This window comes from Rattus norvegicus, chromosome 5 (genome assembly GCF_036323735.1).
Source record: "Rattus norvegicus strain BN/NHsdMcwi chromosome 5, GRCr8, whole genome shotgun sequence".
Lineage (NCBI taxonomy): Eukaryota > Metazoa > Chordata > Mammalia > Rodentia > Muridae > Rattus > Rattus norvegicus.
The window spans coordinates 156,274,755-156,558,589 of record NC_086023.1 but is presented as its reverse complement, the minus strand read 5'-3'; the positions used below and the strand labels follow the sequence as shown (position 1 = coordinate 156,558,589).

The following is a 283,835-nucleotide window of genomic DNA, read 5'->3' as shown; positions in this document are numbered from 1 at the left end:
TGGAGACAGCAATGCCTCTGTCTCAGTGATGTTAGTTCTACTCAGCGAGAGAAAACAGGCAAAGCCCTTCGGACATTCGTACATGGCCTGACACATAGTCCCCAGCCAGCAGGTGGCCACTGTTAACACAGAATAATTAGGACAGGCTCTGGTGTTCTTTCACCAAGCAGCCTCAAGTCTGGAGGGCTGAAGTGACTTTCCCAAAGCCAACCAGACAGGAGCCAGCAAAGTCTGGATTCAGGTCTCTAGACTCTACACCCAGTGCTCCTTTTCAGTTACTCTCCCCTGTGGTCCTGTGTCTGGGAGACACTCGGAAGGATGACAAAAAGAGTTTGTGGATGGGGAAGGGATGGGGAGCCAGCCAGGGAGACAGAAGCAAAGGACCCTAGCTGCAGCAGAAGCAGGCTTTCTAAACACTTAGCAAATATGCCCTAAGGCTTGCTAGCCCAGCCCTGACTGCATGCTCGGGGCCGCCTGGCAGAGACAATACCTAGTGCCTGAATTATCTCACGTCCCTCTGGGATGAAGCTGAGAATAAAGCACACATGAATGAGTGCACACATGAGTGAATGCACACACGAGTGAATGCACACACGAGTGAATGCACACACGAGTGAATGCACACATGAGCGAATGCACACATGAATGAGTGAATGCACACACGAGCGAATGCACACATGAATGAGTGAATGCACACACGAGTGAATGCACACACGAGTGAATGCACACATGAATGAGTGAATGCACACATGAGTGAATGCACACATGAATGAGTGAATGCACACATGAACGAAAGCACACGAGTGAATACATACATGAGTGAATGCACACATGAGTGAATGCATACATGAATGAGTGAATGCACACATGAGTGAATGCATGCACAAGCTGAAGCAGGAATTGATTTCTTGGTTCAGAGGGCTTTTTCTTGGCTGAGGCAGCTAGTATGAGTCAGTCTGAATGGAGCTCCTCCAAATGTCCAATTTGAAAATCTTTTCAAAGCAAATACTTGGGGGGTGGGGGGAGGACTGTCCATTATGATCTGGGACTGTGAGTCTCTTAGTGAGTGCTTCAGTTTAGTGAGGGAATGCTCCAGCCGAGGCTCTTGTTGGCAGCAGGTGCCCTCACCCTTACCCTTGCCACCAGCTGGCATCATTCCCAAAGCAAATTGATGTCCTTGGCTGCTCCCGGAGACAGACTATTGTTTGAGAGGGGGCTGCTGAACTTGGGGCAATTCCGGCCCTGCTCATTTCCTGACCCCTTGACAGGTGTGCTTCCTGTCTGGGTTCTGAGAGGGTGGGTGGAATGGGGCGGGTGGACTGCTGGACAGCCTAGGGGAAGCATCTTGGTGTGGCAGGGTCATTAGGAGGCTTGCACAATGGCTCAATCAGTTGGCCCAGGTGTCCTGGACACTGGGTGTCCTTTGAGTCCCTCTCTTCCAAAGGCAAGAGTGTTTTCTTCAGTAGGAAAAACTCCCAGCATGCTGCATGCCTGTCTTCATGTATCTCATTCGTAAGTCAGTTACTAGCACGCCAAGATCTGAGCCAGAGGCTAGGAATTCAGGAGTGACAAGACGGATAGGGCCCATTCTGAAGGCAGGGGTTTGGTTCTGGAATATGGCTTCAGTGACTATGACTATATTCTAAACCACGGTTATCAGGTTTTGGTTTGATGGGAACAATGGTCTACACTTCAGGGTGTGATATGAAGAGGTATCAGTTCCAACCAGGTGTCTGCCAAGAGGGGAATGTGCAAGGCAGGGGATCACCATTTTAAAGCACCTGCTATGTGCCAGTGGCCAGGTCAGATGACAGGCACTTCACCAAAGGAAGGGAAACACACACACACACACACACACACACACACACACACACACACACACCACACAACACACAAAATACACACCACACACGCAACACACACACAACACAATGCAACACACACATGTACACATACAATACACACACATACAATACACACACATACATACATACACACACACACACACCACACAACACACAAAATACACACCACACACGCAACACATACACAACACAATGCAACACACACATGTACACATACAATACACACACATACAATACATACACATACATACATACACACACACACACACACACACACACACACACACACACACACACACGTTCAAGACCCCAACCCATGCCTCTGGGAGAGCTGTTTATTTCAACTGACTAAGATCTAGGAGGGTGAGGCGGTTACTGCCATCTCTCCACAGCCTGCTATGGAACTTGGCACACAGTAGGAACTCCAGGAATGGGCCAGTGAGCTGGGGTATCATTGTGTCTGATCTAGGGTGTGGCTGTGGTCGAAAGCACACCACCAGGATGGGCTGCAGAAAAGTCCTGCAATGAAATAGGAACTCCAGAGTTGGAGAAAGACACAAACGAGTCCCCTTTCTCTACCTTCCTGTTTCTGTGTGTTTGTGTGTGTGTGAGTGTGTGTGTCTGTGAGTGTGTGTGTGTGTTTGTGTGTTTGCGTGGGGAGGCCAGGGGTTAACCTCAGTGTCGCTCCTCAGGGACCATCTACCGCGTTTTTACTTGAACTTGATAACTGGCTAGACTGATTGGCTGGTGGACCTTATGAATGCCCTCCACCCGGCTTTGCCTACACAGCACTGGGGTTACAAAGCACCATGACCAAATGCTTCTTATGTGGGTACAGGGCATCAAACGCAGGTGCTCACACTTGGAGGGCTGGCTCGACACTCACCATCTCTCCAAGCCCCTACTTCGCCATCTCTAAATCCCACTTTGTGTGTAGAAAACAGGCAGAATGACCTGTCCCCTGGGTTGGGCGAGACTTGAGGAAAATATGTATTAAAGTCTAATCAGAAGAAAGAGCAGAGGTTGGACCATCCTGGGGGACTGTAGCAGCCATTCCTGTCACATACTCATTCCTAACCTTAGTGTCCTCCCCTCTCTCCAGTCACCACTGCCAGTCCATCCCCTCTGAATGCCTACATACTTGACATAGTCTAGAGCCAAGTGTATCAAGGCAGCCCTCACTTTGGCTGGGATCTGCCTGGTCCCACTCCCAGTCTCTCAGACCCAAGGCTGGGCACTGTCTCTCATGCCCTGGATACTACAGGAGAGCTGGTGGCTGGGCTTCTAAGCTCCTGGGACTACCTGATGAGGCTCTCCCCAAAGGGTCTCAGGACTTGCTTTGTTTGGGCTTCCTATAACGGTTTCCCACAGCTTCCAAACTGGAAGGACTGTTCTGTGAGGGAGATCTCGAGAAGGAAATTCTCATTTTGGAGACAGGGAAACTGAGGCTCAGGCCTGTGATGTCTGAATGAGAATGGCCCTCATAGGTTCATCTATTTGAATGCTTAGTTAGCAGAGAGTGGAACTGTTTGAGAAGGATTAGAGGCATTAGGAGGTGTGGTCTTGTTGGAGGAAGTGTGTCACTAGAGGGTGGGCTTTGAGGTTTCAAAAGTCCATGTCAGGCCCAGTGTCACTGCTGCCTGTGGACCAGGATGTGAAGCTCCCAGCTATGGTCCCAGTGTCATGCCTGCCTGCTTCCTACTATGGTGATTATGGACTAACCTGAAACTGTAAGTAAGCCACCAATGAAGTGTTTCCTTTTGTAAGAGTTGCCTTGGTCATGGCATCTCCTCACAACTATAGAACAGTAACTAAAGCAGGGCTCATATTGTCTTGACTGACCCCTTAGCTGAGAATTCATGGCAGAGGCCAGAATCCCACCGAGGTCTTCTGGCTGCTGGTTTCTAGGGTGGGTTCAGGAAACACAGCCTGTCTGGAGTATTGTTTTTGTGGAACTCTGAGGCCCTAGAGTAGATGTAAGACTAAGACAGTTCAGATGGGGCTGGCTCTGGGTGACTCTGGTGTTTACAGACACAGATCATTACTCGCTCTGAGGGGACTCCAGAAAACAATGGGTGGATTCCAATGCACTACAGTAAATCCTTCTCTCCACTGCTCAGATCATGGTAGCTTGCCGGGGATTAAGAGAGGGTCCCTCTGTGTGCAGATTAATGGTGCTAGATAATCAGGGCTGCCTGGAACCGGTCAGGCCACCGCGAGGGGAGAGTTTTCTCTGCCACATGTCCAAGCCACATCACAGGCCCTAATGTAACCAGTCAAATGATGCTAGACCGAAACCTTCCATATCCTGGGCCAAAACTGTCTCGCCCAACCCAGGGGACAGGTCATTCTGCCTGTTTTCTACACACAAAGTGGGATTTAGAGATGGCGAAGTAGCTTGGCCAGCGCCGAGAGTGCCATAGCCACATTGTCTGTAACCAGAAAAATAGCACCTACTGTCAGGCTGCTGGTGGGGACACATTTTGGCCATAAGGAACAAGATCAGACCAACGACACTCCTGATCATGGGGACTCTCCCAGGGCCCTCTGGTAATGCCAGTGTTCAAACGGTTCCTGACCTTTCCAGATCTAGCTGACAGCGGACATCCCATCTTTCCTTGCTCTTGATGGTTAGGGAGCAATTGTGTCACATGCTTGGGCTGACTAGGGTGAGCGGTAACTGACAGGTAGAGGCTTCCCATGACATTTTTACACTGGCTGGTGTGAAGGTTAGGCAAAACACCACATAGGTATCTCGCTTGCTCCTCAGAACACGGGGTAGGGCCCTCAATTCTGTAATTGGGGAAAGTGAGGCTCAGAGTGGTGCTCAGTGAGGTCCTGGGAACAGTAGCCGCCACTCCAGCTACCCTTTGCCTATCTGCTCTGCTGTGTGGGCAGGAGTTCTGTTCCAGAGCTTTCTGTCTTTCGTGTTTTGCAGGTCTATGTGCCATCAGGGGGTAAGAGGTGGGGAAGCAGTCTGTGTCCTAGCAAGAGTGACATACTCAGAGTGCTCTGCAGCTCACTCCCCAAACTGCTTCCTCCCCAACAGCGTCTGCTGATTGATTTGGGCAGAGCCAGCATTGTGTCCTACAGCTCTCGCCTGCCAGTGGCCCAGCCCCTACCTAGAACAGAGAATGACACAGGGCCGTACACACTTCACAGGTATCTATGGTGGGTTGAAGTTGGCCTCTCAGAAGATCTGCTTAGCTAGAATTCGTGAATATAGCCTTTCTTAGAAAAGGATCTACACAGGTTTAATTAAAGGGCTTGCAATTGTACTGGGTCAGAATGGGCCCTGAAGCCCATGGCCCTCCCTGTTCTTGGAAGAGGAGGAACGCAGGATGTGCTGTGGAAGACGAATGCAGAGTGGAGTGAAATACCTTACAAGGATCACCAGAGGATGCCAAGAACCACCAAGGATGGCCAAATGCAGCTACGAAGTTCATCAAGGGTTACCAATGTCTACCAAACACCTCTAAGGGATGCCAAGGGATGCTGAGGACGGCCAAGGACCACCTAAGGATACCAAGGGCCGCTGAGGACCTCCAAGGACTGCCAAAGATCATTAAGGGGGGGCCAAGGACCAACAGGGAATGTTGAGAATGACTTTAATGAACTGCTAACAAGGGCCAGGGTTACTAAGGACAGCCTGGATTGCCCAGGGATGTCAAACCACAGGACGAGATAAGGAGACTCCTTCTCTCTTGGTTTCCTGGTGAGTGGGGTACTGCAGACACCATGCATTCTGTCACTCAAGATCATGCATCAGAGTGCAGGGACACTGTCATCATGATGAGACAGCCATTCATATACCCTAGTGTATATACAGAACTAGCCTTTTCCATTTAAAACAATGCATTTGGACTGTTATTTTAAGGACTGAGAATGCACTTTGCAAAAACTTGTGACCACAAGGCTAGAACCAGTGCCCTGGGGACCAACTTGAGAAAGACTTTCGCGTGCGTCAATGCATGCACTTACCTTGCTCCTGAGCCATCTCTTGCAGACAGAAGTAGATGACTCTGGCTCCCAGGCTGAATCCAATCAAGGTGACAGGCCTCCGGCCCTGAGGGGGAACAGGACAAAGGTTTTTGGAGAGGTTACAGCAAATTTAAGCATGTCAGTCCTTGCCTGGACTACAAACTGGACAGCACATGCCTCTGTGCACATTTCGGTTCCCACACCCTGAAGTGTCAATCAGTGGTGTCGGGGCCCTTGTGTATGCAGGAGTTAGCAGCTCAGGCTTGGCTTCTCAAGAGTGGGTGGTCTCTGGCTGAGCTAATTTCCTTTCATCTCAAACCATCATTGGCCATGGCTCTTCTTCCCAGGACACAGAATAAGTCAATTACAAGGACTCCCTTGTCGGACTCATCTGCCTATGGCTAAGGATGGTGGTGATGTGGGGGTCTCTTCTGGGGATGCAGAGATTAGAAACAAGATGCCATGTGATGAGTAGGAAGGTGTGGGGTGGGGGGCTTGATTTTTCTGGAGAGAAAGGCTCTAAATGATAAGATAGTGATCAGGGATCCTGGAGAAAAGTCCAGGCATTTTGGGACGTGCTGAAGAAAAAGGAGACTGTCTGGAGAACAGGGTCCAGCTCCACACAGGAGGCAAAGGAGCAGGCAGCTAAAAGCTGGTGATGTTGGTAGCATAAATGCCAAAGGGAAACCTCTTTGTCCTGAGCCTTTCTCGGCACAGAGAGGAGCTGCTGGTTCATAGCTAAGGGTGTTTCCAGGGTGGGAGTCCTAGCCAGGTGGCCGAAGACTAGGGACAGCCACAACTTCCAGGGCTGCCTTTTATTTCTATGTTCTATTTCTGGAATGTGCAAGGAATGTTGGGGGATTCACTCAGACACAGAGAAACAGGTGTATGGCACAAAGTGCCACAGGATTGAAGGAGGCGGGGCTCCCAGAAGACAGTGTGGTTATTTGAATGAGAATGGCCCTCAGAGGCTCATATATTCAAATGCTTGGGTCCAGCTGGTGGACCTGTTTGGGAAGGATTAGGAGGTGTGGCCCTGTTGGAGGAGGTCACTGGGGGTGGACTTTGAGGTTTCAAAAGCCCACAGCATTCCCAGTTAGCACTGTCTGTCTCATGCTTGTGGATTGAGATGTGAGCCCTTAGCTACTGCTCCAGGGTTACGCCTGCCTGCCTAGCCCTCTGGAACTGCGGGCTTCAAATTAAACACTTTCTTTTATGTTTTCTTGGTCACGGTATGTTTCCCTGTCACAGCAATAGAAAAGTAATTAAGACAGAGTAATGACTTCTACTGGGGTGTATGTGTACATCCCAGGTCCTGGAATCTGTGAATGTTACCTGCTGTCCAGGACAGGGAATTTGCAGACACCTAGGGAAGAATCTCAGCTAGGCCTAGTGGGTCATGCCTGTGACCCCAGCACACAGGAAGCTGCGCCTAGATGACGGCTGGGAGTTCAGGGAAGGTATGTTTCTAGTGCAGCCTGGACTATAGAGTGAGACACTGTCTCAGCCAAAACAAAACAGATAAATAGGGATGCAGGAAAGGATTCAGCAGTCAGAGGGATGCAGGAGTCAGTCAGAGGGATGCAGGAGTCAGGGGGATGCAGGAAAGGATTCAGCAGTCAGAGGGACGCAGGAGTCAGTCAGAGGTACGCAGGAGTCAGGCAGGCAGTAAGGAGGAGGAGCAGAGAGGCCTGTGGGTGCTCCAGACAACACTGGCTTTGAAGTTGGAGAATGGTCTTTCAGCAGAGGAGGACATAGGCGTCTGGGAGGGAGAAAAGGCTGGGAAACAGATGCCTCTTTGTAGTCTCCACAAGGAAGGCAGCCTGAAGAGGCATGTCCGACTTTTACTCTCCAATTGTGAGGAGAGGATGTCACCTCACGCTTGTGTGTGAGGTGAGGATGTTACCAATCATCACCCTTCTTGGTCACCGATACCCAGACTGCAACATGGGAGACGATAAAGTTCACCTTGCTTAGCCAAAGCCACTTCGGTCTTTGCCTCCCATCCAGATCTGCCAAAGGGCTACTCTGGTTTTCCTTTTCATTTTGGGAGGGGAAGATACAGGGATTGGCTGGTGTTAGCAGTTTCCCAGGCAACATTCCCATGTTGGCAGAAACTGCTGGCTCTCTCAGTAGCGATGTTCCCCTTTGTCCGCAATAATTGAATTTCAGCTGGCTGCTTACCCTTTCAGAATAAAGACTGAATTTCCTGGCTTTTTGGGCAGTGAAATGTGGTCTTGTGACTAGTCTCTAGCCAAGGAGAGGGCAACTGAGAGGTTGCATGGCACCTGCTTTTGCTTCTCAGCTCCTCTTGCCTTGTGAAGCTCAACTACTGTCACCTTGGAGCAAGACATTATAGCCATACCAAGGGAAATTGTGGTGTGGCTGTGACTTCCTGTTCAAGGCAAGGGGCCTCTCTCCCTTGGCACACACCATCAGAGAAGACTTACTGCTGGGGTTTCCATCAGTAGACACAGTGTATACATTAGTATATAAGCTTGCCCATCTGCTTTTCCTCCCACCCCCACCTCGCCATTCCTGGGTACCTGTTGCCTCGAGAGAAGGATGTGTGCTAGGTGCTTGCCAACCTCAGCAGACCGGTGGAGACACACCCCCCAGGGGTTGTCGATGACATTGGCGACGCTGAGGAGGGAGGCCGGCAAGGTTAGAGCAGCCACGATACCTGAGGAGATGGGAGCCCACAGATGAAGTGGGGGAGCCTTGCTAGGACAGTGTGGCTGACAGATGCTCTAATAAATGTGGGCGGGGTCTGTAAAGCCAGGAATCCTAAAGGTTTCCTAGTGACAGACTCTAACGAGCTAACTGGGAGACTTGATGCAAACTACATCTCTTTCCCAAGCACATGAGATTCCAAAGACTGCCCTGTCCAGCCATTCATCTGGTGTCCTAGAGCCACCACCCTGCCCAACTCGAGTGACTTGTTTATTTAGGGCAAAGAGACAGTAGCTGGGGGACTTGGGCTAGCCTTGGGTATGAGACCACCTCTGCTGCATCTCTTCCACTGGTACGGGCCACTTTGGTGTCCTTGAGAGACACATGGGGCAGAGCCAAGCCATTCAGGTTACCTTAGGCTGGCCTGAGCCAGGGACCGTTAACTAACCCTCAGCACAGGCCCAGTTGAGATAAACCAACACCAGCCCAGCCTCTCCTGAGCTGTTAGAATAGAGGATTATCACACCATGAGTTTGGGGGCGACTTGTCACGCTGCAGTAGCCAATGGATACACCATATGAATAGCTGCTGCCTTGTCTCTCGGCACAAAAGTCACAAACTTTTCACAGACAAAGCTGAGACAGGAGAATTCCAAGTTTAAGGTCTACCTAGGCTACGGAGTGGGTTCAAGGTCAGCCTGGGTAAATTAATGGAACCCTGCCTTGAGATTAAAAAAAAAACCCCACAAATGTATTTAAATTTAAAAATTGTTTAAATAACAGTAAAAACATTCTAATTTAAGATCGAGATTGTCTCAACACAACCATGTGTCTTGTCTTTAAATGGACTATAAAACTTTGACTTTTTTTTCCTTTGCCATCCAGAATAAAAAGCATACAAAAAAGGCAGATGCAGTGCTGGAGACGACCCTAGGTTTGTCTGCACCCTCTGTCTCTAGCACAGAGCCAGGCTACCTTGGATTACAAACATGCAAGGATTTGGAACCATGGTGTCACATCACGGCTACTCAGTGAGGGGTGCTTACCAGAGAGCACGGTGTACTTGAGAGCCTCCTGGGCCACCATGTTAGCGAGGCCACTGAGAATGGTCTCCAGGGCATTGCCCAACTCCATCAGGTACTTGGCCTCCCAGGCCAGGCAGTACTGCTCCTGGCTGCGGGCTAGGGCCATCCATGGGGCATTGAATGTACCTGAAGAGAACACAGATAGGTGTAGGCAGCATCCTCTACTGGCTGTGGCAGAGGGTACCCCAGTCACAGAACAGGTGAATGGAGGATGGCAATAAATAAAGATTATTACATGAATGGATGGATGGATGGATGGATGGATGGATGATGGATGGATGGATGGATGAATGGATGGGTGGATGGATGGGTGGGTGGGTGGTTGGGTGGGTGGGTGGATGGATGGATGGATGGGTGGGTAGATGGATGGATGGATGGATGGATGAATGGCTGAGTGGGGGAATGGATGGATGGGTGGGTGGGTGGATGGGTGGATGGATGGATGGGTGGGTGGATGGATGGTTGGGTAGGTGGATGGATGGATGGATAGATGGATGAATGGATGGATGGATGGATGGATGGATGGATGGATCGATGGGTGAATTCTTATCTTGATAATGAGTGGTTGAGTACACAGGAGGACGGATAAAAGATGGCCTTCTCACCTCTCTTGGTCTACTCCCTCTGTGTGAAATGAGCCTCCCATTCCCACATCTTAGAGATACATGGAATAAACCAGCCTGGGGACCAACCAACAGAGGCAACCCAGTTCCCATCTGAGACCCTCTCCACCCAGATGCTCACGGTATCTGCCGGACCCGAGCCAGCCAGTGATGGCGATGGTGATATGTAGCTGCTTGCCTTCCGTCAGAGGCAGGAACATGAACTCCTCAATGGCCCCGACTCGCTTCTTCATCTTGTATCCTAAGGACGTAGACACAAGCAAGCACGTTTACGTATTCATACATCGAGTCTATGTGCTCTGCTCCTGGACAAATGCATTTCATCTGTGAACTCTGAGATGGGTACTACTGTTGTCCCTGATTAGAGAGTAGGAAGACACTGCCCAAGGCCACTAGAGCCACAGGACAGTGTCTGATCTGAAGCTCTGAATCATTGACCTTCTTGCATTTCCTGCTGGGCCTTAACCCTTACTGAGGCTGATACCAACTGTGATTCCTGGCAGCATTCCACGTGCCCGTGTGCAACTGGGGGCCACCGGCACAGGCGAGGCTGGAGAGCCAAGGCAAGGACACGAGGAAATGTCAAGCCTCTGAGGGACAGTATCTGCGTGCTTCCTGGGTGACAGCAACAGACTGGGCTGGACTCTTTCACCACAGCAAGTACTCACGGGAAAAACTAGTTTTCCAAACTTTGCCCTGACCCTGGCTGTGCTGATTGCAACTCCAGCAGTTTCTGAGGTTTGCTACAAGTCTGGTTTGCCTGGGACTCCGAAGGGGCAAAGCCACATTTCCTACCCCCAGCCTCTAGCCCCAAGAAGCCATCTGGGGTATGCTTTTGGGCTGAGTCAAGCTGGATAAAAATCTTTTCCAAGGCCTTGCTCCTTTTTAGCCTTACCTGTCAGGCCAGCTCCGGCTGCACCAAACAGTGAGGTCATAACAGCGATGCCAGCCACGGAGCCCAACGCAGCTGCCCCAGCGCTGCCTATAATTGTCGCAGCTCCGGCGGCAACAAGGGGGGCAGCTAGGCCCCCTGTCACACCTGCAGGGTAAGAACATGCAGTCAGGACATGGCTTAATGGGTTCTTTCCCCATGTGTTGCCTTTTACGGAGCTTCCAGCAATGCCTTTAAATTATTATTGTTATTGTTATTGTTATCATCATCATCATCATCATCATCATCATCATCATCATCATCATTATTATTATTATTATTATTTTAACTTTTAATGAGGGTGGCCTGAGACTCTCTAGGCAGCAAAGGATGACTTTGAACTCACGACCCTTCCGCCTCTGTCTCTTAAGTGCTGGGATTCCAGGCATGCAGCGCCATGCACGGGCAGCTTCTATCTGTGTTAGTGAGCATATTTAATACTGGCCTGGGTCCCATCACATGCTGGGGCTACCTCCCCACAGATACACAGACCAGGAGCTATCCCCTGCAATGGGGCCTCACCAATCACTGTCCCGCCTCCAACTGTGGCCAGGCCAATCAGGAGATAGCGCTTCCACTTCCTCCTTTTTTCTTTTCTCTTCCGGGACTCCTCTGCGGTCCTGGAGGGAAGAGGCAGGTCTATGGCTAGCTATGGGCCAGGATCCCTTAAATCCTCCCACTTCACCAACCCCTAAACCGGAGATCAGTGGTAGGCAGGTGCTGGGCCCATCAGTGTCTGGGGGAAATCTCAGTGAATAGAGCACACTACTTACCCTGCAGATCCATCCTAATGGGTGCAATTTAAATAATGAAAAGACAATAATAATAATAATAATAATAATAATAATAATAATAATAATAATAAAACAGCAGTGAAAGAGGCAAAGACTAGCTTTCACAGAACAGACGGACCCAGGATGAATACAGAATGTATCCTCATCTCGCCAAGAGATTCCACTTCCCCTAAGGGTTTGGAAATCTGTTTCCTCCAGAGCAATTATGTGTCCCATGGGCTAGAGAAACATCTGTATGGGAGAGGGGGGCCTTGTGGAAACAGTTGAGTTGGTCCAGATTAGAAACACAGATGCTGTAAATCCAGCCAAGAGTAATAAGAGGGTGATCTGCAGGGAGAATAGTTGGGGTTCTTATAATTTATATTTTTAGCTCTTTCGGAGGGGGGTCTCATGGCCCAGGTAGGCCTTTAATTCTCTATGTAGCTGAGGATAACCTCGAACTTAGGAGGCTCCTGCCTCTGTTTTCCAAGTGCTGGAATTACAGACATGCACCGGCAGGCCTAGTTTATGTGGTTCAGACAGGGAGCCCGGGGCTTTGAGACTGCTCCGTGAGCACACCGTGGACCGAGCAGCCATCACCAGCCCCTTTGAGCACGGCCGTCTCAACGGTCAGTCAAGATGCTCAGCTTTGCTGATGGATCTCCAGCCCTGGGCTGCTCGGAGGTGATCAGAGACAAGAAGGGAGGTGGAGGGTGGGTGGAGAGGCCATTCCAAGAGAACTCTGAACTGAAGCTGGAATTTGGACAACTGAACGCAGCCTAATCATAAATGACGAGAAACGGTTAATATTTAGTGAGCGCTTCCTCTACTCCAGCCTCCACACTGAATACTTTGTCAAGAAGCAGTTTATCTCACTCCCACAGTCCGGATGCTTTAAGAGATAACAGTGGGATAGCCGGGCAATGGTGGTACGCACCTTTAATCCCAGGACTCTGAGAGGCAGAGGTAGGTGGATCTCTGAGCTCGAGCCTGGTCTACAGAGTGAGTTCCAGGAGAGCCAGGGTGGTTACAGAGAGGAAACCTTATCCTCACGCCCCAAAAGAGATAATAGTGGTTATTCCTCTCTCTCTCTCTCTCTCTCTCCCTCTCTCTCTCTGTGTGTGTGTCTAGGTTTGAGAACATCACATGGGGGTCAGCTATCTCCTGCCACCATGTAGGTCCTAGTGATAGAGCTTGAGGCCCTCAGCCTTGGCACAAGCACCTTTATTTGCCATTTTAGTAGTCCAGTGACAACTTGCTTTGTGAAGATGAAGCTTACCTATTTAGCCAACAAGCACACTGCAAACGGACAAATGCACTGCCCCCTCCCCGAGTCCAGAGTCTGCACATCTGTGGGCTGAAACTCCCCACTCCATCCATGCCCAACCAACATGCCCATATCCCTCCTCATGAGGGGAACCAAGATATAGATTTGCCTCAGGCACCAAGGAGCGGGCTTCTCACCAACGCCGGCTCTCCTCTCCAGTGAGGCCCCTGTGTGGAAAGCAGCCCTTCTCGGCTGCCTCCCTGCACCGAACTGGAAACCAATGGTAAGGGTCTGTGCGGGCATTGAACCCGGTGCTGGCTTCCATGATAGACGGTACACATAACCGTTAGGAGGAAGGTGAGTGGTGACTAGGAGTGAGGGGGTCTGGTGTCAGGATCTAAACTGTGGGATTCCACAGTTGCCCCTCAGTGTTGACTCTTGGTGTCCCACAGGGCACCGGAATCCACAGCAGGTCGAGCCCCTTACATCTGCATACATTTGTATATTAGTGTCTCGTATGTGCTTGAGTGCTTCAGAGATATTTAGATTTCATATCTCTCAAACGACGTAGCAATGGCAGGTGTCACTGTATTTATTCCGATTGGGTAAAATGACAAGAGAAATACAGTACACTCAGTACAAAATTAAAAAAAAAATAATCGTTTTAGGCTAGGCTTCAAAGAACCTACCTAAATCCTCAGTACCGAGAATGTGGAGGCTGGAGAATCAGAGGATTAATCTTGTACTGCCTTGGCGTTCTCTCTCTCTCTCTCTCTCTCTCTCTCTCTCTCTCTATATATATATATATATATATATATATATATATATATATATGTATGTACACATATATATATATACATATATATATATATGTACACACACACACACTCTCTCTGTAGGCCGTCCTGAGTTATATTACACCTTGTTTTAAAAGTACATAAAAGGGGTTGGGGATTTAGCTCAGTGGTAGAGCACTTGCCTAGCAAGCGCAAGGCCCTGGGTTCGGTCCCCAGCTCCGAAAAAAAAAAAAAAGAAAAAAAAGTACATAAAAAAATTGAACAAGGGGTTGGGGATTTAGCTCAGTGGTAGAGCGCTTGCCTAGGAAGCGCAAGGCCCTGGGTTCGGTCCCCAGCTCCGAAAAAAAGAACCCCCCCCCAAAAAAAAATTGAACAAAAATCTTTCATGGTTGGTTGACTTTTGTGCACTCCTAGGCTGCCAGCTGCCGGTCAGCTTTCCTCAGTGAAACACGGTGTCGGGGTGGGGGCACGCCACTGGCATTTCTAGAATCGTTAAAAGCCAGTGCAGGAGGCTGACAGGTCTCCTTTGCTTTAACTGGAGACCGCCAGCATTCCAGACAGGCACCGACCCATCAGCTTAGAGCCCCAAACCAGAACAACATGAACAAAATCCACAACCGATCTTCAGAGGATGCAAAAGCAAGGAATACACCCTTGGTGCTGCAAGCCATGGGGATTTGGGGACTATCTGTTACAGCGGCAAAATCTCCCTACCTTAGGGACAGAGCCACTCACTGAGCCTGTGACTCTGTAGAGGTTACAATCTGAACCTTTTCATGTAAGCACCCTGGGGATTAGGGTGTGTGTGTGTGTGTGTGTGTGTGTGTGTGCGTGTGTGTGTGTAGGCCTGTATGAGATGACCAGGGCCAAAGGGGACTACCTAATTGTCACCATTCAATATGTTTGTTGATGTCATGTGTCTCACTGCTGTGACCACTTCTTTCTACACAGAGGCAATGATATACTCTGACCTTTAATGGCTTTGACTCTCATTAATCACCATTCCATCAGTTCAAGCAGGAGGCTGGCTTCTCAACAGAAGGCCCAAGTGAAGCATTCTCGTGGCTGTCCACACACAGTGGGGTGGCTGACCACACACAGTGGGGTGGGACCCAGCAGGGTGGCTCAGAGTCAGTGGCACACCTTCCCAGGACAGACAAGGACTGGGGAGCAGCTGGAAGCTGAGGGAAGAGGCCCAGGGGCCCAGCGCTGTCCCTCACCCATTCCTGGCTCTCCCCCCTCTGCAGTTTGCCCTGGGCCTGGGTGGTATTCCGGGCAGGTTTCTTCTTTTCGGTAGGAGTACACACATGTTCAGGAGCACGTGCACATTGAGTGTGAGTGTGCAGGCCAGAGGTTGACTTCAGGTATATCCCACAATTGCTATTCATCTTGTTTTGGGAGTGAGGATCTCTCTGCCAGCCTACGGCTCACTGATTCAGCTACCCTAGCTGCCTAGAGAATCTCAAGGACCTGTCTGTCTCCACCCAATCCCCTCTCCGAACACTGGGGCTGTAGGCTCATGCCACGGCATCTGGAGATTTCACACGGGAACTGGGGATCCGATGCAGATCTTCAAGTTTGCAAAGCAAACACTTCCTTCACCCACTGAGACATCTCCCCAGCCCCAGGACATGTTTTTGCAAAGGAACCAATTACTCCGGGAACTAAATGCTACTTTGTTTCACTTAGGAAAAACAGAGTGGACACAAAGGCTAAAAGAAAACACACCTGTAGAGTACAGGCCAGTCACCACCCAGTAAGAATCACGCGGAACCAGAAACATACAGAACCAGAGAGCAATGGGAACCAGAGAATGAATGGGAAGTGGTAGCAATCATCTGAGTTCAAGTCCAGGCTGGTCTACATGGCAAGTGCCAGGCCAGGCAGGGCTACATAGTGAGACCTTGTCTCAAGTAAACGGATAAACAAAGTGTTTGTAATTACTGTGAATGTCTTTTTGTAGAATCTATTAAGAGTTCCAAGTTAGTGGCAGTGGCATGACCTGGCATTGAAGCTAGCTTATCAGAGAGGTTCTGCAGCGACCCCCCCCCCCACACACACACACGAGGCACTCTGACCCCTGGCAGTTTGTTTTTGACTGGAAAAGGTGGGATTTTTCTTTCTTTTAAAAAAGCTTTGTGTGCGTGTGTGTGTGTGTGTGTGTGTGTGTGTGTGTGTGTGTGTGTGTGTGTGTGTGTGTCTGTGTCTGTGTCTGTGTCTGTGTCTGCATGTGGTCTATCACATGAATGCAGTGCCAGTGGAGGCCAGAAGAGGGCAACAGAGCTCATGGAACTGGAGTTAAGCTGGTTGGGTTCTGGGAACTGAAGAGCAGCCAGTGCTCTTACCACTGAGCCATCTCTCCAACCGCCTTTGTTGGTTTTTTTGTTTTTGTTTTTTTAAATGAAATAAGTGTTTTCTTTTTTCAAGTTTTATTAATTTTTACTGCATGTCTATATGCAAATATGTCCATTTATGTGTGTACATGTGTATGTCTGTTTCTGTATGTAGATATAAGTGGAGCCCAGAGGATAACATGTGTGAATCAGGTCTCCTGTTCACCCGGGTCCCAGGGATCAAACTCAGGGTGTGAGCCACGAGCACTCTGCCTGCTGGGCCATCTTGCCAGCCCTGAAGGAGGTGTTTTCCTTAAGAGTTACTTAGCAGATACCCTCTGACAGTCACGCTCATGGCCTATTGATTTCCGTATGTGCACCCATCTTAACAACCGCCTTCCTTGTAAGCGGTTATTTCCTTTCCTTATCTTTGCTGATAATCACAGTATTTCATCCTTGCAGTTGTTTCAGTAGTCTGGTTGAATTTCAACATCGAGAGCCCGAGAGGAGACGTCCACTCTGAGTCACAGCTGGGGTGCTTCCTTCCTTTTCCTTGGACGTTGAAATTCTGGGAACTCCAAGTCTAAATGATGGTTTTATTCCTGCTCTGGACTTTGCTATCTGATTAGACACACTGGCAGCCCATACCTTCAGTCGTGGGCCACACGTACTTTCTAGAATAGGAGGCGAGATGGCGGCCATGTCAGTCAAGGGCAGACCCCCATGCCGGCTTCAAAAATAGCTCAAGAAGAGGAGGATGTCAACATTGTTCATAGTGTGGAGCCACCAATCTAAGGGACTCAAAGGCATCTGCTGTCCCGTGGGAGCGCGTGTTCTCTCTAGTCCCCTCCCCTCCACCTGTTTCCAGTGGGACCCAAGGCCCCCTGCATGCGTGGCAAGTGCTCTAGCACCACACTCGCTGGCCCTTAGCTTAGCTCCCGCTTCAGTGAGACCCTGTTTCAAGGAAAGAAGGTGAGCTGTGATAGAGAAGGACCCCCAACGTCCGTGTCTGTCCTCGTGTGCATGTGTGAGAGTGACTTACAGGCAACTAGATGTGCACCCTACCCCCAGCCCACCCTGACAGCTTTTCCTAGTTAAAGCTGAAGGAGGGAATCTGGGGTTTCAAATTGGGCCTCAAGAGGCCGACACAGAAGCCAGGTAGTGGTGGCTCATGCCTTTAATCTCAGCAGCTGGGAGGCAGAGGCAGGTGGATTTCTGGGAGTTTGACTCCAGCCTGGTCTATATAGTAAGGACAGCCAGAACTACAGAGTGAGGCCCTGTCTTGAACAACCCCCCCCCCCCACGAAAAAAGGGGGGAGGGGATAACGCAGAAGCTTAGGCTGGACATGGTGATTGAATTAGAAAGCCAAGGAGCGGTTATGGACCTGGGCCAGCTGACTCCCCACAGAGATGGTATGGGAGTCAGGTGGGGCAGCCCCCTGGTGCAGGAAGCACTTGGTAGGAGTCAGACAATGGCCACGTTCCTCTAGGGAGTTATGAAATCCCGCCTTGTCTCAGCCGAGGGTCACTGAGGTCGGCTGCATAGCAGGCACTGTACCAAGCAGGCACTGTACCAAGCTTTTGATGTGAGGTAATTAATTTAATCCTCCTACAGCCGTCTGATGTAGAACTTCCACTAACCCCACGCCCAGTCTGAAGGAACCTAGGCACAGAGAGGTAAGGTCAGTTAACAGAAAGGAGGAGGCTGGGGTGGCATTCAGGTGAGGACCAAGCACACTGGGTGACATGCCACATTCTAAATCCCACCTACAAAGAAGCATCGCAAATGGGCCTCATAAAAGGCCTCAGCGTTAAAAGGGATTTCTATACAGACTGGTCCTCATGTCCAGAGAAGGCAAGGACTCTGCTTGAGGCCACAGCAGGATCAGTAGGGAGCCTGGTCTGCAGAGTTACCTTCCTTTAGTTTCAGATCCCTCTAGAAAATAGAGCTCTCCACAGTCCCTCAAACTCCACACTCAGATATCATGATAGTGTAACAGTAACCCCACTGCCAGCCAACAGACTAAGAGCTGCACGGGCCCCCTCACTGTCAGCTTCCTTTCGGCCCCCACAGGAAACCTAGGCAAAAGGTCTTTACTGTTATCCCCATTTCACAGGTAAGGAAACCGAGGCCCAGAGAACATCAATGACTTTCTCAAGATCGTAAAGCTGGGGAAGCTTGGAGCTGGGTTGTGTTGGAACTTCTGGTGTTCATCTTCTCTGACCCTATGAGACCGATGGAGTCAGAATAGACCCCTCTGGATCACGCACTCTTGTCTGATTTCAGGATCCTCAGGCACCAACTGGGAGGTCTGTTCATCTCAAGGCCTTCGAGGCTGACACATATTCAACATAGTTGAAGAGCTAGGTGGCAGTCCTCGTGATTAAGGCCACGGGTTCAGGTCTGCCTGTTTGCTGCTTGGCATAGTTCTGGGCATCAACATAAATATTTTCTCTCTGTGTGTGTGTGTGTGTGTGTGTGTGTGTGTGTGTGTGTGTGTGTGTGTGTGTGTGTTTGAAGACCAGGGACTGACAGCAGTTGTCTCAATAACTCTCCATTTGTTTTTTTGAGACAGGGTCTCACTAAACCTGGGGCTCACTCAGTGACCAGCCCCAGGAACAGTCCTATATCTACCCACCCATTGCTAAGGGTACAGGGGCTCACTGCTGTGCCCAACTTATACATGGGTGCTAGAGGCCCACATGCAGGTTCTTTCTCGCACTTGCATAGAAAACTCTCTATTGATTGAGCCATCTTCCCACCCACCCTTTAGGTTCTTTTTTTTTTTTTCCTTTTCTTTTTTTCGGAGCTGGGGACCGAACCCAGGGCCTTGCGCTCGCTAGGCAAGCGCTCTACCACTGAGCTAAATCCCCAACCCCTCCCCTTAGGTTCTTTCAACAAACTGCCAGAGTGTGTGGGGGTGTGTGCTTTCAATCCCAGCACTCAGGAGGCAGAGGCAGGTGGATCTCTGAGTTGGAGGCCAGCCTGTTCTACAGAGCAAGTTCCAGAACAGACCAGGGCTACATGAAGAGACCCTAACTTCAAGAGTTCTGCCCCTGAACTGTGTGCTTCAGAGTCCTGTCTTCCACTGGGTAGAACTGCTAGATCTTGGCTTCTCAGAGACAGCCACAGGGGATGAAGAAAAGCCCATGCTGGATAGTGTGCCCAGTGCCTGATACCTGGTGCTTGGTGGCCATGCTGGGCAAGTGTGCCTGATACCTGGTGCTTGGTGCTTGGTGCCTGGTGTCTGTGCTGGGCAAGTGTGCCTGACACCCAGAGCCTGGTGCCTGTTGCAGCAGGTCAGAATCAAGATGGGGCTGGAGTTGATTTATGATACTGGGATTAGATGACGCCCAGAGCTGGGCTCTGGCCAAGTCACAAGGATGATTTTCTTTTCCACATTCTTAATGTGTATATAAGTGACAGCAGTGTGAGTGTGTGTGCGTGCATGCGTGCGTATGGGTCAGAGGACAAGTTCTGTTTGGCATTTCTCAGACACCATCCGCTATTTCTTACTTTTAATTTTGAGGCAGAGTCTCTCAGTGGCCTGAAAACTCAGGCTGTCTAACCAGCAAGTCCCAGGGATCCACTGGGGTTACGGGATCAGCCATAGGTCCAGTGCTTCTACAGTGAGCGCTTTGCTGACTGAGCACATCTCCCCATATCTGTCACGTCCCTGACCACACATGGCATGGGGGCTTATATGGGAAGGGGAGGGTTCCCATTCATCAAGCCTTGCCACATGCCAGCCTGGGTTGAGTATTTTCTGTTGTGATCACGATCTTTTCTCTAATGGCCCTGGGTGGGGACTATCCTTATAGCCATTTGGTATCAGGGATGCTGTAGTTAGTTACAGCGTCATAAGAGCTGGAGGTGGAGCCAAGTTTTCAGGACCACGGGATGGTGGGGCACCACTGGCTGACGGTCACACATCCAGCGCCTTTAACGAGCTTCTCTTCTTGCAACCGTAGCCAAGCCCAGAGAGGGTGGCATGTGCTTTGCTGAGGTCACACGGTTGAGTCAGGGCTACTGGGACTCTGTCTAATGCTCCTTCTACCTCACCACATGGCTTCTACATGGGAAGGGGGCCTGAGATGGGCAAAGATCTCTCGAGTGGAATTCGGGCTTCTGCCAGGGGCTGGCGGGTTCTTACTCAGACTCCTCCTCTTTGGCGTCCTTCAGGCTCTCCAGGAACACCTCTTCGAGAATATCAAGCTCCTCCATGGGCACCTGGAGCAGGGAGGTCACATGACAAACGAGGACTCTGGCTCGGGCATCGTAGTGCCCTGCAAAGGAAACAGAACGTCCAGAGTCAGCTCAGGTTTTAAGTCGGTGATGCTAACAGGGGTGCAGACGGCAAACCCTAAACATGGAAGCAAACATAATAGCCCCAAGGAAGCCAGCCTCAGGGTGAATCTTGGCAGTCCCCACTGTCCTCAGGACTGTCCCCTGACCCAAGCACACCAGGTCACACATCCCTGTGTGCCGGTGATCCTCCGAGTAGACCACTCCCACTTTCTATCCTAGTGGCCCAGGGTCATGTGATCCTCTTTCTGTCTGTTTTTGTTTGTTTTCCAGACAGGGTTTCTCTGCTTAGCTCTGACTGTCCTGGAATTCACTCTATAGAACAGGCTGGCCTCAAATCGGGAGATCTGCCTGCCTCTGCCTGAGTCCTGGGATTAAAGGCATGGACCACCATGGTCCAGCTTCATCCTCTGATTCTTAGATAACAAATATCAGTGTCCCAGGACAGGGCTTCAGAATGCTAAGCTCTATTCATCTGTCTTTGTTGCTGCAATAAACTGCTGGGCATAATCTTTTTTTAAAAAATAATTAACTGGATGTGTGTTTGTGTGTGCGCTCACTTGTGTGTGTGCAGGCCACAAGTCAAGTTTCCCCCATCCATTTCCGGCTTGTCTTTTGAGACAGGGTCTCTCCTTGAACCTGAACCTGGCCAGTTTGGCTAGTCTGACCATCAGGTTCCAGCGATGCTCTCCTTCCTGCCTCCCCAGTGCTGGAATTAGAAGTACGCCACTGAGCACAGCTTTTATGAATGCTGAGCACTGACCTCAAGTCCTCAGTCTTTGGTTCTTTTTTTTTTTTTTTTTTTTTTTTTCCGGAGCTGGGGACCGAACCCAGGGCCTTGCGCTTCCTAGGTAAGCGCTCTACCACTGAGCTAAATCCCCAGCCCCCAAGTCCTCAGTCTTATATGGGAAGCAGTTTAGAGACCGCACCATCTCCTGCGCACCAGGTTCTCATGCACACACCTGCTCCTGTCTACATAGAAGGGGTTGAGATGTATCCCAGGCTGGCTTTGAATTCACTAAGTAGTCCAAGCCAGCTTTGACCTTTCAGTTCTTCTACTTCATTTAACTGTCAAACCCAACTCCTTCCCCAGGTTCTAGAGGCTGCCCACGGTCCTTGGCTCTTAGCCACATGACTCAAACCAACTTCCGTCCCCACCTCCGTCCCCCCATTCATATATACACACACACACACACACACACACACACACACACACACATATACATGAATTGATTTATATATTCATTCATATATATATTCATTCATATATATTCATATATATTCATTCAGTATATATATATATATATATATATATATATATATACACACACACACACACACATGAATGAATGGATATACTGTAGCTGTCCTCAGACACACCAGAAGAGGGCATCAGATCCCATTACAGATGGTTGTGAGCCACCATGTGGTTGCTGGGAATTGAACTCAGGACCTCTGGAAGAGCAGCCAGTGCTCTTAACCGCTAAGCCATTTCTCCAGCCCCAACCTCTGCTTCCTACTGGGTTTCCTTTCTCCCTCTTCCAGGACCCCGGGACTCAATCATGCATCCGGATGGTCTAGACCCACCTCCCCATCTCATGATGCTTCACCTGGACACCGCTCCAACGTCTCCTTGTCACATGGGCAGCAGAGTAGGCGTCCCACAGAGCGTCCCACAGAACTGAGGGACAATACCTCTGAGGGGTCCAGAGTCCATCACGCTTTGAACCTTTGTTTTCCCTCAAGATAAGGCTTGGTCAACACTTTATGGCTAGACCCTCTCCAGACCACACCCTGTGCTGGGGCCTGTGGTCCTACATATAGCCTCTCTTGGCGTTCCTCTGAGCAACTGGCTTGCCTGTGTCAGACTAGACGACAGACTGACTCATCCGAATGTCCTATCCCAGCACCTGCCTCCAGTGGGCTGCAGCGTAAGAGCTTAAAATCGGATTTTATTTTATTTTTTTTTTGGCAGAGAGAAAGTTACACGACTTGGCATTCATGTGCTCTACAGTCTCATGGGCCTGTGGAGACGACACAAGTTGTCAGAAATGCAGTTCTCCATTCCTGCTGCCCATCTGTGTTGTTCGAGGATCGTGGTAGGGATGAGGATTCCAGCTGGGGACATGTCTCAGTGGCAGAGCTGGCCTAACGTACACTGGGATCCATGCTTAGCAACACACACACACACACACACACACACACACACACACACACACACACACGCACACACCAGTTCCTGCCTTGACTGGTGGGGGTGGGGGAAAAGGGTCCTCAGAGCTGGCAGACACCTGTGTTATGATGGCAGCTGCCTACGTGCCCAGAGACAGACAAGCATGGGGGTCACTGGGTTAACACAGACAAAGGCACTCCTTTTTCTTTGAAGGGAATCTTGTGACTCCCAAGTGATAATCAGGCTGGGGAGAAGGGTTTGCCATGGTGATTAATGGGTGGCGATCGTAATTAGCTGGTAATAATACTCCCAGGTCAAGGCTGCAGTGATTCAGGCTGGGCTGCTACGTGCATGAATGATTAATATTCAGGGGTAGTATCAGGTGCAGGGCTCCTTCCTGTAGCCTTTGGGGAGGGTCATTTCCAAGACTGTAGGGGCTGGGCTACAGGACTGGGAGCAGAGCTGTTGGGGCAGAAGGGCCCTGAGTCCTGGGCTATCTCAGATATTTTGGAGCAGGTCTTCCTGCCAGCCTCTCTGGTGACCAATTCACTCATAAGAAGTGGCCCAGCTGTGCATCCATTTTGAGACTCAGGCCAAGCTGCTAGGCACTGGTCTAGGGCAGTGGTTTTCAACCTGTAGGTGGCAACCCCCCAGGATCAAAACAGTAGCAAAATTACAGTTATGAAGTAGCAACAAAAATAATTTTATGATTGGGGGTCACCACACCATGAGGAACCGTATTAAAGGGTTGCAGCATTAGGAAGACTGAGAACAACTGTTTTAGAGTCTTCTGACTCTCCCAGCCCAACATGCAGGCCATCGGTTAAGACCAGAGCTGCTTCTAAGAAGGGCACTGGTTCTTAGCTTGGTTTGAGCCCTTTGCTCCGCCTCCTCTGTTGCTACCACCTGGCATGGGTGTGGCCATTGTTCTCTGACCTCCAGTCACCCTGCTGGTCCCTCCTCTTTCATTATGGTTTCATGTACTCCGTTGGCCCCATGGTAGCCAGAGAGATCCATTAGACCCTTCTGTCAGATCATTTTCCAGTTCAGCTTGAAACTCCAACAGCTCCCGATGTATTTAGAATAAACCCAACACATCTGGCGAAGGCCTGCCATGGCGTCTCCATTCTCAGACCACTGCCTGCCTCTGCTACAGGCTAAATGCACGCACGCTGACCGCAGAGCCTCACACTTGCTGCTTGCCATCTGGAAAGCCTCTCTGCCAGTGCTGCTGGGCCGGCCCGTGCCCACCAGTGAAGCTTCAACTTAAAACACCAACTCCTCGGAAAAGTCATTGGCTCTTCACCTCGGTCACTCTGTTTCCCAAAGGGCAGAGCTGTCAGCCCGCTCCTGGCTGTCTCTTCATACCTGTGCTTAGTAGGTGCACCCACAGGCAGACCACATTCCTCCTGACCTACTAGGTTCTCTGCTGGGTCCACAGCCCCACACGGTGCAAAAGATCTTTGCCATTTCTCTGTGAGATAACTGTTTTCAGGAACTCAGTCTTTCCTTTCTAGGAGACATGGGGGGCGGGGGGAGGGGGACAGAGAGGATAACTTGCTAAGCTCCTCCCCCAAACCTTTATTATAAGCTGAGTCCTGACGATGCTTAGAACATTCTCTGAGGTTCACGCTTAGCTCAGTCCTTCTCAGAGGTCACCTCCTTGGGGAAACGCTTGTGGATGCCACACCACGGCCTCTGTTCTCTTGGGGAGTTTCAGAGCTGGGAATGGAGCGCAGTTGGTACAGCACCTGCCTAGCACGCAGGAAGCCCTGACGTCCATTCCCAGCACCGCAGAAAGGTGGTGCATGTCTGTACTCCCAGCACTTCAGAGTCAGGAGGATTATCCTACTACCTTGTCTCAAGCAAACAAATAAAAACCAGTATGTCGGTAATTTGGTTGCTTCCTTTTTTACTGTCTATCTCTCCTTCTAGAATACAAATTCCAAACCCACTGTGCATCCCGAACTGTCAGGCCCTGCTTGAAACAAAGAGAGGTTTATAATCTGCATGGGTGAAGGGGGTACTCTCTGGAGGAATATAGAGATAGTCCAGTGCTAGGAGAGACCCAAATTATGAAGGGTTAGTCTGGATGAATTCATTGCTCCCTTCTGGTAGAAAAAAATCCTATGATTTGTGGGCAAATAGATAGCTCAGTAGATATGGGTACTCGCTGACATCTGGCGATCTGAATTCCATCCCTAGAACACACATGGTGGAAGGAGGGCTCCCACAAGTCCCTCCCTGCCCCTCACATAGGCGTCACACTCCGTCCCCAGCAAATAAATGGAAAGAAAACCGGACCAACTAACCTGTGATCCATAACCACTAACCCAGGAGTTTCAGCTCTCCACTGCCAGCTTGGCTGCACTCTGAACTATGCTTCTGTTCTACTCTGCTTTCTCAAACCTCAGCTTCCTGAGGAGGCAGGCACAGCTACTCACACCATCATGTTGGAGAGAACAGCACTGGACTGGTCACTTGCCCAGGACTCTTAGCTCCTTGGTAGTGAAGCAGCCTGTGCTCTTGAACCCAACTGTGATGTGTGTGTCTATGGATACAGGTACACCAGGATGGAGCTTGGGGCCTTGGGCATGCTAGGCAAGTGCTCTACCCCAGCCCCAAGAACGCTTTAAATCTGGCACTCTTGGGCTGTCACAGAATCCTGAGTCTGCCAGCACTAGACACAGGAAGTGCACAAAGGCACTTAGCATTGCCCCATTTTGGTTAAAGGTGAAGTCTTACTGTAGCCCAGGCTGGTCTCTCATTCTCAGTCTCCCCGACTGCATCCTGAGTGCTGGATTCCACTCAGGCACTGCCAGGCTGTCCCTAAAATTACTCTTCATGACGGCACACACGTTCATCCTCCCACTTGTAAGATGGCTCTTCAAAGATTGAGACACAAGTGTGCATCCTGTCTACTAAGTCATGGTGGCAGCTGCCCTCTGAGCTGGGACTGGGAGGGAGGCTAGGAGCTCCCTGCTGTTCTGCAAGAGCTGTATCCTCTTTCTCACGGCCTTGGGGACAACGCTCACAGGTCACACTAATGTTCCTGCCGGCCTGCTCACTGCGCTGCCAGCTCTGTTCACCAGCGTCCCTGAGTCTGAATTTCCAAGAACATTTCTTATTTGTCCCTGCTCTTACTGTAATGAAAAAAATCAATGAAAGAGAAGCCACGCTATACTTCAGCCCCATCCTAGTCACTGCCTGTGACTAGGGCAGAGGGCACAGAGATCTGCTTCAGAGGCTGTCCCCAGCTCTGCCTCCTCAGAGGCAATGCTGGCCGCGTGACTGCACACGTGCCTATGCCACTCAGGCCTGGAGGTGGCACAGCAGGTAGGAGTGGGTTGTGGGCGAGGCTTCAGGATTAGAACCCCACCACCTGACTTCCAACTATGTGGCTGCAGACAGGTTATCATATCCGCTGTGCCGTACGGTCCTCTTGTAACATGGGGACAGTCACTGCATCTGTCTCCTAAGGGATTGTACATCTCCCACCAAGGAGTGTGTAGAAAGGAAGCCGGGAGCTGGGAGCCAGGCATCCAGCAGGCACCCAGTGAGTTCCGCCATAGGAACTGTGTCCAGAGCCCAGAGCCCAGAGCCAGGCCGGTGCTCACAGCAGTAGATTAGAGCTTATTTCCTGGATGCTGCAAAATTAACCGTGAATCCACAGAGCCCTGATTATGAGACAGAGGTGCAGTCCTTCCAGGAGGACAAAGTAGAGTCAGGTGTGAGGCACACACCGCTTTGGCTCATGTGCGTGTACGTGCTGGGTACCCTGGCTTTGTACTGATCCGTGGGGGATCTATAAGAGTCACACGGAGTGCATAGGGCAAAACTCAGGGTTCAGTTGCCCTGGCTCTGAGTCAGAGCTCACGCCGAAGTTCACGCTGCCTTACGTGGAACTTTGAGATATCACCCTGGCCTACCCGCTTCACCTCTGGGGCCTTGACTTCCTCCCTGGAAGTGGGGCTAACAGTACACATTTCAATACGAGGTTACACACTGCACAACGACTCACAATCTATATAGAGGGCCCAAAGAGCACCTTGAATGCCTTATAAGGACGACGGAGAGCAAATAAACAGGCCCCACCTGCGATAGCAACATTCTGATTTTGCACTGATACTTGTGTGGGGGCGGATGCAGGGGCACATGTGTGAGGTCAGAGGTCGGCCTTGGCTGTCAGTGCTCCTCTCACTGGACCTAATGCTTATTGATTCAGCTGGGCCGGCCAGCCAGTGAACACCAAGGCCCTGCCAGTCTCCATGTCCCCAGTGCCGGGATTATAGAGGATTACTGCTGTGCTTAGTTTTTCCACGGGAGTTGGGGATTTGAACTCAGAGTCTCGTGCTTGTACAGTGAGCACTGGGCTGACTGAGCTATCTCCCCAGCTCTGGAGACACTGTTGACTGTCACATGAGACGTGCTATTGACATATAATGTATGGATGGAGGTCAGAGAGGTTGCTTGACATCCCACAGCAGGCAGGATGCCCTTCCACAGAGGATCCTCTGCCCCAGACTTCCACAGAGCCAGCTGTGTGGGAGCTGCCAGCTCAGGGCCATTTACATGCACTGCATGGCTGGTCTTTTACAGCTCTGTGGGCAAATGGTTTGTGGGTTGCTATAGCATAAAGGAAATGATTGGCAGCCCACCCAGTTGCCGATATGGGATCGATTTGTAACTATCACCCCCAGACTGTCAATAAAGGTCTACCTTCCAGGAAGCTCTGAGAAATGTGGCCTTCCATGGTGACTTCCTGAGCTGACTGCATGGGTGCTCATCCTGCCCAACATAGGAAGCAATCCAATCTCCCTGCTGGGTAACCCCAGCCAGCCTCTGGAGGAGAAGGATGCTCGAAGGGACCGTCCAGTTCTGACGTAGGTTTGTTTTCTGAAGGAAGACCATCTGCCTATCATTCTGCTCCTTCCTCTGTGCCCTCTTTCTTCCCATTCACCATCCGAACATCTATCAATCAGTCATCTATCCATCCACCATCAATCCATCCATCCACCTATTCACCCATCTATCCACCTACCCATCCATCCACCAATCTACCCACCCACCCAACCACCCATCTATCCATTCATCCATCCATCCACCCATCCATCCCTCTATCCATCCATTTACCCATCTATTCATCCATCCATATACATCCATATACATACATATATACATACATAATATCCTGCCTACCCACCTGCTTTCATCTATCCATCATTCACTCAGGTACCCACCTATCCATCCATCCATCCATCCATCCATCTACCCACCCACCTTAGTAAGGGTGCTTGGTAAGTAGTATGTTTTCTTAACACAAACACAAAAGGCAGTGCTGATTGAGACACTATAGTCAAAGAAGATGCCCCTGAGAGAGAAGGAAGCCATTTTAAACCCATGCAATGGTCCTGTGAGGGCCTGCGCCAAGGTTTCTCATAGTGTGGTGGTATATGTTGGTGTCCACATGTGCTCATGATGGTTTGCTGGTGAGGTGAGCAGTAGTCACATGGCTTTCTGGTGAGAAAGGAACCTGAGGCAGTGAAGGAGCAAGGCCAAGTCAGATCCTTCCTCCCAGTGGAGAGGCACCAGAAGAAAATGGTGGCCCAAGTGGCCAGGGACCTGGTGTTGGCTCCTAGGCAACTTCTCACTGTGCTTGTCCAAGAAGGCTCCCTTCCCTTTCTTGGCTTTGGTCTCTGCTGTTGACATGAGATCATCCGAAGTGACCTTGATGAGTAAGTCTCAGGTCAGCAAACTGAGGCAAGTATCTGAAATGCTTCCCTGGGGTCAGGGGAGTCGGGTGGCTGTGTGAGCCCTTAGATCCATGCTTGGTACAGAGTGTGTACTCAACACACAATGTCTTTCTTGTCACTGAGATTGCACTATCAGCTCTGGGTTAAATATGCCCTTCAAAAGCAAGCTGGAAACTTAGTCCTAATGCCTGTGTTAAGTGATGCTAAGAGTAGATTAAGCTGGGAGGGATTAAAGCTGCCAGACTGGGTCCCAGCCCTGTCCTGCTTTCTCCCTTCCTTGCTCTTACATTTTCTGCCTCAGGACACTTCAACGTGAAGGCTCTTGTCAGACACAGGTCCCTTGATATAGGACCTGACCCTTCAGAACTTTTTCAGAGATTTTTGCTCTCAGTGAGTTACCTGGTCTCAGGCTTTCTGGCATAGCACAACACACCTTAAGAAAAGGATCCAGAGAACCCATTTCGCCAAGATGGCACCCAAAGCGAAGAAGGAAGCTCCTGCCCCTCCCAAAGCTGAAGCCAAAGCGAAGGCCTTGAAAGCTAAGGCAGTGCTGAAAGGCGTCCACAGCCACAAAAAGAAGATCAAACGTCACCTACTTTCTGGTGGCCCAAGATCCTGCAGCTCCGGAGGCAGGCAAAATATCCTGGGAAGACTGCACCCAGGAGAAACAAGCTCGACCACTGTGCTATCATCAAATTCCCACTGACCACTGAGTCAGCCATGAAGAAAACAGAGGACAACAACACGCTTGCTTTCATTGTGGATGTCAAGGCCAACAAGCACCAGGTCAAAAAGGCCATGAAGAAACTCTCTGACCTTGATGTGGCCAAAGTCAATACTCTGATAAGGAAAGCCTGACAGAGAGAAGAAAGTGTATGTTCCTTTGGCTCCTGACTGTGTTGCCAACAAGATTGTGATCATCGAAAGTGAGTCCAGATGGCTAAGTCTAAAGATACACTTTTTTTTCCATCATAAAAAAAAAAAGAAAGAAAGAAAGAAAGAAAGAAAGAAAGAAAGAAAGAAAGAAAGAAAGAAAAGGACCCAGAGCTGGGAAGTTAACTCAGTGGGTAAAATGCTTGCTGTGCAAGCATGACATCCTAAGTTCTGATCCCCCAAACGCAAGCAAAGCTGGACACTAAGGTGAAATGGGACGGGGAAAGAGGAGAGTCTCTGGAAGCTGGTGGGCCGGCTAGCCTAGTGAATGCCACAGGAATTAGCAAAGGGTCCCTGTCCCAAACAAGATGAAAAGGTGAAGACTGACACCTGAGGATGTCCTCTGACCCTCACATGAACACACAACATATGCATACCTTGTAGCATGCCCCTCCCCACAACTGAAAAAACAAATAAAGGACTAAAACTATCCTCTGGGCCCGGGCCTGGACTAGTCTCCCAGGATCAAAGAGTGTTATTGATGACATTGTGAGTCTTCTGGGGCCAAGACTCCAAATTTCCAGCAAAGCTCTGGGGGATGGGGAAGCTGGTAGTGGTGCTGATGCCAGTACTGGTGCTGGTCTGTGGACCACACTGGGAGGAGCAGGCTTAGAGATCTGTTCTAGCAACACAGAATACATTTTTCTTGTAAGCAGCAGCATATTCATGAAGGGTAACCTACGAGTTCTGTCATCCCATTGGGTAGTGACCACACCACACAAACGCTTCTTAGTGAGCACACACGAACAGGCAGGCTACACAGCCCATGTGTAACCTGAGGAAGCCCTGGCTCCCCACTATTCAAGGGTCACCAGAGAGAATGTCACTATTGGGTGCCAGACAACCCGAACCACTGAGCTGAGGTAGCACTTTTGGGACTTCCTCTCTCTCGTCATGCCTCTTTGCAATTCTGCAGGCTCTGTCACAGGTCACTTTCTCCCCAGCCCTCTCTGTTGCTTCCCTGTGGCTATGGACCTCATGCCTGCAAAATGCACCCTGACCAACTTCTTTTTTTTTTTTTCTTTTTTCTTTTTTCTTTTTTCCCGGAACTGGGGACCGAACCCAGGGCCTTGCGCTTGCTAGGCAAGCGCTCTACCACTGAGCTAAATCCCCAACCCCCCTGACCAACTTCTAAGCCTGGCCACCTGAGCCCTTGCTGGCTCCTCTCCCATGACATCCGCAGCCTCCTTGACGTTTCTCCTCTTGAACCAATGTGCTTCCTGCCTTCCCCTGAGAGTTTCCCAGGTGTGTGTTTATGGTTCTTCCTCCCTTGAGGCTGTTTCTCATATAGCCCAGAATGGCCTTGAACTCCAGATCCTCATGAGTCTGCCTCCAAAGTTCTATGAATAAAGGCATATGCCACCATGCCTGGCATTAATCATCTAGCCTGGGATTTCCTCATCAATTTTCCCCCTTTTTCACTGGAGGTTTAGGGCCTAAACACTCGGATGAAGGAATAGGCATTTATGAGTTGGCAGAGGGCAGTGGACAATAGCTATGGGGTAGCAGATGCCATCCGAGCAGTTAGGGCTGCTTGGCAGGTAGAATAGCCTGTCCCCCTGCTGCCCTGCCCACCTCCATTCAGATGTACCCGACTCTATGTCAGATAAAACAATTTTTTAGATATCAAATTAAAACTCTCAAGAGGAGATTATCCTGATGAGATGACCTTCCAAGAGATTCCCAGAGGGGAAGTGAGATTCACAGAAGGCAAAGTCCTTAGGAAGGCCAGAAAGGGATTAGGACCCAGAGCATGCAGAAACTTAAACACAAGGATCCCTTTAGAGCCTCCAGAGGGAGCACCATTCTGCTGTCTGCATTTCAGACTCTGGGATTCACAGAGGGCACAGAGAAGTCAGGTGGCTAACAGGAGCCCCAGGAAACTAACTTGGGCAGAATGGGGCCCTGCCACTCACTCAGACACTTTGGCAGATGACATAGTTAACTATCCCTGAGCTGTCTTCATAAAAGAAATCAGCAGATCTATCTCCTGAACTTATTCAACAGGATTTTGTTAGGTGCCTGGCCCTAAGCTTGACCTGCTGGAAGCTCCCGGGTAGTGGAAGTGTTTACCAAGGAGTCACATAAGAAGGTACAAAGCCACTTTTGTGGTCCCCACTGGAAGGCGCAGTGACTTCCCCATGTGTGAGTTCTTTGTCAATCTGACCAGGTTTGGAATCACTGTTAGGCTGTTTCTGACAAGCTGTGACTGAGGAGGGAAGACCAGATCTGAATGTGAGCAGTTGCAGCTCAAGGGCTGGGGACCAAGCCTGAATAAAGGAAGGGAGGGAGGAGAAAGTCGGCTACAGCTGAGTGAACATCCCTGCATCTCCCAGGCCCTATCTGTTTGGAACAGCTGTCACGGCCCATCCTCTACCCCAGACTTTTCCAGCCCAACCTGGGCTGCCCTTCCCCCAACTGCCCTTCCCTGTATAATCCAGCCATTTTGGTTACCTGGACTTTTTATCCGTCCCCTGACTATGCTCTCCCTCAAACCTACAATAAAGTTTCTGCTTCTCTGTACTTGGAGCAGTCAAGTCCTTCCTTTATATTTCTTTTTTCATTAAATAAGAAATCATTTTTTCTTACGCTTATCCATTTTTAAAAAACTTTTTTTTTAATGTGGGAACTTTTTTGCCTGCACATGTGTCTGTGTACTGTGTGTGCTACAGAGTATCGGGTTACCTGGGACTGCAGTTATAAATATGGCTACTTAGAATTGAACCCAGGACCTCTAGAAGAATAGCCAGTGCCCTTAACCTCTGAGCCATCTCTCCAGCCCCAAAAGTCTATTTTTATTTTTTTTAAATTACTTATTTATTATTTATATCAGTACATTGCAGCTGTCATCAAACACACCAGAAGAGGGCATCAGATCCCATTACAGATGGTTGTGAGCCACCATGTGGTTGCTGGGATTTGAACTCAGGACCTCTGGAAGAGCAGTCAGTTCTCTTAACCACTGAGCCATCTCTCCAGCCCCAAAAGTCTATTTTTAAATTAAAATAAACAGACAAACAAACAAAAAACCCAGGAGAAACCAGTCCCCCATTATCATCAACTACATAGCTGAGCTTCCCAAAGTTGGGGAAAACCCAGGGGTCAGACACTCAGTGGATGAGCCTCTGCCCTGGGATAGCATCTTCCCGTAGTGTCCTCCGCAGGATAGTGCTTTCTTTCAGGTACTTTGTCACAGCAATAAGAAAAGTGCTGGAAAGGAGGGCCACAGCTGTCCCCGACAGTGTGGTTTCAGGGTGGTTTGTAGGCCCATGGAAGGCTTTGCAGGACCACAGTGGAAGGGTGTGAGCAGCAGGTTAGAGGATTCTAGAATGCTGTACGCAGAGCTTACTGGGCCATTCTGGAGAGCCACCCATAAAAGGCTCCAACTTGTGAAAACATGAATTTATTTGAAAAAAAAAAAAAAAAGAACTGAGAGCCATGAGGCCTTCTCTGCTTGAGCTCAACTTCCTAGGAAGTGCTTTCCCAAGAACAGGCACTAAGGTGTGAGGGAGACTACAGCTACTTAGCGGGTGTGCTGGCTGGTTTTACGTCAACTTGACAGGAGTTAAAGTCATCGGAGAGGAGAGAACCTCAATTAAGAAAATGCCTGTATAATATCCATCCAGCTGTAGGGCATTTTAATTAGTGTTTTGGGGGGAGGGCCGTCCCAGGCTGGTGGTCCTGGGTTCTATAAGAAAGCAGGCTGAGCAAGCCATTGGGAGCAAGCCAGTAAGCAGCACCCCTCTGTGGCCTCTGCATCAGCTCCTGCCTCCAGGTTCCTGCCCTGCTTTTTTGAGTTCCTTTCCTGACTCCCTACAGTGATGAATGTGGAAGCATAAGCTGAATAAACCCTTTCCTCCCCAACTTGCTCTTCGGTCATGGGTTTCATCACAGCAGTAGTGACCCTGGCTGGGATGGCAGGTGTGCACAGTGCAGGGGTTATAGGGTCCTAGACGCTTGCACCGAAGTTCCAGAAAGCTGGGCACTCTGGGAAATGTGTGGCAGAGTTAGAGTCCCTACAAGGAGGCCTCAAAGAGACCCCTGGAAAGTGGGGTTGCTGGAGCTCGGAGCCCAGCACATGAGGAGGGACCACCAAGAGCTCGGATGTCAGATCGAGGTTTTCAGACCGTTTTCTCTGTCCTTTCTCTAACTGCATTCCTTCCTCTTGGAATGGGGTTGCTTACTCCGTGCCTTCAGATATTGGGGATATGTAACTTACATCATTGATTTACAGAGACTTATAGTTAAAAGACCACCTTGGGTATCAGAAAAGACTTTGGCCTTTTGGACAACGTTAGGACTACTAAGATGATCTAAATGCATGTTGTGTTATGGGGTGGCCACAGTCTCTGAGGTCGACATGGGTAGACTGTACCACTAAAAATTATGTGTCAGGGTATCACACTGACGAGGAGGGAGATGTGATGACTCATCCTCAGTGACTCAGGGCATAGCTGTGAGTGTGTTCCCAGACAGGTTACACGAGGAAGGAAGAGTCACCCTACGTGGGCAGCACATGGGCTGGGGGCATTCAAAAGAAAACACAAATGGAACCAGCATTCATCTGTCTGCCTCCTGACTGTGGATGCAGTGAGACTGGCTACCCCCACTCCCACATCTTTCCCACTGGGATGGGCTGTGCCCTCGAACTGTTAACAAAAATAAATCTGCCATCCTTACGTCACTTTTGTCCGGCATACCAACACACCCAGCAAGTGAGGGCTGAGTGGAAGGAGGAAGGGACAAAGCAAGCAGATGGACCAAGGACAGAAAGTTCTGGCGTCCAGCCTGGGGAGCATATGCAAAAACGGAAGGGGACACTTAGAGAGCCACAAGGAGCCATGGCTGGAGAAGCTACACTTGGGGCTGGGGCTCCAGTGAGGAGGTAGGAGAGAGGATGAGCAGCCCCCTCCACCCAGGGCCTTGAGGCCACATCCGAGGTGCTGGAATTCCTTGCTGAGTATGAGGCAGGGAGACAAGGGTGGCCACACAGGCCTCCAGAATGTCACTGAGACCTAAGTGGACAGCAGGGAACTAGCTGGAGTGCCATCAAGGAAGAGACCCCAGCTGTCACCTCGGAGGCCATGATGCTGCCCCAGGATGGTGGGTGGAGGGGAGTGGATAGATTTGAGGATTATGGGGCAGAAAGTTAAAGAAGCCCCATCAGTATCGCACGGTGCTCATCCAGGACGTTGGGCAAGACACAGGTGCAGCATGGTCCCTGGCTTCCCTCCATGTGGGCCACACTGTAAAGGCAGCAAATCCACTTACCATCCTTGAGTGAGAAGCTCAGGAGGTCCTGTGGGAAAAGGAGACAGAAATCAGTGAGCTGCTGACAGGCCCACACCTGGCTCATCAGACAGGCACGTATTGACTCCCACCAGGTAGCGACGGCAAAAGCCCCCACCCTAAGTACAGTGGGGAGCCAGGTGCCACCTGTGCATGTGGGTGAACTCGCAGGCCAAGGAGAGGAGGGAAAGGCCCTGTGGCCTGCCTGTGCATGTGGCTACCAGCAGCCCATGCCACAAGCTCTGACCACTTAAACTACACCCAGAGAGGGTGGGTGACATGCTCAAGGGCACACAGCAAAGCTGCTGCTTCAGAAAAAAGGTCACCATAGCTTGGTAAAATGCAGGTTCTGGGGTCAGACCGCCAAGGTTCAAATCTTGGCTTTGGCTACTTATTAGCTGGGTGACCTTGGGCAAGAAACTTAATCTCTCTGTGCCTCAGTTTTCTCGACTATATAGTAAAGATGATTATACAGGTTAAACATTCCTAACTTAAAAATCCAAATTCCAATGTGTATATATATACATATAAATATAATATATACATATATACATATATGTGTGTGAAACTATATATGTGTATAAATGTATATATGTATGTATAACTATATTTTTAAAAGATTTATTCATGTGCATGCCTATGAGCACATGTGAGTTTATGTGTACTATATGCATGCAGGAGCCTGAGAAGGCCAGAAGAGGGCGCTGCATTCCCCAGAACTGGAGTTCCAAGAGCAGCACATACTCTTAATGGCTGAGCTGTGCCTCCAGCACCCCACTCCCAGTTCTAAAAATATTTCAAGTGAAAAAAATTCCATACTGAGAACTGTGGCTTCACACACAAAAGTGTTAAAATCATATGAAATTATGTTCAGTCTATGGATGTAAGATACACAGGAAACAAACCTCCACTTTGTGTATAGAACTCCTGTGCCATCTAAAGATACTTATTATGATATGTAAGTATTCCAGTTGTGGGCTGCTGGGGACAGAGAATAAGTCACGTCCCTTCCTCATCAGTCCTGGGGGCTGAGATGGCTGTGTAGCCCAACATTCCATCACCATATACTCCGGTGATCATAGCTGACCCAGAATCATCATGGTAGAAACCTTCCCTACTCATTTAATGCACAGAGAGTGCTTAGAATGAAGTCTTGCCTTTACAGACGTTAACACATTTGATTCTCAAACAACCTCCTGCAGTACGTGACATAGACCCAGTACCCAGTGCCCAAAGTGCTTGCAACCAGAAGTCCCTTCAACCCTTCCAATTGGGAGGGGGAGGGTGGAATATTGTCTTAACGTTTATTTTTATTTTATGTATATGGGTGTTTTAGATGTATCTGGCTGCATCTGTCTGTGTACTACATGTGTGCAGTACCTGTGGAGCCCAGAAGAGGGCGCTGTAGATGGAACTGGAGTTGTAGATGGCTATGAACTGCCACCCAGGGGGCTGGCGTACCTGACTGATGGCTGATGGGTTGTCTTTCAGAATGGGGTCCTTCAATAAAGTCTGAGCAAAGATGTCATCTCCTTTGCCTCCCAGGCCGCTGGCAAAGGCCATCATGGTTGGGAGGACAGTTTCAGACAGATGCAACCATTTCACCAGGCCCGTCACAAATTCTGAGCAGAAGGAGCTGAAAAGAGATATGGTTAGATCCGGACCTTCTGGAGAACATGGGCTGGAAAGGCCAATGGCGGGGGAACAGGGTCACACATGTCAGCCTGTGACTAGGGTCCAGGAAATGGAGAGACGGTTCACACAGAATCCCAGGTGACACAGCTCCTACCTTCAGTCCCTATCAAGACTTTTTACCGAGAGACACAGAGGTGAAGGCAGCCGGCGGCTGCTGCCTATGTGACCTGACCTAGAGCCATGCTGGGTTACAGGAACAGAGAAGTGTGAGGACAGAGGGAGAGACCGAGTCCCAGCAGCCCCAGCTCCACCTGCAGAGTTGGATGTCAACCCTGGGGAGCCAAGAGAAGCGCCTGGATGTCTCCAAGGGCTCATTTCTGGGATGATGTCCACCGTGAAGGCGGGATCCTCACTTCAGCAGGTGTGCTGCTGTACCGCCTACTACAGGACAATGTGGCCACTGTGGAGAGGTGGGAGCCCCGTGCCCTCTGAGATAGACGTGCACTGTATCTTGGGGACCACGGCTGAGTCCACACTGGCTTTTGATGTGGGCTGCCCTTGTGTGCAGGGCTGAGCTTTTGGCGAGGGGTGGTGGAGCATGGGGAACAGAAGTCATTAGAAAGCAGAGAAATGGGAAAAGGTTAGCCTAATGGAAGAGTTCCAGCCGGCATACACCGCCCTGGCCCTCCAGCCCAGGGCTCTGCTCCCCACAGGAAAACTGGACTCCCTGGAGGTGAAGGAACCTAAGGAGCCCCCTACGCTTCAACAACACAGCCCATCCATCCCATTCCTTACAGTTGCTGAGGCGCACAGAGGCCTGTAAGGCTAGGGGCTATTGCAGGGTATGGTGGGAGCCAGGGTCTAGATCCTGTCTCTGCTGTCACCAGAAGCTAGTCTGAAGTAGAGATTATTAGGGCTCCCCCGGGAACCAGCACTTATAGACAGGAAGGAGGGGACAGAGCTAGGCACAGGGCAGAGGGCAGCTGAGCTGTCTGTCACCATCTTGAGGGACACCTGAGCTGATACTGCTATTGACCCTGGGGGAAGCTCTCAGATGAGGTGCCCCAGTGGCTTCAAGTGGTGACTATGCCAGCTATTTGGGGAGTCAGGTGACATCTTGGGAATAGGTGACATCTTGGGAATGTGGTCCTGTGTAGCTGGGGCAAACAGCTCAGGGCTGAGCTGACAGCCCCTCTTTCATTCTTTCATTCTTGTAAGGAGAACAGAGTGCCATAGCAACTTGGGAAAGTAGCCTGTCCTTGCTGTCTGTGCCTCTGAGTCCTTGTCTGTAAAATGGGTTTAAGAGACCAGCTTTAAAGGCTGAACACAGCATGCAGACAATGCTCTGGTAATGACAGTTGGTATCATAGCTATTGACAGGTGACTGAGGGAGACACAAGAGAAACGGATGATAGTTTGACCATGATGTCAAATACCCTGGGGAAGCCTCAGAGTCCCCACTTCACCTCTCTTATTTTCTAAGGCTATAAAATGAAGGTGGCATTGGGACCCACCCCAGGAGCTATATAAGAAGATAAATTAACAGGAGCAATGTGTGGCATCTGTAGACTGCAGTAAATGTTATCTCCTGCGATCGCTTGTGATAGATAATTCACTTCCCTCGGATCATCCTCGGGGACTGACCTAGGGTAGCAGATGGGTGTGGACAGGGATGGCTTCAGGAATGATTAGTGGGTGAACAGACAGCAATCAGTGTATGCAGAGGAATGGCTCAGGGCCAAGAGAGTAGTCTAGCCTGCCGGTTATTGGGGAAGGCTTAAAGAATAGCTTGTCATAGGAACACAGGGTTAAAGAGCACAGCCACCGCACACTGCCACTGGCTGTGTGGTCCTGGGATGGGTTACTCCACCTCTCTATGCCTCGGATTTTGAATATGTGAAATAGTTGTGATAGTGATGAGACCTAGTTCCCAGGGTTGTTGGAAAGATTAACAACGTTACTACCTGTCCCGGGCAAAGAATGGCCCATGGGAGGCACTACCTACTGACATATTTCCAAAATGGTTGCTCTCTATTTACTTCGGCTGCTGTGATAAAACACCCTGACAAAAACCAGCTTCCAGGGAAAAATGGTTTATTTGGCTTACAATTCTAGGTTACAGTCCACCACCTCAGGGAAGTCAAGACAGGCACTTATCTATACTCTTAATCAGAGATGGAACAAGTCCACAGATCCTTACTCGTTTCCTTGTTCCCGGCTATGCAATCCAGCTCTCTTTACCTTTCAGGACCTCCTGCCGAGGGAATGGCGCTGCCCATTGTGGGCTGTGTCTTCCTACATCAGCTCACTATGGAGACACTCCTCCAAAGACATGCCCATAAGTCAATGTGATCTAAATAGTTCCTCATTAAGACTCTTCCTAGGTGGTTCCCGGTTGTCAAGTTGATCAGCACAATGGTCTAGTGAAAGCCTGTGCATGCGTGCATGCGTGTGTGCGTGCAAGGCCTCAGCTTCCGTCTCCAGCACCATCAAAAATGATGTATGCCAACAGCAGCAAAGGCAGTGATGCTCAGACATCTAAGTTTGCCTGTGCGAGGTCTTTCCACACAGACTTGTGGAATTCTTACTAGAGCCCCAGGAGGTCAGGGAGGTCTTAGATCAACCCCTGCCCCCCAGATATGGCAACCTAGTTCCAGACATGGTAAGTTTTAGCTCTAGACTCACACATCCGTCTTGTGCCCCCAGGTGCCATAATTACCCACCAGGGAGCCAGCCCCTCTCCAGCAACTGCACCACCCAGAGTATTATGTGTTTGCCACTCACTAAGATCATCCTTACAAGTAGGACACCCTGGTTTCTGGGGTTCAAGCTCTCCAGGATCCCAAAGGGGAACAGGGGCAAGGCTTCCTTGGAATCTTGGCTTCCTCATGCTTCCTCCAAAGTTCCTCCCCTCATGGACCACAAACTATAGCCTTCAGGAATCTGGCCCCTAGCTTGTTTTTAATCAATAAAGTTTTATTGACACATAGCCATGCTCTTATAGCCACTGTGGGGCTACAATAGAGAGGTTAAATAAATAACTGACACAGACCACAGCCTGAGAACCAAAAATACATGAGCCTTGGCAGAAGGAGTTTTTGCTGAACTGTGTCTACCCAACCAGTTTTGACTTTTTTTTTTTTTTTTTTTTTTGAGATGTGGTCTCAGTATATAGCCCAGGTTGGTCTTGAACTTGTGATATTCCTATCTCAGCCGTCTGAGAGCTGATGTTAAAAATCATAAGTGCAGCAGGATAGAGGGCTGGGCCTGGAGTTGCTGCACCTGGCTCTGCATTGTTTCTTTGGTTTTATTTTGGTCTCTTTCTTTTGTTCATTCATTTCTTTCTTTCTGCGGTACTGGGACTGAGCCTCATGCATGCTAGGCAGGCACCCTACTGCTGCCCATCGTCCCTGCCCCCAGCTTTACATTTTGAATAAATCAAAACAATTGTGAGGAGCAGCATCCAGGATGCTCACAGAACAGATAAGAAATAAATAGTTGAGACACTAGCTTTGATGTCCCACGAGGACAAAAACAGCCACCAACTGTTTTCTAAAGATAACAGAAGCCAACAGCGGCCTATCTGGGAGTTAAAAAGAGTTTTTTTTTTTGTTGTTGTTGTTGTTTGTTTGTTTGTTTTTTTTAATGTATTCTGCCTTAAAATTCAGATGGGTAGTGACTTCAGATGGGTAGTGACTGGAACACAGGATGGGACTGAGGTGAGGAACCAGAGAGCCTAAGGAGAATACTGGGGGACATGGGAACAGAATTCACATCCCTGCACCCCTCTTAGCAGTGTCAGAACAGGTCTGCAGTCGGGTTTAATCAGGTCCTTCTCAGGATGTACTCAGTTTATTAGGTGGAAGTGGGGTACCCAGCTCATCTGTTTAGGGGGGCGCTGTTGGAAAGATGGTGGCTTCCCAGGCTGGGTACAAGTAAGGGACAGAGAAACTGTTGAACTCTCCTAGAGAGTTGAACTCTCCTAGAGATGCATAGGAGCTTGCCTGGTATGGTGGTTTGAATGAGACGTGCCTCAGGCATCTGATATTTGGTCCCCAGTTGGTGGCTTTTGGGGAAGGGTTAGGGGGTAGGGCCTTGTTGGAGGAGGCATGCCATTGGGGTTGTGAGGTTTCAGAGCCTTCTGACAGATCCAGTGTGCACTCTGCCTCATGAATGCAGCTTCTGAGAATGTGAGCTCTCAGCTGTTCTTGTCACCCTGTCTTTGCTTTACAATTGTGAATGCTAATCCTCTGAAACCGAAACTACAATTAAATGCTTTCTTTTATAAGCTCCCTTGGTCATGTTATCACAGCAATAAGAAAGTAACTGAGACGCCTGGGAACAGAATATCCAAGATGTTTCTCACTGCTAGATGAAGGCCATAGGTAGAGTTAGTAAGCACCCATTACCAGGTATTGAGCCCCTACTGTGTGCTGGGCACTGTGCTGTTTATCCTACAGATGCAGAGCTGGATTGCTGGCCTTCATCCAGCTTAAGTCAACCTCCCAAAGTCACAGGAGACTGGAAAGTATCAGAGTCAGGATGTGACAAGAGCAGAGCGCGAAGCCGTAGAAGGTTCCCTTGCTCCCTGAGCCAACCGTTGCTGTCATTTTCTTGGGGACTTCCCTGCAGGCCAGGGCTCCGTTGAACTTTGGGAAGGTCCTGGGATTCTAAGGTCATATCTGCCTTCAAGGAGCTCAGCATACGGGGGTGGCAGGCCTGGGAAGCACTCCACCGGGGACTGGGGTAAGTAGCCACGTGCCCTACACAGAGCAGTGGGGAAGGCATCCAATTGCCCCATGGGGTGAGGGCAGGTTGGGGAAGCCTACTCGGAGGCAACCTCAGCCTAGCAGGCAGTACATTCAAGAGTCACAGAATGTTTGAGGGAATGGCACTGTTGCTGCTTTCTTGGTAACATCTCTCGCCTCTGGGCTCTCTTTCCTTCTTCAGACTTCAGAGTCCCTTAGCTCCTGCTCTGTCTCATCCTCACGGTAAGAAGGTTTCCATTTCAGCTCCACCCTACTGACAAAGATGGACCCTGCTGTGCCCTCCCTCCATGCCACATTTTGAGTGCCCAAACCCTGCCCCACCCAGATCCTTTCAGACTGAAACCCAGGCTCCTAACCACCCCACTACACTGCTGCTAATGTGTGCCATAAGCCCACAACTGGTAGATAGCATCAGTGACAGACATTAAACACATATAGACACCTAACATTCCTTTGTCCCCACGATGCCCCCATCTCTGCTCGCCACTGTCATATCTGTTGGAGGAGGGGTGGGCTGTCTCCCGGGACTAAGCATCAGAGGGCTCCTGCTTCTCAGTTTCATCAACATGGCTGGCACTATGCCCAGCACACAGTAAGTGCTCAATAAACATGTTTTATGAAAGAATAAATCTCTTGTCCTACTGGAGGGGAGGAATGGAGTCTGTTGTTCATCGCATACACAATGCCTTCCATGAACTGAAATCATGCCTGGCACAAAAGATGCTTGGGGACAGCATACATGAGAGATAACTGAATGAGGGGCACCTCATCCTCCTATGAGGCTGAGATTCCCAGAGGCAAGGATGGCCCTGCCTGAAGCTTGGGTTTATCTGTGGCTGTTGGGAGTCACCTCCCTGAAGTGGCCTGGCCTTCCCTCTGAGAGACAAAAAGGCTCACCTTTGCTCAGGTTCTGGAAACAGCTGTGACAAAGAGATGCCACACAGGGCGGCATAGGCAAAACGGTTGGCCTCCGAGAGCTCTCGCCCCAGGGGCTGCTGGGACTCCCCTTCTGCAACTGGCTCTGGTGCCACAGGCAGCCTTGGGTGCGGCCGGTTCCATGTGGCCATTCCCAGCTCCTGTAAGAGAGAATCCCAGTGAGATGCTTCCAGAAGAAGATGGAGGTCCCTGGAAGACACAGAAGTCATCTCTTACAGACTAACTGTAGAGGCCTTGCCTGTGATCCTGGCCCCAGGAAGGCTGAGGCAGGAGGATTATAAGTTCCCAGTCAGCAAAGACTAACATGTTATTGTCACTAAAATGACTTCTGTTCATACCTTGTTTTGAGATGGATCTCATGTAGCCCAGGCCAAATTCAAAGTTGCTACATAGCTGAAGATGGCCTTGATCTCATGCATACACAGGAGTCCATGCATACACAGGACTTCCATGCATACACAGGACTGGGGAGGCAGAGGTAGGCAGATCCCTGTGGGTTTAAGGCCACCCTGATCTAAGCTAGCTGGGAGTATACAGTGAGACCCTGACAAATAAATAAATAAATAAATAAATAAATAAATAAATAAATAAATAAATAAATAAATAAATGCATGCTTAGGACACTCAGCAGAGAGACGTTTCGCTGGTGTCTGGTACAGAGTACAGGTCTAATAAACGGTTAAGGTCTAATACTGGGCTGGGAATACAGCTGAGCACCTGCATGCTCCTGACCCTGGATCCATCCCTACTGTACCGGGAATAGGAGATGCTCCTGACCCTGGATCCATCCCTACTGCACCGGGAATAGGAAATGCTCCTGACCCTGGATCCATCCCTACTGCACCGGGAATAGGAGATGCTCCTGACCCTGGGTCCATCCCTGGTACTGCACTGGGAATAGGAGATGCTCCTGAAACCACAGCTCTCATGAGGTAGAGGCAGGAGGGTCCCGAGTTTAAAGTCACTTCAGGCGATGCAGCTGGAAGCCATCTCCGCATACACAGACCTTGTCTTGAAGACTAAGCTGTCAGTCCCTGGGTGCCAGGACTGTTATTCTAACTGCAGGTGGCAAGAAGGGCTATGGTACACAGTTTGCACATCCACCATCAGCCTCAGAGGAGATCCAGTGAACCTGGCCACAGAGCCAGCAATGGCAGACAGACAGACTAGCTCTGAGCCACTGACTCTGTTTTAAATAATGGCCATGATTCTAACTTCTGAGTTTAACAGCCAATCCCATAGTCCTTACCCCCAAAGTTTGTTCATGTGTGTATAAATATACATATATATGTATATATCATATAGCTAATACACACATATATGTATTTTTTTACAAACTATCTCTCACAGCCAATAACGTTTGCCAAACATAGTTAAAGCAGCCAACATTTTTTAAAGGGTACACTTAGATATCAACTTTATTTAGGATAAATTGGACACTGATTAGTCTCTGGTCTCTGTAATATTTATATGTTTTAACAGTGAGTCACAGTTGGCAAAGCACTTTCTAATTTATCTAATTCTCACAAGTAGGGGTTGGGGATTTAGCTCAGTGGTAGAGCGCTTGCCTAGCAAGTGCAAGACCCTGGGTTTGGTCCTCAGCTCCGGGGAAAAAAAAAGACAAACTAATTCTCACAAGAACCACATAAGGTTGAGTAGGGAGTGAGGCGGTAGGATTCCTCCCTACAGCTGACACATGCTCACAGGGAGGCCAAGCTCCTTCCTCAGTGTCATAAAGTAAATGAGCAAATAGGTCTCACTTGGACCTTTGATTTCAAACCTCTTCTTCTCCCCTATACTCTGGCATTATCCACCTTCCCTTGTTTCAGATGGAGAAACTGAAGCCCAGAGAGATGAAGACCTCAACTGAAGTCACCCAGTAAGTCTGGCCTCCAGAGGTTGCTCCAGGACCCTAGGCTGGAGACTGCAAGTGGGTCAGCCTGGTCCTGAGGGCCAGCTGCCAGCACCGTGGTGGGGTAAGGGGTCTGCAGTACGATGAGAGGGCCACACTGTCAGCAGCTCCAGCAGTCACTGCTTTGCCATTTAAAGGTGGTAGTAATTACTCCTATTACCCAGGGGTAGCCCAAGATGGTACTGTACTGGTCTGGCACCTGGGCAGCCTATTAATTTCTCTCTTTGAAGAAAGGGCAGCCTGTGACCAGACAAGCATGTGCCTGCTTACTCCTAACCACCGGGGAGGAGCATGCTAGGCACAGTGAAAGCCAAGCTCAGGCCAGATGCACTGGCTCACTCTCCACAGTGCCCTGCTGTGCAAAGTGTTCTCTACATAGTGGGCTCATAGCCTTTGGGTCCTGACCAAACCTGTCACTCTCCTGTTTGAAAGCTTCCCAACACTGGCTGCCATTAGTGGTTCTCAACCTTCCTAATGCCGAGACCCTTTAACACAGTTCTTCATGTTGTAGTGATTCTCCCAACCATAAAATTACTTTGTTACTACTTCATAACTGTGATTTTGCTACTGTTATGAAGTATAATGTAAATTATCTGATATGTGACTCCCCCAAGGGGTCGGAACCCACAGGTTGAGAACCAATGGCTTCCATGCTCCACCCCGCCCCCCACTCCTGTCTGCTGCAGAACCCTATCTTGTGGTCTGGAACCTGTCTTGTCCCTCCCTCCCTCGACACACTGTATGTCTCTTTGCTCTCACATCTGCCTGTTGCCTGCTGCTCTTCTCTGAGCCTCTGCAGGGCCCCGCCCCCTGACATCCTGTCTGGCTTCAGCCTGAATATCCCTTCCTCTGGGAAGCCTTCACTGACCACCTGAAGGTGTCTTTGCTCCTCTCAGCCAGCGCCCTGCTCGACCTTAATTATGCTGCTCTATAATTAAAAGAGTTGTATTGGCCTGATGTTGTTTGTATTTCGATGTTAATTCTGCTTCCTCAAGAGGGGTTGCCCCAAGGAGCAGTCCATCACATACTCAGGTGATGTCATGTGAACCTTCTCCCTATTTTAACTGGTCAATAAATACCAGAGCCTGTGATTGGGCAGTGGAGGTTCAGCGTGGGGACAGGTAGAGAAAGGGAGAAGAGCCAGACAGGAAGGAGAGAGGAAAGGAAGAAGAGAAAAAGCCACCGTGGAATAGAAGAACGAGCAGGAGGGAGGAGAGCCACCATGGGCTAAGGGCCAAGAGAGCGTGGCCCTGAAGGCTGCCCAACTGGGTTAAGAGAAACCCAGACAACACAGTGAATAGTAGTGATAACATATTTAAAAATACAAGGCTGGGGGTTGGGGATTTAGCTCAGCCGTAGAGCGCTTGCCTAGCAAGCACAAGGCCCTGGGTTCGGTCCCCAGCTCCGGAAAAAAAAAAAGAAAAGAAAAGAAAAAAAATACAAGGCTGTGTGTGACTTTCATCTAGGAACATAAATGACGGGAAGGACTGGCAGGATGCCTGGCACAGTCGGTGAGCATTTGCTGTTCCTGCCTAGGACCCAGGCTCCGTTCACAGCACCTTTAACTCCGGCATGGTATATCTGGCGCCCCCTTGTGGCCTCTGTGGGCACCTGCACACACATGGTACATATAAATACATTCAGGTACATATATAAAAAATTTAAATCTTAAAAAAAAAATGAATGGGGAGGAATCCAGACTCTTCTCAGATCTAGTTGTAGACTCTACAGCCTTAACACTGCACCCAAGTCAGGAAGCACTCAGAAGAGATGGGTGGTGGAACAGCATAATCCGGGAAGGCACGGGTGAGCAGGAGGGGAAGGGATACAGGGGACCTGTGTGGATGGATGCGAAAGTATATGTCAGCGGAAGGGCTGGATAAACACTCTACTGGTAACAAGCAAGATGGAAGGTTACCAAAAACGAAGCAGGAGTAACAAAAGAGAAGGGCCAGGATGAGAGCTGAAGAACAAACAGGAGCTAGTCACACAGGGGTGGGCGGGCTGGAGGGGCGTGTCCTGGGCAGAGGGAACAGATAGGGGTGGGCGGGCTGGAGGGGCGTGTCCTGGGCAGAGGGAACAGATAGGGGTGGGCGGGCTGGAGGGGCGTGTCCTGGGCAGAGGGAACAGATAGGGGTGGGCAGGCTGGAGGGGCGTGTCCTGGGCAGAGGGAACAGATAGGGGTGGGCAGGCTGGAGGGGCGTGTCCTGGGCAGAGGGAACAGATGGGGTGGGCAGGCTGGAGGGGCGTGTCCTGGGCAGAAGGGTCAGGTAGGGGTGGGCGGGCTGGAGGGGCGTGTCCTGGGCAGAAGGGTCAGGTAGGGGTGGGCGGGCTGGAGGGGCGTGTCCTGGGCAGAAGGGTCAGGTAGGGGTGGGTGGGCTGGAGGGTGTGTCCTGGGCGGAGGGGACAGTATGTGGCAGATCCTAAGGTAGAAGAAAGACTAGGATTTTGAAAACTCAAGGAGATGTCCAGGGTAGCCAAAGTGCTGTTAATGGCTGGGCATGGAGTATATCTCAACTGAAGACTCTGGGTGGGTGTTGTCATGGTGACCGGGCCCAGTGGTCCAGGGAAGGCTTTTCTCCTGTTCAAAGGCAGTGGCTACCTGGGATGAGAGAAAATAGGACCTCCCAGTGTTAGTTCTGTAGCTTGCCTTATAGCGGACACAATTTTGAAATAACAGTCAAAAGAATTCCATTAGGAGGATGTAGAGACCCATAAAGGTCTTTTCTATGGTCTCAAGTCAACCGTAAGTATCCATCCCTGCTACAATGTAACCAGCTATGATTTAAGAAGCATGAACTGGCACTTGCCAGGTAGCAGATACCAGGGGAGGTACAGGTGACCATGCCATGACAGGGAGAACAATGGCTCCTCCCCTCATGGGGACTGTAGCGAGAGACAGACAACACGGAGGATCTGCAGCAAAGGAAACCCCAACAGTCCTTACCCAATTCTGGAGAACCAACAGGGGCGTAGGCGTCCCTCTTGTAAGTCCAAGGACAGGCTGTGCAGCTTCACTGGGTTCTTCAAGGAAATATGCAAATCACTCTACAGACCAAACCAGAAAAACCAGCCATGGGTCGGAGGGTGTGGAACCTGAAGCAGGGGAAGAAGGGGAGTTAGCCTGAGCTACACCCCTCCACTCACTCAGGAGCCTGTCCCAGCAGAGCGGCAGCCAGTCCTCACTTAGCGGTCACTTAGCCAGGCACAGCTCTGTCCATCTCACCCAAGTCCTTGTGCTTTGGGCTGGGACTACACCTGGGTCCTGGGCTAGCCTTGGCTCCTCAGGCAGGAGTTCTTTCTCTGTATTGCATGCAGCTTGCTGGATCCAGCAGAGCAGCTGCTCAGAAAATACCTCCTTGTAAACCAGTTAACGAGTGAGGTTTAGATGGGAAACTCCTCACACCCCAACTGGGCACCAGATGGAAAAAGGAGGTGGGGCTAAGTGTATGGCATCACTCAGGGAACCCCCAAACTTCAAACAATTTGAACTCTAGTCTCTGTCCATTTGTTAGCAACACTGGGTTATGTGCTAGGTAAGAGCTCTACACTCTTTACACAAACACAAATACACACACACACACACACACCACACACCATACCACACATACACACACACTACACACATACACACACAACCACACACACCATACCACATACACATCCACACCACACATCCACACATATACACACATACCACATATCACACACACACACCACACATACACACACATATACACCATACACACACACACACACACACACACACACACACGACAGAGTCGACTAAGTTGCTTGGTCTGTGCTCAAACTTGAGATGTTTGAGTTTGGCTGACTTGGAATTTGCTATATAGACCAGGCTGGACCCTAACTCGCAGAGACCCACCTGCCTCTGCTTCCCTCCTCTCCTTCCTGCTAAGATTACAGACGTGAGGTACGATGCCTGGCCATCAGTCTTTACACCTTTGTGGAAATGAGCTGTCCGTATGTCTGGGTGTCTTACTGCCCTGCTTTATCTGATGTTCTGCTTGTCTTTTGTGTCTTAATGTAGCTTTAGAAGTTTTGAAAGCAGGCAGCATTCTTCCTGAGCTTTGTCCTTGCAATTCTTTTCTATCTTCTCTTATTTAAAGCATTATTGTGTGCCACGGTACTCGCGTCTCCAGAATGCTTGGGTCTTCAACAACAGGGCTGTAGCCTCTCCTGGGCTCTCTTCCTGGTGCCTTCACTTCTCTCCATGACCCATTCAGCCCCGGGCCTTCAAGTGGTGCTGCACCTTCACCAATGGTCTCTCACAGTGTCAAACCTCAGCTGCCCTCCATGACCCCTTCAAGCCTTCAAAACCAGTACCACCTGGGAGACATTTACACATGACCAAGTTCAGCTGCAGCCCGAGGTGTGACCTTGATGTGACCTAGTGCTTCTGTGTGCTGAGTCTCAGGAAACACTTCTCAGAAGATTTCACCTCAGGGATGCTGGGCTCTTCTTAATCACTGCTAATGTCTCGCTCCAGCCGACCAGCACCAACCATCCCAGCCAAGAGAAGGTTTCACTTTAGTGGTTCTGGTATCTTGTTAATCACAGTCGATCCTTCAGCCCCAGCTGACCAGAACCACAGGTTTTTATTTCAAAATATGTAACAGCCCCGATCGAGTCTTAAAGGGACTCTCAAACTTCCCTCTGGAACTTCAGAAGCCAGACCTCTGTCATCTGCATGTCTCCCGATATACTTATGTCCCAAGATCCTGTAGAATAGCCCACAGAGGTGAGAATGCTTGACGGTTTTTCTAGCCCAAAGTTCTAAAGTTCTTTCACGATCCTCCCCAAAGCATGATCAGGTCTGTCACAGCAACATCCCACTCCTGGTACCAATCTCTGTCTCAGTCAGTGTCTCTATTGCTGCCGTGTAACACCACAACCAAAAACAACTTGGAGAAGAAAGGGTTAATTTCACTCACAGTTCCATATCATAATTCATCATGGAAAACCAGTAGGGTAGAGACTCAAGCCGTGCAGGAATCTGAAGGCAGGAGCTGATGCAGAGGCCATGGAGGGGTGCTGCTTACTGGCTTGCTCAGCTTTCTTTCTTTTTTTTTTTTTTTTTTTTTTTCTTTTCTTTTCGGAGCTGGGAACCGAACCCAGGGCCTTGTGCTTGCTAAGCAAGCGCTCTACCACTGAGCCAAATCCCCAACTCCTCAGCTTGCTTTCTTATAGAGAACCCAAGACCACCAGCACGGGATGGCCCCACCCACAATGGCTGGGCCCTCCCCCATCAATCACTAATTAAGAATATTTCCAACACACTTGTCTACAGCCCCATCTTATGGAGGCATTTTCTCAACTGAGGCTCCCTCCTCTCAGATGACTTCAGCTGACATAAAACTAGGCAGCACGCACACACACAGCCAGGAAGATTACTTTTGCCTCTTTAAAAGCTAACCAAACTTTAAGTACTCCATCGGTGCACAAGAGTCCCTAAAAGTGAGGGAATTTAAATTGACTCGAATCTCGTGGAAAAACCATGCAGAGAGAAAAAACTTGACAAGAAGGGCATTTTTGCAAGGTGAACTGTCAGGGACATGAGTGTATTTAATCTGTTTTCTGCTATAAAATCCCTTTGAAGTCTCCAGAAGGTGCTGTGTCTCTACTTAGGCAGGGGACTACTGGGTCACATGTCAGGATACTGGCTGTGTCACACTCCAAGGGGAGAAAGGGCTGGATTCGGGGTCATTTTAATATTTTCTTTTTATGTGAATTGTCAAGATGAGTAAGTACCAATTCCAAAATCAGAAAAAAATAGACATTTATAATATTACTGTGGTTTATAAAATGTCCCTCAAAGGTCCCAGGGAAGAGGGCTTGGTGTTCAGTCCGTCACAATGTGTGGGGGTGGGGTGATGGTTCCACCCCTCAAAGGTGGTGGGAAGTGGGAGGAAGTGTTGCCACTGGGGCCTATTGCGTCGGCCGCTTCCGATCTCTCTGCCTCCTGGATACTGGAAGGTGAACAAATTTCCCCTACCCCACATTTCCACCATGATACCCTGAGCTGCCACAGGCTCCAGGCAGAGGGCTACGTGATCCTGACTGAAACTTGAATCTTTGAGCAAAACAACTTCTTTCCCCCACTAAATTATCTGAGTAGCAGACATGTGGGTGGAGCTGGCTTGTGCTGGCCCAGATGTGCTGGCCTGTGAGCATCGACTCTCATCCCGACTCTGTGTTCAGTGCTGCTGTCAGCTTGGAACTGGTGGTGGGGACATTTACACCGCAGGAGTTGACAAATGCTACAAATTGCAATCCCCCCCCCCCCCACCGAGAGGTGGCTAACCAGCATATTACAGCATATCACCGTGTGTGTGTGTGTGTGTGTGTGTGTGTGTGTGTGTGTGTGTATGCCACAGTGCACGTGTGGAAGCCAGAGGACAATTAGTGGGTAATGGTTCTCTCCGTCTACTATATAGGGACCCCCAGAATCAAACTCAGGACCTCAGGCTTGGCAGTAGACACTTTTACCTGCTGATCCATCTCCCTGGGCCAGAAAAAGATAAATTAAAATAACAGTTCTGTACACATGGACAGACCCATGGCTCCAGCTGCATATGTAGCAGAGGATGGCCTTGTTGGGCACCAATGGGAGGAGAAGCCGTTGGTCCTGCCAAGGCTCGACCCCCCCCCCCCCAGTGTAGAGGAATGTCAGGGAGGCAGGAAGGGATGGGTGGTTGGGGAAGAACACCATCATACAAGAAAAGGGAGGTGGGGTGGGATAGGGGGTTTATGGACGGGAAACTGGGAAAGAGGATAACATTTGAAATGAAAATTTAAAAATATCCAATTAGTTTTTTTTTAAACTAAAACAAAAAAAAAATAACATTTCTGTCACTTTCTCCTTGGAAGGGAGTGTTTTGGGTTAGAACACTGGCTCCTTGTAGCCCAACCAACTAAATGAAGCCTCGGTCACCGAAATGAGCTGTAGTTTAACCAACAGGTCCCGTCAGTGGCAAAACAGATGAGGCAGTTAAACAGACAGAGGCAATCCTTAGCCATCTACAGTGTGGGGATGAAGGAGACTGTGGTTCCAGCTCTGGGTTAGACGATCATTAGGGCCCCCTCCCCTCCATCTACGGAGTATCTGAGGGGTAGGGGAGGTGGGGGCACCTGAGCTCTGGTCCTGGGAGTCCTCCATTCCTTGCTGTGGGTCAAAACCAACACCCAGCCCAAAGTTAAACCGGGCTCCTAAAGAGCACGTGAGGAGACACTGAGGCTAGGAAGCCCTGGATTTCTGTGGCAAGAAAAACGTGCTGTCGGTGCCAGCATCTCTGTGTCCTGCGTTTCCCAGCAGCACCAGGGGCAGGAGGTCATGATGGAGGGAGGAGCCACCATTTCCTAGAGCCTCCTCGAGATCGTGTCCTTTTCCAGGTACTGTAAAGACATCTAGGGACTCCAAACAAGGTCCATGTTTGATCTAGAAGAACACCATCTGCCAGGGTAACAATGTTTACAGCTGAGAGTCACCACACCCACAGTGAGGCTGTGTGTCCAGACTCGTGACAGACAGGGAAGGTTCTGGAAAGATTTCATTCTGATCCTCAGTGATCGTGACTTTTAGCCAACCAAGCACATTATCAATCACTAAGAAAAGTGACTGGTCAAGTGACTTTTGTCACTCGTGGGACTGAGAGCCAGGCATTCTACAAATAGCAGTTCTGGGCCTTGAGAGCTCCAGTGGGCACACAGTGGGCGTTTGCTGGCTGGCACCAAATACAAAACAATGTGATTTCTCCTAAGAAGAAAAACCCCAAAGCCAGCATGGAAAAGGACTTTAAGCATGGTCAATATCATGATTTAAATCATCTGAACATTGCATGACCCAGGCCTTAATAAGACCCCATACAAGAATAAACTTTTGTTTCTCCAGCTCTCTCCCTTGAAGCAGTCTGTGAAAACTTAATGTCCGGCATAAGAATGTGTGTGCCTGCCTGCCTGCCTGCCTGCCTGCCTGCCTGTCTGTCTGTCTGTCTCTGTGTGTGTGTGAATGTGTCTGTGTGCCTGTCTGTCTGTGTGAATGTGTCTGTGTCTGTGTGGTCTGTGTGTGCCTGTCTGATTATGTGACGTCTGTGTGGTCTGTGTGTGCATGTGTGTCTGTGTCTATGTAGTGTGTGTGTGTGTGTGTGTGTGTGTGTGTGTGTGTGGTGTGTGTGTGTGTGTGTAAGTGCATGTATGACTGTGTGTATGTGGTGTGTGTGTGTGTGTGTGTGTAAGTGCATGTATGACTGTGTGTATGTGGTGTGTGTGTGTGATGTGTGTGTATGTGCATGTATGTCTGTGTGTATGTGGTGTGTGTGTGTGTGTGTGTGTGTGTGTGTGTGTGTTTGTATGCACAGGAGGAGGTGTTTCTCTCTCTCCTTATTCTGATCATGAGTGAATTTTTAGATGATTCTCTCAGATAATCAACAGAGAGATGGTTACAGTGTCTAGGGAGGGCTGAAAAACTGGAGCTCAGGGCCAATAATAAATATTTATCTCAAAAGTCCATGCCAACACCGAACCACAGTGGATTCTTTAAACTAGAAACCTCTAAGAGTATAATTGAGGGGCTGGAGAGATGGTTCAGTGGTTAAGCGCACTGACTGCTCTTCCACAGAACCCAAGTTCAAATCCCAGCACCCACATGGCAGCTCATAACCGTAACACCGAGATCTGACCTCCTCACACAGACATATAAGCAGGCAAAATGCCAATGCAAACAAAATAAAAATAAGTAAATTTGAAAAAAAGTTTCAATTATTAAAAGTATAATTGAAAGCTGTGTGTCTGTGTGTCTGTCTGTCTGTCTGTCTCTCACATACAGACACAGAGGCAGACAAGTAATCATAAGATGCTTCTGGAAGCAAGGACTCCAGCTCCCCCTGCTTGCCCCCACCCAGTATAATATTCATTCTACGACCCTGCCTCAAAGTCTAACTGAAAGCTAGAGAGGAATGAGGTATGTTAGGAAATCTCCATAGCAACGCTTCCCTCACAGAAGAACCCACGAGAGATCCTGGGACAACATCCACTGAGCCTGGAAGGAAAGGCACCCCCCTCCCAGCAGCAGCCTGGAGGGTGGGCAGAAGGGAGGATGGGTGCAGGGCCAGCTCTGAGGTCTGTGTCTGCATTTGCTATTACTCTCTTCCCTCCTGCCAGGGCCCTGGTACAAGCTGCCCACATTTCCACGGGGGTCACAGAGAAGGCACTTCACCAGTCCCCCGTGTCGTTCTGCCATCAGACATCACAAAGACAGCACCATCCCAAGGCACTGTACCCCTCTGCTCCCTTCTCAGCCAGGCAAGGCCTTTACAAAGGTGACAGGGTCACAGGCAATCTGGTCCCATGGCCCTGCTAACATCCCCCTCCCCCACCTCCTTCCTCCTCCCTCACTCTGCTGTTGCTACACTGCCCTGCTGTTCCCAAGTCCCCCAGACACTGTGGGAGCATGGCCTGTGCCCTGTCCATCCCTACGATGAAATGCTCTTTTCCCAAGATGACCGTGGCACTTGGGGCTGGGTGGGGTGTGATAGCAGCTAACCCCCTCTTCGAGTCACTCTGCCCCCGGCACTAACTTACACAGTTCCCTTGGTCCTTGGAGAAGGACTCTTTATACAGAGCAAACCATGCTAACGACATCTGCTGAGGTTCCCTGAGACAGACTGTCACAACCCACAGCCCACAACCCCACCCCCATTCTGCTTCACAGCAGCCTTGTGAGGAAGGCACCATCCCTGTTGTCCCCACTTGACCTGAGGAAGCCAATGCTTACTAAAAGTGGAGGTCACATCACCGGCATGCGGCAGTCCTACTATGCACCCTAGCCAGTGTGCCTTCAGATTCCAAGCTCAAGAAAGACTCTTTGTCTAGCACGCACACAGGCTCTTTTTTTTTTTAAGATTTATTTATTCATTTATTATATATAAGTACACTGTAGCTGTCTTCAGATACACCAGAAGAGGGCACCAGACCTGATTATAGATGGTTGTGAGCCACCATGTGGTTGCTGGGAATTGAACTCAGGACCTCTGGAAGAGCAGTGGGGAGCTCTTAACCGATGAGCCATCTCTCCAGCCCACGCACACAGGCTCTTAGCACTGAAGAAATACATTAAGATACAAAACTAATGGCTCAGTGGTTAAGAGCACTGACTGCTCTTCCAGAGGTCCTGAGTTCAATTCCCAGCAACCACATGGTGGCTCACAACCATCTATAATGAGATCTGGTGACCTCTTCTGGCCTGCAGGCATACATGCAGGCAGAACACTGTATACATTTAAAAAAAAAAAAAAAAAGGTACAAAACTAAATAAAACACAACCCCAAGTACTTTTTCTTCTGATGTTTTACTAAGTGGACCCAGCTGCCATGAGCAGTCCTCGGTTTCCACAGTTAATGCAGGGCCGCTGCCTCTGAAGCCAGAGTCTGAGTGCCTGCCTCCTTGACCAGGAGCATCAGGGAGAGAGTTGCTGAAGTCCAGGGCACTAGTGCTCCATCCCAGGGCCCCATGTCCTCATGAGAGCTCTAGGTTCACACCAGCCCCATCACGCCAGAGTCCTAGTTAGTTTCACTCTTCTGTCTTGATTTGTCTGCTCCAGATGATGTATGACAAGAAAGTGACATTCTGCCGATGTTGTTTGAGGTACCCTGTGATAGCATCTGGCAGAGATGGAGCTGAATAAATGGATGGATGGATGGATTGATGGATGGATGGATGGATGGATGGATGGATGGATGGATAAGTAGATGGATGGATGGATAGATGGGTGGATGGACAGATGGGTAAGTAGATAGATGGATGGATAGATGGGTGGATGGACAGATGGGTGGATGGATGGGTGGATGGACAGATGGGAGGATGGATGGATGGATGGATGGATGGATGGATGGATGAATGGGTAGGTAGATGGATGGATAGATGGACGGACAGATGGATGGATGGATGGGTAGGTGGATAGATGGGTGGATGGGTAGGTGGATAGATGGGTGGATGGGTGGGTGGATGGATGGACATATGGATGGGTGGATGGGTGGATGCCTCTCTCTACAGGAGAAATGACTTTGGTACATCTTTGCAAAGGGCAATGAGTTTTATATACCACTGAGGCCCCAAGTTTTCTCAAGAGGTTCTTTCTGCAGGTACCTTTCGTTCCTGAACATCTAGCAAGCAGCCTCTAGAAGCCTAGAAGATTCTAGAAGTCAAGGGCAGGCACATGTGGGCTGGCAATTGAGTTCATTTCCATTTGGGCTTCACCTCTGACACAGGTCCCATGACTGGTGTGGCCTGGACATTTGGAATGCAGAGCTGGGCTGGGCTAAAAATCTGATGCGTGAGATATTTATCAAAGTAGGGAGGAGGTGAGGCGGAGAACTATTGGCCAAGCACTCTGAGCGCTCTGCGGCACGCAGGAGGCTATCGCAGGCATGGGTGAATGACCTTCGAGTCCGCAACCCAAAAGTTTGCTCATTACCCAAACAAGGAGCCAGGCCGTGTTTTGGGCAGAGGGCAGCACTGTGGCATAGGTCCAGCAGTCAGTGCAGGGAGGTCAAATGGAAAAGACTGAATTGTGCCTGCCGACCGTAACACATTCTGCGGCTGTCCACTCCTCTGCACCCCAAGTCTATGCGGAATAGCAGTATTTCAGGGCCCAGGATTGCTGCTGGGAGAGTGCTTGCTTAGCAGGCAAGAAGCTCTGTGTTGTTTTTTCCCCTCCCCCATTTTCCATCTGTCTTATCCCAGCACTCAGGAGGTGGAGGCAGGAGGATCAGAAGATCCAGGTGGTCATCCTTGGCTACATAGTGAGTTCAAGGCCAGGCTGGGCTACATGAGACTTCATCTCAAAAGAACAAAAACCACTGAAGGCATATAAGAGGACTATTGTTGGGGCTGGGGATTTAGCTCAGTGGTAGAGCGCTTACCTAGGAAGCGCAAGGCCCTGGGTTCGGTCCCCAGCTTCGGAAAAAAAAAAAAAGAACCAAAAAAAAAAAAAAAAAAAAAAAGAGGACTATTGTCTGCCTAATGTAGGGACCACTTTTAGGTCCCACATCCCACAAGCCCAGGCTTTCTCTGGTCTAGCCCTCCCAGTCCCAGGGCATCCAAGTTTAAACTGAGCAGCAGCAAACCAACCCTGCTAAAGCCTGGGCCCACAAAGGCTCCAAGGGTGACAGACATCACCCTGATTTACTCCTTCAGTCCAGTGTCAAACTTGCAGACAAATATTTTGTAAATGAAGCCAAGGGGTTCCCGAGAGGTCACAGCTTGTTGGAGACCATTCAGGAAGTGGAGGAATACACCCTGACCGTCTGAGCCTGAGGGAGTCTGGAGGACACAAGCTGGAAAGGCTGACTGTGAGGCGGGTGTTATGTTTCCAGCCCTGGAGGGAGTCTCAGCCTCCTCACCTGGACATCAGCCATCCCAGCTCTGCGGCTAAGGTTTCTCTACTGAGGAGGACAGGTTATCAAGTCACTAGACCTCTGAAGAAATGCATCTCTGCTTGTTTGAGGCCTAGCCCCGTGGTTTTAAGTACAAAAGAAAGCCTGAATTTTGTCTTCAGCATCCCAAGCAAATGCTGTTTGTTTTTTTTCTTTCTTTAAATTTTTATTTCTCTAATTTTATGAACATTGGTGATTTGACTGTGTGTGTGTGTGTGTGTGTGTGTCTGAGAGAGAGAGAGAGAGAGAGAGAGAGAGAGAGAGAGAGAGAGAGAGAGAGAGAGTGTGGTCCCCTGGAACAGGTGTCACAGCCAGTTGTGAGCTGTCATGTGGCTGCTGGGAAATGAACCCAGGACCTCTGGAAAAGCAGCCAGTGCTCTTAACCACTGAGCCATCTCTCCAGCCCTGTTTTTGTTTTTCAAGACAGAGTTTCTCCAAGTAGCCCCATTTGTCCTGGAACTCACTCTAGACCAGGCTGGCCTCAAATTCACAAAGATCTGCGGGCCTCTGCCTCCCAAGTGCTGGGATTAAAGGTGTGAGCCACCACTATCCAGCAGGGGGTAAAAAAAAATAAAAAATATATATATACACATATATACATATATATGTATATATATACACATTCTACACACACACACACACACACACACACACACACACTAATTTTTTAAAGACAGTTTCTCTACATAGCCCTGGTTGTCCTAGAACTCACTATATAGACCAGGTCAGTCTCAAACTCACAGTTTGAGATTAAATCCCAAGCTCCAGGATTAAGGGTCTATGCCACCACGCCTGACTTTTAATTTACTTTTGATTTGGGAAAGACCCTTTGAACTGTGTTTTGGAATTCATGAAGCATCCTGACGGTATCTTCGGCACCAGGAGGAATTATGATCCTTTTGTGTTATAAGGAAATGGAGTCCTGGGAGCCACCCAAGGTGACACAGAGAGGAAGTGACAGTACCAGGCTTCCCCGGACTCCTAAGTTCATTGAGGGCATCTTTTAAGTCCAGGGGACTCTACTCACTGACCTATCTATACTCAGATACCTGGGGAGTGGGAAACTCAGACTGAAAAAAGCATCTTCAGTAAGGCCAAACTAGGAGGATGGGGCTCTGGGTTCCTTCCTGACTTCTCGACAATACTGTGTAGTTGGGGATTTTGGTGGCCTTGTCTCTCTGCTCAGCTGATTCACCCTGAGGTGTCTTCACTGCTGTGTCTTCAGAGCCTAAGAAGTGTACGCTGACACATAGTAGGTGCTCAATAAATACATAGTGAATGCTGGCCTGGGAAGCCTTGTGGGTGTGTGTTCTCTCCTACTCCAAGACAGCAGTGGCCTCAGGATCAAACCTGCAGATTTAGCCAGCCCCTGCTTCTACTCTGGGTCACCCCTGGGAAGGACAAGGACATCATGGAGGCCAACTTTGAATTTAACACTGGGTCAAACTCTGAAGTCAGCTGACCTTTCTTTGCTCTAATTGCCTAGACCTGGCTAAAATCACCCCATCATTCCCAGCCTCAGTTTTCCCGGATGTAAAATCTGTAGAACCCGGAAAGGTCCCCTACCCCGTAAACACCCGCAGCGGGGCGAGAAGCCACGCCCCTGTCACAGCAGGAAGGGGCCGGGCCTTTCCCGGACTCTGGGGCTCCCCAGGCCTCGGGAACTTGAGTCTGGAGACGCGGAGGGTGGGAAGTGGTACCTGGAGCTCCCAGTACTCAGGGGGCGTCCAGTGACCCTGAGTGACCTTGGGCAAGGTCCTTTCTTCCCTTCCAACCCAGCGCCTTTTTTTCAGAGGAGTGTTTGGTGCCCCGGGCTGTGCTGGCAGGCAGGGGCCGCTCGCATGCTCCCTGGCATCAGTTTCCCCTCCAGCCACCCAGCTCGAGTCCCGAGAGCACTTCCGGGTCCGAAAACGCAGTGGCGGCGGTGTGGGGACAATCGGGGCTCCCCCGCGGGCTTACCTGGAGGCGACAGCGACGGATGGGACGGTGACTAGGATCCCAGAGGCCCCGCTGCTCCCGCCTCCGCTCTCCCCGCCCGTCCTCGCTCTTGCCCAGCCGCCCCACACCGGCCTGGGCCGGTCCCGCCTGCGCAGCCCCAGAGCCCTGGTCTTCCGGGCTGGGCCGGGCGCACCGCCACCTAAGCCATCAAAACCATCGCCCGGGTGCTGGCCTCCCAACCCCAAGACTTGGGAGCGCGGGGCACGGGAGGACTCTGCAGAAAGTGCTCGCCAGGGGCTCGGCTGGCTGGAGGGGAGTACACGCAGACACTTGAAGGGGAAGCTTCCAAATTTTGCCGCCACACGGAAAGAGCCTGTCCCAGAAGCAGCCTCTCCCCCCCCCCTTCCCGTACACATTGCCGGGTGAAGTTTGCAACATCCACGCCTTCTTATTTCTTCTTTCACTTTCTCTAATGCTCGCCAGTGTTTGCACCCGCGGCTCTAACGTCCCACAGGCCTCCGTTTTGGGTGTTCCATTCCTGTGAGACTAGCCACCCACTCAGTTCTAGCCATTGAACAAATATTTGCTGAGCACCTACTATGTGTCAGGTTCTGTCCCAAGGCTATGGATTCGATCCATGATATTTTAATCGTGGTACTTAACACTCTAAAGTTGATCGTTTTCTTGTTTGCCAATTTACAATCAGAGTGTCACACACTAGAAGTTAAAAGCCTCAGGAATGGAGGTCTCCCATGCCTCTGGGACCGTACAACCGCACTTGGGAGGAGTTCTTGTTGCCCTGGCAACCTGTGAATTTTCCTCACACCTAGTCTACTGGTGAGCTGGTGAGGAAGTAGGCGGCCGCCCTGGTCAGGGCTGGAGTATGAATCACCATGACCTCTAATGCCGTTGCTCTTTCTCCTGGAGAAGACAGTTTGGAGTTGTAAGTGGAAAAAGTACCGTGAGCAGACCGGTCAGATGTGCGGCATTCCAGCCGGGAGCCTGTGACTCAGGATCCTTCTGGAACATTATGGGGCCTCCATCACCTGATCTCCCTATCGTAGCCAATCAGGACCTAGACCAGCTAGAGGGTTATTGTAGGTCAAAAGGGTCAATTGTGGAAGGTTGAGGGATGGGATTCTAGCTGAGATTCTGGGCGTCACTAAGGTGGGGCAATGGCCATACCAAGATGGCACCTCCCCACCAAAAAAAAAAAACAAAAAAACAAAAAACACACGGATTTTTAGAAGATCCTGTTGTTGGCTATGGGGAATGCAGGACTGGAGTGGCCAGCAGCCCCCAATTAAGAAGGGGTTCTGGGCTGAAGTAGCCAGCCTCAGCCTGGGCAACTTACAACCTCAGCCTTCCAGGTGTGAGACAGCTGCCGTTTCTATTTTAGCATAAGCTGATTTAGTAAGTTCTTGATATAAAGGTAACTCGGAAAGTTAAAAAAAAGGGGGGGATCACTCGCCAATGGAGAAAAGAGTAGCAATAGATACATGAAATCAATAGGGAAAATCGTTTTAGAATAGAAGTCACAGAACAGAGGGTTGGGGATTTAGCTCAGTGATAGAGCGCTTGCCTAGCAAGTGCAAGGCCCTGGGTTCAGTCCCCAGCTCCGGAAAAAAGAAAAGGAAAAAAAAAAAGAAGTCACAGTACAGAGTAGTCCCTTTAGGTGGGGTTTGGGGACAGGACAGTAAAGAGGCAGGGAGAGCCCTGATCAGTGGAGCCTCTGCTTTAGTCGATAGCCGCATATCAATATCGATTTTTTAAAATCTTAACCAATGTATCAGTGTTAAGATTGGAAAGTAGGGCAAAGGGCACATGGATTTTTGCTGAGTACTCTGCACTGTTTCTGCCACTCTCCAGTCGGTCGCTCTAAAGGCCTTGTCACACACGTTCTCTAAACAAGTGACGGATTGAGTCCTTAGTGTAGTTACCCGTGGCCTCTGAGCTAAGCTGTCTTGCCTTTGTTTCAAAAGATGATCAGGGCCTGATGGTGAAGCGCTCAAACCACAGCTTCTTGATGCAGCGTGATGCCAAGGCTGAGGCGGGGGTGGGGAGGTGGGAGTGGAGGGGGGCGGCTGGGGGAGCTGGGGGGGGGGCGCGGATCACAGGCCTAAGGCCTTTCTGGGCTTTACAGTGAGCCAAAGGTTATCCTAGGTAATTTAGTGAGACCAAATCTTAAAAATAAAAATGCAAGGAAGTGGGGTTGGGGATTTAGCTCAGTGGTAGAGCGCTTGCCTAGCAAGCATGAGGCCCTGGGTTCAGTCCTCAGCTCCGGAAAAAAATAAAAGAAAAAAAATGCAAGGAAGGTTACAGCCCAGTGGCACAGCCCTGGCAGGACTGGTTCCATCCCTAGATATCCGTAAAGGAGTGTTCATCACTGCTGGGTCTGCTTTTAGAGTTGGAGGGCAGCAAACAGCCTCTCCACTGGAAGAACTGAAGATGGTGTTCTCCCTGAGCTAAGACCTTCTAACAGGCGTTCATGTACAAGCTAAAAAAAAATGCATTTTGTATCACCAGGATATGAATCTCAGACATTAAAAGTGTCTTCGCAGATTACTGGACCAATGTCAAGGGTTCTCTTGTCTTTGTTGGAGGTTGGTCCCAGGGTCTCGAATGAGCGTTATACTACTGAAGTATAGCCCTGTCCCTTTTTTTTAGGTCAGAAGAAGAGATCAGGTGTCCTGCTCTGTCATTCTCCACCTTTTTCTTTAAGGCAGGGTCTCTCCATGAACCTAGATCCACCCTCCCATCTCCAAGGGGACGAACCAAGGCTCAGACACATTCTGTAACTTCCTTCTGTGTGGGCTGGAGCCTGGTGCTGAGCACGAGGCACCTTGGCTGGTCCCCTCCACTCACATCCCCAGTAACACTGCCTGACTTCTCACTCCAGGGCAGCAGTGACCTGGCCTGTACTCTCGCCCTCAAGCTTTGAGGATTCAGAAGATGGTTGAGACCAGGTCAGCTTCAAAGGGCCGGAAGACAGTAGTGTTAGAATATCTTTGCCAAGGATCCCAAAGATGCCTTGTCTGGGACCCAGCCTAAGCCAGGAATGACAACAGGGGCCTGTGGGTCTAGGTCCCAAGCAAAGGCATAGGATAGTTGTCATTTCATCAGATGAGGACATTCTTCAAGCCTGGGACTCCAGTGCTCTCACTGACAGGGTTCTAGCAGGGAAAACCAGAGGGGGATTAGTCAGCAGGCCCAGCTTGTTTTCGGTCATTCTTCCTTCTGAAACCTGGTCACCTCTGAACCTCTTGGTTCCTGTAGTTGGTCTCACATTTGCTATGACATTTTCCCCAAGCTCATAGACAGTGATCCGTTTTTAGGTTCATTCTATTTACAAAGGAGGCATCCCACTGAGAAAAAACTCTGGGCTAGTTCCTAAAATCTTGTCATAGACTGCGCAACTGTAAGCAGGTAAATTCACCTTTCTGATCTCACTGTCTCCCTCTGCACGAGAGGGAGCACAGTGGTTCAGCGCCAAGAGGTTGTTAGAAAGCCAGAACTTGTCCGAGCCAGAACTTGTCCGTTAGGGAAACGCCCGCCTGCCTTATGAGTCCTGGACAAACACGCTCCCACCAAATGGTAACAAAGTATTTCCTTGACCAACTGAAGACTTGGGGGTGGATTTTGACTTCAGGAAGTAGAATGGGCCTGGAGGAGTAGGTGGGGAGACAGCGTTTTTTTGCTGTCTGACTGGCAGTCATCTGAAACTTCACACACTCAAGGCCAATGAGCGCGATGCTATCTGTTCACCCTCTGGGAAAGGGTGTTCTTCAGGACCCTGCTGACTGCCTGTAAGAACCTGAGTCCATGCACACACCCAACACTCTCGCCATGCTCGCCCCTGACACTCTCGCTGAACAGGGCGCTGAGCCCGGAATTGTCGGGCTTATGCGAAGAGTAAGAAGGCACTGCAATTTTTCAGGGCAGTATACTGCATGCGTGCTTTTGCTCCATATTTATTTTGTGGCGTTGGGGATGAATGAACCTAGGGCTTCACACATTCCAGGCACATTTTACCACTGAACTTCACCACCCTCAGCCTGACACACAGTCAGACAGAAGGAGCCCTTGACATGATCTCCTTCCTGGCACTCAGAAGCATATGATCCCTCCATGGGCTTGTGGCTTGAGTCATGCCCTGAGCAGTTGGGACATCCGGGGAACTTTCAGACTAACTGAGTCAGACTTAACTCAGTCCAGGGGAAGGGAAGCAGAGAGCCAAAGACCTTACTCAACAGTGTGTGACCACTGACTAGGGCCAAGCACCCAAGGACCCAGTGGCAGAGTCCTCTCATCTCTCCTGACAAAGGACCTGTCACCATGAACTGTGCCCTCCTGTTATTCTCCTGCTGCAGGAATTGGAGTGAGTGGGAAAGGACTGTGCATGAGACCTGGGAAGATCCTCCAGTGTTTTAAGTCTGATCACAGGGACTTCCTAAGGCCTGCTTCCAGCTCCCATGTAGGGCTCCTGGTTCTCCCACTTCCTTGGCTGAGCCCTGATCGTGGAACCCACCAGAGCTCATTTTTGAGGGCAGATACCTACCCCCTGCATGAAAGAGAAGCTCAAATGGTCTTGAAGAGATGACCCAAGGACCTTTCTAGTGACTATCCCTCTGAGGCTGAGGTGGGGGTGGCATCACCATGGACCGTTGCGTTTATGAGATATTTTATCTTTATGACGAAGGAGCAAATAGGACCGTGGATGTGATAAGAAGAGAGGTGCCACCTGGAAAGCTTTCGTTCTGTCATGTGGGTCCCGGAGTCTGATGGAAAGATGGGCGTGTGTGTGTGTGTGTGTGTGTGTGTGTGTGTGTGTGTCCATTATAACCCTGAGATTCTCTGAGTCAAGCCCTCATGGTACACAGTTGGTGATCTCAGCGTGGACCCACCGTCTCCATGCCTCCCCATCTCTGTCTACTGAACCTCAGATACCTGCCTCCTCACCTTTACAATTACGACTCCGTATGTACTCCCACCAGTGGGAAACCGTAAGGAGACTTTTGGCATGGAAGGTTTGGGACAGGTGTAGCAAGAAACTCTGGAGAGAGTCCGGCAGTGTTCCCACAGGCTCTGGAGGGATGTGCAACGGTTAGAGATGGTCACAAACTTCCCAGCACACAAAACATCAAATCCCAGATTAAAAACTAAATAAATAAATGAAGCCACCTACATGGATTACAAAAGAGGTCTGGTTCTATTTGCTTTGTAGTAAGGTCAATGTCCCAAAATGTCCACAGCTATATACAAAACCCAGGAGCTCTGGAAAAGGGATAGGGACCCCACCACCCTTGAGTCACTCGCTCAGGGGTAGGTCTCCTCCCCTTCCCCCTTTTTCCTTCCTATGCTACACAAAGACAGACAGGTGTGACCCCCATTGGTGCAGCACGGAGTCCTTGATCCAACACAGCCAGTCTGTCTTTGACAGGCAAGTTCAGTCTGAGCCAGCCCCTTACCCGTGCAGACTGTGAGGTCTGGGGGAGGAGGGAACCATGGCAGCGCTGGGCCTGTGAGGATATAGATGTCTCAGGCAATAGAAGTGATCTGGGTTTGCTTTTGCTCTCTGCAGAACAGAGTCCTAGGGCAAGGCCAGTTGCTGCTCTGGCTCTGGGGGTGACAGCAGAATAGGGTGGACATCAGGAGCGCTAGGGCAATGACAAAGGCCAGCACCCACCGGATGACGCCGGGGTAGATGAAAGGCAGGATAAGTACAATGAGAAGAGCCAACAAGAGCAAGTGTACAGCCAGACGCCGGGCAGCTACACGGTTGACACTCACTACGTCTTGTTCGTCTTCTCCTGTCCGGTTGGCTGGATGAGCTGCTGCTGAAGCAGCAGGGCCCACTAGTCTCTGGGGACACAGGCGCACCTCTGGGCATGGCAGGGCCAGACGCCCCACCATCGCCTCCTGGTCTCGCAGGCTGCAGATGAGGCCTCCCGGGACGGCAGTGACCTTTCGGCACAGTGGACAGGGGATGGACCAGGTGTCTTCCTGCACATACAGCAGAAGCTTCAAGCATACGGCACAGAAGGTGTGCTGACAGCTAAGCAGCTTGGGGGAGCGGGCACAGTTGTAGGGCTCTCGGCACACCAAGCATTCCAGGTCACCCTCCACGGAGATACTGAGACGCCCAGTGGGCCCCAAGGCAATGATGGTGTTTGTGGTGGTGGCACCCGCTGGGATAGGCTGTGGGGCCTCAGTACAGGACACTCTGGGTACGGAGCTGGGGGGATGAGGCTGTTCCGCGCAGGGGCATCCGCACGCGATGTCCGCTGGAGCTGCCGGGACTTGCATGGGTTCCGGCCCCGTGGGGACGCTTCCGGCCTCCTTTCTGCTCTCCGCGGGTACCTGCTGACAGCGGATGTCTGGCATCTTGCTCTCCTGTTGCTCAGCTTGCTTCTCTGCTTGGCCCTTCAGTTGTTATTATTTCTTTACTCAAAACCTAGGGTTAATTAGTAACTTGGAGGCCTGGAGACTTTGAATTACCTGATAGAAGAAGGGCCAAAGTGGGTGGAGTCTCATGAATCAGGACTTTCCTGTTGGGGCCATGCCTGGTGAGTGTCTACATGACAACCAACGGAGACACTGTGATGACGGATGTCCCGGATGTCCCTACTAAGCTCTGGAGTCGACCAGTGACCCTCACCCCCCTCCCACCCCTGTCCCCTGTCCAATCAAGTCCCTTGATATGGGGAGATGGGCGGGCTCTCCACAACCTTTTAAAAATTACATTTATTCTCCGTGTGTGTCAGTGTATACATGATACACATGTGGAGGTCGAAGGACTTGGGAGAGTCAGTTTTCTCTTTTCACCGTCGAGGTCCTGGGGGATAGAACTTGGGGCGTCAGGATGGCCTGCATACTCACCAGCCTTTAAAAATGCAAAATATCAGGCTTCAGGACACCAAGAGGTCTGAGCAGAAGCAGCTTTTATTTGGGTCTTTTCAGAGCAAACTCTTTGGCCTGGGTCCTTACCTGTGGTCTCCTGGAACAGCAGCTCTATAAGGAAGGTCTGGGCACAGGGGCAGGGTGTTGGCTTGTTGGCTGCCTGCCAAGGGGCCTACCGCAGGGGCAAGATCTTACTGTGTCCAAGGTCTGGTCCTCAGCCTCGTGGGACTCAGCCATGTCAATCTGGGCAGATTCTATCGGCCTCTGGGCAGCTGGCTTGAGTTGGTAGGACTCACGTGAGACTGCAGATAGGAAGGAGTGTGGCGGTTACGAAATCCTGTCCCCCTTACCAGGCCTGGAAGTCGAGAGCTGGGATGCATGTCTTTTCCCTCAAAAACAAACAAACAAACAAACAAAACAAAACAAAACAACAATACAAACAGCCCACAAAGAATACAGAGATTGCTTGTCAGCGGTTACAGGTGTTGGATTAATCCCCTTCCTCTACCCCAGGAGGTGTGCCAGCCACCGGCTCAGCCTCTGTGTGTGGAGCCCCTAGCAGGCAGAGGCTGCCGGTTCTTGCTTTGTTCCCCAGTCAGGGTCCTCTCACTCTGAATCCCAGCTCCAGTTTCCACTCTTTCTGCCTCAGCCTGGGGCACCAGAGATTTCTTTCTACCCCAGTTTCTACCAGGTTCATAGAAAGGCTCCTTGCTCGAGCCCCAGGTGTCTGCGCCAGGTATATTTTTGACTTTCTGACAGCAGCCTGTCTTTACTTTGGGTCATCACTGCGCCCCACAGCCCTCTTGACTCTGGAGGAGACGAGATGGGAGTGGGGGTGGGGGCTAGAGGGATAGGGGATGGGGACAAGATGTGGGGGGGGGGGCACATCATGGGATTGAGGGTGGAAACTGGCTGATGCTGTGAGATTTAAGGAGAACCAGTTAGCATACCCCATCTGGCTGGCTGCAATGATTGGTTCTGGCCTAGCATATGGCCTAAGAAGAGCCAATGAGATTGGATTCTGGGACTCCTGTTGGAACTTGTGAGTGTGTTGGAGGTGGCACTCCACTGGGTTTCCAAGGTTAAGGATGAAACCCTGCAAGAGGGGACAAGGCCACAGTGTACAATGAATTTGCCAGAAATAGGGTCAAGTTGTAAGACATTCTTTTAGCACCTGGGTCCAGCCAAAACCCGAAGCTAGGAATTTATCTGTAGATTTTTTTTCAATTATATTAATTTATGAGACGGACTTTTCTTTTTCTCAGTGCTGCCTCGTGTGCCGGGACTGTACCTAGCCTCCCTGTTCATAGTAAGTCAAGCCAAATTGGATTTCTGTTTCCTGCAATTGAGAAACATCTGGGTACTAGCCTAGAAGCTAGGAAAAATCAGCCTTGACTCTCTGAGTGGGTGAGAATTCATTCGCTAGCACGTACGTAGCCCAGGGAGACACAGTGTGTCACTCTAAGACACTGGCTTCTCCTGCCTTAGCCCTATGTAATATTCCTCTCTGTTCACTGGGTCTAGGGAAGATTGAGGAGGGGGGAGGAGAAACTTGTTCCTCCACCTCCATCTATTATATAATAGATCATCAGAGGGTCACTAAAGGAGGGGCTGGGTTATAGCTTAGTGGATAGAGTGTTTGCCCAGCATTCAAAAAACCCTGGGTTCGATCCCCAGCATAGCACAAACAAGGAAGGTTGGTGGCCTAGTGACCTGCACCCGCAATCCCAGCACTTGGGAGGTAGAGACTGGAGAGTCAGAACTTCAAAATCATCCTTGGCTACACAGTGAGTTCATGGCCACATGGGATACGTAAGACCCTGTCTTGGAATGTGAAGGGAGGCAGAGAAACAGCCTAGTGGGTGAAAGGATTTGTCATGCAAGCCCAATGACCCGAGTTCGAGCCTCAGAACCCAAGTAAAATGCTGACTCATTGGTGCACGCTCATCTGTGATCCCTGCATCCCATCCTGAGATGGTGGCAACAGGAGAACCACCCAGAAGCCTGAAGGCCAGCTAGGCTTCAGTTCAAAGCCTCAGCAGCAGAAGCAGCCAGAAGGACCCTCCCTCAGCAATGTGGAAGGAGAGAACCAACTCCCAAACGGTTGTCCTTAGACCCTCAGGTGAGCACTCATGGGGGCGGTGCTTGAAGGGAGAAACAGTGGGGAGGCAGATATGTGATGGGGGAAAGATATTTGGGGTTCCAGTCTGAAGAACAACCCTTTGATGTCATTGTAAATGTGGGTTAGAGGCAGAGAGCTTCCCCAGGGTGGGGTCTCTCAATGCAAAAGATGAAACCAATTGGTTGTAGTAACCAAAAAAATCACAGAGAATACAATAGAGAACATGAGTGGGGAGCGAGAGGTGCCTCAGGCCTGCAATCCCAGCACTCCAAACACCAAGGCAGGAGGATTAAGGGTATTAACATAAATGGCTTAACAATGAAGGGTGGCCTGCGTTACAGTCCAATAAAAAAAAAAAAAAAAAAAACTAAAAAAGTGACTATTCCTTTTACTACTGCCCCTGAGACATGACTTCTATTGGGGGGGGGGGGGTTGGGAATTTAGCTCAGTGGTAGAGTGCTTGCCTAGGAAGCGCAAGGCCCTGGGTTCGGTCCCCAGCTCCGAAAAAAAAAAAAAAAAAGAACCAAAAAAAGAACCAAAAAAAAAAAAAGAGAGAGAGAGACAGAGAGACAGAGAGACAGAGAGAGAACAGGCAAAGTTGTTCGCAAGTCAAGACTGTATGATTAAAACAGGGTGAAGAAACACCCTTCCTTCCTTCCCTCCCTCCCTCCCTCCCTCCTTCCTTCCTTCCTTCCTTCCTTCCTTCCTTCTTGATACAGGTCCTCCCCATGTAACCCAGGTTAGCCTTGAATGCAATCCTCCTGCCTCACCCTACCAGTGCTGTGGTTACAAGTGTGGGATTCACACTTTTGTTTCACGGAAGCTGATTGACCTAAGAATCGTCCGCACCAACTTCCTGGTTGGAGATCTGGCTCCTGTCGGTTTACTACGTGAGGTCTGGCAAGACTTTCAACCTCACCAAAGATTCATTTGATAGAAAGGGGACAATAACACTTCCGATAATTATGGAAGTCCCCCATCCTCTTTGGAACTGGTCCAGAGGAGGCGCGCGAACCCGTGCGCTCTGGTGATTGATCTGGGTGTAACTCAAGTCTCTCCTAGGGACTTAAGAAGACCGGAGGTGATTAGCTAGGGTAGTGACTCTGGCAGCGTTTGGGCACAGCCTGGTCATCTATCCCAGGGGAAGTGCCCACGGTTCCCCAAGACTGGCCACGCCTCACACATTTGCATTTGGCCTTCTATGCTGTGCTGTTTGCTGCACAGTGTTGGAGTCTTTCCAGCGCTCCAAGTCAAACTTTTGCTTGTTTGTTTGTTTTATTTTTGTACAAATACAAACTAATTTTCAGCAAAGCTTGAGGTTTTTTTTGCTTGGAGCCGCAGACTCTTCCATCCCAAGGCGTCCCACAGCCTGAGGGTGGTAGAGACAGGAGGGTAGAATGTTCTGCCTCAAAGCGAGGGGAAACTAAGAGCCGCAGTTAAAGGGGACCTTCCTGGAAGTCACTCTACTAAGGTCGCCTGGCCTGGTACTTCCACCTGAGCTTCAGGTCCTGTGGGAAAGCATTTAAGATAGCAACCGCCCTATTAGGCCTTCCAGAGAGCCCTGTCCTAGCCAGCTACACATGCACGCATGCGCACATGCACTTTTCTATTCTTTGGGCCACCTGCGGTCTTCTCTCACATGCTTTGTCCTGAAATTCTCTGCTCTCTGCTTTTAGAACTCAGCGACAGTAGAAACTATACAAACAGACCTGATTCTGTTAGTCCTGACTTTTACCACTGCCGATAAAGTCCGGATTAAACAGAATTAAAGGGAGTAGCATTCACCCCGTACCCTGATACCTCGTGTTCAGATCAAATCCAGGGACTTGCTCCATCATTGAGCTACCTCCCCAGTCTCCGAAACCTCATCCTTTAGAGACTTATTTCTTTCACGCTTTAATGAATGAGTGCTTTTGCCGGCATCCACGTCTGTGCCTGCAGAGTTCGGAAGACATGGGATCCCCTGGAAGTGGAGTTACAGCCGGTTGTGAGCTGCCATGTGGGTGCTGGGAATGAAGCCTGGTCCTCTCCAAGAGCAGCCAGTGCTCTTAACTACTAAGCCATCTCCCCAATTTCACAAGAACCCCACCCCCACTTTAAAAAATGATTTATTTATTTATTTATTTATTTATTTATTTATTTATTTATTTATTTATGTGAGTACACTGTTGCTGTCATCAGACACACTAGAAGAGGGCATCAGATCCCATTACAGACGGTTTTGAGCCACGATGTGGTTGCTGGGAATTGAACTCATGACCTCTGGAAGAGAAGCTGGTGCTCTTAACCTCAGAGACATCTCTTCTCCCCTCCTCTTCCTCTTTCTCCTTTTTCTCCTCCTCTTCTTTTGGGCCTTTGTTTTCTCTTCCCTCCCCCTCCCTTCCTTTTCCTCTTAACCACTTTTCCTTCTTCCTCTCCTCTCCTTTCCTCTCTCCTCCCTACTCCTTTTCTATCTCCCTCCCCTCCCCTCCCCTCCCCTCCCTTCCCCTCCCCTCCCCTCCCCTCCTACCACCCGTCTCCCTTTTTCTCTTTATAGACTGAGTGGCCTAGGCTGGCCTCACCTGGATCCCCCTGCCCTGCTGTGCTGAGATCTCGGGTATCCCCCATAAGGCCAAGCTTACAAACTGTGTTCACAGTGTCCGACTCTGGGTCTGAGACAGTTTGGGAAATGCCACTGGATCAAGCTTGGCCATTAGAAGGCTGCTGAGACATTCTGAACTCTCCATTTGCCTGCTTCCCAGTTTTGCTTTGGCCACCAGGAAGCTCAGTCGTGGCAGCAGGAAAATACCACCTTTGTGATTCTCAGCCCCAGTCTCTCACCGTGTACCTCTTACTCTAGTTTCTAATCTGCCCTGTCTTGGTGAGCGGTGTTTGACTTTTGTTTTTATATTTCAGTGGTATGTACTTCTTGTGAGCAATTCCAGTGCTTTCTGATTATGGAAAGATGAAAGGCAGGGAGGAAGGGAGGGAGGGAAGAAAGAAGGAAGGAAGAGAGGGAGGGAGGGAGGAAGGAAGGAAGGAAGGAAGGGGAAAAGTTGGTAAATACAGGCCAGAAGACAGAGGCATCGACAGGGAGAGTGGGCGCCACTTGGCATCCTAAAGCTAAGGCCCTGGGAGGGGGAGGGGCATCCACCTCCTTCCGCTCACACACTGTCCTGGACATGGAAGGTGGGAGACTGTGTGTACCTATCTCAGTGAGAACATGTCTCCGCCTGTTCCTACACACATTCCAGGGAGCAGAGATGGGGATGTGGTTCACTGGACCATGTGAAATTAACCCTCCCAAGCATAGTTTGTGATCCATTAACTCATTCTCCAGGGTGTTCAGCTTGAACTCAGGAGGTGGCCTGACCACCCCCTCTTTTCTCTCCAAATGTTAGGTCTCGACTTCAAAAAAAAAATAGAAAGAACATTTGTCTAGAGGATAATGAGGGTTAGAAGCACATGGGCTTTCAGTGGAAGGTCTAAGAGATGCTTTTTGGAGTAGGTCAAATACACCCTACATTCAAACTCTCTCTCTCTCTCTCTCTCTCTCTCTCTCTCTCTCTCTCTCTCTCTCTCCTTTCTTTTGTTTGTTTGAGACAGGGTCTTTCTGTGGAACAGCTCTGGCTGTCCTTGAACTTACAGAGATCTGCCTGCATGTGCCTCCCGAGAGCTGGCATTAAAGGCATATACCACCAGTACCCAGCTTGCAATCTTCTTAATGGAGATGAAGATGGGTGTTTCTGGTTCTGAGTCCATTGGTTCTAAGGGTTGAGAAATTCAACTCGAGCTGTGGTAGCTCACAGAGACTGGGGACACTTTTTGGTTTGTGTGACAGAATTCCAGAGGGAGTGTTTGACCACATGACTCTCGAGCGCTAACATTGGACAATGGTCTTTAGTATAGTCATCTGCAACACACCTAAGAAGCAAATATCGTTTCTACTTTGCACGTGAGAAGCCTGGGTGCCAGAGAGATTAAGTCAGATTACAGAGCTCACAACGGAATGGCATCTGGGACACGGTCCAGAGCGCCTTACCACTGAGCCAACACTCCGAGGGCTGAACTGTTGCCTCCTGGTGGATGTTCTTCCAGGTGGCTGTGTGTGGTCCTCCCTCCAGTCCTCGGTTTCCTTATCTGTAAGGAGTTCTTTTGCACATGTATGTTCGTGGTTTTGTGACTACACGTGTCTGCACATGCGTATGCATATGGAGGGCAAAGGAGAACCTCAAGGGCCATTCTTCAATCAATGCCATGCAGGAATTGTCCTGACTGGTTTCGGTCAATCTGACACCAAAGTCACTTGGGAAGAGGGAACCTCGACTGAGGAATTGCCTCTGCCAGACTGGCCCCTGGGCATGACTGTGGACATTTTTGCAATTGTTAATTGGTATGGAAGGGCCCAGTCCATTGTGGGCGGTGGCATTCCTAGGCAATTGGGCATAGTTATATAAGAAAAGTAGCAGTGTAAGCCAAAGGGAGCAAGCCAGTAAACGGCATTCTGTCACAGCCTCTGTCTATATCTGTCTGTCTGTTTATCTATCTATCCATCCATCCATCTACCTACCTACCTATCCATCTCTCCCTCCAAGGCTCACAAGACCTTGCAGAAGAGGGCTCAGAAAGACTGTAACAGCTGGAGGGGGTAGGGTGCGATGTAGAACACTGTGTCCTAGGAATGACACAGCCACTGTGCTCTTTTTTCTTTTCTTTTCTTTTTTTTTTTTTTTTTTTTTTTTTTTGGAGCTGGGGACCAAACCCAGGGCCTTGCACTTGCTGGGCAAGCACTCTACCATTGAGCTAAATCCTCAACCCCGCCACTGTGCTCTTGAACTATCAGTAGCTCTGGTTATCCGCACAGGATTGTGCCAGTCACAGAGGGAAGAGGAACTCATGAGGCCCCACCCCTCCCTGAGGATCTGTAGGCAGTTCATGGTTGCTGGGGAAGGGAGAGACATTGTTTTCAGTAGTGTGTAGCCACTGTTAGGGTGCCCCTGCTCCTGTAAGCAATCCTAATGAAACTCATTCGTTCATTCGTTCTCTTTCACACACACACACACACACACACACACACACACACACACACACACACAGGAGCTTGTGGGAAGCTAGGGAAGCCTTGGATGGTGTGAGGAGAAGACGGAGTCCTCATGTGAGAGGGAGAGTTCATGAGATGAGGCAGCAATCCCGAGAGCTGGGGATGGGCCAGCACTGTTATTATATAACAACCCTCCCAAGAGAACAAACCAAGGTCCCCTGAGAAGTCATCAGCTCCTTCCAAGGACATCATCTTCCGTCATCTGGTCACCTTTCACTTAAGGGTTCCGCCCTTTTCCACATTGCCACCGGGGGCGGGGGGGGGGGCAACCTTCCAGAACTGGAGATGCTGGAGGCCACAGTCAAACCATACCCAAACGCAGCAACCCCGCCATTCCACACCAGAAGGGCACCCTGCAGAACTGAAAGTGGGGCCTTGGCTCTTTGTCCACCAGTATTGCCAGGGTCTCCACCAGTAACAGCTAAGAGGAGGAATTCACCCAGGTGCCCATCAGTGGAAGACAGATGGGCAGACAGCGGTAGATCCACCCAGTGAGGTATTACTCAGCTCTAAGATGATGGTAATTTAGACACGGGCTCCACTGATGTGCTTGGAGGACAGCATGCTCAGGGAAATAAGCAGCTCATAAAAGAGAGTCTATAATCCCATTTATGTGAGGCACCTGGGGCAATCAAAACATAAAGGCAGAAAGTCAAGTGTTGGTTGCCAGGGGCTGGGGGAAGGGGGCCTGGAGAATGATTGCAAAATGTTTAGAGTTCCAGTTCTACAAGACGAAGAACATTATAGAGGCGGACGGTGATGGCAGCCGTGTTCTGGAAGCATCTGATGCCATTAAGAGTCATGTTCGAGAGAGGTAAGGCGGTAAATTGTGCGTGGTGGGGGAAAATACCATAAAGTTGAGCGAAGCTTGAGGAACGCCGGGGTGTCTGTCATGGGGATTCTACCCCTAGCGCTCGATGACAGCTGCTTTACCATGTCCCTGTCATCCTCACCATCCTCGAAGCCATCTGATCTTTCACAGTCCAAAAGACTTTAGATGTCAGCCCATGTAGTTTCCCTTAGATGCCATCCCTTAAATAAAATGAATAATACATCTTCTACTTTCTACAAAATCTACAGGATTTTTTTTTTAAATTTCAAGTCATGGGTGTTTTGACTGTATATATGTTTGCCTATCACGTACGTGCTTGGGGCTCAAGAATACCAGAAGAGGATCTGAGATGGTTCTGAGCCACCATGTGGATGCTAGGACCGGAACCTGGGTCAGCTGCAAGAGCAGCTAGTGCTCTAACCACTGAGCGATCTCTCCAGCTCCAGGCTGGCCTTGAGCTCAGATCCTCCTGTCTTTTTTTTTTTTTTTTTTTTTTGGAGCTGGGGACCGAACCTAGGGCCTTGCGCTTGCTAGACAAGCGCTCTACCACTGAGCTAAATCCCCAACCCCAGATCCTCCTGTCTTAGCCTCCTCAGTGCCAGCCGGGCTTGCCCCGTGACTAGGTGGTATCCTTCTCTTTCAGCAGACACAGGCTTTATTCATCACTGAGCTCCCTGCCTCCAGCCTCAGTGCTTACGCAGGCCTTTCGTTTATTTATGCGAGAAAGCCAAGCCAAGCCATGTTCTCTGCCTTGCTGTTACTCCCCTTTCTCCGCTGGACTCCCCCATGCTACTTTATCTCACCTTCTGAGTCTCCCCTGCTGATCTTCTGGAGGTTTCCCCAGAGCTCAGCCCCGCCCCCTCTTCCATTCCCTGCCGGTGTACACTTGCTTGGGAATCTAATCCATCCTTTGTTTAAGCATCAGCTATCGTCTCAGGGTTACTGTTGCTGTGATAAACACCACACCCAGAGCAAACGGGGAGGAAAGGGTTTACTTGGCTTCCACTTCCACATCACCGTTCATCATTGAAGGAAGTCAGGACAGGAACTCAAGCAGGGCAGACACTTGGAGGCAGGAGCTGATGCAGAGGCTGATGCAGAGGCCATGGAGGGGTGCTGTGTATTGGCTTGCTCCTCCTCATGTTGCTCAGCCGGATTTCTTATAGAACTCAGGGCCACCAGCCAAAGGATGGCTCCACTCACAATGGACTGGACCCTCCCTCAGCAGTCACTAACTAAGAAAAGCCCTAGAGGATTACCTACAGATGGACCGTCTGGATGGAGTTTCTCAAGTGAGACTCCCTCGACTAGCTTGTGTCAAGCTGACATAAAACCAGCCAGCTCAGCTATACTAGGCTGATGGCTGAAGCTTATCCCTGAACTCAAGATTTGCATATTCAACACCCCGCATCTCTCTTTTCCAGACTGGCATGCCCACAACTTCCTCATGTCCCTAACTGAACTTCTGTCTCTCCCCTTCCTTCCATCCCAGAAAATCGAAGCTATTTGCATCATCCCCCTTGCCTTAAAACAAAAAGACTTTTACATTCTCAGAGAATTTGACACTCCCAGTAAAATTAAGAGTAGTACCTGGCTGAGGGGAGATGGATTGGTGCTCAAAACACTTGCTGTGCAAACATGGGGGGTGGAGTTGAGGTCACCAGGTGTCTTAGTTAGGGTCTTATTGCTGTGAACAGACACCATGACCAATGCAAGTCTTATAAAGGACAACATTTAATTGGGGCTGGCTTACAGGTTCAGAGGTTCGGTCCATTATCATCAAGGCGGGAACATGGCAGCATCGCAGAATCCAGGCAGGCATGGTGCAGGAGGAGCTGAGTTCTACATCTTCACCCGAAGGAAACCGGGAACAGACCCAGGTAACTAGGAGGAGGGTCTCCAAGCCCACTCCCACAGTGACACAGCCACTCCAACAAAGCCACACCCACCCCAACAAGGCCACACCCACTCCAACAAGGCCACCCCTTCTAATAGTGCCACTCTCTGGGCCAAGCTTATGCAAACCATCACACCAGGTGAGTAGGATAGTCAGCTCAGCACCATCCTCTAAGCAGAGGATCCTGAACATACATGTATGAATATAAATAGCAAATGGGAGCTGAGCAGCAGAAGAATCCATGGCTCTCTACTTCCTGATTTCGATGCAATCTGAGCCAAGCTCCCACCACCCTGATTTCCCCGCCTTTACACACTATGCCCTGGAGCTATGACCCAGGATAAGTCTTTTCTCCCTTAAGTTGCATTTGTCAAAGGTTTCTTGTTTTCTTTTTCTTTTTCTTTTTTTTAATAGCACGAGGAAAAATAAACTAAGTTCTGAACTCACCTATGTGACCTCATTTAACTTAATTATACTCATAAAGACTCTATCTCTACACAGGATCACACCAGGGACTGGACTTTAACATGTAGGTTCGAGGGGATGCAATTCAGTCCACAGGGGATATTCTAATTTGCACTTTCTGTCTGCGATAAAGTAATCGGTCTAAAAGCAACTCGTGGGAGGACAAAATATCTTGCAACTAACACTTCAAGGAAACATTCCATTGTAGAGGGAAGTCAGACCAGGAACCTAAGGTGGGAACTTGCTACCAGAAACTGTTGGGGGAAGGCTGCTTACTGGCTCACTCGCTGGCCCACCCGCCTAAGGATGGTGCTGCCCACAGTGGGCTATCCCTCCTACATCAATTACCAATCAGGACAGTCTCTCACAGGCCAATCTGATCCACGCAATTCTTCAGTTGAGATGTCCTCTTCCTGGTGACTCTGAGTTGTTTTGACTCGAAGATCCAAACTAACAGGAACAGGAAGTGTTTGACTATCTCCCAAAGACTCAGATGGTGACTGGAGAATGGTATGAGAATTTACCATGTCCGGAATTTAGGCTTATGACCATGATGAACTGTTAGTTCGTCTTATACAGGATAGCTGGCCAAATCTGCATTCTAACCTGTGCAAAGAAGAAACAAGCAGAAACTCCAGCCTACCTTCAAGGACACGTCTCAGAATATGCATAGATTAACTGTGTTTTTATCTTATTATTAGCCAAAGTTTAATCACATGACTCCACTTCTCTGTAAAGGGTTGCGGGGGAAGGTAGTCTTTATCTGGGAAGCCCAATGCCCAGTTAGAATCTGAGACTCTGCTACTATTGCTTGACTGATTTAACAAACAGTCATGGCTAGCAGAGACCAGATTTAATAGTCATGGCTAGCAGGGAACCATATGGAATCACTTGAGTGCTCTGAGTCCGACTCATAACTGCAAGAGAAAATAGCCTATGCCTGGCAAATGGTTCATTCATTCATCCAACAGATGACGTGGAGTATTGCTCTGTTTTACTTTCCTGTTGATAAACATCATGACCAAAAGCAATGTGGTGAGGAAAGGATTTGTGTGCTTTTACTTCCGGTCACAGCCCATCACTCAAGCAAAATCCATGGAAGAAGGCTGCAGAGGGGCTCACTCTCGGGCTCATGCTCAGTTTGCTTTTTTTATATGCTTAGACCCCACTGCCTAGGGGATGGTGCCACCCACAGTAGGTTGGGCCCTCACATGTCAATCATCAATCTGGACAATTCCCTAAAGACATCTCCACAGGCCAACCCCTCAAATGAGGTTCCCTCTTTCTAGACAACTCAAATTGACAATAAAAACCAGCAGGACAGATCCCTGCTATGAAGTAGTCAGGAAGATGGACGCCCAGTGATGAGTGAGCCGGTCCCCACTCTAGGAATCTGGGAACAAAGAAAAGTGTCTATAAGGAAGGACAGTAGTGGGAATTACGACAGGGTGAAAAGGTCCTACGTCACTGGGGAAATATTTAGGTTGAGAGTCAGTAGGTAATGGGTGAGCTGAGTTCTGAATGAGTGTTCAGTCATTAAGAGTACTTGTTTTCGGGGCTGGGGATTTAGCTCAGTGGTAGAGCGCTTACCTAGGAAGCGCAGGGCCCTGGGTTCAGTCCCCAGCTCCGAAAAAAGAACCAAAAAAAAAAAAGTACTTGTTTTCAGCTAGGAAAGAAAACAAATCTAATGGCATGAGTCTACTCTTGACCTTGCCTACTTTGCTCTGTGCTCTTGAACATCCCATCTAATCGATCCAAGTCTTAGACTTCTTGTCGGGGGGGGGGGGTTGGGGGTGGGGAAGAAAACTTCTTTTGCCTCCTGTCTGTCCCTGAACAGTTTTAGTTCTAGCCAGGAAATGTAAAAAAACAAACCAAACCAAACCATTAGCGAAAGGCAGGTGTCCATCCGGGCAGGGCATGAAGTGATACGGCGGTTCAAATTGATTGTTGACGCGACCCGCTCCAGAATCACCTAGGAGACAACCTTTGGACAATATTTCTTTCCCATTAGGAAGAGGTAGGAAGGGGCTGGGGATTTAGCTCAGTGGTAGAGCGCTTTCGGTCCCCAGCTCCGAAAAAAAGAACCCCCCCCAAAAAAGGAAGAGGTAGGAAGACCCACATATCCCACGAGCAGCAGCAGCAGCCTGTAGGCTGGGGTCCTGGACTGAATCAAAAAGAGAAAGCATGACTGACGATGTCACGTGACCGGCTGCCTCCCACCCTTGCTGACGCACTTCCCCTGCCAGAATGGACCACACCTGCCCCGAACCTAGCGTAAAGAACTCTTCTTTCCTTAAGCTTCATTTGTTGGGTGTCTTTGTCCCAGCAGTGATGAAATTATTCAACACATGTAGGGAGCCGCTGACCTGGAGTGGGACCCGGGGAGGGGGTGTCGCGCGTTCCAAAGCATCTGTCAGGAGCACCAGGCATTGTTTGACTTGGACAAAGATAATGGATGCAGTGGTTGATGCAAACAAGAGGCTAAGTGCAGTAGCCTAGAAGCAAAGGAAGACCAATGGGGGGGGGTAGTCATAGATGGTGGGAAGGACTCTCATAGTCTCAGACATTTCCATTTGGTGTCTCTCTCTCTCTCTCTCTCTCTCAATCTGTGTGTGTGTGTGTGCGTGCAAGCATATACATGCGTGCACATGCATAGCACATGCATAGGCACATGCATAGGCACATGCATAGGCACATGCTTGCCATGGGTTGCATGTGGAGCTCAGAGGACAGCTACTAGAAATTGGCCCTTTCCTTTCATCCTACGAATTGCAAAGGCTAAACTGAAAGCCATCACCAGGGCCCTTGGTGGCAAGCACCTTTACTCACGGAGCAGTCTCGCCGGCCCCTCTTCCCGGCAATTTAGAAAACCATATGGCTGTGTGGGGTCCTGAGAATCACAAGGCCTGTGTATGGGTTCAGTGAAAATGTGGCCAACCGTAAAGTGTTATCTCTGACTAGTTGTGAAGCTTAGCACAAGCAGGGAGTGAGGACTGAGGGAGAGCTGCCAGGCAGGTGCTCCAGCTACCTGACTGGATGTTAAAAACTATGGGAAGGGAATCCTGTGGCAGAGTCGGGGACTGGCAGGTTCCTGCGATGTAGGGAGAGTTCCATCTAGTTGTTGACTATCAGTAGGCCTACCAGACCTCAAAACTCACACACAATCAGGAATATAAACTTTCTAGATAGCTTAGAGAAGCCAGGAAAGAAAACACACGAAACAGCAAGAAGGGTCGTAAAGGACAGCAACCATGATGACTTGGAAAGAGGAAGCAATTTGGTTTCTGGTATTGCCACAATGTATTGCTTAAACTGTCTAGTTTTCAATGAAAATCTAAGAAATAGTAAAAGAAATAAGTACAGGTGACACCTATGTGCTGGGGGGACAGTCAGTAGACCAAGAAAGTGATGGGTATTTGGTGTCATAGACAAAAAATTTAAATGGATTACTTCGAACGTATTTAGGGGCTGGAGAGATGGCCTAAGCTGGCTCCAAACTTGCCAAAGATAACCTCGAATTCCTGATCCTACTGCCTCACTGCTCCAATGTCAAGGTTGCAGGTGTGCACCACCACACCCAATTTTATGCAATGGTGGGAACTGAACCCAGGGCTTCATGTAAGCGGGGAAAACACTTTACCGATGTCAACTATGACCCCGTAGGGCTCTAAATGTCGTTTTATAAGTAACATAAAAGATAATATAACTGTATTTTCATAATACTTTTGGCCCTATATGATTCAGAATACAGCTGTATAGAACCAATTGAGAATATGTATTGGTGGACATAAATGCGTGCAGGTGTAGTTTATATGGTAATAAAAGCAGAAAGGAAGGAGAGAGATTCATAGGAGTCATCCGAATTTGATGCTGATAAATCCAAGTGGGTTTGGAATCCATAGAACAAGCGCTAAGAAAAAAAAAATGGAGGGGCTGGAGAGATGGCTCAGCAGTCTAGAGCACTTAGCTATTCTTCTAAAGGACCCAGGTTCAATTCCCAGCATCCACGTGGCAACTTACCTGTCTTTAACTCCAATTCCAGGGCTTCTGAAATGTGTGTGTGTGTGTGTGTGTGTGTGTGTGTGTGTGTGTGTGTACGGTTGCCATAGAGATCAGAAGGGGAATTATATCTCTGGAAACTAGAGTTGAAGGTGATTGTGGGCCATCTGATGTGGGTGCTAGGAACTGAACTCAGGTCCTTTACAAGAGGAAGGAATACATTCTCTTTAGCATAGAGCAGTGTCTCCAGACCCAGGGCAAAGATATTAAATCAGCCCAGGAGAAAGTCACTATGTAACACAAACGCAACAGGTACAACAGGAACAGAGAGAAGACATTAGAAAACAAATAGCAAAATGTCAAATGTGAACCTTGTGCCATTCGGGCCTATCTTATCTGTAAGCTAGTCGAATGCCCCACCTGACAGCAGATGGTCTAGGCTAAGCAGATGGCTCAGTTGGTAAGGTGTCTACCACACAAGCGTGAGGATCTGAGTTGGGATCCCTGGCACCACGTGAAGAGCCAGACACGGTCGCTCACATATGGGGTCATCACCAGGTGGTGATAAGACGGAGGTGATGGGAGATGGCCGCAGCTTGCTGCCCAGACGGTCTAGCCAGGGGGGGAGCTCTGAGTTCAGTGAGAGACCCTGTCTCAAAAGAGAAGGTGGCGAGCCATAGAGGGCTCAACACTTAATGTTACCTGCAGTTTCCACATGCACACGCACACATATGTAAACACCCCCCACACACACACACAAATAAACCAAAGAGCATACCAGTAAAAGAATAGACAAAGACATAGCTTGGGGTGGGAAACAGGGTGCAAGCAGGGCTCTCCTAATATCAGACCAAATAAATGCTGTCAGAGTGCAAGGCAGCCATCTGTCAGGAATATAGAACTATTAGAGATGCACACAGAAAAGCAATGGAGTCTGGAAATACATTAAGGAAAACCCATCATAACCACAGAGAAAATAACAACAATAAACAACAACAATAATTGTTTACTAAGTCAATGAAGGCCATCACCAAAGGCCAGGCATTGTCTAATGTATCCTGTCCAGAATAGATGGGTATATCGATTCTATATAGAATAGAAGGTCAGTTGGCGGCCGCTGGGATCAGAGGGTTATGGAGGAAGAGTAAGAGTTTCACTCACGGGGTTGGGGATTTAGCTCAGTGGTAGAGCGCTTGCCTAGGAAGTGCAAGGCCCTGGGTTCGGTTCCCAGCTCCGAAAAAAAAGAACCAAAAAAAAAAAAAAAGACTTCCACTCATGAATACAAGGTGTCTTTTGGGGGGTATGAAACGTGTCCTAAAAATAGATACCAGTGATGGCTTTAAAATACTGCAAATACGGGGTTGGGGATTTGGCTCAGTGGTAGAGCACTTGCCTAGCAAGCGCAAGGCCCTGGGTTCGGTCCCCAGCTCCAAAAAAAAGAAAAAAGAAAAAAAAATACTGCAAATACACGGAATTCGGTGGAAACGCATACCGTACCTACATGAATTTTTGTGGTTTGATAATCATGTATCAATAAGCAAAGCGAGTCCAAGGCTTCATTGCTGGAGAAGGAAGATGCAGGAGAGAAAGGGAGAAAAGAGAGAAAGCCGGTGGTTCTGTGTCTCTGTTTAGAAATGGGAGCCTTGGGGGAGTGGGAGGGAGGGGAGGAAGGAGGGAAGGAGAGAGAGAAAGGGAGGGAGGGAGGGAGGAAGAAAGATCATAAATGGGTGTGCATGACCATATACACACATACTTGGGTGCACACATTCCTCATCTTAGCCCTTTTGGGACCCAGAAGCAGTGCTGTCCCCATGACAATGGGGACAATTAGCCAAGCCAGATCATAGGTTCCCACTAATGTTTCCCACCCAGGATTCTGTTCAGGAGTCCAGGAACCAGGGCACCTTGGGAAAATGACACCAAGACCGGATCAGAGCTGGACTATGACGGGTTGGAAGTTGGCTGTGTCAGACAGCGAGGATGTGCTCAAAGCACGGCAACCTTCCGTCTAGGTGAGGAGCATCGAAATAAGTCATGGTTATAGCGGATGCACAGTCAGTCAGGAGGGACTGCAGAACTGTCTCCAGATAGAAGCCAGTAGTGGAAGGGATGGAGGAAGGTGTGCACCAATTACAGAAGCATCGTTTCTTGGTGCCCAGCGGGTGGGTGCAGGGGGCGGGCAGGGGAAGCAGACATCGCCTTAGTTGGAATGACGGCCACTGAGAGTGCAGTGTGTCTACAGATTGCTGTCTGACAGGGTGTCATGAGAGGACTCAGTGTTGCTCCTGCATATAGGATTTCCAAGGAGGGTGTAAAACCTCAGCTGAATTGTGAAGGCAGCAGTCAACCCGAAATTCAGAGACATTTTATAAAGTAACTGGCATGGAATCGTCAGAAATGTGAGCAGGGAGGGAACAGGAAGATGGCTCAGTTGGTGAAGCACTTTCTGTGCAAATCCAAGGTCCTGAGTTCACATCCTTAGCACCCAAGTGAAAGCCAGAGTATGTCACTGCCTCTGCAGTCTTAGCCCTGGGGAGACATATGGACCCCAGGGGTTTGCTGGCCCCCAGTCTAGCTGAACTAGGGAGCTTCAGGCCAATGAGAAACCAATCTTGAAAACTAAGGTGGAAAGCAGTGGTACTCCCTGGCTTCTTCATGGGCACACAAGCATTTGTGGCCACACACGTATGCACGCACACGTGCACGCACGCACGCAACACATATACTAAATAAAATAAATAAAAGTACAAGAAAAAATATTTTCTTGTCAGTGGTATGTTGTCAACTTCTTAACCCTCTTCAGTGACTTGTGTTGCCATGGTGAGAGCATCATCATCCCTTAGTATCCATAGGACACCGGATCAGGACACCCCCAAGAAACCCAAGCCCACGGATGGGCGCTCAAGTCCCTTAAACAACAGGGCAGGTGCTTGCAGAAAACCTACGCCATCCTTAGTGTAGACCAGGGTATGCCCTCCCTCCGGTATTGGCTGAGCTCAATGCCCTGAACGCAGAGTAACGGCCGTGTTCAGTGAATAGCGAGAAGGTATGTCTGTGTCAGTGCCAATGCCAGAGCGTTCTCAAAGCTTTTTGTCTCCTTGTGGTTGAATTCACAAATTCAGCAGAATCCAGAGAAACAAAAGCCAACTGTGTTTACATGAAAAGCAGTTACAGCCAAGTTCATTCGTTCTTTTGTTTTCTTCCCACCCACCTCACTCACCCTGTGACCACTCGTATGCACTTTCCTCATCCTATGTGTGTGTAGATAGATGCATGTGTGTGTATTATATATGTATATGTACTGAGTGTGTATATGTGTGTATTTCTGTGTATGTGTATATATGTATATGTATGAGTGTATATATATGTATATGTGTATATGTATGTGTATTTATGTACAGAGTTTGGTATTTATATGTATTTCTGTGTATGTGTATATATATACGTGTAAGTGTGTGTATGTATGTGTGTATATGTACTGATTGTTTATATTTCTATGTATGTGTTTATATGTATGTGTGTATTTCTGTGTATGTGAAAGTATGTATATGTGTGTGAGTGTATATATGTGTATATATGTGTATCTGTGCATGTCCTTGTGTATATCTGTGCATATATCTGTATATTATGAACCTGTGTGTATATGTATATATATGTGTGTGTGTGTGTGTGTGTGTGTACCTGTGTGTGTCCTCATGTATATATCTGTATACATATCTGTATATTATATATCTGTATGTGTATCTGTATATACACATATGTGTATGTATATACATGTGTGTATATGCTGTGCATGTGTAGATATCTACGTGTACCTCTGCATGTGTATGTGTATATTTATGCTTATATCTATGTGTGCATGTGTGCATGTGTGTATGTTGCATATACAATGGTGTGTTGATGGGAACGCGATCACTTATGTGGAGTCAGAGCAGGATAAGATAGGATGTTGTATGTCTTCCTCTATCACCCTATTCCTTGAGGCAGAGTCTCTCACTGAGCTCGCAGTTGGGACAGGCTGTCGGGCCAGCGGGCTCCTGGGATCCACCTGTCTCTGCCTGCCCCTGGCGCTGACATGCCTTGCTTTTGATGTGAGTATTGAGGAGTCAAATCCAGGTCCTTCTGCTGTACAGCAAGCACTCCTGCCCACGGCAGCATCTCCTTAGTCATCTCTCATAGTTTTGGTTGTGAGCCTAGCCTTTAATGGCTGAGCCGCCCCTCCAGCCCACATGTTATCTCCTAAACCTTTACTTTTTTTTTTGTGAACTTGATTGTTTCAAAAGGTTATTAAACTTTTAGAAAGGAGAGAAAGTGGTTTAATAAGTTGTCTCTGTAACTTTAACACGCAATAAATAAGCAATGAACATTTTGGGTTATTTTTTAGCTAACAGGAGCAAATCCACTTGGTATTCTGAGCAGTTCTGTAGGTGGAAATCATTATGGCTGTTGCTGGGTAAATTGTGACCTCTATTTGAGGACAGTGTCTGTCTTCATTCATCATTCTCGCTTGGTGTCTGACATAGCTTCGGTGCACAAGTGGGAAAGGCCAGCCTCAAAGCACGATTTAATACTCCAAACCTGAAGGCGGATAGAGCAGTGCTCATCTTTCCTCCCAGCACTTGGGAGGGAGAGGCAGGTGATCTCTGTGAGTTCAAGGCCAGCCTGGTCTACAGAGTGAGTTGCAGGACAGCCAGGGCTACATAGTTAGATCCTGTCTCCAAATAAACAAACGAACAAACAAGCAAAAAAAAAATCCAAACAAAAATAGACATCAAACTTCATGCACATGCTAATTTTAATCATACGAATGTGGCGTGTATGAATGAATACATTATCATACTTTCAAAAGATTTTATTTTCGTGTGTGTGTGTGTGTGTGTGTGTGTGTGTGTGTGTGTGTGTGACATGAGCACAATGCCCTCAGAAGGCAGAAGAGAATGTCAGACCCCCTGACTCTGGAGTTATATGTGGTTGGGAGTTGCTCAAGTGGGTGCTGGGAACAGAACTTGATCATCTCGAAGGGCACTCTTAGCCATCGTAAAGTTTAATACGGGACTGAAAGTGGAGCTCAGTCGGTGCAGTGCTCACCCAGCATGGATGACGCTCTGGGTTTGTTTCCTGGCATCATCCAAATGGCCAGTGGAAGGTCGCCTGGATCTGTAGCCCCACCTTTGGCTTAGCTCAGCTGGCTTTGGTGAGCAGGGTTGCTGTGCTCTCCTGGGAATAGTCTCTCTCTCTCTCCCATTCTTCCTCTCAGCTCTTCTCAGTCCTGAACTTTCATTTCCCTTCCAAAACTTGTTCGTGACAAAAAGCATACAGCCAGGGCTGGGGAGGATAGCCCAGAAGGGGAAAACTTGCCTTGAAAGTCTGAGATACCGGGTTTCATTTTCTGAGCTTAAAAAAACAAAACAAAAGAAAACAAAACAAACAAAACAAAAACCACAAAACAAAACTTCACTGAGCCACCCTGCTCTACACAGAGTGAAGTTCTAGTTTGTAATCCTAGACCCATGTTGCAGAAAAAGCAGAGCCAAGGATGTTGCTCTGTTCGTCAACAGAGACCTTGTGCTCTTTAAAGAGCTGTGACAGCAAAAGGGAGGGACAGAGACAGAATATTTTACATCTAAATATGAGAAAGGGATGGTGGCTCAAGGTGGTCCTTTCATTGGTAGCCATATGCAGAGGAGGTCTTTATGAAGTCATACCAGGAGCTTTCAAAAACTGGACTGAGCCGGCAACTGAGGACACCTTTGTCCCGTGCTTATTAGGACCTAGGACGGAGCTCAAGGGCTGACAATGTCCGTTTCCTGCCTGCTGTAGTTTGAACTGGGAAATGGCCCATTCATGTCTTTAAACCGCCTGTTGGTGGCGCTGTTTGGGAGGTTATGGAACCCTTAGGAGGCGGAGTCTTGATGGAGGACTTGCGTCAGTGGGGGCGGGTTTTGAGTTTATCCCCTTCTCCCACTTTCAGTTTGCTCTCTTTCCCGTGGAAAGTTGTGAGTTTTCCATTTCCAACCGCCACCGTGCTTTCTTTTCCACCGGGGAGTTGTAGCCCTCTGGAACCATCCTAAATAAAACAAGCAACGAGCGAGCAAGCGAGTGAACAAGAAAACCCTCTTTCTTAAGTTGCCTTTGGTTACGGTGTTTTATTTTAGCATCAGAAAAGCAGACTAGAACACTGCCTAAGGTTCTGTACGCTCAGAAAAACAAAACAAAACAAAACGAAACACATCACTAAGAACAAATAGAACTCTCTGAAAATAAAAATAAAACGACAAATTCATGTGACGGTCTATCAAGCACATCCGCTCCATAGTGAGAGCCATCAGGAGGGTTGAGGGAGATACTGCAAAGGCCACTCAAGGTCATCTGGACAGGACAGAGATTCAAGCTTTTCTTATTCGGGTTCAAGCCTCCACTCCGACTAGAACACATCCTTGACTCAAGCTCAAAGTGAGGAACATGAGACACACGTTACTGTGCACGTATGATGGGCTCATGCTTTATTCATTAATATTTTGATCCTAAGAAGAGAGCCAGGACCGTGCATTTCTAGGCCTTCTTCAATCACAAGCCCCCTATCATGTATGGGATTTGGGTTAGATTTGGATTGTGTGGGACTCTAAGAGCTCCACAAATCAACAGCAGGCAGAGATGAGTAAGGAGGAAGTCAAGAAGTCCTATAGCCCAGGCTAGCCCCTCTATGTGTTCCAGGATGGCTTGAAATTCTTGATCCTCCTGCCTCAAGTGCTGGAGGAGAGGCCCAGGGACACAAAGTGATCATTGGATTGAGCTGGCAGCTTAAAAAAAAAACCCTCAGGTTTACTGGTGGGGCTCTCAGGCAAGGTTCCCCATTCCCAGGGCTGGAGCTAGAGAAGAACTTAGAACCCACGATGGTTGGTTCTTATAGTTCCAGGCAAATCAGGCAAAAAGAAACCCTGGCTTTTTTCCATATAAAATGCTGGTTCGAGTGCAAGGAGTTCCTTCAGGAAGGTGGTTGGTGCCACCCGGAACTCGGTTTGGTGCCATCTGGGTAAGGGACTGTAGAAAGCAGGAGTGTGGGTCTTCCCGGCCCTAGCCATGCTGGTCTTTGTCCTGGTCTCAGCCTAACAGTGGGATTCCAGGGCCTCTCTACCCTGCCTGGCTAAGAGGGGGATTTTGAGAGAGCTCCCCAGAGACCAGGGGGCCTGGAGGCACAGGACAGTGATGCTGTTTGGGTCAGTAGAAGCTTTGCTGAGGGTGACTAGCCACAGGCTGTGCAGGGAGGTTCTGGTCTCCCAGCACACAGACCCCTGGCCTGGGTTTGTCTCCAAGGCAGCAGATGTCACCTTGAAGATAAGTCTAGGATGACGGATCTGACAGAGTCTTGCTGACGATCTAAGGATCCCTCCCTGAATCTTTCAGGGCACAAGTTCCTCAGGACATTTGCACAACTCTGAAGAGGAGGGCCTAAAAACCACAACCAAGATGGAATTTTCCAGAAGCCAGGGAGGTGGAACCAAGAAGGAACATTTTCCATCTGACGGCGAAGGAGCTCGACACACACACCCACTACATACACACTGACTTTGAGCCACAGAATGTCTCCATCCTGTATTTGATCTGTATGGGTGGATTCCGTTTAATAGTTCGTAAGAGTCTCACACTGCATTTTGGCAGCAAGGAGAGGGCAGGTGTTGTCTTGTTTGCTGATGCTTGGGGAGAGAAACTTGATCCATACATGGGGCCAGGAGGCTTTGCTTGGGTGTCACAGGGCAGTGCTCTAGTCTGCCTTTCTACCGACCAAACGAAATACCATGACTAGGAATCTAAGCCTACTGTATGTCTGGCCTCAGGAGTCTCCAAAAATTTGCTTACTTTGACCCTCATTCCTGTCAGCCTTGTACCCTATGCATATGAGGATACCTGATGTTTGTGTCCCTTGTCAGTGCTCCAGGCCTGGCTAGGACCCCAGTAACTCTTAATCTCCCCATGAAAATGTTCCCCTTTTCTGGTTTCACCCCGTTTATATGGTTACACCTGCAGTGAGCATTTCCTTTTGCCAGCTATGGGCAAGGCAGTCTCAGATGGCCCTTCACCTGCTCTTGTGTGTGCAGTAAATCTGCCTGTGGTGGTTTGAATGGGAAATGCTCCCCCCACCCCGTCCATGGGCTCTATTGTTTGAACATTTGGTCCCTGGTTGGTGGTGCTGTTCGGGGAGGTTCTGAGGTTCTGAGGTTCTGAGGTTCAGCCTCTCCGGAGGAAGCGAGTCTCTAGCTATTTCCAGTTTGCTCTGTCTCTGTTTCATGGGTGTGGTTGAAGACATGATAGCCCAGTTTCTTGCTCCTGCCACCACGCATGCCCTGTGCAGGCGCCCCAAATAAACCAAATAAATGAGGATTCGTCTCGTCGGACCCAAAAGCCCCAAATAAACCTTTTCTTCTATAAGTTGCTTCTGGTCATGGTGTATTGTCACTGCTCTAGAAAAATAGCTAGTACTGCCTGAATTTTAGAGGTTCAGGAGGGTAATTAAGAAGGCCATTCAAGGTCACCCAGATAGGAACTGGTATGACAGAAACTCCCCGCTTCCTTCTCTGAGTTCAAGCCTCAGATCTGTGGGTCCCCAGGCTCTCTAGCTATTTTCAAAAAGAAAGTAAGTGGGTTTGGGGCTAGGCCTGGGGTTGTAGCTCAACTGGTAGAGCGCTTACCTAGCATGCACGAAGCTCTGGGTTTGATCCCAGCTCGGGATAAAATGGGGGTGGTGTATGTTATAATCCCAATGCTTGGGAGAGGTGGGGCCGATCATCAAAGTAATTCTCAGCTACATAGCAAATTCAAGGTCATCTTAGACCAGATAAGACCTTGAGAGAGAGAGAGAGAGTGAGAACAAGAAAGAGAGAGAGAGAGAGTGAGAGAGTGATCAGGGGAGGCCACTGGCTAAGGGTAGAGAAGGGGCAGGAAGCACAGTTAACCAGGCCACAGGAGCATGTGGTTGAACTACAGAGGGACGTGTATCTCACAGTGCTTCCCGAAACTTTCTGGTCGGGGAATTTCCTTGGCTCCTTTTAAATGGAATCCCTGAGTTAGCTCTCAGTTGCTCTAGTAAAATACCCAAAGCAAATAAGTTAAAGAGAGGAAGAGTTAGCTCGGCTCAGGGTCTCCGTAGTATCCGTCTCTCATTGATTGACTCTATCACTATGGGATGTCAGTGAAGCAGAGCGCGGTGGCAGGTGGGACACAGAGGAGAAAAACTGCCCACGTTATGATACCCAGGGGGCAAATGGTACCCAGAGAGAGAACTGAAGGAGCTGGGGACAAGATAGAGCCTTCAAAGCCATGTCCCCATGACTTGCCTTCTCAAAGCAGACCCCACCCATGGATAGCCAAGAACAGAATGACCTCAGGAATTAGTCTGCTTAGGAATCCAGAGCCATCCTGAACCAATCGGCTTTCTGTGCTCTCATTTCTGAACGTTGCCATCCTGGTGACCAAGTATCCAGCATACGAGCCTCTGGGGGAACATTCCGTGTTTACAGGGCACCATGGGACACTTTCCAGATCCACACGGAGGGAGATTTAAGACTCAACCATGATTTCACAACAGTTCAAAGCATCCCAGTGTTTCTCCCTGTCACCCCCGGCAACTACCAAAGCCATGCCGGTCAAGGCAAAGAGTCAAAGGAAAATCTGCACTGTAGCGCCTATCTCTGGCAGAAGGGGATAGAGTTGACAGGCACATTCTGGAGGCCAAGTGATCCCGGAAGCAGCACCCTCAGCCCACATTCCCAAGGGACAGCTGTGTCCTGAGAGAAAAGAGGACCCACCCTAGCCAGCCAGCCAGGACTTCTGTCCCAGATTCTCTATGCTTGGCACCAAGGGGTTAAATATCGCCAAGCTACAGGAACACCATATGTTTTATCTTGTTTAACTTTAAAAGAACATGTGCACACAGAGTGTATGTACTTTTGACTTCACAGCTGTAATAACCGTAAAAAGTAGAACTTGCTAGGTCATATCCAAGCTGGGCCAGCTGCACATGAGTTTCAGAAAACCAACAAATAATACTTCTACTAAAATATAAATAAACAAAACTACCCATCCCTTATCTGGATTTTTTTTTTCCTGTTCATTAACTAGTAACTCCTTCACGAGTCCAAAGCCCTTGGAAGACTTTTGGCTGTGGTCCAGCAGGAAGCATGGAAATATTTTGATAGCAGGATAAGATCCTAATTTGGCTGTTTGCAGACTTTGTGACCTTGGACAAATTCCTTAACCTTTCTGTCCCTCCAAGAGCCGTGTTCAAACTTGCTCAAGAGCTTACTTCCTGGAACGTGAGCAGCAGGCTATCAGTAAGTAACTGGCCCTCAAGAGGTTGTTGTTACATTGTTACAACTTTCTTAAATGAACACTTTCTCAGGAGCCTATCCTGACTGGAAAGAATAAATGTTGATCCTGGGGGAATCAGTTGGACCTGAGTATTTGACCCGGGAAACATCACCATACTTGTCTCCACCACACTCCCCCCACTATACCCCCCTTACCACCACCCTTTCCTACCACTCCCTCCCACCACACCCCCCTCCCACCACACCACGCCCCTCCCACCACAGCCAGAAAGATTTAGAGCATGAAGTGCCGTGGGCTAGGACAAGTGCAGCCAACAGTACCAGACGCCTACTAGGGAGGCACAGGCCATGCCACTGGGTAGAAAAGGGGTTAAGAAAGCGAATATAAAATCACAATATAGGAAAGTAGTTGGGAGCACTGGAAGGGGCCTGCCCAAAAAAATGTCTGGCATGTAAGTTTCCTTAGTCTACAGTTAACCTTCAGAGATGCCTGCCTCATGCCCACTCTGAATTTTGAACAGGACTCACTCTCTTTTGGTGGCAATTTTTCTAGCTTTAAAAATAGCTCATGGGGTTGGGGATTTGGCTCAGTGGTAGAGCGCTTGCCTAGCAAGCGCAAGGCCCTGGGTTCGGTCCCCAGCTCCGAAAAAAAGAATAGGAAAAAAAAAATAGCTCACTATTCCATGCTCTCTTACAGCCGGGTACAGTCAGAGTGTGACCCAACTCCAGCCAAAGTGACAATGTCAGAAAACCCCGGGCATCAAAGGTTGTGTAAGTTCAGGGCCATCCTGGGCTACATAAAGGCCTGTCTCAGAAATAGCACAGCAAGGCAAAACAAAACAGGAAAGCACAGCCTCATCGGGCACAATCTTTTCCCCTTTACTTCCTTTACCCTTCTTTTCTTTTTTAAAGATATACTTATTCATTTTATGCATGTGAGTGCACTATAGCTGTCTTCAGACACGCTAGAAGAGGGCATCAGATCTCATTACAGATGGTTTTGAGCCACCATGTGGTTGCTGGGATTTGAACTCAGGACCTCTGGAAGAGCAGTCAGTGCTCTTAGCCACTGAGCTATCTCTCCAGCGCTCCCTGCTTTCTTGAAGCAAGGATGCTGGATGTGGCAGCCATCTGACCACCAAGGGCCAACGGCTCCAAGTTAACAGGGCTGATGAGAAAAATGGAAGGCGCCTGGAGCCCTGGAGGCATCATGGAGCCACTGTGGTTGCTCTGGGCTGTCAGTTTCTAGAATATTTAGGTGTGAGAGTCAAACACAGTTTTAGCTGGACCAGCAGTGGGTTCAACTCTGACTGACACTATTTCTGTGACTTTGGTCAAGCTGTACAAATTCTCTGAAATTTGATGGTTATATTTGTGACAAAAATTCTGTGGACACACTGTGTGTGTGTGTGTGTTTCTGTGTGTATGTGTGTGTGTGCCAGTGTACAAAAGAAGTGGCTCCACAGATCAGTGGGAGGATACATTATCTAGTAGGCAGTGCTGGTGTTTAGTAGGTGGGGTGGTGCTGATGTTTAGTAGGTAGGGTGGTGCTGGTGTTTAGTAGGTAGAGTGGTGCTGGTGTTTAGTAGGTGGAGTGGTGCTGGTGTTTAGTAGGTGGAGTGGTGCTGGTGTTTAGTAGGTGGGGTGGTGCTGATGTTTAGTAGGTGGAGTGGTGCTGGTGTTTAGTAGGTGGAGTGGTGCTGGTGTTTACTAGATGTGCTGGTATTTAGTGGGCAGTGTTAGGGACACTCTATAATGGAAAAATAAAGTTAGATCCTTATATCCTACAGTATAAAAAATACTCAAATAGATGGAAGACATACTTAAGAGAGACATTTTAAAAGATCAAACAGCGCAAGGCCCTGGGTTCGGTCCCCAGCTCCGAAAAAAAGAACCAAAAAAAAAAAAAAAAAAGATCAAACAAGCTGAGCTGCACCCTCAGTCCCCCAAGCATACATTTTTAGAAGAAAAACAATGGACTTGGTTGTATAAAACTTAGTATAGCATTTTATTTATTCATATATTTTTGTTTTGGAGCTAAGATCTACATAGCCCTGGCTGTCCTCGAATTTGCTATGTAGATCAGGCTAGCCTCAGACTCACAGAGATCCACTTGATTATGCCTCTCAAGCTCTAGGATTAAACTCGTGCAGCATCGTACCCTGATCAGAATGCTATTTAAATAAAGGACGCATTAGCAAAAGTAACAGATGGGTAAACCAGGGGTTGACTTTAATATTGAGATCCTGTCATGTTGAGAGTCTTGGGGTGAGGCGTCATCACAGTGGTACAGCGTGTACCTTAACATGCATGTGGCCCTGGGCTTGATCCTCAATATTGTAAAAATATGTATTAGTGCATTCCAGGTCTGAACTGTCCAACCTAGCTGTCACTTCTTTACTTAGGACATAGTCCGGATTGAGACGTAAGTGTAAGATATGCACCAACTTTCAAAGGCATAACATCTTCAAAGGACCATGGGGGCATCTCCATGATTTTATACCCATGACACTTTGATTAGCTTACAAAAACACACTGCTAAAAATCAATTTTGCCTATTTGGTTTTACTTTTAAAACGTGACTCTTGATAAAAACAAAACAAAACAACAGCAACAACAACAACAACCACAGTTGAGGAGTTAAAGAGATGTCTCAGTGGTTAAGAGCACTGGATGCTCTTCCAGAGAACCTGGGCTTGGCTTGCAGCACCCACTTGGTGGCTCACGACCATCTATAACTCCAGCATTATGATGCCCTCTTCCAGCCTTTTTGGTACTGCACTCACAGGGTGCATATGCGCATGTGCTGGCAAAATACTGATCACAGGAAATAAAAAATTTAAAGATCTTTTCAAAAGAAAGAATTTCAAATACTCGTATGTGTAACGTTTCTATACCTTCACCACTCTAGGTTGTACAAGACACTCTCGTACTTCTTCAGGGATGAGGAACGGAATGCCCAATAGGAAAATGAGCCGAGGTTGTGAGTTAGAATTCACAGAAGGGGCTTTTCTGGTGGCAGCACCGAGCGCAGTGAGGCGCTCCTGTTCCTGTTTGCAGCTATACTATCTAAGGGTCCGCTGCAGTCCAAGCAGGTCTTTGGTTGCAAAAAGAAAGCCATAGCCATGCATGCAAAAGGGAAATGGCTCATCAAAGTGACAGACGTCCACCTCTTAGAGATGACTGAGCCAGTCAAGCAGCAGTACCAGTTACTGGACCCCATTCTGCCTCTGGGCAAGGAGCGATTTGCTCGTGTGGGTATCTGGGTCCGCGTGAATGGTGTTGGCCGTGTGGCTCAAATTTATGCCATCTGACAGCCCATCCCTGGTGGCTTATTACTAAAAGTCTGTGGATAAGCCTCTAAGAAGAAATCAAAGATATTCTTATCCAGTATGATCAGGCTCTGCTTGTAGGTGACCCCTGTTGTTATGAATCCAAAAGTTGGGGTGAGGGGCTGGTACCTCTGTTTGCTTGAAACCAGAAATCCTGCTGATAATCCCATCTCAAGGATCAGGGTTCATCTTTGTAATAAACATCCTACAGTTTTTTTTTTTCCTTTTCTTTTTTTCGGAGCTGGGGACCGAACCCAGGGCCTTGCGCTTGCTAGGCAAGCTCTCTACCACTGAGCTAAATCCCCAATCCCAACATCCTACAGTTTTAATGCTTAAAAAAGAAGAAAGAATTCACAGAAGGGGACCCCCATGCCAAGTATCTGGCTGACTAATAACCAGAAGAAACAGATGAACAGAAGAACAGTGCTAGCTGGACAGCCATCACATGTGTGCATAATTTATCCCATGACAGTTGGGGGCTACCTTGGTGTCTGCCAAAGGAGGGGCTGCTAGGCAAAACCTAGTCTTAAGCATCAATAAACTGTAAACCCATGGTTGGGGCTGGAGAAATGGCTTCAGTGGTAAAGAGCTTGCTGTGTAAGCCCTGAATTCACTCGATCCCCAGGAAACTATGTAAAAAAGCTAAGGATGGTAGCATTCTGTAATCCCAACACTGGGGATCCAGAGACAAGCAGATCCCTGGGGCCGGCTGGCTCTCCAACCTCAAGCATGTATACCTTGCACATGCAAGCGCACATGCATATATGCACGCTCAAGTGTAGTCACACACACACACACACACACACACACACACACACACACACACACAGACACGGAGCTCCAGAGTTAACAATCCACAGTTATATGTGACAAAGTGGACAGGTCTCAAGAAGTGTCAGGAGTGGGCGTGGGGGGACAGGTTGGCTGAGACTTTACAGTTTAATTCCTTTGGGGAAAATTAAAGACAACACAAACAATCGGGGGTTCTGTTTTCAAGTTTCCACCTACATCCAAGTAAAGGAGGGAAGAGAAATTGCTTGCATTTGCACCGGATCTGTCAGGGCTGGTGTTGGTGGCCAGACGGAAGAACAGAACCAGACCTAGAGGATGGAGGGGAAGGAGGGGGGGAAAAAGTGATAAAATAAAACAAAGTAACAAAATAACAAAATAAAAACAAACGAATGGTTTTTTTTTCTCCAGTTGTCCAATTAAGGCAACCACAACAGCAGTCACCTGATTGAATTCAAAGACAGGTGAGCCATACACCCTTTGGCAGGAGCCTATCAAGTATCCCGGTTAAATTTGCATTTCTGAGAAATGCCTCGTCGTAAAGTTTATCAGGTTATTGTTGTTGGTAACTTGGTCCCTCATTCCTTTGATGACATCTCTAGGTGAACCCTGGCACTAACTCTATCTGTGTCACTAGATATGGCCAAGGCTCGGCCCTCAGCAGGACTGTAAGTGATAAGGGTCTCTCTGGCCCTTTCTAGTAATAACCATTCCTGATATGCGTTTAACCCAGGCGATGTGAAAGTCCCATTCTTTGGAGCATTCCGAGAGGCAGGGAGAGAGCTGGCAATGGGAAATCATGGGCGTGATTGCCCTTCCAACCTTGGTGCACACGTGATCACAGCACACGTGAGGTTGAAGCAGGAGGGATGGCAGGTTTGGACCCAGCCTGTTTCACATTGAGACTGGATCTCAAAACCTCAGTCTTCATGAAGTCTCGGTTCTGGGGTTAAGTGGTTGCTTCCCTTCTAAGCCTTTGGGTTTCCATCAATAGAAATGGGAGAGAAAGGAGAAGCCAGATCCCTCACAGGGTCATGATAAGAGAAGAGGACCAGGAGGGGGCCAAGGAGTGCAGCCACTGTATACACATATGACACATGAGTAAAAAAAAGTACAGAACAGGAGAGCAAGTCAATGGCCAAGTCAATACCATGAAATTGATCGTACCGTGCTGGGCACATGATAATCAATAATGCCAATTATCATTGAAGATTTAAATAAGGCTCTGTGCTTAAGTAAACTGCAGTCATTCACAGGGCCATACACACAACAGTAATAAAACACTGAGCAATACAGTGAGGGAGAGGAATATGGAAGAAAGAAATGCAACTTTCACTTCTGTGCCCAGCACTGAGGAAAGTCATGACAGAAATTCAAACTGGAACCTGGGAGCAGGAACTGGAGAAGGCATGGAGGAAAAGTATTCATGGCTTGTTCTCCGTGGCTTGCTTGTTCAGCCTGCTTTCCGATAGCACCCTAGACCACTCCTCCTAACCCTTCCTAAGTTTGGGTGATTCCGTATTTGCCTCTTCAGATTTAAGTGTTCAACAGATAGAATTGGGTACTGTATTTTGGAGGCCTCTTATGGGTTAAGGTGTTAGCAAGCAAACAGTGGGGAATGTCCCCTAAACTTCTCCCAAAATATCTCTTCTCTCTCTCTCTCTCTCTCTCTCTCTCTCTCTCTCTCTCTCTCTCTCTCTCTCCCCTCCCTCCCTCTCTCCCTCTCCCTCCCTCCCTCCCTCCCTCCCTCTCTCTCTCTCTCTCTCTCTCTCTCTGATATGTACATATGAAAGAAAAAAACTGTAGCTATTGAGCTTCCTTCCTAGAAGCCTTTACCTCAGGAGAGGGTTTTACCTCAGGAGAGGAGGGTTTTACCTCAGGAGAAGGTTTTACCTCAGGAGAGGGTTTTACTTCAGGAGAGGGTTTTACCTTAGGAGAGGGTTTTACCTCAGGAGAAGGTTTTACCTCAGGAGAGGGTTTTACTTCAGGAGAAGGTTTTACCTCAGGAGAAGGTTTTACCTCAGGAGAGGGTTTTACTTCAGGAGAGGGTTTTACCTCAGGAGAAGGTTTTACCTCAGGAGAGGGTTTTACTTCAGGAGAAGGTTTTACCTCAGGAGAGGGTTTTACCTCAGGAGAGGGTTTTGCTTCTTTGGATGTGGAAAGAGACAGCTCTAACCGTGTTTGCAGTCAGAGTGCCCTGTCAGAAAACAAGGTCTACTGGGGCAAGGTTGTTCCAGCAGCCAGGCCACTGAGGCTGACTTCATGTGCCATGGAGACCATCTCAAAGGGTGGGCCTCTGTGCTGAGTGTCTCTGTGCTTCATCCCGAGGTGAGATGGGGATGGCCCTCCCCGGAGCTGCCCCTCGACAGCAACTGAACTTCCCGCACCGTTGGAAAGAGAAGAACAGTAAAGTGACCCGTGGACACGAGCCTAGCTCTTGGCTGTCTGGATGGCGGGATGGGTGTTCCCAAGTGTGTCCAGGTTGTCATGTCAACCTGCACGTCAGTCAGTCTGCAACTACGCTGCTGTTTTCGGAGAGATCCCCTGCTCTCCCTAGCGTCCTTTGATCTGGGGGTTCAGCTTCATGGCTGTGACTGCTTTTCTATTCTTTATGTTTACATGTTCACGTGTGGGGTACATTGTGTGTGTAGATGTGTTTGCGCTCATGTATAGGTAAGGGTCCCCCCCAAATCTGGGGAGATCTTGTATGTGTGGGTGTGTGTCAGAGACAAGAGTGGCACTTTTCGTGGAAGTCCTCAGAACGTTTAGAAGTGCATTTTGGCCAGGTGGCGCCTCTATTCCCAGTGCTCAGGAGGCAGAGGCAGTGAGTTTAATGCCAGCCTAGTCTGCAGAGTAATTTCCAGGACAGCCAAGGCTGCACAGAGAGACCCTGTCTCAAAAACAAAAACAAAAACAAAAACAACCAAGTACATTTTGAAGCCATACATATGTTTTTATACAAGGTTTGTGTGTGTGTGTGTGTGTGTGTGTGTGTGTGTGTGTGTGTACGTGTGTGTACACGCCCTACCACGGTCCTTGTGAGGGATTCAGAGAACAACTTTCAGAAATCAGTTTTCTCCTTCCTCCCTATGGATCCCGGGAATCAAACTTGAGTCATGAGTTTAGCACCAGACACCTTTACCCACGGAGCCATCTTGAGGATTTTAGAGGTACATCTCATGTTGGGCAAGGAAGACAATGGAGTATCTTGGACTTCAAAGTGTCTGCTGAGGGCTGGAGAGATGGCTCAGGGGTTAAGAGCACTGGCTGTTCTTCCAGAGGTCCTGAGTTCAAGTCCCAGCAACCACGTGGTCGCTCACAACCATCGGTAATGGAATCCGATGCCCTCTTCTGGCACACTGCTGTACGTGCAGATGGAGCAATCAAAATAAACAAGTAGCTCTTTAAAACAAACAAACAAACAAACAAACAAACAAACAAACAAACTGCTGTTTCCTGACCAGACAGATACCTCCAAGCCTTGGTTCCTAATCTGGGAGTGAGTTAGGAATAATCCTTAGAGAATCCGGAGGGGTTACAAGAAAGTGCTTGAAGTGGGTCACAGAGGCACCCGTGTCACCTTGAGTTATCCATGCCCAACAAACTTATGATGAGCGTTTCTCATCCCCCCCCCCCCAACTCTCCCGGGATCCCTGGTCTTCTTTGCATTTTGCTTAGAAGTGGCGTCCTCTGGAAAATCCCCCTGCTGCAGGCGGCTTCCAGAGTTGGGGGCGGGTGTTGGATTCTGATCTCTGGAGATGATTCACCTGCTCGGGCTGCGAACTGGCAAAGTGGGTAACAATAAAGTCTTTCTCTGATACTGACCCGCCCTTGACTTCTCATTTATGGGGCTGGCAAGAAGGCTGCTCGGTCTGTAGGCGTTCTGATCTCATGAAGATAACCATACGGCAGAGGCAAGGATGGCGAAGTTTGCCGAACTGGACATCGAGCTCCAGAGAAATCCCTCCCTATTCCTGGAACCGAAGGCTTTGCTGTCATGAGACTCAACGCACACGTGGGGTAAAAGTATGGAGGTTGGTGCTAGAAAAGCAAGAGTCCCCGGATGGATGGTTACGTCTGAATCCATGTGGTGGGACAGATGATTCTCATGTCCTTGGCTTTTGTTTAACACTTTACTGTGTTGTGGTGTGTGTGTGCTTTGTGTGTGTATGTGTGTCTGAACACACATGTTAATAAACATGCATCTAACCCCCACCCGTTCCCAGACATCATGAATAGAAAGAAATTCATATTTGGATATTTAGTGATGAAACCTCTCTGATGACTCCATATTTTTGGGATATCCTTCCACAGTGCCCGTTCTAGTCAAATGTTATCCGCCATTCAAAACTAATAATAAATGTCCCTCCTCTTCCTCCTCCCAGGCCTGAGTGAGGAGGCCCGTCTCTTGGTTCCCACAACACCCTTGTCTTGGGTTTTCTTTCTTGTGCCTTACAATGGCTTCTTTATCTCTCTGTCTTTTCCTTTTCTTTACTCTTAGCAGTACATCCCGACTACAGTTTCCTCTCCCCTGCTCCAAGTCTCCCCTCCCCTTCCCCAGACCCAGGTGCTCCTCTGCACCTTCAGAAAAGAGCAGACCTCTCAGTCCTGTCAACCCGACACAGCATAACAAGATGCAAAAAGACTAGGTCCAAATCCTCCTATTAAGGCTGGACGGGGGGGGGGGGGGGGGGGGGTTGGGGATTTAGCTCAGTGGTAGAGCACTTGCCTAGCAAGTGCAAGGCCCTGGGTTCGGTCCCCAGCTCCGGAAAAAAAAAAAAGAAAGAAAAAAAAAAACAAAAAAGGCTGGACCAGGCAACCCATTAGGAGGAAAAGAGTCCCGTGAGCAGGCAAAAGAGTCACAGACACCCCACTCCCACTGTTAGGGGTCCAACAAAAAACCCCAAGCCAAACAGCTACAGCATGTGTGCAGGGTCTAGTGCAGATCCATGCGGGCTCCATGATGGCGCCTCCATGTCTGTGGGTCCCTGTGAGCGCTACTTAGCTGATTCTGTGGGCCGTGTTCTCCTGGTGTCCTCGACAATCCTTCCTGCGCCTCTTCTGTTGGGTTCTCCGAGAATCTCCTAATGTTTAGTGGTCAGTCTCTGCATCTGTCTGCTCCCATCAGTTACAGTAGGAAGGCTCTCTGACTATCGAGTTCGGCACCGATCTGCGAATAGAGCAGGGAATCATTAGGAATCATTTCTTTGAGGTTCTTTTTGGCTTTGTTTGTTTTGTTTTGGTTTGGTTTTGGTCAGTCATGTTTGGTTCCTCCCTAGGTCTCCGACCCATCCAGCTTCCGGATCCCAGTGCCCCGACCCCCTCACGATTAGATCAGCCATTGGCTGGCCACTCCTGCAATCTCTGAGCCACCATTCCCCTCAGCACATCTTTCAGGTAGGACAGGTTGTAGGTTGTAGGTTTTGTGGCTGGGCTGGTGTCTCAGTCCCACCCCTGCAAGCCTGGCCTGGTTACAGAAGTCAGTTCAGGTCCCGTAGCCTCTATTACTAGGAGTCCTTGACAGGGTCACCCTCTTAGGCAGTCCCAGGATGTTTCCACTCCACTAGGGTTCCACATTGTGCCTTAAGTGCCCACCTATTCCAGTCTTCCCTCTCTGTACTCACAATCCCTCCTGATCCTATCTCCACCCGGCCCCAGTCCATGCACAAAATCTGTTGTTCTTTCTCTTTCTTTTTCTCCACCAGAAGAGTTGCGGGGGTGGGGGGGAAGGGGTACATTTGTATCGCTCAGGAAGATGGCCAAGAAAAGCTTGCTAGAAGACGGAAGCTGTAGGTATTGCTGGGACACCACTTTTCTCACCCCAAGTAGAGAGGAGAACCATCTCCTATGCTCTCTTTAGTTACGTGGGAGACAACGTAAGGATCAGATTACCTATCATATCATACAGCCATGCTGTACCACGGCACACCCAGCTTACCCTCCAGGGAGTGGGTTCCAAAGCCCTTGATAGATGTTCCAAACTGTAAGTGCAGACGGCACCAGATATGTGTGTGTGTGTGTGTGCGCGTGTGCGTGTGCGAGTGTGTGTGAGTGTGAGTGTGTGAGTGTGTGATTGTATGTGTGTGAGTGTGTGAGTGTGTATGAGTGTGAATGTGAGTGTGTGATTGTATGTGTATGAGTGTGTGTGAGTGTGTATTGTGTGAGTGTGAGTGTGTGATTGTATGTGTATGAGTGTGTGTGAGTGTGTATGTGTGTGAGTGTGTGATTGTATGTGTGTGAGTGTGTGAGTGTGTATGAGTGCAAGTGTGTTGTGTGTGAGTGTGTGATTGTATGTGTGTGAGTGTGTGTGAGTGTGTATGTGTGTGAGTGTGTGAGTGTGTTTGTGAGTGTGTGTGATTGTATGTGTGTGAGTGTGTGTGAGTGTGTGAGTGTGTTTGTGAGTGTGTGTGAGTGTGTTATTGTATGTATGTGAGTGTGTGTGAGTGTGTGTGTGAGTATGTGTTTGTGTGTGTGTGTGTGAGTGTGGTTTCCTATACTTACAATAAAGTTTAATGCATAGATTATTATTTACACATTATTAAATACATTGCATTATTATTACTAATCATAGTAATTGAGAAATAGAACAATGACAACATGTTATAATAAAAGTTGTATGAATGTGGCCTCCACCCCTCCTCCCCACGAATATCTCAGTGCAGGGGCTGGAGCAATGTCTCAGTAGTTAAGAGCACTTCCTGCTCTTTCAGACCAGTAGAATTCCGTTTCCAGCACCCCTGTCAGCCGCTCACCGCTGTCTGTAACTCCAGTCAATGATTGGCAGCTATGAGGAGTCTTGGAATGAATGGGTTTGCTTAGAGATCCTCACGGTGACACATCCGCGTGAATCAAAGTGGGGTATGATGGACTAGCGGCTGGAGGATAAGGGGTTTGACATTTTCCCCAAAGGGTCTGAGCGCTTTGGTACCAAGTGAAACTTGGGAGGAGCTGAGAGCAGAGGGTCAGGGGCTGCTCACCCATTCAAACGCAACCAGCAGACCAAGGGTGGGAATCTGTCTCTCTGTCTCTCTGTCTCTGCCTTTTTCCTTTGTCCTTTGCGAAGGTGGTCTTCTTCTCCTTCTCCTTCTCCTTCTCCTTCTCCTTCTCCTTCTCCTTCTCCTTCTCCTTCTCCTCCTCCTCCTCCTCCTCCTCTTCCTCCTCCCCCTCCTCCTCCCCCTCCTCCTCCTCCTCTTCCTCCTCCTTCTTCCCCTCTGCCTCCTCCTCCTCTTCCTCTTCTTTTCATTCAAGAACACACTGCACAGGTCATTCCATTCTAATCTAGCTGCTATCTTCAAGGAGACTCCCTTAATGTCCTTCCCCAGCGCCCCCCCCCGTGTGTGTGTGTGTGTGTGTGTGTGTGTGTGTGTCTGTCTGTCTGTCTGTCTGTCTGTCTCTGTCCATCTTTCTCTGTCTCTGTCCTTCCCTTTCCTTCGAGACAGGGTCTTGTGTGTAGCTCTGGCTGACCGAGAACTCGTGATGTCACCCAGGTTGGCTGTAGACTCATGGCACCTCCTCTTTCTGTTCTCCAGCACTGAAATCCCTTGCATGAACTGCCATGCTTGACTTGAATGGTTCCTTTTCAGCAGATAGGACATAATTTACTTAAAAATTCCCACCTTTCCTGAGGTCCTAAGCACCGCAGAGATGGCTTTGCAGCCAGCTATTGAGTTGAGTGGCATGTTCAGGCCCCTTTCAAGTACGGTGTATTTTCCACTAGAAAAGTTGGGGGCTGAGGATTTAGCTCAGTGGTAGAGCGCTTGCCTAGGAAGCGCAAGGCCCTGGGTTCGGTCCCCAGCTCCGAAAAAAAGAACCAAAAAAAAAAAAAAAAGAAAAGTTGGGAAACCCTAGCAGATCTGTATATTTAGTGAGTTTGTGATTTCCTTTTCTTTTTCTTTGTTTCTTTCTTTCTTTTCCTTTTTCTTTTTCTTTTTCTTTCTTTTTTCTTTTTTTTCTTTTTTTTTTTTTTTTGAGACAGGGTTCATCTGTGTAGCCCTGGTTATCCTGGAACTCACTCTGTAAACCATGCCAGCATTAAATTCACAGAGATCCACCTGCTTCTGCCTCATGAGTGCTGGGATTAGAGGTGTGTGTGTCACTTCCCTGTGTGTTTTTTTTAATTATTTATTATTTTATGCACGTGGATATGTTATCCGCATGCATGTCAGTGCATACCAGTGTATGTCTGGCCCTAAGAGGGTTTAGAACACCCAGAACTGGAGTTACAGATGGCTGTGAGCCACCATGTGGGACCTAAACCCAGGTCCTTTGGAAGAGCAGCCAGGGCCCTCAGCCACTGTGCTGTCTCTCCAGCCTGAGTTTGTGAATTTTTAAAAGAGTTCTTTCAATATTTAGCTTTGTATGTACAAGTGTGTGCATGTGTGAGCACATGCACGTGTGTGCAAGTGTCTGGCAGGCGGAAGAGGGTGTTGGATGCCCTGGACCTGGAGTTACAGGTGGTTGTGAGCCTCTTTTTTTTTTTTTTTTTGGTTCTTTTTTTCGGAGCTGGGGACCGAACCCAGGGCCTTGCGCTTCCTAGGTAAGCGCTCTACCGCTGAGCTAAATCCCCAACCCCTGTGAGCCTCTTAATGTGGGTGCTGGGAATGGACTTTTGGTCCTCTGGAAGAGCAGCAAGCACTCTATCTACCCAAAGGAGTCACTTCAGGCATGATCATTTTCCTGTAAGCAAACTCCACAAATACACACACACACACACACACACACACACACATGCACACACGCACGCACGCACATACACACACACATGCATATACATACAGACATACATATTAATGTATGGTTAGCTTCATTTTGGCTATCTACATAGGTGCATGATCTATATCTACATAGTGAGGGGTTATCTCTGTCTTACGAAGTGACGGAAATCTCAGGTTTCCCTTCCTTTGGAGATGCTTGTCTTAGAGTTTAGGGTTCTGTATTTGGGAACTTCAAAGAGAATACCCACTCGTTTGAGGCTAGTCCTAGACTGGCAGCATTGGGGCAGCATTTCCAGAAATGAACGATGTGTAAATTCTCGACCCCGCAGGGTTATAAAAGCTGGTGCCATCCTGCTCCATCCCGTCTGGGCTTGTATCACGCCTCTGCCTGGTATGTCTGGGTTACTCAACGGTCTCCACCCATCTGCCACTCAGCTGTCCTTGTGATTATCAGATCAACGGTTAAGATACCTCGGGACTGCATTCAGCTAATCCTTAATTAATGTAATAACGGTCCCAAGGGCAAGAATATTGAGGACATCAGGAAGATGCATTGTGAACGCAGGGCTCCATACTGTCTGCAGTCTCAGGCCCCCTCTGGAATCCCATATCTCCTGTAGATGGGGCGACCGCCATGCTCACATTTAGGAATGGAAACTGGGTCCTGTGGAGGCTTCTTCCAGTGTTCCTTCTCCCTCCTCCTGCATGGTCTGGACGGGGTGACGTAGAAGTGACATTGACATGAACCTCTCCCAGATTAAAGCACCCCTCCCCCTTGCTACTGTCAGGCTACTTGCCCAAACATCCAGCAAGTCAGGGCTTTTTCCTCCTCCTCCTCCTCTTCCTCCTCTTCCTCCTCCTCCCCTCCTCCTCCTCCCCCTCTCCCTCCTCCTTCTCCTCCCCTCCTCTTCTTCCTCCCCTCCTCCTCCTCCTCTTCTTCTGATAAAAGGTGTTATGTAGCTCAGACTGGCTTCGAATTCACTTTGAATTCAAGGCTAAGGCTGCCCTTGACCCTCTAGTTCTCGACCTGCTGCTGCCTTCCAAGAACCGGCATTGCAGACATGCACCTGTGCACCTGTGCACCTGTGCACCTGTGCACCTGTTGTGGCCTTTCTAACACCAGATTTCAGCTTCTCCCTCCTCACCTTTGACCATTCTGCTCTAAACCTGCTTGTGGGGCCTCTGGAGCACCATAGAAGGATAAGACTGATAGAGCCTCGAGCAAACCAGAATGCGTAAGAGTAAAATAAATTAATAAATTAATAAATTAATAAATTAATAAATTAATAAATAATTAATAGCTGGGCTGGGTGGAGTTCCCCTTTAATCCCAGCTCTCAGGAGACAGCTGCAGGAGGATCTCTGTGAGTTCCAGTGTAGCCAGGGAGATATATATATATGTGTATATATATATGTATATATATATATATGTATATATATATATATATATATGTATGTTTAGACAGCAAGAAAGGTCAGAGAAGATAATATCCAATTTGGTCTCCTTTGTATAAAGTTGGACATGGTAGGCAACAATATATAGTGTTTAGGGACACACACCCTGCCACAGTGAACACCGGGTTTGTGAGTCGGGGAAGGCATCTCTGGTGGTAAGCAGGACACAAAGGATTTCACTGACAGTGAAATGTCTCTTATGTCTCAAGTGTTTCTGCACACATTTAAAACGTCGGGCCTTAAAGACACACACACATGACTGTACACAGAGAGTGTATATATTGCCTCCATTTTGTATTTTCAAATGTTTTCTGTTTGGCCTGGAGAGAAGGTAGATGGTTAGAGCACGTAAAACTGATCTGGATAAGGTACAGTTAGGCATCTAGGGCGGGTCAAGCTGGGTCACATCTGTAATCACAGCACTCTGGAGGTTGAGGCAGGAGGATTGCCCATGGCTACATAGGTACCCCAGGCTACATAGTGAGTTCCTGGTCAGCCTGAACTACAAGGAAAAAACCCTAAGAGGTGTGTGTGTGTGTGTGTGTGTGTGTGTGTGTGTGTGTTCAACAGTATCATAGGGCTAAACAGAGCAAATAGCATCAATGATAGCCTCTGAGAGTGTGAATACAGGCCACCTTTTTTGGCCCTTTTACTCCTTAATGTTATTTTGGAAGGTTTTGTGTCATGAACGTGTTATGTCTTTCTCACCTTTGAAAAACCTCAGTGGTCATGATTGCAGGCCCCAGGGACTGCTCAGGTGAGGGAGATGGGAGGTCACGGGCTGCTTTCTGCTCCTACCATTTTACCAGCAAAGTGACTCACGTGCGCAGCGCTCTTCTGGTCTGAGAAACAGGAGCGCTGTGCTGGCACACTTCGTTTGTCTGCAGGCCTTGGGTTAAGCTGGCTGGAAAGCTCCCTGACAGTTGCAATCACAGCGCGTATCTCTGCTGCTCCCTTGTGGATTCTGCGGGACCCGACAGGCATCGCTCTCAACCTTCTGGGCTGGCTCCGAACGTGGCAGAGTGGGTGTGGTCCTGGTGCCAGGGACACGGGAGGATGAAGCAGTCAGAAGTAATGAGTTTATGCAGCATGAGGATTAAATTCCGTAGGCAATTAGATCCTGGCACAGGGATGCCAAACAAAGAAATTGCTTCGGAGTCGTAAAAGATAAGCCTGCGGCTCAGGGGCCATCAAGTTCACAAGAAGCAGGAGCAGGCCCCGCCCCCTTTGCCCCTTTTCCCCCCATTCAGACCTGGAGATCGCCTGATGAAATCAAGGGAAGGTCACCCAGGAACAGAAACTAATGTGTCTTAATTCCCCTGGGAGCAGTTTGCTAGAGAAAGTAATAATGGATATTACTTTCATTGTTTGCATATATAAATAATTTAGTACAGGGGATGTCGGGTTTATAGGAAAACGGAGAGGTAGACAGGGGAGCTGGGAGGGAGTGTGGAAGCTCTGCTGTGCTGCTAGCTCGTGAGGGGGCAGACATGGGAAGGGAACGGACTCCATTCTTCCATTCCAGAATCCACTTTAGATTCTCTGTATGTTCTGTGAGTGAGACATCCTGAAGAGAGGACAATGTCATAGAGGTCAAGTGGGACTGACAGGCTCAAAGGATGACCAGCACCGCTGCCTGCAGAGGAGAAAGAGGAGGGACGGTTCCAACGGTACATGGGGACTGGAGGTCTAGCCTCAGCATCCATGTACGCCTGAGTGTTGTAACCGAATGTGTAATCCAAGCATGGGGGAGGTAGGGGCAGGAAGATCCAGCTTAGTTGAATCCATGCTCTCCCGATTAAGTCAGTAAGTACCTGACTTAAATAGTAAGGTACGGAGAGAGCATTTGAGGAAGACTCTGGATGTTGACTTCTGGCCTCTACACATATACACACATGTGGGTATAAAAAATAAAAAGAGAAAAAGGGAATTGCAAGTCGCAGGCTGTGTGAAATGCAACCATTTCATAGAAGCAGAGACACACACACACACACATACACAGGCACATGCACACATGCACGCACACATGCACACACACATGCACACACTCACACACACGCGCGCGCACAGGCATGTGTTCACACACAGCTTTTACTGAATGTCATGCTTCACTGTGGCCCGCTAGAAGATTGTCACCAATATTGTGTGTTACATATTTCAGCACCAGGTACAAAATACCAAACGTAAAATCCCATCTATAAACAGTATACTGAACTCTCCAGCCTGAGCATCCTTCTTAGAGATTGCCAGGCAGGGTTCCGTCCTGTGTCAAGGTCACAGATAGGGCATGCCTGGGTGGTTGGCCAGGGTGTGCCCCATGTCCTGGCTGATGAGTGATCCAGAATTTGTTCTCTGTGCCCACCAGACAGAGTGAGATGCCACTGACTTAAGCTCTAGAGAGGCACAGGCTATGACAGTCGGACGAGGCTAAGTTGATGTTTAACTCTGCTTAGGGCGACTGACTTCATGACAAGAACAAATAGATAAGACCACTGGGATTGGTCCGAGGAGGGTGATGTGGAAGGAACACTGAACCAAGACCCCTCACGGTCTTGCCCGTTTCTAGAAGAAAGCAATATGCATCCCACGAGTTCATGTCTGTTGATCATGGCTCCACCCCCACCCCTAGCTCCGTAAGGCTTCAGTTTGAAAGAATATATTTTGTTACTAGAGAAAAAAAAGACAATAAATTATAATTACATACTCAGCACTTGAATCCAGTGGATTCTTGTAAAAAATTTTTTTTAATTTTTTTATTCTTACCTCCCCTGTCAGTGTGATTTTTCCAAACCACTTTTCCCATCTTTCAGTCGGCAGTGTGTGTGTTTGCATCGAAGTATATAATGTGCTTTGAGCATATCCACCCCAAAGCCCACCTCTCTCTCCCTTCCCAGCCCCACCCCACCTCCGTTTCCGATCAGTCCCCTGTGAAAAGACAGCCTACAGAATAGCGGGATACTTTGGTTAGCCATATATCAGACAGATGACTAATACCTAAAACATACAAAGAATAAAAAAGAAACTAAACACAGTCAATCTGAATGGGATGATGAAACGGGCAGGTGGGTCTCCAGCAATGAAGTACAAATGATGGATAACCACAAGAAAATGCTCAACTTCTCTGGACATCTGGGCTATCCAAAACAACGAACAACAAACAAACAAAAAACCGAAACAAAACATGGGGCTAGAGAGCCGGCTCAGCAGTTAAGAGCACTGACTGCTCTTCCAGAGGTCCTATGTTCAATTCCCAGCAACCACATGGTGGCTCACAACCATCTGCAATGGGATCCAATGCCCTCTTCTGGTGTGTCTGAAGACAACGACGGTGTACTCACGTACATAAAATTAAAAACAAATGTTGATAACCCAGCTCACTCTATTCAGAACGGCAGTCATGGAGAAACCAAATAGCAACCAATTCTGCCCGGGATGTTGGATCAAGGGAGTCCCTTATATTGGTGACTGTGCTTTACACACAGACTACATGGAATGACTCATTCTGCCGTATGCTGTGTGGAGGAGAGCTGCCCCCGTGAGTTGGTCTTTATTTTCCTCTTTTTTTTTTCGGAGCTGGGGACCGAACCCAGGGCCTTGCGCTTGCTAGGCAAGTGCTCTACCACTGAGCCAAATCCCCAACCCCTTTCCTCTTCTTTTAAATGCTGGACAGTGTTAGGTGACTGCCCCAAAGCAGAAGACATGGCGATCCCATTGAAGTGTACCGAGGTTGTTTGGAAATGTGCTCGCACATCACCGGGTTCTAACATCCTTGGTGACAGTCCTCAGATACAGCACATGGTTTGCTTTAGGACGGGCGACAAGGTGTGCGGGGGCAGACACTCCCTCATCCAGAGTTCAACTTTATTTCTGTTGCTGTGATAAAATACTCGGACAGAGGGCACTGTAAATGAATTTTAATAAGCCTTGTGAATTAATTATTAATGTAACAGAGCCAGCCCCCCCCACCCGATAACAGAGGCAGAGTCTTGTACAATTGCTGGGGGATTACCCCAATCTATATTTCTACTTGCAAGACTTAATTCCCAGCTGCACTCCTCAAACACTTGCTCTTTGAATCTAGCCTGGGTTACTTCTCCAGGAGTCTGTCATGGAGGGACACATTTTACTCAGGCACATGTTCATTGTTCACCACATGTAATGGAGACCTCCTGCTCCCTCTGTCTCCCTCCTCCTTCATTGTCCTTCTCATGGCCCCTAACTGTGAGCTCCAGCCAGGTGACTGAGATCCACACCTCTCCTATTCTCCCCATTAATTGTCCATAGCCACTTCGTTTTAACCAATAGCCTTAAATTGGGGAGCAAATTGTACTTAAGGATCTGCTTACAGAGGGCAACAGGATGTTGACAGCTCTTGTATTTAGCATTTGAATACACAGCAGCACCAGACCAACGGCCAACACAGCAACTTCAGGGAGAAAATGTTACAGTCTATCGCAATTCCAGGTGACAGTGTAGCACTGCAGGGAGTCAAGGTAGGAACTTGAAGCAGCTGGTCACATCCGGGCCACAGTCACTTACAGAGGGGAACCCGTGCACACATGCTCCGTGCACAACTGGCTTTCCCCTAGTCTTACATAGTCCAGTGCCCCAGAACAGGATGTGGTGCTGTCCACTTTCAGGCTCAGTCTTCCCACATCCCATCAATTAACATCATCAAGATGATTCCTACAGGGGTTGGGGATTTAGCTCAGTGGTAGAGCGCTTGCCTAGCAAACGCAAGGCCCTGGGTTCGGTCCCCAGCTCCAAAAAAAAAAAAAAAAAAAAAAGATGATTCCTACAGATGTGGCTGTGAGCCAATATGATGTAGATGACCCCCCATTGATACTCTCCTCCCAGGATATGCTAGATGACATCGGGTTGATAAACTAATCATCACAATTCTATTCCTGGTCAACACGACACACAGGCACATCACTAAGCCACAATCCTTTATCCCTTGTCCAAAAGGTCTCATGTTTACCTCGCAGTAGAAAATATAGTCCAACCTTTAAAAGCCCCCAAGTCTTTAAAAAATCGGAATACCTTAAAAGTCCTAAGTCTCTTAACTGTGAGCAACTATAAAAAGAAAAAGAAGTTATGTTCTTCCAAATACACTAGCAGGGAACAGAAGAGACCTAGGAGTTGGAGGGCCTCCCTTTGTAAGAACTCATTCTGGAAAAATACAGTGTTCATCGTTCACTGGGGTGGAGCTTTTCTGAACCCACTTCTCTTAAAAGAGATTTAATTTTTATTTATTTATGTGTGAGCATGTATGTGTATGTGTGCACATGTACATGAGTGCAATACCTGTGGAGGCCATATGAAGGTGCCAGTTCTTCTGGAGCTGGGATTACAGGTTAGGAGACGCTCACGTGGGTGTTGGGAACCGAACTGTCTTCTCAAAGAGTAGCAATTCTTATCCACTGAACCAGCTCTCCAGTCCCCGACCCCACTTCTTCTTCTTTTTTTTTTTTTTTGGTTCTTTTTCTCGGAGCTGGGGACCGAACCCAGGGCCTTGCACTTCCTAGGCAAGTGCTCTACCACTGAGCTAAATCCCCAACCCCCCCCCCCCTTCTTAAAGGTCTCACTACTTCAGCACTGCCAAACTGGACAGCAAGCTTCTGACGCACGAGCCTTTGAAGGCTCAGCATGACCTTCCTTCCATCTCCCACCTTAAGGCTCAAGCCTCACGTGCCTTCAGCTCCTTAAAGCCCAGGTGTGGTGCTGGACATTCCTGAGTGTCCGCTCTGGGCCACCTACACTTATCCTCGAAGCTCCTACTGAGAATTTTCTCTTCTGAGAAGTCGTTTTGGATCTTTGCACTTCTTTCGCCCCCTGATATCACACACATCTTCCTAGTAGCATTTGTCTTGTCACTACTGCATCCTTGTTTATAATAAAACCTTCGGATTTTTGGCTCTCTGTAGTCAAGGACCATGTCTCTCTCTTTCTATCTCCTCTCAACTGAAACATTCTTTCCAAATGGAGCCTCATGAGACTCAGGAAGTGGACAACTTAGGAGTCTCAGGAAGTTCCTAAAGACCAGTTTATGGAAGCAGGTGGAGGAGACTCTCTGACCTGGTTAACTGCCCGCAAGCTACCCAGAGAGATCTGGGGATGCACCTTTTCTGAGTTGAAGCATCTAGGCTGGGGCAGGCTTTTGGTGATGTGGCCTTTGGGACATCCCTGCTTCTGTAAGTAATTCCTCATTTATACTCCTATAAATCACCCCAATAAATTTTGTTGGTGCTCCAACTTGGTCTTCATTGGAATCATTACTTAGTATTGATTTTATGACACAGGGTCTTAATCTAGCTTAGTCTAGCCCAGTAACACTCTGTAGCCCAGGTTGGGCTCAACACCACAGACTCTCCTGCCTTAGCCTCCCCCAGTGCTGGGGTTCTAAGCAGGAGTTCCCATGCTTGCCTAGTGTTCCCAGGATAGGTAATAAAAGACCACAGTTGGATAGAAGGTCCAAAAAGGGAAGGCAGTGACATTACTGCGGAAGGAGAGTGCTTCAGACAAAGGGAGCCAGAATGAGAGAGACATAATTACCGGTCCCTTAACACCCTAATGAGCACGCATGGCTTACGGTAAACAACTGTCCAGGTTTTTCTCACACTCTCAGTTTGAAACAGAAAATTGTGTATCCCAGGAATAGCTTCAGTCCAGGTCTACCAGTCCAGGTCATCCTGGAATGAGATCCCCGATTATTGGACAGAAGGGCTCTTTTTTGCTCTCTCTCTCTCTTTTGGCTTACAGGGGAAGGACAGGAGTAACAGAACATCTGGGCTCTAGAGTCAGAGTGAAGCTTTGCTTCTCAATTGTGTGGCCCTTATAGTTACTTAACTTTTGGAGTCGAAGTTCCTATATAAAAACCAAACAAAAAACCAAAAACCAACCAACCAAACAAACAAAAAACAGAGACACACAGAAGCATCTCTCTCAAGGAGGGCTCACCGTGTGTGTGTGTCTCTCTCTGCTTGTGTGTGTGTGTGTGTGTGTGTGTGTGTGTGTGTGTGTGTGTGCATGCAGAGGCTGTGCAGGTCAAAGGAGAGCACCAACTCCCCTAAAACTGGAGTTACAGATGGCTGTGAAGCACCCTTACATTCTGGGAACTGAATCCAGATACGCTATGTAAGAATCACAAGGGCCGGGATTGGGGATTTAGCTCAGTGGTAGAGCGCTTGCCTAGCAAGTGCAAGGCCCTGGGTTCGGTCCCCAGTTCCGAAAAAAAAAAAAAAAAAAAAAAAAAGAATCACAAGGGCCTTTAACCACTGAGCCCTCTCTCCAGCCCTGTACCTCACCTTTGACAATTTCATACATGTAAAAAATGCATTTGATTTTATACATTCTCAGCTCCTCTCTCCCACTCTCCCGGTGTTCTCTATGGCATCCCCCCTTCATGTCCCCTCCTCTCTCTCTCTCTCTCTCTCTCTTTTTTTTAAATAATCCATTAAATTAGTGCTTCCCGTTGAGATGGTGACTGACCTTGTTGACTTGATATTTTATGTGGGTAACCATAGGCAGAATGAGTTCGTGGTCCATCTTATTTCTTGTGACAGGGTGTCTTAGGGTTTTATTGCTGTGAGGAAACATCATGACCAAAAAGCAAGTTGGGGAGGAAAAGGTTTATTTGGCTTCCTCAGTTGAGGAAATCCCTCCATGAGGTTGTAGGGCTTTTCTCAATTAGTGATCAATGGGGAGGGTCCAGCCCATTGTGGGTGGCGCCATCCCTCGGAGGGTAGTCCCGGATTCTATAAGAAAGCAGGTTGAGTGTTAGCAGTTCCTCTGGGCTCCGCCCAACACTACCTAGCAACAGTTTTGCATCTCCACCAGCTAAGTTCGAAGACCACCAGTTACCACATTCTCTTTCTCTCATGTCCCTGACCGGTCTCTACCTCGCTTCCCCTCTCTCTCTTCCCTTTCTGTCCTTCTCTGTCCCCCTCCTTTCTCTGTCTCTACCCCTTTCCCAGGTTCCCTTCTCTTCCCTCAATGAACTTCCTTTTGTTCTAGGCCTGTGGCATGGTAGTGATTCCTCAGAGGAACACCTCGGCTTGGGCCCACTGAGGTGTTCCCTTCGGCCGCATTATAGCGCTGTTTTATAAAACACAACAGTGAGCAAGCCAGGGGAAGTAAGCCAGTAAGCAGCACCTTCAATGTCCTCTGTATCAGCTCCTGCCTCCAGGTTCCAGCCCTTGCTTGAGCTCCTGTCCTGACTGCCTCCAATGATTGTGATCTGGAAGTGTAAGCCAACTTGTAGCTCACTGATTGGCTAAACTGGCTGGCCAGCGAGTGCGGTCGACTGTCTCTGATTCCTCAGTGATGGGATCACAGGGGCTCGCTGACATGCCCACCCTTCTTAAACTGAGTGGTGGGGATCCGAACTCCGGTCGAACTTGGCATGTGGAGCACGCACTTATATGGACTGAGTTATCTCCCTGGCTCAGTTTTTAAAGGGTCTGCGCACGCACGCGCGCGCTTGTATTTGAACTCGGATTTGTGCATTCTAAACAAGCATATTTCCTCATCACCCGTCTTGATTTCCATCTTTTTTGAATTTTTGCATTTGTTCTTGCCTCTCTTCTGACATCCTCAGCCATCCTTGACCTTCCCTGTCTGGTCCTACGGCGCCTCACTGAGCACTACCCACCACGAGGTGGCAGAAGAGACCCAACCAAGACAGTTGCTTCTCTAGCCCTCGTATCTTTCTCTATGGTGCCTGCTGGTCCGGCCCCCCCGGGGGCGGAGCTATCGCCACGTGACCTGGGTGCCAGGCGACCGCGCCGGCGCAGTGGCCGCGCCGCTGTCGCCAGGTGCCGTCTCCTTACGCCGCTCCGCCGGGTGGCCGGCTGAGGCTGCGGCCCCGCGCTCTGCGGCTCCGGCTCCTTCCGCGGCGAGCCGTGTGCCGCAGCCATGTCCCGAAAGCAAGCGGCGAAGAGCCGGCCGGGCAGCGGCGGCCGCAGAGCCGAGGCGGAGCGCAAGCGGGACGAGCGGGCAGCGCGCCGGGCGCTGGCCAAGGAGCGGCGGAACCGGCCGGAGCCTGGCAGCAGCGGCTGCGAAGAAGAGTTTGTGAGCTTCGCCAACCAACTGCAGGCCCTGGGACTGAAGCTGCGGGAGGTGCCGGGGGACGGGTGAGGCGGGCCGGGAGTGCGGGAAGCGGCGCTGGGGATGCGCAGGGCCGGTCTCCGAGAGGGAAGCAGGGGCCAGGCTTGGTGGAAGGCTGCAGCAGGGTCCCCCGAATGTCCGAGCCGGTCTGAGAGGTGACCTCGAGGTGCAGCTGTCATGAAGCCGAATGGGAAGGGACCTCGGTCCCACTCGGTGTCATGCTGGCCTTCCTGGGTGTCATCGCCCCCTTCAGCACAGGGGTAACGAGGGCGGAGAGCTGAAGGTAGCTTCCCCAGTGTTTGCTGTCCATGCTTTGGGTTCCCCAAGTAAAAGGAATGAGAGTCCCCGGCCAGCTGTTTCGGGAAACACGATAGAAGAGTGGCAGCTGGAAACTGGGAACGGAGGAAGGTGAGGGAAAGCAACTTAATGGAACGCGGACGTGTGTCCAGGAGCGTGGTGTAGACAGGAAACCGTGGAGAGGAACTGGCTGCTAAGTGTGTTGTTGCAAGAGGCACTGTTACTGTGTTCGCGATGAACGGTCAGGTTGAGCTGTGGAAGAGTTGATGCGACAGGGTTTCAAAAAACAGAACAAAACCAAAGAAAGCTCGACAGCCTTAGTTAGAAATTGGGGAAAGTTCCTTTGTTCCTGTGTTCTCGCTCTTCTCTCTTGTTCTTTCTTCTCTTCTTCCCCTCTTTTTCCCCTTTGAGAAAGAGGCTCCCTATGTAGTCTTGGCTGGCCTGGAATCCCGTGTAGACCAGGTTGCCCTTAAACTCATAGCGTCTGCTGGGATTAAAGGTGTGTGCCTCCGACCCCTACATAAAGTGTTTTCTTCATTTCATATTACGTTGACTTTTATTGATCGAGATTCAATAAGTTAATCCCATTTGTCTCTCCTGCCTTCAGAGCTTCAGACAAATTGGATAGGTGTTTTGCTTAAGTTGCAATTAGAATTTAATTGTATTCAGCTACCAACCGGAACAGTGCCTGGGTCATAGAAGGCATTCAGGATGCTTTTGTTTTTCAGGGATTAAAAACTGTCCGGGGAGGCCACCTAGCTCCAGTAGAAGCACAAACTGCTATAGACATCAAACCATCAAGTGAAGCCGGGCGAGGTGGCGAGGTGGCGCACGTCTTTATTCCCTGCACTGGGGAGGCAGAGGCAGTAGATCTCTGAATTTGAGCTGGGGTGGTCACACACAGAAACCTTGTCTTGAAAAACAAAACAAAAGCGTCAAAGTTGAATGCAGTGGACCCAGGTGTGACCGTCTTTGCAAATGGTTACGTTGTATCTGTCAGACTGAGTATGGTTTCTTGGTGTCAAAGAAATAGGCTGGGGAAATGGGAACTCCACAGTTGCTCAAGAGCAACAAAGCAGACTTGGACTTCCATGAGGTTTACGTGAGGTTCTGAGCAACTTTGGGAGTGTTCCTTTTGTCCTTCTTCCCCTCGGGGAGCAGACTTCTTCAGTTAATCCTCATAGATTGCTAGCACGGGCGTGCTGGGAACAAGATGACAATGAGAAACTGTAGCTGTATAATACTGTAGGGTTCACAGTATTATATTTTGGTTTGGGGGCCCTTTTGTATTCTGAAAAATTGCTGAGGAATAAGCAGGCATACACACATTGTATGAGCCATAGCTCAGTATTAACCATATTCATAATTTAAAGACACAGGAGTGAACAGACGTGAACCCATTAGTCATCATGCTTTGAGATAGTAGCTTTTTTTTTTTTTAATTTTTTAAAGTCAGGCAAGATTTCTTTATGTAGCTCTGGCTGTCCTGGAATTCACCACTTGTAGACCAATTCAAACTTAGAGAAATCCACCTGCCTCTGTCTCCTGAGTGCTGGGATTTAAGGCCACTGCACTACCTTGCCCAGTGAGCTGGCAGGCTCTTGAGAACTACAGTATACTTATGAGAGAGCAAGGATGAAGAAGTTAGAGCGAGGCCTTTGTTTTGAGCTTACGGATACCCTGAAATGGTCTCAAGGCTTTAATAGCCTCTGGGCTATAATTGGGGAGCAGATATGGGGGAAAAGGAGGCTGTTATGTTCTTAGTAAGGGACCATGGTCGTGTTATTGAGAAGAAGTGGCTGACATGCTTTGAGGTGCCAAGGAAGACCTTTCCTCCCTTAGCCAACAGAGCCAGCGACTTCTATGTATAAGGTTTCTCTCACAGGAAGCCATGCTGGAACAGTTCAAAGGAACAAGAGGGATGAGTGCCGGGTGGCAGGCCAGGAGCACGTGTGTCCGATAGCTCCGAGTGCTGCAGTAGAATGGGAACACAGTTCAGTCAGGGTAGGAGTACAGGGAAGTGAGGGGCAGAGCCCACCTCCCAGTCTGTTGTCTGGCATTGTTAGGTGGCTCCATGCTGGGTACAAACCTTTGCTGGGGTGACATCCCGGGGCTGGCTTTGCTGGTCTAGTTTTGTATGTTATTTCCATCAGTTGTCGCAGTGAATGGCGTTTTCTGTGTAGGTGGTGGTTTGGAAGGGTCACAGATCTTTCTTTTCTTCTAGATGGGGTTTCTCTTCGTGGCTCTGGCTACCCTGGAGTGCACTCTGTAGACCAGGTGGCCTCGGATTCAGATCACCTGCCGCTGCCCCCCGAGTGCTGGGGAAAAAGCGTGTGCCAGCACTGCCAGACTAGCAGACTATTTCATGTGTTATTTGCTGAGTAGTGTTGGTTAAGATATAGTGCTGTTGCTAATACAAAAAAATAGTTACCAATTTTTACTGTCTCTGTTTTGAAAGGTGTAAAATGTTGACTTGCGATAGGCATGCTCCTTGAAGTGTTCAAGATGGTGACTTGCTACAGGCATGCTCCTTGAAGTGTTCTGTAATTGGTTGTTTTTCTAATGCAGGACCTTACATCTCTGTATCCCTAAAGTGCAGTGGTTCTCAGGCAGGGACGGTTTTGCCTCCCAGGAGACAACTGGACTGCCTGGAGACGCTGTTGGTTGTCACAGCTGCTGAGGAGGGAGGTGGTCCTGCCATCTGTGCCCACAGGCCAAGGATGTTCCCAAGGATCAACAGTTAGCAAGATATTCCTCCCAACACAGACTGACCTCAGACGTCCATAGTGTGGGCACCGAGCAGCCTGGTTGCCCTGCGATGGCGAGATCATGAACTCAGGGACCAGCTGGATCTCCGGGAGGCCCCGAGGGCCACGGCGCTAGGCTTGGTGGCATCTGCAGTGTGTTTCCAGGGCTTCCTAAGGGAACCCAGGTTGCTGTAGTGTTTGTTATGTTTCCTCTGTCGCTGCCTTATAATCCCATCAGGAAAACACGTTATTGCACTGTGTCTGACTTGTCTTTAGTGGGCTCAAGTAAAGGCTGGCAGATAAAAACTGTTACTTGTACGCAGGTTAAGTCCAGCTAACATTTGGTGTTAATGTTTGGGAGAGCCATGGCGAGAGCCAGGTCAGGTTGCCTGGGTTTGCGTCTTGGACCCAACACTTTTCCCACGGGCCATCTCACTAGCCCTGTTTAATTTTAGAGAACAGATTAGATGTGTAACAGTGGCCTTGTTGTTCCCTTCTGACGAGGTGAGCGAGTTTGGGGTTGTGTCTTTTCCGGCCTGTTCAGGTGCTTCTTCCTCGACTCCTGCCACTGTGCTCTTAGCTTGGACAGGTGCAGGCTTCTGCTGTTTTTGCCGCTTAGCGACTCAGTGAGTGATGTCTAGCTGGGAAGTTTTAGTGAGGCTTGGTTCAAAAGGTATTGGTGGGTGTGACATCGTAATGGCAGTTTTAGACCTTAGGCCTGGAGTGATTCGTGAGGTCTGTGCTCTGAATTGAGGTGCTGCTTATCAACTCCACCCCCGAACCCACTGAGGCCCTGAGAAACTTGATTTCTTTTTTCTTTTTTCTTTTTTGAGCTGGTAAACAGGGACGAGAAACCTGATTTGCTGCCTCTCACGAGGGTGATGAGGCTGGAGTGTGCCCTAGAGCACTTCCCCTCAGCCTCTGGTCTGAAGAGCCAGGCTGTCTCTTCCCCTAAGCCTAAGGACAGCCGGCCATGTTAGATCAACTCAGTCAGTTTTTGAAAGATCTTAACCAGTGTCTTTGCTTTGACAGCAATTGCCTGTTCAGAGCGCTGGGCGACCAGTTGGAGGGCCATTCTCGGAACCATCTGAAGCACCGACAGGAGACCGTGGACTACATGATAAGGCAGCGTGAAGATTTTGAGCCCTTTGTGGAAGATGACATCCCCTTTGAGAAGCATGGTAGGTCCCTGTGGGCCCGGGTCCTTCAGGGGTCATTCAGGGGTCATTCAGGGGTCATCAGGGGTCATGCCGGGTAATGAGAAGCATGGTAGGTCCCTGTGGGGCCTGGGTCCTTCAGGAGTCATGCCGGGTAATGAGAAGCATGGTAGGTCCCTGTGGGGCCTGGGTCCTTCAGGGGTCATGCCGGGTAATGAGAAGCATGGTAGGTCCCTGTGGGGCCCTGGGTCCTTCAGGAGTCATGCCGGGTAATGAGAAGCATGGTAGGTCCCTGTGGGCCTGGGTCCTTCAGGGGTCATGCCGGGTAATGAGAAGCATGGTAGGTCCCTGTGGGGCCCTGGGTCCTTCAGGAGTCATGCCGGGTAATGAGAAGCATGGTAGGTCCCTGTGGGGCCCTGGGTCCTTCAGGGGTCATGCCGGGTAATGAGAAGCATGGTAGGTCCCTGTGGGGCCCTAGGTCCTTCAGGAGTCATGCCGGGTAATGAGAAGCATGGTAGGTCCCTGTGGGGCCTGGGTCCTTCAGGAGTCATGCCGGGTAATGAGAAGCATGGTAGGTCCCTGTGGGGCCTGGGTCCTTCAGGGGTCATGCCGGGTAATGAGAAGCATGGTAGGTCCCTGTGGGGCCTGGGTCCTTCAGGGGTCATGCCGGGTAATGAGAAGCATGGTAGGTCCCTGTGGGCCTGGGTCCTTCAGGGGTCATGCCGGGTAATGAGAAGCCTGGTAGGTCCCTGTGGGCCTGGGTCCTTCAGGGGTCATGCCGGGTAATGAGAAGCATGGTAGGTCCCTGTGGGGCCCTGGGTCCTTCAGGGGTCATGCCGGGTAATGAGAAGCATGGTAGGTCCCTGTGGGGCCTGGGTCCTTCAGGAGTCATGCCGGGTAATGAGAAGCATGGTAGGTCCCTGTGGGCCTGGGTCCTTCAGGAGTCATGCCGGGTAATGAGAAGCATGGTAGGTCCCTTGGGGCCTGGGTCCTTCAGGAGTCATGCCGGGTAATGAGAAGCATGGTAGGTCCCTGTGGGGCCTGGGTCCTTCAGGGGTCATGCCGGGTAATGAGAAGCATGGTAGGTCCCTGTGGGCCTGGGTCCTTCAGGGGTCATGCCGGGTAATGAGAAGCATGGTAGGTCCCTGTGGGGCCCTGGGTCCTTCAGGAGTCATGCCGGGTAATGAGAAGCATGGTAGGTCCCTGTGGGGCCCTGGGTCCTTCAGGGGTCATGCCGGGTAATGAGAAGCATGGTAGGTCCCTGTGGGGCCTGGGTCCTTCAGGGGTCATGCCGGGTAATGAGAAGCATGGTAGGTCCCTGTGGGCCTGGGTCCTTCAGGGGTCATGCCGGGTAATGAGAAGCATGGTAGGTCCCTGTGGGCCTGGGTCCTTCAGGGGTCATGCCGGGTAATGAGAAGCATGGTAGGTCCCTGTGGGGCCCCGGGTCCTTCAGGAGTCATGCCGGGTAATGAGAAGCATGGTAGGTCCCTGTGGGGCCCTGGGTCCTTCAGGAGTCATGCCGGGTAATGAGAAGCATGGTAGGTCCCTGTGGGGCCCTGGGTCCTTCAGGGGTCATGCCGGGTAATGAGAAGCATGGTAGGTCCCTGTGGGGCCTGGGTCCTTCAGGAGTCATGCCGGGTAATGAGAAGCATGGTAGGTCCCTGTGGGCCTGGGTCCTTCAGGGGTCATGCCGGGTAATGAGAAGCATGGTAGGTCCCTGTGGGCCTGGGTCCTTCAGGGGTCATGCCGGGTAATGAGAAGCATGGTAGGTCCCTGTGGGGCCCTGGGTCCTTCAGGAGTCATGCCGGGTAATGAGAAGCATGGTAGGTCCCTGTGGGCCTGGGTCCTTCAGGAGTCATGCCGGGTAATGAGAAGCATGGTAGGTCCCTGTGGGGCCCTGGGTCCCTCAGGAGTCATGCCGGGTAATGAGAAGCATGGTAGGTCCCTGTGGGACCTGGGTCCTTCAGGAGTCATGCCAGGTAATGAGAAGCATGGTAGGTCCCTGTGGGACCTGGGTCCTTCAGGAGTCATGCCGGGTAATGAGCCCACCAGGCCCGGCCCTCACTGCCAGGGTAAACAATGCCGTCCATGTAACCAGCAAACACTGTATTTGCATTTTCTGTCATAAGCCCAGGCTGTGCAGCAGGAATCCATAGATCTAGATGTCCGTTTGTCTCCTCGGGCTCAGCCGGAGGCGCGTGCTTGTCTCCACTGGGCTTGGTCCTCACACAGCAACACCTTCGCCTCCCAAAGGAGGAGGAGGGGACGATGGCAGCCGAGCAGACTTTGTGACCTCTTGCCAGTGGGGTGGGAGCTAAGCTCACAGAGCACACACAGAGTCTTCCTTTTAGGCGGTCCTCGAGCGGAGGTGATGCGTGGAGATGCTAGCATCGTGTGGTGGTTTTTCTTACTTTTTAAAACTTTATAAAAAGGAGATGAGAGAGCACCTGAACTTTTTTGTGAAGATTAAATTAGGTAATAAAGTGAAATTCTCAGTAAGTTAGTGTCTGAGGATGATGGGACTATAGATAGGTTTAATTCTTTCCTGTGGTTTTAAAGAATAAGCATGCATTTAGAACTAGAAAAAAGAAATCAGCAAGCCCATGTTAACTTCTCACCAAAGACCTAAGCACAACCCTTCCACTGCCCCTCCTGAGGCAAGTCACTGGTTTTGATTTTAGTGATCCTAATTAGCTATAATTTAATTTGGCAAAAACCTATCAAAAATATATATGAACTTCAAGTGTTAGTTTTGACAAATAATTACTAAGGATCTATTTATTATACCAGGTACTGACAAACTTATGTTGTATAGATACCATTTTCCTTTTGGTTTTGGAATGTGTGTAGCTTGACCTCTTGACCCTCCCGGATGTTACTCATGCCACCACACCCAGGTCACGGAGTGCCAGGGATGGGACTCAGCCTCTCACATGCCAAGCGAGCGTTCTCCCAGCTGAGCTGCGTCCCTACCCACAACCAGCATCCTCACCACTCCATTTACATCCGCGTCTTGCCAGGATCAGGCAGCGCAGTCTCTGTTCTGATGACAGTGTGGGGCCACACTGAGAGTGGATGGACCCAGTCGAGGAGGAGAGGCTGCTGAGGAGGAGAGGCTGCTGAGGAGGAGAGGCTGCTGAGGAGGAGAGGCTGCTGAGGAGGAGAGGCTGCTGAGGAGGAGAGGCTGCTGAGGAGGCTCTCCATGTTGGCAGTTCCAACAGTGATGTGGGCCAGTCCAGTTTACTCAGGCAAGAAGACCAGGGGGGCATTTAGCTCTACACATGGCGACAGAGGCAGGGTATGTCTGGGGACATACCAGTGACCAGTGCCCTTCCTAGTCCTCACTGGAAACAGGCACATGGGCCTCTGGGTAGGTAGTGTGCACCTGTCACTGAGCTCTGGTGGGCCTCTCCCTGGGGTCGCTTTTCAATCAAGCAGGCAGTTTCAGAGTTAGCATTTTACAGGTGTGTGTGTGTTTGTGTGTGTGTGTGTGTGTGTGTGTGTGAGAGAGAGAGAGAGAGAGAGAGAGAGACAGACAGACAGACAGACAGACAGATAAAGATTTAAAATGAATCATGTGACCGCCTGTGCAAGTGCACACTTGTCTTAGCACTCAAGAGGCCGAGGCAGGAGATGAGGAGTCTGAAGCCAGCCTGCTAGAAAAATAGATAAATAAATAAGGATGAAATTTGACCCGAATCCCACTTGGGTCCTCAGGGAAAGTCTTGTGGTGGGTTTGGGGTGTGTCAGTGCCTCAGAACAGAGGGCTCTGGTCTTCAGCTGCAGCGTGAGGTCACTTTAGCTGTGCAGGGGAACGGTATTGTCTTGAAATGTCACTGCATGGCTGAGTACCGGTTTGTAAAAGAGTGAGCATCAGACAGGTAACAGAGGGCTTAGGGGCAGAATCGGGAAGTGCAGAGTGTCAGGCCCACTGCGTCTGCCTCCCCACACAGGCGGGGCTTGTGTCTGTCAGGCCCACTGCGTCTGTCTCCCCACACAGGGCGGGGTGTGTCTGTCTGCCTTAGTGTGGTTGGGTCTCAGGGACAAGGTGCAGTCCTTGTTCAGACACAGCCGCACTGGCATGGAGGTGTTTCTGGAGTGTTTGCTGGCTCAGTGGGCAGATGTCTCAGTTACGAGGTGAGGACCTGCTGAACTTTGCCCTTGGCTCTGTGTACAGGTTATTCTCGCCGTCTGTGCTGTGGCTTCGTAGAGTGGGCTGCACCTCTCCCCATCTGCAGGGATACCCAGATCAGAACACTCGCTGTCCCACTGTCTCATCTCCTGTGTCCTCCCACCTGCTTGTTCCACCTGCTCGTTCTGTGGGTCTTGGCTGTTCTCCTCAGCAGTTTCCTCTTCCCATCTGGGCTGGGTAGTTTTTTTGTCCCTTGACATAACGTAGGGTCACCTGGGAACAAAGGCTCCCTCTCACCTCAGTTGAGGATTTGCCTAGATCAAATTGGCCTGTGGGTGTGTCTGTCGGGGATTGATGTAGGAGGGCCCAGCCCACTGTGGGTGGCACCATCTCTAGGCTGGTGGTTCCGAGCTGCTTAAGAGAGCTAGCTAGCTAAGTATAGGCTTGTAATGAGCCAGTAAGCATCATTTCCCTGAGCCTGTTTCTGAGTTCCTTCTTTAAACTGACTGACAGAGGTGTACTATGCAGTAAGTGTCTCCCTCCTCTAGGTCGCCTTGGTCACCGTGTTACCACAGCATACAGCAAGACCACTACTTCTGAAATTCGCATGTGGTGATACCCACCAGGTTCCCTCAGTGCAATGGCCTATGGCCCTGTGATAGTCAGAATCGTGATGTAAGTTTGTTTTCCTCCAAAATCTGTGTGGCTCCCACTGATCTGAGGACTGAGCCTGCACTCTAGCCCGTCCTGATCTGTGGTCTGTAATCTCTCCTCTCTCACTTCTCACCATGTTCCTCTCCCTCTCCCTCTGTAGCCCAGGTTACTGCCTTACATTGCAGGCCACAGTAGCTCTCATTCTGTTTGGAGTGTCATCTACTGCTCCTTTTAAATCCTGCCTGGCCCGAGAGCATCCTGGCAGTTCATCTGACACATGTCATCCCTCCCCCTACACATATGCACACGCACACAGACAGACCATCATGCACACATGTGTATTTCTGACTTGGAGCAAGGATATGAGAGCACAGTTGTGCACACTCTGAGACCCCCCTGCAAGTTTCAGATCTCCCCACACTCACAGGAGCTATCCTAATGCTGTGGTTTGTGGGGAAAGGGAACAGAACAAAGTTAACTAAGGGAAGACTTGGGCCAGCCTCAGAAGGTTCCGAGCACAGTGCTGCTTTGTCCTTGGGAAGATTTATGCTCTTGGCATTTCTGTGTCACAGCTCAAGCAGTGTCGTCAGCTGGGAGTTGCTTACTGCAACTTCAGAGTCCAGACTTGGTTGGTTGGTTGTAGCACATGGCTGCCGGATAGTCTGCTGTTAGCAGCTGCCGTAGCCACCTTTCTTCTTTGGAAATTCCAGAGGACTGGAGGTTACTTTGTGGAGCCTGGGTTGAAGGCATTTGTCATGCATTTGTCAGTATTGTCCAAGTTACTCTGATTGTGATCTGGGCAGAGTGACAGAGTGGCCACTAGCCAGGGCCGCGGTGTCAGCTGCTGGGGTGAGAGCTCACTTACCAAGTCAGGCTCTGTGGCCGTGGGCCACATCTCAGCTTGTTCGTCTTTCTAGTGTCGAGTGCGATAATCCTTCCAGAGCCCTGCCATGATGGTTAAAAGTGATGATTTCTGTCCCCAGCTCCGAAAAAAAGAACAAAAAAAAAAAAAAAAAAAAAAAAAAGTGATGATTTCTGTCCCCAGCTCCGAAAAAAAGAACCAAAAAAAAAAAAAAAAAAGTGATGATTTCTGAGAACTCTCAAACACTGCCTGACCCGGGCATGCAGCGTCCACTAGCGTGCGCTGCCGACACCAATGTTGCTGTCCATTGTTTGCACGACATGTTTTTATACAGCTGGGCAGATTGGAAGCACGCAGCACTTACTGAAGGAATTAACCAGCAGATCCTTCGCTGATGACAAGCACCCCGAGTGTCATTCACCTCTAACTTCCTAGACTGACAGTTGGTGGATTTCGCAGAGATGTGTTCTTGCTTCTCACTGCCTGTGGCTGCGTAAATACCCACCATGTTTGTGTTTGCACTTTCCATCATAAAGACTTCATTTTTCTTTCCTGTCTCCATGCAGTGGCCAGTTTGGCAAAGCCTGGTACTTTTGCTGGCAATGATGCAATTGTAGCGTTTGCAAGAAACCATCAGTTGAATGTGGTGATCCATCAACTTAATGCCCCTTTGTGGCAGGTAGGTCGCCTGTGTAGGAATTGTCTAAGTTAGCTCTGGGGATGTCCTTTAGAGGACGGGCTTGACTTGCGATGCTGACCTCAAAGAGGAGTTTGGACCATGAACCTAAAGATGGGGAACCCATGGGATTTGGATCTGCCCCTGTGCTGGGTACAAAAGGAGTCTGGAGCGTGAGCGGGAAGCAGTTTACGATGCTGAGATATTACTCAGCAGTCAGCTACGTGGATGATTTGAGGACAGGACCTAATGTGGAAATACTTCTCATAACTCTATTAAACTGTCTTAGTATATAAATACAGACTGTAGCTTTGAAGTAAGCCCATCCCCCGGGGTTGTGCGAGTTTTAGGAGTCGGAAGCGTCACGGAGTCCATTTTGATGACTGTGCGTGCTGTAATGACTAAGAAGTGTTTCTGGTCAGCGGGTGCTGGCTTTCATTCAGCTTCATTTCTTTGTTTTGCTTTTTGCTACAATAAATATTTTACAGCAAGTGTTTGCTCCAGGCTGAGATATGTTAAGCCACATGTCTCTCCATTCTAAGTATGTGTCTATTCATCTCCTTCACCTTCTCTTTGCATCCTGCATTAACGTCACCTGTCAGTCATGAAGCCAGATGGTCCCCTTATCAATTCTCCCAGAATTGAGAGGGTTTCTGTCACTTTGCGTCTTGGCTCCAGACATGGCTTCTGCTTTCACTGACCAGCTGCCCTGGGTCACCATTTTGAACGTTGTCTTATTTAGAAAGCTAAAATGTTTTAAATGAATCAAAACTGGGAAATTCAGAGAGTCACACTGACTGGAATTGTGAGTGGTAGCATTTTTAGTGCGAGTCGGCCATTCATCTTACACTGGGGCTTGGGCACGTGATTGGAGAGTGCATATCACAGTGTTTCTACAGTGCATCTTAAACACATGTACATGAATTCATTCACCACACTCACACATGCACGCACGCACGCACATGCACTTGCACACATATACACGCACATGCACACATATACACGCACATGTACGCACACACACACGCACACCCCTCTGCGTGCATTGCTATATTAAAGGGGTGCTGCCTGCGTGCACTGCTTTGTGAGTCCCTTAGGCATGGCCTGGCCCCTTTTCTTTTAGAAAGAGGATTCACTTTTTAGAAATATCAGTTACACATACCAGAATTCACCCTTTTCCTGTTTCTGGTGGTATGTTCTGACATTCCCGAAGCGCCACCATCAGCATGTGGAGTCGCCGCACTCTGCCCCATGGGATCAGTGTCCTCCCTTGTCCTCCCACCTCTGGGAGCCTCCGTTTGATTTCTTCCTTTTTAGGTGTGCTCTTGTGTCACATGAATGGAAGTCTGGAGCCTTTTGTATCGAACACAGCGTCCTTTTAACAGCCTTACCAAGGCCAGAGTGAAGTGGGTGCTGGCGGGTGAGGGGGGACGTCCACTTCAGGGATGCAGTGACACAGCAAGGGAACGAGCAAGCTTGGAAGGAGGGAGCGGGAGGGAAACAGGATCCATGGCCTTGCCCAGTGTTGCCCGGTGTCGGGTAGCAGAGAGGGCCCTGTTCTCGGTGCTGGCCCAGAACTCGGCTGCCCTGCAGTGTGTTTCTGTTTGTTAATGTCTGCGCTGGTAGCAGGGTCGCTGGAGCACCAGAGTAGACTGTGTGAGGAGCCTACTGGGAGAAGCCAGGCACCTGTGAGGGCAGCCACCTCCGCTTCCCTGAAGATAACTGTTCCATTTCTTTATCAACCTAATTCTTACTTTTTTCCAAATCTTTCTGTACTGTTGTGGTTTATGACTTGCAAAACAGTGAAACTATATATGTAAAACAAGTTTCCAGTGGCTCTACCCTGCGTGGAGATGCAGTCACGTTCTGAGCTCCTGCATTAATGATGACTTGGCTCAGACTCGACCTGGATACTGAGACCTGCACTGTCTGCTGCCTTGGCGTGCCCTCCTGTGAGCGGTCTCCGTGATAATGTAGCGAACCGCAGACCTGCTAGTAACAGCTGGTGCCGACTGCTCTGGGTGATTTGCGGTTATAACATACACACGTTGTCAGTACAGTTAATGATGTTAGGGACTTTGTTAGTGTCCCTTTTGGGGGATAACAGTGCTGCCACCATGTGGGATGTCCGCCCAGACCATTGCCTTTCAGACCTAGGTGTTCTACAGAGGCTTTCCCGGGTCTGTGAGGGGTTGTGTGGTCCTGCGCACTTGCCGGCTTTGGACGGTGAATAAGTTAACGGTCGTCTCGGATTACCTGGGACTTTCAGTGCAAACAAGAAGAGCGGATATGTTGGAGTTAATGGCAGCACAGTACTGGGGGGCAGTCAGAATTACTTTTGTTTCTGTGACATGGGCATTTGAGGGAAGCTACCCAGACTTGCACCTAGTTTTGTATGTTTTTGCATGATTTTAGGGAGTTGGTGTTTGTTGTGTCCCAGGATGAGGTTGACATGTAACACGTTGTGACCAGTGCTCAGGTCTGTGTGCTGTACTATACGGCTTTCCTCTGTATGGTTTTGTCTTGGGACCGGTGTGAGTGGCAGGTTTTAAGATTGTTGCTGCTCGTTGGCTGTTTCATTGTGACAGATAGAAAAGGAAGGTGAGTTTATTCGAGCTAATGAGCCATTTCAGGCCCATTTGCATGGATCCGTTTTAAGGTCTTCAAGAGGGTCTATAAACTTTATACTTGACATTTTGCTGCTGCTTCTTCTTTTTTTTTTTTTTTTCAAAGATAATCTCAAAGTGTTTGAGCTTCAGGCTTCAGCAAACCTGGGTCTGTTTCTGGGTCTCCCATCAGAAGGAACCTGTGCAGTCAAGAGGCCAGGTACTTAATTTTATGGCTTCACTGCAGGCCTGCCTCTGGCTTTTTATTCACTTCCAAATGGGTTCATTTGCACATTGGCAAATGCTACATTGGCTCGGGGAAGCCTACAAGCCTGGGAGAGCAAGAGCTCAGAGACAGGTGTGGCCTACAGAGTTGTGTGTCTGTGTGGGGCCTGCAGGCCCAGACTCCCTCCCACAGGCCTACCTTCCAGGTCTTCTCTGTGTTGGCAGATTCGAGGCACAGACAAGAGCAGCGCGAGGGAGCTCCACATCGCCTACCGGTACGGGGAACACTATGACAGCGTCCGGAGGATCAATGACAACTCAGAAGCGCCAGCTCATCTCCTAACTGACGTGAGTGAAGCCAGCTCCTTCTGCTTTCAGACCTGAAGAGACAGGCGCAGAGCTGTGTCCTTGAGCTAAGTACTGTAGGCCAGCTGTGGTTGCAGTTCATGAAAAGTTGCTCTCAGGGAGCCGTCGATCAGATTGCTAAAGTATTTCAGGTCTCAGAGGCCCTGGCTGCCTAGCCTGATAACCTGGGTTCCGTCCTAGGAACCCACACGGTAGAAGGAAAGAATCCCCTTGTATAAGATGTCTTCTGACATGCTCACAGGGTCGTGGCATGGGTGTGAGCATGCCCATGCATACACACAAATGTAAAAAACTCAACATCTTTCTTACTTTCTAGTGAGGTGAGACCCTCCCCTAGCAGGCACCTGGGGTCGTCATGGCTACATGGGTGCAGGTTCTGTTGTCCCCTCAGTAGATTCCAGGTTAGTCACTTAGCACTTAAAGGACAGATGGGTTGCATTATCTGTATAGCTTTGTTTCCTGCTCCCCCTTGTCTGTGTGAGTGAGTGTCTGTGTGAGTGAGTGTGCTTTCCGTGCTCATGAGTATGTGGTGCATATGCCTGTGTATACACACAGAAGCTAGAGAAGGCATCGAGTGTCCTGTCAGTTCCACCTATCCTTTTGAAGCAGCTTCTCTGACTCTGAACCTTTCAAGGGATTTTTGTTTGTTTTTGGCTAGACTAGTCACTGGTGTGAGCCAGCATTCCTCCTGTTTCCACCTCCACAACACTGGGGTTCAGGTGCACCCCAGGCCCTGCTTACCTTATATTGCAAGGACTTGAATTCAGGCCTTCCGCCTACACAAGCTCTCTCCAGCCCATGTCTGCTATTTTTACCCTTTCTCCAGCCCAAGCCGTAGCATCTATAAGTACTCAGATCCTTCATGCACGGCGCTCTTTACATTTAGCACATCTTAGAGCTGAATTCATAGCAGTGCACGAAAGACTTCCTGAATCTCTCTTTGAAGGCTGCATGACACTCGCCGTGTGGATCCATTATAACCTGCTACCAGTCTCTTACCATCCGTCTTAGATGCCTTCCAGCCTGTGCTGTTAGACGCAAGGCCTGGTGTCCTAGTATGGCTCAGTTCTTTCAGATAAATCAAGAGCCTTTTGTGTATCAAGATGTTTTGATACACACTACTGTGTCACGTAGGTCACTGCCTTCAGTTTACATTTTAGCTTGTAGTGTATGGCTCTTGACACATCCTTTCAATTTTATCTATCTATCTATCTATCTATCTATCTATCTATCTATCTATCTATCTATCTATCTATCTATCTATCTATCTATCTATCTAGGTTTTTCAAGACAGGGTTTCTCTGGAACTCACTCTGTAGACCCAGGTTGGCCTCAGAGATCTGCCTGCCTCTGCCTTCCCAGTGCTGGGGTCAAAGCTGCGCTACCACCAGCGGCCTGCCGCACCTTTATGATCTTTGTCAGGATAAGGGGAAAGTCTTTTGATTTTTAACATAATGGATTTTTTTTTTTAGCTTTGCGCGCGAGCGCGCGCGCGCGCGCGTGTGTGTGTGTGTGTGTGTGTGTGTGTGTGTGTGTGTGTGTGTGCGCGCGCGCGCGCGCGCACACCTTAGAGTCCAGACAAGGACATCATCAGATCCACTGGAGTCGCAGTTACCGGTCATTGTGAGCTGCTGTGTGGGCGCTGGGAAACAAACTCTGGTCCTCTGTAGGAGCAGCCCACTCTTGGCTGCTGGGCCGGCTCTCCTGTGCCCCTCCAGCCCCTCTAAATGTGGTTTTGCGACATTTTGTCATCACTCAGTCTGTGCATCTTTCCTGTGTTACTGCGTCCTTCCTTTTCTGTGAACTGATTTATTTATATTTTTGTTCATTTTTGTCTTTTTGTCTAATGATTTTAGGAACTTCATACATGCTTCTGTGAGAAATTATAGGTATTTCCTTGCCTGCTACTTCTCTGTGCCTGTTGTGGTCTCTGCTGTGAAAGTTTGTGGGTTTTAGGTAAATTTATCGATACTTTTTAGGTCCATTCTTCCTCCCTGCCCCTCCCCCATCCTCCTGTCCTCTTCCTCCTTGAATGGTTTGGTTTATTAAGTGGTGCTAGCTATCAAAGATGGCCGGCAAGTGCTGTGCCACTCGGACGTCTCCCAGCCCTAACAGTATTTCCTTATATGGCTCTAGGGCTTGGGGTCATAACTAGAATGGCCTTTCCCACTCTGAGGTAGAAAGTGAGCCCACAGGTGTTTTAATACATTTTTGTTTTCTCTGCTTAGCCCTGGCTTTTCTGGAACTTACAATGTAGCCCAGACTGACTACCTGCCTCAGCCCCTCGAGTGCTGGACTAAAGGCGTGCACCAGGCCTGATGTATAGTCATATCTTTATTTTTATTCAGCCTTAGTTTTAACTTTTAGTTTTTTGAGGCAAGGTCTCCCTGGAGAGCCCTACGTTGACTTTGAACTTGCTGTGATCCTCCTGCCTCCTGTTTTGTGTATGTGTAGTGGAGATGTTACAGATGTGGACTCCTACACCAGACCCCTGTTTCTTTTCTGTGAAATCTTGGCTCTGTTTGGGATTTGTCTTTCTGAGGCGGTGAGGGCTGGGTCTCAGCTTTCCGCCCGTGTGCTTGCCTATCTGCAGGCAGACTGCCTCTGCACGCTGCGGGCTTCCTTCCTGGGCTAAGACCCACACTGGCCGCGCACATTCATTCCATATGTGTTTGCGGCTCCTTTAGCTGCTTGGTTCTGCCCTGCTGCCCCCTGTGTGTTGACGCCCGGCTGTTTTAATTCATGCAAGTCTGTCGTAAAATCTGGTACAGTTTTTCACTTACTAATTATTTTATGATTTCCTGTTTTGCTTTTTAAAATTGGCTTGCTTTTTTAAATAATGTAATCTTTTCCTTTAAAGGTTTATTTGTTGTCTTCAGTTGTGTGCTGTATGTGCATCTGTCCGAGTGCATCTGTGTGAGAGCGAAGGCTCCTGAGGCCTCAGACCCTCTGGAGCTGTCAGGGGATTGTGGGCCACGTGGTGTGCATGCCGGGACCTGCTCAGCCACCCCTCCAGCTCTTCTCACTGCATCCTCCTGTGAGCTCTCATTCATGTGAATGAGTGCTGTGCCTAAGTGTATGTCTGCACCAAGTATGTGCCTGGTTCCCTCAGAAGCCAGAGGAAGCCAAAAGACGACATTGGATTCCCTGGAATGGGAGTTAGAGATGGTGGTGAGCCACCATGTAGGTGCTAAGAACCAAACCTGGGACTGCCGGAAGAGCAGTCAGTGCCCCTAACTGCTGCTCAGCCTGTTGCCTTTTGTTTTTGCTTTTGAGGCAGAGTCTCATGTAGCCCAGGCTAACCTTGAATTTTGTGTGTAGCTAAGGATAGGAGCTTCTGATCCTCCTGCTTCTGCCTCTCGTGTGCTCGGAGTCTAGAAGTGGATCTTTTTCTGTTCATGTTTCCTAGCTGGTCATCGTCCGGATGAAACCTTTTGACTCAGCCTGAGGTTCTGTAGAATTCTCTCTCAAGCATTGAGATGGAATCCATCACTTCAGTGGGACACCCCAAGGTCCTCGACCATGTCTTCTCGTGGTTCCAAACTGTCATCATCCCCACAGAAGGCCTCAGCAACAAAGCAGTCCTTCTCTGTCCATGAATGGAATCGTGTTTTTGACCTTTGCTGTCTGGCCTTTTCCACGTATCATGGTGTTTGTGAGATTCAGCCATGCTGTAGCTGTAACAGTGCATCTTGGTGACATTCCGCTGTGTGGCATGCCACACTGCCCCAGTTACTTTTCTATTGCTCTGATAGAACACCACAGCCGAGGTAACTTAGCAACGAAAGGGGCTTAAGGCTTCCAAGGGTCAGAGCCCATTGGCCGAGCAAAGGTGTGGCAGCAGGAACAGCTGTGAGCTCTCTTCTGATTGTCAGATAGGAGGCAAGGAGGGAGGGACTCAGAGGTTCCTTGTTTTCAGTTTTAAACAAGCTTTATGGAGTCTGGCTGCTGGCTTACAAGTACACAGCGTGCCCGCGGTTTGCACTGTGCCACATTGCTGTGGATTTTCATGGTGGTTTGTGGGTTGTTTTGGAGGGTACAGAATTTTCTTATCTAAGTAGTGGCTTTTTTTCTCCTACTGACCACTTCACTTCTGTTGGTCTGTGTGCCTCGGCTGATAAAACTGAGACGTCCATCCATCGGTGCTGATGGCAGGGACCCCTCACTCCTATGCTTGCCTCTAACTGCGGTGAAGGCGGCATCCTGAGGGCAAGCCGCGGTCAATGACTGTACCATGCTTTTCTAGTGGGTCACCCCATGATAACATTTCTGTTGCCTGTATCTCACACGTGGCTAACTTCCAGTGCCGTGAAGGGAGGAAGGAGGCACTTTGCCAGAGGGTCGGTCTCCTTAGGCTGCTTCTTGTTGAGACTGTCAGGGATATATTCCTCACAGCTGGGCTCCACTCAGACTTTAGTGCCAAGTACGAGTCTCCATGCCCATTATTGATGGACTGCAGAAAGAGATGTGTAGTCAAAGGGTGGGTAGGGATGGTTTTAGAGTCCGTCTTGGGTTCTGTCATAGAGGCCTGCGTGCCTCGAGTGAACCTCACTGTAATACATAAGCCTTTGGAGGGGGGAGTGGGGCGTCCCTCACTACCATGTGCCCAGAGCGAGCTGAAAATCAGGGAACGTGGCGACTAGATGAGAGCTGGGTCCATGTGTTTTCAAGGCTAGCATTGTAAGTTGAGAAGCTCAACAGGTATGAACATAGGGACAGTCCTCTGTACACTGCAAGGTATGAACAGAGAGACAGTCTATACACAGCAAGGTCCATACATAGGGACAGTCTGTACACAGCAAGCAGACACAGTGTGTGCTGCCAGACTCGGCCGTCGCTGCACAAGTACTGCAGTGCCTTGCTGCTCCTGTTCCTGAGTGGTTCCTCCCAGCCTCTGTCCTCAGGTCTATGCCCTGGATTCTCAGGGTGTGGGTGGGTGAATCGAGCCACTGTTGTTCTCTTCAGCATGACTTCTTCTCCGTGTTTGGACGGTTTGTGATTCGGTATCGTCATGGGTTGGAGAGTCGAATGGAATTTGCTGGAGCAATGGTTCCTATGGTGTTTTTCTTTTAGTTCCAGATGCTTCATCAAGATAGAACAAATAAAAAAGAGAAAATGAAGACACAAGGGGACAGTCTGAGAGATGACATGGAAGATGCTGTCCAGAAAGCTGGCAGTGCAACTGGATGCACGGTTAGTACCCTTCCCTGCAGGTGTGCCTCACAGCTGGATGCACAGTACCCTTCCCTGCAGGTGTGCCTCACAGCTGGATGTACAGTTAGCACCCTTCCCTGCAGGTGTGCCCCACAGCTGGATGCACAGTTAGCACCCTTTCCTGCAGGTGTGCCTCACAGCTGAATGCACAGTTAGTACCTTTCCCTGCAGGTGTGCCTCACAGCTGAATGCACAGTTAGCACCTTTACCTGCAGATGTCCCTCACAGCTGGATGCACAGTTAGTACCTTTCCCTGCAGGTGTCCCTCACAGCTGGATGCACAGTTAGTACCTTTCCCTGCAGGTGTCCCTCACAGCTGGATGCACAGTTAGTACCTTTCCCTGCAGGTGTCCCTCACAGCTGAATGCACAGTTAGCACCCTTCCCTGCAGGTGTCCCTCACAGCTGGATGCACAGTTAGCACCCTTCCCTGCAGGTGTCCCTCACAGCAGTATGCTCAGTGCTGTGCCTCATAGCAGGTGCTACCATGCAGAGCTGGCCTGCCAGAGCCCAAGAGACAGGAGAGCTATTAACTCATCTCCCTTGTTTGGTGGGCTTCATCTTTTCTGAGAGGGATTTGCTCTAGTAAAGGTCTAGTTTTATAAAGACAGTTTATTTATAAATGCATTGACAAGGCTGCCAACTTGAAGTTCTTGTTGGAACTTGATCTTGACAGATGAGGGCTCAGAACCTTGTCAGTTCCTCTGCTCTGTGTTCCCGTGTGTCAGACAGATGAGGCAGAGCTCTGGAGCACCACACAAGCCACAGCCTTGGTGTTTCTCTGTTCTTTGATAGGATTCTAACTTAATAGTCCAGAACCTGGAAGCTGAGAGTCACACTATCGAGCCTTCAGTAACCGCCCTGCTTCAGATGAACCAGGGGACAAGCAAGGGTAAGTCTACAACTGGGCCCTGGGGGTAAACTGCAAGGGACCGTGCTGGCGCTCCCTCGAGATGCTGTTCACAGTTCTCCTGATTGCCGTAGTGTCCACTCTGTCCATCCGCCCCTTCAAGTGCTGTGAGCATCTGTCAGTCAGGACAACAAGCAGCGCTGCCCAGTGTTTGTGCGTTTCAATCTTAGCGGCCACTGTATCGGACGGTGTAGGGTGGGGTCATGCTTTGCTTCTAGATCTGGGATACAAATGAATACTTTATCCCTAAAACTTATCTTTAAAAAGTTTATCAAAGGAGACAAACCCTGCTGGCAGAAAGTTGGCTGCGAGCCTTGCAGTGAGCCAGGGCTTTCCATGTTCTCCCTGCAGCCTTCCTGACGGTTGATGTGAGATGAGAGTCGCCGAAGTCCATCTCAAGGGACCTGGCTTTGAAAGTGACAGGGGTCTGGGGACCTGGTGATCCTGGAGTCACTTAACTGCAGTTGCTTTGTGTAACTGCTGGGTTCTTGGTTTTAACGAAGTGTCTTTCTTTGGAAGATGCGGAGAAGAGCCTTGAGCCTGGTGACAGAGTGAAGCAGCGTGGCCCTTCGTGTGAGGAGGCAGGCGGCGGCTCCAGACTCTCTGGAAATCAGGGCAGAAACGAAGGCAGAGTGGAGACCAGTGAGGCTCGGGCCAGCCCTGGTGAAGAGAGCAGAGCGCGTAAGAAGAGCCAGTGCCCGAAGGTACGGGGGCGGGGGGAGTCGGGGCGGGCTCTGTAGCAGGGAGGGAATGGCGTCGCACCCTAGTGTGCAGCGTTCTGGATGTATGGAACTGGTTCTTGCAGAGCATCGGTGCAGGCACACTAAGGTGCAGAAGAGGACCTTGCTTGTCCCACAGTCACAGGAGGAGGAAGTGTCCACCCTCTGTGCCGAAGCATGGCTGCCGCCTTCCGTGTGGATCTTTGTGCTTTGCAGTCTTTTCTAGCATGAAGTGCGGGTGAAATGGAGGGCACGTCTCTCTAATGAGTGAGGCTCTTGGCAACCTGTCAGATGCATCCCTGCATCCCTGCACCCCTGCATCCCTGCATCCCTGCATCCCTGCCCAGCTCCAGCAAGTGCCCGTGATGCCGTTAGTCTGTCCAGGTTAAAACGCGTCTTAAAGGCAGATGTCCTGAGCTAGACTACCTGACAGCGTGCAGGCACGAGGGTGCAGTCTGAGCCTTGCCTTACCGCAGTTCTCTAGGGCCTTAAGTGACGGAGAGCATGTCTCCAGGCCGCTGTGAAATCTGTCAGCTGCTGGACTAGGGACACTGTCTTTGTGGGTCACTTAGATCGGCTCATGAAGAGGATTGATTTTATTTGATGCTTCAGGAAGGGAACGTAAGTTTCAAAGTATATTTGAACAGTCTAACAGAAAAGAAATCATTCTGGTCTCTTGGGCCCAGAGCCCTGCAGCCAGAGACCCACATGGCTTCTCCTGTCTATTCCAGGTCACAAACAAGCAGCGGAGGGAACAACAGCGGCTGGAGAAGAAGAAGCGTCAGGAGGAGAGGCACCGCCTCAAAGCCCTGGAGAACAGAAATGGCAGCAGAGACCGGGGCAGAGAAGCAGACGTGAACACGCAGGTCACCTTGGTGAAGACCTTCGCTGCTCTGAACATCTGACTCTCGCACCCGAGAGCTGAACGATGCACATTGCAGACAAGGCTTCCCAGCCACGTGTCCCCTGAGGATGAGACAACTGTCAGCACCCACACACGAGCCCGAGGAGCCAGTGTCCTTCAAGCTGCCTCTTTCTCTCCTGTGCTCTGTTGTGTGAGAGTGTGGTGACACCATTCACCTTCTGGAACTCAAACAAAATACTAAGTCATAGGTGGGTCATGGGGCCAGGAGGCTTCGCTTGCCCTGCGAATCAGAGTGTGGTGGCTCTAGGCTCTTCCCTTGATGCGTGAGGGGGGTTCCTTGTAATAATTCTTGAAGTCGTTAGCACAATCATTAGACATCTTCATGACAACGCCCTTTGTTTCTCTCTCATTTTCCAGCAGGATGAGCGTCTTGCTTTCCCAGCTCAAGAGTGTGTTGAGATTTGATTTACTTCTGATACAGGTCACTCAGACATGTCAGTGATAGGACAGGGTGGGGAGCTCACAGCAGCCAGGGAGGTCGAGGCCATCTCCTTCCTCCTGTCTCAGGTATCCTCTCAGAGTGGGTGCCCCTCCCCTTGCCAGCCACGTGGTGCATGTGCCTGGCTATTGGCGAGACCTGGGTTTGCTGGGCCCCGCAGTGCAGGGGACTTTGGGACAGTTAGGAGAAGGTGTGGCGCTGCTGTGGCACAGCTCTGAGTTCGGAAGTGTGGCTGAGTTTCCTGTAGCTGTGCGGGGTGAGCTGGGGCTCTTAGGTTCTGCCTTGGAAGAATCTAAAGACATTGTCTATGGCAGCAGTCTACAGGGACACCATTTTCCATGCTTGAATTTTAAATAACTCTTTTTTCTTTTTGCTATGCTAGACTCAGAATGATGCCTACGGAGAGAGATGGTGGTTTGAGCTTACAGGTTGTCAGCTTCATGAACATGAAACTGGGGTGAAGTCCCGTAGCATAGCCTAGCAAGCTGGCTCTAGCCAAGTCTGATCCCAGCACTGACGCAGAGGCCGCATTGCTGCAAGTTTGAGGCCAGCCTGGGCTGTGTACTGAGTTCCAGGCTAGCGAGGGTTAGGATGAAAGGTCCCGTTTCACTCATGGGTCTCCACCCATGAGGTCGGGGGGAATCTTACAAACATGCATCCTGAATTTTATTTGGACGTTAACCTTGTTTGGATTTCAGTACCTCAGAGAGTACAGCAGCGACAGCAGTGGAGGAGGCTGCGTGGCTAAGCTGAATGGCCGGGGAGGCCTGCACCATGGGTGCGGGTCCACAGACTAGGTTATGTGGACATTAAACTGTCATGTCTCAGGCGAACAACCATGACTAAAGTTAATGCCCTCTGGGAACCTCATGTTTGGACTAACCCTGTACGCTGGGTCAAAAGATGAAATTATTCCTTGTCACTAGAGGCAAAAGGAAAATCACAAAAGCATGTAGACGCAGACACCATTGTCTCGGGTTCATCCAGTCGCCTGACCAGCAGGCTGCTGGCTTCTTCAGGGTGGTGATGTCCTTAAATTGTTCATTTGTTCAGCTTTGGAACTTGGCGTTTGGAGCACCTGAAGTCTCCTGGACTCTCTCCCAGGACGCAGTGTAGGTTCCCGCGTATACAGTCTAGGACATTGCAATGCTGTGCAGATTTGCAAATGACACGGTCAGTCCCAATAAGTAAGAGAGGGTGGTGGCTGCTGTGCTCTGAGGGGGGACCAGGCTGCCTCTGGAAGCAGTGTTCTCTGAGGTCACCCAGGCAGTGTCTGAGTGAACGCTCTTTGCTCCCAGCTTTGTACTGCCTCACGGCAGAATGCCAGGTCCTTGTGGAAAGGTCAGCGCTGTTTACAAAAACCTCAGGATCGGAAGTTTGAAGTGGCAGGCCTGGGGAAGCATGCTCGGTGGTGGGGTACTTGCCCAGTGTATAGGAAGCCTGGGTTCCATCCCAGCACTTAAAAATCCAAGCTGTGGCTGGCATTTAGCAGCCCATGTAGTGCCTTCTTAGAACTGCTCTTCACCTGACAGGAAGCTGCCTTGGGTCTCTTGGGTGTCAGAGTCCTGGGGATTCACAAAAGAACACCCTTCTCTACTACAAATTTGCATTTAGTTCTGGGTTACCTGCCTCTGGCAGTAGCCTCTGCTTTCTAGAACACAGTGGCACTTTGTTAAAAACAAGTTTGCCTTGTCACCGCCCAGCCTTCCAGTTTCTGCTGCTTTATCTCTTTAATATACTGATCACTGGAAGCGGGGAGCCTGCCCCAGGTCAGGCTCAGTGTGTGGGCCCCACTACCTCAGTTCTGACAGTCTCTGACAGTTACCTCATAGGCAGCCGAGGTGAGGCCCAGTGTGTTGAGCTTTGGGGTGACGATGGTTAGCACTGTTCCTCCAGTCCAGATGCTCTCAGAGAAGCTGTCCCGGGAAGGGAACCTGTCAGCTTCCTGGCTGTAGCTCATAAACAGGCCACAGAGAAAAGCCCCAGTGCTTCATGGCAGTTCACTGGCCTTAATACTGTGCAGAGAGGTTTTCTAGGTTTTAAGAATAATTTAAGGTTAAAATTAAAAAATAAAATAAAAAGCACACTAGATGGCAGCACCTTGACACTGTAGGCAGATGAATTAGCCCAGGCTAGACTTGTAGATAGCACAGCCCACCAGGAGGCGGGGCTGGGGATGCATAAGTTCATTCAGTTTTCAACAAGAGTGGCTGCCTTGAGGGAGTGAGGTGTGGTCAGGAATTGTGGCAGCAAGGAGCTTCAGTGTGCGTCAGGGTAGCCTGTAGTTTTTTCTATGAGCTCTGAAAACACCCCCAACCATATCTTGATTGTGACAGTGAAGAGGGCTGAGCTTGCAGGGCAGCTGGGGTGGGGATCGGTGGGGGCCCTTCCTGTAGCTCAGGCCCAATGCCCACTTCCTGTGGCGCTTGTGGCAGTAGAGGCTTAGGTTTCCAGGTAGTATCAGGTGGACTTGGCCGCTGCACTATGCTCAGAGTGAGCCCCCCTGCAGTCTTTCATGTTCTGAGGAACTACTGTCTGCCTGGGTTTTACCAGGATAAGTAGAGTGCCCTTATTTTACCTCTGGCATCCAGCTGGGTAGAGGAAACCCGAATCCCCAGGCGGAGTGGACTCAGTCAACCCCAAGCAGAGGATGTGAGCAGAACCAGGAGGCGCCTCCCCAGAGCTGTGGCCTTTGTGGGCCTCCTGAATCCACCTCCAGCCCCAGTTTCAGCTTCTCACTTCTTACCTCCAGACCCAGGTGAGGTGTGGGGCTTCCCTTGTCTCTCCCAGGTTGAGGGTTGCACATACCCAGTGTTGTACCAAGCAGACCCAGAGACATTTTGTGGGTTTCCCAAGACAGGGATTCTCTGTGTAGCCCTGGCTGTCCTGGAATTAGCTTTGTAGACCAGGCTGTCCTTAAACTCAGAGATCCGCCTATCTCTGCCTTCTGTAAGTTCTGGGATCAAAGTGGTGGGCCACCACACCCCACCCCAAGAGGGCTTCCACAGGGACATTTCCTGTGTCTCACAAGCCAGCTGTTCCAGGGTCATCCTTGAGTTTGTTTACGTTCTAACAGTTGGCAGCTCTGGCCAGTTGATCATGTCTGCTGAGAGGAGGGAGGCAACAGCATCCTTCTGTCGTAAGTGGGAGCGCATTCGTGACTCCCTGCACTTTGAGGCTGGGCTCAGAGAGCTCTGTCCCAGGTCAAGTTCTAACAGTCTGTTCAGTCTGTTCTCTTTAGAGTCTCAGTTCAGTAACTCAGTTGAAATGGTGACCCCCCTCACGGTTACTGGAGAAGGCTGGTAGCCGTGCGGAGGATGCCGTCCCCCCCCCCACCCCTGCCCACACCGTGCAGTGGCACACTTGCACAGCGAGTTTACCATAAGCAGGGCATACCTGCGGGCAGGGCTCCTTTTGCTCTGTCCTGAGCACAAGAGAAACCTTTGGGGTCTGACTGATCCTTGCACATGAGCATCCCGCAGGCCCCGTTACAGCACCAAGGCAGTCAGTGAGGTTCGCCTCTGCCTATGCTCCAATTCCTGACAGAGCCCTGAAACCTGAGCTCCACTGCTGTGGGGCTCTTCTTGTCTTCCTATTCTTCAGGGCTCATTTCCATGGTGGCTGCCCTCCCAGCTTCCCTTACTAGCACTAAGATCAGAGAAGGGGAAACGGGCCTTGAGTCAGGCTCAGCACCCAGCACCCCGCTCCCCTTTCTGGTCACAGGGATGGTGCGTCCGTCCTCCAGTGTGTCTGCCTTCTCCCTTTTTCTAATTGCACTACACTTGTTCTGGCTGCAGTCTAGAGATGTCCAAGGTCTCCATGGGGTCCTGACCATTAGACTCAGCAAGTCTGCCTTAGCTCTAGAGCGACGTGGTGAGGAATCACCATCTCCTGGTGTCTCGAGCCCATTTCCCCAGGCTGTCTCTCTCTGTAGCTTATGTTCATCCGAAACATTTCCTTCTTATTTACTGAAGTACTGTACTTGGCTATCTGCACTGTTTTAAGAACCAAACATTTTTGTGTTTTTAACCCTCAACACTTGGTGCATTAGCAGCCGCGAAGACGTGCCACTTTATCTTTGGAACTGATTTTGTATACCAATAAATTCTAGTTTAAAAGCAAAGTTCAGGTCGGCTTGTTGTTTGTTGGCTTCGCCTGGGTGAGTGACAGGGCTGAGAAAGCATGCTGGGAAATGTCCTTTCCCCAGCTGGGTAGTCATTTGGGATCTGGCTGAGGCAGAGTGGCTACAGGGAAGTATGGCCGTCCGTCTCATGCTGGGCAGATCATTGTTAAGACCTACTCGGTCTCTCATTACATGGCTGACGATCAGCTGCCACCCTGAGCACTACCCTCTTCTGGACATCACCAGCATGGCTTCCTCTTGTAATGTCAGATGCTTGAACAGTGCACTTGGCTTCGGCCAGCAGAATTCATAGATTTCCCTGCTCTGACTGAGTTTCGCCTGGGCTGCTTGGAAGGCGGATGGTCTTAGACTACACTGGTGCACACCGAGGACCTGTGGGTGAAGAGGGTGGAGACTTACTGGTCCAGCTGCTTCAGAGACTCTAGCTTTGCACCTTGTCTGAAACCGGCCTGACTCTGGCAGAGGGATTTGGGTATTGCTGGTATCCAGTTTTTTCACCCACCCAAACGTCTGCGACTCCATCCTACCACTACTGCCTCTTGGGTCTTTGGAAACAGCTGGGGACCCTGTTTGCTAAAGGCTTCCAGTGTACGGACAACAGCAAACACAACTGTCACCCAAGAGAACTCATCTCATGGAGGAGGAGCAGCTCCGTGGGTTGTATGCTTGTCTTGCATCCATGAATCTCTTAGGTTCCATCCCTAGCACCACATAGACAACATGGAGGTGCACATATAGTGAGCCCAGGAGAATCAAGTTCAAGGTCATTCTTGGCCATATTGCAAATTCAAGGCCAACCTAGGCTACAGCTAGACCCTGTCTCAGAAACAAAGTAACCCAAACACAAAAGAAAATAGGACCTAAAGAAAGACTGAGACCCTGTCTCAGAAACAAAACAATGTAACCCAAACACAAAAGGAAACAGGACCTAAAGAAAGACTGAGCAGATGGCTTGGGAATTCAGAGAAATCAAGGGGCGCCCAGTGGTCTGTTCATGAGAGGGGAGGTGGATCTGAAGCTAGGGAAGACGCTCTTTGGGTTAGAGTAGGGTATTCCTAGAATATCAGGTTGGGAAGGAGACTGGAAACATTTTATCAAAGCTCCTCAGAAGAGCAGTTCTGTGCTTCCCCAGTGAGGTCTAGGCATGAGGCACACTTAGTCCAGCTGGGCTGCCCGTTGGGTGTGTGGACTTGACCCTTCTGCATTGTCTTCTAAGGACGCGGCAGCTAGCAGCCCTCTAGAAGAACTTCCGCTTCATCTCTTTTGACAGTGTCCCCAGTTTGCCTTTGGGGACATCAGCTCAAAGGCACTGAAGGCTAATGACTCTCAAACAGGCATCCATTTAAGCTCTTAGCCCCATGGTAGGAAGCCAAGGGGCTGGTCAAGTGAACCCGTGTAGTGTTCATCAACCGTATGACACCCCTTTCCACAGAGAGTTCCAACTGAAGCACGCATTTGGAAACTGCCTTTGCTAAGAGGCGCCGACCCCAAACCTGAGCTCCCGGGCAGCTGAAAACCTGGCATTCTTCCCTTCACTTGTTATCTGACTCTGACTCTGACTGAACGGCCACTCATGTTCTAAGGTGTGTTAGTCTTCTACCTAAACCCTTCAAGACTGAAAACACACACACAAAAAAGCCATGGTCTTAAACCTTGGCTTCCAGGATGAGCAAATCGTGCAGGATGAACAGTCCACAGGGTGAGGGTTGATTGTGTCGGCAGAGGCTGCAGCCTGGAACTGATCAGCCTGTAAAAACTAGATAGGAACCTTGGCAAGGGTTGGAATGAAGAGATTTAACAATTCAGGGCCAGAACTGAGGCTGTGATGGGCAGGAGAAAATCGTTAACCAGTGCTACCAACACATGCCTCCTGCCCTTCCCCCTGCCCCCGGTTTAAATCTAAAGCTCTGATCAGCACCCCTAAGATCAACTTGGGATCGTTAGATCTCCACTTTGTTTCCCCTCACAGCCTGCTGTCTTAACCTCTCAGCTCTTTGGCATTCTTTTTGCTTTCTAAGACACGTTCTCTGGTAACCCAGACTGGCCTCAAGCTGAGGATGACCTTGAACTCTTGACCCTTCTGCCTCCATCTTCAGAAATACAGTCCTGCTCTACCAATGCAGGGACCGAAGCCAGGACTTCCTGTGTGCTAGGCAAGCACCCTACCAACAGAGCTTACATTGCTTTCAGAATTCCCTGTCCCTTTAATTAGGGCACTGGGCCGAGTGGCCGAGCCTGGACTGTGGAACCACTGAAGCCAGAGCTTTTGCCCTAAACTCGAGGCACTTCACACACCCCGGGAATCAGCTGAACAGATACGTTAGCCTCATTGGCGTGATGAACCTAGTAGATGAAACGGATATGCAAGAAGTTATAGAGTGTGAATGGACTGTCTGTAATGCCCCAGGCCCTCATTTAAACCTTAGCACTGCTAGGAGGCTGACCCATCTACCCCATTGTCATCAGGCCCTTCAGTTAATGTGGGAACTCTGTTGGGACCTCTACTCATTTATTAAGCTGTCTGCTTAACGGAGCACTTGTATATCCCTTTTCTTAGGAGCATCTTCACAGAAAGGAGTAGACTGGTCCCAGCTCAAAGCCGGCAGCAGAGGCAGGGTGTAGAACCATGAAAGGACCCTCATAGCTGGGGAAGGTAGCGCTGGGAGAGACCCAGACACAGCTGGCAGTTTGACTGAGGCTGACATCCACTGCAGCTTGGAAAGGTGGAACTTGGGATACGACTGGAATACATGAGCTGCTAGGACGAGGGAACTGTGGCCAAGGACAGACTACAAGCAGGCGGTGGGGACATCCTGGGAACGTGAGAAGGTGATTGTGAGAGGGAGCAGACCCACAGTTGCTCTGCGGGGGTGAGGTTTGTAAGGACACAAAGGCCTCCGGATAATAACTAGGTCTTGAGGTGGGAGACCGTTAAAGAGAAATAATACATTAAAATCGGTTTAGCACATAGGCCTTAAAGGAGTGGGGGTGCTTTCCTTTAAAACCGAGAGGAGCCTCCTTAAAAGCTTACTATAGGGCTGGAGAGATGGCTCAGCCGTTAAGAGCACTGACTACTCTTCCAGAGGTCCTGAGTTCAATTCCCAGCAACCACATGGTGGCTCACAGCCGTCTGTAATGGGACCCGATGCCCTTTTCTGGTATGTCTGAAGACAGCTACAGTGTATTCATACAGGTAAGGGAGAGAGCCACCATGGACAGTTGGGCATGGGACTGGTGTCAGAGAAATCCCATAAACAAATGAGATATGTGAATTTTTTAAGTTTTCAGGGGCCGGCAGGAGGTTTTTACGTGGCATGAGTTAGTCTGGGATAGCCTGTATGTTTTACAGGGATGGCCTAAATGACATATGGGGATAGACGACATGACCGGAGTATAGTGGAGCTATGGACAGGAAAGACCATAAACTAGGGGCTGTCTCAACCATGCACAGATCAGCTTCTTAACTCTTGCCCCAGGGAGAGAGCTGCTGTGGGGTGGGGACTGTTTTCTTCAGGCTGTGAGATTTGGCCTCCTAGAGTGACCACTGTCTTGAAAGGACAAGCCTGTGATCTAACAGTACCAAATCTTGAGTGCCAGGGGCCAGTGGACAATAGAGAGCCGTGGGGAACCAAGGAGAGACATAGAAGTCAGGGATGGTTCAACGGATGAAGATGGTGTGGAGAGTGGAGTTGTCTGCTGCCTGCTGACCACAGCTGGCTTCCTTCTCTCCACAGCATCATGGGAAGGAAGAGTAAACATTAATGAAGTATTGAGCCTTCTAGTCATGACTGCAAAGAACTCCCAAAGGAGCAGGTGAATGTGTATGATGTTACAACTAGGCTCTTCCATTAACTCAGGAATTCCCATTGTGACTTATAGTCACCTATTCAGCGAGTTATTTCACAGAGCACCTTGTGCATGGCTTTCATCATGGGCATAATAGGAACAGAAGCAAAATCAATCCTGAGCAAACAAATCTGGAGAGAAAAGCTACGAAACATCCACATCCCCTCCCCAAGCTCCTGTAGCCCCTTGCTCCCTTTGCTTGTTTAATTATCCATTCCTTCATCTATCCATTAATCAGTCCATCATTGGTCAACCCTCCCACCCGCCCACCCTTCACCACGCACCCACCCACCCACCCTCCACTATGTACCCACTCACCCACTCACTCACTCACCCACTCACTCACCCACTCACTCACTCACTCACTCACTCACCCACTCACTCACCCACTCACTCACCCACTCACTCACCCACTCACTCACTCACTCACCCACTCACTCACCCACCCACTCACTCACTCACTCACTCACCCACTCACTCACCCACTCACTCACTCACCCACTCACTCACCCACTCACTCACTCACCCACTCACTCACTCACTCACCCACTCACTCACTCACTCACCCACTCACCCACTCACTCACTCACTCACTCACCCACTCACTCACTCACTCACCCACCCACCCACTCACTCACTCACCCACTCACTCACTCACCCACCCACTCACCCACTCACCCACCTACTCACTCACTCACTCACTCACACACCCACTCACCCACTCACTCACCCACTCACTCACCCACTCACTCACTCACCCACTCACTCACTCACCCACTCACTCACTCACTCACTCACCCACTCACTCACACACCCACTCACCCACTCACTCACCCACTCACTCACCCACTCACTCACTCACCCACTCACTCACTCACCCACTCACTCACTCACTCACTCACCCACTCACTCACTCACTCACCCACTCACTCACTCACTCACCCACCCACCCACTCACTCACTCACCCACTCACTCACTCACCCACCCACTCACCCACTCACCCACCTACTCACTCACTCACTCACACACCCACTCACCCACTCACTCACCCACTCACTCACCCACTCACCCACTCACCCACTCACTCACACACCCACTCACCCACTCACTCACCCACTCAAGAGACGGGTCATGAAGGTACGTTCAGGAAAACAGCTTTTGATTACGTTAGAGTTCTCATTTGAAAACAAAACCAGCGGACCGGTTAACGGTAATAAACGGGGCCTGGCCTTAAGCTGGGATTCTAAAGATGGCCCTGATGTGGAGGAAGGGACGCTGACTGGGTAAGCATTTTGGCAGAGACCAAACCACCTGGCAGTCTCTCTGCCCTTCCTTCAAGGTCTCTGGGAAGGATTCGTGAGCAAGGAGGGGGTGTGGGAGAAATGTGAAGTTCATGTCTACTCCAGGACATTTGCTGTTTCCCTTCTCCCTGCCCCTCAGAGACCCAACCTCATCTACACACATGGGTCCACCCATCCCCTATGGGTCCATCTATCTGTCCACCCATTCATCATGCACACATCTGCCCATGTGTCCATATGTCCGTCTGTCCATGTGTCTGTCAACTCATTTCCTCACCATCCACATATACATACATCTCTCCATCCACCCACCCCTCCATCCATTCACTCCCCCCATATGCACACATCTACCCATCCATCTACCTACTCCTCCCTGCAGCCCACTCATCCATCCATTCATGTATCCATCCTTCCATACACTGTGCACATATACAGTCTGTCCGTCCATCCATCCATCTACACATCCATCCACCATCCATCCACCATCCCTCTACACATCCATCCATCCACCATCCATCTACACATCCATCCATCCACCATCCATCTACACATCCATCCATCCACCATCCATTCATCCATCCATCCATTCCTATATACATACATCCAGATACCTAGTCTCCATCCCCTCACAGAGGCACCCATGTATGTGTCTATCCATCCATTCACTCCCCCAACATGCACACATCTATCCACCCATACATATGTACATACATACATCTATCCTCCTGTACCCTTACCACACAGGCACACATGCATGTATCCATCCATCCATCCACTCGGGGGCCGTATTCTGTAAGTGCCTAGTGCCTAATGCTATGTAGCGTTGCTGCTCCGACAGCCAACAATTCTTAGGGCGTTATCGGAATGTGCTTTATATATATTTAACGAAACCGGAGCACAGATGCGTGGAAGCTGTCTCTGTCCCATCTTCCTTGTGCAAATGTTTGTGACAATTGGCAGCGCTTCTAGATCTCCTGCACATCTGGGGGCCCTGTGTATGGACTGATTCTGGGTGATGGTTTGTATATGCTCGGCCCAGGGAGTGGCACTATTAGAAGGTGTGGCCTTGTTGGAGTGGGTGTGGCCTTGTTGGAGTGGGCGTGGCCTTGTTGGAGTGGGCGTGGCCTTGTTGGAGTGGGTGTGGCCTTGTTGGAGTGGGTGTGGCCTTGTTGGAGTGGGTGTGGCCTTGTTGGAGTGGGTGTGGGCTTAAGACCCTCATCCTAGCTGCCTGGATGTCAGTCTTCTCCTAGCAGCCTTCAGATGAAGATGTAGAACTCTCAGCTCCTCCTGCACCATGCCTGCCTGGATGCTGCCGTGCTCCCGCCTTGATGATAATGGACTGAACATTTGAACCTGTAAGCCAGCCCCAATTAAATGTTGTCCTTATTAAGATTTGCCTTGGTCGTGGTGTCTGTTCACAGCAGTAAAACCCTAAGACACCCTGCCAGGGCCGGCCTGGCATCAGCCCTGAGATTTCTAACAACATGGCTGCCCCTGATACTGCTGCAGCTGCTGCTCTCTTGCTACTGTTATGAATTATAATGTAAATACCCACGTTTTCTGATGGTCTTGGGCGACCCCTGGGAAAAGGTTGCTCAGCTCCAAGGGGTCATGACCCACAGGTTGAGAACCACTTCCCTAGACAGCCCTGTGAATCAGAAGGACACGGGTTGGTACCTGACTTCAAGTCCAGGCTTCTCCTTCCTTTGTCAGCCATTTCCTCAAATCTTGAGCCAGTGTCTGGAATTCTATCAGGGACACACTCGTGCAAATGGGCTCTAGACAGACTCCTTGATTCTTTTCATTTGTTCTTTTTTTTTTTTTCCGGGGCTGGGGACCGAACCCAGGACCTTGCGCTTCCTAGGTAAGCGCTCTACCACTGAGCCAAATCCCCAACTCCGATTCTTTTCTTTTTCTTTCTTTCTTTATTTTTTCGGAGCTGGGGACCGAACCCAGGGCCTTGCGTTTGCTAGGCAAGCGCTCTACCACTGAGCTAAATCTCCAACCCCCAGACTCCTTGATTCATTCACTGAATCAGAAGACCCCGTGGTCCACGGGTTTATAGTCGGGTCTGAGGTGGAAGCTGGGTCACCGCAGGCTGCTCAGAAGTCTTGTTCCTAAGTATTTCAGTTATCGGAGAGTTATACAATGGAAGTCTGTCAAGAACGACCTATTGTACTTCAAGTCAACCATTTCCAGAAACAACCTCTGGTGGTGAGGCCACCTTTTGTGGTCTCTCGGCAATATTTACTATTGAAAGCGTCACCAGCCCAGGGTGCCCTTAGGTTACCTGATAAAGGTCAGGAAACCCTGCATAAGCCAGAGCTGAAAATCCTAACAGTCTGAAAAGATGGCCACCAGAGGGCGTCCCAGGACCACACTTCCTGTTGAATGAGGGTCAAGTGGCATCCCGCCCAAGCCGTTTTTTGTTTTAAGGCCTTGTTTCCCGGTGGATTGAGTCAGTCACAACAGACGCACCTGCCACCCACCTTTTTTTTTCCCCACGCGATGAGATGCTTCCCCTTTCAAAGTTCCTGATGACGCATCCCTTTGATTTCATGCTCACAGAGATCTTGTTGTACCATGAAGAGGACAAAGGGAGTGGATATTTATCAAGTGTCCCCTGTGAGACTCACCCTATGCAATGGTTTTGTTGCTTTGAGCCATGGCCAGGCTCCTCTTTCAAACCCCAGGCTGCTGCTCACTTATTACAGATGGCTGAGGTATTCCCACTGTAGTTAGGAGTAAAATCTGCCTAGGCTGTACTCCTGGAGTAGCCACAGGTCTCTCTGGCTGAGGACCCTTTAATGGGCCTAGCAGACTGAATTCTTCTCTTCTGGTTCTATCAGGAGGCCAAGCCAGCTGTGTAGGCTCACAGCTGACCTGCATGGACACCTGCATTGGACACCTGCATGGACATCTGCATTGGACACCTGCACAGACACCTGCATGGACACCTGCATGGACACCTGCACAGACACCTGTATGGACATCTGAATCTCCCATCTGTTAGGTTCAGTTAATGCAGCCGCACTGGAATGCCACAATAAAGTAGTTGGTGCCCACTTCTTCAAGCAGTGAAGGGTCTGGAGTGAGGACACCTTTTGGGAAGAGTATTGCCCTTCTCGCCCTCAGATACCCATCCATCTAAAAAGGAGATTGGACTAGAGGCGGACCTCCGTTGATAGAGCATTTGCCTAGCACACAGGAAGCCTGGGGGCTTCTCCCCAGCATTGTATAAAACCAGCTGTGGTAGTTAAAGCGCATAATCCTAGCACTCAGGAGGTGGAAGCAGGAGGAGCAGAAGTTCATGGTTATCATTGGCTATAACGCAAGTTCAAGGTCAGCCTGGGTTACATAAGACCTTACCTAAAAAAAAAAAGTGTTTTTATTTCTTTAAAGTGGGGGTTGGATAAGATGGATTTGCTTCCCCATCTAAATTAGTCCTTGCCAGTGGGGGCGTGTTGAGGTCTGATGACAATGGGGACAATATTTTTAGGTTTTTTTTTTTTTTTTTTTTTAATGCTTCTCATAGTAAGCCATCTGGCCAGAAATGTTCCTTCCAGAGAGAACCATGGCAGTCTTGGATAAGACTGGAGAGAGAGAGAGCGGAAGAGAGAGAGAGAGAGAGAGGGAGAGAGAGAGAGAGAGAGAGAGAGAGAGAGAGAGAGAGAGAGAGAGAGAGAGAGATCGGGATCCGGACATGCTGGCACTTGTTCACCTCAGCCCTCAGGAGGCAGAGGCAGGTGGGTGGGTCTCTGTGTGAGCTCAGGGTCGGGTTGTTGTTTCACAGCTCGAGTTTCAGGGTATGGAAACATAGGAATTCACTGCTATAGAAAATAAAGGATTTATTGCTGCCCGGCAGACAGGAGCCACTGTGTGCATCTGTCCCCACTGTGTGGCAGTGCTTAGCATTGTGCTGGCCCAGGATAGGTGCTCAAAATATGACTGGATGGATGGATGGATGGATGGGCGAATGCAAGTGACTGTGTAAAGTCTGGAGGAACAATGGAGACTGTTACAGGGGAAAAGAATTCGCTTATTCAGAAGAGGGAACTGAGATGCCAGGGGAGACTTAGGGTCTTGTGAGCGCTGTTGAGTCCCGCGGTTCCTTTAGCTGATCCGGGAGACCAGGTGTGGCCCTGGAGGCCGGAGACCCGGGCCCACCATCTCTGAGGGGCAGGATGGGTTTGCAGGAGAGGAATATGGATTCCGAGCTTCTCCAGGTCTGGGACGGCAGCAGCCGGGGGGTGGGGGGGTTGGCTATGGAGCGGAGCAGGACCTCAGCAGGGTGGGGTGGGCCCAGTGCACAGTTTGTTGGGGTAGTGAGCATACTTGCGGTTATAAGTGCCCAGGTTGTGGCGAAAGCAGAGGGCAGCTCTCTTGTCACACTCACAGGTCTGCCGCTGGCAAGTCGTTCTACCAGCTAGAGATGGGTGGAAACAAGCCAGGGACTCAGGTGGCAGCTGGGGGCTAAGCGCTGGGGGCTGGGCGCTAGGCGTGGGTGGTGGGCGGGGCGATGGCGGCTCCTGGCTGTTCCTGGCTGCTCTGTGGTCCAGCTTCCCAGCCCCATCCTTAGCCCCTTTTTTACTTCCTATGGAAGCCCACACCCAAGGGGATGCTCCATACTTATGCCGGTCCAAGGCATGCAATCCTTCCTACCAGGTGCAGGACACAATGAAAGCCAAAAATTTGCCCTGGGTGTTTCCTTCCGCTCTACCCTCACTCCCAAGGTCTTAGCCCTCTCACCTTTCTCCTGCCCGGGCTGTAACAACTCTCCCCTATGTGATGTTACTGATGCTTTGGATCCGGGCTATTAGACTAATGCTGGGGCTTCTCGGGATGTCAGCCTGTCTTTATCAGAGTAGATGGAACCGGTATCCAGCCCAAGTATCATACTGGCCCACCCTGCCTTCCCTAGAGCCAGCTAGCATCCTTCTAGCAGGTGCCAGTGGCCTGGAAGACTCACTTCAACCCTCTGCGGTTGTCTGTTTCTGCCCAGTGTAGCTCTGGCTCTTTTTTCCCCGGGAATATACCCCCCTGTCTAGAACGGTCTTGAGTCTCATTTCCCCTTCAGAGATGAGCATTTCCCTTCAGGATTCTGCCCACATCTGCTATGTCAGCAGGACTTGAGCCCTAATAGTGGGCAGCTGTGGAGAAGGGCGTGGCTACCTCAGCGTAAGAGGCAAAGAGTCACGCGGGTTTTCTACAGCCCATTCCTTTGCTCGGAGGACCATGGTGGGCATAAGGCAGAGTGCCTGTGTTCCTTCAGCCTGACTCCTCCCCGAAGACCCTCTCAGTGCCATCCCACCTGGTGACTACCCCACCCTTGCCTGAGCCCTTAGTGATGAGGACCTGATGCAACTGGGTATTCTTGGTCAAGGCTATTTCCCTAGATAAGACCTGGAGGAAGGGGTTGGGGATTTAGCTCAGTGGTAGAGCACTTGCCTAGCAAGCGCAAGGCCCTGGGTTCGGTCCCCAGCTCCGAAAAAAAGAAAAAAAAAAAAAAAGACCTGGAGGAAATCTAATAGAGTCAAATGGGCAATGAACCGGGCAGGGTGAAGGGGTGAGCTCAGCCTAGCAGCCCCAAAGGAGGGAGGCAAACAGCTTGTGAGAATGGGGGCTGCTGTCCAGAGTCACAGCTCCTCCCGACTCCTCCTAGGGGAGGGTTGTTGGACTCTAGCTCTGGGTGTGGCTCAACTCTGTCACTCCTGGTGACTCCCCAGAGGCTGAGCCTGGGCAAGGGCTACATCGACGATGGGTCACGAAGCTGTGTAGCCCAGACGCCCAGTAAGAATCTGAAATGATGGACCAGTGCTCCCACTCTTATGTGATGAGGATCAAGGTCAGCATCTGGAGGGACTCCTGCCTACCCAGTGTCTGGCTCACCCCCGGGATTGGTCACCTACCACAGAAGATGGTGTCCCGGGTGATAGAGAAGAGGTACTTTTCCAGTTTGGGATCACAGCCCAGCTTCTCCAGGCGGCCATAGCAGCAGTCATGGGCGTGACAGCACCTGTGGGGGCAGAATTAACCTGGAGGGGCTGTGAGTTCAGCTGGGCTGGGCTGAAGCAGGGCTCCTGGGACCCCGGGACCCAAGATAGAAGTGGAGTATAAATCCATGCTGTCTAGGTTTCCCCAGCTTCTCCTTCCTCCCAGGCTGCTCCCCCAGCTCCTCCTCCTCCTCCAGGCAGTCCTCCAGCTCACCAATCCGTCTGGTCCACCGGCCAGTTGGAGCCACCAACACCACAGTAACAGCCGTAGTCGTTGTACTGCAGGGCGGGCTTTCCTGTCATTCTCTCAATCATTACTCCAAACTGGACCAGGTTCCCACCAGCCAGGGGCGCTATGGAAAAGGAGGCAGAGGCCACAAGGTTCCTCAGGGCCAGTGAGCATTGCATCCAGGGTCCCATCATGAAGTCGCTTCAGATCTGACGCCAGACATTTCCCCAACCATTCAGCAAACCTCCCCATTCCAAAGCACCCAGCTATCAATAACAGTGATACTAAGTAACGATATTCTCAGTGGCATGCTTTGTGCTTTGATTCCCCTAGGTACCGGCCCCCTGAACTGTGTGTTTGTTTGTGTTTGTCTGTGTCACCCATAGGTGCGTATATCTACAGAAGCTGTGGTTGGTACCAGATTCCTTTACTTTCCATCTCTCTGTTTGAGACAGAATCTCTAGGTGAACCTAGATCTTGCCTATTTGGCTAGACTGGCTAGCCAGGGAGGCAGGAGGCTCTCCCCGACTCACTCCCCACCCACTCACACTCAGCATTAGGGTTACAGATGTGCACCACAATGCCTAGCTTTTTTTTTTTTCTTTTTTTCAGAACTGGGGACCGAACCCAGGGCCTTGAGCTCGCTAGGCAAGCGCTCTACCGCTGAGCTAACTCCCCAACCCCACAATGCCTAGCTTTTACGTGGGTCTTAGGGATTCGAACTCAGTCTCCTACCCAGCCCATGTTCCTTGCTCTGTTTCACTTGCTCACACTGTGCTGGCTCTCCACAACGACTCTTTACATCTCTCCCAGGAAAATCTGAATCTCCCCAGACCTCAGCCCTTGTCTCCCCAACAGTGGAGAGTTCACCACAAAGATCTCATTACACACCCGTGTGCCTGTTTCCCAGCTTTCTCCATGGCTCTCCCTGAATTCCTCCAGAACCTTCTGATTCAGCGGTGGGGAGGACCCCACATCCCTTCTGAGTGCATTCTTCTAAGGTGGGGAGGCACTCATCCCCACAGGTTGGGGATCCCAGGGTCCCCACATTCTCCGACTGCATTCTTCTCAGCTCCTCTCTCCTGCCCTCCCTCTCTTCCAGTCACTGCTGGTTCAGGCTGTGCATGCCTCAGGAGCCCCAGGATGGCCAGGTAGGTGGTAGGAAGGCTGGCAGCCTCTATCGCTGCTTAGTACCCATGATGCCCTGTGTAGAGACATGCTCAGGTATCCAGAGTGCTTCCTATTGCGGGGTGGGGGAGGAGAGGAGGAGAGAGGTCATGAAAGGCACTTACCCAGGAGGCAAAGGAAAACCAGGGCAATGGGAGGTTTCATCCTGGGGGTAGGCAGGGGGCATGGGAGCCTGCTGCAGTGGGAGGAAGTGAGCAGGGGCCTCTGATCTCAGGCCACCTCCCAATTAGTTAAATACACAGGGCCTGTCCACTCCCCATCATTAACCCTTGAGTGTCCAGTGATGCAATAATTCTGACACTTTGACTAAGTTCCCAGGGGAGGGGCCAGCCAGTGCCCTGGGGACTCTGCTTATGAGGGTGTGTGAAAACACGGGTGGGGCAGTCTTGTGGCCATCTTTCCTTCTCCTCCACCTTCCCTGGACCCCCAGGCTCCAAAGTTGCCAACCTTGCTTCCAGGGGCTGTGCCCCATTTTGTTTCCTGTGTTTCATGAGGCGCTCATTCCCTTTTTTTGGGGGGGGGTTCTTTTTTTTGGAGCTGGGGACCGAACCCAGGGCCTTGCGCTTCCTAGGTAAGCGCTTTACCACTGAGCTAAATCCCCAGCCCCGCTCATTCCCTTTTAACTGACTCGTTAGATGGGACCCAGTGCTGTGGAGAAGCTGAAGCTCGCACAAAACCAAGCTCCAAGTGTGTACAAGCTTCCAATGCAGAAGTGCCCTTCCCTAGCCGTCCCTGTTCATGACTGGTGACTGAGATAAGTTGATCATCTGCTTCTGTCAACCTTCAGGGCCTTCTGAATCCTGTTTCTACCATGGATCACGAGGCCCTGGGCAGGCCCTTCCCCCTTGCTTGGGACCTCAGCGTTCCTGTCTGTGTTACAGAGACAGAGGCCTCCTGCCTCACCTCCTTCATGAGAACTGGCTCTCACTGAGCGTGTGCAGGGCCACAAGTGAGCACTGACACACAGGGCCAAAGACCCCCAGTAGCCCCATGACTCTGAGGCTTTCATGACTCTGAGACTTTTATTCCCATGTGACAGGAAGTGGGGTGGGGACTGACACAGACAGACAGATGACTGACAGACAGACAGACACTCCTTGGTAAATGAGGAGCTGGAATGTGGAACCAGGCAGCCCTAAAGGGCTCACATTAGCCCCTTGGGGAGAGGGGGGGCACTGTGCTTCTCAGACCACAATTTTATTTTTTTTAAATAAAATCAGAGGAATGAGACTAATACAACCTGGACTAGTTTGACTTTATAATAGCACGATTATAAAGCCAAATTTCCTGTACTCTATTTTTCTTTCAGTCGTGGGAAAGGCTCTCATGGGAGGAGGGACCTAGGGCACACATGTAATGTCCCTTCTTCCCAGCTTCAAGCCTCAGCTGCTCCTTTAGGGCCTGGAGTCTGTCTGCTTTTTGTGGCCGTGGCTGGGCCTCAAGAGAAGGAATCCAGACACCTGGGCCAGAGTCCCCAGTCCCTGGAAAGTTTCTCCAAGAGTCAGGAGAGATGAAGAGCCACTCCCTGGGCTGTGGGACTGAGGAAGAAAGGTTTTGAACACAGGAGGGGAGCCTGTAAACACGGCTGTACACAGAGCCTTAGCCCCACCTCCAATGCTGTTCACCCACTTCCTGCTACGCCCCCCCCCACACACACATACATATCTCTGGAAGGGGGAGGGGGTTCTGGGTACTGCAGGCCCTGTCCCGGTTGCAGAGGTGATGAGGACCAGAAACAAGTCTACCTACCTGCCTGGTACACCCTGCAGCTCTGAGTCACAGTCTACTGAGAGAGGTCCCTTTTCCCATTTCCTTTTGATTTTAATGAGACCTCTCCTGGCAGTCCCTGGCTTCTGGCCTGGGTCATGAGGCCTCAAACTGTGAGTCATAGGAACAAGTGACTCCTAACAACACTGCCACAGAAGTTTAGTCCCTAGGAGTGCGGAACACAAGAAAAGCCTGGTTCTGAGGCAGTTGCTTTTGTGAAACATTCTGAATCCTGACCCGGTCAGGATGGGGACCCTGCAAGTTCCCATTGGTCTGTATTGGTGTTGGAGAAGTCTGGTCTGGCTTCCTGGAGGAGGCTCCCCATTGAAGTTTGCAGTGCAGTGCTAGTGGAGGCTGGACTTGCAAGGGTTCAGACATCCCAGAAAGGGTATGGTGTTAGGGCTTTCACACCTCTGGTATAATGGCAGAAATTACAGCAAAGCCAGGACTTGAATGCCCGCGCCTTCGCTGAAGAACCTCTCTGAGCCTAGCATCATCATCTATAAAAATGGAACTAATTAGACTGATATTTTAGGGCTATAAGCCAGACGAAGAAGACACGAGATGGAAAGGCACCCTTGTCCCCAGCGTGCTCTCTCTCTCTCTCTCTCTCTCTCTCTCTCTCTCTCTCTCTCTCTCTCCTCTTCCTCATGCCCTATCTTAGGTCCAGGGAAGGCAGGTGCTATGGGCAGGTAAAGGCATTCACTGTACTGGGGAAAGGCATGTTCACAGGGCCACTGTCTCTACTTGATGGTTGGAGTGTGGAAGGAGCGGGGGGCTAGGGTGGAGTGGTTGGCAGGGAGGCCAGGATGAACGCGTATGAAGCACTGAGGAGCTCAGACCCATAGCGCCATTTTCTTGCTCTTGGTACAAATTTGTATCTTTGGTGGGGCTGGACATGTAGCTTAGTCGGTATAGTACATATACATAGAACACATGCATACACATGTAGACAGGCATACACATGTACACACACATGAACACACATATACGCATGTCACACATACACACGTACATACGCACACATGTATATACACACATGCACATGTAGACAGGCATACATGTGTACACACACATATACACATACACACGTACATATGCACACATGTATATACACACATACACACATGGACAGGCACACACATATACACATGTACATATATATGATGCCCTGGATTTGATGCCCTGCACTGTGTGAACTGGGTGTGTGGGTGCACGTCTGGAACCCCAGCACTTAGCAGGCAGAGACAAGAGGATCAGAAGCTGAAGTTAATCTTTGGGTTTGTAGCAGTTTAAGGCCAGCTTGGGCTACACATCTAAAATAATAAAAAGGTGTTAGGAGTTTCAGGGGACTGGGCTCAGTGGGTGAGAGGGTTTGCTGCATAAGCTTGAGGGCCTGAGTTTAAATCCCTGACACCCACATAAATACTCAAGTGTGTCTTTACAGGTCTAGAACCATCAGGACACCTGATGTCCTCCTCTGGCCTCTTCATGCACATTTATGGGTGTGTATACCTGCAAGTACAGGTGCACACACATGTACACACGTGCACACATGTGCACATGTACACACATACACATGTACAGATGTACATATGCATATACACATGTGCTCACAAATACACACACGGGTATACACATGTACACACATGCATACACAGGTATGTACTTATATAACACACATACACATGCACACATACATACACACATACACACAGACAGGCATACATATGTGCACACACATGTACATACACATGCACACATGCACATGTACATATGCACACATATGTATATACACACATACACACATAGACAGGCACACACATACACAATGTACACACACATACATGCACACACATATACACACATGTACACAATACAACACATATATACACATGGGTACACACATGTACACATGCTTACACATGTACAAGGCACACACATGTACACACACAGCCCTCTTTTAGTTTACAATCATCACCATCAAATCAAAGGCTATGATTTACTCATTCCCTAGACAGCTATGAGCACTGTGCTGCCAGCCAGCTGACATCATTCACTTCCTGTCATAGGCATTTGATGTCTCCTAGAGTCTTAAGGACCCCGTGGAGCTCTCTGAACAAAGCAGCTGTGTTTGTCACTTTTCCAGTCGCTGTGACAAAATACCAGACAAAAGTAACTTAAGGGTGTTCTGGTTCACAGTTCAAGGATGCACAGTCCGCTGTGACAGAAAGACATGGGGCAGGAGCATGAAGCAGCTGCTCATATCGCTTCTGCCTTCATGAAGGAAGGGGGAAGGGGAGAATGGAGAGGGGAGGGGAAGGGGGAAGGGGAGGGGGAGGGAGGGAAGGAGGGAGGGGGGGGAGAAAAGCTGGTGCTCAGTTTGCTTCTCATTCATCCCTGCCCTTAGAATGATGCCAGCCACATTCCCTCCTCACTTAAAACTTTCTGAAAGTTTCTTCAGAAACATGCCCAGGAGTGTGTTTCCATGGTGACTGTAAATTCTGTCAGGGTGATGATGAAGATGAACCATCACAGGGCAGTGACCTTATTAATTCTTCTTCAGTCAATAAACTAAACTGAGAACCTATTCAATGCAGAGGACCTACTGTGTGCCGGAGATCTACTCTCTGCTAGGGACCTACGCTGTGCTGGAGATCTACTCTGTACTGCGGATACACTGGCGAGCAAGAGCAGCACCTACTAGTTAGAGCCGATAAAGAATCTGAAAGTACAGGAGGAGCCTCCAGACCTGGTTGGATGATGGAACATGTTCTGCTTGCCTTTTGGTCCTTTTCTCCCCTCTTCTTTCTCAGTATCATCTGCTCTTAAGCTTACTTCTGTGGTTGGAGGATGGTCCCATGTGTCAGGACCTCCTGCTTCCTCCCCTCCTTTGAGGAAAGGGGAGAAAGCTGACCTTCTTCAGATTTCAGAAGTCTTTAACTTTGTTCTATGGGCTCAGTCCGACCCCATCCTTGTTGCCAAGGGGAGCAGATGGAAGCTGGTTGACTCCTCCTTCAGAATCCAAATGGGGTTACATGTGGTTGAGAGCTATCCAATGTGGCTGTTGGGAGCCAATCACTAGACCACTACACCAGTTCTCCAGCCCCTCAGGAAACATTGTTTCAATCCATGTATCACTCTTACAACATACCAAGGATGGTCCTGATAGCACCATGCCTTCCAAGCCTCCCAGAACTCTGAGTTTGTTTATTGAAAGAGAAATGGAGAGCCTGAGAAGTGCCTGCCTGAGAAGAAGTAAACGCCGGGCTAGTGATGCAGCTCAGTGGTAGAGCGCATGGAGAGCAAGTAAACAGTCCTGGGCTTTGGAGTCCTCACCACCTCAAATGAAAACAGTACGAGAGAGGACTGAGATGGCTCAGCATTCAAGAGAGCTTGCAGCTCTTCTAGAGAACCCAAATGGTTCTAAGCACCCACGTTGGATAGATAGCTCACAGCGATGTGTAACTCCAGCTCGGGGGGATATGATATGATGCCTTCTTCAGGTCTCTGTATGCACTTGCAACCCCTCTGTCTCTGTCTCTCTGTCTCTCTGTCTCTCTGTCTCTCTGTCTCTCTCTGTCTCTGTCTCTCTCTCTCTCTCTCTCTCTCTCTCTCTCTCTCACACACACACACACACACCAATTAAAATAAATTCTTCAGAGTGTGAGAAAGCTGGAAATACAAAAGGTATATATCTCAAAGTGAAAGCTGACCAACCCAGGAGCTCCCAGGAAAGCTTCCAACATAAATAAAGAAGCCTCCAGAGCAGTGGGAGCCACCCTTGAGTTGCCTGAAGACATTCAAAATACGGTCACAATGCCTGGCTACCAACCCCTTATGTATAAAGAGAAAAATGATTCGCTGTATCCACCTCGGCAAACATTTACGCTTTCAACACTGTTGCTTGAGAACATGAAAGAATTCCTGGTGATCTTGGGGGCACAGTCAGGGAAATGTGTATCTGAGAGCGCCTGCTGTGCAAAGAGACAGGATGTGGCTGCTCCGAGGCAGAGAGTTAGATGGTAGATGCAGCCTGCTTACTACAAGCAAAAAAAAAAAGGATAGGGATAAATAAAATTTGATTTATTCATTTTTAGGATAGAAGGGAGTATAATTGTAGGGAGCCTTTTGGGGCCACTTCCTTTTAGACACTGGGAGGAGTCTGACATTATCAGGGCAAAGGAAATAAGCTCAGGGCCAGAATCTGACTTTGGGCCTGGACTCAGGCAATGGGCCCAGATTAAGAACCTTTACATTTGAGTTAATGCAAAGCTCAGAGCAGGTTCAGGGGAAGTATGTGTGGCAGCCCTTTGGTCATCCTGACCAGCCCCTAGAAAGGTGTTTGCAGGATTTTTTTTTTATTGTCTTTCTTGTTCCTTGACTCAGAACTGATATTATTATTCTGCATGTAATTAAAGTGGTACCTTGCCTAGCAAACACAAGGCCCTGGGTTCAGTTCCCAGCTCTGAAAAAAAGAAAAAGAAAAAAAAAGTGGTACAAAAGCAGATTGGAAAATAAAAAAATCTGCTTCGGCCTCAGAACTGGCTGGAGTTCTGTTAAGTGTTGTTTAATTGTCTTTTTTTTTTCTTTTCTTTTTAATCCTCATTCCTGCCCTGGAGAACCTGTTGACTGACTGAGCTGGTTTGGTCGTGTAATTGGTAATTGTTTAAATGTTCTTAAGTGTATTGAATGAAAAAACAAATTCTTCAGAGAAGATTTGAAAGGTCTTGCCAGGGCAAATACTTGGGATCTTTGAACATGGTCTACATGGGATTTCTTTGCTTGGTATGACAAAAATAGAGTCTGGAAATAAGCTTATATAATAAGCAGATATAGATGTATAAATAATCAAGGTTTTTGATCTTTAAAATCTATGTTGAAAAGCAGGGGATCGGGAGCCTAATCTATCTCAGACAGTAGAAACTTAGGCCACGACAATTATATAAAGAGAAAAGGGCATACTACCCTATGTACCCACAGAGATATCAATCTCCACAGAAGGGAGGGTTTAAGTTTACAATGACGTATGAATAACTGAAGCTTTTGATCTTAAGTTGTAGGTCACATGCAGGGGATGGTGGAGAAGCACTGTCTCAACAGACATTTGTTTAGGTTGTTGCTAAATACTTTGAATTGTTTTAATCATCAAATGGTGTGTGGTTATGAGTTTGGTGGTCATATTATAATTCCTCTGGGAGAGAGGTCATGCTGTACCTTTAATGATTTCCGGTTACTGGACCAAGGACATGGTGTTTTGGGAGAGAGGCTCTGTAATTGTGTTGACAGGAAACGAGAAAAGGCTTTGGACCCCTTCCAGAGTGACATGGATCAGATATAACAGGGGTGGATCCCCCTTGAAGATCTTGCCGGAAAAAAAAAAAGAGAAAAATTCAAGAAAATCAAACAGGACAGGGGTAGACCCTATGAAGATCCAACAGAAAACTTCGAGAGAACCAAACAGGACAGGTAATTTGATCTGCTGCTCTCCCTGACATGGAGCAGCCCAGTAACTGGCTTGAAAATAAAATTGTCTCTAGCCAAAACTTCAGCTACTGTCAGACCACAAATCTTGTTGGTTATGGAATCCTTAAGATTCTTCGTGCCCTCCTTCCTATGGCACGAGTGAGGATTCATTACGATTGGTTATTGATCATATTAACTTATAAAAAGATATAGTTGTCTTTCGCCTGCTCAAAGAAGGAATAAGATTCATCCTCAAGGACGCTGATATGACCTGCTGTTCGAGCACCATGCTTCCTGATGCTGTCCAGAGACTTGCTTCCGGAACAGCTTCAGGAGTTGCTACTGATTCCTGATGATCTTGCCTCATCCAGTCTTTCAGATGGATCCAGTCATAGTCGTCATCATGTTACTCTTAGATGGGCATTGTGCCTATGCAACTCACTCAAGAAGACAGGGCTTAGACCCAGTCCTTCTAATAGTTGCTATTACAAACTATTTAGGATGGTTAAGTAACAGAAGTTTAGGGCCAGATAGATGTTTATGTTTATGGTTATCTTGGATTCTCATTTAATTATAATAAAAGTTTTCAATTTACTCAAATATAAATGCCTTAGAGTAGTTAAAGTTTAACAGTTCAGACATACTTTACGTAGAGAGATACTCTTAAAAAACATCAGAAATCTACACAATGTGACACTGAATATTATTATATTATTATTATTTTTTGGTTCTTTTTTTCGGAGCTGGGGACCGAACCCAGGGCCTTGCGCTTCCTAGGTAAGCACTCTACCACTGAGCTAAATCCCCAGCCCCATATTATTATATTATTAAGGATCATTTGACAGTGAGACACGTCTGGTCCAAAGAAGAAATTGAGCATCAAAACCTCCACTTGGAGTTGCTCCAGTAATGGCAAGGTAGCCACTGGACAAAACTTGCTTTGTTCATCTGCAGATAAAATACTGTCTAAAGAGGATAAACAAATGTGCAATAGTCGACTGCTAAGCTCTGCCAAGACAGGGTAAGCTAGTCCTTCATATTCCTGCTTCATTTCAAGGTCTGCCAGATGGCTCTGGGCCAGAAGGCTGAAGACAGATGCTCTGACATTTTGAGGAATAGGGGACTGTTGCTGTAGTCAGCTGTTTCTACAATTTAAGTTTTTGAAGCTATGTTTTGTGCTTCCTAAATATTCAGGTAATATTTAATTGGTTCTCATATTTCCAGTGGGGTTGAAGACTAGTTGTAGTCTCATAATCGAACTCAAGTTGTTTAATATTGAGAGAGATGATAGAGATAAAAGGATGGTTTCAGATGGTGATACAAGCTAAAATCAGAACATAATTCAGGTATAGAATTATAAGCTCTTTAGTTAGGATAGGTGGTGGGGTACTTTAACTGACAAATACGATGGACTGGACGTTAATTGTATATCATGTCAACGAGGGTGCTGAAGGTACCTGGAAGAGAATGGGGGACAAGAGACGCAAAGAAGGACGCCAAGACAAGAGTCTGATCAAGGCGACAATTTTATTTTTCCCAAGGCTGAATTTATACCATAGCAGGGGTAACAGAGGGAGGGGGGAAGTGGGAAACATTTACTCAGGCCAAGGACACAGTATTCGTGTGGTCAGCTGACATCAATAGGATGTTGGTTTTTCAGAAAGGTTACAGGTCATCACATTGGGCATCTTGACGTCAGATGTATTTCTCAGCAAGGTCAGAACTTTATCATATTATTATTCATCCTGACCACCAGATTTGTATTAATCTTCTGCAGCTGGCTGGGGATTTTCCATGAACCCAGTCATACTTAACTAACCATAATAATAACATCAATAATGGAGGGTTTCAAGGGCATCGCTCCCAACAATATCACACTTTCTAACTTACATAATTGTTATGGTTATGTTTAATTAACGTTTAAGAGAAGAGCTCCCCCTTTTAAATTTGGACAGAAAAGTTGAAATGTTGGGGATTGGCTCTGATGCTTTGAATTTATCTGGCTCCCCAAAATCAGGAATTTGAAGGGAACACTGAAGGTCCTTGTCCCCAGTTGGGTTTTGATCGATCAATAAAGAGCCAACAGCTGGGTAGGTAGACTGAGGCAGGACTTTTAGATTTGCATGGGCTAGGAACTGGGAGAGAGGAAGGGGCAGAGAAGGCCATGACAGGGAAGAAGAAAGACCAAACCTAAAGACCTACCAACATGTGAGAATTCAGGGTAGGTGTCCACAAGGGCCACTTCCCTGATTGGGCCTGGGTAGCAGAGATGAAATCTAGATTTTAAAAGATGTTAACTCAGGAGTACCGGAGGGGAGCGTTTGCTAGCAGGGTAAGATTTAAGACTGTTCAACCATCAAGCTAGTCATGGCATATCAAAATTAACTGGTATGTTGGTGTGTGTGTGTGTGTGTATGTGTGTGTGTGTGTGTGTGTGTGTGTGTGTGTGTTTCATTTGTGAATCCAGAGGCCTCTGGTGGGTGGCTGTGAACGTGACCTGCTGGGAATACAAAGAGTTTAGCTAAATTATCACTACAAGAGCCCACCATCCTGACTTACATGTTTAGGTAGATTTTATTCTATCTTATTTTTCTTAGGGAGTTTGCTTTAAATTCTATACATACATATTTATATGTACGTGTATGTCTAGGATTTATGGACATGGATGCAGTGTCCATGGAGGCCAGAAAAGGGCATCAGATCCCCTGGAGCTAGGATTATGGGAGGCTGTGAACTGCTTGATATGGATGCTGGGAACCAAACTCAGGGACTCTGCAAGAACAGCAAACTCTCTTAACCTCTGACCCAAAGTCGCCCGCACAGGCTTGCCTTCTCCTCAGCAGCATTCTGTCTCGGTGATTGACAGGCCTATTTGGGTTAACGCTTAAGGAAGGGGATAATAATCCGTCCTTGTTCTTGACCTGAAAGCTTCCTGTCAGATGGCAATCTTACGATCTTCCTGACAGTTCACATCTCCACCCAGGTCAGAGATGCATACAGCCCAGATCCCATTCTTCTGATTAAAGAAAAAAAAAATCATGTTGCAGAACAGATTTAAACGAATTAAAGAAACACAAACATTTAAGAAGCACATAAACAAAATAGCCGTGTGTGGGGTTGGGCGAGGGCGGAGAGGGTAAACTGATCGCTGAACAAGCAAGAGGGGCAGAGTTCGCATCCCTAGCGTTCACCTCTAAGCAGGTGTGGAGGCGCGTGTCTCCAGCCCCAGCACCAGGGGTTGGGGAGGGAGTGCTAGCACAGGTATGCATGTGTATGGCTGTGTGTGTGTGTACATGAGTATGTGTGCATGCATGAGTGTGTACTTGTTGTGTGTGCATGTGTGCATGTGTGCATGTATGCATGCATGTGTGTGCATGTTGTGTGTGTATGTGCATGTTATGTGTGCTTGTGTGTGTATGCTAGTGTGTGTGCATGTGGGTATACATGAATGTGTGCTTGTTGTATGTGCATGTATATATATATATGTGTGTGTGCATGTGTGTATGTGTGTATGCATGTGGGTGTGCTTGTGTGTGTGCGTGCATGCGTGTGTGTATGTGTGTGTGCAAATGTGTATGTGTGCATGCATGTGTGTGCATGCTGTGTATGTATGTATGCATGTGTGCATGTTGTGTGTGCGTGTATGTGTATGTGCATGTGTATACACCCATGTGTGCATGCACACAGAGTTAGGCTTTATTAGACTGATATGTTCTTCCCTTAATGGGTCTCAACGAAGCCCCGCTGCCTCCATTTTCCTCCCTCTTGTCCAGTCTTTAATCTGCAGCTGCCCTTTCACATAGAATTTTAAATATAAATTTTAGGGTAGCTGTCATGAACACGATCCACCAGAACTGTAGGTGGACACATCTGCGTCTTCCCACAATGTCTGAGTTTACTGAGTAGCCATAGACCCACAGGTTCTGTCCATTTCGCTGGCTGTCGTTTACCGAGTTGTCCTGATTTCCCTAGAAAGCACGGCTGTTAGCAACCACAGCTTCCTTCATTCTAGTCCTAGCTGCTAGTCCGAACTCAGAATACAGAGCACATGCTGCACAGTTGAATATGTGTGCATGTGTGCGTGTGTGTGTGCATGTGCACATGTGCGTGTGCATGTGTGTGTGCATGTGTGCATGTGTGTGTGCATGAATAGATATGACATATATGATATATATACACACTATGTATATCTATCTATCTATCTATCTATCTATCTATCTATCTATCTATCTATCTATCTATCTATCTGCTACATGTACATTACAGAATGGCTGCAAACAGGGTTAAAGAGGCACCAGAGATCAGAGAGTTTAGAGGCCTTCCTGGAGGCAGAGGGGGAAGCTGACAGAGATCCAGTGTTGCTGCAGGAGGATGATAGATATACAACACACCTAGGTGGAGAATTGTTGGGAGAGAGGGGAAGCTGACCTGGGGGTCCTGAGTTGCTGAGTCTGACCCAACCACAGGGTGGGGCTGATCCTAACTGCAGACGCGTGGGAACGTGGAAGTGAGGTCCAGACTTTGAGTGGATAAAGGGATAGATGGATGGATGTGCAGATGGTTGCTGGGTTGGGCCTTATCAAACATCGGGGAGCCTCTGAGATGGTTGGGGCTTCCCTGTCTATTGGCCCTTTGACCCCCACACTAGGTAGCTGGAGGGCAGGTCTGCAGGACCGCTGGTATTTTAGTAGTAGGTGTCATTTTTATGGGGCCCAGAAGAAAGCTCCATGACCTCATTCTGATGTGTTTGGCCAATTTCTCACTTGGGTTTAAATATTCACGCACCCATGGTGAGTATATCAGGTGGGGCTTTTTTAACTTTTAGGAAGTAGTTATTATTATCTGTCCCTGTCTCCTGACTGCTGCTGCACAGGGTGGCGTCTGCATGCATACGATGCCATCACTCTCCCCTGCCTTCTTGATCAAAATGGAACTGAATGCTGTTTGCTGTGTACAGTGGTGTCACCCAGGGTAAAATACACCCCAACGGCTGCTGTTTCACCCCGTATGGAGGAACTTAGAACAGGCCCCGCTGTGCCTCAGCGGAGGGCAACAGCGATGTGTCCTCCCTCTTTTGACATGGCCAGCTATCTAAGGAGAAGCAATGACAATATGTCCCCTTAAGATGAGAGGCGGCAGAGGCAGGAGGACTTGGAGTCTGAGGCTGACTATGAGGGAGGGATTCTTCCTCAAGGACCTTCAACCCTGCTGTTTCAACTACTTCAGTTCTCTGGAGATCTGATGCCCTCTTCTGGATGCTTCAGGTATTGCATGTAGGTGGGGCTCAGGTTAACGATTGGCTTCACTACGGAAGTTTCCTAAGTGGAAAGCAAAATAAAACGGGCAAAGAAAACTCCAGAGTAGCCGTGGCATAGGTAACACAATATAAGCTTCCGTAGGAACGCTGTGTAACTTAACTGCGTATGTTACAACCTTGAAAATAAACTAAACGCACTTAAATCAAGGACCATTTGTACTTACTGCACCGAAAGCAAAAATCCAAGTATCGTTTAGAGAGCTGTGCCTACGGTGAGTGAAGCCTCCACAAACAAAGATGGAGGGATGGGTTCTGTTGGTTAAAGACTGCAGTCACTCTGCAATGGTGAAAAGCCCATGGTGGCCTCACAGAGTACCCCACGGCCAGGAACTCAGTGTGCTCATAAATGGCAGCCAGGGAAGAGAGGACACCTCACAAAAGATACAGAAGTGGGATCCCAAATGCATTAGCAGAGGGGGGCAAAAAGAAAGCAGAAAACTGCCAAGTGCTTTTACTTTTAAAAGGCTCATGGCCCTGATGATTTCACGGGAGACTTTTCCAAACATTGGAAAGAGAGGTGAGCTCAAAGTAAACTTTTATATTGTAACAAGGGATGGGTTGGTGCTTTCTTTTTTTGTTTTTGTTTTTAATTTTGTTCGTGCTGCTTTGAGTCCCATGCGTCTCAGACTGTCCTAGAACACAATATGTCAACAAGGATGACTTTGAACTTATGCTCCTCCAGCCTCTACCTCCTGAGTCCTAGGATCACAGCTGTGTGCCGCTGTGTCCAGTTTTATAGGGCTCTGTGAATCAAACCCAGGGCTTTGTGCATGCTAGACAGAGATCCCCAGCCTGAGAGGACAGGTGTTCTTATGTGGGAACTCTTATGCCCTGTTCATGATGTTTCCTTCTGACGTGTAGAACATCCATCGATGTAACACTCCCAGGTTCCCACTCCCCATTCCCTTATTCCTTCCTGAGCCTTCCGTGATGCACAAATTTGGCAGAGAACTCTGGGTATGACAAGCTCAACCCCGCCTGCACCCCCAGACCCCTTGGTGGTACAACATTGCCTACCCACAGAGTGCACGCCTGGGCTCCCTTCCAGTTGCATGGCCAGCTTAGCCATCACACTCTGGTTGTTCAGCAGTACCGACAGCCTAGCTGGTTAGTCATCTAATTCTAAGGAAGTGGGATTAGGGATGTTTGCTGCTTCCACAGTCATCAGCTACCTCCTCCAATTTAGCTTTAGTCAACCCTTTTTGAAGTCGGGAGTAATTTGATCTCTACTCGATGACTCACGTGTCTCTTAATTGGTCCAAATCAGGATGCGGAAGCAGGGTATTTTTTACTGACCTTGTCTCCAAGCCCCTGAGCTGATGACTGATCTAGGAGCTCGATAAACAAGGGGGCGGACAGATGCAAGTGGCATTTGAGGTAAGCTTCCAAGACGTTCTCAGGAGACACAGCAGGGTCAGAGGGAGGAGCATATAGCACAGAGGTAGTGCTAGGCCCAAGCACACGGTGGACTCCGAAGGCTTTAATATTCAGGCCAGTGCAACTTGACCTTGAACTCCACAGATCCGGGCTGAGCTCAAGGGAGAACTGGTGTTGAGGAAGGCAGATAGAGGAGTGAGGGACCTTTCTGGGGAAAGCAAGTCTTCAGTCTGCAAATGCTGCAGGCACAGCGCGGCAGCTCTTTTTTTTTTTTTTTTTTTTTTTTCCTTTCCGGAGCTGAGGACTGAACCCAGGGCCTTCTGCTTGCTAGGCAAGCGCTCTACCACTGAGCTAAATCCCCAACCCTCAGGCCTGTTCTTTAAGGTTAGCTAAATCCCTGTGTGTTGTATAGAGGACAGCACTGCCCAAAGTGCAGGGGGGATTTTGTTAAGGACGTCCCTTCCTGGCCCATTTGGTCTGAATTGAAGATTAAGATGTAGGCCGTACTGTGGGTGCCAAGATAGCCCCCGCCCCCAAACCCCCACCCATCAGACAAAGGTCTGATCCCTCTGAGGTAGGTTTTCATCCTCAATACCAAGTGACCTTTTTCAATGGTCGATTCATCTTTGGGGTTGTTGAACCCATGGGATGCTGAGCAATACACGGCCCTCACCCAGCCACACCAGGAACATGCTCTCCAGACATTTCCAAGGGTCCCAGGGCAGCCAGTCACCCTGGGTTAAGAACAATGCTCTAGAGTTTTCTTATCTTGGAGGATTCTCAACATAGAATGAACCGGCATCCAGGAAGCCATTTAAAGCCGTGATCAGTTCTACTAGAAAGCAGGGGCTAGCCCTGGGGGCTGGAGAGGTAGCTCACAAGGACATGGTCTGGTACCTCACAAACATCTCTAACTCTAGTTCCAACCAACAACTTCCTATGGCCTTCTTGGGCACCCATACGCACCTGTGCATACACCACCCCCATCCATCCATATGCATACATATATAATGTTTAAACAGGTTAGTTCTGGAGAGCTGGGCTGTAGAAGGTAGGTCACGACTAATTGCCAGATTCCGCCATGGAAGGTTAAAAAAAAGTTATGGATGCTTTTTGTATGATGTCATCTTACATACATCGAGGCTCGGAAATTAACACGGTTGAGTAAGGTTCCTGTTGACTCGAGGGTCAGGGAGTGAAAGCAACCAATGTCATACCATTCGGTCTCTAGGATCCAGATTGTAAGAGGAGCTTAAAAAGAGACCAGAGTTACTTGAGAAGTGTGACTCAGTACACTTAATTTTTTTTTTCTTTCCAAAAAAGAATCCCAAGCAGGAACAGTGAATGAGGGAAAATGAAATAAATACAGGAAGACAGGAAAAGAGACCACGTGGTCCCTACCACTGTAATCAGCGTCAGCTGCCACAATCATCCTGTCACCTTGATCACCATGGGAACGACTCTTTGGGAATGTTGTGAGAGATTTTTGGAGAGTGATTGAGGTGGAAAGACCCACTCTCTATGTGGGTGGCGCCATTCCCTAGGCTGGGGTCCCAGCTGAATACAAAAGAGGAAGTTAGTGGAGCACCCAAGTTCATCTCCCAGCTTCCTGACTATGGACTGGATGTGACAGGTTGACTGTGGACCGGATGTGACAGGCTGTGAACTGGATGTGACAGGCTTACTGTGGATGGGATGTGACAGGTTGCCTCATGTTCCAGCGGCCATGCTTCCCCACCATGATGGACGGTGTCTTCTGGAGCTACTTTGAACCAGAGTAAACCTTTCCCTCCTTAACTTGCTCTTCTCAGGTGTTTTGTCAGCCCAGGGACCTATAGAAATGCGGATTCTTAATCCCCACCCAGACCTGCTGGGTCAGAAGCTCTGTGGATTGGGCCCTGGAAGTAAAACTTACTGGCTCCTTTTGATAATTCTGATGCTCCCTCGAGTGTCAAGACCACTGCCTTAAGAGAAAGATGATGTACTAGGGTTGACAAGAAAGAAGAGGAAATGAGGGGTGAGTATGAGGGTGCCCACTCTTGTGGGCCTGTGTAAGGGTGGGCTTGATAATGAATGACCTCTTCTACCTACAGTCCTCCGCTCTACCAACTGAGGATTCCTGGTTGGGGATTTAGCTCAGTGGTAGAGCGCTTGCCTAGCATGCGCAAGGCCCTGGGTTCGGTCCCCAGCTCCGGAAAAAAAAAAAAAAAGATAATGAATGACCTCCCTCAATTTGCTTCCACATCTTATAATTTTTTGGGGGGAGCTTGTTTATTATTTTTTTCAAAATAAGATTTCTCTCTGTGGTCCTGGCTGTCGTGGAACTCAATTTGTAGACCAGGCTGGCCTCAAACTCACAGAGATCCTCCTGCGTCTGCTTCCCAAATGCTGGGATTACAGGTATGAGCCACCACTGCCCAGCATTACTGGCTCTACATACAGTTTGAAGGTTTCACACAGCCTGGTCATGAGTGGCTATCAGACAAACATAGGACACTGCTTTGTAAGCCTGTTAAAACCAGGGGGGAGATGTTCATTTCATAATACGTGAATTGGGCAAATTTCCAGACTTCACTCTCATGACGTGGATGACAAGAGAGGGCTCATATTTAACCAGGGTCACTTTGTTGGTGGGGTTTGTCCTTGGAATCTCTGTCATGTTCTTTGAAGTGATTGCAGACTGTGATTCTGCTGTGCTGGGCAAACGATTGAAAACTAGAAATAAACCATAGATTGCATTTTCCATCCGATCAGATCACAGTCAAGCTATGACTAATAAGAATCCCAGATAATGCTGACTTAAACGATATATAAGTATAGGTTTCCCTCTGGGCGGGGCTCAGTGGACAAGCAGACTTGCTGCCAAGCCTGCTGACCTGAGTTTTGATTCCTGGGACCCACATGGTGAGAGACCCAACTCCTGTACATGATTCACTGCCTTCATGCATGTGCTCTGTCATGCACATGCCTGTTGCATACATTTAAACACACACACACACACACACACACACACACACACACACACACACACACACGCTCGTAAAAACAAATAGAACATAATTTAAAACAGGAAAAGTTTGGGAAGAGAGTCTTGAATACGAAGATGAGTTCACAGAACTCATGAAGGGGCACCGTCCTTTCTTTCCCTGCTCCGCCATTGGGAGTAAACCTCATGGTTTACTGGGAATGCCTGCGAGCTAGCAGTTGTGTTCACATTCTACCTTAGAAAGGGAGGTTGGGAGAGGACAAGATTAGGGCCAAGCTTAGGGGAACTGGGCTTAAGTAAGGGAGGAAGCCTGAAGTGCAGATGACAGAGTAGCCAGAGAGGAAAGGAGGATCTGGGGCTTGGGGCTGTAGCTCTGCTTGCCTAGTGTTCATGAGGACCTGGGCTTGGTCCCCAACGCCACCTCAAACCTAATATGGAGGTGCATGCCTGCAATTCAAGGTCATTCTCTGCTACATAGAGAGTTTGAGCTAGCCTAGGCTACTTGAGACGCTGTCTCAAAGGGGAGTGTGGAGGCTTAAAACCCTGATGGAGGGGAGACTGGAGCCTCTCAGGCTAAACATACAATTTCTGTCTTTGGAAACAGTCTTTTTAAAAAAATCTATCTATGTATATATCTCTGTATCTCTGTATCTATCTATCTATTATCTATCTATCTTATCTATTATCTATGTATTTATGTATCTATCTATGTATCTATCTATTTTCTATCTATTACCTATGTATTTATGTATCTATCTATGTATCTATCTATTTTCTATCTATTACCTATGTATTTATGTATCTATCTATGTATGTATGTATCTATCTTATCTATTATCTACTCATCTATGTATCTATCTATTTATGTATCTATCTATTATCTATCTATCTTATCTATTATCTATGTATTTATGTATCTATCTATCTTATCTATTATCTAGACATCTATGTATCTATCTATGTATCTATGTATCTATCTATCTATGTATCTATGTATCTATGTATCTATCTATCTATCTATCTATCTATCTATCTATCTATCTACTTACATCCTTATTTATGTATACATCTCCACATCTGTATGAGGAAATCAGAGGAGTTCAGATCCCATGGAGCTGTAATTGCAGGCTGTTGTGAGCAGTCTAATGTGGGTACCAGGATTTGAACTTAGGTCCTCTGCAGTCACAGGATATGCTACTCCATCCCTCTAGCTAGCCTCTGGAAATAATCTATTCAAAGGTTCATCCCTTTGCAATTTTACTGCCCTGGTGACAGCGTTCTTTGGCAGTCATTGTGCATATGGGTTACTGTGGACTCGGAATGTTCGGGAAATGCCTCAGACCTCATCAGAAACACAGCACTCCTCTTGGGAGCTTCTTCTGCCCTATTTCCTTCACTAGACCTCCAATCTCTGTCTATCTCCATCCAGCCTCATGTACTTATGTCCCTGTGGCTGCATTTTTGGGGCTCCTCAATATGAAAGGATTGGTTTTTCCCTGGGACCCTTTTCTGCAGAGGAAGGCTGTCTGTCTGGATAGCTTGTGCCCCTCTTCACTGCTGACCCTGGCTCTCTTTTGACGTTTTTTGGCCGGGCAACTAATATGGTCTCAGTGTTTCACCTTCCCTGGCCTTCCCTGTGCTCCCCACTGTCCTTTATTGAATTTCCTTGAACTGCCTGATTTGAAGGGACACCCTCTTTTTCCTTCCTCACGTCTAGTAAGCATCTCACTTAATATGATTAAGCCGTCCTCCAGACCCACCCTGCTGTGACAACATGTACTTCCAGTTGCTTGGGCTGAAACCCTTGCAGCCATCCTGAACCTCCCACCCCATGTCCAACCTGTCAGCAGGTCTTAGTGGTGTGGTCAAAAGTCGAAAGGACAACAACCTAGTTTAAAGCTCTTAATTGGCCTTATTAGGGAGTCTAGAACAAGATACCAGATTGTTCTATAAAACAGGATTGAGGGTCCCACAGGCTGAGCTGAGAAGGACAGGCTGACCTGTCCGTAGACTGAGAAGGCTTTGGGGCAGCGGAAAGGGGACAGGGTGACGTTGACATCAGGGTGACGTTGGGTCAATTTTATTGGTAAGGAATTGCAGCTGCCACCTTGCCAGTGTATTATGATGACCTGTGCTAATGTGACAATTATGTCACACTGTCTGGGCTTGCTCAAGCGATGTGTTACTGTGGATATCACAGTCCGTGGGCACTGGCCAGGATTTGAGGTTTTTTGGGTCTCAGAACAAGAACAATCAGGGCATGTGGGTCAGAGTAAAAATGGAGGGTGGTTTATTAAAAATTAGTAGGGCTTGGGAGATAAACTTTGTACCATAAAATGCCTGTCCTGCAAACATGAGCTGGGTGTGGTGACACATTTATAATCCTGGGACTGGGGGCTGAGGGCTGTGGTCAAGAGAACCCCCAGGGCCTGCTGCCAGCTAGCCTCATCAGGAGTCTCAGGAGTGCCAGGTGAGGTGAGAGACTCAGTCTCAAAAGATGAGGTGGATGGTGCTGGCCAGGGCCATGCCGTTGTTTTTGTTGTCATTGTTGTTTATTTGTTTGCTTTTGTTTTTTTTTCTGAATTTCCTTTTTTAAAGGTTACATTTATCTACTCTCTAAGTTCCAGGCCAGCCTGGTCTATATAGGTCAGCCTGGTCTACAGAACAAGTTTCAGGCCAGCCTAGTCTACCTAGTGAGTTCTAGGCTAGCCAGAGCTACACGGTGAGACCTTGTCTCAAAACAAAACAAATAGATTATGTTAATTTGCTTGTGTGTGTGTTTTGTGCATGCACACACATGTGCATGGCACACAGGCGTGTGGAGGTCAGAGGACAGCTTTCAGGAGTCATTTCTTTCCTCGTACCATGTCCATGCTGGGGATTGAGCTAAGGTTATCAGGCTCGGTGGCAAGTCCTTTTAACCGATGAGCCATCTCACCTGACCCTTAGATGTTTTCCTCCTCCTCCTCTTCCTCCTTGTCCTCCTCCTCCCACTCCTCCCACTCCTCCTCCTCTTCCTCCTTGTCCTCCTCCTCCCACTCCTCCCACTCCTCCTCCCCCACTCCTCCTCCTCCCACTCCCAGTGGAGAAGAGGAGTCTTCTCCACTCAAAGTAGCACTCAAATTTAGGTTGCCAGGAACTGTGGGTCTCCTGGGCTTGTTTGAATAGATCAAGGACAGTCCTAGTCCTGGGGAATCTCAGTTTGCCTCCCTCGCCACTGCCCATCTGCGCCCCTCTCAAACCTTCAAGCTTTTTCACTGGGAGGCCAGAACCCTGGCTTCTCCCTTAGCAGCTTTTCTACCCAGGACCTGCTCCAGCATCAGCTGTCAATCAAGTATAGGCACGCCCTTGTCTTCCTGGTCTTTCAGGCCTCCCCAAACACCACTGTGTCTGTCTGTCTTCATTTCCTGTGACATATTAACAAATCATTAAAAATCCGACGGTTTAAAGATAACACCCGCTGGTTCTCTCACAGCAGTGAAGATCAGAGTCCAAGATCAGTTTTGCTGTGTACAATCCACGGCGTTGGCAGAGGGCCCCCTCTCCTCAGGAGGTTCTGGGGGAGAATCTGTGCCCTCGCTGTCTCTGACATCCTCCATATTGCAGAGCCAGACATGTGGCATCTTGCGTCAGTGACAATGCCACTTTCTTCCCTGTGGCAACGGCTTCCTTTGCCTCCATCCTGTAATAATATATGGTTCCATTTAGGATCCACCTTGCTAATCCCAGATAATCTCCTCTTTGTGTCTTCCTTAATTTCCTCACTCCTGACTACTTCCCCTGTGAGGCCATTTGCAGGTTCCAGGGATCAGTCCTGGACATCTTGGGTACCCCTTGGACATCTTTAGAGTACTATAACTTCCATCCTTGTAGCCCCTCTCCTAGGGCATTTGACACCCCAGAAAGCAAGTAGCCTTGCCCCTTCCACACATCTCCCATGATCTTAGGGGTTCCTGGGAGGCTGCACTTGCTGCTCCCTTTGAGGGGCTGAAAGCCCCGGGGGCTCCTGGAAGCAGGAACTTTGCCTTGATTGTGGTCCCCGCACCAGCTCTGCCATACGATGTTCCTCCCACCAGCTTTGCCGTATCCTGTTTAATAAACCTTCCTCCTCTTGAAGCCTTCATCTTCATCCGTTCAGCCCTTCCCAAGTTCTCTCTTGCACACCTCTTAGCCTTTCCACGAAACCAGTTCCAACCCTCCACTGCCCCCTGAGGTGGAACCGGAACACCCTCGCTCTGAGGGGCTCTACTCAGGCAGGTGGCCATCTTGGGAGGGCGGGGCCTGTCCACTCCTCTGCAAGTGAAGCACTTACAGAGTAATAAATCCCCATTCACGCAGCCGTTGGCGGCCTCTTTAGCACAAATGACATTTGTTACACCTTCCTTCCTCATAAAACACCCCCCAAACCAGGAAGAAAATGAGGAAAGGCACAGAAGCCCATCTTCTGTCATTTTTCAGGCTGTTTCCTGATGGCACCCCATGCCGGGGAGCAGCAGGATGGGAGATGGTTCTTACAAAGTCGGTAAGGCCTTGTTACACTTTTTCTTCTGAGAAGAAAACTCAGGATCAGAGAAGATAGGCAATCTGTTCCGCAGTGGTTTTATGTATGTATGTATGTATGTATGTATGTATGTATGTATGTATGTATGTATGTATGTATTTATCGTAAGTACACTGTAGCTGTCTTCAGACACACCAGAAGAGGGCATCAGACCCCATCACAGATGGTTGTGAGCTACTATGTGGTTGCTGGGAATTGAACTCAGAACCTCTGGGAGAGCAGTCAGTGCTCTTAACCTCTGAGCCATCTCTCCAGCCCGTGTTTTGTTTTTGTTTTTGTTTTTTTTTTTAAAGATGTATTTTACTCTATTTCTCTGTGTTTTTGTGCATGTATCTGTGTCTTGGTATGTGCACATGCATCTGTGTCTTTCTCTGTATGTGTGAGTGCTTGTGGAGGCCAGAAGAGGACGTCAAACCCCAGAGTTGTGCTTGGGCAGCAAGCAGCTGTGTTTACTGTGCAGCTTCTTCAGGGTCTCAGTGCAATGCCCAGTGTAGCTGTGTGCTTAGTTCAAGGCAGCCAGGGGTCCAGGAAATGCTCTACCGGATGTCAATTAAGGCATCAAACCACCTCGAACTCCCACCATCGTAGCTTATTTAAAGAAGCTTAAAATAGAGGGCTTGCAATAAAGACACCTAACACTAACAGTGGCTCAGTAACGTTTCAAATGCTGAACTTCTGCCTGGATTTCTCAGACAGTCGTGGGCCCCTTAAATCTCACTTCCTCTGCCAATACACCCCCAGGGAACTTTTCTCCAAGGCTAGCTCAGGATGGGGCCTCTCAGAGCCCCTGATGTGAAGACAGTGCTGTAGTCAGTGCTCATGGCTTGTGGTAAGGGTCCACCCATGACTTCTGTCCCCTTCCACATCTGGATCCCTGCTAGGAGGTTGTGATGGGGGCAGGGGAAATGTGTAGATTGAGGACATGGGCTTGGGTCTTTATGAATCTTCTCTAGCTCTGTGGTGCACGCATGGAAACCCGTTAGTTGGCTAAAATGTCATTGGAAAGGTGACCAGCAAGTTAGCTGTTGGCTTTATGGTTTCCATGACTATGATTAGGTTAGGAGATGGTGAAGAGACCCGGATGTTGACTGGCATAAGATAACAATTACGTTTTAAAAGAAATAATAAAATGTCATTTTCTGAGCCAAATAAGTGAGCACAGCCTTGGGAACACAGATTCAAGTCCCCCGAATGACAAACCTCTTCTCCCCACAGAGAGATCACCGTGTATTAGCTGGGCTGGTCACTCAGCAGCAGGTGGCTCATGAAGCGGGCTGGCTGCAGAGGCCCAGACGGTCTTCCAGGTCACATGTTGTCTTTCATGAGGCAAGAAAATCTCTACCAAGACTCTCATGTCACCTTAGTTTGAGGTTCGCCACCAGCTAGAGAAGCACCAAGCTTGGCATGCACTTTACACATTGTCTCCAGTGGTCAGTGTGTGTGTGTGTGTGTGTGTGTGTGTGTGTGTGTGTGTGTGTGTGCCCCTGCATGTACAAGTTTACATGTAACCCAGTCTGCATGTGGATGTTGGTACATATGTGTGCAAGTGCTTGTGGAGGCCGGAGGTCTCAGGGTCACACCTCGCCACTTTGTGGAGAGACTCTTTCACAGGCCTGGACTGGAATTACAGGCATGCGTCACTATATCGAATCCCCCACCTCCACATCAGCCCCATCTTTTTTTCTCTTTTTTCTTTTCTTTTTTTTTTTTTCCGGAGCTGGGGACCGAACCCAGGGCCTTGCACTTTCTAGGCAAGCGCTCTACCACTGAGCTAAATCCCCAACCCTAGCCCCGTCTTTTTTTAATAGTTAATTTAGTTAAATGGGAAATAAAAAACAAAATAGACTCAGCCCAGATGACCCACACAGACAAACAGACAAGCCTAAGGTTATTTTGAGCACCAGATCAGCACTTGGGAAGAAGGTGGCTGTTGTGGCCCAGCATCTATTGTCAGCCTTACAGTTCTGGGAGTTGAACTCAGACCTTCTTCATGCTTCTTCAGCAAGTTTTTTAAAGTTTTCTACGTTTTTTTGTTTGTTTGTTTTTTGTTTTCTTGTTTTTTCTCTCTCTTTCTTTCTTCCTTCCTCCCTCCCTCCCTCTCTCTCTCTCTCTCTCTCTCTCTCTCTTTCTTTCTTTCTTTCTTTCTTTCTTTCTTTCTCTTTCTTTAACTGACTGAGCCCTCTCTCCTCCCCCAAATAACCTGAGAGGACCTTGGCTTCTGGATCTGTCCAGAGTCACAGGGCTCCAGTGAGCATAGACTAAACATGCTTCCAGCCCCCAAAGCACAGCTACAGACTCTTAGGAACTTAACGTGTAAGGATACTGTGGGAAGTTACCGCGGGCTAGAGTGGTATCATACGGGGAACTGGCTCCTGGGTCTGAGTCCACAGAAGCCTTGGTGTTTGTGGGTTCGTGGGATGGCGTTTGTGGGTATTTGTGGGATGGTGTTTGTGGGTTTGTGGGATGGTGTTTGTGGGTTTGTGGGATGGTGTTTGTGGGTTTGTAGGATGGTGTTTGTGGGTTCATGGATGGCGTTTGTGGGTTTGTGGGATGGCGTTTGTGGGATGGTGTTTGCGGGTTTGTGGGATGGTGGTGTTTGTGGGATGGTATTTGTGAGTGTTTGTGGGATGGTGGTGTTTTTGGGTGTTTGTGGGATGGTATTTGTGGGTTCGTGGGATGGTGTTTGTGGGTTTGTGGGATGGTGTTTGTGGGTTCGTGGGATGGTGTTTGTGGGTTTGTGGGATGGTGTTTGTGGGTTTGTGGGATGGCGTTTGTGTTTGGGTATGATGATGCCAGCTTTGGAGGAAGCAGAGGAAGGGTAGGTGGTGAAGGAAGATTCTTATTTTTGAGGGAGTTCTGTTGTGAATAGGGGAAGAGCGAGGCTGGAAGGCTGCTGGAGAGTATTTTTAGTCTGAGACAGATAATTAGGGTGCCCGATGACAGAACTAGGAGGTAAGGGTCTTTCTATCTCATACTGCTGCTCCCCCAATTCAAGGGCGGTGTTCTTTCAATGTTGAACTGGGTCTTATCCAACCAGAGGAGAAGCTCGTATTTCTTTTACAAGTCCACAAGGTGTCCAGTACTGATGCTGACAGGCTCCTCTCTCCTCCCCTGGGCCTGTTTCTGTGGATTTAAAGGATGACTTCTAGGAGGCAGCTGGGATCCTGACAGGGATGTGGCCTTGCCGTTTCCATGACAACATCAGCACCTACAATAAGAGTGACTGTCGGTCACCCATGGGCTCATGTCTTGACCGTTTCCCTCAGCTAATGATGCTCTTTGGCATGGGATCTTTTTAGGAGGTAGGAGCTAACTGACTGAAAGAAGCCACAAGGGGCGGGGCTTTGAGGGTGGAACCCACACACCCCCATCTCCATCTCCTGCTTCCCTCTCTGCTTCCTGGCCTGCTGTGGCATGAACAACCTTCACTTGACACTTCCGCCACTGTGATCTGAGATTTGGTCTGAGAGGGATTCAAACCCTCTGAAACCGTGAGCCAAGGGAAATCTTTCCTACTTTGAGCTGTGCATGTCAGGCAGTCTGTCTCAGGGACATGGAAACATCACGAACACGTTGCCCAGCTACCCCCAACTCCTGGGCAAAAAGCTGGTTCCCCAATGTCAAATGACCTTTTCCCTCCAGTAAAATACACATCATAGTTTGGTGGCTAGAATGAGTAATGTCCCCTATAGGCTTGTTTTTAAGCATTTGGTCTCCAGTTGGTGGCATTTTGGGGGAGGTTACGGAACCTTTAAGAGGTATAGCCATATTGGAAGAAGTGTGTCACTGAAGGCAGGCTTCAAGGATTGATAGCCTCATTCCACTTCCTGGGCATCTTTCCTGCCACAATAGACTCTTTCCCTCTGGAACTGTAAATCAAAATAAGGTCTTTCATTCTTAAATTGCTTTCTTTTAAAAAATATTTATTTATTTATTTATTTATTTATTTATTTATTTATTTATTTAAATTTATATGAGTACACTGTAGCTGTCCTCAGAGACACTAGAGGGCATCAGACCTCATTACAGATGGTTGTGAGCCACCATGTGGTTGCTGGGATTTGAACTCAGGACCTCTGGAAGAGTAGTCGGTGCTCTTAACCACTGAGCCATCTCTCCAGCCCCTTAAATTGCTTTCAGTCATGATTTTTTTTATCATAGTAATAGCAAAGCAACTAATTAATACCATTACAGTATTAGTACCCTAACTAATTATTAACTTAACCGATTATTTTCATAAGTTATAAAATTAAAAACATATAGGCAGCTGGAGAGGTGGCTCAGTGGTTAAGAACTGGCTGCTCTTCTAGAGAACCAGGGTTCAATTTCCAGGCCACACAGTGGCTCAGAACTGTCTGTAGGGGGCCTGATCCCCTCTTCTGGATTCCTTGGATACCAGGCACGCGTGTGGTGCACGTGCATACACAAAAGCAAAGCACCATGCACATAAAATAAACGCATTCAGAAACCACCATAAAGAACACATCCCTGATTTGTATAGAACATGGGTTGATTTCCTTACACCGAATAGGAGAATGCAGGCATGAGAAGTCTCCGGGTGTATTATTTTGTACAGCTAATTCCAAAATGGGCAAACTGACGTAGGAAGAATGTTCTCGACATAGAGTCTTTCTGTGTGTTGAGGATTTAACCGGGCTCCCCTCCCAATTTATATGTTCAAGTCCTCACCCTTGCTGTTTCAGAATGTGACTATGCTCGTGAGATCCCAGAAGGTGGGAGACGGGGGGCAGGAGGATCAGGGGTCAAGGTTCAAAGTTGTCCTTGGTTATATAGCAACTTTGAGGACAGCCTGAGTGACTTGAGATCTTGTCTCAAAAAACAGGTGACTGTGTTTGGAGTCAAGGGATTTAAACAGTGATGAGTGATGGGGTTAAAATGAGGTCGCTAGGGTGACCCTCTACCTGCATAGCTGCTGTCATCCTAAGAGGAGATGGGGACACACAGGGAGGAGAGTGGGAGGACACAGAGGGAAGGTAGCATCTGTGAGTTCCTGGAGACCCCCCAGGAGAAGCCCACCCCTTGCCAATGCTTTGCTCTCAGACCTCAGCCTTCCTGCTTTCCAGACGGATCTATTTCTGTTACTTACGCTCTCGAGTTTGTGATGCTTCGCTCAGGCAGCCTCTGGGAGCATCTTTGACTTTTGTGTTGCTCTGGCAACCATTTTAAAATTAAAGTTGGGCTCGCACAGATTCAGTACACAGCCAGTTTCCAGTTAATACCTTCTGCAGTGTCCCGAATGGTCAGTTCAGATATCTGCCTTCAGTCTCTTCCTCCCAGTGGCTGCCTCCCTACTTCTGTGACTCACCCCTCTCATTCCCCACAGCCGCTATGAGCCATACAGATAAACCTCCTGAGTGCCGGATGGCAATGGTGATGTCCTAGTTTGCCTCTCTGTTGCTGAGGTTTACAGCATGACTGACAGCAATTTGAGAAAGGAAAGGGTTTATTTAAGTGTACGAATTTCAGTCCACCATCGAGGCAAGGCAAGGCAAGGCAGGGGCCTGTAGCAGAAACCACGGATTCCTTACTAGCTTGCTCCCCATGGCTCGCTCTCTCTCTCTCTCTCTCTCTCTCTCTCTCTCTCTCTCTCTCTGCTTTTCTTTTCTTTTTTTTTTTTTCCGGAGCTGGGGACTGAACCCAGGGCCTTGTGCTTCCTAGGCAAGCGCTCTACCACTGAGCTAAATCCCCAACCCCATCTGCTTTTCTTATGTAGCCCAGACCATCTGCCTAGAGATGGCAGGGCCCAAAGGGCTGGACTTTCCCATGTCAACCTGTAACCAGGAAAATGCCTACAGACATGTTTGCTAACACGAGGCAGGTTTCAGCTGACAGTCCCTCTTCTCAGGTGACTCGAGGTTTGTGTCTGATGGACAGCTGAAGCTGTGATGGACCAGTGACCCCACTTGGCTACTTAAGAGAAGATCCTCAGACTAAGTTTGTTGCCCTGCTAATTAAGGGTGATATCATCTACCATTGTCCTCAATAGCCTTCTGGGATCCATGCAAAATGGCGGACTCCCTTTACCACCAGGGTCTCACCTTCTCTGACCATATCTGGGGAACTAGAAACCCCATACCCCTCTACTTGCAGAATGCCACAAAGCCTTGTTTAAGATTACAGGTTCAACATCCTTTCTGCCTATAAGAATCTATTCAGCTAGCACCTGAGATGCCCGGAATACCCTATGTTAATGAGGCATCTTGGTACCCTAAGCCTTCAGCCAATGACCTCTGCCCATGCTGGATGTTCCTACCCCAGTCCCCAAACCTATATAATTTTTGAATCACCCCAAGTTAATCTGTCTCTCCTCAGTTGGCCCTGGTGTTGTCATTATCGCACATACTCGCAGGGTTTCTGAGCCAAGTTTGTCATCTGTTTCTTTTGCTCTTATGGACCAATATCAGCCGAAAATCCCCATGGGCAGGGATAACTTGGTCTTAGAATGGGTGGCCACATTATCCATCATCCTTGAGAAAAAATGTGTGTGCACTGAGGAACACCACACAACCACACAAGAGGGAAGACTCGGCCGAAGCCTGAGGTCTTACATTCTAGAAGTAATTGAACGGCCTGCTTCCTGGTATACCCACCTTTTACTTACATTAACAAAAAATTCTCAAGAAGCAGAAAATCCAGGGGTCACCAGGGTTTGGGGGAGTTGGCCACTGAGAGGAAAGTCCAGACTGAGGATCACCTAGAACACATTTAATCTACAAGCAGGTCTATAGCAGATTGTTTGGATTATTAATTGGTGCAGGAGAGCCTAGCCCAGTGTGGGGGGCACCATTCCCTAGGCTGTATTTGAAAGCTACCCAAGCACAAGCCTTCCAGTTAAGCCAGAAAGTGGGCCAGCAAGCAGTGTTCCTCCAGAGTCCTGCCCTGATTTCCCCAACATTGCTCTGGGTCCACGGAAGTGTAGGCTAAGTAAATCTGTTCCTCCTCTTAGGTTGCATTTAGGTCAGAGTGTTGAATCAGAATGGAAAAGAAACTAGAACAGAGGGGAAGGGGCAAAGGCTGCCTTTAGTTAGTGTACGTCCATTACGGGTCCCACCTCTACCTCCCGATGCTTAGGGGCTTGGCTAGATGGGCTGGGAAGCTCCCTCTGGGGGAGAGGGTTGTGCATTCACAGGGAGGCTCACAACAGGCTGCCTGCCATCTCCTTGTAGCAATGGGGAAAGGAGTGTGGCCCGAGTAGCCACCGGCCCAGGCCTAATATGTGACCCTAAAATTCACGAAAAAAAGCATATAACTGAACAGTTAGAGAGTTGCACCAGGCGTGTTCACAGCTGTGATAAGGAACGTTCCAGAAGGACCAGACTGCTCACCCAAGAGTGTCACTTGTAGAGGTGTGTGTGTGGGAATCCCACACCTTAGAGACAATGAGGTATATTTTTCATTTGAATGCAGAAGCTTCTAAAAATATTGCAGGATTGAAAATATTGCCTCCAAAAGACTCCTTAAAAGAAGGGAGAAGGAAAGCGAGGCAGCTCACGGATGGAAAAACTCCAATCTTGTAAACAGAAGGAAAAAAAAAAAAGATGAATAAGTGTCTTCGTCAAAGGCAAAATTAGTACTATTTAAAACAGCCCGCGGGGCAGGCAAGATGGCTCTGAGGGTGAGGGTGCTTATCAGCTGAGTTTGACTCCTGGAACCCACATGGTGCAAAGAGAGAACTGATTCCCATGGTGGTCCTCTGACCTCCAAATGCAGGTCTGTACATAGACAGACACACAGACACACACATGCACACAGGCATACACACACACGCGTGCACACACACTCACTGGATGCCATACAGTGTAGTTAGCACAGAATACCTGCTTGTAACCAGGCTATCTCTGCTTCTGGGGGACAAGAGAAGTTTAGCCCATAGTGCAAGGTCACAGAGGGGACCCCTGTCAGCTCCTCCAGTATGGGCTGCTGGGGTGTGGCTTCATCTGTGAGGCCATAGCTCCTGGCCTAACACTTCCATCCTGAGCTTTCCTCTTGCCGTTATCCCTCCCTCCCTGTTTTTTCTTCTCTTTCCCCTTTGAAGTGAGAGAGCGCTCTCTGTAACCCATACTGGCTTCAGACTAGCATCCGAGAAGCCTCAGCCTCCTGGGAGTACAGATGGGTTTTTGCCTCCAAGATGGGTCTCTGCCTCCCTTATCTGTAGTCAACACAGGTTCATTGCAAACAATGTTTTAAGGTCAATGTTTGAGGGTCATTCGACCCTCAAAGGGCCACAGGTTGAGAACCTAGGGCCCAGGTTTTGCCATTTTCCTGGCTAGCATATGAAAATGCCCAGTCAAGGCCTTTAGGTCCAGGCTTCAGACTCCAAGCATTAGAAATTCTCAGATCGTGATAGGATGTGATTTGTATCCTTGGAGAGTCTCAGAGGCACCTGGAAGATCATTTATGCCACCCACCCCCAGCTGCAGGGATGTTCATAGCCCAGTAGATGGCAGCATAGGACCGGCCAGCCCCATCTAATGGGGCCATGCTCTGAGGGGGCGGGGAAGATTCTGGGTTTTACATTGCCCTTTCTCCCATCCTCCCCACCCCCTTTTGTTGTTGTTGTTGTTTGTTTTTAAAGTTACACAGGCCAACAACAGAGGGACAGTTCAAAGCTCTGGGTGACCAAATATCTTTTCCCAAGAACAAACCTTCAAGATGGCATTTTACCACTTTTAAACTCAGGCACAAAGGGAAAAAAAAAACCCAGCTAATCATCACTTTATATAATAAGGATGTTTGTTCGCTGTGTGGAGAGGAAAAGAAGAAACTCGTCTCAACTATGGACACTTAAACCACACCGCAATTCAACAATCAGGTTTATTCCACAAAGGAAGGGGCGGGTGGTCTGGGGCTCTGTGGCAGATACAAAGAAGGAGACAGGCAGAACTCGATGGGCTGGTTTGCCTCTGGGAAGCAGGCAGGTGCTCTCTGGCCAGTGTGAATCTGTGTGCTAACCACTGCCCCACCGTACACCGAGACTTGTCTGCTGAGGTCTGAGGACCGCAGCCACATCTATGTCTCCCCGGTTCTTAGGTTAGTAAATCTTTCCAGAAGTGGTGAGTGGTAAAGGGTTCAGAAGAGCCCACAACCCTTTTCAGTTCAAAATGGCTCACTTAAAACAGTCCATTTTCATTTGTAAAGGAGTCTCCTAGGTTTAATTCCTTGGGTTTGTTGTATTTTGAGGCGATTCTCATCTGCCCGCCTCTGCTTCCTGGTGCCGAGATTGGAGTGTGGACCTCTACCCCAGCCAAAACTGAATATTTAACACACAAGTTGGTTTAAACTTGTTGGTCAGAGAAAATGGAAATCTAGGTATAATGGCTCATGTCTGAAATTCCAGCCCTCAGGGGGTTGAGGTGGGAGAGTCATGGCCAACCTCGTCTGCCTGGACTACAGGGTGGGATTTTGAAGGAAACAGAAAAAGGAGGAAGGAGAGAGTTTTATTTGGACAGTGATTAGTGTCATAGGCAGACAGGAGCACAGTGTAGCTACGGTCTGAAGAGAGAGAGAGGGAGGGAGGGAGAGGGGAGGGGGCAGGGGCAGGAGGAGGGAGAGAGGGAAAGGGAGGGGGAGAGGGAGAGGGAGAGGGAGAGGGAGAGGGAGAGGGAGAGGGAGAGGGAGAGGGAGAGGGAGAGGGAGAGGGAGAGGGAGAGGGAGAGGGAGAGGGAGAGGTCATGAGAGAGCAAGTGCAAGCCTCAGACACAATGAGGCATCATTCTTAAAGGATTCTGAGAAACAGGGCGGATCCCACATCAGGAAGCAGCAGACTTAGTAACTGACAGCAAGTGTGTCTGAGTCAGGTGTCTGGGGTTCAGGAATGGTGTGGGGGAGGGACAGTCTACTCTAGTGGGAGTTTGTATGTGCTTCTGTTTGTGTGTGTGTGTTTATTTACAAGAATTTCATGTGAGTGTGCATCGGTCTGTTTATGTCTTGTGTGTGTGTGTGTGTGTGTGTGTGTGAGAATGCATGTGTTTGCAAATCTGCACATGTGTGTTTGGTGGATATCTGTGTGTTGGTGTCTCTATGCCTCTGTATGTGTGCATATGCGTGCATGCACATTGTGTGTGTGTTGTACTTGCATGTGCACACATTGTATTTGTGTGCTTGTGCACATCTCTCATGTACTAATGTGTGTGTGAGCTTATGTTTGTGCACATGTGTAGGCATTTGTGTGTATACATGCATATATGTGTTTGTATGTGTGCATTTGTATACTTGTGTGTTCTCGGTGTGCGTGTGTACACGTTTGTGTATTTTGTATGTATGTGTGGGTTTCTTTTGCATGCATCTGTGTGGTTTTTGTTAACATCTGTATGCTGGTTTCTCTCTCTGTGTGTGTGTGTGTGTGTGTGTGTGTGCACGCTTAGGAATGTGTATTTTATGTGTTTGTGTGATTTTGTATTTGTACTTCGCATGTGAGTTTTTGTGTGTGCTCATATATGTATACATGTTTCTGTGCATGTTTTCATATGCCTTGTACTTCTGCTTGTGAGTTTGTGTATGCATTTAGGTGTGTTTGTGCATGTATATATGTGTTGGCGTTTGAATATGCATGTGTGCTTATGTGTTTATGTTGGTGGTTAGTTTGTGTCTGTGTGTTTGTAATAATCCATTTTTCAGAGGTATCTATGATATGAAACAGTATAAAACAACTTCAAAATTATCCATATTTAAATAAAATCTGGATACCTATTATATTAGATCCAGTGGCCAGAAAACCAAGAGGTATCTATGACATGGAACAGTATAAAACAACTTTAAAATTATCCATATTTAAATAAAATCTGAATATCTATTATATTAGATCCAGTGGCCAGAAAACCAGGAGGTGAATTGGGCCTAGGTGACTGGGGGCAGGAGAAAGAAACAGCATTCATTCGCACAATCGAGACCCATCAGAGACAAGCTCGCAGTGACCACAGACCAGCAAAGACACAAGTGGCTAGACATACACTTTATTTTAGCATTTGGTAATCCAAATAAACCTTTATAGCCTTGAAACGTCATTGTCTTATAAGGAATATTTTAAACCAGGATGGAATCGCATGCACAGTGGGTTGTAAAAATGTAAGTTTGGATTTCTGTCACCATACGAAGATTCCCACCAACTTAAAATAGGAGGCTTGTTTGCTTCTTATTCTGAAAGGAAGTAAAACAACAACCAGAGAGTTGATTAGGACTAAGAAGCTTTAAATTGATGCTTCAGACCATGTGTTCATCTCAAGGTGGAGTGTTACATGACAGGTTGCAAGACCATGTGGTCAACATGGCCGCTATCTAAAAAAACCATTTGTGTTTACACACACACACGCAAACATCTGTGTTTGCATATGTATGTATATATATATATATGTATATATATGCAAACACAAATGTTTTTAAATAGAGTTGAATTTTGGTTACACACACACACACACACACACACACACACACACACACACACACATCCTTAGCAAGAGCTGAAGAAAGCCAAATATTGTTGCAGATTGTATAGAAGCCAACCTATAGCCAATGAGCAACTTACAGGAGTTTACAGCATAAGCTTAAGATATTATTTCCTGGGGTTGGGGATTTAGCTCAGTGGTAGAGCGCTTGCCTAGCAAGCGCAAGGCCCTGGGTTCGATCCCCAGCTCCGAAAAAAAGAAAAAAAAAGATATTATTTCCTTTGAGAGCAGAACACCAATTTGTGATAATATTCTGAGTCTCTGGAGGGAGAGCAAGCTTAGCTTAGTGTGTACAGGCTGGCTGTAGGAGCCAGGGAGAGGGGTGGGAGGCGCACGGGTCCACGTGGGAAGGCCGAGAACAGATTTGTTGCAGGGGGCAGTGGATTGGGATTAGGGTCCCAGTGTGAGGCTTAGACCTGCGAGAAACACAAGCACAAGGAGAGCCTACCGAGTCTTGCGACACCAATATTGTGAAATATAATGCGGGGAGGGGGTACCTGGTGGCCCCATGCAGATGTCCCCTGAGAAATCACTGGTCTGGTGTAAAAGATGGTTTATTTAGGGGAAGGGAAGGGAGTAAGGACCTGGATAAGGGGTAGGTAACCAAGTGGACATGTAGACAGGCAGACAGGTGGGAGCAGAGCCGTGAAGGCAGAGAAAATGGGGGATCCAGAGGAGATCAGAGGACAGAAAAAGGGAGAGAGGGAGAAATGGGCTGGAAACACATGGGGGCACACACAGAAAGAGGGGGGGAGGGAAGGGAGAGAGAGAGAGAGAGAGAGAGAGAGAGAGAGAGAGAGAGAGAGAGAGGAAGGAGGAAGAGGAGGAGGAGGAGGAGGGGGAGAGAGAGAGAGCTAGGGTGACAAACAGTCCTTTTCTATGCTGCCAGTACAGGAATGCTGGCAGCTGCTGGTGACATTGCTAGGTCCCTGGGAGGAGCCTAGGGAAGGCAGCTGGAGGGAGGAGTCTGTGTTGTATCCTCTGGAACAGGAGTTAGAGATAGGTGTGAGCCACCATGTGGTTCCTGGGAGTTGAACTCAGGACCTCTGGAAGAGCAGCCAGTGCTCTTAACCGCTGAGCCATCTCTCCAGCCTGTCACTGGGGATGTTTTTTAAACTATGTTTTTTCTGTCTTAACTTTGTATCCTGTGTTGTAGAAATTATTCAAACCCAGTCCAGGGTTTCTACCCCGCCTTTGATCATTCAATTCCTGGAGAAAAGACACACAGATTTTGTTATTTACAATAAGCCTTAAACCTCACAAGAGCTGTGCAGATATCCACCCTCCATGCTGTTAGACTCTAACTCCAATTGGCCAGACTTCCTAAACCATGGAGCCTTCCTCTTCCTCCTTTACCTTCTTCTTCCTCTTGTGGTCTCCTCTGACCTCCAGGCAGAGAACACTAAGCCCCGCCCATCTCAGTCCTGGTGCTCAACAAAGGCCATAGGCACCTTTATTTACCATTCGGAAATAACTTGGGGGGCAAGGTCACACAACATCAGCTGGGTCTAGGTGCAGACTCTCTTGTCTCTGGGGCAACCAGGTCTTGGGGCCCTGCACTTAGAATTACAGTACACAGCAAAAGACCAAACCGTAACAATCCTGAAACTTAAATTTTTTTTTTTTTTTTTTTTTTTTTTTTTTGGTGGAGTCCTCGAGGATTTCCATCCAGAAGAGCATGGCATGGTCGTATTGACAGTTTGACCATCGCACTGTCTTTGTCCTGCTTTGAATGCCTTGTGTAGTTACCTGAGGGACTGTCTTGAACTTTCGATTGTTATTTTGTACTGAGACCATCATGTGTTTTACCCAATCATGACCACAAGGCTTGCCAAAAGCTTCCTTTGATCAGGACAAGCTGTTTTGGAACCAAAGCAACAGAGCATGCCTGTGAACATAGATGAGAGAAAATAATGTCACTTTCCGATAGAATTAGTATGTTTCCCTCTGTTCTCTCTGCGTTTTGATAAACACTCCAAGTAGCTGTTGCTTGAAACAAGCTTGTGATATCCACTAAGTTCTTTTGATTTGTCTGCCAACATAGTGTTTCTAGAGACAGAAGTTTCCCGTAGCCGGGGTTGGCCTCAACTCTGTATTTATCTGAAGATGACCGTGAACTTCTGATCCCACTGCCTCTGCCTCCCAAGTGCTGACATGAACCACCGTGCCTGGTTTTAATGTGGTGTTGGATCTTGAACACCGGGCTTTGTGCATGGTAGGCAAGCCTCCTACCAAGTGAGCCACACTCCCAGCTCTGCTAAAATATTTAAATTGGGGCCGATGCTTTATCTGAAGGTCTGGATTTGAAGTGTTGAATGTTTTGCTGTTTTTTGCTTTGTTTTTTGAAATTGTGGTGATGGAGCTAAGATAATGCCGGGACTTTGAGATCCTCCATAAATAAAAAGTAGCTCCAGATAAATGGTAAAGAGACCCTTAAGTTTAGCCAGTCTCTCACTGTAGCTTTCCATTTTGACACATGTATTTTCATTTTTGACTTTCTCAAATATTTTATAAACTCCCCTCCCTCCCTTGTCCTCCTCAGCAATGTTCTAAATCCATCTCTCATAGTCTTGAGCTGCCTGAATTGTGCACCAATGAAATATGCTAGATTTTAATTGCCTAAGTTTATCTTTTAAGCTACTCCAGATGAGGTCTGGGGCTTGGTGTTGCCCACTGTCCATGCTCCTTCGAGATGTCAGCATCCTGAGAGACTGCAAAAGCTGTCTCAGGGACATCCAACCTGTGGGCGCTGGACCATGTGTGTCCCAGGACAGCTACGAACACAGTGCAACACATTTGTCTCAGTGCCAATCCGTGTCACCACACCTTGTCTCAGTGTCAATCCGTGGTCTACCCTGTGTAGCATGTGTTATGGATGCTGTGTGGAAGGGAGGGACAGGAGTGGGTCTGTCACATAGGTTTTTCCAGCCTCTCGTGTCTCCTTAGCAGTTAGAGAGAAAGCTCTCAGGTGGGAAAGCCATCTGCGTATTGTTGTGAGTGAACCTGGCTTGGTTCTACCTGTGACTAGGTTGCCTTTGTCCTAAAATTGGGCACGGGAGTGAAATTAAATGGACTCTGTGTTACCAGTGAGCTCATAGCTGAGATGGCAGCGAGATGGCGAGACGGTATGAACTCCTCAGCTGCCCATCCCGTTGCTTTAGGAGGGGACACTCAGAGACTAGCCATCACTCCAGAGGGCTCTGGTTCTGACCGTAACTCTTTCTGACACTCTGCAGGTGTCATTGTGTCTTTTTCTGCCTGTGTGTGACTGCATCCCTACAGCCGTTTTCTACAAAGATGGTTGCTACTACCAGAGATAAATGACTTCTTTTCTTTAAAAAAAAAAACATAACTAAATTTGTTTGTTAGTTTATTTGTTCATGTGAGTGTGCATGTCCCTGAGCTCTGGTATGGTTATGGAAGCCAGAGGCCAGTTTTCAGAAGTTGTTTCTCTCCTTCTATTATGTGAGTCCCAGGGATCGAGCTCAGGCCCAGGGTGGGCAGCAGACACCTTGTCTTAGTTTGGGTTTTACTGCTGTGAACAGACACCATGACCAAGGCAAGTCTTATAAGGACAGAATTTAATTAGGGCTGGCTTAGAGGTTCAGAGGTTCAGTCCATTATCATCAAGGCGGGAACACGGCAGCATCAAGGTGGGAACATGGCAGCATCCAGGAAAACATGATACAGAAGGAGCTGAGAGTTCCACATCTTCATCTGAAGGCCACTTGGAGAAGACTGGCTTCCAGGCAGCTAGGATGAGGGTATTAAAGCTCATGCCCACAGTGACACATATCCTCCAACAAGGCCACAAGGCCACACCTACTTCAACAAGGCCACACCTACTAATAGTGCCATTCCCTGGGCCAAGCATATACAAACCATCACATTCTATTCCCTGGCCCTCATATGCTTGTTCAAACACATAAGTCTAGGGGGCCATACCTAGCCATAGCATAATAAAAATGTATATTTATTTCAATTTCCAAAGTCTCCATAGTCTACGACAGTCGCAACAATGTTAAAAGTCCAAAGTTCAAAGTCTCTTCTGAGATTCATTCAATCACTTAACTGTAATCCCCAAAGCAAGTCAGGAGACCAGTTGGGCAAACGCCAAACTCTGTACCTCCATGTCTGATGTCAAGTGATCTTCAGATCTCCAACTCCTTTTTCATTTTTGTTGACGGTAACAAACTTCATTCTCCTGGGCTGCTTCCCCTCCCTGTTAGCAGCTTTCCTCAGAAGGTGTCCCATGATTCTGGCATCTTTAACGTGTTAGAATCTCCAAGTCAGCTTCACAGCTTCTTGTTCCAATGTCTGGGATCTACACATGATCTTCTGGGCTCCTCCAAAGGGCTTGTGTCATTTCTCCAGCTCTGCCCTCTGTAGAACTTGAGGCTCTGGTTGACTCCACTCCACTGCTGCTGCTGTTCTTGGTGGTCATCCCGTGGTACTGGCATTTCCAGTATTCTGGGGTCCTCAAGTGCAACTAGGCTTCACCAATAGCCTCTCATAGGCTCTCTTCATGGTGCCAGGCCTCAACATGACCCCTTCAGAACTGGGGCATCAGCTGCAGCTGACTGCACCTTTACCAGTGGCCTTCCCTGGCCTCTCACAGTGCCAAGCCTCAGCTGCTCTCCTCAATCCCTTCATACCTTCAAAACCAGTAACACCTGGGTGACTCTTACACATTACCAAATCCAGCTGCAGCATGAGGTACAATCTTGGCTATCTGTGGAATGCAGCTTCTTTGTGCTCCCAGAAAACACTTCTCAGATATCACATCTCTGATGCTGGTCTCTTCTTAATCACCATTAATTTCTTACCTCCAGCTAACAGTATCAATTGTTCCAGTAGTCCCTTCTACTCTTGACTCTAAAACCAGAGCTGCATGGCTGAAGCTGTTGAGTTCCGCTGCTTGCTGGGGCTAGAACATGGCCCCTTTTATTCTATTACCAACTTTTTATTTTCCAACTCCTTCACTGTCTATGCTTGGCTGTCCTGGAACTTGCTCTGTAGATTGACCTTGAACTCAGAGACCTGCATGGCTCTGTCTCCTGAATGCTGGGATTAAAGACATGTCAAAACACCCCTGGACTTAAGCTTTTCTTCTCCTAGAACTTGCTCTGTCCCAGACTGGCCTTGATCTCACAGATCCGTTTGCCTCACTCTCCTGGGATTAAAGGTGTGTGCTACCTTGCCTGAGCCTAAGCTCTTCGTGGCTACTGTTCCTCAAGATCCAGATCAACAGCCTGTGTCTTCCAGCTTCAAGATCTCGATCACAAGTGTGCCCTCCATTTCTGGATTGTAGTTCATTCCAGATTAATGGTCCCAACTACTCCTGTTCAACTTCAAACACGAATAATAAGCTTAGCTGGGTGGGATCCTGCCCTGAGCTTATCACTCCCTTAATCTCTGAATACAGGACTCAGCTCCATTTCACTTCCTGGTGTTCCTTTATTATTCCATATTTTATATATTTATATTATTAACATTTAAAAATATATTATTATACATTTTATATTTTTCCTTTCTCAGCATGCTCCTTTTCCTTAAAACACACTTTATAAGACTAAACCAGAGAACAAAGTCTCTGCTGAGCCTTTTTTGAGACTCCCTTTGTCAATGCAATTAATGTAAATCTCTTTTGCTTAGCCTCAGGTAGACTCTTTGGACAAGGGCAAAAGGCAGACACATTCTTTACCAAAGTACCACAAAAACAGAGTCTCTAAGCTACTTACTGAAGTTCTCCACGAAAACCTCTTGGGCCAGGTCCTCACAGTTCAAATCACTCATAGCAACAAAGTCTTCCATATTCATACTAGGACAGCCCATTAAGCCCCACTCAAAGCATCCCACTGCTTTCCAAATCCAAAGTTCCAAAATCCACATTCTTCCAAACGAAAGCATGGGCAAGTCTATCACATCAATACCCCACTTCTGGTATCAACTTCTGTTGTAGGGTTTTACTGCTGTGAACAGATACCATGACCAAGGCAAGTCTTATAAGGACAGCATTTAATTGGAGTTGGCTTACAGGCTCAGAGGTTTAGTTCATTATCATCAAGGTGGGAGCATAGCAGCACCCAGGCAGGAGGAGCTGAAAGCTCTACATCTTTATCTGAAGGCCCCTAGGAGAAGACTGACTTCTAGGCATCTAGGACAAGGGTATCATGCTCACAATGACACTCATCCTTCAAAAAGTAGGTGGCCACACCTACTCCAAGGTCACAACCACCCCAGTTGGGCCACACCCACTCCAACAAGGTCACACCTCCTAATAATGCCACTCCTTCATACACCTTTACCTATTAAGCCATCTAGTTGGCCCATAAACACCTAGCTGACCAAATCTTAACATCCCTGCCAGTGGTCTCTCCTCACAATAAGCCACTACCACTGGCTGGGGGAAGACAGTGCTTCTGTTTATTGAATTAAATTTCCCTTCCCGTCCTGCATCCACCATTGGAGCTGTTCTCTGTGTTTATTTAGATGTATGGTTCCTTGAAAAGGACTCAATGTTTATGTAACTCTGTGTGTGCTTTTAAATGATACACAGGATCCTGCACCGTACGTCCCCTCCCCTTTGTGTGCCAAGCCTGCAAATTAGCAGAGACTCCCAGCTCCTTTGCCAAAACCAGTCTGGCAGAGTGACAGCTAAGAGAGGAGCTTGGATCTGAGGAAATAAGAAAAGAGCCTTTGCCAAGCCTTGTGGGAAGCTAGGGCAACCTGGACAGCAGATGTAGTTGTGAGGAGCTGAGCCGGTGGATGCTGGAGCAGACAGAGCAGGGTCAGACAGTGGGCGGGATGGAGGGAACTGTTCTCTTTCCTTTCTTCTCTCTCATTATGTAGCCCAGGCTAGTCTCAAATTAAGGTTCCTCTTCAGCTTCCTGAGTGTAGGAATTACAGGTTCAGGCTCCTATGCTTAGCTAGGAGATTTTCTACACTGTGTTTTCCTTCTGTTTGCTCCTTGATTTCCTGCCCTGGAACCCTTTGGGTCAGAGGCTGGGCCCTGGAAACTCTGACAAGTCAGGCTTGACCTCAACAGGCCAATTAAACAGAAGCAACAGAGAAAAGCAGAGAAGGACGTGTTCAACATAGCCATGGTGGAAGGGGTGGCAGAGAGATCCCGTGAACCCCAAATTCATCTCCTTCACACGACATAGGTCTTGGCATGAAGAGGACAGGAGGAGCAGCCTCGGCCAACATGTGGTCCTGAGTGTCACTCACTCGTCTCTGCTCTAACACCCTGCAGGGTCGTCTGGTGAGCTGTCAGACCTTCGAAGGTCAGACTCTTCCTCTGGCTGGCACCAGGCTTTGGCTCCTTCCTACTCGAAGTGTGGCACTCCTGGGGGGGGGGATTTCAGGTTCTTAGGTCGGTTGTTGAAGGGCAGGGTTCAGTGTCTGTCTAGATCTTCATTTCTGTCAGAGTCACGTCAGTCCCAAATCACTACCTGGTGAGAACTGATGAAAACCAACACAGGCAGTCTCGTGCCCTCAGAGTTCTTTCCTTCCTCTTCTCCTATCCTTGTACCTGGGGACACCCAGAAGGGCAGGCCACACCTCAGGGTGTGGATCTCAGCCAGTGCTGCCTCTTCAGGCGCTTGGTGACAAGGTTTGAGCAGAGTAGCTGTCACCTCTCTGTCTCCTACCCAGAGTGACAGTCACCAGGTAACAGCACATTTACTGGACAGCATAGAATGGCCGATTCAGGCCCACCACATAAGAGAAAGTATCAGTCGGACAAGGAAAGGGCAAGGATCTGCCAGAAAACCCATGAGTGCAAACACTAATTATAAAGAATGTAATTACTGACAGAGGCCAGCTTGCTGGGCATGAGGGAGCATGCCTGTAATCCCATTGTAACGGAGCTCAGCAGGTTAGCGTCTCCATGGCTGGCTTCATTTCTTTTCCTTTTGCCATGACAGAATTCGTGGACGGAAGCAACTGAGGAGACACAGCGTTTGTTTCGGTTCACAGTTCAAGGTAAGCCGTCGTGGTGGGGAAGTCAAGGTACCTGGTCATTTGAACCACGGAAGAGAGTAAGAAATGCTCTCTAGGACTCAGTTCCCTTTCTCTGTTTTACAGACTTCACGGCCCCTAGTCCGGGGAGTGGTGCCGACCACCATGAGGATGGGTCTTGTGACATAAATTAATTGAGTCAAGATAATCTACACAGACATGCGCAGAGCCCTTTTGCTAAGCTGAGTCTAGACTCTGTCCAGTTGACAGAGTGAGGATGACTCCAGTTCCCCACCCCCAAGACAGGGTATCTTTGTGTATCCCTGGCTGCCCTGGAACTCACTCTAGAGACCCGGTTGGCCTCAAATTCAGAGATGCACCTGCCTCTGCCTCCTGAGTGCTGGGATTAAAAGTGTGGGCCACCATGCCTGACTAACATTTTATTTTTTTAAAATATTTATTTTATTTTATGTATCTTCAGACACACCAGAAGAGGGCATCAGATCCCATTACAGATGGTTGTGAGCCACCATGTGGTTGCTGGGAATTGAACTCAGGACCTCTAAAAGAACTGCCAGTGCTCTTAACCGCTGAGCCATCTCTCCAGCGCCCTAACATTTTATTTTTTAACAGTTATACCTAGGCTTCTTCTGAAACCAGAAGACAGTAGGCAATAACACTACTCACAGTTATTCCAGGGTGAAGGAGAGACACGAACAGTTAAATTGCTGGGCTTGTCACATGGGAAGCAACAGATACTGTTTCTAGGTCCAACTCGCATGCTTGTGATCTTAAATATCTAGTAGAGAAATAGGAACATTCCTGCCAGCAAACCCAGGCAAAAATGCATGCACACAATTGCCAGGGTGGCAATGTTTTCATCTTACCAAAATATTAAAAGCCATTTATCAATAGCTCGCTAAAGCCATGTGAGTTCAAAGCATTGTGTTAATTACTTTGATCCATATAGTCTCAATCTAAGTGATTACCTATCTATAAGCCAATTAGAAAATTATGTCAGTCTGTAGGCCCAACATGTAACATGCATGTATGTGGACACACTTGAAAACATGTACAAAGATCTTATATCTGTGGTGTGGAAATGACTTTCTGTGGGAGTTTGAGGACCTGAGTTTAGGTCATCAGCACCCAGGACATAGCCGGGTGCCGATGGTACACATCTTAACCCCAGTGCTGGGTAATCGGAGACAGGAGGATTCTGTGGAGCTCTGGCTGGTGGAGCTGAAGTTCACTGAGTTTCTGGTTCAGTGAAAGATCCTGTCTCCGAAAGTACGGTGCAGAGTGACTGAGAATATCAGCTTCTGGCTTCTACATGTCTAGGCGTGGGTGAGCATGTCTGCAATACACACATATGGACCCTTCTCTGCTTTCTGTCTGCGCACACACACACACACACACACACACACACACACACACACACACACACTATCATATTTGCTCCCATAGGTAGTCTTCTGACGTTTGAGGACCAAACTTTTGGGTAAAGCTATTTCTAGAACAGTTGGTGCTAAAGAATGTCTCCTTTTCTGGAGTCTGCTCAGCCTTGAATGAGTTTGGGGGTGAGTGCTCAGGTGGTTCCGAGTCAGCTAGCACTAGAGAAGAAAACACACTGCCCAAACATCCTGAATTTAATGATGATGATGATGGTGGTGGTGGTGGTAGTGGTGGTGATGGTGAAATTATCTTTTAAAATTATTTGTATTACTGTACAAATACATATTATGATATATGTCAGTGTGAGCACCCAAGTGTCTGCCATTGCACCCATGTGTGGACCGGAGGACAGTTTCTCCCCTTCCACCATGGGACTTCTGGGGCTCCAAATGCGGGTTGGCAGGCTTGATTAGTAAGACTAGTAAGAGTTTCCCTTGATTAGTAAGATTTCTTTTCGTCCTTTTGCTAGGACGGTTTACTTGACTCATCAGTTAAGACAGGAAGCACTTTTGGGAGTGAGTTTTAAAGGTCCTTGGCAGTGTCTGTGGAGGTGTGGTGCACCGAAGTGATTTCTCTTGCCAGATGGGGATCTCGGTATTGCACAAGGCTCAGACTCCAGGGTCAGAACAACTTCACGAAGCTCATTAGCTCAAGCCTCGAACCCCACGTTTCCAGTTCCAAGAAGGGTTCCTCAGGTGTCCGGGTTTCTAACGAGTTGCTGTAAGTTGCAAAACCACTATTTGAGGATGAGAGGGAGTAGACATCTATTCTTCCACTGGCTAAAATATCCAAAACTCTTATCTGGGGATTGGCATTTTTTTTAAATGGCAGTTTGTCTTAATTTTAATAGAGATGAAAAAGTTAGCATATTTGAGATAGACAGAAGGACATAGCAGAGACAGACAACTGAAAGCATTTACTTGGCCTGTGCCTAGAATTGGGAGATCTCCCTGGTTTCTGACTGCTCTTTCCCAGGCAAAGAGAATCCGCTGAGCTGTCAGTGCATTTTAAGGATCTGTGCAAAGCCCCTGGGTTTGACATGTGCGCCAACAGGGTTCTATTTTTGCTCGATAGCCAGCTTTGCACACACAATGGCTCCGTCTGTCTTCTGGGTGAGGTCTGTGTTAGGCGTGTGAGCACAAGCTACCCTCTGTTTTCTTTAAGTTCAGTGTGGTGGCGCCTTGACAGAAACCACTCCACTTTATTCTGATGGCTTCTGCATCCTCAGACAGGCCAGGAGGCTCTGGATTGGGAGGCTGGAGAGGGAGGTCTGCCTTTATGAGGGGTGGCAGCCGCAGGCAGTTTGGACACTGCTTGCAGTATACTCTTCCCCCTCTTGATTCTCAAGCAAGCCTTAGCCAGAGACTGTGGCAGGCATCTCCATTTGAATCTCCATTTGGTGGGTACCAAGGGTCAGACCCAACTGGACTGAGCCAGAACCTTGTTCTTTTGTAATCAAGTGTATGTATGTCTCTCCATGTGGGCCCATGCATCCAGGAAAATGCGTGCATATGTGTGTGGAGGCCACGGATCAAGCTCAGGTGTCTTCTTGGGGCACCATGTTCCCTGTTTATGGAGGCAGGGTCTCTCACTGACCTGGGAATTTGCTGATTCAGCTAGCCTGGCTGGCCATTGAGCCCCAGGGGTCCACTTTCTTTCTTTCCCCAACTCTAGGATTGCAAACAAGAATGCCCTTGATGTCCCTGGGTTCTGGGGGTTGAACATAGGCCCTCGTGTTTTTTTTTTTTTTTTTTTTTTGGCAAGCACTTTATGGACTGAGCCACCTCCCCAGCCTCAAGGCCTATACTTTGAGCATGCATATTTTATATCTGTCTCGTTTCGAGTTATGAGAACACACACGTGGTTGTTGATGAATTGCTTTACTTGCGAGAGCCTCTCAGGACCCTCTTAGGTACTACGCAGCAGGAAGTTGGATGCCAAGGGAAAAGTGGGCGGATCCAAGGCTGTGGAGTGTTGGGGAAAGATCAGGCTTCAGCGGCTCCTTCTGGGTGAAGACAGAAGGGCCCGCCTGCTTCTAGGGTTGGAGAGGGGTGTTTTCTTGATCACTGGGGAACTTGGTTGGGCTAGGAGAGGTGTTAGAGGATGTCTGGATGTTTCAGAAGATGTCTCTTTCAGCAACTGGGCGTCTTCCCTTTGCAAAACTTGTTGGGGTAGAACTGGTACTTTAAACTGTAGCTTTTCTTGTTCCGGGCAAAACATTCAGCGGCAGCTTTATCGCACTGGCACAGCTGTTTCCGGCAGGAGTCCTGGTTTGCTGCAATTAGGGGGAAACGGACACAGAGCTGATGGCTACTGTCTCATGGCTGCTCGTGGGGAACTGTCTGCTTCCTGGGAAGGCAGAACCCCATCTGACCATCTGATGGGGACACACAGTGGCCACACATGGCGCTGCCAGAGGTTTGCCTCGATCCCTAGCCACCCTCTTCTAGGGTTTTTGGGGGGGGGGAGGGGAGGGAGAGGGGGAAGGGGGAGGAGCGAGGGGCGAGGGACGAGGGGTGAGGGGACAGGGTCTTTATAGCTTAGGCTGCCTTTGAGTTCTCTAAGTAGCTGAAGATGGCCTTGAACTTCTGATCCTCCTGCCTGCACATGAGCACTGGGATTCAGGTCATGCCAAATTTTGTGCATTTCATACACTGCTGAGGGTGGAACCCAGGCCCTCACGTATGCTAGGCTAGCACCCAGCCAGCTGAGCTACATCTTTGGCCCTGCCGTCCTGCTAACAGGCCTGCTTGTGTAAGTAAGCCTGCACCAGTAAAGTTCCCAGCATGCATGTGTGTGCTCAACAGCCCCGTGAAGAAAGCGGGCAGGTATCTCAGGGTATCTTACTAGAGCAGGAGATTTGGCCCCCTCGGTAGGAGAACTTGTAGGTCAGAAACTTTGTGCCACATCCACGTTTCTCCAGACGGTTGTAACAACAGTCATGAGTCACACAGCACCTGGTTGGAGGACAGACCTTACTGAGGCTGCCTTCTCACGGCCCTTGAGTCCTGGTACCCCAGCACTTCCTTTGACCTTTGGTTCTGAGCAGAGACTCAAGAACTTTAGAGTGGTCCAGGGCAGAGCTCCCAATCTGCTAACATCGGCTGGCTGGGATTCGGTGGGACACTGAGGTAGTGAGTACCAGCTCCCTCTTAGTCCCGTCCAGCTGGAGTGACAGAGGATAGGGGGACTGGGGTGGTCTTACCAATCTGTGGCATCCTTGGGGGATCCTCTGCCACCCACACCACAATGGCAACCGTAGAAGCCATAGCTAACATCAGCTCTCTTTCCTGTCTTAAACAGAATCATTTGCCCAAACTCCAGAAGGCTCCCCTGGACCTGAATTGAGCCTGAAAGGAAATGGGGGAAATAAGCCGGTCAAGGGTGGTGAACCTCTGTGCCCCAACTCCACATGGCATCTCTCTGCTACTTTCTCTCCCCACAAATGGCTTCTTCCTCCTCACACTAAGAGAGGGCCAGGCCCACAGGAAGGAAAGCCAGGGGATAGGGTGCCTCCCTCCTCAGGTTACCTCTCTCATTGTGCTGAGTTCAGGGTCCACTCTTACCAAAGGCCATGATCACAACTGCTAGCAACAGGAGGACCTTCATGCTGTCAGCTCTGTGAAGGACAGGTACACACAGCCTGGTCACTTCCTTCCAGGACAGCTTACCCTTTACCCCAGCCCCTGCTCAGCTGTCTGACTTAGCAATCCCAGAGCACAGATGTGCACTTGCATGGGGCTAAGTCACAGAGTACACATAGAGTGGCTTCCGACCGTGCATTTCGAATGTCACCTCTTGTCCCTCCTGGCTCCGTGGAACTGTCCCTCACACAGGAATGATGTGGTGATGGGACCACCCCTGCACTTCCTCTAGTCCTCCTGGGACTCGTTCTGCAGAATTGGGGTGGAGGGGTTGAAGGCAATGTCTGCCTCCACTATATACTTCACCTACATCCTCAAGTTAGATTCAAGGCTTAGGAATTCCATCCACAGGGTCCGATCCTGACAGTCTCCTCTCCAACTAAAACTGCACATTCTCTTTGCAAGCCTTTCTGACTCTGCCCACTACGTGTATACATACATGATGCCTTTCTATTCTAACACTATGCAAATGACATGCACACATGCTGCCCTTGTAAGCCTGTGACGATTACATATTTATACATATGATGCCTCCTTTCTAACCCACGACGGATGACATGTAAACACACACATTCTCAAATTCTCCCCCAGCACTCTCACAATCCCATATAACATACTTGCCCAGGAATGCGGTCTTGTACATGTTTACCTGATGGGAATTCACATCCACAGGCACGTCCATACGCACACACATGCTCACATGCACAATCACTCAAATGCATCCAAAGGGCAGGAGTTTCTGGGCATGTACCTCTTGGATGGGATGGTGGTATGGCTTCTTGTTCAAGGGCCTGCCTTGTTTTTCCTGTACTCCCAATGCTCTTAAATAGCTCTTCCCTCTGCAGGGCTGGGGATCGGAGAGCCACAGGGATGGGGAGGTGGGTGTGGCCAAATAATGGATTCACAGACGGGCATACCCAACGCCCTGGGTAATTTCCCCTTTTCCCCCCAACAGCTGGCAGAACAGCCTTGAGGGCCGGAAAAGCCCTCATACCATGGGTTGTGGCCATCATAAACTTTAGCTGATTTCGAAAGTTCATTCGGTTGATGAGAAACAGGGTGCAGCTCCTGACTGGAGAACTTTCCAAAAGCCCATCTGGGTGTGACCGCCTGCAGCCTCCTGGCAGCCACTTCCAGGAGCATGCAAGGACTGTATACAGGGGAGGGAATGAGTGTTTGAAAGTCTGGGATGTTTCTTTCTTCTGATAAACTGTGACTTTGGGGGATAGGAAAGGGAACGCTGGTTCTGTACGCTGCTTAATTCACGTGTCAGTCATTCATTCCATCACAGAAGCTTCTGTGAAGTTTCAAGGCCACACAGACTTCTCGGCAGGTGATAAGGTTGAGTTCTTGGGACCCTTGCTGTCCACTCCAGCATGGGAAGGATTGGATGATGTGGAGTCTCTGTCAACCAAAGGGCCAGCACCTTCATGCTTTCTCCTTCCTCCTCTTCACTCTCCTCCTCCTCCTCCTCTTCCTCCTCCTCCTCCACCTCCTCCTCTCTCCTTCTATGATTTCTTCTGTGTGTGTTTGTCTGTGGTTGTTTGTGTGTGTGTGTGTGTGTGTGTGTGTGTGTGTGTGTACACGAGCTCGAGTGCAGGTGTGTGTGCAGGTGTGTGTGCAGGTGTGTGTGCAGGTGTGTGTGTGTGTGTGTGTGTGTGTGTGTGTGTGTGTGCAGGTGTATGCATGCATGTGGAGTTCAGAGGACAACCTTAGATACTGTTCTTCAGGAGCTGTCTGCTCTGTTTTTGTTTGTTTGTTTGTTTGTTTGTTTGTTTTTTGAAACGCAGAGCTCACAAAGTAAGCTAAGCTTACTGCCTAGCAAGTCCTAGGAATCTGGCTCTCTTGACCCCCACCCCACCCCATTGGGGTTACAAATGTGTACTCCTCACCTGCTTCTTTTTCATGTGGGTTCTGGGAACTGATATCAAGTCCTTGGGACTGCACGGCAAGCCCTTTACTACTGAGCCACCTTACCAGTCCCATAGGAACTTCTAAACCTGGAAAAATCCAGCAGCTATTCTCTAAAACTGTTCTAGAGCGCAGACAAGGGCCTGGCCCAGCCTTTAGGGGATGGAGCTGAGGTGGAACACAGTTGGTCAAGGCTAAAGACTGACTGATTCCTGGCCTAATAACCTCCTCTAACTGTATTTGGGGCTAGAAGCTGACGACTTCTGGAAACTTAATAGTCTCTTGCTTATTCTGTGGCTGAAAACCTCTGGCTTCTTTCCTCTGTAACTCTCTGTGCTTTATTTAGTACGCGCTATATCTTTATTTTATAACTCTCTAGATTTTTTTTTAATTAAACACCGCATCGTTACTTTTTGACTCTCTGTGCTTTATTAAGCACTGGAAACTTAACTCTTCCTTACTGTTCTGTGCTTAAATAAGCACAAAAACCTTAACTCTTTAAGCTTAAATAAACACTGGTCTCTTACCTTGTAATTTCTTATTATTTGTGGTTAACTGAGTGCTAATTTCTGGAGAATTAACACATGCCGTTTAGCAGCTGGGGCTTGAGTATAAGGATTTATTGCTAGAGCTCTTTTCTCTGGTGACTCAGCCAGGAGCCCCTCACTGGCCAAAAGAAAAAGAAAGGAAAGGGAAGAAGTCACTCACACAGACCATATGCACCTCGCACCTCGGGTGAAGAAGAAACAGCCACACAACTTTTAACAATTGCTCTTGGTCCTTTACAGCTGTCTGATGGTTTGCATATGCTTGACCCAGGGAGTGGCACTATTAGAAGGTATGGCCTTGTTGGAGGAAGTGTGTCACTGTGGGGGTGGGCTTGGAGACCCTCCTCCTAGCTGCCTGGGGATGCTCAGTCTGTTCCTGGCTTCCTTTGGTGAAGATGTAGAACTCTCAGCTCCTCCTGCACCATGCCTGCCTGGATGCTGCCATGTTCCCACCTTGATGATAATGGATTGAACCTCTGAACCTGTAAGCCGGCCCCAATTAAATGTTGTCCTTCATAGAACTCACGTTGGTCATGGTGTCTGTTCACAGCAATAAGACCCGAATTAAGACACTATTAGAGAAAAAGTCTCTACGTAGGAAAGAATTACCTCATAGATAAAATGTTACATAGAAGGGGAGTAACAGAAGGATATCAGTACCAAGTTCAAAGCAGTGTTTCATTCTGTAAGCTCATTGTAAGTTCAAAGGAGCAGTGTTTATATGACTTTACTTTACCATGGTGCACACCTGTGGCTTCATCCTTTGATCTGACCTAGAATGGACATTTTCCCTTGATCACAAATCTGTCCCAAGCCTGTTTCCCTTTTTAGTGTAATTGTGAAGGCTCATTGTATTCCTCATTATGCAGCCTTTACTTACTATTATGAGGAGTGGGCACATTCTGTTCTTGATTCTAACTTTATTACTTCTTTCTGACAAAACAACTAAAGCCATCCCCTTAAATGTCTTCATAAAATTATTTGAATCAAGTCAGGGATTTTCTTTTAAAACCATGAATTCATCTAGACAGCATTAATTCATGAAAGTTCCCCTTCAGGTTAATCTGCAATAAACCTGCTCAATAGGGTGGGTCGATGCCCAGGAATCATTAGGCGACAGTGGTGGGAAAGGCATATCAGCATCAAGAAACCATCCTGGGAAGAAGTCTCTTGGAACCTTGCCTCTCAGAGCTCACCCATCAAAAGACATGCAAAATGGCAGGCCACTTCCGAGCAGGTCACCTGTTAGCCTTAGTCTTTCCTAAATGGCTCCTCATGGAGCTCAATGGAGAGGTGTCCATGGGAAGGGTGCGATTGTAGATTTGCCGCAGTAGTCCCTAGTCCTTGCTTGTTTGGTGATGAGCCTGCTAATGCTTCCTGGCTCCATGACATTCTGGTTCTCCAGTCTTCAGGGATACAGTGACTCAGCTTCAGTTCCTAAAGTAAACATTTCCCCCTGCCCCCCTCTTCAACCCAGGCTAAGAATTTGGCTTCCACAGCCTTAAGTAAACCATCCAACATGAGTCCTTCAGACGTTCCCGAAGTAGAGGCTGTGGGGTTCCCAGACACCCCATTGGTTCCTCACTTGTTCAACCTGTGGCAGATGAGCCATCAATTTAAAGGGTCAGTTCAATGGTCACATCCAGGCAGGGACCAACGCCAAGCAGATACAACCCATGCCCTCTCTAAGGTCCTCTTGGAGGATCATGAAGGTGGACGCTGTCTCCTGGGACACTGTCTCCTGGGACACTGAGCCATGGGATGAAAGCCAGCCATTCTGGAATATTCTGCTCCCCTCAGGGAACCTAGTATGAGTAAGAAGTGGCATATTTTTATATTAAGCTATCGATAAGTTTACACTGTGAGTCATTCAAGATGTCCTGAAAAATTCAAACTTCGTTCGTTATATTAGAATTTAGAGTTTTCAGCTGGGCAGTGGTGGCATACTCCTTTAAGTCCCAGCACTCAGGAGGCAGAGGCAGGTGGATCTCTGTGCATTTGAGGCCAGCCTGGTCTACAGAGCAAGTTCTAGAACAGCCAAGGCTACCCAGAGAAACCCTGAAGCAGAAAAACCAAGGTGGAGGGCTGGGGGTGGAAAGCAGAATCTTTCCTAGTATGTTATTGGTTGAATGGTCTTCCCCTTTCATGACTCCGTTTCCTATTCAAGTCTTGGGGCCTTAGAATATGATCTTATTTGGAAATAGGGTCATTGCAGATGCTAATAGTTGAGATGAGGTCATTAGGACCCTGGCCCTATATATCTTGTGGCCTTTACACAAAAGGGAAATGAGGGTTCAGAGAGGTGCTCACAGGGTGACGTTTCTACTACTCCTGGTGTCCAGGATGACAGCTACAAAGTCAGAAGTACAGAAGGCAGGAGAGTCCTGGACAGACTGTCAACTCTCATGAGGACCCAATGCCCCTTACTCCCAGCAGAGTGGGGCTCTTGTCTCTGCCTCAGAGCCTTGAACCAATCAATTTCTGTTACTTAAGGGTATCAGGGAGGGGGTAGAGTCAGCACTCCAGGAAGTGTACCCAAGGGGAGATCCCTTCTCCACTTAGAGTCTTGCACTCAGACAAGACTGGATTGTTGGCTTTGCCTTAGAAAAACGACTCAGATAAACCAACACGGAACAGAGCTCACTAAAGCCCTTTTAAAGGGTAGACCTTAAGCTAGAGCTTAACAGAGCTTAACAGAGAGGTGTCATGGGGAAGATTGAGATATCCCCCAGGAAGGCTTCCCAAGGGACAGTTACTCCTTGAGAACTGTGTAATTCATGGCAAGTTGATAGGCTAAAGAATTTCCTTTCATCAACAGAGTTGTACGTTCATGAAAGATGAATTTATAGGAGGTGTTGTCAAGGAATAAGAAGTGATAGAAAAAAAAAAAAACAAGGCTAGGAGTCATTTTGGCCCTAAGTAGGCATGGCTTAATTTGCCTTTAATGTTTTCCGTTGAGCTCTCTTTAGGAAAACGCCCATCATTCATGTGGGCAGTTTTGGTGTTATCAGGGGTGTGTGGAGGTTCCTGGCAGTACCAGCAGGAAAGACAGACCAACCAGATGTCAGGATGAAAGGTCTCCGTCCCTCATCCTCCCGGTTGTTGATCTATCTATCTCACTAGACGACTGATTTTGGGGAGCTCTGATGTTATACTGGGCAGGGGAGATACCATGGTCATGAAGGTGGTTTTCCGGTGCCGAGGCTTATCCATTATTGTACTCTGGATTGGCTGATCCCTGTATTTCCCCCAAATGTGGGGAACTGGGCTATAATAGGTGGTAGAGGGGGACGTTGTGCTCTCCCCTTAAAAAAACCAAAAAGGACAGCACAGAGAAGACATGCAGCCTCCAAAGCTGTCCCCCAGCCCCTGTGTGACTCTCGGCCTAGGGCACTCCCCTGAGCAGCTGGTGTGAGGCCTACAACAAGATTCAGGGTGATCTTGTCCCCCTTCAGAGCTCTCACCCCCTACAGTCTAGCCTCTCAGCCTGTGGAATGCTTACTACAAAATAGGCAGAAGCTGCCTTCCCTCCGTACATCCTGGTGGCTCTGTGGGTCCAGGTTTTAAGATTGCATCAATTCTAAGGACCCTGATGTCCCCAGACAGGATTTCTTCATTTCTTTTTTTTTTAAGATTTTATTTATTATTATATATGAGTACACTGTAGCTGTCTTCAGACACACCAGAGGAGGGCATCAGATCCCATTACAGATGGTTGTGAGCCACCATGTGGTAGATGGGATTTGAACTCAGGACCTCTGGAAGAGCAGTCAGTGCTCTTAACCGCTGAGCCATCTCTCCAGCCCCGATTTCTTCATTTCTTTAGGATATTTTTCTCTTTCTCTCAAAGTTCTGGCCACTTGGTTGTGTTCCTTCCACCGATGTCTTAGATGTCATTGACCAAGACAAGGTGTCTACTCACATGGGAATCATGTGCTGGTTGACGTTGAGGAAGACCTAACTGTGTTCTCTGATGAAATCCTCAACCCAAACCAGAGGCAACCGTAAGTTAAAAAGATCATAGAAGGTTTAAGTGGGATTCGTTGCCCAGGATGCCACCGTGCTTTGGTATTTGCAAATTCATCATGTGCCAACAGAGAAGCCAAAGCCATTTGGACATCTCAACAGATGTAGAACAGGCATTTCAAAAGATACAATCTATTTTTTTTAAATAATTTATTTATTTAGTATATATGAGTACATTGTAGCTGTCTTCAGATACGCCAGAATCTGTTATAGATGGTTGTGAGCCACCATGTGGTTCCTGGGAATTGAACTCAGGACCTCTGGAAGAGCAGTCAGTGCTCTTAACCGCTGAGCCATCTCTCCAGCCCGATACAATCTATTTTTGTGATTAGGAAATTCATAAGTTAGACAGAAAAAAGAATATACCTCAAAATCTTAAAGGCTATGTGCAGAAAACCCCTAGCCAATACCTTGACTAAGAAAGGCCTTCACCCCAAGATCTGGTTGGTTTGTCCTTCCTGCTGGCTGAGTCAGGAAACTCCACACAGCACTGATAATGCTGGAATTACTGGCGTTTTCCGTAAGATGCGGGTGGGGTAGGGGATTACAGACGCTAAGTAAACCTAGTAAACTGTGCCTACTCAGGTCTCAGGCGACTTCGAGCAAACGCCAACTTTTGGCACTTCTCGTTCCTGACAACACCCCTCATAAATCCACTTTACAGCTTTCTGGAAAAGCAAACTCTTTAACCTTTCAACTTGCCGTGAGTGACATTCACTGAGCAATGGGAACAGAAAGCCATGGATCGTATGTGCAGCCATTGCCGAGAAAACTCATGCCTTGCCTCTCCCTTGAGAAGTCCACACCTATACTTGGGTGTGTCTCACTGTCCCCTGGGCACCTCTCTGTGCTTAAAATCTATGCCCCAAATGCCTTTTAATGAACTCCGACTCTACCTTATTTTGAAATTCTTTTCTATCATGTGTCTAGGAATATGATTTTACTTGAGCGGAAGTCCCGGGGGATGGGAGTGGGGGGAGGAATGCCTCAGGCCAACCGTCCACTTGTTATGGTGATGTATGTGCTAGTGTGACAGAAGATAAAAGGCCGTGCTCTGCCAGCCACAGCTGGCTAAGTTAGGCTGCTGTTACCAGAACATAAACACTAGAGAGAAGTAATAGTGTGTGTGGGTGTGTGTGTGTGTGTGTGTGTGTGTGTGTGTGTGTGTGAGAGAGAGAGAGAGAGAGAGAGAGAGAGACAGAGACAGAGACAGAGACAGAGAGAGAATATTAATATTAACGATTCAGATACCCCCTCCAGGGCATGGCCCCAATAATCTCTCATTCATCCACTAATTTTTTCTTCTTCTTGGTTTTATTGAATTAGTTTATTTTTCTATGACCTCAGATAGTTCTAATCCAATTAGGTTATATCAGTTGTAAGAGTAGCTGTTGAGTGTTGAGTGCTGAGTGCTGAGTGTTGAGTGTTGAGTGTTGAGTGCTGAGTGTTGAGTGTTGAGCATTGAGTGATGAGTGCTGAGTGTTGAGCGCTGAGTGTTGAGTGTTGAGTGCTAAGTGTTGGGTGTTGAGTGTTGAGTGCTGAGTGTTGAGTGTTGAGTGTTGAGTGCTGAGTGCTGAGTGTTGAGTGTTGAGTGTTGAGTGTTGAGCATTGAGTGTTGAGTGCTGAGTGTTGAGCGCTGAGTGTTGAGCGCTGAGTGTTGAGTGCTGAGTGTTGAGTGCTGAGTGTTGAGCGTTGAGTGTTGAGTGCGGAGCATTGAGTGTTGAGTGTTAGTTTAGTGCTGAGGACCAAACCCAGGGCCTTGAGCTCTCCCGCCGAGTTAGAGCTTCAGCCACTTAACTGGACCTTTCTGAGTATGGCTGAAAGTAAGCTTTCTTTTTCTTTCTTTTTTTGTTTTTGTATTCTTTTCTCATATATTACAGCCTAATTGCCGTTTCCCCTCCCTTCATCCCCCCCCACTTCCTCCCTCTCCCCAAGATCTCCTCCCCCATCCCCCACCCCGGAAAAAACAAACAGAGCAGGCCTCCCAGGGACACCCACCTAACAAGGTGCAAACGGGGGTTGGGGATTTAGCAAGCGCAAGGCCCTGGGTTCGGTCCCCAGCTCCGAAAAATATAAAAGAAAAAAAAAAAGACAGGCACAAACTCTCTTATGAAGGCTGGACAAAGCTACCCAGTAGGAGAAAAGGGTTCCAAAACCAGGCAGAAGAGTCAGAGGCATCCCCGTACCCCACCGTTAAGAGTTCCTCAAGAACACTGAGCTGTCCACCCATAAGCAGAGGACCTAGCTCATCCAGGGTCCATGACTGTAGCTTTAGTCTTTGTGAGTCCCTGTGAGCTCTGCCTAGTTGATTGCGTGGGCCATGTTCTTGTGGTGTAGCTGACCTCCCTCTGGCTTTTACAACCCTTCATCTCCTTCTTTCTAGGTTCCCCTGGCTCCTCCAAGTGTTTGGCTGTGTCCCACTGCCTTCTTAAGCTTCCAGCTCTTCTCAATACACCCCAGGCCGGGGACCAGGCCTTTATCTGTATGGCTTTTAATGGACAGCTATGTTCCAAAACCATTACACCAGCACCTCCTCCACTGTCTACAGAATTTTCTCGAATGCTTAGTCTTTTCAAGAGCTTAGTTAAGACTTTCCGCATTGTTGCAGTCTCACAACTTAAGGTGCTGTGAAGTCCTTCTGGCCCTGACAGTTTTGTGTCTCCGTTGCTTGACCTTCTGGATTTTGTTTTCTATTTCGGTGCCGACTCCCTCTGGAATTTTGATGGAGATTGCAATAGCTCTTGTCAGGCTAAGCCTGGAGTTTCTTCGGTTGTTTTCTTTCTCCTGAATGATCTGTGCATGGATGAAAGCAGGGTATTAATGCTCCCACTACTATTGTATCTGGATTCAACTCTCTCTTTATATAAATGCTAGTATAACACAGTTTGGTGTGTATATATCACATAGTTTGTTTCTCTGTTGCTGTGATAAAACACTGACCAAAAGCAACTTGAGGAGGAAAGGATTTGTTTGACTTACAAGTTGCGGTCCGTTATTGAGAGAAGCCCGAGCTCAAAGCAGGAACCTAGAGACAGGAACTGAAGCAGAGACCATGCAGGAATGAATGCTGCTAACTTGTTTGCTCACCATGGCTTGCTCAGCCTGCCTTCTTATATAGCCCAGGACCACTTGCTCAGGGATAACACCGCCCGCAGCGGGCTATGGCCCTCTCACATCAACCATTCATCATGAAAATGCTCCCACGGCCTTCCTTTCTCACAGGCCAGTCCGATGGAGGCAACTCCTAAGCTGAGATCCCCTTTTCCCAGTTATGACATGGACCAGAGGAAGACTTTGCTATTTCCCTCTGAACCTCAACCCCTAGGGCAGGGTTAAACTTTGAGGTTTTCTCATGGGTCTGAGGACTTTACTCATTAAGGGCTTCCTCCACTCTTTATAGAGCTTGCAGCCAAGCCCCGATGACCTGAGTTCGATCCCTAGGATGCTAGGAGAGATCCAATTCCAAGTTGTTCTTTGATCTTCACACGCGTGCCATGGTACCTCACACACACACACACACCCACACACACACACACACACTCACTAAATGAATGAATGAATGAATGAATGAATAAATAAATAAATAAATAAATAAATAAATAGTCGAAAGAGAATTATCTAACGGTGGAGACAATTCCTTAGGCTGAAGTCCCTATGACTAAAGAGGGGAAAGATGAGAACCAGCTGAGTTGTTGGCATGTGCACTTGATCTTCTGAGGTGTGAGCAGGCAGCATCATACCCCCATGGCACAGAGCTGCCTCCCCACTTTTCTTGCCATAATGGACTGTATGCCTTCAAACCAGGAGCCAAAATAAAGCCTTCGCCTCCTTATGCTGCTTTTGTTGGTATTTGGTCACAGCACTGAGAAGTGTATTTGCTACAGTTACTGCCAAAATTGCTGCAGTTGCTGCCGCTGGGCATCTAATAAGCTTGGATGGTGCACTGGTTAGTTTGTGTCACTTTGAAACAAACTGGATCCACCTGCAAAGAGAGACTGTCAACTGAAGGAATTCCCTTCCTCAGCTTGGCCCTGAGCCTATCTGCAGGTTATTTTCTTGATTAATGATTATTATGGGAGGTTGGGATATGGGAGATTGATGGTGACGCCCTGGACAGGTGGGTTCGGATAAAAGAAGAAAGTGACCTGACCAGGTCATGAGAACAAGCCAGTAATGCTGCATTCGTCCATGGCCTCTGCTTCAGTTCCTGCTTCTGGGTTCCTGCCTTGAGTTTCTGCCTTCATTTCCCTCTATAATAGGCTATAAACTGTGAGGTAAAATAAATGCATTCCTCTCCAAGATACTTTTTTGGTCATGGTGTTCATATCATAGCAACAGAAACCAATCCCGTCACCTGAGAGAAACATTGGAAAGATATTATTGCTTGACTCTGAACTATTTCCCACAGGCTCATGTGTTTGAATGCTTGGTCTCCAGATGGGGGCGCTGTTAGGCAGGGTTTGTGGAGCTTTGGGGCTTTAGTAGCCTAGTTAAAAGTTGTCACTGAGGGCGGCAGGCCTTGAAACTGCTGTAAATTTCTGGTTCTTTTTTTTTTTTTTTTTTTTTTTTTTGGTTCTTTTTTTCGGAGCTGGGGACCGAACCCAGGGCCTTGTGCTTCCTAGGTAAGCGCTCTACCACTGAGCTAAATCCCCAGCCCCTAAATTTCTGGTTCTTGTCTGAGCTTTTTGCTTCCTGATTCATGGAGACCCAGGAAGCCCCTTCCTCCATGGTGGGCTAAACTTCCTGCCTTAAATTGGTTCTGCCAGATACTTTATCACAGTGACGCAAATTGAGAGAATGGCTAGCAAGGTTGAAAACACATGGGCCCCCAACCTTGGCCTATGTGATAGTCTTACTAAAAATAGGTTAGTGCCATTCTTGTGAGAAAATGGGCAAATCCACACTGAGGGATTTCTGCTGAACAAATGCTCTGGCTTCAAATATCAGTATCCTGTACAGAATCAAGAAGGCACTCCAGGTTGGGCCGGGTGTGTGTGTGTGTGTGTGTGTGTGTGTGTGTAACAAGTCAATGACCATTATGTGGATTCTCTGGGGAAAAAGCAAAGACAAAAATGAAGCAAAATGATATTAAGGGGATTGCTGCCTTTCTTTCTTTCTTTCTTTCTTTCTTTTTTTTTTTTTTTTTTTTTTTTTTTGGAGCTGGGGACCAAACCCAGGGCCTTGTGCTTGCTAGGCAAGCGCTCTACCACTGAGCTAAATCCCCAACCCCGATTGTTGCCTTTATAATAGGGAACTTTTGATTGTTAGATAGTTAATGGACACACCAGATAACAAAATGATGTTACTGTTACATTTGGTTTTTTTAAAGCTTTTTACTGATTCTTTGTGATTTCACACCATGCTCCCCAATCCCACTCATCCCTCTGTGACTTTCTGTCTGCCCTTCATCCTTGCAACTTCTCCCCCAAAGGAAAATAAAAACATAAGTAAATAAAAACAAGGCAAAAATAAGCAAACAAAAAGCATCTTGTGGAAACTGCAGCGTGTTCCACAGTATACTCTTTGGTTCACACATTTTTTTAATTATTAAATTTACTTATTTTATTTATATGAGTGCACTGTGGCTGTCTTCAGACACACCAGAAGAGGGCATTGGATCCCACTACAGATGGTTGTGAGCCGCCATGTGGTTGCTGTGATTTGAACTCGGGGCCTCTGGAAGAGCAATCAGTGCTCGTAACCGCTGAGGCATCTCTCCAGTCCTTATCCACACACCTTTACCTGCAAATGTCCATTACAATGAGTCATTGGTTTGGTTTGAGGCCTCTGGCTTCTGCTACATGATCAATGAGGAATCCTCACTGGGACTCCTCACAGATATCCTGTTGTTGCCCTGTGTCATGGAGATCTTGAAGCTTTGGTTTTGCAGGATCATCCCCTTCATATGCTCTAGTAGTTTATGGATGGTATAGCTGTTGGAGTGGGCCAACTCCGAGCCCTGGATGTGGGCCTGGGTGGTAGCTGAGTTGGTCAGCCCACAGCTCTCCTGCACCTATACCACCAGGGCAAGCTCTCCAGAACTGCCCCAGCTAGCTCACCCAATTCCACAGCCAGCAAAGGGCTGGGCCAGCTCTCCCGCTCTCATAACCTCAGAGCCAGTCTTTCATTGCCCACAACATCGGGGCCAGTTCTACTGTGCTGCCCAAGCAAGGTACAGGGTCTGCTCTCCAGAGTGCTGCAGCCACTGAGGGGCAGGACCAACTCTACACAGTCCGTGGACATCAACAAGGTCCCAGGTGACAGCCCAGATCAGCGCTATCTGCATGACCTTTGACCCAGTAATGTGTAGTACTATGAGCCAGGGACATTGACTCCTGCTGCTGCATGGCCACAGACCCAGACACGTCCCTCAGTGGCAGCATGGAGTGGGATGTCACCATAGCCTCAGATGGCAGGGCAGGCCACTCACATCAGGCTGTTCCTCCAGTTCTACCTTTCTTCGCAGTGCTCAAATTATTCAGCTTCTTCTTCTTCTTCTTCTTCTTCTTCTTCTTCTTCTTCTTCTTCTTCTTCTTCTTCTTCTTCTTCTTCTTCTTCCTTCTTCCTTCTTCTTCTTCTTCCTCTTCTTCCTCTTCCTCTTCCTCTTCCTCTTCTTCTTCCTTCTTCTTCTTCTTCTTCCTTCTTCTTCTTCTTCCTCTTCTTCCTCTTCCTCTTCCTCTTCCTCTTCTTCTTCTTCTTCCTTCTTCTTCTTCTTCTTCTTCTTCTTCTTCTTCTTCTTCTTCTTCTTCTTCTTCTTCTTCTCTCTGTCTCTCTCTGTCTCTCTCTGTCTGTGTGTCTCTCTGTGTCTCTCCGTGTCTCTCTCTGTCTCTCTCTCTCTGTGTCTCTCTGTGTCTATCTCTGTCTCTGTCTCTGTCTCTCTCTCTCTCTCTCTCCACCACATATATCACATACATGTGCATCACAGTGGTTCCCAACATGTGGTTGGGCAATGCCATGGGCAAGCCTCTGGGTATCTTCCCTAGTGTTAAATTTCTTTATGGTCAGGGCTAGAGAGATGGCTCACTAGTTAAGAGCACTGAATGCTCTTCCTAAAGGACCCAGGGCTCAATTCTCAGCACCCACACAGCAGCTCACAAATGTCTGTAGTTCCAGTTCCCCATTTCTGGGGGACCTGACGCTCTTTCACACACACACACACACACACACACACACACACACACACACACACACACATGCAGGCAGTACAAAACTAAAAATAAACAAGTTAAAAAAATCTTCATGGTTGTAAGTTTGCTTGTTTGTGTAAAACATTATCTTCTCCTTGGAGAGAAACTGGGAATGATGGAGGGGTAAGTTTCTTCCGTTTGTCCGCAAATGAGGGAGGGAGGGAGAGACACAGACACACAGACACACACACACACACACACACACACACACAGAGAGAGAGAGAGAGAGAGAAAGAAGACACAGAGACACACAGAGACAGAGACATAGAACAACAAAATATTAAGAATTTATGGATAAGTCTCATAACTTTCAGCAGATTTCAAATTTTTCAAAATGAAAATTTGGGAGACCTGTGACTGCCTGATCATCGAGTATCTCTGTTCATTTTCTCCCTCCCTCCCTCCCTCCCTCCCTAGGGTCCACAGCTTTGTCATGTGAACCTGACCTCCAGCCAAAGACTCACAGAAGCTTTCCCTTGTAATTCAGAAAAGAACTCAGGATTATTGAAAGCCATGCTTCTCAGCCGCTGCTCTCCAGGCTCTGTTCTAGCCTCCAAAGACACTCTTTGTCTCTCCAGTGGTCGGCTGCACCACTTCTCCACCATCCTGGGCCAGTCCAAACACCGGCTCTGTGTTCGTGCTCCTAGCTGGGACAACACTGAGGCACCTGAGTCCTCAGGTAGTCAAGACACTTAGCCTCTCAGATAATTAAGAAGGTTCCAATGCAGGCCCTGTGGGGGTTAGTCAGGGCCGAGGGATTATCGAAGGCTTCTGAAGTGGATAAGTCTGTGACCTGGATAGCTTACCACTCTTCCACTGCCCTCCCCACTGGAATGTGCTGGGTAATTGCCCAGGGCCCTGTTACAGAAGGGCCAGTGCTGTGCCAGCCTCTGCTTTTGCAGGACTTTCTGCCACCATGAAGGCTGTTGGGGGCTGAGCAGGATGTTGACTGGCTATCGTTCATTGAGCACTCTCACGATCAGCATCACGCACGGAATCCATCCTTCCTGTGTTGCAGCTTGTAGACCCTGATGCTTGGGCTGCCAGCCATAAACGTGGGGATCCAGACTCTGTCTACCGAGGCTGCCCATAGGGACAGGCCCTGGGAAGAGGAGCTGAGACCAGGCTAAAAAGGTCAGTGATTGGGTGTGAAGATCCCGAAAGAGGGAGAAGCAATGGGCTACAGAGAGAGAATCAGGGCAGGTGGAGTCTGGAGAACCCAAGAGAGGTTTGGGGAGCAATGGACACAAATTCTGCCAGAGGAATCTCCTAGGACTTCAGGATCCCTTATAAGCCTTTTGTCAGGGCTGGGTAGTTCCTGAGGACAGTTGTGTCTAAAGTAAGGATGCTCATCTGGTCATTCTTAAAACGAACTAAGCCAGAACAGGGCTATGAATGGGGTGGGTATGACTCCTGCTTACCGCCATCTAAAGGCTTGTCCGACTTTCTCATGTTTATGGACATGTCTGTGTGTATACACACACATGTTAACAGGTGTACAAGTGCACGTATGCGTATGCCTGTGGAGGCCAGAGGTTTGCTTCTCCAACTCATGTTTTTTTTTTTTTTTTTTTTTGGTTCTTTTTTTCGGAGCTGGGGACCGAACCCAGGGCCTTGCGCTTCCTAGGTAAGCGCTCTACCACTGAGCTAAATCCCCAGCCCCCCAACTCATGTTTTGAGGCAAGAGGCTCCCATTGAACCTGGAGCTCACTGATGGAGTACACTGCCCCCTAGAAGGCTCCTGGTCTTCCCAGGGCTGGGATGGCAGGCACATACCTCATGCCTGAGTTTTGTTTTCTTTACATGGGCCCTTAGGTCTATATACTTATGTGCTTGCAGAGATGGATAAACCATCTCTTCAGTCCCTGGATTTTTTTAAAGCCAAGACCACGAGAAAACATTCCCTTTTGGGAAAAGGGAAACAAATTCCCCTTTGGGCAGAGAGTTTGTTCACATCTAATTAACCCCACCCTCCCTAACTCCTGTGTGTCAGTCACCTAGGGCAAAAACCAAACAATCCCGAGAAGGGCGCCATGCCACTGCTGGCCCATACAAGGAGCTGTTTCTCCTCCCTCCAGCATCCTTCACGTGTCTCCCTCCATTCCCAGAACAGTCCACTCTGGAAGGTATTTGGCCTTGACCTTGGAGTCACCAGAGTTCAGTTCACAGCCCGAGTGCTGTGTGACTCAGAGGAGCCAGTTCTGACCCGCAAGGGGGAATACTGCTAAGGGAGAAATGACCAGCCTAGGGTAGCAGCTCGCCACAGGCCTTCGCTGTGGTGGTGATTTGAGTCAGGCAACACTCCAGACCAGAAGTGGTTCAGGGTGCCCCACCCTCTCAAGGGCAGGCTGTATTTATAGCCAGAGGAAAGGAAGTGGTGTGTGGTGTGGAAAGTCAGGGAGGGGCAGCCTGATTGGCTAGAACTCACTGTGTTGTGAGCGTCTGGTTGGAACAGTAGGGAGATTGTGATGATGGCCCAAGTACTGGATATTAAAACCAAACCAAACCAACCAAACAACAAAACCCCCAAACCTTCAGCCCGGATATTCAATAGGCAATGTCTTTTGGCTTCTTGCATTGAGAGTATCTTTTAATTTTTCCACTACCACGTATTCGTTGGACAAAATGGTGGGTTTCATAATAGCACACTGATTTATTTATTGCCTTATTTATTTTTGTGGGAGTGTGGAGACTTTCACAAGCTACTGTGTGTGTGTGTGTGTAGATCTGAGGGCAACGTGTGGGAGTCAGTACTCTCCATGGGGTCCTGGGGATTGAACTCAGGACATCAGATTTGGTGGCAAGCACCTTCACTCACTGAGCCATCTCACCAGCTCTCACTATGACATTCTTTCTTTTTTTCTTTTTTCTTTTTTTTTTTTGGAGCTGGGGACTGAACCCAGGGCCTTGCGCTTGCTAGGCAAGTGCTCTACCACTGAGCTAAATCCCCAACCCCTCGCTATGACATTCTTAGAGATGTCACATGCTCTGTAGGTACTCACCACCCAGTAGCTGTTCTTGTCTGTCTTTCTTCCTCTACTGGTCTCTTATCTGGTCTCAAATAGTCCCTCTTCCTGTTTCGTGTAATACAGATAGTTATAGGTAAATTCTGATTGATAGAGAGAAGGATCAATAGATCCCATATACAGGAGAAAATGTCATATCTATCTCTGTGTCCCTGTCACTTTCACTTGATGTGATAATTTCCAACTCCGTCAGCTTCCCTGCAGGAAGCTTCTTTATGTCTGAATATCTCTGCATTGTGCCTATCTGCCATTCTTCTATTGGTGGGCATCTAGCCAGGCGCCATAACTTGTGGGGTGAGCTACTACTCTTTGTGGATGTATTTCATTTATGTGTCAAGTTGAGGTTTGGTCTACTACTTACAGAGAAGTCTTTGATCCAAACTTTACGGGGGCATCCTTGGACAGAACCTTTGATTTACCAGCATGAGAGAATCTATCCTATAGAAAAAGGATGTGCCCCACTCTGGGCACAGAGATGTCAAAACAACACACAATCCTGGTCTAGGGATTTTGGTGGGGCACGCATCACAGCATAAACTAATGAGATTCCAGGGTGCTCAGAGGGTGTTTGGAGTTGGGGGCTTTTCAGTGAAGGGTAAAGTGGATTCACAAGAAGGCGTTTGGCAAAGGAAGACCTGGTTTGCTCATTTCTCCACCTTGCAGGCAGGCTCCTACTCCAGGGTCTTTGCACTTGTTCTCCCTGCCTGGACTACCCTTAAAATAGCCCCATGCCTGTCTCCTCGTAGCCTTGTTTTTTTTTTGTTTTTTTTTTTTTTTTTTTGGTTCTTTTTTTCGGAGCTGGGGACCGAACCCAGGGCCTTGCGCTTCCTAGGTAAGCGCTTTACCACTGAGCTAAATCCCCAGCCCCTCGTAGCCTTGTTTAAGTTCTCACTAAGTAGTTATTGAAGGATGAGGGTGTCGTACCTAGAAAGGTACACCCTGGGTCTTTCTTTCTTCTAGCATAAGATTTCTGGGGAAATTTCAATTGTGTGGGATCCATTGCTTCAGCAGTCAGCTAGCCAAAGGGAAGGGTATGAATGCTTCCACATTCCTCCCAGAACAGGTACAATGGTGATTAGGTGTGGCCTTGATGACTTGACATGAACCGCCAGGAGGGAGGACTGGAGGGAGGACTAGCCATGTATATCTGTAAGACAGGCTGCCAGGCCTGCACTGGCCTTCAAAACAAGTGGATCCAGTGTTTCCTCCAGACTCCAAGATTTTATCCAGTACAGTGAAGGAGACAGATATGCCTTTGTCCTCTGAGAGTCATGCTCTGGAGGGAGGGGTTCTCAAGCCATGTCACAGCCAAGGAGGCACACAGTATTTGAGAGAAAGAAAAAGCATGACGACCTCAGGTAGGTAGTCAGAGAAGGCAGCCTGGAAGAGGTGGTGTTTAAGGTAGGACCCCTGAGATTAATGAACCCAGAGCAGCTCGACTGCCGAGTGTTCTAGAGGGCAGTGTGTGAAGAAATCTGAGTGGAAAGTGCTGGAGGGTTCTAGAACAAACCAGATGCTGGTGAAACAGCAGACATGGAGGGGCCTGCTGCCCAGTCTGGCTCCCACTTCACGCACGGAGGCTGTCTTGTCACTCAGCAGGACTGAAGAAAAAAAGGGGAGGGGTTTCTGGGTGTCGAGAAAATTAGGTATTAGTACATGATTTTTTCTTTTTAAAACAAAAAGCAAAAGGAAATCCTGAGACAGGAGAGATGGCTCAGGGGTTGAGAACACGGTTGCTCTTCCAGAGGGCGTGGGTTTGATCCCTATCACCCACACGGTGACTCACAACCAACTGTAACTTCAGTTCCAGGGGACCGGGCACTTTCCTGACAGCCTCAATAGGCACTCTGCATGCTATGCACGCAGCCAAAACTCCCGTGCATTTAAAATAAAATAATAATAAAAATGTTCAGAAGCCAGGTGTGGTGGCATAAGCTAGTGTTCCCAACACTCAAGAGCCTCAAGCAGGAGGATTGCTGTGAGTTCAGGGCTAGCCTGAGCCACATTGAGTGGGCCAGCCTGGGCTACAAAACCAGACCCTAAAAAAAAAAAATCAGAAGGACAACAACATACCCAAAGAACAACAAACAAAATCCAAACTACTAAAACGTTTTTTGTTTTAAGATCACCCCTCCCCCTCTCCTTTATCTTGTTCAAGACATTGTCTCCTGTAGCCCAGGCTGGACTTCAACTTGAGGTCTATTGGCTAAACAGCTTAAACTCCAGCTCCTCTTGCTCCCACCTCCCACGGGAGATCATAGGCATGCAGACCGCATCTCTTTGATGGTGGAGCTTTGGGTTGCTAAACACTCTCCTGCCAGCTGAGCCGCACCCTGGGTCTTCAATTTACATGGAGGAGTGCTGTGCCCTGTTTCTAACCCTTGAAGAAAAACTCCCTTTGCTGGAAAAGGAAGCAGGGCGTGTCCCACCATCTGGGTCCGTACCATTCCTTTTCCTGGTATTGCCTGTCCTGAGAAATGGCAGGTAGAAAGTGCCCTATAGAGATGAGAAGTCTCCCATGACACCTCATTCTTTTCCCAAGATCTGTGAGATGTCTTGACCTAAGCCAAACTCCAGCTCCTTAGAGCTGGGGGCCTGGTGTTGGTTCATCCATCCGAGCCCCATGGTGTTTTCTAGGATCTCCCTGACTCCCTTAGCCTGACAGAGATTTGGAGACAATGGCTCCCCGATCCACCTTCACAAGGCCACTTCCTCTAACTTGTGTCCTGTGACTCAGATGTCCCCTGCTCTTCCAGAAGCCGGTTCAGCTCCAGGCTGGGGTTCCTTCCTGCCCTCCAGGCATGGTCTGTGGTCTGCTGGAATTCTTGAGAGGAGGTTCTCCCATCCAGTGGTCAAGGAGCCCCCTGCAGGTGATGTCATGGAAGTTGGTTTGGAGGTGATGTTACACCTGTGATGGTTGAGCTAAGCCACCTCCCTTCCCTTGTGCATTTCAACCCCAGAATAATCAGGGTCTCTTCCTACTGACTTGGGTCACTTGGACATTGGTCAAGGTCTCCCAAAAGGAAAGACACCAGACTGAACTCCTTTGCCTGTTTTCCTGGGTTCCTTCAGATGTCCTGGCTGCATATTAGGTCTGCCCTTCCCAAATCTCTCCCAGAATTCCAACCCACTATTTAAAGATGTTCCTTTCTGTAATGTGTGAATGAATGAATGAATGAATGAATGAATGAATGAAAAGAAGGAAGGAAGAAACAAACAAAAGCCAACATTCATCGACACCTTCCGTGTGCCTAAACAGCTGGTTACGTCAACTCAGAACGGGAGAAAAAAAATCATGGGAAAAAAAAAAATCGCGATGCAGAAATGTGGAACGGTTGGAGTAATTTGTCTGAGGTTACATGCCTTCTCAGCTCTATGTTCAGGGACCTTGTGCTGGTAGCAGGGGATGGTCCCCCGTGGGAACGGCTGGCTGCAGAAGCCAGAAGGTAATAAAGGAGAGTTTTCTTTCCTTACAGTTATTAAACACCTGACCCACTGCGGCTACTTTCAGTTCCCCGAAGGTGCCTGTGAGTCTGGCATAGGCTGTTCATTCTGCCTTCAGTTTAGCTGCCCTCCGCCCCCACTCCTGCCCTTGGAAAGAGCATTTCACGTATTCCAGGCTAGCCTGGTACTTGATACGCAGCCGCCTGTGACCTCAAACTTTGCATCTGCCTGGTTCCGTCTCAGGTGCTGGGAATCCAGGCACGCGCCACCATGCCTGGTGTTTGCAGTGCTAGGGATCGAACTCGGGGATGCGAGCACACTAGGTAAGGTCTGCCAACCCATCAACTCATCCTGTAGGTTTAAGTACAGGCATCACCTCTTCCTGCCGGGGCGAGTACCCCTTACTAGGCTTACCCGGGGCTGACTGAGCAAGTACTGGATCCTGAACGCAGAGCTAGGCACTTGAACTCTAAGATGGTCTGAGAGAGCATCCTTGTCCTTCAAACCCTGAGATAGGTCACTAATTGCTTCCACACCAAAGCGGTGGGCCACAGTGAGTCAAGTTGGGCTCAAGATGATACAGATCGGTGAGGCCCGCCATAAGGGAAACTGGAGCCAGCACAGAATGCCAGATGTCTTAAGAGAGGTTGGAAATAGAGAGTTTTGTTTTAAGATTTTGACACTGCTCTATTGGGAGCTGACTACACGCTCTCTGTTCGTGCGTGCACACACTTGTGTGCTCACGTGTGAATGGGCACATGAGGGCTTCTGTATGTAGAGAACAGAGGAACACTTTGGCTGTTGGTCCTAAAGCTCTGTCCGTCCTTTCTCTTTTGAGACAAGCTCTCCCACTGGTCTGGAAATAGGATAGGCTGACCAGCCAGCAAGCCCTGGGGACCTCCTGTCTCTGCCTCCCTAGTGCTTGGATGACAAGGCCAAGTCACCAGGCCCATTTCTTTTAAATGTGGGTTCTGGGGCTCAAATGCACGTCCTCATTGACTGCATTGCCAGCAATCCTGACTGAGCTTTCTCCCCGTCTTGGTTATGGGTTTGAAAAACCACCATGTGGGCTGTCAGGCCTCTTATAGGAGAACCCATGATGCACTTGCTTTCTGGAGCTTGCTGGGCCTAAAAGGAGCAGGCTGGTGCCTAGGCCAGAGCAAGGAGACCTGGCCACTCCTGATCTAAGAAGCCAAGCTTCCACCTTACCCTTGGCTGAAAGCAAACAAGCAAGGGTCCTGGGCCAGCCACTTGGCAACTCCGGGATGGTAGGCTATGTGGCAGAGGGGCTCAGCTTGGAAGCCCCCATTTGCCTGTGAGGAAAACACTGGGCATTTGGGGGACAGGTCAGACTGATGGCTCTGAAGCCTTTCACAAGCTATGTGACCTCCACAGGCTCTCTAACACCCGCCCCTCAGTTTTCATTTCTTTACTTATAGAGTGGACTCACCAGGCATCCCAGTACCCTGAGGAGTTTAAGAAGACTTAATGGATGCTTGTGGATGCTGATGTGGCCTTGGACCTAGTGGGGGCTCAGAGAATGCTGAACTCTCTCCTTCCTTCCTGAACCATCGTCTGTAGGAACCCCTCTGATAGGAAGTGCCCAAGAGGACAGTTGTATGAGGTGACAGAGCATGATCCCGAGACCAGCCAACTCCCTGCTGGAATTAAATCTTGCAAGAGAATTATCTGCAAGGGCTCCAAGCGGTTTTTTTTTTTTTAATTTCTCAGAGACCCTTGGATGAACTGTTCTAGATGCTCCCCAGGGACCATAAAGCCCTAGTCCAAGGCCGGAGTTATTGTGAAAACTTGGGTTTTTTGGTGCAGGAGTGGCCAGGCCTTGCTTTGGCCTAGGCACTAGCCTGCTCCTCTTACACCCAGAGAGCAAATAAGTTATGAGATGTTTAACTCATCCCGTGGGGATTTCCTGAGGCCCGTTTGACGTGAGAAGCTGTTCTTGGAACTGAGATTAGACACCATTACATAGGAACTCTGCCTTCAGGAGCCCAGCCTATCTCACCAGGCTTTCCTTGCCACAGCTGGGGACAGCTGCAACTCCTCTACAGGGGACCTGCGAACCCTCCCGCCCTACCACTCCACACCACTGCTAGTGTGACTGGAAGCTTGTGTTCCGAGGCTGGTACTGTGCCTTCTCATTCCTACATTCTGTCCTGTTGTCATTGAGTTTGTCTTGCCCAGTCAAGACTCCTACCAAAGTCTGCCCAGCTCCCGCATTCACCTAGACACCTGCTCAGTACTAAGAGTGGATATCCGGATATCTGAACGCTGAAAGGCTCACCCAGGGATGGGTGGAGAGGAATACTCCTGAGGGCAAGTCAGGGTGTGTGTGTATGTGAGTGAGTGTGGGTGTGGGTGTATGCAAGTGTGAGTGTGTGTGAGTATGTGTGAGTGAGTGTGTGTGTGAGTCTGTGTGTGTATGAGCATGTGTGTGAGCCTGTGTGAGTCTGTGTGTGTGTGAGTGTGTGTGTGAGTGTATGCAAGTGTGAGTGTGTGTGAGTATGTGTGAGTGTGTGAGTCTGTGTGTGTATGTGAGTGAGTGTGTGTGTGTGTATGCAAGTGTGAGTGTGTGTATGTGTGAGTGAGTGTGTGAGTGTGTGTGAGCGTGTGTGAGTGTGTGTGAGTCTGTGTATGTGAGTGAGTGTGTGTGTATGTGTGGGTGAGTGTGTGAGCGTGTGTGAGTGTGTGTGTATGAACATGTGTGTGAGCCTGTGTGAGTCTGTGTGTATGTGAGTGTGTGTGTGAGTGTATGCAAGTGTGAGTGTGTGTGAGTATGTGTGAGTGAGTGAGTGTGTGTGTGTGTGTGTGTGTGTGTGTGTGTTTAGGGGCTGGAAAGGGGGTTGATGTAGTTGGGGCTGTCACAGTTGAGGCTGACTCAGTCGGGCCTGTGCTGGTAGAGAAAGAGCCTGGAGACAGATGGCAATACCATGTGAGACTCAGGGTGAACACGAAGCACAGGTTGCCAGGCTCGTGGCACAGAAGGGGTGACAGCGAGGTGACATGGAGGTCTCTACATGGAAATGTGAGTTTTAGAGGAAAATGAAAGTTTCAGGAAGCCACTGGAGGCAAAAAGGAAGGTGACACTTTTGGTTTTTGGGTTTTGAGGCGGAGTTTCATGTATCCCAGGCTGGGATTACAGGACACCACACCCACTATGTACTGGTGCTGGGGATCGAACCTAGAGTCTCCTGCATGTCAGGCAGACACTCTATCAACCGAGTCCTCGAGCACAGCTCCTGGCCTCCCATTTAGGATGGCAAGGTCAGCAGGCATTTGTGACAGAAGGGACAATTTGGGGAGCTGGCAAGTTAGCTTGGCAGGTAGACACTGCTAAGCCTGCTTCCACAAACCCTATGTCTGAGCCCACCTGGGAGAGGGAGAGAACTGACTCCTATGAGCTGTCCTCCGACCTTTGCATGTCACGTGACCACCTCTCCACCACCACCCCGCTGTCCCCAAGGAGAAGACCATTGGCCAAGAAGGAGAACCGAGATAGAAGAATAGACAGTTCAGTGTATGCGCCTCTCCTAGCTGTCTCTCCTCACCAGAGAGCAGGGGCTCTGTCTCGTTCACCGCTGGATCCCCTCTAGTGTCTGGCACACAGTGGACAGGTATTGTGTATTGAGTTGAGTTCCCAGGGCAACGTGGTTAGGTCCTAGGGAGAGAAGTAGTCATGAGGGCTTCTCGCTGCTGCTGCTGCTGCTGTCGCTGCTGGGAGAGATGGGAGGGAAAGAGGAGAGAAGGCCAGCAGTGCAGGGGAGCTATCTCAGGAAGTACAGTGCTTGTCACACAAACCTCTGGCCTTGATCCTTAGAATTAGAAGAGAGCCAGGCCCAGTGGCATGCACCAATAGTCCTAGGTATCTCTTGGCTTGCTGGCCAGCCAATTTAGCTGCATTGGGAGCTCCGGATCAAATCAGAAACCCACTCCAAAAAAACAAAGAGAGCAGTGCATTATGGGGGGGGGGGAGAGAGGGAGAAAGGGAGAGCGAGAGAGAGACAGAGACAGAGGGACAGACAGAAAGAGACACAGAGAGAGGTGAAGATAACTCATTCCAAAGCTTCTTTGTGAAGCAACAAGTATGAGGATTCACCCAAGTGCATAACGTCCAACTTCTAGAACATTCCACCATTCATTTATTAGCATTGTTCAGACTTTACCATTATTATAAGCGTTAATACGTGCATTGAGTCATTAAAGCTCATGACGGCTCCTCAAAGCGGATGATATTTTCAGTTAGTGAGGACGTCGAGATTTGAACCCAGGATACAGAACCTATGACGCTACCCACTGAGCCATACACTCTTCTGTGCGACATTATTTTGCAGTTTGTCTGGTACTCTTCTCACTGGGCTTATTGGGGGAGGGTCACCGTGTTCAAGTTTCATATGAAGAAACAGAGAGGTACAGCTATTCGCCCAGGGTCACACAGCTACGAAGTGGCTCCGGGAGAAAAGCTGGGATTCAGTAGTGAGTGAGTCGGATGTCAACAGGTGGTACCAGATGCTAGGACTTGGGAGGTGGCATCTTGCAGCATCTCCAGAGGGGCTCTACATGCTTCTGAGAAAGTCGGGGCAGGCAAGTTAGAAAGGGGAGGAGGAAGATTACCACCTGTACCCATGGCTGCTCTCGAGCTGAGGCTGAAGAAGACAGAACAAAATAGAAGCGGTTCTGTGGGCTGGGAAACCACAAGGAACCAAAGACTGGATCATTCCACAAAGGCCCACTGTGGCAGCGGAAGTGGAGACTGTGCCTGGGAGGGGATTTCAGGACTCTGTCTCTAGTCGGGTAATAGTCTCAGACCCAGGTCAACTCAAGCTAGCCTTTTCTGGATATCTCCCCTGAGAGCTCCCCAGCCCTGAGGCCTGTATCAAGAATCTAGAGAAGGAAAAACAACAGGGGGTCTTGAAGTGGGCCTCCCTGAGTTCCCAGGAATCTTGGAGGTGGCCCAGGCAGCGGTGTGGGAGGCGACCAGGACTGGTTTTAAACCAAGCAGGCACAGCTGCTGCTTCTTCTCCTCCGGGACTGAGGACAGAGACTAGCAATCAGGTGAGACTCATTTGGGGGGCTGCCCGTTGGGGGCAAGTGGGGTCCTGCCCTCAGAGCCAGCACAGCATGGGGATGTCTCAAAGCTGACTGGACTGCTAGATTCTTTCCTAGGCAGGAGATGAGAATGGAGTTCCAAGGCATACGGGCCTTCCTCATGTGGCCTTGAAAGGCCCGTTCCTCACATGATCTTGGCAGCTCCCTGGCTTCCACACCACCCTCTATTCTCCCGTCCAAATCGGCTCTCCCCACCTTTCATTATCATAGCTCGGCTCCACCCTGAAATTATCTGTCGGTGTCCCTGTGCCCTTGTGCTCATCGGATAAAAGCAGACAGAACCATAGTTTTGTCTCAGGGCTGCCTTAGGTTCTAGAGATGCTCTGGACTCCTGGACAGCTGTTTCTTGGCCCAGCCACTGCCGACAACTCCCCTGAACTTGTCTTACTTTTGCAACTCCTTTTGTAGGGACTCCCTTTGTACCCACACAGCAATAGCCCAGGTCTGTGTAAGAACAATAGGCCAAATTTAAAAAAAAAAAAAAAGAAAGAAAAGGAAAAAAAAGAAAATGACTATTTAAGATCAGCCTATTCAAGGTCTTCAGGAGAAGAGGGTCCTTCTAGGGGCCATTAGGCTAACGTTGATCGGCCTGGCCTGAAAGAGTTAAGTATGTGGGTGGTGGGATTTTGATGGTTTTGACTTGCCTGACTGGTATATGAAAAGCATACCCCACAGGAGACCCAGGTCTTAGCTGTAGGAATTGGCTAGCCTACAGGTACCTCTTTATCAGGGTCCCTGAGATGTCAAAGCTTTAAGAAATAAACTGTATGGGCTGGGATTGTAGCTTGCTTTGAGATGTCAAATACACGGGCTGGGAGTGTAGCTCAGTTGGCAGAGTGCCTGCCTAGCACGCATGAGGCTCTGGGTTCCACCCAGCACCGTGGAAATTGGGCCTGGCGGTGCATACCTGTAACCCGGGCTCTTTCTTGAGGGGTGGAGGCAGGAGGATCCAGAATTTGACTAACCTAGTTCAAGGTCAGTCTGGGCTCCGTGAGACCCTGTCTAAAAGACAAGAAAGGAAGAAAAAAGAAGAAAGAAGAAAGGAAGGAAAAGAAAAGGGAGGGAAAGAAAGACAAAAAGAAAACAGGAACGTGTGTGTGTGTGTGTGTGTGTGTGTGTGTGTGTGTGCGCGCGCGCGTGCACAGAAGTTGAATCTGAAGAATCTGGAGTCAGGCTGACAGAGACCCAGTCCCAGTGAACCTCCTGTCTGTGCCCCACACCCCTGGGGTTAGAGGCAGACGCAAATACACACTCAGCTTGCTTCATGTGGGCTCTAAAAGGCGAACTCAGAATGTGCTTGCACAGTGAGGGATTTAACTCACCGAGCCACCTCCCCATCCCCTTGCCCGAGCCTGACGGATCCTCAGTCTGTAAAATCAATAACTATTATCCATTCATCCGTTCATCTGACAGATCCCCACTGAAGGGGACATACAGCGGCTTGCCAGTGTGTACCTGTCAAGGTCACGGGTGGTTTGGGAGTGACGTGGATGGTGTCTGGCACACAGAAGGTGCCCAGTGTGTAGCCATGAAAGCAAACAGCGAGATTCGGGGGGGAAGTAACATCCAGGGCCATTTAACCTGGGTGTCTGGAGTCTTCAGAGCAGAGGTAGTGTGGGGACAGAACTCTCAGGAATGTTCTTGGAACTCAGAGGTGCTCTTGGACAACGGCCAGCTCAGCAGCCAGGAGTCCTGGGACTCTGAAATGTTGTGTTTGGAGGCCAGGCCTTTGGAGGTGCCGGGATCTGGGTAGAGAACACGGCACGGAGAGCCATCCACGCAGGGGCTTGGAGTCAGTGTGGCTCCAGGGAGGAAGTCCTAGCTAACCACAGACCAGCTAAACAGCTGTGGCTATGCAGGGATTTGGGGATCCTCGGAGGGGAGGAATACAGGCAGCTACCACCAGAGGGACCTCATAGAGGCCACATTGGAAACCTTGCGTTTTCTCTGCCTATGGCCACAACTGTTTCTAAGTTTCCAGCAAGACACTAAGGTGGGAGCCCAAGAAGATAAACTTCAGGAAAGACAGAACCCCAGGGTTGAGAGCATTTTCTCCTCTAGGAGGGTTGGCATGGTCCAGTGAGGGACCAAGGATCTGGGTTCACATCCTGCTTCCACGATATTGGCTGAGTGACTTCTGGCATATTCTGGGCAGTCTCTGAGCCTCATCTTTCCCCTTAGCAAATGGGGACAGTGACACCTGTAGGGCTGTCAAAAAGCCTGCAGTGTGCCTTGGGGACCACAAAGGTCCCAATGGCTATGACTCACTAGGAGTGCTAGACTCCATTCTGGAGCACCGATTCTGGCCAGACAGTGCAGGACTAGTGGGGACACCAACAGCTAAAGTCCTCAACTAACCATCGGGGAACACAGGGAAATCAGGCCCATGAAGGGGACAGAAGTAGAGGGCGCATGTCACTGCCACTTCTGGTGGAGACAGTCATGACTCCAGGGAATTCCGTGGATCAAGCCTTGAGGTTTTGCCTCTTGTCCTTGCCTTGTCTTTTCCAGCTGGAGCAGCCGATGGATTACCCAATGAGGGAGGGAACAGGCAGACCTAGTTTGGAGCCGGGTGGGGTCCGAACAGGCCTTGGCAGTGACAATTTCAAAGACGCCATGAGATGTGTTTTGTTTTCCAGAACCCAAGAAATGAAGCGCCTCCTCACGCTGGCTTGGTTCCTGGCTTGCAGTAAGTGTTGGCTTGTGACCCCTGAATATGCTCCCCTCCCCACAACCTTGGGAATGACTGGGCAGTGGAAAAGAAGGCAGTCATTAGCCTTTGAGGTGAGGAGACCTGTGTCTCCGTCTCTGCTCTGCCCTCACGGTGCACTCGAAGATATCAGCAAAGGCCGTGGCCTCCATAGGCCCTCGTCTGGCGCTGGTGGGCATGGTGCTGTGGTCCATTTTAAATACTGCAGGCCGAGGTGCGAAGGCTGAGAACACGAAGATAGCTTGTGAATGTGGGAGGCAGATATTTCCCTGACGTGTAAGTATAGAATAAGGTCAATCAGTGGGAGCAAAGTAGAACACCAAACCCTTAGGAAATATATCCCAGCTCAGGGCTGGGGGCATCTCAGTAGTAGAACAGCATGGTGATGCATTAGGTTTAAGGAAGGGAGAAATGGATGGATGGATGGATGGATGGATGGATGGATGGATGGATGGATGGATGGATGGATGGTTGGATGGATGGATGGATGGACAGATGGATGGACAAATGGATGGACAGACAGATGGACAGACAGAGACTCCAATAGATAACACCAGAGTCATTCTCTGCATACCACCCCATCCAGGACGTGTCTGAAATGTGGTGGGGTTGCCACCAGAGAAGACTGTGGATGTCTTCTATCGGTTTAAGCTGATAGAAAGTTTTTATTAGCTGACTGGGTGATCGCAGTGTAGCCCCGAGCCTTTCTCAGGGTGAGCTTTTAGACACACACACACACACACACACACACACACACAAACATATTCCAGGTTGACGTGCTTCAGTTAACAAGAACAATTAGCCAAAAGTCGAACTATCTAAGCCAAAAGGCAAGGTTAGTACGTTCAGAGACTTTCCCAGAACTCTGGACTTTGATGGATTAGGTCTTTGTTTTCATTTTGGCTGGCCGTGATGTCTACATGACTTCCGTCATGGAGTCAGTCATGCTAAGGTCTGGGGGCCCGTTACAGTATATCTGGCTTTAGGTTTCTCTGAAGCCCCCTAGCCTGCCATACAAACCCCTGATGAGCTACTCCACTCTTTGATGTCCTGCCAGTTATCTGGAGAACTAGGAGAAACTTGAGACCTGAAACAGGCAAAAAGCCCCTGGCTCCTTGCATCCAAAATCCTAGGCAAGCTACTTCCTTCTGGACTTAAAGGAGCCTCAGTTTCCCAATTTGTGATATGAGGGAGCCGGCTTCAAGCTACGGCCTACTCTGCTTTGAAATTTAAATAAAAAGAAATGGGTTCATTTTACATAGCAGCGTGTGTAGCCCAGGCTAGCCCTGAATTTGCATAACCAAGGATGAACACAAACTTCTTAACCTCCTAAGTGTAGATGTGCTACACTGAGTTTACACAGTGCTGACTGACGATCAAAGCCAGGGCTTCACGCACGATAGGTGAGTTCTCTGTGAACTGAGCCACAGTCCCTCGGCACCCAAGTGCCAACACTTAATTTCTTTTCCAACTTGCATGCGGTCATCTGCCTGGTCCTCCTCCCATTAACCGGTTGAATAAGAGAGGGCTGGGAGGGTGGCGGGTAGCAAGCAGAGCTGCAGCAAAGTGCCTGGTGTCACCTGCAGGCTTGGGCTGTTTTCCAGGTGTGCCTGCAGTCCCAGGGGGCTTGCTAGAACTGAAGTCCATGATTGAGAAGGTGACTGGGAAGAATGCCGTAAAGAACTATGGCTTCTACGGCTGCTACTGTGGCTGGGGCGGCCACGGGACCCCTAAGGATGGCACTGATTGGTGAGCTGACATCATCACCACCACTCTTCATGTTCTGGGCTCCACCCTCCTCCCCTCCCCTGACTCCATGCCTATTCTAAAGGATGAGAATTACAACTGAGACTCAGGGCCTGAGAGGTAGCTCAATGGTCGGAGTGCACACCGCTCCTGCAGGCGACCTGAGTTCGGTTCCCAGCACCCATGTTGGTCAGCTCACAACCACCTGTAACTCCAGCTCCAGGGAACCTGATACCTTAGGCCACCTTGGGCACCAATGTCACTGTAACTGGTGTTAGACATGTGGTCACACATGTGCTGTGTGTGCATGTGCACACTCACGCACAATCAAAACTAAAATGAATTTTTATTTAAATTTTTTCGAGACGGGGTCTCACGGTGTAGCTGTGACTGTCCTGGAACTCACTCTGTAAACCAGGCTGGCTTTAAACTCACAGCTTCACCTGCCTCTGCCTCCTGAGTGCTGGGACTCAAGGCGTGTGCCACCGCTGCCTGGCTTCTATAATAAATGTTTAAGATAAGTAAGCTAAGACTCTGAGGAAGTAAGCAGCTTTTAAAGGTGTGTCACGTGATCTCAGTGGCCTGATGGGTCACTTGCTTTGTTGAAATATGACAAATGACCCCTGTTTGCTCAGTTTCTTTTTGCAAAGCCTGGCTGAAGTCGGATGACCCACGGCTGGCTCATGGCTGTGACTCAGGTTGTCACTGTCTGTGGGGAGATGTCGGGCCCTTCCTATGGGTCCTTTGCAGGGTCGTGTAGACTTTCTTACAGCATGGTGACTCTCGGGGGTTATGACCACGTATTCTCAAACGACAAGGCAAAAGAGGATAGCTAGTTGGATGTAGAAGTGTGACCTTCAATACCGGGGAAGTCGAGGCAGGGAGAGCAAGGGTTGGATGTTGCTGTGGGCTAGATAGCAAGTCCCAGGTCAGCCTCAGCTGCATGGCAAAACTCTGTCTCAGGAACACCACAGTGTCGCTTACGCGCCCCTCTTAGTTGGTTCAGCCACACAAGCTTAAGAGAGAAGAGTCGTAGGTTAGTCCACGAGGGCACAGCTACAATCAGCGGAGGAATAAGCTTGGATGTTCTATGACAGCAGTTAATCTGCAGTGAGCATCTCAAGAGAGATTTTTAATGGCCTCACCACAATGAAGTGCATGTTCAGGGTGACGGATAAGTGATTTCCATCCGTTTTGATGGTTGCAGAATTATCGTGGCTGCATCAGGAATCCCACCATTGATGAAGCCAGTTATCAGCTCTGACAATCTGTCTCTGGAAAAGCCCTCAGAGACACATCCGAGGGTGGGATTTTATAATTTCCCAGGCCGCTATTAGTCCAGTCAAGTTGACGGTCAAAGTCAACGATTTCAGTGGTATGATGTGTAGGACCGCGTTGTGCCCACCAACATGTCTAGATACTGTGTCTCAGCGTTCAAAGAGCAAGAGAGGATCTGGATTTTTGCTAGAGCAGTGTAGCCATTCTAGAAGACTGCGAGTTGGGGCATGGTGTTCCTTGGGAGGCTCAGCGTACAGGGGTAACAGTTTCGATGCCAGTGGGTGCCAAGATGGAGGCCATCGAATGGACTTTGGGGGGTTGGGGGCCACGCTGAAGTGGGGCTCTATGGATAAGCAAGGGGAGGGCTAGAGTGACTATGAGGAAATGGGTTGTAGATGAGCACATCATTATAATAAACTCCTATGTAGCTCAGTATGTGATGATGTATAGAGGTTTATAGACATGGGGCTGGAGTGATGGCTTGGTCAGTAAGGTCTCGCTCTACAAGCATGCGGGCCTGTGCTCGGATGCTATTGAGGTGGTGGGGACAGGCATATCCCTGGGGCTTGGTGGTGAGCCAGTCTGGCTGAATCAGTGAGGCTCAGGTTCCAGTGAGAGACCATATCTCGAAGAGTAAGGTGGAGAGAGGGTGGTTGATGGAGACACGTGACACTGACCTCTGACCTCCATGTGAGTGCAGGGACACCGCCGACACAGGCCTGGCCTCATCAGCTTTCCTTAGTCACGGAGGGAGATCTACAGCTCCTTTCTCAGATCCTTAACTCTAAAGCCAGACCCACGTGGCCGAAGCTGCCAAGTTCTGCTGCTTCCTAGAGCCAGAACCTGGTCCCTTCGTTCAAATATATTTTCACCAGTTTTCTCTTTTTTATTGTTTCCCTCACTACCTAGGCCCGACTGTCCTGGATCTATCTCCTGTGTAGACCAGGCTGGCCTTGAACTCAGATCCACCCGCCTCTGCCTCCCCAGTGCTGGGATTAAAGGGACGCTCGCTCCACCTTGCCTGGCCCTAAACTGCTCCTGAATTCCTTCTCACAAGCAGGGTGGGATCGTGCCCTGAGGTCACCGTTTCCTTTATTCCAGCCCACTTCAGGCTTTTCTTTAATCTGTGTATCTCGGTGAAACCCAGGGTTTAGCGCCATTCCACAGCTGTATATGTGATCAGCAGGCCCCTTTTTATTTCGGCTCTGAGGAAGATTGGCCACTAATAGCCTAGCAACACAACACAGCCAATACTAGATTGCTTTGAAATGCCCTCTGCCCAAGCTGTTAATCCAGAACTGTTCAATTTAGCTTCGGGGGGATTGTGTTGGACAAGGGCAGAAAGCAGCCACATTTTTTCCTGTCTCCAAAAGTTTTTTTCTCTGAGACGTCTTGAGCCGAGCCCCCACAGTTAAGGTCACCCTCTCAGCACCATTGTCTTCTGTGCTCCTGCTGGCACGGTCCCTTAAGCCCCAGTTACAGTATCCAATCATTTTTCTCATCCAAAGTCCCCAAATGTTCCACAACCCTCCATACAAAAGCATGGACAGGCCTGTCTCGGGATTACCCCAGTCCCGGGGAACAACTTCTGCCTTAGTCAGTGTTCTATTTCTGTGAAGAGACACCGTGACCACAGCGACTCTTGTAAAGGAAACCGTGCAATTGGGGGTGGCTTACAGGTCAAAGGTTTAGTCCATTATCACCATGGCGGGAAGCAGAGTGTCATGCAGGCAGATGAAGTGCTGGAGAGGTAGCTCAGAGGTCTACATCCAGATCCGCAGGCAGCAGGGAGGGAATGCCACTTTAGGCCAGGCTTGAGCACCTGAGACTTCAAAGCCCACCCCCCAGTGACACGCTTCCTCCAGGACCATACCTACGTCAACAAGAACACACCTCCTAATAGTGCCAATCCCCATGAGCCTATGGGAGGTGGGGGGAGGGCATTTTCATTCAAACCACCAAACCTACACTCTGTCTAGCCATTAGGAGGCAAAAACAGGTCTGTGAACTTCTGACCAGTGGCAGTTCTAGTGGGCGAGAGGAGCTAACTTACTAGACACCATCCCTGTTGGCTCACACCCATTTGCCACAGGTTCTACCAGAGGGATGTGGCTCTAGTTTCATACTGGGATACTAGGGATTCTGGCCTAAATAGCATTCAGAATCATCGAAGAACAGCTATTGCAATAAGATTATGAACGCTGTGGAAACCCTGGGTCTATTCAAGGAGGGTGAGCTAAGGGGAAGTTTAAATTAGCAGGAGAGCCAACACTTTCACATAAGCTGCTTTAGATACCAAGCTCATTGGTTGTGGCGACCAGAGACAAAAGCTGCTTATTGGTGGAGGCGCTGTTGCTAGGCAAGCCCTCAATGTAGAGCATCTTGCCCCGAACTGTCGCAGTCTTAGAGAAAGTCAAACTTTGTCCCAGGCCTCTGTGCTCACAGACAAGATACATAAAGTTTGGAGTACATACAGGACAAAGAGAGAACCTCTGGTCAGGGTGTGAGGTTAGAAAATTCTTCAGAGGGAATTTAGCTTAACCATCGGTTCACAGTGTCCCTCCAGGTACCTTTGGCTCTAATTTTGTTTAGATTTGACTTGAACTCTCTCGCCTTGGACTCTCTCACAGGTGGAGGGGTCAGGAGGGTGGGTCTCGACCCAGCGTCCCCATCTCTCACTTTGACAGGTGCTGTCGGATGCACGACCGTTGTTATGGGCTACTGGAGGAGAAACACTGTGCCATCCGGACCCAGTCCTATGACTACAGATTCACACAGGACTTAGTCATCTGCGGTAAGGGTGGCTTCCCATTCAGGCTGGGAGTTCGGCTGCCCAAGAGGTGGGCCTGCCTGTATCTTGTGAGGCAGAGTGAGACTGAGGGCTGTGGCAGCCTCTTTAATCTTCCAGGGAAAGGAAGTCCCAGTTCAGACTCAATATTCACTAGTACTGCGGGTTCATAGACTTCCTCTTCCTAGATAGGGTTGGTTTCATTCTCCTTACTTCACACGTGTAATGGAAGCTCAGAGGTTTGCCAGCGTGCAGTAGGATCCATGCCCAGATCCCTGAGTTCAAAGCCAGTCGCATCCAGGTGCATCTCTATTTAATGCCTCCCACAGAAACTGGCTCCGCCCTCAAGCTGGGCACTCTACCCAAAGGCGGGGTGTGTCTACTCCATCAGACTAGGGACTCCCTGAATAGAAACTTCAACCAGGATTGTGAGCTGTGCATCCAGTTCAGATTACACATCTCAGTTCAGGACCTGACGCTCTTCTATCAGCTTATGTATGACCCTGATTCAGAGTCCTCCCTCAGACGCCATGAGATCCCTCAGAGCAGAATAGAAGCCATCCTCTGGGGGCTGGGGATTTAGCTCAGTGGTAGAGCGCTTACCTAGGAAGCGCAAGGCCCTGGGTTCGGTCCCCGGCTCCCAAAAAAAAAGAACCAAAAAAAAAAAAAAAAAAAAAAAAAGAAGCCATCCTCTGGTATGACTTTGAACGAGACAGCGTTGGTTGGCGTGATCTTCCCCTGTTCATTCTGCACTTGGTATCCCCTTTTGCAGAACACGACTCCTTCTGTCCAGTGAGGCTTTGTGCTTGTGACCGGAAGCTGGTCTACTGCCTGAGGAGAAACCTCTGGAGTTACAACCGTCTTTACCAGTATTACCCCAACTTCCTCTGCTAATGTCCTCTGCGGGCTCTGCCCCGGGAGTGCCTCCCACAGTGGCGGCCCCCCTCTGCTGTATTCCTGATCCGTCCACCCAAGGTCTTGGATCTGCCTTCCTCTGTGTACCACTGGGCTGGACAGAGCCCCAGGGTTACACTCTACCCTCCAGAATCCTAGAGAGGGACTCTGATGTAGAGTCTGCGGACTCTGGATAGCTGAGCCTGCACTTGCAGAATTTGGCGCTGGGCCCCGGAGCTCCCTCAGCTCCAGGCCAGTGTCGTGTTGACTTTCCTTTCAATTTCTGGAACCCAACTGCCATTACCACCCTCCAGAGACCTCTTACTAGAGGAGAAGCCAAATTAACTCTATAAATCTGCCATGTAGCTATTAAATAAAACCCATTCACGAGGCGAGAAGAACACCACCCCAGCACTCCCTCTGACAGGGCTGGGGTAGGAGTGCCAATGCTTCTCTAACCCCTGAGGCATCTGTGCACCCTCTAGGATGGAGGTCAGGAAACAGGTGGGGGCCTTACATGCCTTTCATGGTTTGTCTTGAGTTTATTTTCTTAAACCTTAGGGTCTTTCAAGCCAGACCTGGAGCTCAAGATTCTTCTGGAGGAAGGTGAGACACAGCCCTATGCCACCTTGAGCTCCAGGCTAGAAAGGGACAGCCCCTAGCCCTGGCTTCTGCAACTGTGTGGTCTTGAACCTCCGTATAGTCCGAATCCCTCTGGCTCTCCTCAAAATATAAAACAAGCCTCCTTCCAATAGCATATTGGTGCACACCCCTAATCCCAGCACCTGGGAGGAGGAGGCGGCAGGAGCATCAGGAGTTCAAGGCCAGCTCCTGCCCCCTAGCAGGGATGGTAGGCTGCATGAGAGTGTGTCTCAGAAAGAACCACCTGGTGCGGGTACAGGGATGCTGGGATTCTGAGATGTCACTCAGTGCGGGAAAAGATTCAAGGAGGGGAACAGATCAATGGCAGAATGACTGTCTGTGCCGAGTTAAGGGCACTGAAAATCTCAGCTCATCTATCGCTTTATAGAAGATAGAGCTTTCCCATAGCAACCTGACGGGAGGAAGCAAGGCACTCTACAGTAAAGGAGTGGCCTTTCCAAGGAAGGGTCTAGGCTCCTTCTTCTCCAGAACATGCACAGGACATAGGAGATCCATATTTAGAGACCTTTCGTGTTCGAACGTTTTCTAACTAAAGTTAATTATATTGAGATTACCCCGAATTCACACGTTTTTGGCGTATGCTAGCAGCTATATTTAAACAATACCGGAGTGGGGCTCCCATGCTGGTTTCACTCATGAAAATTTCAAAATCAGGGGGCTGCTGGGGAGATGGCTCTGTTGGTTAAGAGCCCGCCTCAGGCAAGCATAAGGACCTCGAATGGATCGCCAGGAAAAACCAATAACAAACAAACCAAAAATCAAAAGAGCTGGGCATGGTGGTACCTGCTTGCTATCTCAGTAGCAGGGGGGTGAGACAGGCAGATTCTTGGTCTCAATAATCAGCCAGGTTTACAGACTTAGTGAGTCCCGGGCCAGTGAGAGACCCTGTCTCAAATAAAGCAAACGACAATGAAAACTGCAAACAAGAAGGAGGACCACACCTGGAGAATGGCACCTGAAGCTGTTACACACACACACACACACACACACACGTTATACTGGCACACACACATGCATAGACACACTCACATGCACATGTACACACACACACGCACACATATGCATGCATGCACACACACATGCATGTACTTCCCCGTGCAGGAGAATGAACACAAGCACATATACTTACACACATTAAAAAGCAAACAAGTGGGGTTGGGGATTTAGCTCAGTGATAGAGAGCTTGCCTAGCAAGCGGAAGGCCCTGGGTTCGGTCCCCAGCTCCGAAAAAAAGAAAAAAGAAAAAAAAAGCAAACAAGCAACCAAACAAACAAAAACAATTTTTGCCCCCCAAGCTCAGCCTTGAGTGGGTTTGTGGGAGATTCTCAAGTGTCCCTCTGATCCCTGGTGTCTTCAGTTGAGATGCATGAAGAGACTGGGATCCCTGCTTCTCCTGTCAGGGTCAAGAGTCAGGCGAGGTGTGATGTTGCTGGCAAACTCCACAGAAGGGCGGATGATCAGGTCTCTCTCTCTCTCTCTGCGTCTCCTAGCTCCAAGCCCCAGCATCTAAAGAAGCTCACAGGTCAGGGATGCTGTGAGGTTAGAAAAAGAGGAGCCCAACATGGAGGCCCTGAGCTGGAAAGGACCGTGTGGAGCCTTAATTTATCCATTACGTCCAGGAGAGGTTGGGAGACTGATCTCAAATACAGCATGGCAACACCAGCACAGAATCAGACCGGAAGGCTTGACTCTAAGCCCTCACTTGGCCAACGTCACACGCTATCTTCAACTCTAGGTCAGCCAGGGAGAAAACAGAATGCAGGGTGCTTCAGTAACCCCCAACTCTGGGGCTTCCCAGGAGGTAACCCTAGACCCAAGTCAAGCGCCAGGTACTTTTCTTCTCTGCCGTAACTGCTCTGAATCCATGGTGGTCAGCCTGGCGGGCCTCTAGGATTCATCCTGCCTCTGTGGAGCCGAATCCAGGGTCTTTGCCAGCTTGGACCCAACTTTGCTGTTGTGACCAGCTCTGAGGAAGCACTTGAGTGAACTCCCAAGCCTGTAAGGAAATGTCACATGTGATCTGCCGAATCTCTAGCAGAAACACTGTCAGAGAACTCCCTGAAATTCCATGGCTATGCTTTCAGAGATCTGGAAGTATGTGGGGTATAAAAGTCAGCGGAGACCAGGAATACCCACTTGACAGGCCTCTGGGACCACAGGACCCATGCCAGCATCTGAAATTGGTCTTTGGATTTAAATGTGACACCAATATTGGCCAAATGCATGAACATGTGGATGCCAGTGTGTGCATGCATGTGCACATGTTTGTGCATGCGTGCGTGCGTGTGTGTGTGTGTGTGTGTGTGTGCATGTGTGTGTGTTTGTGTTCACATGCTCACAGCTGTCCGCAGACTGAAAAGGAGGTAATGGGGAAGCCTCCAAGTGGTGACTGAATAGGAAGAGAGGGCAAAGCAAGCCATGCTGGTGTGGTAGCAGGCATAAGAGCTGGGCCGTGCTGTGTGCTAGTGAGCCCCAAGCATTTACTGAGAGGCAGATGCCCTCCTCTCATACTGAGACTGCCACCAGAAACTCAGGGAGGTAGAGTGCTTTGCCTGAGGCCACACAGGTTCCCAGGAAGTTAGGCAGGAAGGAAGCAGCCAGCTGCCTGATGTTCGAACTGGAACAGATGGTATCCTCCTGCCTCGGAAGCTGGGAGTGAGGGACAAGTCTTGCAACAAGTCTGGAGGAAGACAGATTTTGTTTCCCCTGGGGTGAGTGTGGTAAGCTGAACTTGAGTGGCGCTTCCCAGAGTTCCTTTCTCTGCAAGCACTGGGTTTGCAAGGGAGTGGAGTCGGGGTGGGGAGGTGGTTTTGTAGTTTGTCTAGAAAGCAGAAGGGAAGTCACACATATTTCTTGCTCTGCACCTGGAAGGGCTGAGTTTAGGAAGGTCAAATCTGCTTGCACCTCAGACCTGCTGTGCGGGCTGACTCACCTGGCAGGTGGGAATCTTCTGGGACACTCTTTCCACACTGGGACCAGGTGTGTTTTTAACTCAGTGAGAGAGAGGGGGAAGGGCGAGGGGGCTTCTGCAAGTAAGGCTGAGGATGGTAAGACTTGCATGGTCTTTCCTATGGGGAGCTCTCACCCTCCTGGCTTCCAATCTGACTGCTCCATCCACTTCACAGCCATCTTCCCTTCCTGGCTGTCTGGCCTCCTAACTTCCAGTTGTAGCATCAGGCACAAAGGAAATGGCCTTCCCTGTTGTGTTTTATAAAAAGATAGGGAAGCCAGGGATGTGTTTATTGGAGGCTAGGAACGGTGTAGGGGAAACGGGTGCCTCTGCAGGCCCATGCTAAGGCATCCCTTCCCCCTGAGGGACCAGCCACATGCCGATGGTATAGTATAGAATAGAGTTTATTAGGGCATAGGGAGGAGAGTTGAGAAAGAGAAGAACAGAGAAGGGAAGAGAAGAGGAGAGAGAGAGAGAGAGAGAGAGAGAGAGAGAGAGAGAGAGAGAGAGAGAGAGAAGAGAAGGATAAGAGAAGAGACCAGCCATGAGCATGTGGAGAGAGGAGGAAGAGGGTTAAGGCAGCAAGGGCAAGATAGCAAGAGAGAGAGAGGAGGGGGCGAGCAGCCTCCTTTACAGTGAGTCAAGCACACCTGGCTGTTGCCAGGTAACTGGGGGCGGAGCCTAGAAGGAATGCCTCTCCCTTCCATATAAAACCAGTCGGATCCCTGCTCCAGTGGATCATTGCAGAGTACTGTCCTGCCTCTGCTTGGTCCCTGGATGGCGTAGATGTTGTTACCAGCTGTAATTCTCAAGGAACAGAACCGGAAGGAAGCTTTGCGGCTTGCTTCAGGATTGTCTGGGATTGGCTTTTCTTAAAATGCATTTATGGCCGGCTTTCTTTTTTGTTTTTGTTTTTCAAGACAGAGTTTCTCTGGGCAGCTCTGGCTATCCTAGAGGTAGCCCTGTAGATCAGACTGGCCTCAAATTCAGACCTGCCTCTGCCTCCCGGGTTCTGGGACAAAAGGAGTGTGCCACCCTCCCCTGGCTATGACTGGATTTCAGTGGTAAAAGTGACGTACGTTTTTCCTCAGCATGCAGGGCTCAAGTTGTGACCTCAGCGGTGACTATGCATACCCCATTCGAACACGTAGTCCTTGGATGGCCAAGTAATTGGTGCCACAGAGCATTTTAGTGAAATTAAAAACAGGGAGTAGGAGAGCTTATGGGTTATATAGATCTTATAGGAAGAAACCATGGATTCGAGGTTTTAAATTCGCACTCAAGACCCACATGGAACATGTGTGTTTTCTTGATGCCTGGGCGGGGCACAGGGATGCACAGAGAGGTTGGAGCGGGAGAGCCCTGGAGCCTCCAGATGGGGCAGCTGGTCAGAAGTGTTTAGAGAAGATCAGTGCTGTCCTGTGTCCAGATGTTGGTTGTGTGACTTGTTCTGTCATGAAACTGTGTCAAGTCACAAACACTGGCTTTAGCTGTCAGAACTGCACCTTGCTTTGCAATGAGCCAGCAGCAGGAGGGACTCTGTCCTGGCCATGGCCTGGTCAGAGGGACCCAAACAGGAACATTTCTCAGTTCACAAGACATCACCCTGTCTGTCCCACAGGTCTTGTTGTGCTGGACAGACCTGATGACTAGGGAGAATTTCCTACCCCTTCCTTCCTTCCTCCCTTCTTTTCTTCCTTCCTTCTTTTCTTTCCTCCTTCCCTCCCTCCCTTCCTCACTTCCTTCTTCTCTCCCTTCTTTCTGACTGACCATCTGTCTGTCTGTCTTCTGTCTACTTTGTCTTTCCTTCTTTTTATCTGTCCTGGAGTTTGTGGGGACAGGGTGCTGACATATAGCCCTGGCTGGCCAGCAATTCATCATGTAGGCCAGGCTGGGATTATAGGTGTCCACTACCACATCCCACTGAAATGCGTTTTACAATAAGATACAAGGTACCTTAGGAGACGGCAAGCCCACAATAACACAAGGCCCGCTGTCTCAGAGGCAACTCCAGGGGTCTAGTGGCCTGGACTGTATTGAGACACTCCTTTTGATGGGATTAGCTGACTTTTGGTGGGCATTGCTGTATCTATCAAGTCATAAAGCCACATGGGGTTCCACCATTGAAGGACAGTAGTGACACATAGGACAAAGGGCTGGGAATGCAGGCAGAGAGCACAGATGCCTTTACCCCCACACCTGCCATAGAACTTACAAGTGATTGGTGGACGGTGCCGGAAGGTCCAGGCCTGTCTTGCTAATGTTCACTGATACTTTCTGCAAGCTGTCCACTGTCACTCGGCAGGGCCTGGCTGTTTGAATAGGATGTGGTCCAGTGGTTGACCTTCAGTCTTTTTTTTTTTTCTCTTTCTTCTTTTTTTTTCTTTTTCGGAGCTGGGGACCAAACCCAGGGCCTTGCGCTTGCTAGGCAAGCGCTCTACCACTGAGCTAAACCCCCAACCCCATGGCCTTCAGTCTTAAAGCTTCCATCAATAGTTAACAAAAGCAGACAATTGCAGGGCGTGGTGGTACATGTCTGCATTCCCAACACTTGAGAGGTGAAGGCAGAATGCTCAGGGGTTCAAGGTCATCCTCGGCTGACCTTGAGTTCAGTGTTCAGGGACAGCCTAGGCTACTTGAGTCTCTGTCTAAAAGGGGGTGGGGCTAGAGAGATGACCTTGGTCCCCACAATAAGCTCATGACTGTCATAACTGCCACTCTAGGAGATCCAGTGCCTGACCTCTTCTGGGCTTCTCAGGCTCCCGTACTCATGCGCACATGTGCACAGGTATACATGTATACACACACTTTCAAAAAAGCAACCTTAAAAACCATCCAAAAACCAGAACGTGGCATACAGTCTCCCTGGGTGACCTCAGGCCTTTGATTTCTATTCTCTGGGCCTCGGTTCTACGGCTTAGCGAGCACATAAACAGCCTCGCGGGTTTGCTGGGAGTGTCTGTCTGATAGAGAGCGGTATGAAGCGCGCATTCTGTTGCCTGGCATCCAGTCAGCACTTGGTAAATGGTGTATGTCATGGGAGTGGATCACCGTACCAAGCCTGCACACTCGAACTGCAATGTCAGTCCCTAAACACAAGGAAGGAGAGTCGAGGCAGCTGCGAGCCAGAGGGGAGGAGCCCCTCTCCTCTTCCCAGCCCTCACCCTCATGGAGCAACTCAGTGGATGAGGCCAAAGGGTATAGTTCTCCCTTAGGGAAGCAGCAGTGAGCTTCCAGGAGGAAGAAGGCAGTTGTGAGCAAGGCAGTGCCTGCAGGGAGACTCTAGTTAAACACCGGGCAAACAATCCTGCAACTGGTCCCAAAGGCTGCCCATTCCCACTCCCCACCCTTCGCCTGTGTGGTGGATCAGGCCCTATGCACCAACTCCACCTAAGCAGCCAGTCTTCTGCACCAAGACTCTGCTCCTTCCTCTCCAAGACAGTGTGTCATCTCCGTCCTCCCCAGCAGGGGTCCTCCTTCCTCTTCTGGTCTCTCATGATATCTCTCTCTCTCTCTCTCTCTCTCTCTCTCTCTCTCTCTCTCTTTCTCTCTCCCTCCCTCCCTCCCTCCTTCCTCCCTTTCTCCCTCTCCCAGTCAATCCCCCCTCTGTGTGTGTATTTGTGCATGTGTTCATGCATGCGAACACACATTTCTCTCTCTCTCTCTCTCTCTCTCTCTCTCTCTCTCTCTCTCTCTCTCTCTCTGTGTGTGTGTGTGTGTGTGTGTGTGTGTGTGTGTGTGTGTGTACACATAAATGGCCAAAGGGTAGGTAATACTAGGAGGTTCTCATTGAACCTGAAGCTCTCAGTCCAGCTATACGAACCAGCCAGCCAGCACCAAGCACCCACCCATTCCTGCCTCCTTAGCTGGGGTCACAGCGGTTCGATGCTGTGAAGGGTTTAGGGCATCAAACTTAAATCCTCATGTACGTGCAGCAAGCACTTTACAGACTAAGTTGTTTCACCCAGCCTTTCCTGTCCTTTCTAAATGGTTCTGGGTCATCAGGTCAATCCCCCTGCACCAATCTACAGCCACCGACTCACTGATCTTTTCCTAGCCCAGTGAAGAGCTTAGGAAAACACAAGAGACCCTGAGAGGGAGAAAGGTTATATTTCGGAGTCACCCACTCATCTATGCAAAAACTCGGAGTCAGGTCTGAGCACCCAACTCGGACTGAGTGAGGATTGTTTGCCTCAGTGTCTAAAATTCGTTGAGTCATCTGTCGTGAACTGCTGACCTAGCGAGCTCAGAATGTTGCACGACTGGTTTCCCATGAATCAAAGCGAGCCAGCTGCTGGGCCAAGCTTACTCAGGTTTCTAATAAACCTGTGGGCTGTGAACTGTGAGGCTGCCATTACCTTCCAGACTGTGTCTCAGGCTGGACAGACTTGCTGCTTCATTGAACATTGGAAGATCCAAAGATTCATTCCAATTCCGACCCAGGCGGAATCTCCCAGAAGCCCAATGGACTGAGAGGGAACCTGAGAACTGAAAAGAGTCTTTGGGAAGGTTGTACTCCAATCTGTGATGGCCGTAGGACTCCAAACAGGTTCTCTGACTCTGGATTTTGGGGCAGTCTAAGCAATTCAAACATCCCTGTAGCCAACTCAAAAGGCAACTCAAGGGACCAGGACAGTGCCCCAGAGCTCTTCTGGGAGGCCATTGTCCCAGGAGCAGAGTTATGTCTTGGTGGTATCCATGAACTACTCTTGGTTCCCCAAGTCACAGTGACGGCAGAGAGATCACTTCTCTGCGGCTTGCTAGATCATTTCATAGGGCTCAAGTAAGCCGCCCTGGATGACAATGAGCCGTGGGGAGAGACAGAAGGACACAGTCATAAACAGCGTCTCCGATGCTGACAATCACCATGGTGGCCGCAAATGCTGGGTTCCACACGGTACAGCATAGAACGTTTCATCATCACGATTGGAAACTGGTGGGGGCAGGACCGTAATTCCTGTTCATGGGAGTAACCGAGGCTCAGAGAGTGCCAGGTCCGTGCACTCAAGAGACTGCAGCCTGGAAATCAGGAGGTCACTGACAATCCTGCCCGTGGGGCTCGGAGCCCCCAGACACAGCCATGACATTGGTGTTCTCTGCCAGCCTTCTGTGCTGCGTGTCTCCCAGTATTAGATTGTGCGTTAGGGTTTATTGATCTTTTTTTTTTTTAATTAGTATGAGGCTTGTGGGGTTTTTTTGTTTTTTAGGTTTTTTTTGTTTTTGTTTTTGTGTCCTTTTTATTCTTAGTCATTTGAATGCTGAGAAGAAATTGCAGGCCATTGTTGGAGAGAAAATGTTCTCTGCCTCCTTATGTTGGTCGATTGATATAGCAGAGGGCAGATTCCAGGGGTTGGGGAGGGGACACACACACACACACACACACACACACACACACACAGAGATACACACACACACGCACGTTTCCGTGTGCATGGACATGTATGGAAAAGTGAAGTGAAGTTTAACTCGTGTATCCTTTTAATAAAGAGTTTGGGTTTTAAGGGAAGATGGACAGAAGAGGAAACTGTCAGAAAGTGTGGTGAAAGATAAAAGGCTTTCAGTTTAGGTGGATTTGTGTAAAGTCATCTTGGTGTCCACGTAGTCTCAGCAGCGCTGGAGAAAAGGGATCTTGTTCTTTAGAGGGAAATGTATATATTACACCTTCCTGGTCTGATAAGGGGAGGCCGAGAGCTCTCTGCCTACAACAATCGGCTCTGAGCTGCTGTCAGCGCTAAACAGTCCTAGCACGTGTTGGGGTAGCGTGTTCTGCTCCCCCTCACTACTGTGATGGTTAGAGCTGATTGTCAACCTGCCAGAATCTGGAATCACCCAGGGGGTGGGACCCTGAGCTTACCTCTGATTATCTTGATTGTGTAGATAGATGGGGGAAAAACCCATCTTGACTGTGGGACAGCTGTTCCTAGGCAGGGGACCCTGGGCCGTGTGAAATGGGGAAAGCCATCTGGGCTTAGCAAGTACACATGCCCCTCCCTCATTTCCTGGTTGTGTGTGGGGTGTAACCAGCCACTTTAAGCTCCTGCTGCCTCGATTCTCCCACCATGACGGACTGTACCGCTGAACTGTGCTAAAGCAAATCCTTTCTCCCGGAAGTTATTTTTGTAAGTGTATTCAACCACAGCACCAGCGGAGAGGACAAAGGTAGCCAGTGAGTATGGATCATCTCCTGGATAGATAAATAAATAAATAAATAAATAAATAAATAAATAAATGAGAGGCTCAAAATAAAATAAAGGAAGCAAATATTCCGTGGTCCCTGGGAAGGTCCTACAATAGGCTGAGGCTCGCCAGATGAGCTGTTGGTGAGTGGTAGAGGCCCGTGGAGTCCACTGGGCTAGAGTTTAGTCTAGAATGTGTCTTGTCTTTTGGCCCAGTGGCTGTGTCTTGGCTCATGGGATAGATGTTATTAGTCTTGGACTGATGAGAAGCTGGATCTTTGGTGTTTAGGTGTTCAGGGGAGGAAGGTGGGATTAGTGCTGGTTGAGGCAGAGTGTTAGAGGAGAAGCATCCCTTCGGAGGGTGAGTCCAGGCCAGGCACAACGGAATCTCTACCCAACGACTGTTCAGAGTGCAGCCTCTGAGTCTGAGTCGGTTGGCAAAGGGCCTGTCATGCAAATTCAAAGACCAGAGTTGGAATCTGGGCAGCCACAAAAGGAGCCAGGCACAGTAGTGTCTGTAATCCCAACACTGAAGGGGCAGAGATGACAGCCACACGAGGAGCCAGGCACAGTAGTGTTTGCAATCCCAACATCGAGGGGGCAGAGACGGGAGGATCTTTGGGGCTTGCCAGCCAGTCAGTCTAGTCAAAGAGGTGAGCTCCAGGAACAGACAGTGTCTTCAAAGACAAGGTGGAGAGCAATCAAGGGGGACACTCAACATTGACCTCTGACCTCCGTATGTATGCACACACACACATCCATCCATCGCATATATACATGGAGCAACATAACACCACATGCATGCATGCGTGCACACATGCATGCGTTGCAGCTTCCTGAATTTAGCCCATCGGTATGCACTTAATGATTGCAGTTGCTAGGAAGGCTGAGAAAGGAGGACTCCAAGGTCAAGACACATCTGGGCCATTTACAAAACTTAAATAAAATAAAACCAACAGAAGGGGCTGGGAAGCCAGGCGTGGTGGTATACGCTTGAAATCTCAGCACAAGGGAGATAGAGGGAGAAGGTTCAGGAGTTTAAGTGCTGCCTCAACAGCAAGTCAAGCTCAAGGCGTGTGCTGCCTGAGACCCTGTCTTGACCCTCAGAGGTGAAGGGCGCGGTATAGCTCAGTGATGAGGTGATTGTCCAGCATGTATGAGGCCCAGTGTCCGATCCTTAGTACAGGAGAACAAAGCAGAAACCAGGACGGGAGAAAGAAGGGACAGCAGAGGAAGAGAGGGAGGGAGGGAGGAGGAGAAGCAGGGAGAGCGGAGGGAGAAGAGGGAGGAAGGAGAGAGAGGTGAGAAGGAGGGAGAGAGGGAGAGGAGGGAGAGGAGGGAGGAAAGGATGGAGAGATGGAGGGAGAAAAAGAGGGAGGGAGGGAGAGAGGGAGGAAGGGAAGAAAGAGGGAGAGGAGAAGGAGCGAGAGAGGAAGGAGAGAGAGGGGAGGAGGGTGAGAGGAAATGGGAGGAGGGAGAGAGAGAGGGGGAGAAGTAGGGAAGGAGGGAGGGAGATTTTCTTGTCATCTACTTCAGATCTAGAGGATGAGGATCCTGATTGTGGAAATAAAAGGGACAATCCAGCAAAAGCAATACGGGATGAGGACTTGTTAATTAATTGATGAATTGATTATTGGGGGCCCTCACATGCCATGACACGGGTGGAGGTCACAGGACATCTTGCAGGAGTCAATTCTTTTCCTACTCTGTACATCCAGTGATTGAATTCAGGTTGTCAGGTTTGAAGGCAACACCGTCATCTTTCTACCTGCTGAACCTACACCAGCCCAGGAAGAGGGTTTTGAAAACAAGGCTGGGGGAACTAAGAAGACTTGAGCCCTCCTCTCTTCAAGCTTCACGGGTGGGGGAGGAGGGGTGCTGGGCCCCTCTGTCAGTCTGCAGAGCATGGACCATGGGAAATGATACACATGGCCTGTCCTGTGTGCGCTGGCCGGAAACACAGGACGAGCACACTTGTGTCTTGTTCACAGGGTGCAGAATTCACAGGGTGCAGAAGATTCAGTGACAGCAGTTTGTTGTGTAATCCCCACCTACTCTGGTAATCTGGCTGAGGCAAATGCAGGTATTTTTACTCCAACTTTAGTTTTTAGATGTATTTATTATGTATACAGGGATTTTTTTTAAAAAAATAGGTTTGTTAGTTTGGGTTTTGGTTTTCGTTTTTTTAGATTTATTTATTATGCATACAGCTTTTTTTCTGCCAGAAAAAGACAACAGATTTCATTACAGATGGTTGTAAGCCACCATGTGGATGCTGGGAATTGAACTCAGAACCTCTGGAAGAGCAGTCAGTGCTCTTAACCTCTGAGTCATCTCTCCATCCCCGTTTTCCAATTTTAATGACTAATATTAAGTCTCAAATCACACAGCACTCCAGTCTGTCCGTCCATCCATCCATCCATCCATCCATCCATCCATCCATCCACCTACACCTATCTACTCATCTATCTATCTATCTATCTATCTATCTATCTATCTATCCATCTACCCACCTACCCTCCCATCTATCTATCTATCTATCTATCTATCTATCTATCTATCTATCTATCTATCTATCTATCTATTATCTATCTTTTATCTACCCATCCATCCATCTACCCACCTTCCTTCCTTTCTTTCTTTCTTTCTTTCTTTGTTCCTTCCTTCCTTTCCTTTCCTTCTTTCCTTCTTTCTTTCTATCTACCTATTCTATGTATCTATCTATGTATCTATGTATCTATGTATCTATGTATCTATCTATCTATCTACCTACCTACCTATCTACCTGTTGCAGAATTTTAGCAGAACCTTTGTGTCTTGCTTAAATCTGAAGCAGCTCTCTGTCAGTGATTGTTATCTGAGACTAATGAGGTTATTCCTTTGAAAGTCTTTGCATATCTTAGTGTGGAGACAGGCCCGGCCAGCCAGGAAGTCTCCTGTGGCTGGGAATTGCTTAGGTGATGGGTCTTTCAAGATAGGTCCCATAAGAAATTTTGGTATGTGGAAATGGACTTGGTAAAAGTGCCTTTTGTGTAACAATAAAAAGAGCTTCAAGGAGGCTGTCAGTGTCCAGTCCTTCAGAGGCTGATTCTCCTCCCTGTTGCTAAGAAGCCTAAGTTCATCCTGTAGTGGCTCGCTTTCTTTGACCAATCATCTTGTATAATCCACCAATGCCAATGTCTATATATCTATTGTCTATCACTCTTCTATCTGTCTAGCTATCGATCTGGATATATGTGGCTTACAGATTGAATGCAAGTTTGAAAGGCTGCAACAGACCTTAGAGGACTCAGAATTGGGCAGACAGAAGTTCAAGTAGAGTCTGCATTGATAAGAGGAAGAACCCCAAATTAGTCACAGTAAGGGAGCATGACCAGAAGGACCAGGTCTGGGTGAGCAAGCCGGTGTATGGGCACTGCAACTGAGCTGGCCTTGTCAGTGCCTTGGATGTACGGTCAGGGCTGAGCTAAACTGAAGCCTCAGGGACCACACAGTAGTTCTCTGCTTCTTGGTCCTGGACACATAGGCAAGTATCAGAAGATGGGTTAGCAGGGCTAGGTGTCCACCTCTTTATGGGGTACAGAAGAAGGAGTTACAACCTTCCCACAGCCTGGTATGTTAAGTGAATTCCTGGGCCTGATTTCTCTGATATGATTTTAATACATCCATGTGACCCTTCAGTCTCAGTTCAGCCCTGTAAATGTGCAGGGTGGCTCCCTTTCAACTACCAAGAGTGAGCCGTTTGTCAGTCTGCTGCATGGGTGGTGACCGAAATGGAGCTATTCATTTGGTCCACCCAGGAGCCCAATCATCATCCACCCTCCAAATGGGGTCACAGCTGTGTGCATGGAGTCTCTCAGAGCAAGATATGGGGGCTGTCAGGGCGATGTTGTCTAGGGTTGCAGATATAGACTCTTCCTCCTCCAACTTAAAGAACAAAATGATTTTGGCACTAGCTGAAGGCATGTGCTCATGGACACACACACACACACACATACACACACACACACGCATGCACGGATGTGCACACTCATAGGCAGACTCTTCAGTAGGGGCCATGTACCTAGGTCTGGAATCTGAGTTCATCTGGCAAGCCAAAACTGCCATATGTTTGAGGATGGGGGATCTTTCTCTACCCTAGATTGGCTGCCTTGGGCAATTGAGGGCAATGTGTAACCTACACAAAACAAAGGAAGCGGTCTACTTCTCACCCCAGGAACCTGTCCCCACGTGGGAGATTTGAAAGTTCCACAGTTTTCCTCTAGCGAAGAGAGAGGAAAATCCACCACAACTTTGTGGAGAGGGAGAAGAAGCCAGAGCCAGCCATGTTCAGTGTTTAAGGGAAAGGGTCACTTCTCTACCTGGAGTCTGTCTGTCTGGCCCTCAGCCCATCAGCACAGCCTGAAAACCCCACATAGAACAGAGCTGATCCTGGCCTCTAGTCCTCCCTTCCTGTCAGTGGGAAGTGCTCACCCAAAGAGAGATGGGGATGTACTCAAAAGTCCATCTCAGCTAGACCCTCCACCTTGCTTCCATCACTCCATCATTCTGTCACAAACTGAGGACCAGGGAAGTAAAGCCAGTAACCCAAGCCCACACAGCAAGGACCTGGTCCTGTTGGGCTTTCCAAGCAGGCCTTACGCTGTATTCATTTACTGCTTCATCTGGTGTTAGAATTCCCTAGCCCTTCTCCCAGCTGCTGGGGTTGCTGGGATGTTGCAGGCCACCCTTGCCTTGCCTTTATACTCTAGTTGAGTGCCGGGGATGGGGAAGGGATGGGGCTGAGTGAGTGAGGGACCAGGAACAATTAGAAAGTGGAGAACAGAAAGATGGAGTCAGCAAGTTCAAGGTCAGCCTGGGCGCCGAGGTGAGATCCTGGCCAGAACCATCCAACCCAGGCTTAGCTAGAGGCCCTGTTTGAAAAGATGAAGGGAAGATGGGAGGGGAAAGAGAAAAGAAGAAATAAATGAGAGAGGGAAGGGAGGAAAGAAAAATGAGGAAGAGGAAGAAGGGAAGGAGGGAAAGAGGGAGGCAGAAGGAAGTGGGAGGAGGAAGGAGGGAAGAGGAGAGAGACAGGAGGAGGGAGTGCAAGGAGGAGTGACAGTAGAGAAGGGGACATCCCAGGACTGGGAGGCATCTGATTATTTTCTCAAGAGACAGCTGAGCTCTGGGAGGTCAAGGGTAGGGATGGGGGATGAGCTCGTAGAGCTGGAAGCACTTCCAAGAGAGACCTAAAATGGAGTGTTAATCTCACAGGGCAAGGATAAGACCACCACCACAATTTTTTTGAGCCAAATTGAAGCAAGCTTTATAAAATACTGGCTGGGACAGTGGGCACCGGCCGGCTCCATACTGGGCTTCCCAGAGAATGGCTCGCCCCAAATTCCATTAGTTAGAGACTTATAAAGGCAAACCCCACACTGCTACATACTTCCGGCTTTTGTCCAATCAGGGACAAGCATCCCTCCTGACACACTTCCCGTCCACATATCGCCCACCTACGTGTGATCAAACACATCCTGCACATTTGGGGCCACCAAGATTGTTTACAGAAGCAAAAACACATGGTTTGTTATCTTACATGACCAAAAGCCCTGATATCCCAGGAAGCTGTCTGTCCTCGGCCAGTGGGGCTTTACCGATTAGAGGCATTTTTGTTTTGTAGATCTCTTAAGCACAGTCGTTTAAGCTTAAAACATAACTTCAGCCCTCACGGAAGAAGCAGAAACTGGAAAGGAACCAAGAAGAAGCCTCAGCCTGCTTCTCCTAGCCAGTTGTGAGTTTTCTCAAAATACTCCGCAAACCCCCGTCATCTCCATGTTTTTAAAAATTTGTAGGAAGGGATGGCCATGCAGGTCAGTTGGTAGAATGCTTGCCCAACATTCAGGAGGCCCTGAGATAGATTCCCCACCACCCTAGGCATAAGCTGGTGTGCTGGTACACACTAGCAAACCCCACACTAAGGGGAAACAGGATCTAGAGTTCAAGGTCATCTTCCGTGACATAGCAACTTCAAAGCCAGAGAAGGCTCCTTGAGTCCCTGTCACAAAGAAACTAACCAGTGAACAACACAGGACTCTACAGAGAGCAACCTGAGTCACCCAACAGCCAGGCCCTTGACTCTGCCTTTCTGGACAGTCTGGGAAGAGGAGGCATTGGCTAACTCTCAGGAATGAAGACAGAAATTGTAAGTGAAAATGCTCCTGTACTCCACTGTGCCTCAAGGGGGCGCTGTGGTAAAGGGCGCGGGATAACAGCAGCCCCGTCACATATAGCATGTCCTAAGGAGGAGAAGATGCATGGAAGGAACACAGGTATTTGGGACTGGATCCAGCTAGAAAAACAGGCAGGGACAGGTCAAAGCCATCACCAGGCACCTCGCCTCACTTTGAGTTGGTCTGGAGGTGGATCCCTGAATCCACAAGGCCAAAGGACTACATCAGCCAAGGGCTGCTGATGGAACCCAGATCTTCCCCCGACTCCCATCCCTCTCCCCCATACTCTGTCTCTCTCTTGCTCTCTCTTGCTCTCTCCCCTCTCTCTCCCCCCACATTTTATCTCTCTCTGTCTCTCTCTCTCTCTGTTTCTCTGTCTCTCTCTCTCTGTTTCTCTTTCATTCTCTCACTCGCTCTCTTACTCTGTCACTCTCTCCCCCACACTCTCTGCCTCTGTCTCTCTGTCTGTCTCTGTTTCTGTTTCTTTCTCTCCCTCCCTCCTCCCTCCTTCCTCTCTCCCCCACACTCTCTGTCTCTGTCTATCTGTCTCTCTGTCTCTCTCTCTCCCTTTCTCTCCATCCTCTCTCTCTCCCACACTCTCTGTCTCTGTCTCTGTCTCTGTCTCTCTCTCCCTTTCTCTCCTTCCTCTCTCTCTCCCACACTCTCTGTCTCTGTCTGTCTTTCCCTTTCTCTCCTTCCTCTCTCTCCCCCACGGTCTTTCTGTCTCTGTCTCTGTCTGTCTGTCTGTCTGTCTGTCTCTGTTTCTCTGTTTTTCTCTCCCTTTCTCTCCTTCCTCTCTCTCCCCCACACTCTCTCTCTCTGTCTGTCTCTGTCTCTGTCTCCATCTCTCTTTCTCTTTCACATACAAACACACACACACACACACAAGCGTGCGTACATGCACACACACACTAGCATGCATGTCTGGGAGTGAGAGCAGAAGCTAGAAGACAGCATTCGAGTGTTCTCCATCAATCTAGTATTGACACCAGGCTTGGCTTGAACATCGTTACCACTGCTGTGTACTCATAACCATTTCCCTGGTCCCTTTGTGTTACTCCACCCCACCCTCACTGCATGGTCCACAGGCATGGGTAATCCACTGTGGGGATGTCTGGGCTGAGTCAGAAGCTGCCCCAGTTAAGAGCGTAGGAGTAAGGGTGGGACAGGGCCCTGCAGCCAGAGCACTCTGGGTTCGAATTCCAGTCCCTGTGCATATCAGCAGCTGACTCAGTCCTGAGGTTTCAGTAGCACAAGTAACAACCCCAGGTCTGAGGCGGAAGGAGTGGGCTCCTGGATGATTGACAGGTATTCAGAGCTGCCCACCCCTTACCCACAGGGCACTCCTTGGTAGACCCAGACTGGAGAGATCAGGAACCTAGGAGATAGTTTGTTCTGGCTTCATCACTGATCCACCTAAAGGACAAGTTAGTGGAGGGCAAACATACCCTGGATTCTCTCCCTCTTTTCTGCTTTTTGCCCAGTTTCAGTAATAGAAAATTTGCTCAGGAGAACCCTCAGACATGTGGGCCTCCTCTTAGCTTGAGGCCCATAGATGTGGCTGCCTGAGGCCCCATCTGCCTCTCCTGGCCCTGAGTCCTGCGTACCTGAGTTGTGACCATATAGACACAAGGGAAGCACAGCTCTGGTCCATGCTCTGTCTTCCCCATCAGCATAATTTAGTCCATAGCCCGGGCTTATCACTCTGGCAAAACACACACACACACACACACACACACACACACACACACACACACTATCCTGAGTCTATCAGCTACTCATCTTCTGAGACACTGACACCCTCTCAATAGTGAGTCACGGTGTCACAAACAGACATGTGTGCCTTTCCACAATAGATTCCCAAGCAACATCAGCAGCTTTGGGCTCATTGGCTAAAACTTGTCAAGTAATTCTAATTTCCCTTGGTAGAATGGACGGTGGCCATCATGGGTCTTTTTATTCCAATCTTAAGTACTCTTGGGTTATACTCCACACTTCAAACAGGGTTCAGATGGCTGGGAAAGGCTTCAAAGAAGCTGGGAGCTCAATGGCCTCACTGGAGGTGGGGGTGAGCACTTGTACAGTGGCAGAGGCATTGACGGTGGGCCGCTAAAATATTCAGAAGCTGATGAGAGGGGGCGTTGGAGGCCAGCTAAGCCACAGAGCTCGGTCAAGACAAGTTGAGGCAGAGGCAAGACAAAAAGACCTGGCCATAAGTTCTCTTGAGTTACTCACCAAGATGGCCAGACAAGGGCTGTAGTATTAGGTGACCTTCCTTCTGTAAGGTCCAGTGGAGAGTGTTGTCGTTTCGTCTTTTCCAGATGTGTTCTATAAGCGCATGGCCATTTTCTGTTTTGTTGTGATTTTTTTCCCCTTTGAGTTTGTAGTCCAAATTAGTTTTAACCAGTAAGTAGTTCAGGATGACTTCGAATAACTCTTCCTCCTCCTCTTCCTCTTCCTCTTCTTCCTCCTCCTCCTCCTCTTCTTCCTTCTCCTCCTCCTCCTCCTTCCTGTTTTCCAAGACAGGCTTTCTCTATGTAGCCCTGGCTGTCCTGGAACTCACTCTGTACACCAGGCTGGCCTCAACTTACAGAGATACACCTGCCTCTGTCTCCCAAGTACCGGGATTAAAGGTGTGCACCACACCACCACCACCAACACTGGATAACCTTGAACCTTGACCTTCTAATCTTCCTGCCTCTACCTCCAGAGTGCTTGGATTACGGTCGTGCACTGCAATACCCCATTTTATTTGTCGGTGAGGACTGAACCCAGGTCCTCACACATGCTAGGCAAGCATTCTGTTGTCTGAGAACATCTCTGGCCTCTCTGATGTTAATATTGCCGATGTCTTAGCCCTGTCTGATTTACCTTGCAGTTCCTCTGCGAGACTCTCTCCCGAGCATGAGAAAAGTGTTTATCATTCTGTGTCTCGTGGCTCTTGCTTAACAGGCGGCCCACAGCAAGATTGTATCACTCTGGCTTCAGCATTTGCTCAAAATAGAGGGAGCTGCTACTTTGTAACCTAGAGTACGTTACAAAAGACGCAGTCTTTCAAAGCTGCTGTCCGCAGACCCATCCAGTGCAGATCACAAGCCCAATCTGCGCATCTTCTCAGGACAAGGAAATTCAAGGTACTCTATACCAACCAGGGCACCCCTGCTCTCTTAAGGCAGCTCAGGCTCAGGGGTCTAGTCCCTAGTGGAAGTTAGCTTCGTGGTGGAAGAGACAAAATCACAAAGAGGTCTGGAGAACCATGGCTGCTATTGGAGCCATGGAGAGCCTGCCCAGGAGGGAAACTGGCAGAGTGAGTAAGGATAGCCCAGCCAGGGGCAGGAAAGAAACCAGGCTCTGAAGACATCTTCAAGCCACCAAAGAGCCAAGCTGAGAACCAAGCTCCCCTCACCCAACTCCCACCACACCCCTAATTTCCAGTCTCCCTTTCTTCTTTTCTCTTTTCTTTTTTTCTCTTTTCTTTTTCTTAGCAATTTTCTTGTCTCAGGCTTAGACACCATCATGCCCAGCCTGGAATTCTTTTTCAGAAGACTTTAAAAATAAAGCGGTGGTTTTAAGCCCATTATAAGCCCTGTCTCCAGTACACACAGCTTCCTGCTCTCGTGGTCCCTTACTAAAACGAGCATTTCAACTGCGGGAATTTGAACCCAAAGCCCATAGCTGGGACTTCTTTGTACTCTGCCTCACTGGGGTTTTGAGAAAACTTCTCTGTCTTGCTGTGGTGTGCCACATACTGGAGGGTGTGGGCAATTCTGTTTACTGCAGCCCTGAGGTTGGAAACACAGCTAGTCAGACAAGAATAACAGATGTTCTCTGAAACAGTTGTTGCTAGGCAAAAAACCATCCTGGACCCTGCCAGATGATACCTTTTGCCAAGGTGTGTTCTGTTTCAGATGTTGCATCAGCTCAGCTAACCTCGGGAGCCTTGGCGATCCCTAAAGGAGACCCTCTCATGATGGGGCTCCCTCTTGGACCCTGGATTAGTCACAAATCACATCCAAAGACCTGTTTTCACAGAAAGATCTTTTATTAAGCAGGGAAGAAAAGTTGAAGTGGCTGCTTTCTGACTCAGACAGAAAAACATCAGCAAAGGACCTTGCAGGCATAATTCATAAGAAGGGGGAAGGGGGGAGGTCTGTGTTAGAATGGGCTGGGGGCAATGGTGTGTTTTGACTGGGCATATTAGGTGAACCAAAGCGGGCTTTTGATTGCTAGACTTTAATACTTTGACAGCTGGACCTTGGTAGTCAGCCTCAGGAGGAGGAAGGAATTGGCTAAATAAGGGAAGAGACTGTGGGAACTAGCTTTAGAAATGCAGTCTAGTGGTTTTAGGCAAGGCCGAAAGAATGAGAGAGAAGGGCACGGCCTGCTACAGCCATGTCTGTCAGGTCCAGGGTGGCTAGAGTCCCTTCAATGCCTATAGCTGCAAGAATGTAGGTAGGCGGGGTCAGTTTGAGCCAAAAAAGAGAGCCAGCGAAGCCACCCCCAAACCCTCCCCTCCCCTTCTTCATATGGGAAGCTGATCTTCCATGGATTCTGGCTCTGAATCTGCCGCCCCTGAGCACTCTTTCCTTAGCTGTAGCATCACTTCTGAGGTTTGCAATTAGGCCCTTGGTTCTGGGAGAGAGGGAAGTCACAGAATTTATAAATGTTGCTACAATGTGTCTCCCCAGAGGTGGAGCCTGAGTCAGGGACTCTTGTGAAAGTTGTTTATTGAGAGGACTCTGTGGAGAAAGTTTGCAGAGAAAGAAACCAGGCCTGGAATGAGACAAAGTATTAGAACATGTCAGTATCCTGGTCTCAGAAGAATTGTGGGGTGTTGGGCCACCCAGACAGTCCAACACAATGATGTCCTTAGTGCTGGGGAGAAGCGCTAGCCAAGAGAGGCTTCTAAAGGATGGGCCCCAGGCCTGAACTTTATGCCACAAGAGATCCAACAGAAAGCATAATAGACAAGAAACAGAAGGCCGAGTTCTAGCACCCATAGCAACAAGGCTGCAGTTTCCCCCACCCGTAAGTCCTGTTGTTGTTGGCGCCCACAATGGGCTTGGTTCTAGGAAACTACCTGGACACCAGGGTACCACTGAATCTGAGATGAGGCAGGGCTCAACCAGGAGGGTCTCACAGCTTAGTTGAGGAGAAGGACACAGGGCCAGAGGGCTGGGCTCTGAACAGATAAAAGAGATTTCATCCTAGGCCCAGAAAGACCAGAGTTTGAAGGGAGAGGAGAGTCACTTATAGAAAGATCAGAAAGGTCCTTTACAGCAGAGAGGCACCAAGAGGACATCATCAAGGCCAGGCTCTTTTGCAAGGAGGACTTTAAAAACCAGCAGGTCCAAGAGACTAGACACCAAGGCAGGAGGCAGCAGCTGCAGGACTTAAATGCTTGACATGCCCGGGAACAGGGTGGAATCCAGGGGACAGAGAGAGTGGATTCCCCTAGCATGTGGGAGTCTGGCCTTTGCAGCGGGGCCTCCAGTAGTACCGCAGTCGCTTGTTGTAGCTCTCCAGGTTTTGCTTCAGGCACAAGGCCACCTCCTTGTCACAAGCACACAGTTGCCTTTCGCACCAGCTCCCTTGGTCAGCTGTGGGCAAAAGCAACAGGAATAGCTCTCAGCCCCTGTCCCTTTCTGAGACTGCCTGTGGGATGCAGAAGGGGCCCTGAAACCAACATGGTCCCCACTTGTTTTTGACTGGATGGTGCACATGTCCTCCACCTCTCTGGGTTCTTAGTCTGCTACCTATTATCCCATCCGTTCACGGAACCACCGTTGAGCACTGTTCGGGGGCTCATCCTGGAGGGAGGGAAGCTGAGCCGGACAGGTGGGAAGGCAGGTGGCAGAGGGCCACAGAGTGAATGAACAGGGCCAAGCAGAAGTGTGGGAGATATAGATGTGTAAGAGGGCTGGGCATGTCAAGGAGCCATCCCCAGCCCACACCACTGCTCCTAGTGAAAGCTGGAGTAGCGAGCAAATGTGACCACAAGGCGAGTGTCTGTGTTAGCTTCCACAGTTCCATTTACCTTAAGGTGAGGTGTTACGGGGTCTGATCATAGTAAAAGTCAAAAACCATGTTAGGGGTAACTGTGTTCCCCCATGAGAATGGGAGTGGCCAGCACCTTCTGAAGTTCTTCCTGTTGGCTTGGTTAGGCAGACTGCTGAGGAGGGCGTGAAATTTCAGTGGGGTTAGTGTTGCGAACACGGCTGTGCGGTGATGGACCTGCTTTCTGGATGCCAAAAGGCTGGGGGTGTCCCCTTGGTTCTCTCTATACCTTCACCTCACTCTTCCTCACTCCCACTGAGAGAGGGATAGTATCAGGTGTCAATTGCTTCATGTAGTGTAGAACCACACTGGGTCTATGGAGGCAGGGGAGAATGGGACTTCCCAGGTCTAGCCCTTAGTCCATAGCCCCGGGCACTCACAGCATTGGATAACGCCCTCAGAGATGCTGTATTTGTAATTGTCTGTCAGGCTTTTGCATCCATCGATCTTCAGGTGGGCATAGCAACAATCGTGCTTTTGACAGCACCTACAGGGAGAGGTGGGCAGGGAGCACAGCTGTAGGAACCGTTAGTCAACACTGGTCTCTGTCTCCCCCCCCAACCCCCCGTGCTCACCAGGGGCAATCAAAGACATTGGGGTTCCCTTGAGGTTGTGAGGGCTGCCGTTGGTTAAGCGTTCCCATACTTGTTCCAGCCACATACTCTCTTTTATCTCTCTTGTGACTGACTACCCCATGATGGGGTTGCCGGCATCATCCCCTTAGCACAGATGAGGAAACAAAATTCTGGGGGGTTGAGACACTTGGCCAAGGTCATGCCACTTCTCTGGCTGGCTCTCAAGATGGTTGTGAAAAACCAGACCAGAACAGGCAAAGAGTTTGGGCTTCAGAATACATGTGTAATGGTAACAGGGGTTATGGGCGATTAGAGCTCAGGTAGGAAGCGGGCTTCTGGTGTTCTGTGGAATCTTCTTGAAGGCCAGCTCCGGGAGGCTCAGGACCAGATTAGCACTTATCGGAGTTCCTAGCATGTGGTACACGCTCACCAAAGTGCATTTGCTAACTGAATCAGTGAATATAGAAGGAAAGAGAGTCCCAGGTAAGCCAGGGAGGGAGTTTACCAGTCGGTGGCATCCTTGGGTTGTCCTTTGCCACCAAATCCACAGTGACAGCCGTAGGGCCAGTAGCTGAAGAAGGCTTTCTTCCCAGTCATATGGTTAACCATCTTGTTCAGGTTCAGGAGCCCTCCCTGGGTTGCAGTTATACCTGCCAAGCAGCCAGACAACAAGGAAAGAGGTGAAGTAGGGTCCCAGGTCCTACGGGGGTGTCAGGGAGGGGAGGGCGGGGCATCTGTGCTGGGCCAAGCAAGGGACTTGACACGGTAGCATTATCAAACAGCGGCCATTGCTCCCGCTATTTAAAAGGTGTTGGCTTGGGGCTGGGGATTTAATTCAGTGGTAGAGCGCTTACCTAGGAAGCACAAGGCCCTGGGTTCGGTCCCCAGCTCCGAAAAAAAGAACCAAAAAAAAAAAAGGTGTTGGCTTAGGTAATGTAGCTTAGTGATGAGAGTACATACGTTTTTAACATGTGTCAGCCCAGAGTTCTGTGCCCAGACTAAGAAGGTTAAATGAAAAAAAAAACCACAGCGACTGGAACTGAGTCCTTAGTACAGGCCTTTCATGTATTAGTTTCCAATTCCATCCCTTTTATGAGATTTACTATTACTTTTAAATTGTGTGTGTGTGTGTGCGTGTGTGCGTGTGTGTGTGTGTGTGTGTGTGTGTGTGACACGAGTATACATGGGCAGGCATGTGCTTGTGAGTGCAGGTGCCTTCAGAGACATGGTCTATGCTCAGCGTGAAGCTCACCAACTAAGCTAGACTGGCTAACCTGTGAGCCCAGGGATCTTCCTGAGGGAGTCTCCACACCTGGTACTTCCCGCTCCAGTTTGGAGGATCAAATTCGGACTCTTATGTTTGCCAGGCAAGAGCTTTACCAACTGGACTGTTCCCTAAGCCCAGGAGTTCCATTTGTAATCCCCATTTTACACATGAGCAAGCGGAGGCCTCTGACTCACTCAAGGTCCTGGACGGAAGAAAATCGAGCCAGATTCAAAAGCCATGCCGTCTGGTTTCTCTCTGTTTCTGAGCCTTGATTTCCCACTAGGAATGGGACGAGGAAGCCTGACTCACCCTCTCTCCCATGTCCCTCCCGCCCTTCCTCTCCAGAGAAATCAGAGCTTTACAGCTGCCCTAGGTCTCCAGGGAGGCGGAGTGATTTAGAAATCAATGTTGCTCATTTCAGACCTGGTAGCTTCTGGCTAGAATTGATCTTATGGGAAATCTGCTTTATTGGGAGAGAGGAACACATTATGTTAAATTAGGAGAAATAAAACACACGGAGTCGATGGGTTCAGGGGAAAGTTGGGAGAAACAGACAAGATGAAGACAACTCTTCAAAAACACAGGGAATGTAGGCTGGGTGCGGCCACGAGGTGTGATGCATGGGCTCTGGAAGGCATTAGTGCAGTGGACAAGGACGAGATTATAATCAGGTGGCCATGGGCTGCGATTAGAAGCGACTGGCTGTTGTGTGGGTAGAGGTGTCCCCCCGTGTGTGAATCTGTGTACATGCTCCTGTTCAGCACAGCGTTCCTGGATGGGGAACGTTAAAGGGAGTCCTTGCTACTCCTTGACTGTGCTAAGTCACCCCAGATCCCTGAAAATCACCTAGAATTCCCATCTGGGATTAGAGGAAAATCTCAGATTCCACGATGAAGAACCCCAAAGCTACTAACTGCAAAGATGGGATCCACCTTGAGTACCAGTTGGAGATCTGAATGCAGAATGTTGCTTTTCTCGGCCTCTCTGTCTCTGTGTCTCCATTCCCCTCCACCCCGGACAATTTTTTCCCTCGGTAAGATTGCAAGTTAGACTTGAACTCATGGTTATCCTCTTGTCTCAGTCTCCTGAGTGCTGGGATTACAGGTGTCAGCTATAGTACACCAGGCTGGCCCTCTATTTCTTTGTTTCAAAGCTAGCCCTTGCGATTTCAACTCACAAAGAGGCACTCAACTCCCTCCCTGAAGGGAGCAGGCAAGGAATGCATTCAGTTTAGAGTCGGTATGCTTTTGTGTGGGCTCCCTGCTCGTCATTCCGTAGCAAGGAAAACCAAGCTTGAGGAAATAAACAGCAGTGGTGTGTACCAGAGCTTGTTAGAGCCTCCTGTCTCAATAGCTCTTCCCAGTCTTGGATTCCCCCATCCTTCATGCCCAGGGGTGAGGAATAAGTGACCAGAAGAGACACCACTGGCATTTTGGTGCTCGGCTCTCATGCAACACCTGGTAACTGTTTTCTCACTAGGGATTCTTCGGGGGTACAGAGAGGATGCTGTGGTCCACTGAGCAGGTGAGGACATGAAGAGATAGGGCTTGGCTTAGGATGCCCTGGCTGCCAGGGCTTGGTCGGGGATGTATCCACCAAGAAGAGTGCCTCTGTGTTACAATGTCTCCAGGGTGAAGGATGAATTTATGTAGCTCCCTTTTTGCTAAGTGGCTTCACTGTAACATAGGGAAGTGACTCCCTTAAGGGTGTGGGAGCCCTGGCTGTCCTGGAACTCACTGTGCAGACTAGGCTGGCATCAAACTCAGAGATCCGTCTGCTTCTGCCTCCTGAGTGCGGGGATTAAAAGGCCATGCATCACCACTGCCCAGATATAAAATCGGTTTTAAAAACATGAAAGATCTTTATAAAAATTGTGTACTTGAAGATGGACTAAGAAAATGAAAGCCAATTTGCAAGCAGCCATATTTTTACATCTGATTGTCTAGAGAGTGAGCAGAAACTGTCCCCAGACCCCTCTCTGCCAGTAGGAGGGGGACCTCTTCCCAGAATGCAACATAGTCCAATCTCCTCCAGCTCTTTGACTGAAGCCAGAGCCAGTGTCCTAGATGCCTGGTAACCACTGATGCCTCCTGACTGGTGGTGGAAGTGGTGGGGACTGGAGCTCCAGTGTCCCCAGGATCAGAGCAGCCCAGTCTAGAGTGGAAAATTCAGGATCTACCTCCGGTCCCACTTCCTCCTCAGCCCCACACCTGCCCCCACTCACCAGCCAGCAGCAGCCCACACAGCAGGGCAAGTCTCATGGTTCCAGCACAGAGCAAGGCAGGCAGCTGTTAGAGGTCCCGTTACATAGGCAGTCCCTTGTATTAGGTCCCCACCCATGCTACCCAAATCTTCCCAGCCCCTGCAGAATCAACCCACGTGCCTCCTGCTTCCTCTTTTTTAGAATTCTTGGGTTATGGTTTTTTGTTTTTTATTTTTGAAGTATTGGCCCTGCCCCAATTTTTTTAATAATAATAAAAAAAGAACCGTGTATCTAGAATGGGAGATTTGGCAAGCAGCTTCAAGGTCTAGGGGATGATAACCAAAGCCTCCACCAACCTAGGCAATCGCTCTGTCACTGAGCCACAATGCAGCTTGATAGAAGAAAAGTTGAAAAAACATGGAACCTGAAATTTAAGATCATCTGTGAAGACAGGAAACATGATTAGCACTTTGGTTTGTGGTACTATCTCTTTCTTTCTTTCTTCCTTCCTTCCTTCCTTCCTTCCTTCCTTTCTTTCTTTCTTCCTATCTATCTATCTACTACCTATGTATCTCTATTAATCATCTATCTTCTATCTATCATCTATCTTCTGTCTGCCTGTCTGTCTATTTATCATCTATCTTCTGTCTGTCTATCTATCTATCATCTACCTTCTGTCTGTCTATCTATCTATCTATCTATCTATCTATCTATCTATCTATCTACTACCTATGTATCTCTATTGATCATCTATCTTCTATCTATCATCTATCTTCTGTCTGCCTGTCTGTCTATCTATTTATCATCTATCTCCTATCTGTCTATCTATCTATCTATCTATCTATCTATCTATCTATCTATCATCTACCTTCTGTCTGTCTATCTATTTATCTATCATCTACCTTCTGTCTATCTATCTACCTTCTATCTACTTACCATCTATCTTCAATAATCTATTGTATATCTAATATCATAAACATCTATTATCAATAATTTATCATCAATCATTTACCATCTATGTAATTATTATCTGTCTGTCTATTTATTGCCAACCAATCATCTACCTTCTGTCTGTCTATCTATCTATCTATCTATTTATCTATCATCTACCTTCTGTCTATCTATCTATCTACCTTCTATCTACTTACCATCTATCTTCAATAATCTATTGTATATCTAATATCATAAACATCTATTATCAATAATTTATCATCAATCATTTACCATCTATGTAATTATTATCTGTCTGTCTATTTATTGCCAACCAATCTAACATTTATCATCTTTCTATCCTCTACCATTTTAGCATCTATCAATCTCTCTACTTACCTACTATCCATCTATTACTTGCTTCTGTATATAGCTTTTGTCTTTCCGCCTCCACAGATTCACCCTACCAAACCAGGGAAATGGTCTATGCAGTACTAAAGAGCTCATCCCCCAGGCCAGCCAGACAAGATCACATGGAACCCAGGCTGGCCTCAAACTCTTCAGTTAGTCAAAGATGACCTTGAATTTCCAGTCCTCCTCCACCTCCCAAGCTCCAGATTACAGATGTACACCGTCATGCCCAGTTTGTGTGGTGCCAGGTTGGGCACCCGGGGCCTCACGCACACCAGACCAGCAGTCTAGCAACTGAGCCCCATGGTCGGCCTTAGTCTTGTCTTTGACTTACTGGTGCAAGCGGAGCACGCCTCTCTGTTGTCCGGTGCTCTTCAGCAGGCGGTTTGGAGAGCAGCTTTGCAGCCGGCCTTACCACTGTACTGCTTGTATGATGAGTCTCTCGAGGACGGACACATAGGCTGCTGCTGACCATCTGCTGCCATTCAGGTTCAGGGAAAGAGATGTTCCGATAGCCCAGCTCACACCCAGCGATTGCCCCTTGTGGGTTCGCTGACTCGAGAACACCTACCGTCAGAAGGTAACTGGCTTGCGTTCACAGCTCAGTCTGCAGATGATCTGCCCCAGTTTACTTGGCAGGATCCCAGTGGGACAAGTGGCTGGGACCTAGCTGATGAGGGTGGAGCAGAGGTGGTGCTTGTTGGTGACCGCTGGGGACACAATGCCCAATAGTGCTCCCTGATCCAGGCCGATCAGTTCACCCAAAAAGTATGCCAGCACAAGTTACTGCTGAGAGACACTTGTGTCATTATTCTTGATCCTTTCCCTCCCTCCCTCTCTCTCTTCCTCCTTCCTTCCCTCTGTTTCTCCCTTGCTCCTTCTTTCTCCCTCCCTCCTTCCTTCCTCCCTCCCTCCCTCCCTCTCTCCCTCTCTCCCTCCTTCCTTCCCCCTGTTTCTCCCTTGCTCCTTCTTTCTCTCTCCCCCTTTCTTTCCTCCCGCCTTCCCTCCCTCCATTCCTCCTTCCCTCTTTTCCTTTGTTTCACACAGAATCTCACTCTGTGGTCCAGTCTGGTTTCAAAGTTGCACCCCTGCCCCCACCCCCTGCCTCACCAGCGCTAGAATCACCCAGCACCCCACCTGCAGCCCTTCCGTTTCTTGACTCAGTCAACAAACCAATACTCCTTTATGAGAGAGTCATGCGGGGTTGGGGATTTAGCTCAGTGGTAGAGCGCTTGCCTAGCAAGCGCAAGGCCATGGGTTCAGTCCCCAGCTCCGAAAAAAAAGAAAAAAAAAAAAAAGAGAGAGAGAGAGAGCCATGCATGTGCGCATAGCCAGGCATAGTGGTTCACACAGTTCACGCCAGCACCCGGGAGACTGAGGCAGGAGGGTGGCTGCAAGCTCAAAGCCAATCTGTGCTGCATAGACATTTCAAGGGTGTCGGGCTATCACAGTTTTCCCAGAAGCAGAACAAAATAAAATAAAACTGCTCCCCTCCCAATGATAATTTAAAAAAAAATGATAAGAATAGTCAGCAGCAGACACACTAGATCCTTCAGTCATAGTCTTGCTCGTGAAAGTCACTTGGCGGAAGGGCGACGGGCACTCTGGGAATTATAATAAACTTGGTGGTGTGGGCACGAGCACTCCTGTGAAACCGTCGCCCGTGTGGAGGCTGCAGACATGCCCATAGCTCCCAGCATTTCCTGTGACTGTCTGCCTCTTGGCACATGCTCAACACTAGGCCTCTGCTCCTGCCCACAAGCGTCCTTACCGGAAAGCAGCCTTCCAGATCTGGGTTCTTGATAGTGGCCACCTCCCCCTCTGACCCATCTTGGGCAGGAGGCCCAGTAGCTGGACCCAATAGTTCTCTGTTGATTCCAGGAGGCCACAGAGAAACCTTCAAAGCTCCTGCTTCACGGTTGTTCCTGATCCATTTAGCTGAGTCAGGATATGCCTGGCAGAGACGCCTGGCTCACAGTCTACCTCTTTCTTTTACTAGCTCTAGGGTGCTGGGAAAAGACTTGGCTGCCATGAGGCTTCATTTGCAATCCAGAGCCAAGAGTTCCTCCCTGTTGTGGTTGCTGGGCGATTCTGAGGTAAACGATTGAAACACACCACACTTACCTACGCGCTGAAGCCGTGTGCAGACTGTGGTGACATGTGGAGTGGGTGAGGGCGAGGGAGATTAGGTTGATTCAAACCCAGGCTACCTGGGTGAAGGATCCCGGTCTTCTCATTGTTACAGAACCTCAATCTGGAGCAGGTTGCTTCCCTCGGCCCATCCATTGCTCCTGCGTGTGACAGACTGAGGATGGTACCCTCGGAATAGGGGTGTCGTATGTGCATTTGAGCATACCCCCATCAGCTCATGTTTGGTCTTCTGTACAGAGATATTGAGAAGTGAGGCTGGCCTTTAAGAGGTAGGGTAGAGGGGTTGGGGATTTAGCTCAGTGGTAGAGCGCTTGCCTAGTAAGCGCAAGGCCCTGGGTTCGGTCCCCAGCTCTGAAAAAAAGAAAAGGAAAAAAAAAAGAGGTAGGGTAGAGCATTGTGGTGCAGACCTGTAACCTCAGTACGAGGGAGGCAGAGGCAGGGGTTGTAATGTAAGCTTGAGGCCCGTGTAGTCTATATAACAAGACCTAGGCTAGCATGAGCTCTGAGAGCAAGACCTATTTCAAAAACAAAACAAAAAGTGGTGAAGTCTCGTGGGAAGTCATTATTACCCCTCCCTGTTTCTGGCTGCTTATCTTGCCAAGTTATCTCTCCCTCTCATGGGTACTCCTCCACGCTCCTCCATGGCACCAGTCACGGAGGTGTGACCCAGCCAAGCAGGCCTCCGCCATAAAAGAATCCACCTGGCCACCCAGTCTTGAACTTTTAGTCTTCGGAAGTGTGAGCTACAGTCACCTCTTTCTTTAGAAAGGGTCCAGCCTCGGCTCTTTCATCGGACAACAAATAAACTAATCTGGGACAGGAACAGGCTTGGGTCCCCAGCTAAAGGTAAAGAAATGTTAGCTGAGGTTATCCCCTTTGTTGTATTATCTTCTTTTTTTTTTCTTTTTCTTTTTATCGGAGCTGGGGACCGAACCCAGGACCTTGTGCTTGCTAGGCAAGCGCCCTACCACTGAGCTAAATCCCCAACCCCTGTATTATCTTCTTTATCCTCACTGCTTAAGGTACCCAGAATAAAAGTTAACCTCCCCTTTGTATTGTCTAATCCGCAGCAGCACACTAGATCCTTCAGTCATATGCTGATCCGTTAATTTTATCCAATGTCTGTCTTAGTTCAATGTGTTTTTCTTCATATACATTGATCTGGTCTATTTTTTATGCCTTCTGTGATTTCACTGTGTTTAAGCTTTTCTTTTTTTTTAATCTTTGGGAGCAGACAAGGTTTAGTGACAAACTCCAATCCTACCCTCTGGGTTGCTTCAGTAGCGTTTTCTGTTGCTTGCCGGTTTCTGTAGAGTAGATTTTGAGAAAGTCAGTAGCAGACCCAGAAGGTGCAAAGGTTTCATTGAAAATCTGCGAAGTTTTAGCCACTCCCCTCCCACTGCATCTGCTGCGGCTGAGGTGTCCTTGGGTGTTTCCTGACATTGCACACTCTCAGAAAGCCAAGAAACCTTGCTGTCCTGGTCACGGCCAGGGAGACTCTCACGAAGACTGTTAGGCTACAGTCCAGCAGCCTCTCCAGGGTTGGTGGGAGGAAGGGCAGAGGAAGGAGCCTGGGTGTCTGTCAGAGAAAAGAGTCTACAGAACGCTTACCACTGGGGGCTGTGAGACGGCTTGTCATGAGAGCATGGGGATTTGAATTTAATCCCCAGACACCCACACAAAATGGCGGACATAGTGGTGTATACCTGCATTCCCGGCACTGGGGAGATGGCCACGGGAGGCCCCCTGTCCTATTGGCCAGCCAATAAAGCACAAAGTGGAGAGATCCAGGTTTTCAGTATGAGATGCTGTCTCAAGAAAAGGTTAGGAAAGATTAAGGAAGGCCCCTGATGCCAGCCTCTCCTTCCACACACATTCACAGGCATGTGCCCACATACATGAACATGCACACATACACACGTGCACATACAAAACAGAAAAGAAAGTAAGAATAGGAAAAAAAGTTACCATTGCCTGGGCCTTCCTTTTCACCAAGTGCTGTATTGTTACCTGATTTAGCTGTCACAGCCACACTGGGAAAACTATTATCCCCATTTCGCAAGCAGGGAACACTGAGACTCAGAGATGTGTGGGACATAGCCCAGTCACATGGCAGTTGGGGTTAGACGCAGACTTCCAGGTGTCCCTACTATATGTGTAGGGAATGGTTTAGCATGTCTCATCGGAGTGTGATGCAAGTAGGTGTGTGTCACAGCTCGGAGGAGCTTCCTAGTCCTCCCAGCATGCACAGGGGCAGAGATAGGAAGAACCAGCAGAGCCCAGTTGCTGCCTGCTCCATTCACTGCAGCAAAGCAAGGGGACCTTCTCCTAAGGTCCTCCCACAGGACGAAGACATGTCCTCCCAGCCAGGGTCAGAGTTTTTCCCTCCAAGAAACTCCTTCCATAGCTCCATTTGCCAGACGGTCCCATTGATTAATTCTTTCCCTGACAAGAGCTTCTGGTAGAGCATCAGAGGTGCCACTCAGAGACACAGCAGGTGCAAACAGCAGAGAGGACACAGCAGCTGAGCTCCCTGGGGTGGGGCAGACCGAGATGAAGGAGGTTGAGTTTGCCTTTGGTGGGAGTGTGACAGTGTCACCCATCCCCACCAAGCAGAACCTGAGGAACTGGGTCAACCCACAGGAGCCACTCTCGTGGCTGTTATTGCAGAGTGTGTGGATGTCTGTCAACCCAGCCTCTCACGGAGACACCGGGTCAGCGAACCATGACACACGGGGACCTGATGAGTCTCCCAAACATAAGGACAGGAAGGAGGTCAGCTCAGGGGAGAGACTCCAGCTCTGTGATATTCCAGAACGGCACAGGTAATGCACACTTGTATGAATTAGGATGACACTGTCCCGCAGGTATGTGTGGTGACGTCTCAAGGGCTGGCCTGAGGTGCTTGGAGGCGCTATGGTTATGTGGGTGTTCGCACTGTCAAAATTTGTAAAGCAGGCATGGTTTGTGCTCTATCCTGAGCATGCGTCTCTCGTGCATCCGAATAATAATGACTGAAAAAATGGGGGGGGGGAGATTATCTAGGGGGAGGGTTCAGTCAGCAGAGTTCTTGTACAGGCACAAGGGCTTGAGATTGGGTTCCCAGTAACTTCATAAAAAAAAAGTGTGGCGGCTGTGTTTGTAATCTCAGACCTGGGAAAGCAGAGACGGGCTCACCGGACAGTCAGCCTAGCCTAATGGCCAGGTGTCTTAGCTTGCAAACAGCCACTGCTCTATCAGCAGACAGGCTCGTCGCACAACCATCTCGACAATGCCGCTTCAGTTCTCAGAGCCTCCAGTTTCCTGTGTGAAAAGTGGGGTCCCGGAGGCTCTGTAGGAAAGGTTACTGGTGGCGTGATCGACACATAATAGCTGGTAAATTAGTGAGGTCACCTGGCGACCCCTCCTTCCCAGGAATGAGGTTTAGGACTGACCCCTGGAGAGGGCTGTGACACCCAGGTTCCAGCCTCATTTCTAGACGAGAGCTGGTCGCACGCAAGGGGATTTCCATGGGACTTCTCAGTTGCTCGTGGGGGGTTGGATCAGTGGGTAAAAATGCTAACCATGCAAACCTGGTAACCTGAGTTTATTTCTCAGAAACGATTAAAAAAAAAAAAAAATCCAGGCTCGGAGGTACTCATCTGTAATCCCGGCGCTCTTCCAGTCAATGGGGGATGGAGACAGGACAATCAGTCAGAAGCTTGCAGGCCAGGAGTGGGGACGCTGGGCAACAGAAGAGAGATCCTACCTTAGTACAGTGGAGGTGAGAACTATCTCCTGAAAGCTGTCGTTAGATCTCCACATGCTTATGTTGGCACGTGTGTGCCCACCCCACACAAAGATAATTAATAATAATAACAACCCACGCTCCTTCAGAATCCTGGTACTCCCCATGGCCAGAAGCTGGGAGGTGGTCTTGCTGGGCTGTTCTTGCTTTTTTGCAGCCCCTGTCAAGTCTCTGCTGTCCCTCAGGCCCTGACCTTGACAGCCACAGACCCTGACTCCTTCCTGCCTTCTTTTGTTTTGGTTTGGTTTTGGTGTTTTGGAGACAGGGTTTCCCTGTGTAATAATCCTGGCTGTCCTGGACTCGGTTTGTAGACCAGGCTGGCCTCGAACTCACAGAGATTCTCCTGTGTCTGACTCCCTAGTGCTGGGATTGAAGGTGTGTGCCACCACACCAGGTCGTTCCCTTTCTGCCATTTTGTTTATGAAGTGGGGCGGCCATTCTGAGGGTCCCATGCCGTGGGCTGGGGACAGTAGTCGATGTGCCTGGTACACAAGAAGTCAGAGTTGTTAATGGTTTGGCCGATGGGAAGTAAGAACACTTTCAAGAAATTTCCCAGGAGCCAAGCAGAAGAATCCATTTGGTGGGGCTTGCTTGCTCTCTCTCTCTCTCTCTCTCTCTCTCTCTCTCTCTCTCTCTCTCTCTCTCCCTCTTCCCTCCCTCCCTCCTTCCCTCCCTCCCTTTCTTTCTTTCTTTCTTTCTTTCTTTCTTTCTTTCTTTCTTTCTTTCTTTCTTAAGATTTATTTATCTATATAAGTACACTGTAGCTGTCTTCAGACACACCAGAAGAGGGCATCGGATCCCATTACAGATGGTTGTGAGCCACCATGTGGTTGCTGGGATTTGAACTCAGGACCTCTGGAAGAGCAGTCAGTGCTCTTAACCACTGAGCCATCTCTCCAGCCCTGGAGGATATTTCTTGAGCATCTACTGTGTGCAGGGGGGAGACAAGGAAGAATAGAAAAGTCCCTGTCTGCCAGGGCCCCAGAGTGGACAGACTGTCAGACTGAGGCCTACAGACAGCTACTAGCACCATAAAGAAATAATGATAGGGCTTGCTTTGTTTGTTTTTGTCCTGAGGATACAGAGAGGGTGCCAACTTACGCATGTAGGACAAGAAAGCAGAGGCAATAGTTTAAAATCATTAATCAAATCCCACAGTGGCCTATGACCTAGAGGCAAGGTTCTTGCTGAGGGACATGCTATTAAGTCTATAGGAAATGACAGCCCTCTGGCATGCACAAACTTCCCCTTCCCCCAGGAAGCCCATCTGTGTTTTTATTGCATTCTTGGGCTTCTGCCTATACCAGCACCACTTGTTCCTCATAGGAAGGCTGGCCTGCTGACGGTGTCCTTCTAGTAGAGAGATGAATTGGAGGTGAGCATGAGTGATTTGAACCTGCGATCCCAGCACACGAGAGGCTGAGGCAGAAGGATCACACGTTCCAGGCTAGCCCGCTGTACCTCTTAAGTCTCAGCCAGTAGCTAGACTCTTCCTGTAAGGATCAAAAACACCTCAAAGGACACAGGAGAATGACTGTACAAGGGCCCAGGAAGGAAGCAAGCCCTGGAGAGAGACCTCAGAAGGAACCAATCCCTGCCCTCCTTTTAGCTCAGACTTTCAGCTTGTACAACTGTGAAAAAAGAAATTCCCAGGTTTGGGGAGATGATCTAGTCAGTATCGTGTTTGCTGCACAAGCCCTAGAGAAAGCCTGTGTTGAGATCCACAGAGTCCACATGGTGGCACACATGTAATCCTGTCACTGGGTAGGGGTGGGGGCAGAGAAGATCCCAGGGGCTGCTGGCCAGACCACTAGCCACTTGTTGGCTAGTGGAAGTGCTTGGCTCCAGGGTTCAGTGAGAGACCCTGTCTCAAAAATTGAAGGGGGAGAAACCTCTGGCCTCTGCCTGTACACACATGAATACACACATGCACACACACGTGGATTGCATGTTCTCTCTCTTTTGCTCTCGTTTCCTGTTTAGTCTGATGGCTTGTGGTAATGGTAGCTCTAGAAAGCTCACGCAGACATTAGGGAGCCCCAAGGAAACAGTGTAAATGTAAGGAGGTCCTCTGGAGGAGTTTGGCTCTGGTAGATTGTTGATTTTTTTCACTTGACCCCCCCTCACAAAGCACAACATGGTCCCCACAGAGCGACAGACAGGTCTGAGGCAGCCTGGCCCTCAGGGAGCTACCTGTGTAGGGCGGAGATGCATATATAGCTCACTGCCTCAGTTTCTACCCCCACAAAGTGGGAATAATGACCTTTGAGACTGCCTTCCTCCAGAGATAAGGACTAGAAATCACTTAGCTGTAGAAATACAAAATGGTTTTTGAAAATAGGTTTTATTAAGGTATAATTCCCTTTCTTTCTTTCTTTCTTCCTTTCTTTCTTTCTTCCTTTCATTTGTTTTTTTAAAAGAAAATTTTTGAGACAGGTTTTTATTTATTCCTGGTTGACCTAAAACTTAAGTAGCTGAGGATGACCTTGAGCTTGTTACCTTCTGGCCTCTACCTCCTAAATGCTGGAATTACAAGGGTGTACCATCACGCCTGGTTTCTCCTAGTGTTGGGTATTGAATTCAGAGCCTTTTGCGTGGTCCATGGGATTTACCGATCTACAGCTACGGAGTCCTCTTTTGGACTATAATTTGTATACGATAAAATGTATCCACTAGTGGTTTGGCTAATTCCAACGAAGACACTTCCAAACTGGGGAACTTCCATAATCATTAACATTTGCATTAACCTTTCCCCGAACCCACTCTTCCCTGCTCCTGCCCCACTTCCTACCCCCACTGCCTCTCAACATCATCTGCCAAAGTGCCAGAGTTTCCTTCGAGTCCCTGAGAAGTCAAATCTTCCCTCCTCCAGTGCAGGACAGCCACCAACCTATGGAAGGCGTTGTCCTGCAAAGTTCTCTCAGTATGTCTATAATCCCAGCACGAGGAGGCAGAGACAAGGCAGACCCGGGAGGTGTGGGGTAGGAGACGGATTGCTGGCCAATTTTGCCAAACCGCTGAGCTCTGATAAACCCCTTGTGTGTGTGTATGTTTGTGAGTGTGTGTGCACATGTGTGCATACAAGTGTGTGAACCTGTGTGTGTGTGTGTGTGTGTGTGTGTGTGTGTGTGTGTGTGTGTGTGTAGCACAAGGGATTAAGACCAGGTACACACCAGTCACCATCGCTGTCACTGTCAGCCTCCAGCTTCACTAAGTTGGCCAGGCTGGTTTGAACTGGCTCTGTCACTTGGACAGATTATCAATCTGTGATCTTGCCTTAGCTTCGCAAGTATTGGGACTATAGGCTTGTGTCACCTGACCGTCCTTAGATAGGTTGAGTTTCAGACATGGAATTATCCAGTTTGGGGACTTTGCCTGTGCCCACCTTCCCGTAGGATCATAGAATGTTCCTTTACATAATCCTGAGTTTCACCACCATGTTGTATGTATGGGTTGTGAATTGTGTCTCTGAGGAGCATCGTCTTGTCATATGGACATACCACCATCCCTCTGTCCTTTCCTTAGGGGATGGGTGTTTAGATTCCCCTACTTAGACGGTCACAAGGGACACTTGTGAGTAGGGTTCCAGATTGCACACGCGTATGCGGTCTGCTCTCTGTGTAAGCACCAGGGAGTGGAAGGACTGTGTTATGTGCTTAGTATGTGTTCACCTTTGTAGGAAATTGCCACACCGTCTTCAAAGGCTGCTCAATTTCTGTTCCCTCTGGAAGTGTGTGTTCCAGTTGCCTGACCTGCTCACCCCTGTGCATCATTCTTAAACCACAGATACGCTAACAGAAGCCTCTCTCCCTCCTTTCTTTCTCTGTCTCCTTTCTTCATTATAACAACATTGAAGTACAACTGAGATAAAATTAATGGCAGCTCCCATATTGTGAGTTTTACTCCGATGGCCAACGACAGATCAGGGATATTTGGGGAGAGCCTGGAGAGATGGCTCTGTGATTAAGAGCATGTAGGACTTTTCCTGAGGACCTGACTTTAGTTCCCAGCACCCACGTCAACAGCTCACAACTGTCTGTCACGTCCAGATCTAGGAGACCCAACGCCCTCTTCTGGCCTCCATGGGCAACTGCACTCACCAGCACACACACACACACACACACATACACACACACACACACACACACACACACATACACACCTATACTTATAATTGAAAACGAAACAAGATATTTAAGGAAAGTTTGTGTGTGTGCTGAGCGCATACAGATATTCTCATTTTTACCCCTTTCGTCCTATTTTTTTCTTCTTGGCAGTGCTGGGGATTGAACCCAGGGCCTCATGCACGCTAAGAAGTGCTCTACCACTGAGCTATGCCTCCAGTCAACAGATTTTCTTTTTTTGTTATTAGTCCCTAAAGTAACTATTTATGAGGCAGGAGAGATAGCCCAGGGGATAAAGTACTGGCTGGTCAACCTTGAGGGCCCAAGTTCAGATCCCTAGAACTCACGTAAAAGCCAGGAATGGCTGTGCATGCCTGTAGCCCCAGTGCTGTGGGTGTGGATGACAGAGGCGGGTCCTGAAGCCTCACTGGCCGGCTGGTCTCACCAACACAGCAATCTCCAGGCTCACTGACAGACCTTGTCTTTTAGATGGAGTGTGATAGAGAAATATACCTCTGGCTTCCCACTTGCAGAGATAAGCACATCTGTGCATGCAAATATATATATATATATATATATATATGTATATATATGCATGTATATATGATGTATACACAGAAAACCATTTACATTATACATGATCTAAAGGTAATTAATTAAGTTATTTATTTTTAGAATTTTGAGGCAGAGCCTCACTATGTAGCTGAGCCTGGCTGGAACAGGCTGTGATCTTCCTCCCTCTGCCTCCTGAGTGTGTGGCTTATGGGCATGCACCACCATGCCCAGCTTCTAGAGCAGATTTAAAGGCATTTTTAAAGATGGCCAGATGCATGCAGATTGTATGCAAGCACGAAGCCATTTTATGTAAGTATAGTGAACTTGAGTACCTATGGGTTTTGGTATTGGTATTTGGTATCCCTCCAAGGATAGTAAAAGTCTATTTAAAACGTCCAGTTTAGGGCTGGAGGGATGACTCAGTGGTTGAGAGTATTTGAGGCTTTAGTAGAGGACCTGAGTTGGCTTCCCAGCATCCATGTCAGGTGGCTCACCACAGCCTGCAACTCCAGTCCCAGGGGTTGGGTCCTCCTTATGACCTCTATGGGTATCACATTCACATGCACCCCTGCCCCCAAACACATAACACATAATTTAAAAATGTATAATATACCACTTGGTCAGTGATGCCTGCATGAACCTGTGAAATGGCCATCACAATGAAGACGGTGACCACATTCCTCCCCCAACCCCCACTGGGCTCCCAGGTGCCCACTCATTGGCTTATTAGCACAGTTGATTTGCATTTTCTGGAAATCATGCAGGAACACACTCACAGCATTTACATGCTTTGTCTGGTTTTAGTCTGCAGAGTTATCTGAAGACTGATCTTTGCTGCTTCGTGCTGCTTTTTCACCGCCGCGTAATAGTCCACGGTGCAGCTGTATGGGATTCTTTAACTATTTACCAGTCTCCAGACACTGGGCTGTTTGGAATAAAGGTTTTCATTTCTCTTGGCAAAGTGTTTAGGAATGAAATGGCCGGGTCATTGTCATTTCAAGGAAGTTTCTGGGCTGGGGATGTTACTTAGAAGTGCTTTGCATGTGTGCCTCCGGGGGGAGGGGGACCTCTAGAAGAACAGAGAGGGAAAAGAAAAGGCTGATGAAGAGGAGGGAGAAGAGGAGGGAAAAGAGGAGGGAAAGAGGAGGAAGGAGAAGAGGAGGGAGAGGAGGTGGGAGAGAGGGAGAAGAGGAGGGAGAGGAGGAGGAGAGAGGAGGAGGGAGAGGAGGAGGAAGAGGAGGGAGAGGTGGAAGGAGAGGAAGAGGGAGACAAGGAGGGAAAGGAGGGAGAAGAGGAGGAGGGAGAGGAGGAGGGAAAGGAGGGGAAGAGAGGGAGGGAAAGAAGAGGAGGGGGAGAAGGGGAGGAGGGGAGGAGGAAGAGGAGGAAGAGAAAAGTGTATTAAAATATTCTCAGCACCTTCCCCATGTATTAACTAATTTACTATTGATGCACCTTCTTTGGTAAAGTGCCTGTTCAAATACCTTGTTCATTTTTAAATGCGACCCTCCCTCCCCCTCCCCCACCTCTTCCCGCTCCTCTTCCCTTCTTTTTGTTTCTCCATGCTGGAGATTGAATCCAGGCATCAAGCATAGGAGGAGAGTCCCCTACCATCCAGCTACACACCAAGCTAGTCCATCTTCATGAGGGGATCTTGGAGAGGCCAAGGAGTCAAAGGCTCCTGATGTCTAATGTGCTGGCGATTTTCCCTGACACGTGCTGAAATCCTCCAGTATTCCTCATTTGTCTGAAAGATTTAACTTATTAGCTCTGTAGGGGGGGAGGAGGAGGGAGAGGGGGAGGGGGAGAGGGAGAGGGAAAGAGAGAAAGAGAGAGAGAGCGAGAGCGAGAGCGAGAGCGAGAGCGAGAGCGAGAGAGAGAGAGAGAGAGAGAGAGAGAGAGAGAGAGATCAACTCCCTTGGAACTGACATTACAAGAGATCATGAGGCACGTGATGTGGATGTTGGGGCCCAACCCCCACAACCCAGGGCCTCTGCAGGAACTGGGTTTCTTTCTTTTTTTCCATTTATTTTATGTGTAAGGCACTGTGCCTGTATGTATGTCTCTGTACTGTGCGTTTATAGTGCCCATATAGCCAGTAGGGGTCATTGGATGCTCTGGGACTGGAGTTACGGCTTCCGTGTGGGTGCTGGGACTCAGACCTGAGGCTTCTACAAGAGCAACCGGTGCTCTTAACCACTGAGCCATCTCTCCAGCCATCTTTGCTTTTGTTTTGTTTCGTTTTGAGACAGGGTGGCATGTATCCCAGGCTGGCCACAAGCTCTTTATCCGTGAACTCCCAACCCCCAAAGACAGACTACACGTGGGCATCGCCACGCCCAGACCTTTCCCTAAAGTCAAATCTTACATGTAGGCCCACACACCATTTAAAACAACTTTTTCCCTTAACATATATGAAAATGCACGTAACTCTCATCATAGTCCTTTCAGCTGTGCAGCCTCCCGGCCGTCAGCATATTCACAGCGTTGCTCAACTGTCCCGCCATCCGCCCACAGAACTTTCCATCTTGCAAAACTGAAACTCTGACCCAGCGAGAGCATCGAGAGTTCCCGCTCCCCTCCCAGCCCCTGGAGAGCACTTCTCTCCCCTTCTGGCTTCTGTAAATTTGAACCTCACAGAAGCTGGACTCTATGGTGTTTGTCTCTATGACTGACAGCTCGAGTGTTTCATTATGAGATTAAGGGCCTTATGTTTGTTCATGTTGGGAGATGGGTTAGGACTTCCTTCCTTGAGGCCAAGCAAAATGATCCTTCCTCAAAGGGCACTATATATATGAGCCCATACAATGTTCTTTCAAGTCTATAACTTACTATTATTTTTTCTTTTTGAGATAAGGTTTCAAATGACCCAGAATGGCTTCAAACTCAAGATGTAGGACAGGATGACCCTGAATTTCTGACCCTCCCGTCTCCACCTCTTAAGTACTAAGACCGAAACTGTGTACCGCCATCCTCACTTTATGGGCAGTGAACCTGGGGCTTCCTGCACGTGTGCTACCTCTTAACTCAATTTCCTTTTTGTTTTCTAAGCAAGAGCTTATGTAGCCCAGGCTGGCCTCAAAGCCTTGATCTTCCTACGTCTACTTCCCAAGTGTTTGGGGTTGTAGATGTGCAACTCCGTGCCCAGCCTCGACTCTTTTACAATCACATTTATGTAACTGTGACCATGATCTAACATTCGAGGCCCTCAGTTTAACTCTACCCATGGCAATAGTCACTCCCTGATCGGCTCTGCCACACAGCCGCTCCTCTCAGCTCTAGCTAACTAACCTGTTTTCTGTCTCTGCTGCCTATCTCAGACCTGTATGTGAAGGAATCACTCAACGGTGTTCAGTGTTCAATGATTGCTTCCCCTTCCTGACATTTTCCACCCATACTGTGGCATTTATTGACATTGAATTGCTTTTTTTTGTTTCATGCATCTCTGTGTGTATTCTTATATGTATGTATGCATGCATGCATGTATACACATGTGTGTATGTATACATGATGTATACACGTGTGTATATGCACACATGTACATATGTATACATGTGTGTATTTATGCAAGTGTGTGTATGCAGGTGTGTATTGTACTCAGGTATGTACTTATGCAAGTGTGTATGTAGGTGTGTATGGGTATGCAGGTGTGTGTGTGTGTGCGTGCGTGTGTGTCTGTGTGTGTATTTGCACATGTGTGTATGCTAGAGGTCCTCCTGTTTCTACCTTTCAGGGCCGGAGCAACAGACATGCACCGCTGTGCCGAGTGGCAAGGTCTAACTCGGGTCTTAACGCTCGTGTGGAAATCATTTGCCAGCAGAGTCCTAAGATTGCAGCCTCCGTATTGCTGGATAAGATGTGCTCGTGTAGCTGGCCTGCATGTCACATATCCCCTGGCCCATCCTGAGACGTCTGCCTCATTCTTGGTCATATTGCACAGTGTGCCTGTTCCAGTGTCCACATCCAATGGGTACCTGGTTTTGTTTCTTTGGGTGTAGATCCCAGGTTGGAACTTCTGTTTCATGTGGAAAACTCCACACCTAAGGCTTTGAGGAAGAGCCGGACTCCTTTTCACAGCCACGCGAGGGTTCCCGGGTGCGAAGTTCTCTCCATCCCTTTTCGTGAGGGTTGTCTTAGTGGGTGTGAGGTGTTTTCTCATGGTGGCTTTAACTTGTATTTCTCTAGTGACTAACGATGCTAAACACCTTCCCGTGTGCCTGTTGGTTTATCTTATGTGGGGAAACTACAGTTCAAGTTCCTTGTCATTTTGAAACCGGGTTGTTTTCGGTTTGCTGCTGACTTGCGAGAGTCCTTGTATGTTCTACGACACACGTGATTTTCTCTCACCCTGTGGGCTAGTTACCTTTCTACTTTTTGGATAGTACAGTTTGCAGCACAGGGGTTTAAAATCTGGTGACAATTCGATTTAGTTTTGATGTCTCTTGTGTTATTGTTACATGACTTAGGAAACCATTACATAACCCAATACTACAGAGATTTACTCCCACACTTTCTTCTAAGCATTTTTTTCTTTCTAGTTTTGTTTGTTTGTTTGACACAAGATTTTGCTATGCAACCCAGGCCGGTCTCCACTCATTGGCGAATCTCCTGCCTTTGCTTCCCCAGTGCTGGGGTCACAACCACTATACCTGAATCTTTTCTTTTCTTTTTTTTTTGGGGGGGGTTTTTTTTTTTTTTCAGAGCTGGGGACCGAACCCAGGGCCTTGCGCTTCTGAGGTAAGCGCTCTACCACTGAGCTAAATCCCCAGCCCCACCTGAATCTTTTCTAAAGCCTTATACTTTACATTTAGGTTTCTGATCCATTTTGAGCTAACCTTAAAAAAATAAGATTTATTTTGTCTTTAATTACGTGCATGTGTGGGTATCTGTATGTGGTTATATACACATGAGTGCAGTGCCCTCAGAGGCCAGAAGAGGGCGTCTGGTGGATGCCCTGGAGCTGGAGTTAGGCTACAAGCAATTGTAACAGAATTTCTAATCCTCCTGTCTCCATCTTTCAAGTACCAAGACTGCAGATGGGAGCCAGCATCCTCAGTTTGTGTGGTGAACGGAACTCAGGGCTTCCTGCGTGCTGGGCAAACACTCTAGCAACTGAGCTTTGTCTCTAGCCTTTAACTCAATTTTCTTTTTTGTTTTCTGAGCAGGGGCTCCTGTAGTCCAGGCTGGCCTCAAAGCCTTGATCTTCCTACATCTACTTCCCAAGTTTTGGGATGGGAGGTGCGTGCCACCAAGCTCAGCTCCAATTAGTGAAAAATCACGTTTATGTAACCATGATCGTGATCTAATTTTAGATGCCCCAAATGAGCTCGACCAACAACAGTCGCTCCCTGGCCCTCTTTGCCACACACTCTAATTAACTGATGTAACAGACTCAGGTGCTGAGATCAAACTTAGGTTCCCTCACAAGAGCCTCATGCACTCCTTGCTGCTGAGCCGTACCTCCAGCCCCCACTTGGAGCTATCTTTTGTGGGTGACAAGAAGAAGGGGTTCGGCCTCATTCTTTGGACTGTAACTACCCAGCTCTCTCCGTAGACTTGTTAAAAAGAGTGTTTTCTCTTTGTTGTATTAACCCGTGTGCTTGAGATTTCCATGTACACACTTGCTTGAATTTTCCATGTATACGTCTTGCATAGCTTTATCAGCTTCGTCCATACATCTTTGATACTTGGGGTGTTGTTTTTTTTTTTTTAATAAATGTGCTTTTAGGTTTTTGGCTTTTAAAACACTCATCTCCAGCATGCAGAAATAACAACCATTGGGCCTGGAGAGATGGCTCAGTGGTTAAGAGCACTGACTACTCTTCCAGAGGTCCTGAGTTCAATTCCCAGCAACCACATGGTGGCTCACAACCATCTGTAATGAGATCCAATACCCTCTTCTGGTGTGTCTGAAGACAGCTACAGTGTACTCATACATACACACACACACACATACATACATACATACTTACATACTTACATGTATATATATATATATATATATAATTAAAAAGAAATAACAATTGTTATTCATTTGAATTTTCTTATTCTACTCTGCAACCTGGCTGAACTCAGAGTATGAATTCACTATGTGTAGATTCTCCAGGGTTATCCCCCACCCCCCTTTTTTTTTTGAGTCTTACATTCCCTGGCTGTTTGGGAACGCAGTGCCAGTCTAGCCTGGTCCTGAACACTGAACCTTCCTCCTGCTTTCCCCTCCCTAAGTGCTGAGATCACAGTGTGAGACACCACTTCTTCTAAAATGTTAAGCAGTGGTATCATTACTCGAGCACAGAGGTGAGTGTGTACAACTGGGACAATGCTCACGGTGATTCACCTTCCTGAGGATGGGGGAGGACTCCAGTGATACTGGGTCAATGGATGGTTCATCTCTCTATCAGAACCATGCAGAACTTAGTGCCCTCATCCTACTGGTAGGAGTTTCTTGGACTGGGAAAAATTGTTTTGCTTTGTTTTTCAGACGTGGTCTCACACTGTAGCTCTGACTGACCTTGAACTCGTGATCCTCCTGTCTCTGCCTCCTGAGGGCTGGGACTTCAGGCAGACACAACTAGATCGAGGCTTCTTTAATGACCACAGTGCATACTGTGCTGTGTCCTGTGAGTCCTTTGAGGTCACACTGGTTGGGGATGGGGCTGGGACCTTCTTAGCCAGTTTATAGACATGTTCCTCCTGTCATCAGAGGTCAAGTTCAGCCAAGGGAAGACACTATCCTGATGGGACAGGACCTTAAGCATGTGACGGGCAGTAAGAATGGTCAGTCAAGAATCCTCATGGGGCTATTGTGCCAATGCTAACAGAAGCATTCTTTTGTTGTTGGTGGTGGTGATAGCTTTTTTTTTTTTTTTGTCTCTCTATGTAGCCCAGGCTGGCCTCAAACTCATGGGAGATCTGCTTTTGCCTCCTGAGCACTGAGATTGGGCACATGTGTCACCGGGTTCAAGGGCAGTTGGATCCTTTGTGGTTTTAGTGTGTTTTATTTCTTTTTGTGCCTCTGTCTGTCTGTCTGTCTCTGTCTCTGTCTGTCTGCCTGTCTCTCTCTCTCTCTCTCTCTGCCATGGGCAGACATCTTGCCTCCTTCCCAGCAAGGCCATTCACTTTTTCAGCCTCAAGCAAGGCATTGTCTGCAGATCGTAGTTCAAGTTGAACTCAGATCTCAATTTCCTAACTTATTTATTGATTTATTTGCCAGGAATGAACCTGGATTTTGCCACGCGGTGTTTCTTGGTGGGTTTGATTACGTCCGAGATATCGTACGCTTTTCCTTTTTAAATGTTAATGTGGTATAGCACACGGTGGGCTGGGTTCTTAGTGCGAAAATCAACCTTTCATTCCTGGAAAGAAGCCAGCTTGGCTATGGTTCCCGTGCTGGCTTATGTACCCATGTTCCTGTTTCTTATAGCTTCTGCCTGTCAGGGCTTTGTTAAGAAGTTCTGTGTCTGTGGTCAGGAGGGTCTTTGGTCTGTCCTCTTTCTTTAAGGTGGTGGCGGCTTTGGGGTCAAAATAAGCATGGCTGGGGGGAGGGCACTCAACATTTCTTCACTTAAAGGTCATTCGGGAACCCTATCCATCCTTGTTCTGGACAGAATCGTGCTCCCTCAAAATTCACAGGGCGGAGACGCCTAAGCAGTCTAGCCTAGAGCCTCAGGATGTGTCTATACTTGCAGAGTGCCTTCAAGGCGGTGCGTCAGTTAAAACGTGAGCGGACCCTATTCCACTCGACTGTCGTAAAGACAAAAGCCGTAAAGTCACCCCCACGGTGTCTCTTTGCACACATCTTCCCCACACAGTTTAGGTTTGCACCTGGGGTTGCTATCCCACAAGTGGAATTTCTGGGTCGACCTGTTTATTGTTCATTACTGAGCACTAGCAGTTTGGAAGGGGAGGGTGGGGGTGGAGGAGCCTGCCCCTCCCCAGGAGGGAGGGGCCAGGCCTGTCTGAGGACCTGCTTGACTTGCACCTCCACTAGAACTGCGGGGCACAAAGTAGCTTTTTGGGGTCCCAGGCCTTGGTGACACCCTGAATACAGGCATTCCCAGCTCCTGCAGCCTGGGTGCTGTATCTTCTTTAAAGTTCAGTGATCTTCGTGAGAGGCAGTTGCAAACGCCGGTGTAAAACTAGAACTCAGCTCCCTGCAGACACAGACGGCAATACCACCCTCGCCACTGCCAGTCTGAGACAGTAGAGCAAGCCGTTGTTTCCGGGGAAAACCCTGGAGCTTTTTGAGAAAAATAAGGGCTCCTCCTCTCCGGGATCCCCAATCCGTTGTCAAGGTCCACAAACCAAAACATACAGGAACCTGCAAAGGAACGAATGTCCAAATACAAATTAGAGCCTTCCTATGTGTGGATGTGTGATTGGAGGCTTCGAGGGACTTCCTGGAGAGAGGAGGGACCTCCCCACAGTCAGGATACTTGGAAGAGGATGGGTTGGGGGATGGGTGGAGGATAATGAAGGATGCCTGAGATAGGCCCACTGGCTTGGGGCAGCCAGAAGAGGAAGTCTGGAAGTCCTGAGGAGGAAGAGACACATTGGGGGACCCTTGCCAATAGGATTGGAAACACTGGATAAGGACAGATGTGTGGATGAGGGATCACGTTGAGTACCCGTTTCTGACAGGACCGGTTCCCCAACCCAATTCACTCCAGGCCCTCATCACAGTCCATCCTTTAACCCTGAGTCCTGCGCATACCCCATAGCATGAGTCCTTGCCCTTGGCAATTAGAGTTTCTTAAAGGAGGCCTTGGTACCCTGACCCCACAGCTGAAGGAGCACAGAACAGGGAAGGAGGCCCACTGGCCAAGGCTCAGCCTGGTGATGGAGGATCGGTTCCTGCTCAGTCTGCTCAGACAATTCCTGGATCTCAGGCCCTCTCTTCTTTTCTTTTTTTTCTTTTTGGTTCTTTTTTTTGGAGCTGGGGACCGAACCCAGGGCCTTGTGCTTCCTAGGCAAGCGCTCTACCACTGAGCTAAATCCCCAACCCCCTCTCTTCTTTTCTGAGCCCACACAGTAGACAGTAATGACAGAGACCAGCCACCCATACCGCGCCCACTACAAGCAAGCAACCAACACCACACCCCCTACAAACAAACAAACAACTGAGGCTAACACTCGGATTCACTAGGCCCTCCACCAGAGACGATGGTACCGCTCAGGGAACCTATAGTGGTTTTCAAAGACAGTTTGCTCTGTGTGTGTGTGTGTGTGTGTGTGTGTGTGTGTGTGTGTGTGTGTCTGTGTGTGTGTCTGTGTGTCTGTGTGTCTGTGTGCGCATGCGCGTATGAGAGAGAGAGACAGAGAGACAGAGACAGAGAGAGACAGAGAGAGGAGAGAGACAAAGAGAGACAGAGAGGGAGACAGAGACAGAGATGGAGACACAGAGAGGGAGACAGAGAGAGAGAGAGAGACAGAAAGAGAGACAGAGAGAGAGAGAATATTCAGGGCTGAGGTAGGAGAGCTCTTTGCTGGAGGCCAGAGGTGATATTTGAAGCCCTGGGGTATACTAGATGGCTGCATTGAGTGTGGTCTCTACCTGCTAGGACAGGTTTAAAAGGAACCCCGAGAGGCCTTGCTCTTAATGATATAAGTTTTCTAGATCACTTGAGCCCCTCCAGTCTCAGCCTGGAGGAGATGGCCACCAACATGCTCATGGATGACTGGGGCCCCTTCAGATGTGAGGGAAATTCTGTCCATCTGGACAAGGGACAGGCACGTGTCCCCACAAAGCCCCCCTCATCAACATGTCTCCTTCACTTGGACAGACTTGGGTTCCTCTGAGCTCTCTTCTGAGCTGCGCTCTGATGATTTAGGCTTCTTCGTGTGTAACTGCAGTGTCCACTTCTAGCTACAGACCTATTAGGACGGTTCAGCTGGGATCTCTGTCGTCCCTCTCTGACATCTTCCGTATCTGAGAAGCTCCTCAGGCTCTCGCATCCCCTGAGGTAATGCCTGATCACCCCGATTTCTCCAGGAAAAGCCATCCAGGCAGCTTAACTGAAACCTCTCTCTGTCCCTGACACGTTCTCTCCATGATTTTGTATCCATGAACCCTTCACTGTGCCTGATTTTATTGACTTCTTTTTAACAAAAAAACAAACAAAAGAAAGAAAACAAACTTGTTTGACTGGTTTACTTTGTTTTTTGCTTGTGTTTTTGTTGTTTTTTTGTTTTTGTTTTGAAACAGGGTTTCTCTGTGTAGCCCTGAAACTTACTTTGTAGACCAGGCTGGCCTCGAACTCAGAGATCCACCTGCTTCTGCCACCCAAGTTGTTGAGATTAAAAGCCACACTGTCACACCCAGATTTTTAAAAAAATATATTATATTTTATTTTATGTATTTGTGCCTGAGTGCATGTATGTGCACTGCGTACAAAGTCAGAAGAGGCAGGGGAGCCCAGGAACGGGAGTTACAGATGGTTGTGAGACACCATGTGGGTGCTGGGAACTGAACCTGGGTCCTCTACAAGGGCAATAAGTGTCTTTAACTGGTGAGCAATCACTCTAGCCTCTTTATTTTTATATGTATGAAGGCTTTCCGTGTGTGTGTGTGTGTGTGTGTGTGTGCGCGCGCGCGTGTGTGCGCGCGTGTGTGTCTTGACCACTTGCATGGCTGGTGCCTGAGGAAGCAGAATCCCATGAAGCTGGAGTTACAGGCAGTTGTGAGCTGCAGTGTGTGTGCTGGGAACTGAACCCAGGTCCTCCACAGGACCATCAAGCGCTCTTAACCACTGACTCGACATTTCAGCTCTTCTCCACCCCATCCCCTCCATTCTCTTGAGACAGGGTCTTACCCTGGTCAGGGTAATCTAAACCTTGCTATGTAGCTGAAGATGGACTTGAACTCCTGCTTCTCCTGACTCCATCCCCCAAGTGTCAGCATTATCATGGGTCTCTGCGGCGGATGGATCCAGACCCTTGTGCATTCTGGGAACTCAGCCCCCTTAGCCTTGTATTCGGAAGAGAGTCCAATCTCATGCGCTCACTGCAAGGCCGTAAGTGTGGTATTCCCTGCAGAAAGGTCCCTTGGAGAAACTACCTCTTGTTTCTGGGACCAGTGTTGTTGGGTAACATTTTCCTTAGCATCTTAAAGCTGGGGATGGAGAGCGCTCAGCCCTCGCTTCGGGTGCAGGGGGCGGGGCTAGTTCTTGATCGATGCACCCCACTCCTAAGCCCAAGGGGGTGGGGAGGCTGATGTGGGGTGGGAATCTCACCAGCCAGGTGTGGGAAGGGCAGTGGGAGGGAGGAGGTGGAGCCAGCTGTTTCTAGGACATCTGTCATCTGCCTCCTCCCCAGGGGCATCGCCCCAGCACTACTCTGCTAGTGTACGAGACAGCGTGAAGCTGGGGCCTGCTCTCCAGAGACTTCTGGGCATATCGAGGATCTCTCAAGCTCTATGTCGCTGGCCTCACAAAATCCAAGACATGGCAGATGGGGCACAGGCCAACCCCAAAGGGTTCAGGAAGAAGGTGTTGGTTAAACGCTCCACCGGGCAGAAGGACCCAAGACTCAGGGCATCTCCTTCTAAAACCTCCAGGTAGGTGTTTGCTGCCCTGGAGAGGGCCATTCTGTGGAGAGAGGCAGCGGAGGGATAAGGAAGGGATCTACTCCTGGGGTCGGTTCTCCAGGAAGGAGATCTCTGAGTTTCTGTGTGCTGAGCAGACATGGCCAGCTGCATTCCAGTGCTAGAAGGACTTAGGGACCATTTAGGCAACTTGACTCTGTTCTTGAAGCCCAGAGAGGCTGAGAGAGCTGCCTGTGGTCACTCAGCATTTGCAGAGCTGGAACCAGACTCTAGAGATCCGGTTTTCTTGCTTTAGGTTTTAAGATCCAGTTGCCAGGTGGGGGTCCCCATGATTAGGGTCCTAAGACTCCTTGGAGTATAGACTCAAGAGTACTGGCCCTGGTGTGGGGCAAAGGCTTCCCATCTTGGAGCTCAAAGTTGGAGCTGAAATTGTTTCTGGTGGTTCTGCCACTCTGGGGTGTGTTCCTCCCAGGAGACACAGGCCAGGTGGGGAGGTGCTGATCACAGGGCTGGGTGACAGTAACTAGGTCAAGAGAAAGCATGGGTGAGGCTTTGGATGAGACCAGCTGCAGGCAGCTGGAGGGGAACAGGGTTGGTGCCTTGGGTGAGACAGGCTATGGGCAACTGGAAAGGAGGGTTCAGAATGGCTATTCCTCTCTCTCAGGTCCAGCCTGGGTATGAAGAAATTCTTCGCCATCGCAGTCCTGGCTGGCAGTGGTGAGCATGGCTCCCAGGAGACCTTTCTGATTACCTGCTCTCCACCCCCAACTCCCCCAGTCTTTTCCTAGAAACGTGGACGCCTATGTCACGGGTGCCCGTGTTGTGCCACTGGCAAGCAGGTCCTTCCTCTCTCTGGGCCGGGCCTCTCCACTTCCCTGTCAGGCTTCATCCTATCCTCTGGGGGCTGTTTAGGTCCGGACACCTGTAAACAAGCCAGGAGCCTCCCTCTTTTTATGAGCTATGCTGGGCAGGTGGGGAGAGCTGAGCAAGCCTCGTAAACTGGCAGTGTTTGCTGTCATCGTGGGCCCGAGCATATATTATCGACTTTCCGTGCTGGCAGGAGTTAATGAGTTTGTGTGCAGCTAGATGCATGTCTGTGCTTGAGTGTGGGCGTGTCTGAGCATACATGATGTCTCTAGGCCCCACATGTCAGTAAAGCGAGGCTCACGGCTGGCACCTTGGTGTATGTCCGTGTTCATTGTGATGTCTGTGTCCACGGAGTGAGCGACAGTGGGGGGTGGCATAGCTTTACATGAGTGTGTGTGTGTGTGTTTGTGTGTGCCTGTCAACTTCTTTCCTAGGGCTGATACCCAGGTCTTCATGGGTCAGAAGCCCGGCAGAGCGAGGCTTCTAACACAAGCCTGACCCTATCTTGCATCCCCAAAGATGGGTTCGTTGTGGCCGGACACAAGAAAGGACTGTTGCAATCAGACAAAATGACCTGTCATTTTGAAAACAACCCGTCATGTCTCTCCCAAACCACCTG

General features: G+C 49.0%; 8 protein-coding genes and 1 long non-coding RNA gene across 30 annotated transcripts in view; 3 read left to right on the top strand and 6 right to left on the bottom strand.

Annotated features, from left to right (window-relative positions):
• Tmco4 (transmembrane and coiled-coil domains 4) overlaps window positions 1-60,084 on the bottom strand; it is a 79,462-nt gene extending 19,378 nt beyond the window's left edge. The window contains exons 1-12 of one of the 4 annotated variants that reach the window (XM_039110633.2): window positions 58,445-60,084; window positions 46,981-47,129; window positions 42,083-42,261; window positions 36,243-36,417; window positions 34,764-34,791; window positions 20,482-20,614; window positions 11,680-11,777; window positions 11,122-11,265; window positions 10,348-10,467; window positions 9,565-9,729; window positions 8,393-8,529; window positions 5,847-5,931 (exon numbers count right to left, since the gene is read on the bottom strand). In XM_039110633.2, the coding sequence (XP_038966561.1) occupies window positions 5,847-5,931; window positions 8,393-8,529; window positions 9,565-9,729; window positions 10,348-10,467; window positions 11,122-11,265; window positions 11,680-11,777; window positions 20,482-20,614; window positions 34,764-34,791; window positions 36,243-36,417; window positions 42,083-42,252 (1,255 nt within the window). In that variant the 5' untranslated portion in view covers window positions 42,253-42,261; window positions 46,981-47,129; window positions 58,445-60,084. 4 annotated transcript variants of the gene reach the window in all.
• Window positions 60,085-63,615: 3,531 nt separating this feature from the next.
• Window positions 63,616-64,840, bottom strand: Rnf186 (ring finger protein 186). The gene has a single exon (NM_001109592.1). The coding sequence runs from the start codon at window positions 64,805-64,807 to the stop codon at window positions 63,962-63,964; it is 846 nt and encodes a 281-aa protein (NP_001103062.1). The 5' UTR covers window positions 64,808-64,840; the 3' UTR covers window positions 63,616-63,961.
• An 8,276-nt stretch (window positions 64,841-73,116) lies between these two features.
• LOC134487023 (uncharacterized) lies at window positions 73,117-78,010 on the bottom strand. 7 transcript variants are annotated; one of them, XR_010066704.1, is made up of 4 exons: window positions 77,602-78,010; window positions 76,068-76,325; window positions 75,111-75,205; window positions 73,117-73,557 (listed from the first exon to the last, which is right to left on the bottom strand). It is a non-coding gene; the product is annotated as an uncharacterized LOC134487023 (long non-coding RNA). The 7 variants fall into 7 exon arrangements; XR_010066702.1 differs by having other exon boundaries at window positions 76,088-76,325; XR_010066705.1 differs by having other exon boundaries at window positions 76,068-76,320.
• Window positions 78,011-113,248: 35,238 nt separating this feature from the next.
• Otud3 (OTU deubiquitinase 3) lies at window positions 113,249-139,491 on the top strand. 4 transcript variants are annotated; one of them, NM_001191983.1, is made up of 8 exons: window positions 113,249-113,466; window positions 117,517-117,665; window positions 123,856-123,968; window positions 127,022-127,144; window positions 132,236-132,355; window positions 133,171-133,267; window positions 133,805-133,989; window positions 134,736-135,258. In NM_001191983.1, the coding sequence occupies exons 1-8, from the start codon at window positions 113,249-113,251 to the stop codon at window positions 134,907-134,909; spliced, it is 1,179 nt and encodes a 392-aa protein (NP_001178912.1). In that variant the 3' UTR covers window positions 134,910-135,258. The 4 variants fall into 4 exon arrangements, with proteins under 4 accessions (NP_001178912.1, XP_038966556.1, XP_038966558.1 ...); XM_039110628.2 differs by having other exon boundaries at window positions 113,313-113,452; window positions 134,736-139,491; XM_039110630.1 differs by lacking the exon at window positions 123,856-123,968 and having other exon boundaries at window positions 113,313-113,452; window positions 134,736-139,491.
• Window positions 139,492-148,168: 8,677 nt separating this feature from the next.
• Window positions 148,169-153,951, bottom strand: Pla2g2e (phospholipase A2, group IIE). 2 transcript variants are annotated; one of them, NM_001419221.1, is given in 4 exon segments: window positions 148,169-149,086; window positions 150,570-150,676; window positions 150,868-151,006; window positions 153,820-153,951. In NM_001419221.1, coding segments are annotated over 3 exon segments (351 nt in total). In that variant the 5' UTR covers window positions 150,969-151,006; window positions 153,820-153,951; the 3' UTR covers window positions 148,169-148,943.
• Window positions 153,952-165,524: 11,573 nt separating this feature from the next.
• Pla2g5 (phospholipase A2, group V) lies at window positions 165,525-233,962 on the top strand. 4 transcript variants are annotated; one of them, XM_063287254.1, is made up of 7 exons: window positions 165,525-165,577; window positions 167,809-168,014; window positions 192,935-192,992; window positions 225,970-226,019; window positions 227,645-227,789; window positions 231,752-231,858; window positions 232,625-233,962. In XM_063287254.1, exons 4-7 carry the CDS (start codon window positions 225,980-225,982, stop codon window positions 232,744-232,746), a joined length of 414 nt encoding a protein of 137 aa, XP_063143324.1. In that variant the 5' UTR covers window positions 165,525-165,577; window positions 167,809-168,014; window positions 192,935-192,992; window positions 225,970-225,979; the 3' UTR covers window positions 232,747-233,962.
• On the bottom strand, window positions 196,288-198,865 carry Pla2g2a (phospholipase A2 group IIA). 5 transcript variants are annotated; one of them, XM_006239146.3, is made up of 6 exons: window positions 198,819-198,860; window positions 198,219-198,316; window positions 197,990-198,042; window positions 197,629-197,773; window positions 197,271-197,380; window positions 196,288-196,698 (listed from the first exon to the last, which is right to left on the bottom strand). In XM_006239146.3, the coding sequence occupies exons 3-6, from the start codon at window positions 198,030-198,032 to the stop codon at window positions 196,556-196,558; spliced, it is 441 nt and encodes a 146-aa protein (XP_006239208.1). In that variant the 5' UTR covers window positions 198,033-198,042; window positions 198,219-198,316; window positions 198,819-198,860; the 3' UTR covers window positions 196,288-196,555. The 5 variants fall into 5 exon arrangements, with proteins under 5 accessions (XP_006239208.1, NP_113786.3, XP_063143333.1 ...); NM_031598.3 differs by lacking the exon at window positions 198,219-198,316 and having other exon boundaries at window positions 198,819-198,865; XM_063287263.1 differs by lacking the exons at window positions 198,219-198,316; window positions 198,819-198,860 and adding an exon at window positions 198,717-198,785.
• Window positions 233,963-252,773: 18,811 nt separating the features above from the next.
• On the bottom strand, window positions 252,774-259,216 carry Pla2g2d (phospholipase A2, group IID). 2 transcript variants are annotated; one of them, XM_039109678.2, is made up of 4 exons: window positions 259,209-259,216; window positions 255,888-256,032; window positions 255,188-255,294; window positions 252,774-254,350 (listed from the first exon to the last, which is right to left on the bottom strand). In XM_039109678.2, exons 2-4 carry the CDS (start codon window positions 255,989-255,991, stop codon window positions 254,205-254,207), a joined length of 357 nt encoding a protein of 118 aa, XP_038965606.1. In that variant the 5' UTR covers window positions 255,992-256,032; window positions 259,209-259,216; the 3' UTR covers window positions 252,774-254,204. The 2 variants fall into 2 exon arrangements, with proteins under 2 accessions (XP_038965606.1, NP_001013446.1); NM_001013428.2 differs by lacking the exon at window positions 259,209-259,216 and adding an exon at window positions 258,874-258,958.
• Window positions 259,217-282,125: 22,909 nt separating this feature from the next.
• Pla2g2f (phospholipase A2, group IIF) overlaps window positions 282,126-283,835 on the top strand; it is a 6,388-nt gene continuing 4,678 nt past the window's right edge. The window contains exons 1-2 of the mRNA NM_001109587.1: window positions 282,126-282,361; window positions 283,014-283,066. Coding sequence (NP_001103057.1) covers window positions 282,249-282,361; window positions 283,014-283,066 — 166 coding nt within the window. The 5' untranslated portion in view covers window positions 282,126-282,248. The remainder of the gene's footprint in view (window positions 282,362-283,013; window positions 283,067-283,835) is intronic.

What these genes read in the sequence shown, in the direction of transcription:
- Rnf186 (NM_001109592.1), bottom strand. Translation starts at nt 64,807, where the DNA reads ATGCCAGACATCCGCTGTCAGCAGGTACCCGCGGAGAGCAGAAAGGAG.
- Otud3 (NM_001191983.1), top strand. Translation starts at nt 113,249, where the DNA reads ATGTCCCGAAAGCAAGCGGCGAAGAGCCGGCCGGGCAGCGGCGGCCGC. An exon ending in GCAGTGCAACTGGATGCACG is followed by an intron (nt 132,356 to 133,170) that starts GTTAGTACCCTT and finishes GTTCTTTGATAG; the next exon opens with GATTCTAACTTAATAGTCCA. An exon ending in GAACCAGGGGACAAGCAAGG is followed by an intron (nt 133,268 to 133,804) that starts GTAAGTCTACAA and finishes TTTCTTTGGAAG; the next exon opens with ATGCGGAGAAGAGCCTTGAG.
- Pla2g2e (XM_063287470.1), bottom strand. Translation starts at nt 152,214, where the DNA reads ATGAAACCTCCCATTGCCCTGGTTTTCCTTTGCCTCCTGG. An exon ending in GGTTTTCCTTTGCCTCCTGG is followed by an intron (nt 151,007 to 152,174) that starts GTAAGTGCCTTT and finishes CCTTTTCCATAG; the next exon opens with CGCCCCTGGCTGGTGGGAAC. An exon ending in CCGGTGGACCAGACGGATTG is followed by an intron (nt 150,677 to 150,867) that starts GTGAGCTGGAGG and finishes CTGCCCCCACAG; the next exon opens with GTGCTGTCACGCCCATGACT.
- Pla2g2a (NM_031598.3), bottom strand. Translation starts at nt 198,032, where the DNA reads ATGAAGGTCCTCCTGTTGCTAGCAGTTGTGATCATGGCCTTTG. An exon ending in AGTTGTGATCATGGCCTTTG is followed by an intron (nt 197,774 to 197,989) that starts GTAAGAGTGGAC and finishes ATTTCCTTTCAG; the next exon opens with GCTCAATTCAGGTCCAGGGG. An exon ending in CCCAAGGATGCCACAGATTG is followed by an intron (nt 197,381 to 197,628) that starts GTAAGACCACCC and finishes TCCTCCAACCAG; the next exon opens with GTGCTGTGTGACTCATGACT.
- Pla2g5 (XM_063287254.1), top strand. Translation starts at nt 225,980, where the DNA reads ATGAAGCGCCTCCTCACGCTGGCTTGGTTCCTGGCTTGCA. An exon ending in GGCTTGGTTCCTGGCTTGCA is followed by an intron (nt 226,020 to 227,644) that starts GTAAGTGTTGGC and finishes GCTGTTTTCCAG; the next exon opens with GTGTGCCTGCAGTCCCAGGG. An exon ending in ACAGGACTTAGTCATCTGCG is followed by an intron (nt 231,859 to 232,624) that starts GTAAGGGTGGCT and finishes CCCCTTTTGCAG; the next exon opens with AACACGACTCCTTCTGTCCA.
- Pla2g2d (NM_001013428.2), bottom strand. Translation starts at nt 258,910, where the DNA reads ATGAGACTTGCCCTGCTGTGTGGGCTGCTGCTGGCTG. An exon ending in CCCAAGGATGCCACCGACTG is followed by an intron (nt 255,295 to 255,887) that starts GTAAACTCCCTC and finishes CTCTCCCTGTAG; the next exon opens with GTGCTGTCAAAAGCACGATT. An exon ending in TGAGGGCGTTATCCAATGCT is followed by an intron (nt 254,351 to 255,187) that starts GTGAGTGCCCGG and finishes TTTTGCCCACAG; the next exon opens with CTGACCAAGGGAGCTGGTGC.